The sequence below is a fragment of the Ixodes scapularis genome, unplaced genomic scaffold (assembly GCF_016920785.2).
Source record: "Ixodes scapularis isolate PalLabHiFi unplaced genomic scaffold, ASM1692078v2 PGA_scaffold3__209_contigs__length_174095766, whole genome shotgun sequence".
NCBI lineage: Eukaryota > Metazoa > Arthropoda > Arachnida > Ixodida > Ixodidae > Ixodes > Ixodes scapularis.
The window spans coordinates 89,643,045-89,931,402 of NW_024609868.1; the positions used below are offsets into that span (position 1 = coordinate 89,643,045).

The 288,358-nt window shown below is 47.5% G+C and overlaps 4 protein-coding genes and 1 long non-coding RNA gene across 7 annotated transcripts; 2 read left to right on the forward strand and 3 right to left on the reverse strand.

Moving 5' to 3' along the window:
• Window positions 1–63,948: 63,948 nt before the first annotated feature.
• On the reverse strand, window positions 63,949–73,305 carry LOC121045639. 3 transcript variants are annotated; one of them, XR_006078155.1, is made up of 6 exons: window positions 73,049–73,294; window positions 72,331–72,481; window positions 71,560–71,694; window positions 69,833–70,030; window positions 66,689–68,540; window positions 63,949–66,588 (listed from the first exon to the last, which is right to left on the reverse strand). XR_006078155.1 is itself a non-coding variant. In XM_042293027.1 (5 exons), exons 2-5 carry the CDS (start codon window positions 72,461–72,463, stop codon window positions 67,426–67,428), a joined length of 1,581 nt encoding a protein of 526 aa, XP_042148961.1. In that variant the 5' UTR covers window positions 72,464–72,492; window positions 73,049–73,305; the 3' UTR covers window positions 63,949–67,425. The 3 variants fall into 3 exon arrangements, 2 of the variants coding, with proteins under 2 accessions (XP_042148961.1, XP_040354584.1); XM_042293027.1 differs by having other exon boundaries at window positions 63,949–68,540; window positions 72,331–72,492; window positions 73,049–73,305; XM_040498650.2 differs by having other exon boundaries at window positions 63,949–68,540; window positions 73,049–73,300.
• Window positions 73,306–102,111: 28,806 nt separating this feature from the next.
• LOC115314879 (bublin coiled-coil protein) lies at window positions 102,112–102,926 on the reverse strand. The gene is made up of 2 exons (XM_029973987.2): window positions 102,802–102,926; window positions 102,112–102,450 (listed from the first exon to the last, which is right to left on the reverse strand). The coding sequence occupies exons 1-2, from the start codon at window positions 102,902–102,904 to the stop codon at window positions 102,272–102,274; spliced, it is 282 nt and encodes a 93-aa protein (XP_029829847.2). The 5' UTR covers window positions 102,905–102,926; the 3' UTR covers window positions 102,112–102,271.
• A 563-nt stretch (window positions 102,927–103,489) lies between these two features.
• Window positions 103,490–119,444, forward strand: LOC120850507 (spliceosome RNA helicase DDX39B). Its single transcript, XM_040223013.3, has 8 exons — window positions 103,490–103,704; window positions 109,693–109,820; window positions 111,054–111,330; window positions 113,591–113,709; window positions 115,124–115,365; window positions 118,148–118,292; window positions 118,953–119,100; window positions 119,183–119,444. The coding sequence occupies exons 1-8, from the start codon at window positions 103,512–103,514 to the stop codon at window positions 119,194–119,196; spliced, it is 1,266 nt and encodes a 421-aa protein (XP_040078947.1). The 5' UTR covers window positions 103,490–103,511; the 3' UTR covers window positions 119,197–119,444.
• A 964-nt stretch (window positions 119,445–120,408) lies between these two features.
• Window positions 120,409–121,437, reverse strand: LOC121837098. Its single transcript, XR_006078113.1, has 2 exons — window positions 121,282–121,437; window positions 120,409–120,709 (listed from the first exon to the last, which is right to left on the reverse strand). It is a non-coding gene; the product is annotated as an uncharacterized LOC121837098 (long non-coding RNA).
• A 310-nt stretch (window positions 121,438–121,747) lies between these two features.
• Window positions 121,748–234,662, forward strand: LOC8034007 (sarcosine dehydrogenase, mitochondrial). Its single transcript, XM_040223012.2, has 19 exons — window positions 121,748–121,832; window positions 122,574–122,785; window positions 122,866–122,979; window positions 123,523–123,701; window positions 126,787–126,966; window positions 128,405–128,528; window positions 133,885–134,090; window positions 136,035–136,164; window positions 142,164–142,341; window positions 145,320–145,461; window positions 148,328–148,411; window positions 150,448–150,561; window positions 156,844–156,982; window positions 165,381–165,491; window positions 174,156–174,303; window positions 182,495–182,588; window positions 182,703–182,865; window positions 232,191–232,359; window positions 233,590–234,662. Exons 2-19 carry the CDS (start codon window positions 122,587–122,589, stop codon window positions 233,873–233,875), a joined length of 2,760 nt encoding a protein of 919 aa, XP_040078946.1. The 5' UTR covers window positions 121,748–121,832; window positions 122,574–122,586; the 3' UTR covers window positions 233,876–234,662.
• Window positions 234,663–288,358: the final 53,696 nt, after the last annotated feature.

Below are 288,358 nucleotides of genomic sequence, written 5' to 3' on the forward strand. Positions count from 1 at the left end.
GACGCAGCTGTCAACTACGGGGGGGGGGGGGGGGGGGGGGGAGGGGAGGGAGAGGGGAGGGGAGGTTAAGTTGCAAACAGCAGTTTTACCTGCTTAGTTGTCAACAATTTTAAAGGAATAGTACAACGAAATTTCGGTGCTTATTTTTTGGTCTATACGTGTTCAAAAGAGCAGTATCACATCGGACACATCCATATCTTGTTAAAAAAGGCACAAAAAGGCATTTAAAAAAAAATTAGGCGATTAGCAAAGAGCAATTTCTAGATGTCGCTAAAGCCGTTTGTAATGCCCGTCTAGGAACCTTGACAGGTGGTGATGATAACTGTCTTACCTAGAACTATACATGCTTTGAACCTGACGTCATACGGACAGCTGTACGGCGAGCACAAAAGTGGAGGGAGGAACTCCACACTCAACGGGACTCTCTTTTGTGTGTCCCAAGATGATAGAAGATTAACCCGTCGCTAAAAATTCACACAAAGCAGCTTTGGGGTTAGTTTCGGTGGCCCGATCGCTGGCGTGCTTCGACCGCTTCGGTTGCTGGAACAGCTAGGGCATCCTGACGACGTCTGCCTCACCGCAGCTTTGCTCATCCCGAGATAAACTACATCACAATTGCACCGGATGTGACGTGCTCTCAGCTGGCTGCTCTCCGAGCGCTTGCCAGTGTGGGCTGTTTATAATGAAAAATACAGCCATCAGGCTCAAAATATAAATGTGCAATTGTCATTTACGGGTATTGTGGATCATATTCAGCCTATTTCTGAACACGACGGGTATATTTCAACTGTCGTTGAAGTATTCTTTTAAAGAGAACAGCGTTAATATCTTACATTTCCTTCTCTGACTCTGCAGGTGACAGCGGCTATGCCTTGGAGCCTTGGCTCATCACCCCTGCCCCTGGATTCCACGCGAACTCCACCGCTTGCGGCCGGTTTAATAAGGCACATTCTTCTATAAGGTTCGTTGTGGAGCGCTGCATTGGGCTGTTGAAAAGCAGATTCCAGTGTCTGCAAAGGCATCGGACTCTGTATTATCATCCAACAACAGCCACCGTCATTATATCGGCGTGTGCAGTGCTCCACAATATCTGCCTTTCATCGAGGGAGCCAGAATCGGAGCCAGATTGTGACCCTGACAAGCCAAGGTTGGAGTCTGGGCCAAGCTCGGAGGGGTCAGTCGCGGATGACGAGGGGCTGGCTCCTGCCCACCCTCGGGTCAGCCTCTCGGACAGGGGCAGGGCTCTGAGGCAGCGCCTTGTTGCCCAGTTCGGAACCCGCCACGGTCGTGCCTCCCTGGAGCCCCACGGAAGCCATGATGGCAGTTGCGCCCACCAGGGACACCACCAGCGTTAAGGAGTCCGTCGCCACAACGGAGGTCCCGCCCGTCAGGGACGCCACCGACGACAGCGAACCCCTCGTCGTCCTCACCTCGACTGACGCCCTCGCCACCAAAGAAGCCCCCCCCCCCCCCCCCCCCCCCCCCGTGGCAGCATGTGCTTCAGTTGTTGCTCCACAGTCATGGCCGTCCATAAGCTCCACAGTGTCAACTCCAACGCTTTGCGCAGTTCATCGCACAACCACCATGTTACCTTTACGGACATGTAGAACTGCCTCCGAAAAGCTATTCGGTGCATCACGGTGATGTTGATAGAGCCTTTTTTTTAATTTGCAAGCAGGTTGTATAGACCGACACGCGGAGCGGCTCTGTTTACCAACACGGCCGGAAGGCCGCGCATGCGCGGTAGCTATGTGGGCAAGAGCAGCCCGGCTCTCCGTGTTTTCGCCATTGCGCTCTATGGCGTGCGCTCGTTGTTGACGTTGTAAGGACGCTTGTATCTTTATTTGTGCGTCGTATTTTCTCATAACGTATGTCGTATGCTATGCCCGACTATTTGAGCTCGTTGCCCGAGCCTGAACGGTAGCGGTATCGGAACAAACTGTGCGTGGACGGCGTTGCCTACGAGGATCCGTGCGTCGTAAACAAGGCCTAGGTGCTGGACTTCCGACGTAAAGTTGCTGCCACGGAAGTCGACGGCTCAGGTCGTCGTTTATTTAGTTTTCGCCAAGTCAGTTCACGCCCGACACGGTGCAGGCCTACAAGTCTCTCGAGGCCTATAGGATTACATCAAGTCGGTTTCCGCACTGCCGGCGAGATCAGCAGACTGTGGGTCTGCGGAAGTGTGTGTATTCATTAATTGATTAAATACACAGAGCGTCTTCAAGTCAAGGTATGATATTTTTCATACCCTCGTGACCACAAGGCATTACAACCAGTAAAGGTTTGTCCGTTCTGCAGTCTTGGCGGTAACAGGTTACAAGTAACGGCGTTACCAGGAAGGCGTTACTTTTTTCAGTAACGTAGTAACCTACTCGTTACGTTTTCGACACAGTAACGGGTGACGTACTTATGTTACTATTTCAAGTAACGTAGTTACGTTAGTCGTTACTACTTCCCAAGTCTTAAAGAAATTACACTTCAATTGTTTCCGTGTTTTATTCGTCAAGCCATGTTTTTCTTTGCGTTTTTTCTCGTAAGTATTTAGGTGAAACCGTAAAAAAATGATAAAGTAGTTATGTTCCGTTTCTGCTTGATATATGACCTGTATCATCAAAACCGTAAAATCTGTTAAATCATAATTTAAAAAAAAGGTAACGCAGAAGTAACGTGCCTTACTTTTTATCGGTAGCGGTAACGCGTTCCTTTTATTTTTAGATAACGTAGCTCAGTAACGCGTACCTTTTATTTGCAAGTAACGAGTAACGTATTTCGATACTTTTTTCGGTAACGCCTACAACACTGCCGTTCAGTCGCCGATCCCCATCTGCTCGGTAGCACGGGCGTAGGGAGCCTCCGACGAGCGCTTGGCCGGTGCGTTGTGCGCGAACACCGTGGGAACAAAATCCGGGTGGTCTCGATCAGACAACGGTTTCCCTGCACATAAGCAAGCCTCGGGACGGAGATTGAAATGTAAGCCGCACTTGCCTCCAAGAAAGTGTTTGCCGCACAAACGGTCGTTCGCGCGAGGCGACCATTCTTTTCGATCCACGGATATTATCCACCTTCTATGCCTTTTAGAGTCTGCCGGGTACTTGTGGAAACTCACTCCGCTGCTTTTCTTGTACATTTCGGTGCAATTAACGGCAACACAGCTTCGCGGCATGCTGAAATGCTATGACGCCCATGCGAAACGTGCGCGCTTTTGCCCACACCCCCCGGCTCCGGTGCGATCGCAGCGCCGCCGCAGCTCCGTGACGTCAAGCCCGCGTGTCGGTGTATAAGATGCGTGGGACAATAACAGAAGGTTTTGTAGGGTTATTTAGCTAGCCAACGGGGCATCTGGCTCGCCCTTGTAGGAAACGGAGAACTCAATGAGGCTACTGGTGAGACCTGTTTTGCTTCTTTTACTGCAATATATTGCTTGTATCGGGTTTGGACATTGATTCATTTTCTCTACACTTCCATTGCCCTGCTCCATTTTACAATCTATTATGGCTACCACAGAGCCAAGTGTATTACTCGATAATCGCATATTGGATTTGTGTCTGTTTGAACGTATAAAGAAGACAACAAGCAGTTTGTCTTTGAAAGTGCTTTCTTTTTTTTATAACAATGCCGTAACGTGAAAAATAAACATGTTTGAAAACACAGGTTGCAATACTTTCTTTAAAGTGAAATTGAGCATGGACTAGTAAACAGTGTATAAACTCTTTGCCATTATCCAGGATATATCACAGACATTATTTCACACTTCACTTAATTCAGCACACTGCCATTTCGTTTGTGTTTTGTCGCACATGGAAGCATGACAGATTCTATAGTAGAGGAATGTTGAGATAAACAATGATATAAGAAAACAAACAAAAAACACAGGGACACAGACGAAGGAAACAGGACAAGACGCACTTTCAACTGAAGTTCATTGGAAATTCAACTTAAGTTGAGAGTGCACCTTGTCCTGTTTCCCTTCGGCCGCGTCCCTGTGTTTTTTTCGTCGCTTTTTCTGTTTGCAATGAACGAACTGGCCCAAATCTCCACTTTATTACGATATAAGAAAAATGGCAAACCCGGAGGCCAGTTTCAGGCGGGTGCCAAGTTGTGGCTAGAGTGCAGGCCTCTTGGTTTCAAATAAAGAAAACCCGGGAGCGCCCAGGGCCGAGTCCTCGCCCACCAGCGTCAAAATACGTGAGTATGATGACGCCAGTGAGCGCACCCGGGCGCCTCCGCCCCGTTTGCCTGCGGGTAAAGGAAGTAATTCAATAGCTTGGTCCACACTATGAGTAGACTACGCAAATTACCTCGCCTGTTTCGCCAGCTCCGTAGCCCGCGCCCGCGCCTTAGACACCCGCATGGCCAAGTAGCGTTTCCAACCTTCCGGCTCCTTCCTTGGAGGCCCGAGGAAGTTGAGCCGGGAGGTTAGCTCGTTCCAGAGACGAACCTTGTCGTCTCTGGACAGCGCCGGGCTCAGCTCAGTTGCGCAGCGTACCAGAGAGGCCACATCCTCCCGTTTCATGAGCAGTCATGAGCGCCAGTAATTTGAACTATAGGCGCTCATCCGCGTGCCGCATGTTGTTCTAACCTTTTATGCGAGTTTATTGCATCTAATATTTTCTAGAACCGCTACAAAATCAGTTGTTCATTTCAATAGAACACGTGTATTTTTTTAGTTTGACAAGTTTCTTTAAAAAAGAGCCGATGTGAAGGTCACCGCCGCAAGGGATTGGCTGCCATGCTTGACTAAAAGCAGAAAATGCCTTTCCGGTTGCCGGAGAAACGGACGCTTGCGTAGGGACTAGGTACCACCGGGAAAGCGTAGGTACGGCAGGGGGACAGCGTAGCTATACTTCCGCTCTTCGGCGGTTGGCTCTTGACGCCTCTCAAGTGAGTGACAGACGCCAATCTTGCCATGTCGTCACGGCGTCATAGAGGGCGGTTTCGCGGTGTGCGCCGTTGCTTGGTTACGCGTCACCTGCCACTACGTCACTTCTGTTTCTAGTTTCTCGAAAGTCCAACATAGGTCCCCAGGATCGCTAGGTTGGACATTTGAGAAAAGGTACATGGAAGTGACGTAATGGAAAAGAGGAGCGTATCCTAGCAACACTCACGTGGCGGCTCTGCCCACTTTGACGCCGCTACGTCATCGCAAACTTGACACCCGTCACCCGTTTGAGCGACGTCCGGAGCCAACCACCGACGAGCGGAAGTAGCTACGCATTCCCTGAGGCGTCCCTACGCGCGGGATACGCGGTAGGATTTACTACGACGCGGGGAGCAGTTCCTGCGTTTAGCGAAGGAACGGCAACCAATCATGTGCGTCGCTGGTCGTCGCATCTGTTCTATTACAGGTAAAAGTATTGAAAAACAATCAAAACCTGTTGTGCGTTGTTAAAACAAACCGCTTTTTTGTGTCCTTTTGCAATACATTTAAGAATTAATTGGAGAGAAAGTTGTTCCAATATCATGCGGGATGTGCGCTACGCGCCTTCTTCAAACCAAAATGTCGAACCACGAGGAGCCGGGGGTGCCGGGGGCAGCGGAGGGGTCGGCGGAACCAACGGGGAGCGCGCGAGTGACGGCTGCTTTAGTCAGAAACATTTTTTTTTTATCTTTCGAGAACTTGCTATTGCTGTGCTCAAATAAAAATGTTTGGCGCAACATCTGTGATAATTCTTTCAAAGTGGTCCAGTGTTTATATGGTGGTATGCTAGTCAGAGAATATATATATTTTTTTTATTTCTTTTCGAAATTTAACTATTGTGCTCAAATAAGACCAGAGTGTTCAACAAGATATCTGTGATATATACTTCAGATTGCCCAATTGTTTACATGGTTCCAGTCGATGCTCAGTTTTACTTCCAATAATGAAATATTACATTCCATTTTATCACAGATAGATAGATAGATAGATATTGAAGCATGGAGAGGTAAGCCGGAGTTCGTGCTTTCTCTGGCTGGCTACTCCGTGGGGAAGGGTCGAGGGGAATAAAGACGATTAGAACAAGAGTAAGTCACGCGCACATAAACACAACACACACACGCACACACTCAAAGTTGATCGATCAGACCGGTGTCTTCGACATACTTTTGCAGAGCTTTTAAGGCGATGCGTTGATGCCGCTTGTTCTTCCATGGGCGAAGGATTTTTTTCCCATTGAGTGGTCTGGGGTCCAGCTGGTGAAGTATTCTTTTCATGCATTCGCGTTGTGTTTGGTACTTAGCGCATGCGGTCAATATATGCTCTACATCGTCTTTGCACTTGCATGAGGTGCACGTTGGAGTGTCACTTCGGCCAAGAAGAAAATTATAGCTGCCAGTGTAAGCCACCCCGAGTCGTAGCCTGTGGTACAAAGTTTCGAGTTTTCTAGGTAGGGTATCTGGTAGTTGCGTTGTCAATTCTGGATCCACTAAATGTAATTTGCTATTTTGATGAACTGATGAAGACCACGACTGCATAATCATAGTGTTAATTACTTTCTTTATGGAGAATTTTATGTCGTATTTGGTGAATGGAACTTTTTGAAGCTTTCTGAGTTTGTGTCCATTTTTAGCAGCCCTGTCAGCTTGTTCATTTCCGCTGATGCTGCTGTGACCTGGAATCCACTGCAGTATTATGTGATGTCCTATGTCAGCGGCTTTAGCGTATACTTGTCCCACCTGTAATTGAAGAGTATTATTGCTGCATGATTTCCCAAATGTCATTAGGCTTTTAAGAGCCGCAATGGAGTCGGTTAGGATGAACCATTTTTGTATATTTGTTGATTTTGAAATATAAGTAATCGCCAACAGAATACCATGTAGTTCTGCTGTTGTAGATGCTGTTCGGTGGGATAGCCGTGCGGTCTCAAGTACATTGTTCTGGGGAATTACGAAGGCAGAGGAAGATGATGTTTTGGTTGTGGATCCATCAGTATATACAAATATATGGTCTTTGTATACAGTAGATACGTGAAGCATAGTTTGTCGAAATCGAACGGGTATCGCTGTGTCCTTGATTGCCCCCATTCCAGGTATCTCGGTATTCATTTTCATAGAGGGCATAATCCAATACGGTGGCGGAGTTTCTCCACTGTGCTTTGTCACCGAAGAAATTTCTTTATGCCACTTATGTATTTCTTGCCCAAATGTGGAATGCGGCCTTTTTCTGACAATGTTTCGCATATAGTGTCTCTTATGCTGAGTAATGTGGCGTAGGTGTACTCGTAAAGATTCTTACGTTTTCATAGTGTTGACAGATACTGTTCTCGTTTCAGCCAGCGTATCACAAGTAGACGTGCCCCTAGGAAGACCGAAGCAGACTTTAAGTGCATTCGTCTGCGCTGTTTGCAGATTTTTTATGGTAGTTTTGCTAGCACCATGAAGAATTGGTGCACTATATCTGAGAATTCCGTCTACAAGAGAGCGTTCTAGGGCAAGCATTGCGGAGCACGAGCATCCCCAAGCAGTGCCAGCTAGGCACCGTAATACTGCGATGACTGCGTCAATTTTTTTTTTCTTATTCGGTTTGCCTCGGGCGCCCATGTGAGATTTCGATCAACGATAACCCCAAGATATTTGTAAGATTTTACATATGGCAGAGGATGTCCAGCTAATAAAATAGGGTATCGTCGCATTCATTTTTTAGTGAATGCCATTGCCGTTGTTTTTTCTGACGACAAAGTGAGTCCCAGTTTTGATAATTGTTGGCTAATCAGGTGCAAAGCTTTCTGAAGCCTACGTGGTGATACGTTTTGGTGAACACTACTGGACCACAGGCAGATATCGTCAGCATAAAATGTGGCCATGAAATTTGCAGGAATGACATCTGCTACCGATATTAATGCAAGGTTGAAAAGGGTCGGACTAAGTACCCCACCTTGCGGAACGCCTCTTGATATCGTGTATTGACTTGTGCAGTTATTATTTGTTTTCATAAAAATTGACCTATCACTTAGGTAGTTTTGTATCCAGCGGAGCATTTTCCCTAAGATTCCAATCTTTTTTAAAGCGGTAAGAATAGCATCGTGTTCAATATTGTCAAAAGCTTGTTTGATGTCAAGGAAGACTGCAACAGTGATTTTGTTTCCTGCGTGGTTCTCTTCTATAGAACTAACTAGATTAAGTATGCTATCACTTGTAGATCTTCCTGATAGAAATCCACTCATTGCCTCTGGAAGTATATCGTACGTTTCAAGATACCAATTTAGTCTTCCTTGTATAATTTTTTCTAACGTTTTTCCAATACAACTTGTCAATGCAATTGGACGGAAAGAACTATAAGCAGTTGGAGGTTTCCCTGGTTTTAGCAAAGGTACAATTTCAGCTTCTTTCCACGCTTTTGGAACGTTTCCTGTCTCCCATGATCTACTCAGAAGCTCTAAAAGTCTCATTAAGGAATTTGTATTAAGATGGGCTAGTGCCATATACGTTACACCATCAGTTTCTGGTGATGACTTCTTATTCGTTGATGCTAACGCTATTTTCAGCTCTGAGAGTGTTAAGGGTGTATCCAATCTCGAGTCTTCTGGCACAACTAAGGTGTCATTCTGCGTGTTTTGGGCATCACGGTGAAGGCATTGTTGCTTTTCTGCTATTATCTTACAAAACTCTTCAGCTACTTCGAACTCTGAGCATTTCTTTTTTAGAGACAATGCTCGAAAAGGATGTAATTGCTTTGGTGTTTTTCTCAGTCCCCGTACACCTCGATATACTTGTGATATGAGACTTCGAGGGTCTAATCTTTCGCAGTAGCTCATCCATCAGCGTTTAGCCAACACGTTCAAATGACGTCTTACGTGACGCTGTGCTTTACGTGCCTCACGGAGGTCGTTGGTACTGTGAGTTCGTCTTAGCCGTCGTTCCGCTCTTCTCCGTATTGCTCTTAACCTTTCATATTCCGCATCGAGTTCTGTTTTTCCAGCGGGCATACTAAATAATCTGGTAGATTTGTTTAAAGCAGAAGCAATAGTTGGACCGATAGCTTCATCCTCCGTTGCAGCTGTTATGGCATTTTTTGTAACAAACTGAAATGCTTCCCAGTTCGTTTTTCTTATTTTCTTCCGCGATTTACGCGCTCCGAAACCAATTATAGATATTATAATCGGTAAATGATCGCTTCCCCATGTGTCGAGGGCTGGCTGCCAGGTGCATTTTTGTATAAAGCCTTTCGACACAAAGGTCAAATCTGAACAGCTGCTTACTCTTGTTCCCTTGAAAAACGTGGGTCTTCCATCATTGATGTTGACGAGATCGAACTTAATGGCAACCCCAAGAAGTTCAAGTCCGCTACGAGTGTTTTGTAGGCTACCCCAGAGTTCATGATGAGCATTAAAATCCCCTAACAAGCAGCATGGCTTTGGTACTGCTGGAAGGATATTTTCTAACCTTTTAACATCAAATGTTACGTTGGGAGGTATGTAGGCAGAGATGAAAGTTATTGAGCTCGTTCCATTTCTGACAGTTACAGATACATATTCGTTTTCGTCATGTGGGCAAATATCCTCTTCTACGTAAGTTAAATCATTTCTGATGGCTAGTAAAGTTCTGCTGTTGCCGGTGTGCTTTTTTGAGTAAAATATTTGGTATCCTGATATCCTGAAGCGGTCACGAACGCCATGTTCCGATATAGCTAATACGGCACAAGAATTAGTTCTAAGGTATTGTCGAATGTCCGATGCTTTTGACTGAAGGCCTCGTGCATTCCATTGTAAAACAGAAACAGTTGCTGATTAAAAGATATCGAAGAGTGTGGGAAATACCAAGTTAAGTATTTGTACGATGCCTTGCATTACTGGTGAAGTGAACTGACTAAGGAAGTTTGCGATAGCCTTGATTACTGTTCTAAATATCATTTTCCAATCAAGTGCAGCTCAATCGTCTGGCTTTGAAGTTTCATTTCGCTCTTGGCTTTGAGGCCTTCTTTCGGGCTTAGTGGGGGAAGGTTCTGTATGCGGGTTTGCAATTTTTTTGTATGTGGCCTTCAGGGCATCTACGTAATTATACTTGCTTGTCTCAGGTGACGCGTTTTCACCATCCACTAGGACCGATGGCCCCGAGCGGTGTTGGGATTTCATATTGTTCAGCGTTTCATCTGGTTGCGGTTTGAGAGTTTCTCTCTCTTTGCCGTAGTTACCGTTCGCAAGGTCTGCTTTTGGGGGCTCTTTTTGTTTGCTGTTCGCTGTTGCTGTAGTAGCAAGGTTCTCACGTTGATGTGGTACTTTTTGTGGGTGGTTTTGAGGCAGTGAACCGGTTTGGCGCACAGCTGCAGTTTTTACATTTTCAGGCCTTGAACCCGCTTCTTGGGCATCGCCAAACTTTTGTTTTGGGCATTTCGGAAAGAAAGCCTCATGTTCCCCACCGCAGTTAATGCAAAGTGGGGTTCTCGCGCTGCATTTGTCTAGTGTGTGATCCCCAGAGCATCGGGTGCAGGCCTCTTTGCGCTTGCAAGCAGCAAGGACATGACCTAGCTTTCCACATTTTTTGCACTGCGCGTGCCTGTGTACAAAGGCGTCTACTTTGTGCCTAACGCACCCGACAAGTACATGACTTGGTAGCACGGGAGAACCAAATGTTATACGCACAGTGTGTGACGTTCCCAGACGTCGTATTTGTGCAACTGTTGCGTTGCACTTGACTTGCTCTCGAAGCTGTGGCATCGTGATGTCTGGGTCAATGTCATGAACGACTCCAACTGAAGTGTTCTTGTTTTGTGGCTCATATACGTAGACCGGTATTCCAAGAAGCTCTGTCAGTGTCAGTAGTGTTGATGTGGTGTGCAGATTTTGTGTATCCACTGCGATCAGGTTGAGTTTCTTGTTTATCTTGATCTCTAGGATGCAGGAAGGGGCGATGTTTTCGAAGAAAGATGTCAAGCGAATGCTGTTCATGTTTCCTAGCTGCTTTGAGGCATCTTGTGGTGTAAATATTACAGTATGTCCAATGCAGGTTAGAGCGGATGTGGACGAGATAACAGTGTTGTTACTCGAAGAATTCGTGCCTGGTCGTTGGCGTTTTCGGGACCCCACTGTGCTGAAGGACTTGTCATTTGAAATGATGGTAACTTCTTTTATGTCTTCTTCATGTTGCATGTCCGTGTCCTCTGACTCAGTGCCAGTTGGTCGTCCATTGATTGACAGATGTTGTTCCGTTAACGGGATCCCGGAGGCCTGGGTTGTAGGTTGATCTTTTTGGCCACAAGTCGGGGGTTCTTGGTCGGTGGCATCCGAAAGCTCGTTATAGGGGTTGGGATGGATTGGAATGTCCATGGCTTCCATCATGAGCTACGTTGCATGCTTAGTGTATTCTCGAAGCACAGTGCTAGCGACCGACCCTGCCGGGAGGCCGGGACATGCAATAGTTTAAATTCGCGTTGCAGGATAATACAGATGGCGCTGAGTATATTAAGCAACGCGAAAAAAACTGGAAAGATAGCGAGAGCTTTCAAAGACCAGCCTCACCAGAGCTCGTCGTCATCGTCGTCCCCAATTATCACACTTTTATTCATGAAGTCACAGGTTTTTCTTTACGAAATAAAGCAATTTTCAAAACAAACTACATGTGCACAGTCTTGAGATAACACAATCACCTAACTTTGATGAAGTACCATAAAAGAGATAATAAAATGGAGCACAAGGCAAGACGCTTTGAAGCATTTGTAAAATGAAACAATGTCCATGACAACAATATCCCTGGTTCAATCAGCAACTAAGAAAGCAATCTCTGCAAAAGCAAGCATTTCTTTCTAAAGGTAGTCTCAATTAATTCTAAGTTCTTTGCAGGGGCAATCCAGATGACCTGTTGGTCTCGCAACTAAACCTCCGAACCTTTTCTGTCACTGTCGACTGCGTCTCGTGCCTTCTGCTCATAAAAATAAAAAAAGGCTGTATCGATTTCACCGCGATGCACTCGACACGTATCCGGAGGCAGCACGCACGCTGGCTGTGCGACGAACTTCACAAGGTGTAGGAGCTGAAGAGAGTATCTAGCTTGTGGACGGCCGTGACTGTGGAGCAGGAAGCGAAGTGTGCACTTTACGGCTTCCACGGGGAGGGCTTCACTGAGGACAGGGATGTGACGGGGTCCTTGGTGGTCAGGACCTCAGTCGTGGTGGTGAGAGCATCCCTGTCGCTGGCGGCGTCCATGCTGGGCACCACCGCGGCGAGGGGGCTGAGGGGCTTCCCGACGGTGTCCCTGGTGGTCGGGACTACCGTCGTGGCGGCGGACCCCTTGCGTGTGGCGCTCCGCACGGGCACGTCTGCAGCGGGTTCCGAACCGGGCGACAAGGCGCTGCCTCAGAGCCTTCCCCCTGTCCGAGAGGCCGACCGGAAGGCCGACCGGAGGGCCGGCAGGAGCCAGCCTCTCGGGATCCGACGCTGACCTCTCCGAGCTCGGCTCAGAACCGTCCGAGCTCGGCTCAGACTCCAACTCTGACTCTTCAGGGTCGGAGTCTGACTCCGGTTCTGGCTCGCTCGATGCAAGGCAGATGTTGTGGAGCACTGCACATGCCGAAATAATGGCGGTGGCTGTTGAAGGGTGGCAATACAGAGCCCGGTGCCTTTGCAGACACCGGAATCTGTTTTTCAACAGCCCGATGCAGCGCTTCACAACAGACCTGATCGAGGAAAGCGCCTTATTAAACCGGCCGCAAGCGGTGGAGGTCGCGTGGTTCCCGGGGACAGGGGTGATGAGCCAAGGCTCCAAGGGGTAGCCGCTGTCACCTGCACATATAGAGGATGGAACATATTACATTCTTTACTTTTTAAAATGAAAGGCAAGAAAACAGCAAAAACAGCTGTGTGCAACTATGTCAATTATAGTGTAACTTAAGTGTGACGTAAATGTGTGATAATATTTCTGCACTACAGTATCAGTTTACATTATGATTAATTAGCACCAGCTTGCCTGCAAACTCCCTGTTATTTCATGTAACTATGTGTTTTCCTGGTGGGTTGTATAAGATGTGTGCATGATTCCTTAGGGGTGCTGTTTTGTATGCAAGTGCATTATTAGGCCCTTGCATCCGACAGATAAAAGCTCTGTTGCTTTTGGGAGTGTGGCCGTGACCTTAGGCACGGGCAGAGCAGAACACGGCAGTCGGCGTCACACACCTGAAAGTGAGAGAGATATTGACATGCAATTACCTGAATCCACAAGTAGTAGATTGTACTTATGGTTCACAAAGCAGTCGCAATTTCAGAACCTTTTAAGTTATTTTGTCTGACACATGCATGTCAACACACCTTCCTGGATGCAAGGTACAACTAACTACCTTGAAACAAAAATAATGTGTTTTTTTTTTTACGGAAGCTTGCACGTTTTAACAGACAAGTATTATTTTTGGGAGAAGCGTCTCACGGCTCACATGCTACGTAGAGCACACGCTCGCGCAGTCGTGAGACCCCACAGCCCGCAGTCATAAAACGGCATACTTAAACCGTATCGGCAATACGTTTTTTTTTTTCTAAAGATTTGGGGCGCGTTTTGACAACGTAACATGACTGTACTTATTACCATCACGTTGAGGGCGTAGAAGTACTTGCGGCACCAGTGCGCCGCCTTCGTGACGGTGGGGTCGTTCTTGGACGGGCCGACGATGGAGACCATGGTCCCGTCCACGCAACCGATGACGCCGGGTATCCTGCCGAGAAGCCTGAAGCCCTTCTCCGCGTCGAACCTCTCGCTCGGCGTCTCGGGGAAGTGGATCCAGCCACGCTGGACCCCGAGACGACGCACGATAGCGACGGACACGGCGCGGACCGCAACGCTGACTGTCTTTTGGTCCCGCGCTACGTGTTCGTCGCTCGCCACAATGCCTTGGGAGCTCCCCGTGCCGTAGAAGCGCAGTGCACACAACACTTGAAGCTCCACAGTCATGACCGTCCACGAGGTACGCACTCTCCTCACCTCCGGTTCCTCGCGAAGTTCGTCGCACAACCACCGCACCACGATCTTGGGCAGGCGGTATTGCTTCCGAAAGATCTCCTCTGGGAGCTCGAATGCATCGCGGTGTTCCCGATACAGCCTTTCCGGCGAAAAAAAAAGCTCTATTAACGAAAAAGTCGAATTGACGAGACGGCGACGCCTCGCCGCCGAAAACATGCTGCGAATGACACATAGTTCCGAGCAAGTACCTTTTGAAACGTACTCGGTACAAAACGAAACGTCATTTTGTTGTCACCTCCGGTAGCCGACTCCGCCCATTTTTGCCGACTCCGCCCACATTTTTCTAGGGAAATTACGTCACTTTTGCTTCCAACCAATCAGACGTGATGACGTCACTTCCGTGTACTAAAAAAAAGGAACATGTACAATGTCGAACCTAGCTATCCAGAAGTGGCTCTTTCTCGCCGGCTGCTGCGGCTACCTGCACTCACATGTAGACGCCTTCCGGTACGGCGTCTACTGCCTGCCGTTTCCCGGACATCTTGCTTGCATGTGTTCGGGCATGTTGCAGCGAAAACAGTGAGGTCGTCCCTGGCCTTGACGTGCGCCCGTGGGGCACTGGCGTGACATGTATCCCACGTCCCCTCACTGATGGCACAGTACCTAGCGATCAATGTTTTCTTGATGCACTGGCTGCTGTCCGTCTGGGCTGACAAAACCCATCTAAAACGACGCTACGCTGTGTGACGCGACAGCGCGAAGTTGGTTGCCCGGCTGCCGGATGCAGGCGCCAGGGGTACGCGTTTGGGGCAGCGAGGGCGGGCGTGGTCCTGGCTGCTTTACGCTGATCCTTCACCGGAACTGGACGAGTCGCTGACGTCGCCGTTCGACTTTGGAACACCAAATCCCGGGCAACTTGGTTTGAAAGTTGGGGAAGGGGTACGGATTGGAGTCGTCGCCACACGCTCTACATAAATTCATCGGCAGCGTCGTCGAGTTCCTTGAGCACGGCGAAGGTCCTTCCTTCAACGAGATTCCGACGACTGACGAACCTGCCGCAGCTCGTAAACTTCCCCGCGAAGCAAAACCACAGCTTGGCACTTTCCTTTGAAAACTGCGGAAACGACGCGGCGGATGTGATCCTCTCGCCTGACACCGTGGATTAGGCAGTAACTCTCGAACTTATCTATGAACGCTTCTGGTTACTGTAGATCTCCAAAGCGAGAAAACCTAGGAGGCTGGGCGGTAATCCACAGGGCATTCATGGGATCTTGATCGGGTGCTTCATTCGTCGCAGTGACGGCTGGCGTTACCAACGGTAAGGGCAACAAGGACTGCAAGGTCCGAGGCAGCTTACGGTCGAGCCCACCTTCTGTAAGCTCGATGGGCGTTGCAATTAATAGCTCGCTAAAGTGGGCGGTGATCTGTTCCCGATGGAGCGCTGAACAATCCATTTGCTGCATCATCGTACGGAGAAAGTCCGGCGGCACGAAACGCGGTCGATGAGAGAACTTTTATCCCGAACGAGCCCCGAATCGTCAGGTTCCAATGTCTAGAAACCACTTTACCTATGACACCCGTAAATCATGCCCTTTCATTCCAACCGCCGCAATCAAGAACCAACACCGCGCTCTCCTTTTCTTCCTCCTCCACTCGGCGGCTTTGTATGGTTGCCATATGGTTCGCCGAGCCTCGTCAGATAAGAAGAGAAGAAGTTTTCCCAAGGTAGGAGCAGTAAATTTCATAGCTCCAGCGTTTTTCCCTTTTTCCCTGTTTCGGGGGGTTATGGCCCCCCAAAAGCCAACGACAGAACACGGAAACCCATCCGCGACTGGACCAAAGCATTCCTTGGTGGCAGGGACAAAACCACCAATACAAAAGACCGGAAAAAAGACGTGGTCAGGCACGGCCGCACCAACAGCCAGGATAAGCCTAATGGCTGTAGCTGACGCAACGACCTCAAAAATGGGGACCAACCCACTCTACACGATGAGGAAAGGCTTCCATGTAACAGAGACCACACCTGCCCTGGACCAGACTCAAAAAGACGACGAAAACATCCAGGAGGTCTCAGAGGAACGCCCTGAATTAACAAATGACAACTCAAGCCATTCATTGGAGGCTACAGTTATTGAGGACCACCAAAACGACTCTTCGGATGCGATGGAGTCCACTGATGAAACCGATGGGTTCACAGTTGTGACACACCGACGAAACAGGACAACAGGAGTTCCTGCCTTGCTGCTGCCAGCAATAGACGGTTCCAAGCTTCAAAACGTGAACCCGCTGCATCTTAGCGTTGATGTAACAAAGGCGGCAGGTGGAAAGATTCTTCACCATAGATTTACTCAGAAAGGAGGCCTACTCGTAGACGTTGCTGAAGAAGCCGCTGTGAATCGGTCACTCAAAGTCACCGAACTCTGCGGCGTCGCCATCAAAGCGTCTCTTCCGAGAGCCTACACACAGAACAAAGGACTTATCAAAGGCATACCTCAATGGTACACCGTGGAACAGCTCGCAGAATACCTTCAGCCGCAAGGCGTGGTTGCCGTCAGAAGACTTTATCGACGAAATGGAATTACCACAGAGACAACTCCGACAGACAGAGTGGTCCTCTCCTTTCGCCCAAACTCAGAACGACCATCAGAGGTGAGCCTTGGCTTCTCAACTCACCGCGTTCATGAGCACACCGATGCACCCCCGAGGTGTTTTAAATGCCAAGCAATGGGACATGTGGCAAAATACTGCACAGGCTCCCTCACATGCAAGAAATGCAGTGGACCGCATCACCACCGCGACTGTCCCAAAGATGTCAGGAAATGCACCAACTGTGGTGACCCTCATCCCGCAGATTACGCAAACTGCAAAGTACGCCTTGCAGCTCTGGCGCGTACGAAGGCGTTTCTGCGCGGCCCAATTCTGCGACCTGGTGAAAAAATACCAACAGAAAGAGCTCCTCCAAGCTCGCATGACGTTGCTGAGACAACACCGACCCCAAGGTTCACGAAGGCAGCAAAAAAGAAAAGAAAACCTCACGGTAGACTACGGAGCACTTCTCAACAGATGTCGGACGAAGAGGAAGATTTTCCGTCTCTACCTCAACACCAGATTGACAGCGCGAATCACTCACATTATTCGTCATCTTCACGAGACACCCAACAACAGCATCAGCACAAGGCACGACGCTACAAGAGTTATAGCAGCGCCCTGGAGGGACGCCCAACAGAAATAAATCGGCCTGCAGTAACCATAATTCAAGCAATTTTTCCGACATTCCGTCAGGTTCTCATGAGCATGCCACAAGGACCTCACAGGGAAGCACTTCAAGGCATTCTACAACTGGAGAGCTTGATTCTCTCGTTGTAAAAAGACCCTATAACTACATCTCAATTTAAAGTGACGATGCCTGCAGACCACATAAATTATGTTGTGCCCACAATCCTTCAATGGAACTGTAGGGGACTCCAAGCCAAGATTTCAGAATTATCCTTGTACCTACAGCGGGTTCCGATCCCCATCCTTGCTTTCTCTGAGGCAGGACTTCCCGACAACCGTTCGATAGCAGGTTACGAGACTTACTGCTGCCCTTCAATTAATACATTTCCTAATGGAAGTGCTGCATTATACGTTCGTCGTGAGTTATCTCGATGTCAAATTCCGACTGATTCTCTAAATACTGCTGATGCCGAGTTTGTTGCTGTGAATGTGTCTTTTAAGAAAACCACCATTACGGTTATGTCCATTTACATCAGGCCAGGCAGAGAATACGACATGATGGAGGCCTTTGAAGACTGGTGCAATCAACACAAGCCAAATTTAGTTGTTTGCGGTGACTTTAACGCGCACCATACGCTTTGGGGAAGTGATTCAATTGACAGCCGAGGTCGAAGGTTAGAAGAAATATTCTCAGCTACTCAACTGTCTATAGCTAATACAGGCGGCCCAACCTTTTTCAGGCCACCTTCCACATTTTCAGCTCTCGATGTTACAGCTTATGATCCCACTCTTAAGCTTTCTTGGAAAATTGCACCGGATACTATGGGCAGTGACCATTTTCCTATCTGGATAACTCTGCCGGAATTCAGCAAGCCAAACACAAAATCGTACCGAGTGACTAATTGGGACGAGTTCCGAAATTCTGTGAGTAAATCGACAGCTCCCATTGTCACGACTATACTTTGCGCCTTGATGTTAAACACCAAAGTTGTCCGTCTACCAGACCACTTCCCGTCACCGGATTTAAAACTACTTAATCTCACCGCTGCGCGTCGAAGAGCCCAGCGTCGTCTACGACGCCACCGAACTTCTTCTAATCGCACGACATTTAATCGTATTTCGGCCACACTTCGACGATATGGCAATCATTTAAAACGGTCGCAATGGTGGAACTTCTGCGAGGAACTGAGTGCGCACACACCGGGGACTAAAGTATGGAAAATCATACGATCCCTCACCGGTGACAGATGCCCCATTCAACCTTTTGAAACACTTGCCCTCGCTGTGTCTAAGACAATAAAAGAGCTTGCAGAAGATTTTGCTCGCACATACGAGGGGAAACCAACAGTATCACCAGTGCCGCCCACGGCAAATATTTCCAGCAATCCACTTGACGACGCCTTCACTACCTTAGAGTTCACAACTGCCTTACGTCAATATCGTCGGCGCAGTGCTACAGGGCGGGTCGGCATATCTTACCAAGCACTTCAGAACTTACCCCTAGAAGGGTTAACAGGACTGTTACAATTCTTTAACTCTATCTGGATGACTGGAAAAATTCCGGAATAGTGGAAAATGTCAATTATCGTCCCAATTCTAAAGCCCGGGAAGCCGTCGTACGATCCGTGCTCTTACAGACCTGTGGCCCTAACATCATGTGTTGCAAAATTAATGGAACGTATAATTCAGAACAGGATGACATGGTTCCTCGAGAAACATCAATTGTTACCGAATGAGATGACAGGGTTCCGCCAGGGTCTCTGTGCAACAGATAGTATCCTTGACTTAATCAGCAGCATAGAGGATGCAAGGGCTCGGCGACAAACTACGCTTGCAATCTTTTTTGACGTTGAGAAAGCTTTCGACACCGTAAATGTTGGGAGCATACTTAGGCGGCTTACTTTTATGGGCATCACTGGCCGTGTTCAGACATTTCTGGCAAATTTTTTATCCGGTCGGCAGTTTCAGGTTCGACTGGGAAGTACGTTGAGCAGCATACATGGGAAAACTAGAGGCCTTCCCCAAGGTAGCATCCTCAGTCCAATACTCTTCAACCTCGCCATGGCTGGCCTGCCACAAGAGATTCCACGTGGACCGATAGGAGTCAACTGTTCTATCTATGCGGATGACGTATGCCTATGGGCCAGTCACTTGAGACGCGACATACTCCGCCGATCGTTGCAACCAGCAATAACCTCTGTTCAACTGTACCTGGCTACAGTCGGACTTGAAATTTCGGTAAGCAAGACAGCTTACATGTTCTTCCCACATATTCAAAGGCGGTCATGTCCTAACATTGACTTATAACTGGGAGCTACGACGATTCGGCGAGTCACAACCTACCGCTTCCTTGGAGCAACCCTTGATACAAGACTTCAGGGAAAACCCCAGGCGGACGCCATAGCAACCGCATCAACCAAATTTACCAACGCAGTCTGTCGACTAGGAGGTCAATCCTGGGGGAACTCCCCCTCCTCAATGCTTCGATTGCACGACAGCACTGTGATGGGACGCATGCTGCACGCTCTGCCATACGCCAAACCTTCAAACACCCAAATGCTTCGTCTTGAACGTATTCAACGCCAAGGCATTCGTAAGGCGCTTGGCGTCCCTCGGGCGACATCAAACGAAAAGGTGTACTGTGAGAGTGACACACTACCACTACCACTCCGTATTACAAAAAATCTCATGCAACAGCTCATACGACTGCATAAATCAGTACCTGGAACTGACCTTATAAGACGCCTAACAGAAAGAAAAGAGTCAAGGTTCAACCGTCTTTTGAGGACAGTATATTTCTTGGACCCACTATTACGTAGCACAAAACCACCTGCCTATGTAGACTATCCCCCCTGGCGCCAGCACACGTTCCTGTTCCAGGAGCATTTACCAGGGATCCGCAGAAAGAAACACACCCCAGAAATCGTCCTTCGAAGAGTTGCTGAAGAGGCTATCGCACTGCTATACCCGGGAGCACTTAGAATATACACCGACGGCTCTGTACACCGAGGTCGACGGAGCGCAACAGCTGCTTTTGTCATTCCTGCAATGAACATTAGATGGGGCGGCAAATTCGACAAATTAGTTTCATCAACAACAGCTGAAATGGAAGCCATGAAAAAGGCTCTATCTACAATCGTCACAAGAAACGTTGCGTGGTATAAACAACAGGCTGTTCTTATAACAAACTCCCGTACAGCACTCCGTAGGCTTGCGACACCTGGATCCCGTGACGAACAAGTTGCCACAATCATCAAACTCCTTGAAGTTCTCTCGGAGAGAAGCATCACCGTACAGTTCCAATGGGTACCATCACACGTTGGAATCCCTGGAAACACTGAAGCTGACCAGCTGGCTGGGGAAGCACACAACCAAACCCCCAGCATTAAAAGCCCAACGAATTTCAAGGACTCGCTTTGTCTTGTGAAAGTCCACATCGAAAATCTTGCTCCGTCCAGCCAAACGGCACATCAGCCCTGCGTTACCAAAGGATTTCCCCGCGCTAATAACACTCTCCTAATGCGACTACGAACGAATAGCGCGTTTACCAAATATTTTCTACATAAAATCGGCATCATGGACAGCCCTATTTGTACTACATGTGACGAAGAGGAAACTATTGAACACGTTGTCCTGTGTTGTGACATTTATGAAATACAGCGACAAGAATTCCTCCAAGAACTATCCAAATTTGGCATTACGACACCGAAAATAGATGACATATTATACCCGACTGGAACTACACGCCGGCGTCGTGCACTTTAGCAACTGCTATTAAACTTCCTGAGCGCCACCGGCCTGTCAGAGAGGCTGTGACAGAGGCATACTTCGGCAAACCTCACTCATGAGGGCCCTCACTCACCCTCACTCACCCTCATCTTCACAGGTGAGGTGAGGGTGAGTGAGTTTCTGAACCAGGAAAATTCATGAGTGTGAGGGTGAGTGAGGGCCGTGAGGGCTGTGAGGGCGGTGAGGGCCGTGAGGGCTGTGAGGGCGGTGAGGGCCGTGAGGGCGGTGAGGGCCGTGAGGGTCGTGAGGGCGGTGAGGGCCGTGAGGATCGTGAGGGCCATGAGGGCCATGAGGGGGTTGAGTGGCGTGAGGGCCATGAGTGCGTGAGTGGTGTGAGGGCGGTGAGTGCGTGAGGGGTGTGAGGGCCATGAGTGCGTGAAGGCAGTAAGTGGCATGAGAGGCGTGAGCGCCGTGAGGGCGGTGAGTGCATGAGGTGGTGTGAGGGCCGTGAGGGCGGTGAGTGCGTGAGACCCCCTTCAGATCGAGCATCTTTCTCAGCAATTTTGGTGTTAATGGCGGGTTGTTCTCTAGCTTTCCCTAGATCGACACGAATTGCTGAGATCGGGTCCGGCTCGAATTAAGCAAGCAACTCGGAGCAATTCGAATACGTTTGAAGCGGCTGCATCTAATCAGGGACGCAAAATTTTCACGTGATACCTCGTGCCGGTGATGATGACACCGAAAGACTTGGTTCTCGTTTGAAATCGATCGTTTTTTGGAAATAAACTGTTTCAGAAAGGTGCATTAGTATTCTTAACGAGATTTAAATGCATAAAAACACGTTTATAACGCGTAATTGTGTCTAAATAGTGCAAGAAAAATAAAATTTTATGATGACGATGGCAGATTGCAGCAATTGGTTGCTGCATGTGATCGCGGGCGGCCCGTGTTGCTGGTGTTGCGACGTAAAGTTTCTGGGCGAAATTGCCCCATCTGAAGCTGGCTTGTGTGGCGTGAGGGCGGTCAGTGGCGTGAGGGCCGTGAGGGCCGTGAGGGCGGTGAGGGCCGTGAGGGCGGTGAGGGCGGTGAGGGCTGTGAGGGCCGTGAGGGCCGTGAGGGCGGTGAGTGGCGTGAGGGCGGTGAGTGGCGTGAGGGCTATTAGTGCGTGAGGGCCGTGAGGGCGGTGAGGGCCGTGAGGACGGTGAGGGCTATGAGTACGTGAGGGCGGTGAGGGCGGTGAGGGCCGTGAGGGCTGTGAGGGCGGTGAGTGGCGTGAGGGCGGTGAGTGGCGTGACGGGCGTGAGGGCCGTGAGGGGCATGAGGGCCATGAGGGCGGTGAGTGCGTGAGGGCCGTGAGGTTCAGTGAGGGTGAGTGAAGGGCTGAAGGTGAGTGTGACTGTGAGGGTGAGGGTGAGTGAGGGGCTGAAGGTGAGTGTAGCTGTGAGGGTGAGGGTGAGTGAGGGGCTTAGGTGAGTGTAGCTGTGAGGGTGAGGGTGAGTGAGGGGCTTAGGTGAGTGTGGCTGTGAGGGTGAGGGTGAGTGAGGGCGACCTAAAATGCCGACCTCTGGACAGAGGACACCAACCCAGAAAAGACAATTTTTGTCTTTGTTGGAGCAAGAAGTGCCCATCTATGTGCGTGTGTGTGTGTGTGTGTGGACGTGTACATATGTGTGTGTACAAGTGAGCGCGTGCCAGTGATTCACAACATCATCCATAGTCACTCTTACTTCCTTTCGCCTCGCTCCCTTTATTTTTTTTGTGAGAAACAATTCTGCATCCCAGCAAGAACAACTTCTCCCCCCTTTTTTTTGCCTGTACGACACCCCCCCCCCCCCCCTCGTCAGATAAGCCCATGCCTTACAAACCATTGCCGAAAAGAGACATGTCGCGTCTGTTTGCCACTCCCAAACGAAGTGTCTCAGCCATATCTAGCTGCATTCCGTGGAATCGTCGCTCGCGCCCGGCCGGTACGTGGTTGTATACATCAACGGCTGCCCCCTACAGTTCAAAGTGAATTCTGGTGCGGGCTTTTTTTTCGTACTCCATTTCTTTCCGGGTTGTCCTGCCTTGTTAAACCAACCTAAGGGTGAGCAACTTGTAGGCTCTGAATGCTGCCATCTCAACCTTCTCGGAACGTTCCCGGCTACTTTGGCATGGCGAGGTCGAATAGTACACCAGAAGCTGTACGTCGTCAGCGGCGAGGACACTCCTCTGCTAGGCTACGCTGCGATAGTCGCTAACACGGTCGTCCACTTAGTCGATTCCATGACCGATGCTGACCTGCCGAAGACGACTCCAGTCCGCTTACGGTCGCGGCTTCACTCTTCGCGGAACATCGTGCGATGCCGCGATGCCTGACGTGTACCACATGCGCTTCAAGCCCGGAGAAGTGCCCTTCTCGCTGAGCGTACCCAGGAGGATTCTCATTCTTCTCTGTGAAATGGTAAAAGACGAACTCGACCAAATGGGGAGAGAACGCGTCATCCGGCGCGTCATCCGGCACTACGGCGTGTTACGCCGGCAACGCCGGCATCAGGTGCCTCCGGGAGAGACACCTGATGCCGACTATCGACCAGGTTCTGGGACTACTGGGAAGTACTATTGTAATACTGTCTTACTGTGACTGCTACTTTAGTTAGTCAAAGTTACTCCCTCAACATTAGTTACTCCCTCAACACAGCACACCATTGACAAACTGGAACTTTGTCAACGCTCTAATTAAAGTTCTCTTTTTTAAAGAAAATTAGACGCGAATCTTCAAAGTGAACGGGCGGATTTACGAGCGTCAACTCGTGTCCCTAGTTTGAGGGGTACACACATTTCTTTTAATTAAGGATAGTTTTGACTTTCGGAAAGCCAACCAGACGCTCTACCAAGGGCACACATTTGGAAATAATTCTCAAGGTTCCATCGCAACCCTGCCTGTAACGTCAGGTTTGTTATGATGCTAGAAGCGACAAACACACAACAGGGATTTCCGACTCCTGTTTCTTGATTGGCCCAACTTCGTTGCAAACGCGCACGTACACTTCAACAGTGCAGTGACGTATAGCGTTATAAGGAGCTCGTGTCCGTGGCGTGACGAGAAAATTGCGGACACGAAAATCCAGATGGATGATACGGTCACGACGTCACATCCCGTGACCTCGGCGGGAATTTCGAACAACCCACAACGCTCACATGAAACGTGACGTCACGCGTGGAATGAAAGTGAATGAAAATATGACATGTAACGCGAATAGGTCGTCGCATGTCTCACATGATTTCACTTTATAAGGAAATTATTTGCCTTAAAGCAAAATTTGAAGAATTTTAGTCGGGATTCGAACCCACGATTCGGCGGTTGCAAGCCAGACACGCTACTGACTAGGCCTTCCCTTTTTCTTTATTTTTATTTACAAGAAATAAGAAGAGTCTTGTCTTTCCAGAACTTCACGAGAATAGTCCACCTTGTACGGGACAACAACAGCAACAATGCACGCTCTTCAGTATCAGTTGTAAAAAACCCGAAGACAACTAACCGTGACGGCCGATACTGTCCTTGTACACCGAAAGAAGTCAGTCTGTCAGTCACCGACCTATATTTAGCGCAGACGTCTAAGTCAAGTTCTATGTGGCCTCGTAGCTTATCTTTGCCATCGTGCTTTCAAAGCCCGTTTACGCAAACGGACTCCAAGGTGTGCCCAGCCGTCCAACCCATGCTGCTCCGTTGCCTCTATCAAACAGCTGGCATATATGAAGCCGTCGCAGAAGTGTTGCCACGCGGGTTTGGCTCCTTCTCGAACCTGTGAGTGGTCAACTCTAGACCACCGCAAAATCACATAGAGGACCAGCAGGACCAAGAGTTACCACGTCCTGCTCGCAGCGTGGTCGCCTAAGTGCAAAAACTTAGCGCTCTTCCATCCGCGCTTACGTACGTTCGCGAGGACGTCGTGCAGAATCGCTGCTTAGTTGTGCTGAGAATGTCTTGTAGAAGTGGCTCCCGAATCCATCAACTCCTGTAGATTTCCGTGGAGCCAAAACTTCGATGCTTCCTCAACTTCTGACGCAGTTATTTTCCGCGTCACCTGTTTTGGACCGCTTCGGATATCTGGGGCAGCCCCTTTATGGAGGTTTGGGTGAGCTCGTTTTCCTCCGCCCTCGAAAAAAGTTTGGTTTTTGTTTGCAGGAGAGCTCCTTCGATTTCTTTTTGACGGAATACCTCGGTTTCGCCGATGCGCAGAGTCGCAATTTCGTTCCGAAAAGCGTGCTGGCGCCCTTTAGTTTTAAATATCTTGCATGGTTCCCCATCCCTCTCCAGGAACAGCGCTCTTTTGCGGACAATGGCGCCTCGGTACTCCTTCTCGAGGAGCTCCAGAATTCGGCTTTTGTAGTCGCTGTTGTCTTGCGTAAAGACTCCCGGTGAGATGTTTTCCTGAGCAATAAGGATTTCCAGGGTCTTTGTCAAAATACGCCTCTCTGCCTTTGCCGTGCCGATTTTTCCAAACCGTACCGAAATGCTGCTAGCTGGATGTCCTCCTTCACGTCCTCCCAGGGCTCTACGCTCACCTTCACCTCCTCAGTCGTGCTCTGGATGAGGTCCTTGATCGGGACGAGCAACAGTTTATCTTCTAGATAGGGTTTCGTTTAGCTTCCAGCCGCTCCACCAAGAGGAGTTTTTGTTCGGAGGATCTGGTCTTCCCACCTTTACAGTGCACAGAGAATGGTTTGAGAAGGCAAGAAGTTGGACTTGCGACACAAGTTTCGAGGCTGTCAATTCTCCCGACTGGTACGCCCGATCGAGACGGGCGCGGCAGCTTCCCTGCCAGTGCATGTAGGCGGGGTCTTCCGTTGCCGCATGGTCCCTCATATCCAGCAGGTTAAAGTCACGCAGTTCCTTCCGCAGTTCAACCTGGCTAACGTCCGACCCCAACCGCTTGCTGCAGTCACGCTGAATCAACACGCAGTTAAAGTCGCCCGCGAGAACCGTTTTGCAAGGCCTATCGACATACTGGCGGAGACTCATGAAAAAGCTGACGCGTTCTACGTCTTGGGGGGGGCATACACCGATACAAACTTGCGCAGCTAAACCTGATGCAGAACTTCGACCGCACAAACAGGTCCGTTCCCATCCGCTTCTCACTCGGGGCAAGCCGTCATGTTTGGTCGCTTGCGAATCATTATCGCCGTTCCTCCGTTCGTCCAATTTAGCGAAATGACGCTGAACGAAGTGTGCCATCGCTTCTACCTGACCAACTGTTGAGAGCTTCGTCTCCTGTAAAAACGCGATGTCTACGCTGTCCTTCAGCAAAGCGCTTAGGATCCACTGCTTCCGTCTGCGTGCTATGAGGCTGACATAGATGCACGTAGCGATCTTAAAAAAAATGTGTCGCGTAAATTAAAAAAAAAAACAAAAAGCAAAAAAAAAAAAAAAAAGAAGGAAAAAAAGGCGCTGTTGAAGTCACTGTGGGAAACCGGGAAGCAAAAGGGGTGGTCGAACTTACGGAGGCGCTGGCCGGCGGCGCTCGTCCTGCGGGCTGCATGACTTCGGGTTGAAGCACTCTCGTTGTTTCGGGATTGTGGACCATTCGCACTCCGAGCGCACCGTCGGGTCCCCAGACCGCTTGAGGCTTTCGACGCTTACGCTCATTCCCGGCTTGTCGTCGCTGAGGCTGGCAAGATCCTTGTCCTTCAGTTCCTGGCCTTGGATGGCTCCGTCACCTTTCAGGGCGGAAGCCAGAACGATCGGAGTGACTTGGGCACTGCTGCATGGCGCTCGCAAAGTGTCTGGCGCCGCTGCATCCTTGACGAGCTGCTCCCGTGGAAGATGCCCCTTTTTTGGCACTGAGACGGGGAACTGTTTCACAACGTCTGAAGGGGACAATTTGTGCCGGCGTCTCATCCTCATCAGCGGTAAGGACGCCATCATTCATTGCTGACGCCTTTTGCGTAACGGTGGCGTATATCTTTGCGTTTGTCTTTGCCCAGGTCTCGCGCTCGTGCCGGCAGCGGTGGCACGAGCGCGAAACCCGCCCCGTATATTTCCCGTCCCCTTGCAGTACAGGTATAATGGTACGCGTACCGGAACCTTTAGGCTTAGCAGCACCAGCCGTGTCGTCGACTGGATGCTGGGGAAGCCTTCCGCTCTCCACTTTTCTCTTCAAAGATTCTCGACCTTGCCGAGAGGTTTGAGGGCCTTCCTGACTGCTTCGCCCAGGACGTGAAACGGGACCCAATGAAGTTTCAGGCGCACTTCCGCGTTCTCAGAGTCTAGTACGAGACATCGCTTGCCTTTTATTGGCAGCTTTTTGTCGGAGACCAGGCGGTCCTTGGCTTCGGCAGTCTTGAGCGTGAGGATCTATAAGTGGCTCATCTGGTACGCGCCGAGGGCCTCGGTGTCCCGCTGCCCAGCCAAACGTTCAAACTCCGCCCTGAACTCGCCGATTTTGTACCGTCGTGCGATGACGTCACCATGCAGCAGAACCGAATTCGCAGGATAATTCCGGAGCGCATGGGGAGGCAGTACGATCCGGTAATCAGCGACAGCCGACAAAACAGAAAAACCACACTTTGAAAGGGCCGTTATCGCTCCAACTTGGACGAGCATGATCCCTGCGTCCGGCCGCCGGCACTTCCGAAAGAAGAATGCTAGTGTCTTGGCCACGCAAGGCACGCTTTCACAGCTTGGGAACGAGCGGGAGTTTATATGCTTATAAGTTTCGCAATTACGTTAAAATCTTAAGTCCCGTTCACGCACTTGCGACCTCTTAGAACAAGGTGCCTTGGAACCTCTTAATATCTTACAACGAGAGGACACAGTGGCGCCATCTATTGGGTAGCAATGTAAACTTGGCGGTCCGGCATATTATCTCTTTCTCTCGCGCATTATCCTTTATTTTTTGGCTCGAAAAACTTTTGTCAACGTGTCAACGTTATAAACGAGCCTTTCTTATGGGTATTACCAACATTTGACCTTGGAAATCCCGCAAGACCTTTGCTCTTGTGAAGTGCAGTTCCAGGGTCACCGCATAGATGGCGCCAGAGTGCCAGCGTGTTTTTTTTTTTGTCCTAAGAAATGTTAAGAGGTTTCAACAGGTCTCGTCTCTCTCGGTCGTACTCGGTTGCAAGAATGTGAACGGGTGTTTAAGGCTCGTTCACACACTTGTAACTGAGAACGACCGAGAGAAATAATACCCGTTTTTAAGCCTCTTGTGACGTCTTAGGGCCAGGTGCGCTGTTGCGGAGCCGGTCCTAAGACGTCGTAAGGGGCTTAAAACCAAATCTTGTCTCTCTCGGTCGTACTGGGTTGCACGTGTGTAAACGGGCCTTTAAAGGCGAAGCTTGTCCGTCCTCTAAGTTTTCTACATTTGATTTTTTTAGCTTTTTTTTCATCCGTAATACCAAAACAATGGAAAGAGGAAATGTGTGAGCAACCAACGAACGTCACCGCCCGTTAAAGTTGCAATGTTCATGAGATATCAATAAAAAGATATATGTTTCAAGAAACCGATCTTACTCAGTTTTCCGTTTAAAGTGATGCTGAACTAAACATTTCAGTGCCTATAATAAGTGGCGCACGATCTTTCCACGACCCAGCAGCCGCCAGTGTGCGCGAGAACACGCAACTAAATTGGCGTCATGGTCCCCCATTCACGCTTAAGATGACAGTGAAATGTGTGGGCTCCGGGGAAAAGAAGAATATAAAGACAATATTTTCCTCTCCACCGTGGGGTGTGGTGTATAAGGTGGGCGAATAATTGGTCTTACAAGCACATAGCTTTCACTTGTGAAGATGAAAATTCTGTCTTTATTCTCCTTTGGCCCGAACCCATACATTTCATTGTCATCTTACGCGCGAATGGGAATTATGACGTCAATTTCGTTGCGTGTACTCGCGCACATCAGTGGCGGCTAGCTCGAGGAAAGAACGTGCGTGACTTATTATGGACACTAAATTGTTTGGTTCAGTATCCCTTTAAGATGTCAAGTCGAAAACACCAATGTGGTGCTCTAAATGAAAGGTAAAGTTCGAAGAAAATACCAGGATGAAAACTACCAAAGTTGACCAAATATCTAATAAAATCAGTTCACGGAGTCGCTTGATGGTGCCACCGCGAACCTTCATTTGGGCATTGTCGACAGTACCGAGACCGCCTCTGAGAAAGTAGCCACCTCTACTTCAACTTCCTGGTGAGCAGAAAGCATCCCCACGCTCCGGACATCTGAATTATGATCAAGGAATGTCAACTTGATTATTTCCTACTCGTGAGAAACAGATATAAACCCGGCCCTGTACTCTGACCAAACAAGGTCAATTGTACCAGGTTTGGTTCCCGCCGTTGAACTGCACATGTCCCCTCTGCCAAGTTGCTGCTGATCAACAGACATCAAACCTTCCCTGCATAATTTCTGCTTCTGCGGAACGCCTGCCACCTACTCTCCAAGAGTTTCCTCAAGTCTTGCCTGGGGGTTCGCATGATCATCCTCCCAGCTTCTATATTGCCATGCGCGTCGCTGAGCGAGCGTGTACGTGGCCGAATGGTCATTCTGTTTCCGGCTGCCGATAGGAGCGGAAGCAGAATCGGCTCCGTGCGAGCAGCGATAGCGGTCGTTGAGGGCCGCGGTGGCTTGGCTTCTTCTGGATCAAAGGAATATCGGATGGTCCTGCCTCGGTTGCCCGCCGGCGATGCGATGAAGCGTGCAGTTATTCTGCACTGCGCCACCTCCGAAAGACTCTACAGGATTGAAGATTTTCGGAAGCCGCACAGAGACATCGGCGTGATCCGGGAGGTAGCCGGAATCGGGGCATACTAGATGTCACATGTCTGGCTCCTCGATATGCGGTTGGACGAAGCGAAGTAGAAGCTGCTCGACTCCGGGCAGCTCCCTTCAAGGAGAAGACGTGCCTCATCGTGGATCCGACAAGGCAAGAAGCGCGAGTTAGGTTGCATTGGGTGGCGTACGACGTGACCAACGGCACGATATGACGAACCTTCGGGGAGTGCGGCGAAGTAAAGGAGGTGACGCGAGAAAAGTGGAGGGACGCCGACTTCGAAGGCGTGAAGTCTACGACTCGGCTCGGCGGGCTGGTGCTGCGTGAGGGCGTCACGCTGGACCGTCTTCTACACCAGCCGCGCCTCGGCGGCGGCGCGGTTCTGGTGGTGGCTCCCGGCCGGGCCCCGATGTGTCTACGATGCCGCACCAAGGGGCATATTTGGCGAGACTGCCGGGTACCTTAGTGCTCCGAGTGCCGCGCATTCGGACATGTAACGGTCGACTGCACACGCTCGGACGCGGGTGCTGTAGGGCGTGGCATCGACGGAGACCACAGCGAACTCGTCATGGACGAAGACGAGGCGGAGGGCGCAGTGGCGCCTGCATCGTCCCAACCAATGCCCGACGAGGCGAAGGAACGAACCGTCACCGCCGCCGCTGGGAAGAGCGGTGCTGACCCGCAGCCGGTAGCGGTGACTCTGGGGCGGGAGGCTCAACTGTCGGCCACGCCGGAGTCAGTCATCAAAGAGGTAAAGGCCTCTGAAGTGGCTGTTCCTGCGCGCGACAAGGTCAGCAGCAACTTGGAGATGGAAGTCGAAGGGGCAGCGTCAAAGCGCCGCTGTGATGACCTCCTTACGGCATCGCAGGAGCGTCGGCTTAGTCAGCTTGAGGAGTGGAATGTTGTCGGCGGCAGAGGAAAGAAGATGCGAGTCGCCAATCATGAGCGGTCGTCGTCGCTTCAACGCAGTGACAAGACGGCGCCCTGAGCACCTACTACGAGAACGGGACACTTTGTGCCACGTGTAACTAAAGGGGTAAGCACCGAGCGCGCAGTCTGAACCACTCCACTATGATGTCTCTAGAAAGGTCACTGCGAATAGCGACCCTTAATGTCCGAGGGCTGGCTGCCAGGAGACGGCAGAGCCAGCTGTACCGCCACGTGACAGAGCAGAACTTGGACATAGCCGCTATTCAATAAAGAAGAATTCAAGTGAAGACCAGACGGAGCGTATGGTGAGACCTTTCACGACGCGCAATGACGCCTGTGTCAGTCACACGGTTGGGACGTCGGCGGGATGTGTTCTTTTTGTTCGCCGGTGTTTAGGGACTGTTATCCAGGCAGTGACGACATGCGAATTGGGGAGACTTGTCGTTTGCGATTTATCATTCGAGGATCGAGAGTGGCCCATTATCTCTGTATACGCCCCAACTGGGGTGCAGGAAAGGCCCATCTGTTTCGAAAGTGTATGGTTGTACTGTGACGCTGAACGGGTCGTCTGTGTGTTAGAGGATTTTAATTGTGTGTGCCCTGCACACGATAAAACAAGCTCTACTCCGTAACAAGACTCGATCACCGTACCTTTAAGTGACGTAGTTAACAACTTCGGCTTAGACGACGTGGGAGAATGTGTCAGTAACGGGGGGGCGGGGGGGCGTTCAGTTTACCCATTTTTGAAAGACCAGTCATTGCCGTAGACAGAGCGTATCTATCGCTGGAGTTGGTGCCGTCTCGTTTCGACTGCCTGGCGCGTCCTGTTTCCTTCGGCGACCATTGTCTAATCAAGGTCTGCTTTGATAACAAATCAGGAAATAGAAAAGTATTTAGATGGGACTTAGTGAAATTGGCTGCGTGGGCTCTACCCAAACGACACACGCCTGAGGTGCGGTGAACGCCGTCGCGACATCGAGGAGTACCTCCGACGCTCGCCCTCCTCAGCGCCGTCTCTCCGCCGTAGGGCGTCGCCATCGCCACGACGTTCAGCATCTCCAGCGCCCGACCCAGCCGAGAGAATCTGTCTCCCTCCCCTGAATCGCCGGGAAAACTAATTGCGGTAACGCTTGGAGGTGGCGTTGCCGAAGACGACCGAAGTAAAGAGCCTCCAAGAACGCGGGAGCGCTCCCACTCTCCGGACGCCACGCATCACAACGACGTCCCGGCAATGGTGCCCAACAACCTAAACGTTGTTGTCTATGGCCACCGCGCATCGGCACTCGTGAACATCGGAGGAGACTACTCAGTCTTGAGTGGGAGGCTCTCTCGCCGCCTAAAAGAAGTGACAACGCCGTGGGATGTACCTCAAATTCGAACCTCCGGAGGGCACCTTATTACACAAGTCGGAAGGTGCACTGTTCACGTCAAAATTCACGGCAAGACGTGTCCTGTAAAGTTCGTCGTTCTTCAAGACTGTGCTAGAGACATTTTTCTCCGCATGGACGTTCTGTGTGAATACGGCGCCGCTATTGACCTTGGTGAGAACAGATTGACGCTGCGGGTGCCTGTTCTGCCTTCAGAGAAACTCTAAACAGCGCCAGACACCGTCAGAGTCGCTGCCGACCACGTGAACCTGCCGCCGCGATCAAGTGTTGTCGTACCCGTCGTGACCGATGCAGCTACCTCCGGCAAAGTTAATCTGGAAGGCAAGCTTCAATTGCTCCTGGGACGAGGAATAGGCGTCGCAAGAGGAGTGGCTGAACTTCAGGATGGTCGCACCGTGGTCCTTATGACGAACTTTAGACAAGAAACGAACACCTCACGAAAGGTTCCGCTGTGGGCCATGTCGAGTAACTGGAACTCCGCCGAAATCGCCGCGATTGCTGAAAAATTATCGCCACCTCAGCAAGACATTATGCCGCCAGCGCAGCTCGATATTGACCCCAAGCTTCCAGCCTCGAAATGACGGCAGCTGAGTGAACTCCTCGCCGAATACAGCGACTGTTTCGCAACGTCATCGAAGGTGCGCCAAAGCGCCGTTGCGAAACATCGCCTCGTTAATGAGGACGACGCACTACCTGTGCATCGATCGTCGTACAGAGTCTCCGCAAAAGAAAGGGAGGTCATCCGAGATCAAGTCCAAGAAATGCTGAACGACAACATAATCCAGCCTTCAAGCAGTCCGTGGGCCTTTTCAGTCGTGATAGTTAAGAAGAAGGACGGAACGTTTAGGTTCTGCGTGGACTACCGGCAGCTGAACGCGGTAACGAGGAAAGACACCTATCCACTCTCCCACATCGATGACACGCTAGACCGGCTGCGCCACTCTCGATACTTTTCATCGATGGACCTGATGAGCGGCTACTGGCAGATCGAAGTTGACGAAAGTGGTCTTCTCTCGGTCCCGTTCGTCAACTTCGATCTGCCAGTAGCCGAACGGCTACTGTGACGAACGGGACCGAGAGAAGACCACTTTTGTCACGCCGAATGAACTGTACGTGTACAGGGTGATCCCATTCGGACTATGCGCGGCGCCAGCAACCTTCCAGCGTGTCATGGACACCATACTGGCAGCACTGAAGTGGCAGAGCTGTCTCGTGTACCTTGACGGTGGCGTAGTGTTTTCAAGTTGCTTCGACGAGCACTTGCGACGACTCCGTGCTGTTCTCCAAGCCATACAGACTGCCGGACTCACCCTCAAGCCGTCAACGTGCCGTTTCGCCGATGAAGAACTCAAGTTCCTAGGCCACGTGGTTAGTAACGAAGGCGCCCGCCCAGACCTCGAGAACACTCGCGCTGTCGCGGCATTTCGAGTGCCAACAGACAAGAAGGCCGTGCGACAGGGGCTCCGGAACCGGGGGCGGGGGACAGTCTCCCTACAGGTTCTATACCAGTGGGGGCATGCCCCTCCCCCCCCCCCCCCCCCCCAAGGCTGTCCCGACCGCCCCCCTTCCTCTTCTGTTCGTTGATATATATATATATATAAACTACACGATGCGACATAAACCCCCATACGTCGCCCCACCTCTCAGATATACTTCCGGAGCTTCTGCCGTGCGAATATTCTTTGGACTTTGTGCCCACTATAAACACTTCGTTCGGGATTTCGCAAGGATTTCCGCACCGCTCAGAAAACTCCCGAAGGGCACCGAGAAGTTCGAATGGGCCGAGAAGCAGCAGCACGCATTCGACGATTTGAAGCGACGACTCCAAACTCCTGTTCTTGGACACTTCGATCGAGATGCCAAAACCCAGATTCATAGAGACTCAAGAAACGCAGGACTTGGCGCGGTACTGGTTCAAGTGCAAGAAGGCACCAAGCAAGTCATCACCTACGCAAGTCGGACACTGCCCAAAGCGGAGACAAATTACTGCACGACTGAAAAGGAATGTCTTGCGGTCGTCTGGGCAATCACGATGTTTCGCCCTTAGTTGCACGGGAGCCCTTTCCGCGTTGTCACAGACCACCACTCGCTCTGCTGGCTTGCAAACCTAACGGGCCCTCCAGGACGTCTGGCTTGATGAAGTCTCCGACTGCAGGAGTTCAACATGACTGTGGTCTACAAGTCAGGCCGCAAGCACAGTGACGCTGAAAACCTGTTTAGAGTCCCTGTCGAGACATCTACCAGTAGTTGCGACCACGATGACGACGAGTGTTTCCTAAGCACAGTGAACACCGACGTCATGGCACGACGTCAAAGAGACGATACTGAGTTGCGGGCGTTAATCGAGCACCTCAAAGGACGAGCAGGTACTATCCCCCGTGTCTGCTCGAGAACCCTGCCAACCTTCGTCATTCGACAAGGTGTACTTTACAAGGAGAACTTCGAAGATAACAGCTCGCCATGGCAGCTGGTAATCCCTGCCGACCTTAGAGAGGATATCTCCCAAGCCTGCCATGACGACCCGACGTCCGGACACCTTGGTTACAGCCGTACGCTGTCCCGAATTCGTAAAAGGTATTTGTGGCCCAAGCTCCCAAACCGTTCACCTCTACACAAGATCGTGCCATGAGTGCCGGCCACGCAAGAAACCGCCGACGAAGCCGGCAGGTCTCCTGCAGCCGATTACTCTCCCGACCGCACCGTTCCAGCATATCGGAATGGATGTACTTGGTCCGTTCTCACCATCGACGGAAGGAAGCAGATGGATAATCGTCGCCACAGATTATCTCACGCGGTACGCCGAAACGAAAGCCCTTTCTTAAGGGACTGCTGTAGAAGTCGCCAAGTTTTTCATCGAGTCCATCGTCCTCCGGCACGGCGCTCCCGAAGTTCTTATCTCAGACCATGGATTATCATTCATGGCCCAGCTGACGCAAGAAATCCTTCGTCTCAGCCACACCAGCCATCGCCGCACCACTGCGTACCACCCGTAGACTAACAGGCTGACAGAGATACTCAGCAAGACCATCGCCGGCATGATCTCCATGCACGACGATGTAGAGCTCAAGACATGGGACGAGGTGTCCGTACGTCACATTTGCCTACAACACGGCCGTACCACCGGGGTGACACCTTTTCAACTGGTGCAAGGTCGCAACGTAATGACAATGCTGAACGCGATATTACCCCACGAACCGGCTGTCCACGGAAGCGACGACGCCCAGGTGGTTACCGAACGGGCAGAAGTAGCCCGTAAGCTCACCAGACTTCGGATTAAAGCCCACCAACGTGTTGACTCTGCCCGCTACAACCTTCGTCGTCGGGACGTCCACTTCCAGCCCGGAGAGAGGGTGTCGGTGTGGACACCGATCCGCCGCCGTGGTCTCAGCGAGAAACTCCTGAAGCGCTACTTTGGACCCTACAAAGTGCTTCGTCGACTCGAGCATCTGAACTACGATGTGATGCCAGACGGAACGCGGACTTCATCACGCCGCCCTCCACGACCGGAAGTCCTCCACGTCGTGCATGCGCCTCAAGCCGTGCTACGAACGATAGGACTGTGAATTTTGTTTTGTAATACGCTCGATAGGATTGTGTTGCACAAGCCTACGTAGTTTGCCATTATTTTTGTTTGTTTTGCTGTTTTGTTTCCCGGCACGTCGCATCGAGACGATGTGCTTTTAAGTAATGCCACGCGCATCGGCGAGCGTGCGCGTGTGTGGCCGACTGGTCACCGCGCTTGATTGTCGCGCGGAACGTGTAGGTTCGATTGCAGTCAGCAGACTGTCCTTTTACTTATTTTTTCAGCTTGGCGTTCTCGGAAGTTCGAGAACACTCTGGTCTGATCAAGTTCCGTATGTTCTACGCGCCGAAAGTACTACGCTGAATGTTCCAGAAACCCACGAGGGTACATAAGGGACTCCGCATGGCGAAAGGAGTCAGTCTCGCTCTAGCGCTCGATCCTGCTGTTTCGCCGATATCGACGACTGCGACGCTAACTTACTTCTATCTTGTTTGGGCACAAGTTTGCCTCAATAAACGTTGAGTTCCTTCAGTTATTCTTCGCCTCATCATTTGTCATTCGTGACCTTATAGCCACCCTCGACTGAAAAGAACTCCAACTAGCTTAAAAACACTCTTCCTTTCACGTAAAGGTACATGCGAAGGTTCCCTGTATGGAATTTTGTGTGTGAGCGAAACATATGTGATGTAAAACCATACAGGTCTGAATAGTGCTTCTGTGAATCGCTTTGCATATATCGTAAGAGCAGGCGGTCCTCATTTTGCTTCGACTGTCCTTTTGTTTTTGCAGGTAATGATCGACCACCTAGACAGGCCTTAAAACAGGACTACGACAACATCACCTTGAAAGCTATGGCCTATATGACACCCAGTCACCTGACCCTAAACTCCTTCGAACTGATGCGAGTCAGCCTTGCGTTTCAACTTTTTGGGCAGCATGTTCGACGAGCTCTGCATCTTTACAAACCGCAGATCCAGGCATTCATGCGACTCAGGCATTTATCAGGTGAGTCCATTCATTAACGGTTGAGCTGCTACTTCGCAGATTACTGCGTTTGCTACGTGTCGCGAAACAATTTTTAACCACCATGTCAATCTGACGTGTCTGTCGTCGATTTCATGATGGGCAAAAAAATTGGGGATATCATCTCCATTATGATGTGTCGGTTCTTCTCCAAGGCTTTGTGGGCCGACTCTTGGCGAGCCAAAAGCGACTCTCCGTGTTCCTTCAGTACCTTACGGACTGGGAGGAGCAGGCAGATGGAAAAGGAGGCGACTTCCTGAGTAAGCCCACCGGCTTCAGGGTCACCATCAGCGGTACTCTGTCATTGCTCACTTACCTGGCTATGGGGCTCGGTTACCGCTATCTTCTGACTGCCCGCCTCAGTCAGGATTGTATAGAAAACCTATTTGGAATCGTGGGCCAATTTTCTGACTGTAATGACCATCCGACGCCTGTGCAATTCCGTGTTTCGGTCAACTGCCTTAGCTTGTACAACCTTGTTAAAGCATAACAGGTGGAAACGCTCCGCAGAGTGCTGTTAGCTCACTGCTTCATGTCAGCGATCAGCTGTTGCCCTTGCAAAAGAGGCGGGAGGTTCTCGTTCTCATGATCACTTCAGGAAACCTCCGGGCAGCTGAGGAACGCCTCTCTGAAACAGTCGTAAGCAAGGAGCACGGCTAGACAACACACAGGAGCGATGCTCAACTAGTACACTATGTCGCAGGTTATGTCGCACATAGGTGTGTCCTAAAGAGCAAGTACATCAAACACATGGAGCTCTTGTTAGTCCCTGGAGCAGAAGCCGCGAGGAAAGATGAGGCTTCCTTCACAGAGCGCTGCGATAACAGCGGGCTGTTATATTCATAAGGGAGTCTCTTATGCTTTGTCGTGTCCCCGGAAAATATTTTTACCGACTGCTTCAGCGAAAACATGATATATGGGGTCAGTATTTTAGATGTGTTCTTTCCTATTAGCACCGACCTTGAGCAAACTGTTGGCTGTTGTCGTGGTTCAGGTCAACCGTCTGAGTGAAATAAGAGAGTGCACGGTCGACTGTACAAATTAATTTATATAAAACAGTGACATACGTAAATAGAAAATATGACTAATGCCTAAGTGTTTACACATGTACAGTTGGAAATGTCTTCAATTCTCACGTCTCTCTTCAGGTTGATTGCATCAAGTGTTGGGGTCACCAGTGTCCGTTGAAACTTGATGATGTGCTCTCGATGGAATCAGATGCTTTGTACCAGGGGTCGCTGCCGAGGTATCTCCGGGCTCTGTTGGAGGTGGCCCAGGTTACCGAGAAATTATCCGCTAGGTACCAGGGTTCGTCGCCTTGATACTTTAGATCCCTGTAAACGGCTGCGGGCCCGCGTTACGGTGAGGTCGGCTTGCATCTGCAGTTCACGGCCGAGGACTGCAGCTTTCTCGGGTCACCGCCGAATTCGTCTGCATCTTCGGGTAGCGGCCGAGGTATGCAGCGTTCTCGGGGCACCGTCGAATCCGTCTCTTGCTCGAACCCCATCCTCTCGAGACTCGTCGGCAGTTTGATACTTTAGACCCATGTTCCGGATAAAAAAAAAAGGACGCGGGATGGCCAAAAAAACATGCTTTTCGTGCAAGGCTCGTCAAATTATGAGGCGCTGGAGAAATGCAGCCTTCTGCGTTAAGTCCTTATTTCGAACTGTTTTTGTTCGCCTTCCGCCCGTTGAAAAGCATGCGGCAAGGGCCTTAGCACGCGCCTGGTATCGCTGCGCCGCAGCGTTCTCCCGCATCAAAAAGTTCGTCTGCTTTCCTCGCCGTCACCATGGCAACGAACGCCGAATGAATAGAAGCACGCACGGTACCGCCGCGTGAAGCCAGCAACAGCTGACGCCATTTTACGAACGCCGTCTGCTAGCCAAAGCCGAACGCGGTGTGTCAGATCAACCGCCTCCGCCGGTGCGCCGCTAGCAAAGACGACGAAGCTGAGACACGCCGACGGCGATCGAGCAAGCAACAACACCACGGGACGACTGCAACGGCGGCATTTATTCGGATCAAAGGCCGCCTTCGCCGGTGCGCCGCTAGCAAAGACAACGAAGCTGAGGCACGCCGACGGCGAATGGGCGAGCAACAGCACCGCCGGACGACTGCAACGGCGGCATTTATTGGGATCAAAGGCGCGAAATAAGCAAGAACAATTTGTATTTGAATCATAACACCCGATATCCAAGTTGGGGACCACATACCTTTGCTGGGTCTTTACTGTGAACTTTTTACAGAGACACGGGGTGCCGCATTCAAAACACAGCTCCGTTTGCAAAATATGGGGGCCCTGAAAAGGACCGTTGAGACCGCTACCAGAACCTATAACTGACGTAACGAGCACTTGACGAGCGGTTGGCGCATATGTCGTCTTTATGCATGCAGGCAGGTGACGGGCTCAGCGCAGCGGATCCCTCGAAGTCACCGGGGCCGTCAGAATCCTCGCCCTGTCTGCGTCGGGGCTCTAGATTTTGGCGGCCGCGGCGACGAACGACTGGAATCTATCAGTGTTTCCGCGCGCCTTCTCTCTCCTCCAAAACATGAACTTTGCAAGGTGACCTGTGAAATGGTGGCTCTCGCGCCGTCCAGGTGGAAGAGAGCTTTTGACGTGGGCCCAGGTGCCCTCCACCGTATTGGTGTGCGCACCAGTGTTCGGGTCGACAAAGTGCAGCTTGTGGTTAACGGTGAGGTGCGTGAAGCGAGCGTCATCTGCAAGCTTGCGATAGCCAGCCCAGAAATCTGTGATTATTCTTGTTCCAGGGCGGACCCACTTGGCTATTAGCCCTTGCAGGGTTTTAGCGTCACGGGTCTCCACGGGAACAAAAAAGCAGCACCCGCTGCAACGCGCCACACCGCCGAAAACCCACTGGCCAGGCCTTAAATACCGGCGATGGTACTTGTGCCGACCGATCATACTCTCGTCTAGTTCTACAGTCACGCCTTCGCCACCAATCATGTCTGAATGCTTAAAGACGGCATTTACCACAACCTCCCGACAAAGGCTCGCCCAAACAGTTATTGTCTTACTTGCGATATCAGCCTCCCGCTGAATGACGGCGTACGGTAGGTTCTGGCATCCGGAGGATGATTTTCATGAGTTGGAGAAGCGTCAGGTGCGATCCTTCGAAAAAGGAACCGCTCCGTACCGAGAGATTGCCCCGGCACTGAACTTTGACCGGCTTCCCCTTGGGCACCTCACGAGTCATTCACCCCCCCCCCCCCCCCCCCTCCCCCGTGTAGCCATCGACAGATCTAGCGCGGACTTGCAGCTTGTCATCGCAGCTTCGCACTCTGGACACGCACGAAAACCCAGGAGCCAGGAGCAGGCCAAGGCGCTAAAGCAAATTAACTGCTTCAAGAGGGTCTTTCATGGCGCCATGAAGACGGCGCAAGTTGAACGCCATGGCACTGCGATGCTCGCCTCTGGAAGAATAAAGCGCCGAAGGGGAACTGCGCGCTTTTTTGCATTTATTATATTTATTTCATCCGCCATTTTATACCTCGTGACACAATTCTAACAAACTCATTGGTTGATCTGTCGGACCACACCATCGCGTGACCAAAAAAAAAAAACGAAAAAAAAACGCCAAACGTATGTCCACGGACGGCATCGTCACAGAGAAGGGAGCAGTCGAACCCAACAACAAAATGAAGTAACAAAGTAAATAAAAATAAAAAAAAAATAAGAAGGGAGCTGTTGGAGTTTCGGACGGCGTCTTCTTTGATGAGAGGAGCTGCTCTGGCCAGAGCGGCCAGAGCAGCCGTGCTGCTCTGGCTGCTCGGAACATTCCTTTTTTATTCTTTTTCTTACTCTACTGGGTGCCACGACCCTTATTTGAAGCTGATTTGTTAAAATAATAACAAACAACGCGTTGGAACGAAGGAGGTAGAGAGTCTTGGCGTCAGAATTTGACGTGGTAGAAAAGAAAAGAAAATAACGAATGCACAATACATACCGTATGCCAAGACCGTTATACTCCGCACTTGGCGAGGCCTTATGACGCAGCCGACGACCGTTAGGCTATTTATTTTGTTTCTTTAGATTTTTTATCGTGACGACTACTCCACTGTGCCTCGGAGTCTCCAGCGGAGATCCGGCAGTTTTTAATTATTATTATTATTATTGTCGTTTGAAGGGTACTCTTTCTATGCTGCTTCGTTCCTGACACCATAAAAATATGGGGCGGGATTACTTTGCACCACGTATAAAAATAAAATGCATAAAGACGACTTATGCGCCAACCGCTCGTCAAGTGCTCGTTACGTCAGTTATAGGTTCTCGTAGCGGTCTAAACGGTCCTTTTCAGGGCCCCCATATTTTGCAAACGGAGCTGTGTTTTGAATGCGGCACCCCGTGTCTCTGTAAAAAGTTCACAGGAAAGACCCAGCAAAGGTATGTGGTCCCCAACTTGGATATCGGGTGTTATGATTCAAATAAAAATTGTTCTTGCTTATTTCGCGCCTTTGATCCCAATAAACGCCGCCGTTGCAGTCGTCCGGCGGTGCTGTTGCTCGCCCATTCGCCGTCGGCGTGCCTCAGCTTCGTTGTCTTTGCTAGCGGCGCACCGGCGAAGGCGGCCTTTGATCCAAATAAATGCCGCCGTTGCATTCGTCCCGTGGTGTTGTTGCTTGCTCGATCGCCGTCGGCGTGTCTCTGCTTCGTCGTCTTTGCTAGCGGCGCACCGGCGGAGGCGGTTGATCTGACACGCCGCGTTCGGCTTTGGCTAGCAGACGGCGTTCGTAAAATGGCGTCAGCTGTTGCTAGCTTCACGCGGCAGTACCGTGCGTGCTTCTATTCATTCGGCGTTCGTTGCCATGGTGACGGCGAGGAAAGCAGACGAACTTTTTGATGCGGAAGAACGCTACGGCGCAGCGATACCAGGTGCGTTCTAAGGCCCTTTCCGCATGCTTTTCAATGGGCGGAAGGCGAACAAAAAGAGTTCGAAATAAGGACTTAACGCAGAAGGCTGCATTTCTCCAGCGCCTCATAATTTGACGAGCCTTGCACGAAAAGCATGTTTTTAGATCGGAGTTTGGAGATAGTTTTTTTTACAACAACATGGGTCTAAAGTATCAATGTGCCAAGAAAGGAAAAAGTTGGACTTCATTTGCTACGTTTACGGGCAACCGTTTTTTTTTTTTTTTTTTTTTTTCTTTTTTTCACCCGGGCGTTGTTTTTACTAAGGACATTCCACAAAATTTGGACCCCGAAACAAACTCGCTAATTATTTTCTACGACTTTCTCTCAAATATGACAAAACTGAAGAGGATATGCGAGTATTTCATCGGCTCTGCACATCACTATAACCCCTCTGTCATTTTCATCACTCAAAAGATATTTCGCCAAGATTCATACTTCATGACAATCAGCTTCAATTCTACGACTCCGATGATATTCCGGTCGGTGAGGATTGGCGATCGACTCCAAGTGCTATCTTGAAGGCTCTAGGGAAGGAAAAGAGGGCATGTCCTTCCGCGTATATATTCGAACGCGTGTAAAACACCCTTCAGTTATATCCTGATCGACCTGTCGCAACTTGTCCCGATAATTTCCGCGTGAGAACAAGGATCTGTCCAGACGAGGGACGAGAAATCATCTACGCCACGCCCACAAGAATTGTTTGAAGGGTTTTGCATATCTTGGCCAAAGCTATGTAGCGGTTCGGCCACAAAAGAAGAGAAAGATGATGAGTGGAGCACGAGCTCAGCTTTCTAGGGCTTCCAGATGATGTCGGAGTAAAAGCGCGTCGTTCACCCGTCGTCTCACGACTCCCCACATTGGTGACCCAGACGTGATTTTCTCGCTCAGCATTCGGAGTTGTCGACATCATACAAGTTGACGTTGAGCGTGCTTCGCAGCTTGGAGTTGTCTCTCTCAAACACCCACCCTTTTGGCGGTGGCAATCAGTTCGTCGAACGACGTTTCATAGACAAATCATTTCGTCGACACTGCGATGTTTCATCGACAGATCGTTTCGTGGAAACGAGCACCCGCTCGTTTCATCGACAGATGTTGCGACGTTTCGTCGACAGCTCGCTCTGCCAGCTTCTGGCTCCGCCAGCTGCACCTCCTCGCGACCTCTGCGCCTGCGCGGCGCACGGCCTTGTGTTGGATGGATGGATGGATGAAAGATGGCCGACTGGGCCGAGTGTGGCGAAACAAGAATAGCTAACTCCATACTTAAACTATCGCAAATAAATTGCGATAGTTTAAGTCGGTGAGACCGACTTAAACTATCGCAATTTTCTTTCTGCTTATTATTATTTTATTTTATTTTTTTTTTTTTTTTTTGGGGGGGGGGGGGGGGGGGGGGGCACCGATCGCACTGATTTTGGAACTTACGATTTGTATGGTTTCGCTCGTGTCTTTGCCCGAACCTTTGGGGAAGCGTTGTGAGAACCGGGAAGCTTTGTTCTCGACCACTGTCCTTTCTCAAATTAGATTCTTTAAACATTCAACAATATGCGCTGCTTTTGAGGGCTACGCTTTCGGCAGCGTACGTGATCGAGGTGTCTGTACGTCATCGAATGCAACCCTTCGCGGGCTGGCCGCCGGCACTCCGACTGTTTTGAAAAAGTGCAGGATCGTTTCCAGAGCAAGTGTATCTTTTCGCCCGTCGCGTCTTTTGGTAGAATCCTCAAGAGCCACCTGAACATAGCATAGATAGTCCACACGCCAAAACACTGAAGCTTTTAAAAAATTTCGAAAAAAAAACGAGGCCTGTTTGCGGTGCACACATCCTTTCTAGTTGAAAATGACATAAAATCGGTTTTTAAGCTAATTGGCATCTTGTCTTAGCCGCAAGCAATAAACTTTGAAGGAGACTGAGCATTCGACTACGCGTAGTTAACTTTTAGGGTGATAAAACATGGTTGTTTTTTCCTCCAAACACCGGGTATTCAACGTACTGTACTTACCAGACCGCATACGATTTTTAGACTTTAGCATATTTAGCTTCTGAATATTAAATAACACTATAGTTCTGAATATGTTATGTCTGCACTGAACTTTTGCATGCACATAAACCAATCTGTGACCAAAGGACATTAGATTTGGAAGCCGCTCCTTTATGCAAAGAGCTGGGTCACTAACTTGCCCCAGGTATCTGTCTGCTGGCGACAGATACCAGACGAGACCATTCGGCTGCAGCCGGCAGATCTCGTCTGGTACTACCGCCTCCAAGGCCTTGCATGTGGCGGCTGCTCGAGATGAGCTATATAATGCATTAAGTTGCACATTTGATATCAACTATGGTTTACTTTGTGTAATAAGACTAAACTTTGTGTAATGTTTTATTTATATGTTACCAGTTCTTGTTTTTTTTTTTGTTTTTTTTTCATTGCAATGTGGCTTTTTCTAGGTTTACTCGCGGGAAGCGTGCTCGCGGTAGTGCGAGTGTTATTAGTTTTCGTGTTTTGGTTATTTCTTTTTATTTGACATTGTCTACAGCCCCCTTACTATGTAATGTCCTTTTTAAACGGCCCTTAAGGATAAATGATGATGAAACAAGTGCGACTAAACAGTTTTTTCGCGTATAAGTCGCAGTAGCCAGTAAAACACCGCATCACTTTTCCTTTTGAATTGAGGGTAATGAACATGCTTAATTTCAAGTGAAATATTAAGGTTGTTATGTTGCAATAAAAGGCTCAATATCAGTGTCTACGCCATTTTCCGCAACCCACCATTAGATCGAAGTTTTGTTTTGCGCCTACGCATATTTTTCTCCACCATTCTTCTTCCAGTAACTTTCGGTTCCATAAACGGGCATCGGAACTTGCAAATACCCGAATAGGCCGTGCCCGAAGTCCTGCGCGCTCTTGCTTATTCCATGTGACACGGATGAGAGAGGACAGCGCAGTTGCTCACCTCGGAGAGAAACTGCGCTAAGCATCGTCTTTGTCATCTCTTACAAGCGCTTGCATTCCTTTCAAAACAGCAAAAAAAAAAAAAAAAAGTTTGTCGACGAAACGTTTTACGTTGGTGCTGTCGACGAAACGATTGTCGACGAAATGTCACAGTGTCGACGAAACGTGTGTCCATGAAACGTGTGTCCACGAAAAGTTGTCCACGAAACGTAATTCCACGAAACGAGTTTCGACGAAATGATAGGGACCCCCCTTTTGGACCGCTGACCCTGCGCTGTGGGTTGCGCACGTCGAATCACTCTTCGCTACGCGAAGTATATCATCGCAAGTAACCAAGTTTCATTACGCTGTCGATGCACTCAGCCCCACTGAGGGTGCCGAAGTCAGGGACATCACCATGACGCCGACCCAGATGCGCCTTATGACAAACTCAAGCATGAGCTCATCAAGCGTATGGCGGTGTCGGAACAGAGACGCCTTTGAACACTCCCCAACGAGGAAGAACTTGGAGACCGCAAGCAGTCTCAGCTGCTATGACGTATGAGGCAGTTGATTGGAAATGCGGCCATCTATGACTCGATCCTTAGAGTGTTGTTCCTACAGCGCCTCCCATCGAATGCACGCATAATTTTAACTAGTTCCACTGGTGTACTTCTGGGCGCGCTGGTAGAGCTTGCAGATGAAATTCTGAAAAACGCGTCATCGACCTTTAAGGCACTGACTCTTTCCATTACTGAATCCACACATCGGGATACCCAGCTACAGCGACTCTAAGCGCAAGTAGACAGGCTCTGGTATTTACAGAAGACTTGCATGTAGCAAGAACTCGTCACCAGACTCACCGGTCTCTGTCCAGACAACGCCGTAGCAGCCACTTCAGGGAACGCGGTAACACCACGTGCTGGTACCATGCGCAGTTCGGAGCGCAAGCTCGCAAACACTGTCCTCCTTGCTCCTTCACGGGAAACTCCCTATCCAACAACTGAAGACGGTCAGTGCTGATGAAAAACTTCCAAACCGTCTCACACTATTTTTTCTCATGGAACTCCGAACTGGATTAAGATCTTTGATCGACACTGGTGCTGAGGGTGTAGTGTACGCCAATGGTAATGACCTCGAGCAAAACACCAACAATAACGTCCTTGAAGCAGCAAATAGAACGATCATATATACGTACGGCGAACGTTCTGTGACATTAGACCTAGTACTGCTTCGCACATTTCAATGGGTGTTTATCGCCGCTAAAGTCCGACACGCCATAATTGGAGCCGACTTCTTAGCGCACTTCTATCTCCTTGTAGACATCAGTAAAAAGCGCTTGTTGGACTGTGACACTAAGCTCACTGCCTGTGGAGCTCCAAGTCAACCAGCGATTATTAATCCGACACTCCTGCGCCCTAAGTTAAAATGAACATGCGAAAACATTATCTACGCTTTTCCCAGTCTAACCGAACCTTGCAACACCGAACGGCCGATCAAACATGATGTACTTCACCGTATCAGTACATCAGGACCATCGGTGCACTCAAGACCCCGTCGACTACCTCCGGAGAAACTTTTCGTAGCATAGCGCGAGTTTGAACATATGCTCTACCTCGGACTAATTCGTCCATCCTCCAGCAGTTAAGCTTCCCCGCTCCATATGGTACTCAAGAGGAATGGGGACTGGCGCCCATGCGGCGACTATCGGGTGCTCAACAAGGCCACAACACCAGATCAGTACCCAATTCCACATCTTCAAGATTTCACTTCTAGTCTTCATGGCAAGAGGGTGTTTTTTAAGATTAATCCTATCCGTGCTTACTGCCAGATCCCGATGGCGCCCCACGACATCACCAAAACAGCAATCATCACGCCTTTTTAACTTTTTGAGTTTGTCCGCATGCCCTTCGGGCTCTGCAATAAGGCTCAGACATTTGAGCGTTTCATTGATCAAGTTCTACGCGGTTTGGACTTTTGTTTTTGCTTATCTGGACGATATCCTTGTGGCCACCACATCAGAAAATGAACACAAACAGCACCTTCACGCACTGTTCGAGCTTCTTGACGCTCATGGCATTATTATAAACGCCAGAAAATGCGAACTAGGCGTCACCCAACTTGACTTTCTTAGACACCACGTGGACCACATTGGCGTTAAATTTCGCTCATCTAAAGTGAGCGCTATAAGAGATTTCTCACAGCCTAAAAGTCTTCGTGAGCTAAGAGAGTTTCCAGGGCTGCTGAACGTTTACAGGCGTTTGATACCGCACTGCGCTCAACAACTGCAGCCCTTGAATAATCTTCTTGCGAGTAGGCGAAGCGCATTATCTGATATTGCGTAGACAAACGCTGCAGCTTCCGCATTCCAACACATAAAGGAGGTAATAGCCAACGCCACCTTATTAGTCCACCCGGAACCAGGTGCCCCTACAAACGCCATGGTTGACACCTCGGGGATAGCAGTTGGCGCCATACTTCAACAACACACTGAAGGTCAGTGGCGGTCACTTGCATTCTTCTTTAAAGAGTTGTCAACCACCGAGACAAAATACAGCACTTTCAGAAGAGAACTTCTTGCAATATGTCTTGCCTTGAAACATTTCAGACATTTCCTTGAGGGACGTTGGTTCTTTATCCTCACCGACCATGAACTGCTTATGTTCATGCTGGCCACAAATGAGAATGGATACACTCCTCGAGAACTCCAACATTCAGCATTCATTTCTGAATTCACAACTAACATTAGACATATGCAAGGAAAAGCCAACGTGGCGGCAGGGACCCTGTCCCCAGAAGACATTTCTAGCCTACAAGCATTGCTACATCATCAGATCGACTTTGCTGCTATGGCAACTGCGCAAAAAGACAGTGACCTGGCACTGTTGTCTTTCGGCTTTCCTCATTGTTGAGACTCGAGGAGATCTGCCTACCATGCTCTACTCAGTCTTTAGACTGTGACGTGTCAACAGGCTCCCCACGCCCATAGGTGCCACTCAACTGCCGCAGGGCAATCTTCGAAGCTCTTCACAGGCTCTCTCACCCCGGAATCAGGGCAACGCAGAAACTAGTTACGTCACGTTTTATATGGCCGAAAATTAACCTATATGTGCGTGCGTGGACGCGGTCCTGCCAAGAATGTCAAAGAGAAAAAATGCAACGTCACACTAAAACAACACTGACGACATTTCCATGCCAGACCAACGTTTCGATCACATACACATGGATTTATTTGGACCCCTAACACCGTCGAATGGTCACACCTATTTACTAACATGTGTAGACAGGTTCACACGTTGGCCGCATGCTATTTCTATCTCCGACATCACCTCATCTACCGTGGCTCAAGCTCTCATCGCGCGATGGGTCGCGCGCTTTGCCGTACCTTTCGTCATCACCGCGGATCGCGGCCGACAATTTGACTTGAGACTTTTCGCAAACCTCACCCGTTTTCTCGGCAGCGGCAGCACTCGAACACAAGCCTCGTCATATCATCCTAAAGCCAATGAAATGGCAGAACGTTTCCATCGTCATCTGAAAACAGCTTTCCGATCCCATCAGAAAACTAAGTGGAGCGAAGCATTTCCCATAGTGCTCCTTGGTATCCGGTCCGCACTGAAAGAGGACCTGGTATGTTCGTCAGGGGAGTTGGTTTATGGTACGACTCGGCGACTTCCTGGACAACTTATACAAGCAACACCTACGTCCTCAACGATTAACATCGCAGACTCTGCGGCTTGCCTACGTGATACCATGCAACCACTACAACCAGTTCAACCTTGATCTACATCACATCGAGGTAAATACGTCATCAAGGACCTTCACAAGTCGACACATGTGTTCATCAGGAGAGACAAAGCCCGAGGGTCACTTGATCCACTATATGACGGTCCCTACAAGGTAGTTCGGCGAAACACGAAAACGTTCACCTTGGAAATTAATGGTCGACAGGAAGTTGTCAGTTTGAACCGCCTAAAGGCTACTCATATTGATAGCAGTGCAACTTCGTGCCCAGACAAGCCTGTGAAGCACATGCAGTGGGCAACAGATGTAAAACTAGCGGTCCGGCCGCGAGAAAGAGAAAGATGATGAGCGGAGCACGAGCTCAGCTTCTTAGGGCTTCCAGTTGAGGTCGGCAAAAAGCGAGTCCCCACAGCTAAATTGTCTAGACAAAGAGAAGTCCTTCGTGACCTAAAAAAGGGACATCTAAACATTATTCGCGCAATTTGCTTAAACCTTGGTACAGAAAACGTTCCCCTCACAGCAATTATAGAAAGGAAGCAAACCGAAAGAAAAGTCGCGAGAATATAAAAATGGTAGTGATACATCAAGTAGGCATTTACCTTTGATCCTTTCGGCTCTGTTTGGTTCTGTTATCTACGCTTGGAGGAAGAGCTATCACGAAGGCCATCGGAGTGTGAAAATGGAAAACTACCATCTCGTACCTTAGAAATCAGAGCATATTCCAAACATTTTAAGACGAGACGGAAAAAACGGATAGCGTCCCACTAGAAAAAAAAATCATTCAGACGCTTCATAAGAGTTTACGTCTGTATGATCCGGATATTACCAAGGTCATGTATCACGAATCTATTTCCTCTACCAGAAAACAGACGTCGTAGACGAACTATATTATTAATATAATAATAATGCTTTATTTTATTCGTGCCCCAGAACAACCAATAGGTTATAATGTGACGGGACAAAAAATATAATACAAATAAATCCATAACGATGTCTGCCACATTTACAAGTACTGTGCGGGTCAATGGCCGAAAAGATATAAATCAAGCTCTCGTTCAAAGGCTAAAAAATCTGAAAAAAGAACCATCGACGTAAGGCAGGTTCATGTTTTTGCTTTTTTTTTTCTTTTTCACGGAAGATCACAACATCGATGCAGTCATCGATGTCGTGATCCCGGAAGATCGCGACATCGATGACTGCATCACGAAAGATCGCAACATCGCAACGTCGCCATACGTGCAACAAAAAAACATGTGCGCTCTTTTGTTCCTTGTACGTCGGCTGTTGTGCATAATATCCCTCTTTCCTCTGGACGGTGCTATGTGGGACAAACTGGCCGGTTTTCTCAATGAGACGCCACGTGAGCACAATCTCTCCTTAAAGGTCCTCTGACACGCCAAAGACATTTTTTTTTTTCATGCTAGGCTTTGAAATCGCATATCAGGACATTACAAAAAAGATGTTTCACTATAGAGTTGCGTAGTTTTTTTTATAAAAAACAAATACGAGACCCAATTCAAAGTTCCCGCCAGTGCACCGTGACGTAACAGTGTACCGCAAGGTGTCGGGGCGGTCAGCAGGGAGGCATCGACCTACGACCCTAAAAGTGGGTTCGCCCGGTTCGCCGGAAGTCACGTGAGTTTCACACCTCGTGCTCTCCGCGACCGTGCCTAAGACTTTTTTTTTTTTTTTATTCTGCTCTTCGTGCGAGCGATCGTGGAAAACGAAGTTTCAGTTCTCTATACTTCGTTTCAGCTTCGGTCCAGACGCAGCCAAAGCTACAAGCGTGAACTCCGGGCTTTCAGCATCCCCGCCAAGCACGCGCGCTCGTGCAGTGCAAGCACCGTTCTGGGCCACATGCTCTCGCTTGTAACATCGGCTGCGTCTGGACCGAAGCTGAAACGAAGTATAGCTCTTTATCGCTGCACCGTCGGTTGGTTTGCGTGCAGTAAAAGTTGAGGACGAAGAGTCATTCGATCGACGTGATGGAGGTCAATGATGAAAGCGTTGCAAGTACAAGCCAGTGTACGGGTGCACGCCGTCAGTTCGATGATACAGAGCTATACTGGGCACAAAACAAGTTACCAAGTTTTGAAAAAAAAAAAAAAATAGAACTCTCGCAGGAATTAGGTACAAACTCCTTCAACCACTGCAACAAGCTCAGCGGGTCGTCAGCACGGCGGCCACTTGGACGCCGCCGACAATTGTTTTAGCTGTGTCTCTAAAAAGGAGACGCGCTGCCACTCACTGGCGTAACAGAAGGTAGACGGACAGTTTTCTATAACCCAGAGTTTTGTTTTTTTTTTTTTTTTAAGGATAAACTTGCAGGAAGTGGGTGAAAAAAAAATACAGGAGGACACTTAAGACTACTTACGTGTAGGAAGGTGAAATCATAGAGTAATATAGTAAACGTAAAGAGAGGACACTGAAGCCGATTCGCGGCCCAGATAGTGCGTTTCATACCCTCCGCTACGTGGCGCTTTTCTGTAATTTGGTTAACATTAATTACAGCTCTCTCTCCGAAAAGTATTTATTTTTTAAATTGTTATTCTTTAGATTTATTTAAAGTACTTAAAACGAGTAAGTAATGTTAATCAAATACATCACAAAAAACACGTGATGAATGGCGCCTGCCATGGCCTGCCTGTCTGCACGCCGTCACCTCTGCTCGTCCGTGCCGTCCGTGCCGTTCGTCTGTGTTTTCTGCTACAGCGTGTTCGGTCGACTTTGATTGAAACGAAGTGAGGCATGACCGCCCGCGTGCTCGCATGCTCGGCGTGAGTTTGTAGAGCTGAGCGGCTTGATATGGCTTGAGCTTCTCGTGTTTCCGTCGGGCTCTCAGGGCCTAGATTTTTAAACAAAAGGTAAGTCGTTTTGCTCATTTGTCTTTCGACTGTGTCGTAAAGCTGGCTTTTGAATTTGCTAAGTCTGGATTGCCGTCCGACGCCCCTCGGGCAGAGCTTTGTTCATGCGTGCTCAAGTGCCATCAGACAGTTGTGGATTGCTGTTGAGAGGACTTATGCCGTCGTAGATTTAAGTTAATTCACTGACTAAAGCTGGCCCGACAGTCGTTCGCAGTGCGACGAATTCGGGGCAAGGTGTCCATTGAGTCATATTGATATTTTGACATGTATTCTTTCAATGGCGCATCGCTGCTTTGATTTATCATATAAATTTCAAAAGAAGCGAACCAGCGAACGTCGCTCAAGTGAGCTACACGGCTTGTGTGTACCGCCATACGAGCTGCAGTTACGACGACAAACGCATGCATAGAATTTCGGGGGAAAAAACTGCCAGACGCAGTATCGAATTTAGATATTTAATGAAGTTCACAAGCAGCATATATATCCTATGGACGTCCACGGGACATCCAGGATAGGACATCCATGGAACTTTAGGACACTCTGAGGATGTACGGAGGACCGTGTGTGCTGCTAGGGCTTGCTATTCGAACATGGTTTCCACTACATCGCTACATCACCAAATGGAGCTCGAAATTTAGGTCTTTGGTTCGCTGACATTATTTTTTATGTAAGAAAGCAAAATTCAAGATATTGACGGCCAATTTACCAGAAACAGTAGAGATAGGTTAGTCTTACTCATTTTGGCCGTACCGCCGTACTATGCTAAAATTCCTCTTAAGGACGACATTCGAACGTTGGGTAAAACCAGTCAGACGTCGCTTGAACACTTGGTTGGAGTGTTGTGGGATGGCACTCTAGACACTGCGTTCGAATTATGATGCATAAAGATTGCGTAAACTTCACAATATTTCTGTCACCCGTCTGTGTTAATATGTGTCATTGGTTTATTGTAACATTGCGTCATGGCAATAGCTAGATTATCTTGTGACATTGTTTAATTCTCCATCAGTTTATTTTTTCACCAGCCGCTATTGTGCTACCTTCCGATCAACGTTACTAAAACACTCAGTTGGGAAACTCGCCGTCGAAACCTGGGCCGCTGGCGTCCACCGAGACCGAGCTAAATGCGACAACAGCGCCACTCTTTTTCGTTTGTCTGTACTGTGGTCACCTCGAGCTTTTTGAAAGCCTGTTTTTGCGTAAAAACAAACGGAAAAGACTCTTTTTTGTATGAAATTAATTGGAGTTAAGTACCAAATGATGGGCGCGTGATAGTTTTTATCATCTTTAGTTCGCAAGGTTTTGCAGAACAATTAATATTGTTTTTCTACAACCATGCCTCAGCGGGCCTTTCAGGTAGCGCGTCCAGACATAGGTGCATTTTAACCTCTGTAGCTGAACGCGGCGCGTCCGCCGGGGAGACGGGGGTGGCACCCCTGTAACCTCCGTCCCTGGATCTTTGTAGCGTACATGTTCCTATTGTATACCGGTGTGATTTACGTCCTGCAGTTTACAGTGTCAATAAACTTTTCTTTAAACCCTGTAACCTCATGCGCTGTATCTGTTCTGAAAGCCAAAGTAAAAGTCACGTGCAGTTCCTCGAGTGGCCGCTGCGGGAGAAATGGTGGCGTTGTGTTCGGGGATGTTCTATTGAAGTCCAGCGGAACGTCAAGTTCGGCAGCTGCTCATTGTGAGATCATTTATTTTAAAACAGAGGCTCATACCTGACAAGCAAACGTCTTTCAGAAGGACCGATGGCGGCACCAAGCCCCGGGAACGTTCCATTGGAGGGCAGTGGAACGTCACCTTTGGCAGCTGCTCATGGTGAGATCATTTCTTTTAAAACGGCTACTCATATCTGACAAGGAAACGCTTTTCAGAAAAGCCGATGGCTGAACCAAGCCCCGGGGGTGTTCGATTGGAGGGCAGTGGAACGTCACCTTTGGCAGCTGCTCATGGTGAGATCATTTTTTTTAAAACAGCTGCTCATATCTGACAAGCAACCGTTTTTCAGAACAACCGATGGCGGCACCAAGCCCCGGGAATGTTCCATTGGAGCACAGTGGAACGTCACCTTCAACAGCTGCTCATGGTGAGATAATTTATTTTAAAACAGGGGCTCATATCTGACAAGTAAATGTCTTTCAGAAGGATCGATGGCGGCACCAAGCCCCGGGAATGTTCCATTGGAAAGCAGCGGAACGTCACCTTTGGCAGCTGCTCATGGTGAGATCATTTCTTTTAAAACAGCTGCTCATATCTGACAACCAAACATTTGTCAGAAGAACCGGTGGCGACATGTCCCTGTGGCGTTCCATTGGAGGGAAGCAGAACGTCGCATCCCACAGCAGCTTCTGGTGAGATGATTTATTTTAAATCAGCGGCTCATATCTGACAAGGAAACGCTTTTCAGAAAAGCCGATGGCGGAACCAAGCCCCAGGGATGTTCGATTGGAGGGCAGCGGAACGTCACCTTCGGCAGCTGCTCATGATGAGATCATTTCTTTAAAAACATCTGCTCATATCTGACAAGCAACCGTTTTTCAGAACAACCGATGGCGATAAGCCCCTGTGGTATTCCACTGGAGGGTACTAGTGCGTCACCTTCAACAGCGGGCTGTGGTAAAATAAATTACCTACACAAATTGGGTTTATGCAACTATTCGTATTTAACAGTGACACATTTTCCAGAGCAAATGGGGATGGCCAGCTCTCCTGGCCAGCTTTTGGACCACAGCACTCCATCTTCGTCTGTTGGCCATTCTGAATCATCTGGAACCTGTGAGTATAAATTGACTTCTCTACAGATTTAAGCACTGCAAAATTGTGTTAAGTACCTCTGCATTTAGTATGCACATTGCTTCAAATTAGGTGACATTATTTGTCACTTCATTTTTGTGCTGGCCTTAATAACTTGAAGCATCACTACAGGGCTCTAGGTGACGGGAAACATAAGCTTTGAAGTGTGGTACCGTGAAATGCTCTGAAAAGGGGTGGTTTCCTTGTAATCTGTGCTTACTGTAGTAATTTGGCAATCCTGTTACATACATGTTCTCATTTTGGGTGACCCTGTTGAATGTAGTGATTGACTACACGATTATTCAATAATGGAAAGATTCATCAATTTATGTTAATACAGTTTTTGTGGTGAAATTATTGCAGCTTAAAGACTAAGAGCTAGTTTAATTTTTTTCTGATAGCAGCCATTTGTGTATAAACAGTGGTAACGGAACATGCGGAGCAAATGCCCACTCACAATTTGGAGATAATCATGAAAAACTCAGAGATGTATGCTTCTTATGCCCGAAAGCAAAAATGCAGAACAGCCAAAGGTTAGGGGGAAGGGGGGTCACCATTGAGGCCCGTGCACGTGTCAAGCTCCACCTTTTACATCGGTGTGTTTGGAGAAGCAGATGAAGCGGATGAGCATTTATGTTAGGTGGCTGGGTTTTTAAGTCTGGAGTTGGACCTTGATACGTGCTTTGTTTATATCGCAAACGTTTCAAAAGTAGCGGGGGGGGGGGGGGGGGGGGGCACTTATTGCAGCATAAGTAAGTGGTCCGTATTTGGCAGTATCGTTTTTGTCGGGTTCTACTTTTATCATTTTTGTGTAGCCTGACTTAATGTGCTTTCGGTATTGTTTTGGCAGGCTCTGGTCGTTCAGCACCTGTTTCCGCCAAGCTCTCAAGGAGGCCCAGGGACGTCATAAAACGCCTACAAGCAAAGGTTTCCAGTTACAGAAAGACAATATCAAGACTGCGCAAGCAACAGAAGCAAATGGCTCAAACAGCTGCTGAAGCACTTGAAATGGTGCGTCCGTTTGTGACAGAAGAGGTTTTTGGACTTTTCTTGTCGCATGTAAAATTAGGTCGCAAGGGACGAGGAAAACGGTTTCCACTGTGGCTCAAGAAGTTTGCTCTGCATCTGAACTTTCATGGCCCACAGGCATACCGTTTTCTATCGTTACATTTAACGCTTTCCACACAACATTCACTGCGTAGGTGGCTGTCGAACGTAAAAATGACTCCTGGTATTATACCTGGTGTCATGTCCTCCATCGAATCTCAAACGCGGTCTTGGAATGCACGTGATCGTGTGTGCACCTTGATTTTTGATGAGATTGTTTTAAAGAACTTGACATACGACCCTGCACACGACATTGTTCATGGATTTACAGATGACGGTGCTGAACGAACCTCGACCATTGCAGATAGAACCCTGGTTGTTGTGCTCTCTGGAATTTCCAGGAGGTGGCTTCAGCACCTCGCATACACTGTTGGGCACACTTCAACACCGTCTTTTGTTATCCGGAGCCTCCTGATCTCTCGTATTCGAGAGCTTAAAACTGTTGACTTCACTGTAAAGGCCGTGGTCTGTGATCAGGGGGCTTCAAACGTAAGCTTAGCCAACCAACTTGGTGTATCTAATGATAAGCCATTTTTTGAAGTCGACAACGAACATGTTTACTTCATCTTTGACGTCCCGCACCTCATCAAAACAACCAGAAACAATCTCCAAGCACACAAACTTTGCATTGGGGATGAGGTCATTGAGTGGTCCCGTATTGTTGAACTTTATCGTTCTACTCATGAGATGAGGTTGCGATTCGCTCCAAAAATTACTGAGAGGCACATTTTTCAAAAACCTTTCAGTAACATGAAAGTAAAGCGTGCCACACAGGTCTTGAGAGCCTCAGTCTGTCTTGCCATTATATCCTTTGTTTATGCCAAGGAGCTTCCTGAGGCAGCCATGGCTACAGCCTATTTCTGTGATAGAATGGACAGACTTTTTGATCGTTTAAATAGCTCGCAATTCAAGAAGACGGGGCAGAAGTTGCGTCATGCCATTCTGAAAGGAGAATCTGAGATACTCGATTTCCTTCACCAACAACTCGCATGGATTTCAAAATGGAAGTTCCAAAGTAGGAGGCAGCCACAAACCATCATAGGGTGGCAAGTTACAATAAAGAGTGTCCTCATGCTCTGGGATGAGCTTCCAAACAGCTATGACTTTAAATTCTTACTTACTCGACGCCTGCAGCAAGACCCACTGGAGAACATTTTGGGGGCAATACGACAAATGCCGGGCTGCAATACAAACCCAAATGTGGATCAGTTCAACTCAGGACTGAAGCACATTGGGATAAAGAAACTGTTCAGACTCTCGAACAGTGGAAATGTAAAGGATGAAAAGGCTGATCTCCTCAAGGAGTTGCCAATATTTTCGCACCATGAAAGTTCCATTGTAGACAATGTGGAATGTTTTCCAGTTGATAACTTCCCGCCACTAGAAGATACTTCTGAGCTGGCATCAGACATCAGGTCAAACATAATTGATGACTCGTGCACTGTGGGAACCACGAGTTCCCCGCATCCCTATCTAGGCCTAGCTCAGGCAGGCCGTGGGACGTCGCCACGTGGGGGCGCGTCCCGGATGCGAGGGCAAAGCCGTATTTCCCGGTGGACGGCTTTCCCTCGTCCTTCTCGGGTGATTTGCCTAAGGCACACCCCTCGGGATCATGACTTGGACGCGTCCGCCCCTCCGGGGAGCCACCTACGGCAGCATCCCCCCTGGGCCGAGTCTCGCGGAAGGGCCGAGCGTGGATTAGGGCCGAGCGAGCCGGAACTGCCGAGTGCGGGGGCTAGGCCGACCACTGCGAAAGGGCCGGGAGGGGTGTCGAGGCCGAAAGAGGGGGGAAGGCCGGGCACGGCGGCAAGGCTAAGGGAAGCGTAAGGGCCGATGATGGGGGTGGGGATTAGAGTGATCAGTGCACGCGTGGCTCCTTCGTCGACGCGGGAATTCGTTGGAAAGAAAACCGATAGATGGCGCGCCCTGTTTTCGCTCTTTTCTGTTTGGAGACCTGTTTGGTTTGACGAGTCTGGCGTGGAGCACGGTGGAGGAAAAATGTGTTTCTTCCACCGCGGCCTAAAAACCTTTCTTTTTTAACACACATTTTGAGCGAGCGAGCGAGCGATTGTCACAGCAGAGTGAAGTCTGGAAAAGCGAGACAGCGTAATCCCGCTGCATGAGCTCTCGTGCAGCCAGATCCTCTAGCAGTGTTATGAACTCGTGCTCTAGCTTTCGCTATAATACACGGGGCTCTTAAATTGTCTCAACATCTTTGTCTTCTATGTGCTTGCCCAAAAGGGCGCGAGCACAAGTCCTGTTTGCATAGAAGCCTCTTGGCTCCCCTCTAGGCTGACTGGCGCAGTGTCTTCACGCGGCAAGGTCAGGAGCTTCATTTCGTCGCGTACTACTACTTCCGACTTTATGAGCCCTCAATGTGAAAGGCAAGAGGCAGAACCTCATTTTTTCCTGCAGCCCTGCCAACAGAAGAAAAATAAACTTACCATGATCCCAAGGATAAATTCGGAGTACACTTGATGTGTGGTGTCTGAGGTGGCCAAAAAAAAAAGTGAAAAATATTCCTACGGGGCAGCTAAGCCTATCGCGCATATTACACATTCTGTGCACTCCGAATTATGTGTGCGACCGATCTAGATAATTCGCAAAGAAAAAGCCTACTAAGCAAACGTTTGGATACAATACAAATGAGGAGAACTACGGAATGGGATTTGCTCCTTTTTGATCCAAAGGCCCCGGATCACACCGCTTACACCTCATACAAAAGACAGTCTGACAGACACGATCGAGTCACCGCGAGATCCGTGTTTCGAATGCCGCGTGCCATGTTTCTTCTTCAACTCATTGCCCTGCAGCATTCGAAGAACGGACCTCGCGGTGACTCGCGTTCGAATCTGTCTGCAGACCGTCCTTCGTAGGATTTATGAGCAGTGTGACCCCAGCTTAACGTTCAGGTATATATTTTTTCATGAAAATCCTGAAAGATTACGTAGTCAGGGGCGGTATGTCATAAAGCAAAAGCGACGGGATTGCCATGGTGGGGAAGAACAATCAGAGATGCTTAAAAGAGATGTAAAAAAATTGCAAGGCGAGTAAAAAAAAGAATTAAGATTAATTAACCGCGTTTCTATGAGAAAGCAATAGACCATTTGCAGTCTCTCCCAAGCGCCCCGGCGCGCGCGCGAGGAATCTTAAGATCGGTGTTCTGTCGGCCCCCGTCGTCTGGCTGCTCTCCGTTGGAATCGCATCACCTCGCCCTAGACATACTTTTCATCTTCGTTGTTTATACTTAATAATCCTCTTTTTTATCTACTCCAGTGTATTTTTCTTGTTCATAAGTGTATCTATTTCGTTCAGCGCTTTGTATTTCTTCTGTATATTACGTGTTTTTGTGCATATTCCATCGTTTTCGACGCGGCCGTCGACGGACACCACGCCGCTTCGTTCGCCGCTCCCGGGGTGAGTACTGACTGTTGCCGTTACGCTCTATCCCGCTCCTAGGCCGTTCATTTAACTCGTGTGCGGTCGCGAGAGAGCAGTTTCGAACATCACTACAAATGTCACCGCTGTAAGCAGAGAAATAAAGTAGTCATCACGAAGCGAAGGCCGACATGCCTTCGCTTCGTGATGCGCTCGCCCTGTGAAATGTGAGCGTGGGATATCGAGTACTGCTTGCGTGCTCAACATTCGGGACGGTGCTTTGTCGTTGCGATCTTTTTGCCCTTCGGACGCTTGCGAAGCTGTACCAGCGGTCGGCGTGCCTCGGCAGCGCTCGTCAACAACCGTCCGCGCAGCATCACATCCTTCGCGTTCGGTTCTTCGTCGCGGCGGGAGAAGGGGTTCTGACTGCGTTTTATGCATAGTATGGGGGAGATTCCATTGTTTATCGAAATTACAGTTCAGCTAGCGCGCTCACTGTGGTGAGGCAAGATTGCCCCTGCGAACCGCGCTAACACAGCGTCCCGCGAGTGCATATCTTTATTGATCATCCCGTTTTCACGCAAGCGCGTGCATATGAAATGCTAGACACTTTTTAGTGGCTCTGCGAACTGCTTCTTTTGGACGAACACTGACGCATTGAAAGCTGGAGTGTCTTTGCCACTCCTGTACAACACTTCACGGTCGTGCCAGCAGCTTTATGCTGCTGGCACGAAACGGATTATGGTCAAAACGCGTTCTTCGTATTCAGAGCTGCACTATATCATGGACACTGACAGGGCAGCAGCAACAAGCAGCTCAGTGACACTGGAGATGCTTGTCCCCAATGCCAGTGCGTGGCTTGCTTTCAGAATGCTCCTTCGACTGTGTAATGTTCGAAAGTGCACAAGAAGTTGTAGATTACAAAAGCTGGCATGTTTGCCTAATAGCAAACGCTCTTTTTTTAGCACAAAGTTTACAGCAGGCTTTTTTTGAGGGGTTGTTACCCTAGATGAACTCTTACTTCGCAAGTTTAGGTTAATTCTGTCAAAACAACACCAAACCCATTAAAAAACTGTGTTGGTCAAATTTCCGTCCTCCTTTTAAAACGCTGACTGAGCTGCCTTTTTTTCAGGGAAGGCTATGGCGACACGGGATGTACCAGAGCCGCAAGAGCTACCACTTCCAGCAGGACCTTGGACCAAGCAGCTGAAGGACTTTCCTTCCGCATTCTCGGAAAGCCACATCCAAGGGCATGGCCAAGCAGCTGGAGCACAGAAGCACACAAGTTCTGGCTACAAAATGTTCAAGGCCCACAAAGTGCAGAACATCTTCCTCCACACCACAAGTGCATCAGAGACAATTGTCAAGGCTAACGTGGAGGCTTCCATGACCCTTACGAAGCGATACGCAGTGCATGCTGTGCTCTGCCAAGATGGGCAGGTCAGCAAGGCTTCCTGTTCCTGCAAGGCTGGACAAGGCGGTGTGTGCAAGCATGTGGCAGCACTGCTTTGGCACATGCTAGACCTGATAAGGGAGGGAAGGTCCTACATCCCGGATGCTCTGGCCTGCACTGAGGGAGCAAGGCAGTGGGGCCCATCTTCAAAGAGAGGTGCAAGTACGGTGTCGTTCAACGAACTAGAATTCGTCAAGCACGACTCTAGCAACAAGGCGAAGAGTGCGAGAAAAACCACGGAAGTGCATGTGGACGTGGCGCAGGCAACCGTCAAGAGGCTGCATACAGATTTCATTGAGAAGGGAATATTCCCAATGTTTGCGGACGTGATGGAAGAAGCTGCCTTCACACCCTTGCCAAGGAAGGTTCAGGAGCACTCGAACACGGATGATGGGGCCTCTGCAGCACGGATCAGCTTGCCCATAAAAGAGTGCTGGAATCACCAGATGCCACCAAGCGATCCATGCACCCTGACTCTTACACAAGCTCAGCACCTGGAGGAACAGACACGTGGCCAAAGCAGAAGTATGCTGTGGCACACGGAACGTGAGAAAAGGATCACGGCATCACAGTTCGGAGACATCGTCAAACGACAAGCACCCGTGAACGAAAAGTTTCTCAGGACGATTTTCTCGGGCGGACATGGCACGACACGTCACATGAGGGCGGGACTTCAGAATGAGGCGGCTGCTCTGAAGCGCTACAAGGCCAAGCAAAAGGTCCAAGTCTTCAGTGTTGGCCTTTGCATCAACCCTGGCCTTCCCATGCTGGGGGCATCACCAGACGGGCTGGTCTGGGACGAAGATATACAGGAGTACGGACTAGTCGAAGTGAAGACCGTGTCACGGGCGATAGATGCGAACCTGACGACCTTCGAGGAGGTGATGAGCAGAGGGTTTGTGGAGTTTATCCATGCGGACAAGAGTGTCGACAAAAAGCACAAGCACTACTACCAGGTGACAGGACAACTTGCGCTCACAGGACTGGAGTGGTGTGACCTTGTTGTTGACTGGGCGAAAGACTGCTGGGTCACACGGGTGCCCTTTGATGAGGCACTCTGGGTGAACGTTATGGTGCCACGCCTGACAGACTTTTTTTTTAAATATCGGAAAGACTGAGTGTTGATCATAAAATTGTAGTGTCTGTTGTGGGCGGTTCTAGTGCCAAGTTTGGACACTTTTGGTAATCGGGTTGCAAACACTGCCCGCGTGGGTGGGCGGCTCCGTACGTCAGCCTGCTGGTTTCGACTTCGACAACACCGGTTCTTGGCCTACCCGGTTTACGCAACTCGAGGAGTACGCTTATGCCTCCGTACTTCGCCAAGCACCACCGGACATTCAGGTGCGGACACTTCTCTACTGCATGGGCCCCGAGGCTCGGGTCCTTCTCGACATGTTCGGCTTGAACGCCGCCTCCCTGAACAACTACAACACGGTGGTCAAGCGCTTCTCGGAACACTTCCTGTACCCCGTCAACGAGGTGTAAGAGTCCTCGAGGTTCCACGAGCGGGTTCAGCAGCCGGGAGAGAGCGTCGACAGTTACTACGCCGAGCTCTGCAAGCTTGTCAAGTGGTGCAACTGCCCGTCCCCCAAAGTCGAAGAACGCCTGGTTCGCGACCGGTTCGTTGTTGGTCTTTGCGACGAACGCCTGTCCGGCCAGCTCTGCTGGAAAGCCAAGCTCAGCCTCAAGGACGCGTGGACGCAGGTGAGGCAGATCGAAGACGCCGAAAAAGAAAAAAACTGCTCGCGGGAGTCGAGAGTGTCCAGGTCACCGTCAACGTTGACGCCACCAAGTCTTGTCATGGTCCGACGCACCAACGCAAGACAACAAAACGGTCAGACGACGCATCAGCAGTGTCTTCACTTGGCGATAACGACCCAGGTTCCTGCAGCTACTGCAGTCGGGCCCCCCACACACGCTCAGACTGTCCTGCTCGGCAGTCTCTGTGCAATTATTGCAAGAAGAAGGGCCACTTCGCGGACGTCTGTTGCGCTCGGAAACGAAAGCAGAGCAAGGTGGCGTTCCTTACCGCTCCACGCAATCCTCGAGACTGAGAAGGCCAAGGCCAAGTACGTTGAGGTCAATGTCGACAACTACACGGCGATATTCAAGGTAGATTCCGGCGCGGAGGCGTCTGCTGTTTCGGAAGCCTTCCCGAACTTACCTCATCATCTGGACAAGGTCGACGACCTGCTGACAGCACCAGGAGACCAGTCGCTAAAAGTCATTGGGTACTTCATGGCTACCCTCCTGTGGCGAGGCAAGACCGGTCATCAGCGTCTGTACGTGATCAAGTCCCTCTCTATGCCCCTGCTCGGGTTCCCAGCCATCCAGGCTCTGGGTGTGGTAAAGTTCTTGGACGACATGAAAGTGCCGGCACCGCAGGGACTTTTCAGAGGTCTCGGCACGCTCAAGGAGGAGTACAAGATTCGGCTACGCCCGGATGCGGTTCCGTTTTCACTTAGTGTTCCATGCCGCATACCGATACCCCTGCGCGAGGTGGTGCAAACAGAACTGGCCAAACTGGAGCAAGACGGAGCCATTCGGCGTGTCACCAACCCCACACCTCGGGACGCTGGACTGTTCATGGTTCCAAAGTCGTCGGGAGGTTACCGTGTCTGTATCGACTTTACAAAATTAAATCAAGTTGTCCCGAGAGAACGTCATGTGCTCCCCACCGTCGATCAAGTCCTGGGACTTCTGGGCGATGCGGCAGTCTTCTCGAAGCTCAAAGTTACCTCAAGCTTCCATCAGGTCAAGCTTTCCAAGGACTCTCAAGAGCTTACGATGTTCATTACGCCGTATGGGCGTTATTGCTTTTGCCGACTCCCATTTGGCATCACGTCGGCCCCTGAGTTTTTCCAGCGACAGGTGGCGTGGATCTTGGAAGTCCTAGACGGATTGGTCAACATGGTCGACGACATCCTAGTCTTCGGCAGAACGAAAAAGGAACATGACCAACGCCTGCGGCAGGTGCTGTTGTGTCTCTCCGAGGCCGGCGTCACCCCTAGCTTCCGTCGACGGTTCGGCCTCAGGTGGACCTGTCTACTCGCGTCATCGTGATGTGCCTCGTCCAGCATCACCACCACGTGTTCGTGGTGATGGTACGGGCCGACACTACTCAACCCATTCTGGAAGACAAGTGGTCGCTCCCAAGAGACTCAATCTGTAAAACTTTGTTTTTTTTCACAGCCAAGGTGTCCGATACTCTCCTTGAACATTCTAAAGGGGGGATTTTGCGGGCGGTGCTAGTGCCAAGTTTGGACACTTTCGGTAATCGGGTTGCAAACACTGTGCCCACGTCTTGTGTAAAAAGCCATTGCCTCGTGTGATAAAGGTGCCTTTTGGTTCCTAGCTCTGGACGCTCAGTTGGTTGCTTGCCGTCGCTGGTGGGCTGTGCAGTTTCACCGCCGGCCACAGCCCGGCACGGCAGTGTCACAAAGGAATCAACCTCATTTTTAATGCCAAAGACTTGGAGAACATATAATAAACCAACTTTTGTGAACTGAAAGTGGCTGTCATGACAAGTAGTTGGAATGCCTCAGACTGCTCATGTCGGCACAAGAATTTGTTGCAAACTGTAGCGCGTACCTCTGTCCGATATAGTAGTCGCAATATTTGTGTACTGAAAATAGAGTTTGTGCACTGTGCATGCTAAATTTCATACACTTTTCCATTGTTTACAAACCCACGCCCCAGCGTGTAATCTTCACAGCCTAGCATGCGCGTGGTCGTCAGTTGTGAAACCGTCCAAAGCACGCGCCATACACACAAACACTAAAGATGGTATGGGAGCGTGTGACACCTAAAGAGGGCATGATCCTCTTCTGCATTATGCGCGAAAGTTCCAACAACGACCATGTGCTGTGGCTACCAACGCCGCTTCCGGCGGCCCACCTGGGAGCAAAATTGGTTTACGGTAGTGTCGTTACTGATTTCAGCGCTATTGATGGTGAAATTTTGGTTGCACGTCAAGGTCCCCACATGTTCTTCCTCTGGGGTGACAGACATCTTCCTTTGGTTTAATCTGTAAACCCTCTAATCTTCATTTGCTGGGGCATATTGACGGAGAATTTTAGTAATTCGCACAATTTACAATGCAACAGCTTGTTTTCAACATCTTGAATTTTTGCCTGTGGCACACGCAATGGCATCTCAGTTAAAGCCCCTTCATGTTTTAAAAGTAGCGCAAAGTGCGTCGATGCACGAGGCACGTGCAACATGCAGCCCTTGGGAAGATCATGGCGACACAGCGCAGCACTGAGCTAGATTTCAGACGCCATGTCCTTCCCAGAAGTGGCACACGGTACGTGTCTCGAGAATTTCCACAACAATGAATGGCGCCACTTTTCCCAGGATAGAGGGGCTTTAATCTCAGTCTGCCTGTTGCCCCACCAAACAGTTCTGCTAGGAGTCGACTGTGGCCCCACCATTACGTCTATTTTTCTTTATTAACCACTACATTTCCGCCCTTTTTAGAGGATATGTGTGTATTAAAATAAAACATCCAAAAGTATTGAAATTAATTTAATCAGTCCTAGTTAAAAATTAAGAATAATCAAATGCTCGCTACTCTGTCGTGTAGTGTGCAACCAATCTAAAATTAAAACCTGGCAAGTTTGGACAACATTTTATTGCGTTGAGTACTTCTGACAGGAATCCTAACGTCCTTGATTTCTTTCATCATGACCATCTACCTTTGCTTTGAAACATTTATTTAACGACCAAAGAAGTGGCCACCATATCTGCCCTGCTGTTTGGGCATAAAAAGAGGAAAAGCTTTTAATCTTCTCGGGAGCTTCCAGGGCGAATGAGACAAGTGGCAGCGATCAGGGACTCCTGGGGCTTCAGTAGTCTGGAGTCACCTGGTTGATCTCGGCGAGTATGGTTTCCTTGAGTGCCGTAGGGAGGTTCTGAAGTTGCCCGACTGTGACGTTGTTGGGGGCCAGGTGCACTGCGAGTGGAGGGTGAACGGGCAATCCATCCCAAGAGCTTGGTGACAGGGTGAACACAAGTGTAGCATCCAGAGTCATGTTGCGCTGGTTGCGGAAAAAAGACGTCCGAGGCCCGTTCAGCTAGCTCCTCGGGAGAGACACCTTTGCGAAGGGCAACAGTGGCAGCAAATTGCCTAGGTTTGTGGTCCCCGAGGAGAGAACGGAGGAGCCTTCAAACTTTCGAAAGATGGCTATTGCCGGAGATGGATCTGCACAGGGAAGTCCAGCAGTTGGAAGCGAGTTCCGAAGTGTAGCACGAGATAGTCTTTTGGAGTTTATGTGAAGGTTTGAGGAGTCGTCGTGGTCTGCGAGAACGGCGGTAACAGGCCAACAGGTGAATGCGGCGGTCCAGTAAGTAAATGCTCGTCAAAGCGGCATCGTCCGGTACGGTTAGCCGCTTTGTGGCAGACTTGTGGGCGGACTGGATAGCTTGTATAATGTCGGAAAAGCCAGCAAGTTCCATGACAGAAGAAAGAGCTGCTCGGAAGTTGTCCCACTTAGTGAAGAATGTGTCGCAGCAGGCGCGACAGTGAGATAGGGTTGCGGATAGGAAGTCGTAGCGTAAAATAATGGGGAGGTGATCACCGCCGAGGCGGTCGCCGGCGACATGCCATCTCCAGCGTCGAGGGTAACGAGCACAGGTAAAGTCGGGGCAGGTGTCCTGCTGTTGGGAGGATTGTTTGATACGTGTGGGGGTGTCTGGGATGTTGAGGAACGAAAGTTTCAGCCCTGTGAGGTCTGCAAGAAGCCGCGTGCCGTGGGGAAGGTCAATGTCGTAGCCCCATGCGTGTGTTTGGCATTAAGATCACCGCAAACGGGAACGTCGTCTTTTGGATAAAGACGGGCGAAGTGCTTAAAAAAAGGGATGTTTAGCGGCTGCCTTGTCCAGCGGTTTAGCGATGTGTCTGGAGCCACATAGACAGAGAAGAGAAAAACGGGCCGTTGAGGAATTGGCGGCAACCCGTAACGCTGGTCATTGCAGAGCACCTCTGTGAGGTGTCGAGAAGAGTGAAGCACACTGATCGATGAACGTACAGGGCGGAACGAATCCAAGGCAAGGGGGCACTAGTCTCAATGTTCGGAGCAAGTCCATCGTACTGTGGCAAAGAAGGGAGGGGGCCGTTGATTTCTTGTAGAGCAAACGCAGCGGCCATGTCGGATGACGAGTGAAGATAAAATTTTTCGATGAAGTCTGCCTTCTTCTGTTTAAGCGAGCAACAGTTCCACTGAACAATCCTGGGGGCGCTAACCATGTTTGCGTGGTGATAGTGGGGGGCCGCCGAACGGAATGATGCCCTGCATCGCGAGGCGCCCGATTACTGCACGGGTGCAGGTATCCACGAGAGTAAACAGCGAGTTTTGCATCGTCGGAATTCGCTGCGTGGCTGCCAGCATTTGTTTTGTGAAAAGGGTGATTTGTTGTTGCAAGCCAGTAAAGTCTGACCCTGACGGAAGTAGGGCAGGCGTCTCACTAGTGCTGTTGACAGCTCTCGCTGATTCTGCGAAGGTGGTCCGAGGCGGTTCTGATGTTGGGACTTGTGTGAGGTCGGCGGTGATGTTGTGTGCCGGCGTTAGGAGTTTTGTGGCGAGCACCGGGCGGGAGTCAGTCTTCTGCTTCGCAGACCTCGGTGCTGCGATGAGGGCTTTGGGCGCAGATAACAGCACAGCTTGCTGAGCAGGAGCTAGTTTCAGGCGTCACTGGTGGTGACGCCGGCTTCTCTTTGGATGTTGATGAAGGCAACTGACGACGCTGTGTTGTGCCGTTGGCTTGGGTGCTGTTGGGGCACTGGGCAACGCGAGGCTGGTGCCGTCGAATGTAATGAGTGCCGACCCAGAGTTTGTGAGAGGACCGGCCTGGAGGATAGCAGATTTCCGGCAATGAAGGTTTTTTAGGACGCAGAATCCAGGTCGCCAGACTTTTTTTATGAATCCGCGAACCTGGCCACGGCGAATGGCCTCGTAGCCTTGCACGGAGACCTGCAGAGTGCCGATCGGGATGTATGTTACATTGAGGAATGCATCGCACACTTGAGACAAAGCAGCATCAACTGCAAGTTGATTACTGCAGTCGAGGTACCTCACTTGGTAGGGGGCTGCAATGGTGTAGGAGACCTGAGGTCTATCTGTGCAGCAACTGCAGAGTCAATGGCAAGAAAGACCCCGTCCATGATGCGGCATGGTTTGGCCGGCCGTAGAATGACAGTGTGGGAGAACTCACTGCAGAACGATGCTGCTGGAGGCGCCGCGGGCGGGGCCGCCTTACGTCGGCGAGAGACAGGATGCCATCCGTCCTCCAGGGGGAACGAGTCAGGGTTCGAGTCACGTTGGATGCACCGGGGTGAGGTGGTAAGCTTAGTCGCAGCGGCGCCGAAGAAAAAAATGCCACGAGCACGCTTCGTTTCATTGGCGGCAGTGCGGATGTGGCAACTGTTGTTGAGGGGCGACAACTTGCTTTCGGGATCATCGTCGCCGAGGATGGAGAATGGATTCTGAGTAAAGACCGCAGGTTGAATTCACGCGGCAACAAGTGGTGCATCAAGAAGCGACGTGACGGCAGGAGTGGTTGCACCGGCTGTGGGTGGTGCATTGAGCGGTAAGCTTCAGACAGCGGGAGAAGCCAGCGTGGCCTCGGTGGGTTGTGAGTCCATTTCGTTGGGTAGAGGAAAGTCCCGAGGGCCGTAGTCGGTGCTAATGGTCGTCATGGGTCATGAGGGCGTGTGGGCACAAAAAGTTGCCGGAGCTGAAGTGAGCTAGATAGAGAGATATGGCCTCTTTTTTCTCCACGACCATCTACGAAGCCACAAGACTGCAGCTCTAGCTTCGACTGAGCAGTGGCTCTCTCGTGAAATTGCACAGCAAAGCACAGACCTTCCAGATAGAGTCCAGGCTCTTGCTCATACTGTTTGGGAAAGTACCCCTCAAGATTCGAAAACACTTCATTTGTCCAATCACTCGTTCCACGTGGATCCGGACCTTCGCAATCGCCCTAGTTTTCGCTTCGTCCTCCAGGGAGAGCTGTAGCCTTCCCCCAAGGAAAGGTGGAATGTTCAGGTTAGCCCCTGCAGCTTCGACCTCTTCAGTGATCAAAAAGCCTCTGTCCGCCATGACAGAGTCTCCGGGCTCAAGAAGGTTGCATAGCCCGGAACATGCGGTCAGGGCTTTGTCAGAGACGCGGCCAGGGGCAAGGTCGCTCACGAACGACACGAACCCATTGGGGGTGATGCCCAGCAGTCCCTTGGCAGTGTTGTGGCACTTGTAGCTTGAGTAGGTATCACTCTGCACCCTGAAGTCGCTAGGTGTCTCGATGAAGATTTCCGTGCAATCCAGAATGACTCTCGTCGATGGATACGCCTCGATGAAGCACTCCGGCATGTGCTTGTTCACAACCTGTCGCGACGGCCAGTAGTTGAGTTGAGCAAGGTAGTCCGCTAGGTAACCAATCCAGAATGTCCACACCCGGCTGACTGTGCTGATGTGGATACGAAACCGGTATGCAAGGTCCTGCTCCAAAAGTCCCACCCTCAGGCGGGACAACACGAGCAGCAGCTGATCATCCATGGATAGATAAGGTGACCTTCTCTGCGGACCTTGACTTTCCTTGTGAGCTTCATAACCTGCCTGAACAAACTTGTAAAAGGCGAGAAATCTCTCCAGGGAGTCGAATCCCGTGTAGAAGGCCAGTTTCTTTGGGTCCTGTTGCACGGCTGTGAGCGTGAAGTTCTGAAAGGGGATTGTAGCATCGATGACCTCCTCTGCTTTGTCATACATCTCCTCAAGATGGGCTACTTTCTTCCGCAGAGCTTCATTTTCTTTCTGTAGACGGTCGTTGTCCTTGCGCAGTTTCTCGTTTGCAGAAGCGAGCTCCTCTAGCTGCCTGATGCGATCACGCAGGGCTTGATCGATACATCCTGTGATGCTGTACTGGTGGTCTGCCAGATGGGGAGATAGCAAAATAAATATCACATCATTTTTGCAGTCAAATATCAAAACAAAAAACTAGGCTTTCTCCTTGTAATTGCCTTGGCTCTGCCAAATAGCATATCATGTGCCATACAAAAAAAGCATCACATGTTAAAGGGGCCAAGAAACGATATGCATTTGGATGTTCTGCACCTCATACAAGCATACTGACGTCTGTAGCACAAATATAATCTATATAATAATCTATATACCACAAACCAGAGGCTCCCCTGCCAAGGTTATATTCTGAGGAATAGAAGGCTAATTTACAGTCAGAAATCACAATGTTGAGAAAGCCTAGGGTTCACACCAGGGTGACGACACTTGAATACAGACGGCTTATGAACTGGACCCAAGCACTGAGTGAGCACCTGACTATTTGGTTACAATCAATGCCATGGTAACTATTGGGGCTTGGGCTTGTGTCTAATCACTGCGCCAACAGTAGCAGCTAACCCCTAACAGTAATCATGTGATTATTTTACCTGGCTGTGAGGAAGAGCAGAATATTGCTTGTTCTCAAGCTTTATTGTGCGACAGCAGCATTTAGCAGAAGTAACTGAGTCGGTTTATGACCTCTTTAATGCTGCTCTGTTCCACACGAAGGAGCTATAATGGGAATGCTGGCTATTCGCCTTGAGATCCGATCGTCAGGGGTGCTGCGGGGAAATGCGGAACTAAGCTTTGTTCTACACTTACTTGGAGCACGGAGAATGCTGCGGACGCTAACTCGAAGCCCTGAGAGGCTCCGGTGCAGCGTTCGTGCGCATGCATTGGAGTCAACTGCGAATTCTAAGAGCATGCATAGCCTTGCCCGTGCTCCATAACAAAAGTGGGGATGGTTTTTTTGTGGACGCCAGAGAATCGCCGCTTGTCTTGTAGGAAACAATGGATAAACAAAAGCATGTGTCCCCACTTTTCAATCTGGATCTTGAGGCAAATAACATGCAAGCAGGGCTGTGGCAGCATCTCCTTTGTACCTGGCAGACAATGAAGTGAGGGTGTGACCGCAATCTGAAAGAACAACTCCGCGGGTACCTTGCATGTGCGGTATCTTAGAGTGCACCGTGCCATATGGTGCTGCGAGTATGGAACGGCCACAACTTGCGTGCTATAGCCAGCGGTGACTGAGTTAGTACAGTTTGTAAAGTTCGACGTACTGCATGTAAGTGTTCCATGCACCTATCGGGACTGCTGCACAGTTGACAGGGATGCCAAATAAACAGACGAGCAACACTGATGCTCAATGTTAGGAGCTTACCGCTAGCTATTACATCATCAGTGTCAGGGGCACCAGCGGAGGCCAAGGGGCTGCCGGGTTGTGCTGGCTCCTGGCTAGCAGGCAGGGTCACGGTCTGTGCCAGGTCAAGGTCCGACAGAAAGTAGGCCGGCAGCGGCTGCAGCGCATGGCGCTTCCTTGCGCAGATCATGTTTGGGACCTTTGGGCAGGCCGCAACATCTGCAGGCAAGGATAAGGCAATTGTTCACGCAATTATTTTATAAGCATTACATACCGGCTGGAATTCTGTCTAGCACAGGGCACAGCTTACACTGTACGGAGCACATAACATGTCAAACAACCAAGAGCTCAGCTGGATCAATAGCGGTCACTGTTTCTACCCTTTGGTAGCTGGTCTGGAATGTTGTAGCCAAATAGCGATTGTTGCAGTTCTTTCTGAGACGAAGTGCATTCAACAGCCACCGGCGTATAAAAGAAGGGAACAAAGTTTATATCCTTATTCAACATAGTTTGGCACACAACAAAAGGTTTGTCCCAAGCGAGCCAATCAGAGTACACTTCTCTAGTAAAGAGCTGTCACATACATTTGACTTCAACACTTCAATCAGTTCACAGGGGTTATAGAGTCTGCCACCTGCCATGTTACTGTGAAATCGACTATATTCGGTGCCATCTTAGGCTGTCCATACTTGCCTAAAGGGCCCTTTATTAAACATAATTATATTTCCGCATTCATATGTGTTTCCATTTGTGACACGAACGATATGCACAGCTGCAACTTCTTACAAAGCAGTTGGCTCAAGCATATTACGACCGCAAACTCCTGACAAGGCATGTCCAACTCTATCTGCTTGAATGGTCACTAGGAAGCTGCCTAGTCAAGCAAACACGGTGGACAGTAATTATAGAGTCCTTGCACCTGACGTCAGTTTTCGCTCAAAATATTTCTAGAATTCATGTTGGTACATTTTCTCCTATGTTTTTCTATGTGCTAAGAGAGTGTTTTCCAGCTCGCTGAAGTCCTCTTGCATTGTGACCGACTGTGTCAGATAGAGCAGTCGGAAATATAAAGAAGCATCGTCTGGTACCGTTCAAACACACTGCTGTTATTTAGAGTCGAGATGAGCTGGCACTTCAATGTACGACAGGAAACATGCAGAGCCTTCACTACTTTCCACAACGAGAGAGCTGGATTAAAAGCTGTCATTTGGGGCCATCAGAGATGAAGGCAGCAGAGCGACATCCCCTGGTGCCTTGAGCAGCAAGCTAGCTAAGCCAAGCCAAATCCTTGAAAAAGGCAGTCAGTAGGTTTATATGCCACCTATTCCCACTGCAAATTTAATGACGGACGAGAATGTTATACTTTTTCAGTTTCAGTGATATCCTTGATGCTACTTAACCGCACGTCGCAAAACCTCTTTTCGATTGCAGTCCATTTGCGTCGTCTAGCCGTTGAGAGATCTCATGTATTCAGACAAAACATTGTTATTATGTCTGCAGCTCTACAAAATCTGACATTACGATTGCTTGAAGCTCCGTCTTTTTCTATGAGAGCGATGATTGCTTCCGTAGGTCACGTATTTCGCCATGCTCACTGGGTAGCACCGCTGTCCACAAATCACCAGACGCCACCAGCAGTGACGTAGCTCACGTGAGAAACGACCCATGTATACAGTGATCACAAGCAAGAATATAAGCAGGGAAAAACAACTATTGCAGAAAGAAACAAAAATAGGCAAATAACATACACTTCGGAAATGTCCTGGTTGGAAAAAACCGGGGAGCTTTGTCCTCGTACTTCTTTCTCCCAGTTTCGTTAAAATGAGCGCCGCATATTCTGCTGTCAGAGGTTGGCGTCCACAGAGAGAACCGTCCAGTGGTACCTGCATGCAAAAGAAGCAGTTAGCACCATATTAAGATTCACCCATTCAACTTTGGAGCAAGTGCAACTCAATCTCAGTGGTAAGAATGGATGCAGCAGCCGTGGCGTCTGAACAGGGGCGTCAGTAAACTATCCGGGCAAGGGGGTAGAATTCAGTTCTCCTCCTCCCCCATCGTCACCCCACCGCCTTCTAAACACTTCCAGTACCATTGTGCAGCGGGCACTAAGAACAAGCACATAGTTTATGCCTAACAAACCTGGAGTGGATGCACGCTGAAAATGATAGAAGCACTGTGAGAGTATCTTTGCTTTAGCTGTAGGGTAGTGAGATGAAGCGACATTCCTGCGATGCAATCAAATATTGGTATGTCGGTGCAGGTGGAAGTGGCCAAGAGAGTGAAAAGGGCACATGCAACATCTGGGATTCTTTGAGATTGTCTTTTTTGTTTCAGTCGTATGTTGCACTTATAGGTCAAAAATAATGAATGCTATTTTTATTTTTAAAAAAAATGTGTTTCGCAGGTATGTTGTACATATGGGTAAAATGACTTGGGCCACGTCGGACAGTACACACACTGTACCTTCCTGATCATTGTCAGGAAAGTGTAGATAACAAGTAAAAAAATATGGTAAATACCTTTCCTGTTGATTCGCTGTACCCAAATGTTGCGTAGATGGCTGTTCTTCGGAAAGCGATTCCAGGACACATGCTTGGCAGTGAGAGTGGTGTGGGCACAGCCCGGTACACAGCAGGTTGTACCGCCCGTCATGTGGCTTCTGAGGGTGACCTAAGAAGATACTACATTCAGCTGACATCTCGAATAGTGAAATAAATAAGTGAAGTGACCATCAGTTTCAAAGTTGCAGTTGCTGACATAACTCGCTTGCTAAGGGCCCGCTCAACTCACAACCGCTGTTAAGAGCGATTGTGAAGCTATGCGATGTACTACATACGCATACCAGCCGCGACGATGAATCACCGGCGCTCGCGGACGGTCAGCGAACGCGAGAAAAGTGACGCCGCGCGGACGGTTGTTGACGAGCGCTGCCGAGGCACGCCGACCGCTGGTACAGCTTCGCAAGCGTCCGAAGGGCAAAAAGATCGCAACGACAAAGCACCGTCCCGAATGTTGAGCACGCAAGCAGTACTCGATATCCCACGCTCACATTTCACAGGGCGAGCGCATCACGAAGCGAAGGCATGTCGGCCTTCGCTTCGTGATGACTACTTTATTTCTCTGCTTACAGCGGTGACATTTGTAGTGATGTTCGAAACTGCTCTCTCGCGACCGCACACGAGTTAAATGAACGGCCTAGGAGCGGGATAGAGCGTAACGGCAACAGTCAGTACTCACCCCGGGAGCGGCGAACGAAGCGGCGTGGTGTCCGTCGACGGCCGCGTCGAAAACGATGGAATATGCACAAAAACACGTAATATACAGAAGAAATACAAAGCGCTGAACGAAATAGATACACTTATGAACAAGAAAAATACACTGGAGTAGATAAAAAAGAGGATTATTAAGTATAAACAACGAAGATGAAAAGTATGTCTAGAGCGAGGTGATGCGATTCCAACGGAGAGCAGCCAGACGACGGGGGCCGACAGAACACCGATCCCAAGATTCCTCGCGCGCGCGCCGGGGCGCTTGGGAGGACTGCAAATGGTCTATTGACGTCGCACTGAGTTTCTATTTGTGCACGAGCTCACTAGGTAGCCGGACAAAAGCTCACCGACAAAAGCTCACCTATTTTTTTTGGCTAAAGACAGGCTGGGATAAAGTGCGGGCACAATGGACATTGCACCATTTTTAGGAGAACTGGTACCCCTTACCATACAAAGGTGTCGACAGATAAGCCATGACAGGTGAAGCGACGATTTGGGGCCAAAATTTAGGTCACCGATATTGAGTGGAGCTGATAACATAAAACTTGCCGGAGCACCCTTGCGCCACGCTGAAGGAACTTCGTGGGTCGAAGTTTTGAACCCGCTTTTTCAATGTTCTTATGTCACGCTAAACGCGCACGTAAAGGTTATGCAGAATCTACTCATCGACATCGCAAGAACGCAGTGGCATATAATGGTCAGTGGTAAGCGTGTTTCACATGCAGCGATTTTGGCCCTAGACCGGCGCGATATCTGCCGTCGCGGCGCTCGTGCCGCTCAACCGCTGGTGCTGGCCAGAGCGCCGCGACGGCAGAAATCGCGCCGCTCTAGGGCCAAAACCGCTGCATGTGAAACATGCTTTTCACATGCAGCGATTTCGGCCTTAAAGCGGCGCGATTTCTGCCGTCGCGGCGCTCGTGCCGCTCAACCGCTGATGCTGGCCAGAGCGCCGCGACGGCAGAAATCGCGCCGCTCTAGGGCCAAAACCGCTGCATGTGAAACACGCTTACCACTGACCATTATATTCCACTGCGTTCTAGTCTCGAAATACCTTTAGCTTATTACTGGAAGCATGCTTAAATAGGCTGGTTTAGGCGTGTTAGCTTTGCCTACAGAAGTTGAAGTTGCTCGAGCGCTTGTAAACTTTGTTTAATTTTGTCAGCGCGCGATTCAGGTGCATTTCTGCAAAGTAAAAAAGAAAATAGCATGGTACCAAAATTATATATGTTTTGCTGTTTCCTTGTGCATATTAAGGCGTCTCAACCAAAATGGGTTCATCAGGACCGCCAACTAGGGCTGCCGTTATGTCCACGCGTCTATGCCTCGCCATTCCGTCGTGGCCAAATGCATGGGACTTTCGCTCTAGATTATTATGTTAGACAAGCTTCGTACACCAACTAAGGGTTTATGGACAACATTTCGTGTCAGATGAGGCACCTCTTTGCGTTTGACTAGGGAAAAATATATTCTGAAATGGGATTATAAAAGGACGGCTCTCTGACGACGCTGCCACAATAAGACGCAGAATGCCTCCAACATGGCGTCAAGGCACTGATAGCAGACGAAAATGTTGGTTTCGATTTCGAGTCTAACCAGAAGCGAGTTAGGTGCAAAATCTTATACTTAAAGGCGTAAAAGAAATGAGCACAAAGAAGTAGGCGTGCACACTCGGAGCGCTACAAACAACTAAATTTTATTTTGAAAAAAAAAAAGAAAAAAGAAAACGAACATATATACACTTCTTATTATACCTCACCCCTGAATTCCTTATTTAACTAAACGAGTGACGACGCACTCATGCAACTGTCATACTCATTTACACTGATTTTGAATGCCTAAACAATTTCTCCGCTTTTTTGGATTCCTACTTCCCCGGAATCTGTGTTTTATACAGCAAAGGATCACACGAACACTTATTACAGTAGACTTCGAAGTTCCATGAAGGAGACCGCTTTACAGAATGTTGATGACCTATGTACGATCGGGTGCTGCACGGAAGCACCCGATGACAAAAGCTCCGTGTGAAATGACCACGACTGACACACCGCCCTTTTGCCCCGCCTTAAAATGTCCAGTTTCATCAGGAGCCAATGACGCGAATCCCCAAATCGGGTGGCCGGGTCCTCACCGTGACGGCGGAGCAGTTTGCTTCTAATTAAGCGACAATAAGTGGGCACGCGAGCGTGTGTAACGTAATCATGCCGTCATTGGAACAATGCTGGTTGAAGCTTGCACAGGGATTCTGCACGTGGGGCTATCATGCTACATACGTACGATCGCCCATATGTCGTTGATATTTTAGACTACCGATGTAGCGCATCCCACATGTTTAAGTGAATGTTCTTTTTTTTTTTTTTTTTTTTTTTGTGCGCATGCTCTCCTGTTTTTGTTTATTTTGAAGCATAATCTAGTTAGCTTCAATGGTGCTCTGAGGGAACGCCAACAAGGCCGACAATTTCCTTGAAATTTATATCGACCCTTTTTTTTTTTCGTTGGTAACCATTTTCTTTTTATTGTCTCTTTTTAATTTTGACAGTAGGTTTCAAGTTGAGTTTCGAGCTTCGTGTCTCTCAGTCGCTTTTTGTCCTTTTGCTCTAGAATTTTTTTTTTTTTTTATATATATATAAGCAAATTTTACCTCATTCGTTTTGGGACACCCGGATAGCAAATTTGAGCAGAGACAGACGAAAGTATTTGAGAAAGGGGAGAGCACAGGGGAGGGGCGAGCCTAACGGCCTCGGAACGTATTGCTTACCAAGGTCGCTCGGCTAAACTCATGGCGCACCCCCTCTTTCCCTCAGAAAGGGCGAGAGACGTGATGAGAGAACAGTTACCCTCCCGTTTTCCCCACACAAATCTCCTTTGTGGGCAAAGAGGACTCGGCGTCCTTGAGCGACAAGGAATCCGTTCATTCCTAAGCTGACAGTGCAGGGGGAGCTACGCGCCCGCCGGATCAGTGATCACCTGCCCCGCTCTCTGCGCGTGGTTACGGGAAGGAGCGTGATCACGTGATTAAATTTAGACGTGCGATTGGTTCACCGAACACCTTGGCTTCCACTACCCTCTCAGCTCAAGGGGTGACGGAGTCCAGCCTGCGAAACACACACAGAAAGTGAGGTCACGTTGACCAAGGCCAGAAGATAAGGTAGGGGTCGACTGGAGGACAGTAGGGACTGTTCGACTGGTTCGGGGAACTTTCGGCAAAATCGACGAAGTTCGCCATCGTGAACAGTGTTGCGCAACCGGGAACTGCAAACGGGCAGAAACAGCTCTTTTCTCCAAGAGAAAATAATTGCAAGATCAACGTGCGCATATCAGGACGTCGTGGTGCCAGTTTTTAAGTTGTTTTAGTGCATTTTATTGCTTAGCGGACTGTTTTTATCGTGCGAAGCGGCTCGGCATCTTCGCCATTCACGCTACCTCTTTTGGAAACGGCAAAAACGGTGTTTTTAGAGCTCCGATATCCAGCACCGCATTCCGTCTTAATGCCAAGTGCGATCTTGAACATGCGGATTGTCAAAACTTGTGCCACTAAATAAGCTACGCTTCACAGTAACGGTATCTCAAAATGTCCCATTCGCATTTGAACCGTGCACATTTCGACCTTTTCTCATTTGGTCCTTCTCGTTTGAACCTTCTCATAAGATCCGAATCGTGTTTTTCGCAACTGGACCCCATTCTCATTTCGCCCGTTCGCGCTACGACCGAATGACACTAGTTCGGCATGCTTCTAATGTTGTTATGCCTTCGCGGCTTTGTTGATGAGCCTTACCTTGCTTCGGCCCTCAACATACCATCAGACATATGTTATGTGTAGAGGTACGCACTGAGAATTGTACATTGACGCCTGCTTCCCTTCATCTAAGCAAACAAGAAAAAAAAAAGCGATGAACATTTAATTTGGAAACTTTGTTTGAACAGAAATAGCATACATAATAACAGTGGTTCTCAACCATTGATGTTTCGCAGACGCCTTCTATCTAAGGCGGAGATGATGGAGGACCCTGTTTGGGGTGCGGGGAATAGAAAGGTATAAGTTATCATGATAATGATTTAATAAATAGATATAACTAATTGCTAATGTAAAGTAGACTTATCTCATTGATATACACACGAGAGTACTCTCCCGAAATTTGGAACGTTTCTTCTCAATGTGAAGAAAGACAACTAATATCGCCGTGCGTGACTGATGAGACACGGCATCGCGGACCCCTAGGATGTCTTCGCAGACCCCCTTTTGAGAACCACTGCATTATAGAAGTGGTGGCATTGTCCCAAGTTGAGAGACCTCGAATAACCTGACATTTCGGAATATGATCTGGCTGCTATAAATAGTTGGTCTGTTTAATTGTCAGTTAGTAGCTTTTTACGACGACCTCGACGCACTGCTAAAATCCTTAGCAGAGAGAGTATGCCTGCAGCGTGGCACACACACACACACACACAAAGTATATCAATGTATTAATATTACCCTAAAAAACGATTTTGGTATAGAAAGACTCAAGTGCATGCGACGGGTCAAAGCGAGATATTTTTGAGAATGGCTATTTTGAAAAGGGCTAGGTGAGAAGGGCGAAACGAGAACGGGCCCAAATGAGGAGGGTTGGAATGCGAAAGACAAAATGGGAAAGGGCCAAATACGCCAGGTCCAAGCGAGAAGATCTTTTTGAGAATGGTTGTTTTGAGAAGGGCCAAGTGAGAACGTTGAAACGAGAACGGGCTCAAATGATAACCACTCCATTGGCCGTATAGACCGTTTTATCGTGGGTAGCGCCATTTTGAGAGCGAGAGAGAAAAGGGGAAAGGGCTACCGCGCTTTCCCCCTTTCTGATTGTGTAGAAAGAGTGAAAGTCCCGGATGAGAGGCTTGGCCGGTGTTGGGCGTCTGCAGTGCCCCAACTTCGTTCGCGCTTTTCTCTACGTTTCAAACTCCCAAACTTAATTAGAGTCATGGTCTTCGATGGCGACAGTCCCCCGGTCATCGGGGCACCATTGCTGGGTGACAGGGTGCACGAATAACGACAGAAAGCGTCGAATAATGTCCGAGGACCTATGTAGCTTGCATGGAATCCGGCAAGGCAAGTACGGCTGGAATGTTTTTAAGCTCAATTGCTTTCCGCATGACTGGAAATGATGAACCATTTATACATTTTTGCTTGCAATGGGCCTATTTCAACGTAGCCGCTTTTAGTTGTAATCAACAAGCGATACACGAAACGGGAACCTCAATTAACTTTGTAAACGCCCGGAGCTGCTACATATCGTCTTGCTGTGCTGTTTTTATCTTCGTGTCCCTGTTCTTATATCTCCTTGTGAATGAACGACGAAGACGCTCTAGATGTACTTTTATCGAACCGCAGAAAGCTTCGAAGCAGCCACGAATTATTTTATTATTTGATGCATTATTTTGAGTACTCACCTCCGATTTCTATCGCTGGCACGTTCGCTATCGCTGTTCCCCCCGTCGCCACACTGGCGGATGCCATGACTCGAACAAAGAAACGTGCACGCTGAGCTCGAAAACGCAGATCGCAACACACGAGACGTTCCTGCAGCGACTATCAAGCGCCTCAAAGCGCCTTAGTCAACGGAAACAACCCACCAGCGGCACTTCAAGGAGCACTTTTGCCGGCTGTCTGGTATCGCGCAGGAGATCGCGATTAAAAAACAAACAAACAAACAATAGAACTACGTTTTCAACAATTTCCAGCCTCACCCGGCGGCGTAAATGAGCCTTCAACTAAGTGTTGTAGATGATAAAATCGAGTCAGTCAGCACTGCGAATTGTCACTATTAAGATAAATTCAGTTACGAAATTTTACAAGCTGAAACAGCAGTTATCATGAGAAAATTCGCACGTACATTGCGAGCGTACCCCGTGTTCATCGGCGGTACAGCGTTCGGTGCGCGCTTCATTCACGAAATGTTCCGAGCGAAGTCGAGAGGATGGCGTTGAGGAAACGCCTTTTCGGTTCACGGACGCAATCCACTGCCGCCGGAGACAGGGGTCATGTGGAAAGCGATGGAGCTCAAAGACATTGCAGCCGCTCTCGCCTTGCCGGGTTCCTTGCAAGCTACATGTCCTTGGACGGTATTCTATGCTTTCTGTTTTTATTCCTGCACCCTATGACGCAGCAATGGTGTCCCGATGACCGGGGAACTGTTGCCATCGAAGCCTCTGGCTCTAATTAAGTTTGCGAGTTTAAAACAGGAAAGAAAGCGCGAACAAAGTTGGGGCACTGCAGACGCCCAACACCGGCCAAGCCTCTCATCCGGGACTTTCACTCTTTCTACACAACCAGAAAGGAGGAAAGCGCCGGTAGCCCTTTCCCCTTTTCTCTCTCGCCCTCTTTCAGTAAAACGGTCTATAGTGGCTTAAAATCATGGTTGGCACTTATGTGAAGCTTTATCTGAAATCAGAGAAAACGCCTTTTTCGTCCTCCACAAATGTTTAAACAGTTCGCGACAAAGCAAAGCTGTATTACATGAGCTTCCTTGTCAGCGAACGGAGTGCCGATACTCTAGACGCAGCTCATTTAGTGGCTCTAGTCCAAACCATGGATATATTCTCGGCAGCCCCTACACACCTGTGACCTTCCTTTGTTGTGTGCATGCATGTCACTACTAGCTTCGACGGACCGAAGGCGCAACGAACCGCCCTTCCTTCCATGTGAGTGACAAAGAGAGGACCTCTTGACCATCGGGGACATGGGTTCTTGCTACGCAATGTACGCTTTGTCATGATCCGATGAGTTTGGACTGCGTCGAACTCTGTGACAGGAATATCCGACGAGTCCAGCCTGTAACCCACAGAGATCGGCCCGACAGGCCTTATACAGCGCTAATTGTAAGTATTTTTTTTTTTATTATTCTAATAGACTGACGTTCTGATTGGTTATTTTTTTATGTTCGAAGTCATTTTTATTTTATTTTTCCTGTTAAAATATGGGTGTCTTCATGTCGCAAGATGTTTGCCTCCCAGTATATCTAAAGCTGAATACCACAGAAGCGTTGGTTAACCCTTATTTCCCCAAATTCGGTTTGTTGGCTGGAAGTGGAGTACCAGTCATTTTCTTTACTCGTCAAGCTTTTTTTACGTGCGTGATTTATTTGAAATTCTTGATTGATTCAATTGTTATGTTCTGTTCAACTGTAATGTTCCTCTCGTATAACAGGCTATTTATTGAACTGTTAAATTCGTAGTACATTTGACACTGGTGAGCTGAAAAAGGCCAGTGATTTAATTTATAACTGGTAAATATTATGGAGGAAATATTAGTACATTTGTAACTACATATTTCTGTGCCGCAAATGCCGTAAATGTAAAGTTTTTTTTTCCAAATCAACGTGTTAATTTAAATGGTAAGATTGTAATTAACAGGTCTTAAGGCTAGATGAAGGGTTGAGGAACCCTATAATGTTGCAAGAATAGGGCTAAGCAATTTATGGATTAACCTTTCTACTATTTTATTAATTTCTTTAATCACTATCAGTATTTAATACTAGATCGGTTAAGCTCTGAGTTAGGACAAGTCGGGCGAACAAAACAACAGTTAACGCCTATGCCGGCCTGCTGGAAACAGCGTCTCAGCTGAGACTAGGGAAAGCACTGTCAAAGCCAGCGCAGAAGCTGAGCGCGACTCATACCTCGTCTCAAGACGCTCGCGCGCCCCACCCTTTGCAGTGCTTTTTTTCACCCATTGTTGGCTGGGACGCTGATTTCAGCAAGTCGGCCCAGGTGTCTTACTTGTTCATCTATTTGTTATATAAGGCAGTACTGCTATCTCCTAGAATACTCAAGTTTATTGTATACAAAAGAACGAAAAATATTCGCTGGAAAATAAAGTTTTAACTATAGAAAAGTAAACATTAAAAAAGTCGGTAGACCTTTCTGAGATTTTATGTTAGAGAGCAACTGAATCGATTAATCGAACAGTTGATTAAAGGGCGACGAATAATAAAGCTATATTTTATTTGGATATTTATAATTGACAAAAGTAAGAGAGAACTGACAGTGACTGAAGATGAAAGGTAAATGAATATTTAAAATTACAGTGGTATGAGGTGGCCTAGTGGGAACTGGCACCTGAATCGAGGCCCCCGATTCTGTTTCTTTCAGAACTGTGAGCCCAGAACTCTGCGTGGGATCCCGGCCATCACGTTCTTGCCCGGTTCACAGCTTGCAGGGGTGAATCCTGGCACTCATTTGCTTTAATTTTTCTTTAATCGTAATACTTAATAAAATGTATTGACGGTACACTTTGAATTGCATGCTTCTATATTTACCTGGATGCGATAAAAGAAATTCTACAGTGAATGTGGCTTGTTTACTGAAGCTTTCTTTTCAGATGTATATAGTGTTCAACTGACCACTATAAATACATCTGAAAAGAAAGCTGTATGTCCGCTAAAATGGCTGCCGAAAATAGTACAACCCGCGCTTGAAATCGGATGTCAAGATTTAAATAGCCAGGGCATAAGGCTGGGAGCCAATATTGGATAAGCCAATGATTGAACTTGGATGCCAATATTGGTTGGAGGATTCACAATGAACAGTGGTCCAATGATGATTTAGGTGCTGCTGGAATTGTGGGCCAACGTTGGGCTTAAATTTTGGTTAAAAGGCGGTCCAACGATGGCATAAATGATGGTCCAATATTAGCCTAAATATTGGTTGAATCGTGGTCCTACATTAGCGTTAGTTAATGGTCCAACGTTGGATCGGGTAACGGTTTCGAGAAAATCAACATTAGGCCAACATTGGAGCCAATATTTGCCAGTTTCGGGCCTATTTGGTCAAACAATGGTGTGCTACTTGGGGCGCAGTATATCGTCTAAAAAATAACCCACTATGTTTTTTTGTTTATTTTTTTTTTTTTTTTTGTTATTTGCGGAGGTGATGTGTTTTGTCGTCTGCTCTCAAGCGCGCTCTCGCTGGACTGAATCATCGGTCTTCCTCGCGCAGATTCCGTCTGCGACGCGAGTGGCTTGTACAGTCATTATATAGAGCTGTGACTCTAGTGTGTAGTGACTTCCATGGGTGCTTTGCGATCCGTGATCCCTCATTTTTAGCAGACCGTTTTTGCACCTTCGATGCGATATACTTCAGCGGTGCGATCAGCCATGGAGTAGTTATAATAATAATAATATTTAATAATAATGATAATAATAATAATAATGATTTGTTTATTTAGTGTGCCCCCCCAAAAAAGCACGCTGGTCTGTGACATTGGCGCACACAAGACAAAACGAAGAAACACAGCACACGCACAGCTTAAAATGTACAAATTAGCATGACTACAAGTAGGTCGCACACTTCACACAAAATGCAATAGAGTTTTAACTTTAAACTAGACTTGCCAAGTTCCTGCGAAAAACTGGGAGATCTGTGAAGATCTTCAAGCTATATGGTGAGATTGTATTAAATAAAATTTGCATACGGGACAGGGGTGAGAGTTTAGACCTGAATTGAATATAAAAGACAGTAACATTTCTGGTAACGCGACAAGGAGTTATGCCTGGGCGCGTAACGGGCCGGCTGGAACCACGGCTACTGTTCTCGCACCAATTACAAAATTTCGATTCCGGTGTCTTACGGGACTCGACAGGTTTTAATCACGACTGAAAGGAAACATCTTGCTGTCCTTTAGCTGCGGCAAGTATATTTGAGGTTGTTAAAATTCGTGATAAAAAGAAATGAAAAAAGAAAAACAGGAGATGTGCATTCCCGTTTTTTCTATTTATATTCCTAAAAAGTTGACGCACAATCCCTCATGCGTCCATGGCCTAGCGAAAAAGAGGACCTGCTACTTTGGCCTACCTAGCGAGTGGATTTTCAATTAAAAATATTAAGGAAACCAACGCGTCCTGGGTTTCAAAACCCAGGACGGGTTGGTTTCCTTCATATTCTTCCTTATGAAATTTTTGCAAATAAACTGTGCTTTAAAAAAAGAAAAGAAAAAACAGGTTTCCAGACTAACTTGTCGAACCAAACAGGTCTCCAAACAGAAAGGAGCGAAAACAGGGCGCGCCATCTATCGGTCTTCTTTCCGAGGAATTCCCGCGACGCCGGAGTTGCCAAGCGTGTGCTGATCGCTCTAATCCCCACACCCGTTCTCGGCCCTTTCGCCTCCCTTAGCCTTGCCGCCGTGCCCGGCCTTCCCCCCTCTTTCGGCCTTGACACCCCTCCCGGCCCTTTCGCAGTCGTCGGCCTCGCCCCCACACTCGGCAGTTCCTGCTCGCTCGGCCCTAATCCACTCTTGGCCCTTCCGCGAGGGCCGGCCGAACTGGTAGTGACCCGCGGGGACGGAGGAGGCCTCATTCACACAGCCGACGCCTCTCCTATCCCGGCACCGTCACGGGAGCACGCCGGGGCGGGGACGTGACGGCAGGGTGTCCGAACAGGCCGCGCCAGCAAAGCGACGGAGGCCGCGACGGCAGGATTGGATTGGATCGGATGGCTTATTTATTCAACTTAAATTACAAAATAAAGATATAATTGCGCCTGAACATAAGTGCGGACGTTTCTTTTTTCGTAAATTAAGGATTTGCGTCTGCTATTAGCGATTCCCGCTGAAAAGGAACAAGAAAAACAACACAACAAGCGTTGGCTCACTGTTGGCAACCGAACGATGAAAAATCTTCCAAACTTAGCGAAACTTTTGTTTTGTGATTGGTCGGTTTTCAATGGGGGCGGGACTCCGTCATCCGCCGGGACGCCGGGGACGGCGGTGCCGTAGAGCAGCTCCCTACGTCGCCCGGCACCCGACGGGGCACAGCTTTCCGTCGAAAACCGGGCCGAAAATCCTCTCCCCTGACGGGAACGCCCCTCGTGACGGTGACGGGATGGGAGAAACGACGGCTGTGTGAATGAGGCCGGAGTGTTCGAACCAGCGGCGGCGGAGCTGCCGGCGATGCCGGCGGCTGTGCCCCCTTATATTGGGCGGTAGCTTGCGTCACCTAGCTTAGAAATCTTCGTGCACCTTTCAAATTCCGCTTCAACGTTTGTATCTCGTAAAACTGTATAACCGATATAACCTATTATTTCGTGCGCAATTACACACTTCCCTCGATCTTTATTACCAATCTTGTAATCCCGTATTTGTGGCTGCTTTGTGGCGGCGTGGACCACCAAATGTAGCGGACGATCGGCGTCGACGGGCGCAGCCGCGCAGCCACAACTGTTTTGTTCCTCGGAGCTTGCGTTTGGGTCGCCGATAACGATCTTGCATGTTTCAAAACATTTTATTTGTCCCCACGTTTCGAAACAAAAAACGACAAGACCCACCGCGAGCACGTTTCACATCAATCACTCCTTGCGCCGCATTTCGTCCCCAATGATCGACGACCGCATATTGTTTCTTCGGCTGTTCTTCCTTAAAATCGCATTTACGTCTATCGCAAAGGAACCGATGTTTTCTCACCATTTCGAGCAGCAGCTCAGCGGTAAATCCAAATCTCTGTATGCCCGTTGTTCACTAGCCGTAAACATCACACAATGCGCCCGTCGTCTCGCTGGCCGCTGGCCTCCACCCTTCCCGAAAATAGCTTTGTTGGCTTCGTCGTTAGGGCACAGTACGGTCAACTCTCCCTCCCGCGGTCGTGCCCATGGTCACCCAACTTTTGCGAATCCGCCAGATTCAGCGAAAGTTTCCGATTTTGTGATTGGCCTTCCCTCGATGGGGCGGGGCGCCGGACCCGAAAAGGGCCGAACGAGGATGTTCAACGTCCCCGGCACCGGCGGGAGACCGGGAACGCCGGCGCCCCGCCCCATCGAGGGACGGCCAATCACAAAATCGGAAACTTTCGCTGAATCTGGCGGATTCGCAAAAGTTGGGTGACCATGGGCACAACCGCGGGAGGGAGAGTTGACCGTACTGTCGGTACTGTGCGCTAACGACAAAGCCAACAAAGCTTTTTTCGGGAAGGCTGGAGGCCAGCGAGACGGCGGGCGCGTTGTGTGATGTTTACGGCTCTTGAACAACGGGCATACAGAGATTTGGATTTGCCGCTGAGCTGCTGCTCGAAATGGTGAGACCACATCGGTTCCTTTGCGATAGACGTAAATGCGATTTGAAGGAAGAACAGCCGAAGAAACAAAATACGGTCGTCGATCATCGGGGACGAAATGCGGCGCAAGGAGTGATTGATGTGAAACGTGCTCGCGGTGGGTCTTGTCGTTTTTGTTTCGAAACGTGGAGACAAATAAAATGTTTTGAAACATGCGAGATCGTTATCGCCGACCCAAACGCAAGCTCCGAGGAATAAAACAGTTGGATCGCCCGTCGACGCCGATCGCCCGCTACATTTGGTGGTCCACGCCGCCACAAAGCAGCCACAAATACGGGATTACAAGATTGGTAATAGAGACCGAGGGAAGTGTGTAATTGCGCACGAAATAATAGGTTATACGGGATACAAACGTTCGAAGCGGAATGTGAAAGGTGCACGAAGATTTCTAAGCTAGGTGACGCAAGCTACCGCCCAATATAAGGGGCATAGCCGCCAGCATCGCCGGCAGCTCCGCCGCCGCTGGTTCGAACACTCCTCCGTCCCCGCACCGTCCCGTTTTCGGCACGGCGCCCACGGCGCTTTCGCCGGAACGGGGCGAGACGCCGGCTGTGTGAATGAGGCCTAAGAAGGCACACGGCACACGGCGAATTTTACGAATCCCAATGAGCCAGTAAATTCATTGGAGTGAGACACGTGACAGCGTCTCCCAGGCGTCCATTCTAGATGCCACCTGTCTTTATGCGACGCTCTAATTGGCCCACTGATTCGTAGCTTCCACAGTTTGCTAAGTCATACTGAAACGGGCTTATTGGTGTGCCCAGAGCCGTGTGCCCATAGGCCCCATACGCAACCAGCAATGCAGCTGGATGGATGGATGAATACGGCTGAGCCCTTTGGATCGGGCGGTAGCTTACGCCACCTAGCCATTTTGTTTTACCATTTAAGCTTAGAATATTTAAATGTGAAATCTATATTCACTCCGCAGTGCAAAGAAAGTGAGGCTATGAAACCCCCTTGCCATCAGTGGATAAGAAAATACCTAGTTTTCTCTCGATTTCTGCCACCATTCACTTAATCTTTGCTTGGTAATCTCTACAGTCTTGAAATCCACTCTCCCTTCGCTGTCTCTAAAACCCAATGACTTTATTAAATCTATGTTGTCTTCGGTAGGCATAGGGTGAAGCCCTTTACAGTAGAGTATCAAGTGCTCAGCCGTCTCCTCCTCCTCTCCACAAGCAGTGCACACTGTATCAATTTCCTGGTACTTCACTCTGTATGTTCTGGTTCGCAGAACACCCGTTCTTGCCTCAAACAGCAATGAGCTTCCCCTAGAATTGTCATAAATGCTTTCTTTGGCAATAACTCTTTTGTTTAATCTATAGCTTTCCAGAGCCGTCTTTGTCTGCATTCCCTCTAGCCACCAATCTCTTTCTGTGGCCGTAACTTTCTTCTTAACTGAGACTTGCTCTTCCGTATCTTCGCTATAGCCCAAAAACTTTCCTCTTAATTTCCTAGTGCGCTGTCTCCACTTTGTGTCTACACTCACCTTTCGTGCCCATTGCTCCCCGTCCATTTGCCTCAACCTATCCTCAAATTCTACCTTGCTCACCGCTTCCCTGCTCTCAAACGATGCCCATCCCATGTCTCCTTGTACTCCCTGGTTTGGCGTTTTGCTATGTGCCCCCAAAGCCAGTCTACCTACTCCGCGCTGTTTTATTTCTAGTCTCGCATGCACTTCGGATTTCATGCATAGCACTGCGTTTCCAAAAGTCAAGCCAGGCACCATGACCCCTTTCCAAATCTCTCTCACCACCTCATACCTGTTGTAATTCCAAAGTGCTCTATTTTTCATTACAGCTGCATTTCTGTTGCCCTTACCTATTATATACTTTTCATGGTCTCTGAGATATTCTGCACCATCACATATCCATACTCCTAGATACTTGTATTTACTAGCTCTCTCAACTGTAATATTCTGTATCTTCAGCCTCTCAACTTCATCCTCGTTAAAAATCATGACTGCCGATTTTTCGCTACTGAATTCTAAACCTAATTCCTCTCCTTCCCTACCACAGATGCTCATTAATTCCTGCAACTCTGTCCTGTTGTTAGCCATTTTAGTACAATATCATCCGCATACATCAATCCCGGTAAGGATTGCTGAATTTTTTGGCCTAGCTTACTGTAAGAAAGGTTGAACCCAAGCCCACTCTTCTCTAGTCTATCCTCCAATCCTCTCAGATACAACATAAACAGCAAAGGCGATAACGGGCACCCCTGCCTAAGGCCTCGTCTTATCTCTATTTTCCCTGTCGCCTTTCCTTCCCATGTTATAATCACCTTGTTATCTTTGTAAATGTTCCTTAATAGTGCTGTTAGTCCTTCATCTAGGTTTAAGTTCTCCATTATGTCCCACAGGTTTCTTTGGTTCACATTATCATAGGCACCCTTGATATCCAGAAATGCCAGCCAGAGCTGTCTGTTTCTTTTTGCGCTATTTCTATACACTGTGTTAGAGAAAATAAATTGTCCTCCAACCTTCTTTGTTTTCGAAACCCGTTCTGTAATTCGCCCAGTATGCCCTCGCAATCTACTCATTCCTCCAGTCTGTTCTTTATAATCTGCATTACCAACCTGTAAATAACCGGTGTCACGGTTATAGGACGATAATTCCTAATATCAGACTTATCTCCCTTTCCCTTATATATCATACTCATCCTACTAAGCCTCCATTCATCTGGAATATTTCCTTTTGTTATCATGGTACTCACTACCTCCCTTAGTTTTGCCTTAGATTTAGGACCCAAATTCTTCACCAGCTTGATAGGGATACCATCTGTGCCTGTCGACGTGCCACTAGGGACTCTTCGTTCCGCCTTTTCCCATTCTCTTTGTCCAAAATCCGCGATGTCACAAACTGGACTGCTACTTCCTTCGGTTCTCCTATCTTTCACATGTAACCGTTCCCGAAATTTCTCCTCCATCACTGCTCCTATATATTGTATCGCATCATCTCCCTCTAATTGATCTCCCTGATGCGAGAGTATGAACCTCTGTCTAGCTTGCGTTGTTTCACCGAGTGAGTTCAAGTGCTCCCAAAACTTCTTGGCAGCGTTTCTATCTTTCTTACTTACATTACTCATCCATTCCTCACCCTTTCTCTGAATTTTCGCATTGATCAAACTGGATGCTTCTCGGCGACATGTTATAAAATTGTCCCATTTTCTTTTTACTTCCGTTTCGGACTCCCCACTACGCTTGGAATACCTGTGTTCTCTAGAGGCTTCCTGACGTTTTTGTATCGCTTGCTTCACTTCTTTGTCCCACCAGCTTTTTGGTCTATGTCCTTGCTTCCCCTTTCGTTTACTCTTCACTTTGTCTAGTTCTAGAGCAAAAAGCCTAGTTAGGCTCTCATAGGTCCAATCTGTATACCGTTGCCCTGAAACTGCTGCCTCTATTCTTTCAACAACTATTTCCAACTCTTTGTCGCTGCAGAAAGTTTGCTTTGAATTATGTTGTCTAGTTTCAGCATTTACTTCTCTGGCAAAATTCAGCTTAATACGTTTGTGATCACTACCAAGACTTTTGGAACCTTCTTCATCTATTTTCATTACTTGTAACTTACCATATATTTTGTGTGACATGAGTACGTAATCTATAGTTGAATGCAGATTGCCAGTTTCCCAAGTTATGTGCCCGTCACACTTCTGACTGGTATTACATAAAACTAAGTCATGTTTTTCCACCAGTTCTAGTAATATGCTTCCAGTTGAGTCCGTATACCCATCCAGACCCTCAATATGGGCATTCATGTCTCCCATAATAATTATTTCGGAGCCTTCCCCTAGTTCACTAATGTCTCTTGATATGCAATCAATCATTTTTCTGTTTTCCTCTTTAGCACCTGTCCCTGTCCATAAGTAAACCACTCCAAGGACTGTTGATTCCCCAGCGACTTTTCCTTTCAGCCACAAATGTTCGGCGCACTCCTTTCTGATCCTTTGAAAGTTCATATTCTTCTTAATAAATGCTCCAATTCCACCTCCCTTCCTCGTTCCCTCCATTCTGTTGCATTCTTCCCACACATAGTCAGGGTTGCAAGGTGGCTGCTCCATGTCTCTGAGATGTGTTTCCACAAACCCATACACCATTAAATCCTCCTTTCTTAGTTGCTCCTCTACCTCTTCCCATTTTAACCTATTTCTACCACCCTGCATGTTAATATATCCAATGTCTGATTGTGCTGTTTTTTTATACCTGTTCTTACGTTTTCTCCTCTTTTTAACCCTGGGTGCCTCTCCTGACTTCGTTGGCTTTTCAATTACTTCAGTGCCCCCAGGGCCCTCGGTCCCCCCAAAAAAGCAGTCACCGTGCGGCCCATCCTATCCCCCACCCTGTAACCCGTGGCCTCACTTGGCACTACACGTTGTGCCATCTAGCGACTGGAAAATAAAACAAATTGGGTAGGCCAGGGCAGAGTGGCCCGGGGGCCCGGGTCAGCCCGGGTCGCGAGGACTGCGGGCGGGCGCATTTATAAACCAAGCGTGAACGTGGCATTTCGGATCGGCGTGAGCCTTTTTGGAATTGTTTTTTTATAAAAGTAAGTCTCAACTTCACGTCTCTATGACCTTTCCGGGTTCATGTGACATCTCGCCTAATCCTAGAGTTTCCCCCCAAAAAAAACGTTGCTACTGCTGCGTGAAAGACTGCCACAGTCGCGAGGGTGACTCAAGCGTCAAACTTTACCGCTTCCCTTCAAGATCTTGGGAAGCGAGACGGCGACAAAGTGGATTACTGCAGTGCGATGCATCAAGTAAGTGAATTTTACTAGGGCTGGGGCGTCGAGTAAAACCTTTGAACCGATTAATCGACACCCTTTAGTCGATTAATTAATCGGTTTCGTTCATTCACAAACATAATATTTTTAAAAGTTTGTTTTTTCTTTTTTGCCGTTGTTGATATGTGATAAATGGCGAAATGTACAATTTAGGATTTTAAATCAACTTTGATGTGTAGTTGAGGAGAGTCAAAAGACAGCCGCACTCGCAAATTACTACTTCATCCGCAGAGGCACGAGTTCGTTGACATTTCTCCGGCAATATCGAAGACCTTCGATTGTTCACAATAGTCTCTGCTACGCTAAACGGACACTTGCACGGCTTTGATGATGCCGGGGCACGTATAACCCTCTCCCCTTCTTTACAGTTACAAATCTCGCCCCTACCGTTTACTTTAGGCCAATATTCCACCTAAAGGTTTGACTTTATACAAGTGTACTCGTTCACGTCTGCCTGGTGAAAGCGTTGAATGCTTACTTTTTTTTGTGGTCAACATTTAACCGGCTAACCGGTTAAAAAAAATTAATCGCGATTAAAGCATAAATTGATTATTCGGTAGGTTAATCGATCAAACGATCAGCCCCAAATTTTACATTATTTGTTGAAGTGAACAAAAACAGATGTGCAGACTCGGAAAGTGGTCTGACAAACTCCTTTTGCAGACAAACTCCCTTTGCAAAATAAGATATTTATACAAGGTGTTTTACGAGTCTCTGAGACAGCCCATAGAGAGAAATACAGTACGCAAAATCGGGCCGATTGTTGCTTCGCTTTGACGTCGAGAATCAGGCGACCTGTTCCGGCACTCGTAGTTGTAAGCGTGCATTTGGTGGCGACCGCGCGTGCCGAACGGCACGCGCGGTCGCAACCGAAACCTTTTAAACCTGCGAGTTTTCAAATAGCGGATTTTCGTAGAACAATTTTTTTTTCGTCTACCAAATTTAATGCTGAGTCTGTTGACAAAAGTGACGGCGTGCAGAAAACAGGATGCAAAGGTTTTTTCTAGAAAAAGCTCATGCGAAGCGTAAATATCCTTCTCACACGCACACTTTTTTTGCCTGTCGCATTTTTACACCAGGCTTGTGTACTGTTCTCTAGCATGCAGAATTTGTTTCTAATTACCCACATTTTATTGTAGTGTGGTGGGGGCGTCGGGTAAAGAGGACGTTCGAGCGAGGCACGAGCGGGGGCCAGCCGGCGAGGAAAGAGGAACAGCGTGCTGCACGAGGCTGGGGCCGAGCAGGAATTAACGATATCCGTTCTGGCTGGTCTCGCTCATGGCGATCCCCGGAGCATTCCACCGGCGAGCTTCGGATCAGGACCGGTGGAAATGGCGAGCACTGGCCTTATCGGCCTAGGCCATGACGGTCCAAGAGTGGTTCCGCAGCGAAACTCTGGCTGTGATAGCCCGGAACAGCTAGCGTACGCAGCGCGTGGGAGGGACGATCCGCATGCGTGTACACGGACTGCGACTGCGAGCTATGAACGACAGGTGACAACTAGGGTCGGGGGGTCCGGACTGCCGGCTCTCGAAGACGGGCAACCGGGAAGTACAGTAAACCCATTCGCTGCCTTCTCGTTGTGTTGTGTTACTTCCTGGGAGGCGAGCGAGTCACAGACCAATTGGGCGGTGATTAGCGACCCCGTAAGTGGTGAAGACAATTTAAACAGGTGTCCAAATGACAACTCTAGATTATGCTCTTAACACTTCGACCTATCAAGGCTCCCGATGGTCCTAAAGAGCCTCATAAAAGAACCAGGGACATGGCGCGCACGTGCACACGGGGACTGCTGAAATCGGGGTCGCCGCCGCTCGCCACGGCCCGACGAGCAGACTGGCCGCCCCATGAACAAAGGCACCTCCGCTTGTGGCGGTGAAGGCAGCACTCTTGTGGCGCCGCCTGGCCATTGCCGGCTGGCTATCCATGCACTTGTGCCATTTTGCCCCAAACGACACTTAAAAGCATGACATCGCACAATGTGAAACACCTCACTCGAAGCTTCGATCGATCATGACACCGCCTTTGGTGCACTTCCTGAATGATGACTTATATGCGAACGGTACGGTGAGGTGCGCGGAAAGATAAAATTGCGGGTGCTGATGAGGGTCATGCGAGTCACTTAATTTTATCGCAGCCGTGCGAACGTTATAGTTGACGCAATGATAAAATTCTGTGCCCACTGGCACCAATTTGGCAACAGGAGCCGAAATCCACACGAGCCTTTCTATGCCACAGGGAGAGGAGCGCTAACCGTTTGGAGCGCTTCCCCAACTCCGACGTTACCGCGCCGCCTCGAGGCCAAGGAGGTTAGAAGTACGAAGAGCGAACGCCGAGGAGAGACGAAAGCGAACACACCCCCCCCCCCCCCCCCCATTGCCCCTCTGTCCCCCCCCCCCCCCCCCCCCCCCCCAGCTGGTTGAGAAATTGCGGAGGGCGCTGGCAAGGAGGAGCTTGCAGGAACAAGCACCTCCCTCCCTCCTCCGCCCTCCACAGGAACCGGCGCGTTTACATGGCGAGCAGGCGAGCGACACCTAAACCAACCCTGAAGGCGTGAACCCCACGCAGTAGTTGCAAAGCGAGTCTCCTCGCCCACTAAGACGGCCCGGGAGCTCACGTGACCAACCCAGTTAAGATAATACCAGCGCTCACCGCGACTCATCATGGCCATGGCCCTCAGACTCACGTCAATCACGTGAGTCTGAGGGCCACTCATATCCACCCTAAGACTCACGTCTTGATTCAGGCTCATGCTCATGAGCCTCGAAACTCACAATCACACTCAAGAGACTTCAAAACTCGCACTCATGAGTACTTCACTTAGCGCTCAAGCTCACACTCACACTCAAGAGTTTTCAGAACTCACGATCAAACTCACGCTCATGAGTTCGCAGGGCCCACGCTCGCGCGCACACTCATGAGTTCTCAGAACTTGCGATCACACTCACGATCAGACTCACGCTCATCAGTTCTCAAGACTCACACTCACGTGTTCACATAACTCACGATCACACTTACACTCACACTCACAATTTTTCGAGACTCGCGGCCTCACTCACGATCACCTCAAATCTGACGGTGAGCGGGAGTGATCGTGAGTGATCGTGAGTGATCGCACTCATGAGCGAGAATGCCGAGGTATGCCTGTCAGTGCGATAGATCATAGATTGTACAGTGGGTGCGCTCCCTTTCACAGCACGAAAACGAGCAGGTGATTTTAGTTTAGTGTAGTTAATGGCCCGCGTGCCTTCATTTAGTTTCCCTGGTTCGCTCAACCAATGTACAGGGTGATACAAGGAGACGCCAGGCTCTTTAAATCGACCGGAAAATTCGGTTTCTTAACCTATCGCGCTGAGACTTTGTTCACCGTTGCCCACAGATGGTGCTTTTTTTTTTTTTTTTTGCGAAATTTGCAAAGAGCGAACTTACTTGAGGAAAAAGTAAAGAAAGAAAAAGGCTTAGCTCCTATGGAAACGTGGAAACGGAGCGACGCCACCTCTCTTCAAACAACACGGCGCCGTTTCGCACGGGAGACAAGAGATGGCGCAACGAACGCCGCCAACGAACGAGCATACGGTGCCGAGAGCTGCAGCGTCTTTAGCAGACAATCTTTTCGACTCAAAAGCGGCGCGTGTTCCACAGGCGGCGACAGTCGCAGAAACAAAAACAGGCGCGGTAACAACAAGGAACTGCAGTTCCTTGTCTGCGAAAGACACCGGCTCTCGGCGTCGTCTGCTCGTTCGTTTGCGGCAGTTGGCGTCGCGACCGCTTGCGCCATCTCATGTCTCCCGTGCGAAACGGCGCCGTGTTGTTTGCAGACCGGTGGCGTCGCTGCGTTTCCATAAAAGCAAAGCCTTTTTTTTTTACTTTTTCCTTGGGTAAATTTGCTCTTCGCAAATTCTAAAAAAAAAGAAAAAAAAATGCACCATCCGTGGGAAACGCTGCACAAAGTCGTAGCGCGATAGGTTAAGAAACCGAATTTTCCGGTCGATTTAAAGAACCTGGCATCTCCTAAAAGAAGGGGACGGGAGACAGGTTTGTCGAATGTTTTGTTATTTATGCAATGCAAACTTCTACAAAACAAAAACACACGGGAGGTGTTGCTGCACTTAAATATACTTGGCGTCATGCGTATCTTAGAAACAAGTTCTGTATCTAAAATGGTGTGGGAAAAAAAGGAATTTTCGCCGCTCGACGAGGGAAAAAAGTGAAAGCTGCTTACAACTCCCTGTAACGCCGAATTAGAGCGCAGCTCTTGAGGAGGAGGAGGGAAGGGCACTGGGGGGGGGTTAAACTAACCAGGGGGGGTCACGTGACCTTGGGGGTCACGTGACCCCCAATGCCGATGATGTCATCACTGAGGTCACTGATGACGTCATCATTGACGATGACGATGCGGGTACCGATGACGTCACTGATGACTTCACCAGTGATGATGACGATGACGATGCGAATGTCGGTGACGTCATCAGTGACGTCGCTGATGACGTCATCAGTGATGATGACAATGACGATGCGGATGTCGGTAACGCCATCAGTGATGATGACGATGACGATGCGGATGCCGGTGACGTCATCAGTCATGATGACGATGACGATGCGGATGCCGGTGACGTCATCAGTGACGATGACGATGACGATGTGGATGCCGGTGACGACATCAGTGACGTCACAGATGACGTCATCAGTGATGATGACGATGACGATGCGGATGTCGGTAACGCCATCAGTGATGACGATGACGATGCGGATGCCGGTGACGTCATCAGTGATGATGACGATGACGATGTGGATGCCGGTGACGTCATCAGTGATGATGACGATGACGATGTGGATGCCGGTGACGTCATCAGTGATGATGACGATGACGATGTGGATGCCGGTGACATCATCAGTGACGATGACGTCATTGGGGGTCACGCTACATCGGCGGGGGTCACGTGACCTCAGGGGAGTCACGTGACTTCGGGGGGTCACGTGACCTCGGGGGGGTCACGTGCCCCCACGAGGTCACGTGACCCCGGTGGGGGGCTCGCGCGGTGCATTTTGGGACATTTCCCATGATGCACCGGGGTCACGTGACCTCGGGGGGGTCACGTGCCCCCCACGAGGTCACGTGACCCCGGTGGGGGGCTCGCGCGGTGCATTATGGGACATTTCCCATGATGCACCGCGCGGTTACGCCGACGCCGACGCCGACGGCGACGCCGCTCAAGCCGGAAACGGGCCCCTAAGAGCTGCGCTCTAAAACCATAGTGGCAGTGTGGTAACACTGCTTCCAAAGCAGCGGAGATCTTGAGCGATTGACCGACAGCCAAGGAGGATAGAAGGGTAGGAGAGGGCATGGATGCCAGCCGCGTAGCCTCCACAAGCCATGCGCCCTTGACGCCTCGCCTCTTTCTCATTTTCCTCCTTACTCTCCTCACTTACCCGGCCAACGTGACCACATCACGTGACCGTATCTAGCCTTCATCTAGCTATGGGGTACTAGAATACACCGCAGTCTAGCCTTCGATCTGATAAAACCTACCGGACGGAGCGCGCGCAAGCCTGCAAGGAGTCCTGCTACAATCAACCATCCATCTCACAAGTGACATGTCAGCGCACCAATCGTCAGAGAGATTTTCGGTCACGTTGGCCACAACACTCAAGAATTGTAAAAAAAAGTCCGGCTCTTCGCGGAGCATTACTAAATTTACCCTTTATGTCGAGAATTAAGATATATGCACGTGCATTTTACATCAGATATGTGTTATCGTATCAAGACATAAGCGTTTCAAACGCCAGAAGCATCGCTTCTTTCTCTGGCAACCAAACCTTGTAAGAACTACTTTGCCCGGCGTAGGAACAATGCGCAAAACGTCCTACTTTCTTGAGGTCGAAATATTGGCTTCACCACTGATCTCAATGACAATTGCTGGATCGCGCTTGCCGCTCCCGCAAGTGAAGCCACCGGACTTCACTCGCTTGGGATACGATTTGCCGTTTTTGCTAGCCTTTGCTGCGGTTTTCCAGCGTGCTGTGGACACGTTTTCTACTCGTTCGTCGTCATTCGCCGAAGAAGTTTTTTGAAGACTCTGTGTATTGTTGAGACTTGCCGTCGTGAACACGTGGAAAATTTTACGAAAGTGCAGTGTCGCAGGAAAAAGGCACAACGCGTCGAAAGGAAGGGCTGGCGGCGTGTTCAAAGCTTCCTTGGCACGCCGAAGTGCCGTGTCTCTGTGCCTTCGCACGCTTGGATACCGACCAAGAATCGACGCCGTGTGGATGTGTTTTGCGAGTGCAATGTGCGTGAAGCCGTATCAAAAGGTACAACTCGTCGAAAACAAGTGTCGCCGGTGTCGCGGCGTGATCAAAGCTTCCTTGGCACGCCGAGTGATGCATCTTTGTGCCTTCGCACGCTTGGATATGGGGTATCCACACGAAGGAGAAATCCGCCCCTTTCCTCCGCGGAGCGCGCATCACGTGAGACGTACGTCATCTCTTTTTGACGCCTCGCGGCCTCGCGCCGCCGTTCTCCTCCGTGGCGGAGGCGCGGAGGCCTCGTACTTTTAGCATGAGAGCTCCGCAGGTGCACGCGGCGGAGCCGGGGACGGAGTTTAATGGGTTGTTGACGTCACGACATCCGTCCGCGGAGTTCTCCTTCGTGTGGATACCCCTATATATACCGGTCAAGAATTGACGCCGCGCCAAAGTTCTGAACGTGTGTCGCGCGTAGAAGCTTTTAGATCATTTATATATATCGGCCACGGAGTTCTGGATCGTCCAGCTGTTCCGGTGAGTTGCTATCAATAAAAGGGAGAGATCTGTACGTGTTCTTATGTACTATATTAACCATGGCTATGTCCCAAATCTACTCTAATAGATTCCGTGGGAGCACGAATAGGGCAACGTTGTGGAGCCAGGGGGGTTTTCGAAAGCAAAAGTACAAGGCGGCGAGAATGAAAATCTTTGAAGCGCGGCCGATATGGTCGTGTGCAATCTGCTGACCAATTGCAATTAGGCGAGCCGCGCTCAAACGTCAAGTGCAATTAAGTAGGTTGATAATAAGCCAGCACTGATCAGTGATGAGGAGCTGTTGTGCACGGTATTGTGTAAATCGTCTAAGGACGAAAAAAAGACGTACCTTCCCCCCATCTTCCGTCGCTAGTGGACGCTGGATTAAGCTCGTTCCTAAACCGCGAGGGGAAAAGACGCTGATCCAGAGGCACGAACAGCTTCACGTACATTGCACTCGCTAGACACATACACACGGCGTCGGTTCTTGGTCGGTATCCAAGCTTGCGAAGGCACGGAGACACGGCACTTCGGCGTGCCAAGGAAGCTTTGAACACGCCGCCAGCCCTTCCTTTCGACGCGTTGTGCCTTTTTCCTGCGACACTGCACTTTCATAAAATTTTCCACGTGTTCACAACGGCAAGTCTCAACAATACACAGAGTCTTCAAAAAACTTCTTCGGCGAATGACGACGAACGAGTAGAAAACGTGTCCACAGCACGCTGGAAAACCGCAGCAAAGGCTAGCAAAAACGGCAAATCGTATCCCAAGCGAGTGAAGTCCGGTGGCTTCACTTGCGCTGCAGCGAACAAGCGGGGCAGAGCCGTATATGTAGAGAGTTTGGTCAATGGGAGGCGCGGGCAGAGCCAGGGCGTGCGGCAGACTCGGAAAGAGGGCTTGGCATGCTCTCTTGACCAACCAGAAGTTGAAAAGAATCCCCTAGCGGTGGTAGCGAGAAACAGTTCTGAGCCGATCGATCATCGAAGGTCTATGTTCGTATATGGTTTAAATAAGTGCGTAAGAGTGAAGTGTAGTAACTCTTTGTGGTTGAAAATAGGGTTCACGTGTTGTTTCATCATGATCATGCAGAAAGATGTAAGAAACGAATGCGCCGCTCAACTCTGTTTTGCGCGGACAGAGTGTGACCGCTCGGACGGCAGATTCCCGGCCCTCGGCGTTTGGCGTACAGATTATGTCGATCGTTCCGCTAGTCGCACTCTTCCACCATCATTTCTGATGAGCGTGAATAAAACATCACGTGTACCATATTTTCAGCCATCGAGAGTTACTCCAATGCAGTTATCAGGTTTGTTTCTCGCGACCACCGCCAGGGTATTATTTCCGGCTTCTGGTTGGTCACATTCGAATTTCTGAAGACGCCCTGGAACACGCCCAGCCCGCTTTCGGCCAATGGCGCCGCTTCATTTGTCTCCTATACTTCCCAACGAATGGCCAAACTCTCTACATATACGGCTCTGAAGCGGGGTAGCGCGATCCAGCAATACGCCTCGCAAGTGGGCTCATTTTCGTCATCTGCGCATGAGAAAGGAAGTAGCGGTGACGTCAGAACGCCGAGCCCTGATTGGCTGATCGCGACCCCCTATCTGAGCGTCGTCTGCTCCTTTGCAACGCCGTCTGCTCGCAACGCCGTCTGCGTCTGTCTTACCTTTCCGGCGACTTTCGGAAGTGCAGGTCTTTACGAGCGAGCTCGACTTCGCCTTTCAGAGAGGGCAGACGAAGTAACTCGAGCGCTACGTTGTTTTTGTCTAACAACCAGCAGACGCGCATCAAGGAGGGAAGTCAAAGGACTCACTGGCGAGGTGAGGTTTGTTTGCTAAGAACCTTGAGTGAGCGTGTTAGTGTCCGCAAGTTCCCTCTCAAATACGTTTTCCCTCCTTTCGTGTGCGGCGAGACCCCTCATTCTTTAACGGCGTCGGCGGGTTGGCGCAGTTAACGTCGTCTGCTTTACGTCTGCTAGTCAAAGCGATGACTGCTTTACCTTTCCTGCGTTTGTCGGAGATTCACCGCTTTATTACCGGCGAGAGTCACCGTTGCCTCGGGAAACAAGGAGAAAACAAACAGCGATCAAAGTATAATACGGGAAGGGTTCCAAAAGTCGCGCGGGCATATTCCATTCAGCACGCCAGCCGGTCTTGGGCAGACGGTTGCCGAGTCGCGAAGTGCCTGTTAGGCTTAACCGGCGAACTCGCTTGGTCGCGTTCGGTGGAATCGTGGCCTTTGGAGCTTTTCCCGGGTGTTCGTGGATCCAGCGTTCTTGTTCGTCGTGGCCTGTTTCAAGTACTTTTTACTTTTTTCTTGCTGCTTGAAGTCAGGACGTGTGAGAAGCGCACGTAGAAAAATAAACGTCCGTGGGTCGTCGCGACCGCGACGCTGTCGGCCATGCTGATTTGATCAGCTTCGGATCTGTCGTAGGATTTCGTCGTAACCTGCGCAAAACTTACGAAAATCTCGTTTCGTGAATACGAATTTGTTTTTAGGTTTTGTCTTACGCAGATATTTGGCGTAAGATCGTTTCGTGAATCTGGCCTCTGCACTTCCGAAAGTCGCAGGAAAGGTAAGACAGACGCAGACGACGTTGCGAGTAGACGACTTTGCAAAGGAGCAGACGACGCTCAGATAGGGGGTCGTGATCAGCCAATCAGGGCTCTGCGTTCTGACGTCACCGTTACCCCCTGCGCAAGAAGCAGACGAACTTGCCCTCCGCACTGTCATAGAGATCAGTGGGCTTCACCAATATTTCGACGTGCCCTCTCCTAGTACTTCTAACCCCCTTGCCGACAGCCAACAGAGCGTGTGAGTGGCTCTCCGGACCCACGTGATGAGCAGAGCAAGGCCGGCGTGAAGGTAGCGAGTGCGAGATATAACGGGGGGAACTTTCCCCCCAGCGGCCGGAAGCGGAGCGCCGCACGATGTCGGTGTCGTGCGTTTTGTAGGATCCTGTTTTGCCGTACGCATGACCGCTATCGCAGCGCGTTCACTGTCAAAACGCGATGAGTTTACAACTCTTTCCAAGCATTGGCTTTCGTTCTGTTCTGCTGTTTTTTTTCTTTTTCTTTTTTTTTTATATATGCCAATGCGTAAAACAGTTTACGTCACAACCGCTATTTCATCACGTTGCGAGCGTAAATTTTGCTTAATCCTCCACCGCACGCTGTAAAATCATTGTTTTTTAAATTCATTATTGAAATTAAGAAGTTTTACTTCCACTTGTGGTCTGAGAATCTCGGAGCGCTCTGAAGTCAGCAGTTGTGATCGGCTGCAAAGGATCCCGAGTAGCTCTGGCGGCGAGGAGGAGGCGCTCTGCTGAATCGAGGTCAGGGGAGAGAGGCGACCACCCGAATTCACCATTATTGTGAAGGGCTTCACCCGGTTTTTATTGAAGGTGAGACTGGTTTGATAAGGGCATTGGAGATTTAGGACAGAAAAGGAAAATTAGATTTTGGCAAGGTCGAGTTAACAGAGCAATTATCTTACTGGTGGCATTAGTCAAGGGAAGAATAAATGTTATCTTATTCTTTTCCGGCCAGTCCACTGGGCAAAAGGTGTAAAGAGGTGTTTCCATCACACAGGTTGTAATTGCAAGCCACAGTCCGATTTAGCCGGTTAGGCCGTATGCATCCATCCATCCATTCAAATAATACAATGTGACCATACCTTGGTGAACGATCGATGTCTGTAATACCCCTGTTACACGGGCACATTTAACTGCGGTTAGGCTAAGCCACAGATAGCGCACAATACTTGCCGACAACATTCTGCGGCTATGCAGTCAAAGCTATGGGCGAACGTGCGCTTGAGCATCTTGAGTATCTATCGAAGCAGTGCGCGCGCGCTCTTCACTTCTTCTGAAATAGCTGTCAGAGAGAATAGTGTGGTATCTGTGGTGCCGCGCAACAGCAGTTAAGCTGAGTTAACCGCGGTTAAGTGTGCCCGTGTAACAGGGGTATAACACTCGTCTGGCGTTTCCATGCCCGTTAAACAGAACTCGGGGGTAAGCGATTACCCTACTGAATAACTTGGAAAGCAGACAAACTAGATAAGAAAAGAAAAAAAAGTTTGGTTGATATACGTATATCACAAAGAAATTCCATTTCATCACCCTTACACTAATCTCGTTACTTTGGCGTTTCAATTGGGGTGTGCAGTAGGTAGTGTAAACCACCTTCCACTGTTTCAAAAAAAGACTCGCAACTGGAATTATAATTTTGCAACAGCTTGCAGGCTTGAAAGGAAGAAGCCAGTAGGCCAGTTAGACGGCCCGGCCAACTCCTGCAATTTTTTTCTCCTTTCACACACATTGTTTATCACGTTTGCGGGATGCTCTAGCTAGCAGGCAGTCCACAGTGTGCACCTGACGAAGAGAGGGGGGGGGGGGGGAGGGGGGGGTCGAAACTCCCTCCCCTCCCCCGATGAAGCCCGTCTTGCTTTCTGCATTGTATGCCAAGGTAGCATCCAATGCAATTCCTTATTACTATTAGCTTAATCTCTTCGTAGCACGGAACATCAGAAATTCCGAAGAGACAAGCCTTCATATTCTCACTACGCATAGGCGCTGCAAGGCTAGTCAAGTTCCTTTCTACGTTTGGCCTGTATTTTCTTTGTGGTGCGTCATGTCATCTCTCCGAGTGATAGAACGACGAGTTCGGATTGATGACTTCTCCTTACCCCTAGGATATGCTGCTGCTGCCTTTGCGCCATGCTGCAGGATAAAACGGCCTAGCGAAGGGAACACTCTTTCCTTCGTCATCTGGTTCTGTAGCACGAATTTGTTAAACCTTTCATAGATAATAGATTATGGTTTTCTGAGTGGTCGGTTGCTCCAATCTTTCAGTGTCAAAATTATTATTATTTTGTTTTTTTTTTGTGGAAGTATAGCTATTTTTGTGTTTTGTCTGGCCTTCACGCGTGGATATTGCGGTGCTACTTCGAAAAGCGAAGTTGTGTGCTATGAGGAAGCTTTTAAAGTTGGTGGGCCGCAGTTATGACGACAGTATAGGAAGTGTTCTCTGGTGGCCATAGCGCTGAGCGCGTGCTGACGGCAAGCTTCCATTCCACACCATCAAGAGTGCCCGTCTTAGCAACCTATTAATGTGGACTCGTTCTGAGCATGCACTCTAGACAGCACCCACAAATATGGCACCCAGTGAATACCCCTTATAGAACAGTGAGCCACCCCGCCCGTATTCCTGTAAATGAAGCCTGCTCCGTTTCGAAAAAATGACAATGCAGAGTTACCCGTTTTAACAGCACCTCCCTAATCTTTGCCTGAGCGTCCGTGCCGGCGAGCTCACCCTGCGTCATCGAGGGGGGGGGGGGGAGGGGGTTGCCGTTGAACCCCTCCCGAAATAAAATTCTGGCTACGCCACTGCGAAGAGACATACAAAATTGTGTGTATTGGAACTGTGGTTTTATTAAAACATCTTTGGCGTGCAAGCAGCAACAGAGAATCTAAGCGATCACATGATGGGACGCTCAGGGGACCAGCACAGGATAGGAACACTCTGGAATGCAACGATAAACTTAAAACAGCAGTATGAATGCCAGTCTACGGCTGATAACCGCTGTCATCTGTGCGCACTGAAGCGTCTTCTTCGAGCTCCATCTCCTCCTGCTTTGTCGCCTCCAGGAACTGGCGCATCTGAGCGAAGAGGTCGTTGTTCTTCTGCTCTATGTGGTCCAGACATGCGTTGATTTCGTCCATAGCTGCATTCAGTGCTTCGTACTCTGCGAGAATCACAACGCGATATGTGCAGTGTAGAAACGTCATGTCAGTCGGCGTCGCGCGCCGCTAACCACGGCGTCAGCGAACGCAAAGGGGGGGGGGGGGGGGGGGGGGGGGGTCTAAGCGAAGCACTATTATAGTAAAGCTGGTACAAAAAGGGATTGAAATTAACCTCGCGAGAACCTCTGAGTGGCGTCGAAGTGGCGCGACTTGAGGAAGCTAGAGATGTCGGCCGTCTCACTACCATCCCCCTGAGGCCTTAGAGGGGTTCTTTTCAATCAAGGGGGAGTGTGATGCAAAAGTTCACAAAGCGATGAGAACCCCGACTGAAAGACTAGAATAACTTAACTTGCCTTCATCGTAAGAGGTTTCGTCAACTTCGGAGCCTCCCTCGGCCGCAGTCGTCTGATCTCCGGAAGCAGAACTGCTTTTGGGGCCATCATCGCTCCGCGCCATTTTGATTTAAGTGCGCCGCGCAAAACTTTAAGGGCTACTCATATTAAATAATAAAATGTAAATACATTCTTATTTATACCAATAAAATATTTAAATTAGAAATGCGTTTACCGTAAATTTATATTATTTTTCTCTGAATGTGTGTTCACAAAAATATTTGCTGCCGAACAGCCCAAAAAACAGATTATTGTTCCTCCATCTTGCTTCGTTACTGTCGGTGGAATTTTTTCGGTAAGTATCTGATTAATCTGATCTCTGTGACTAGCTCATCTGTTTTATAATATTGAAATATCATCACGCGTGTATATGCTAACAGTAAACGACCCGTAGTTTTTGTATCCAGAACTGGTCTGTCAGTATTTCGGACGCCTTTAGCGTCTTTGTCCGGCACTTCCATTGGTTGTCGCGGAACGCTGAACCGAGAAGCGTTGTTTACCCCGTAGTAATCGCAAAAACAGAAAACAATAAGCGTCTACCGGCCAAAGAAAGCTACGAAGGATTGCAATTGTTGTTTGGAATCGTAGAACTTTCTGTGGCGAGCGTCCACCGATGACTCATTGTTTTGAATCCCGCGTTCAGGTAGAAATCGAGTAGGGACAAAGCAGCCATGGCCGACAACGATTTGTTGGACTACGAGGACGAAGAGGAGCAGGAGCAGACCGCCGGGGAGCCCATCCCGGAGGTGAAGAAGCCGACTGGGGGCTACGTGTCCATCCACAGCTCCGGTTTCAGGGACTTCTTGCTCAAGCCCGAACTCCTGCGCGCCATTGTGGACTGCGGCTTCGAGCACCCTTCCGAAGGTGCGTTTGCGGCGTTCGCTGGGCGTCGAACGTAGCCGGTGACATCGCATAACAAAACGATAAATGGTGTTCATTGGATCGAAATTCCGAAGCTATCTATATTTTGATGCTGACACGAACAACTGAAACGTATCGCGGGCGTCTTTTAACTCACGTTCGGCTTCTGCCTCGCGCAGCTGTTTTCAGTGGTCAATTGTGACAAAGCTTCAGGGCTGCTTACGCCACGCCCAGCAGTTTTTTTCCCTGTCAACTTTGCTATAACTGTTACCAGCGTCATTTCATTGATGAGTGAGGTCTTCTCTGTTATTTTTTGTTTTTGTGCTTGGAGTGGGGCAGGTGCTCATTCCATTTTGTATATGTTGTTTAGCTCTGTCAAAGCTATTGGCACAACTTTATTTACTGACTCAAGGGTGATTCAGACATTTAATTATTACTTCCTGCGTTGCACGGACATTGGTTACCCTAGCAACCCGTAAAAGTTTCTCATTTTCACTCATAGTGCAGTTAGTCGTGCTCAAGGGCGAGGAGATCGAACTGTAGGGGGCACTCTGACCCGTTTGTTGTCCCCACACATTAGTTTACCCAACACAAAGCCTGTAGACATGCCCACAGGCCTTGTGGGCATATTCACATCTTAAAGGGGGACCAGCAGAAATATTCTTCCGCCTGGCGGAAAGTCCTCCTCGCCCTCTTTCTTTCTTTTATTGTAGCACGGGGAGGCCAGGGGAAAGGTCCCCTTTTGCGCCGGCTTCTTCTGAGAGGATAAGCCGAGAAAATCCCCTTTCTGAGCGACGGGTGATGGGTGCGGCAGCAGCGACCTCGTGACTTACAGGTAGCTTCAGCTCCTATCGCGTAATCTGCCCCATTTTTTGGCGCTCACCAAGCCTAGCCCCTCGGGTGTAGGTTTTACGGGGCTGCAAGGCTGCGCCCGCGCAATCACCGAATTTCAGCTGTCGAAGGTCTTTGGTTTAGCCGTGGCAAAGTAAACGCATACTAGAGAGCTGCGATCCATAACCGCACCCATTGAAGGAACGTTTGATAGATATTTTCGGTTGATCAAGGAGCTCAAAACACATGTGCGAGAAGTGGTGACTTGAATATGTAAGTATGACTTACATCTTCACAAAACATTCCATCTTCAAAAAAACGGCTTATCACGCTCAAATCTGCCTCAAACTAGGATCGATGGAAAAGAAAACGATGTACCAGGCGCGGGCACCTTCTAGAAGGTCTCTATTTTCTAGCAGCGAGCACAAACTATTGGAGAACTTTAGCAGACTATGTTTTCAGGCCACGCTATAATTAGCGGGAGCTCGCGCTGCCACTTCGATGCATTCCCTGAAGCGCGCGCCTGAAGTGGCAGCGGGCCTTTGGAAACGATTTACTAAAATGCCCTGTTGTGTGCCTAACTCGCAGAACATGATGGCCAGCAAAATGTATGAAATTCATATTTCACATTCCCAACAACCACCTGACGTGAGAGGGCATCAAGGGTGGATGTCAATTTTAGAAAGTTTTAGTGGGTCGCTTCTATCCACTTAAATAACCGCACGGTCCGTGCCCCACAACGAAATGTAAGCTAGACTCGCTGTTTACATTCTTCATCGAGTGCGGCTATGGAGCCGAAAAGACAATATTAAAACCCTTTTTGGCGAGTCTAGCGTGTCGTGTTATGGTTCAACGCTGCTTGAATTGGTACCATAGCACAGGCCGCCACTTCGAAGTATTTGTGGTGTCTCAAAGAAACTAAAGGAAAAGCAGACAATTTTTTTTAACGTGACACGGAATTGTATTTAACATTGTAAAAAACTTTTAGGTACCCTACGCCACGCATTTAGCACAAACAAACTATCGCCGGTGTTTCCCTCTTTTTTTTTCCTTGTTAGAAGTGAATGATGTTTAGGAAACTGTTACTGCGAGTATCCAACCTAAGCGGTAGATTTTAGTGCGAGCCAATACATTGCTGGGGAAAATAGCAAGAAGCGCCGATGTCGTGTTTGCGCTAACAGTGTCGCGTAATGTACGCATACCGCTGCACAATCAACGCTAACGGAGTGAATCAGTAAATTTGGTGGCCCCCCAAAAAGTGGTGTTATTTTGTTTTGTGTTCATGTTTGAAAAGTTGTTATTTTTATACAAGCAGTTCGGTAAAGAGTGCTTCCATTGGGCACCAACTTGCGAGGCATCAATTTGTTCTTATACACTAAATTCTGCATGGACCTTGCGTAAAAATATCAATATTGTGTTCGTGTTAGCTGTGTCACGCACAGTAAGAAGACCAGTTCATTGCTCGAACATTTAAACTAGGCCTTTCTTACGCCAAATTGACATTTTGCGAGTACGCTTTATTACTGGTGGTTCATAAAATAATCTACGTTGTTTACTTGGAGGAAAGGAAGTAGTGGTGAGGGGAGGTGGAATTGAATACAAGAGATGACTCTAGGGAACCTCGAACTTTGTAAATATTGCGCACACCCTATAATTCTGAGTTATTACATCAATTTTGCTTTGTCCGTTTCAGAATTTGTTATCAGTCGCGCTAAAGGCCAAGATGAGCGACAAGTCAGATTCCCCTGTTTACTTGAGCAAGAAGCGTATGCGAGATGGGGGGGGGGGGGGGGGGGGGCTGAAAAACCATACTAGTGTAACCGTAGCAATCTCCTACCAATCCTGCACCTCACTTTTTCTGAAACCGCGGAGCTGACTGCTTTCGACAACTTCATAAAGCAAGCCAAAGCCGTTAATAAGTGTGACTCGTTGTCAGCTGTGATAATCAAGGCGCTGCGACGATTTCTTCAAACCTTTCATCTATTAAAATAAATTGTATAATAAATCCATTGCCATATTATGCTTGCGCTGATCTTGTAGCGGTATGCGTGCATTACGTGGCACTGTTAGCCCGAACGCGACATCGGCGCTTTTTACTATTTCTGCCAGCAACAGGTATTTTCTAGCACTGAGCTCTGCCACTTAGGCTGGATAGTTGCATATCAGTTTTCTAAACATCATTCACTTTTAAGAAAACAAAATTATAAAGACCGGCGATAGTTTGTCCGTGCTAACTGTGTGGCAGTATACCTAAAATGTCTTTGCAATGACAAATTACAAACACGTTTCATGTCAAAAAAAGATCGGCTACATTTTTTATTTTTTTTATTTTTAATGCTTCAAAACTACTTTAAAGGGGCAGCATGTGCTATAGCACCGATTTAAGCAACGTTGAATTATAACACGACACGCTTCGATAGTCGCACTCAATAAAGAATGCTCTCAGAAAGGTTAGAGCTCATATATTGTTGTAGGGTGCGGTTATCCATAAGCTAAAGACGATCCACTAAACTTCTTAGTATCGACACACACCATAGCTGCCTTCTCACCTCATGTGGTTTTTGGGATGCGTAAATATAAATGTCATCTACATTCGTTGGCCATCATGTAGTGTGAGTTACGCACATAATAATTTGTGCTCGCTGCTAGAAAACAGAGACCTTCTACAAGGTATATCCCGGTATATCGTTTTCGTTTCCTTCGATCCCAATTTGAGGCAGGTTTGAGCGTGATAAGCCGTTTTTTTTTAAGGTAGAATGTTTTGTGAAGATGTAAGTCATCCTTACATATTCAAGTCACCACACCTCGCGCATGTGTTTTGAGCTCCTTGATCAACCGAAAATATCTATGAAACGTTCCTTCAATGGGTGCGGGGATGCATCGCAGCTCTCAAGTATGCGTTTATTTTGCCACGGGCTAAACTAAAGAACTTCGACAGCTCAAATTCGGTGACTGCGAGGGCGCAGCCTTGCAGCTCCGTGAAACCCACACCCGAGGGGCTAGGCTTGGCGAGAGCCAAAAAATAGGGCAGATTACATGATAGGAGCTGAAGATACCCGTAAGTCACGAGGTCGCTGCTGCCGCACCCAGCGTCCGTCGCTCAGAAAGGGGATTTTCTCGGCTTATCCTCTTAGAAGAAGCCGGCGCAAAAGGGGACCTTTCCCTTCGCCTCGCCGTGCTACAATACAAGAAGAGGGCAAGGAGGACTTTCCGCCAGGCGGAAGAATATTTCTGCTGGTCCCCCTTTAACATAAAGATGCTAGCAATAAACGAAGCAACGTTTATTGTTGGTGCCAGATCCCTCTTGAAAGCATTCAGAGAATGCGAGCTTGAGCCACTTCGTCGGCTTTTGTGCTGAGCTGGGCATGTGCTTTCTGCATGCTGCATTGTTCATGCAGGCCAGAGTGGTAACAAAAGAGCCCCTCCTTCCCCTCAGGCGACCCAAAAACACAAACTCCAGCTGAACGCTAATGCGACGTTAGGTTAAGTCAGCCGAGCACTGAGTCATTGTTATTTGTTGTCCCCAACTGTGTAGTTCTAGAATTAGCTGCTTGGGGTGCCACGATCTGGTCCCCTCCCTAGTACCTGGCTTGCATTGACGTCGCAGCAGCCACCATTGCTCCACACCATGCCCACTGTACCTGTACCTTCTGCAGCATGCATTTGACCCATCAAATTTGTTCTTCTCGGCAAGCCTTGCTGCGAAGAAAAGATGTGATGGTTCGAAATGTACGGCGGCAAAGGGTATGAGCACAGGAGCATGGCACGGTGCCATGACGTCACATGAAAAGCATGTATGTATATGCAAATGTCTTGTTCATTCTTAGTTTGTATGACAGATTGCACAAATTAAATTTTAGATGAGGTCACATGCTGGTGCCAGTTGCTTTGACAGCTTGTGTGCAATCTGTTAAATAAATTTGTAAATGTCTGCAGTTGTACTCTATTTCACGGTAACATGGCGGACTGTGGAGGCTACGGCCCCTGCGACCGAAGTAGAGCGTCGGAGCAAAGAATGTGATACCGTGTCACAGGACACTGCGTATGTTTCACTGCGCCAAATGCGAGGCCTGCAGTAACTGGCTGTCATTTGCTGTGAAACCAACTTTGGATGAATGTCCACTGACACAACATTGCCATCCGCTAGAGTAGTGCTCTCTGGAACAGTTCATGAGGCAACCTTACACTCAATTTACCCGTGAATCTTTGGCGAGTGCTAACACCAGGGCCAAGTGCTATTTTGAGCGGAAACAGTCGATTACGTGACTGCAACTGCCAACGGCCACGGTGCTACAATGGGAAAAAAGTTAGGAACGAATATGAATGTTGCATCACTTCTTTTTAGTTTAAATATAATTGACACTCGTCGCGAATATTCCTTTTTTATATATATATTCTTGATAGAGATAGTATGGTGGTTGTTAAAAGAAAAAGAAGCCTAAAATCACTTTTTGTCGTGGACGGCGCTGTTGGTGTAGCGGTAACAAGGCCACCGTGATCTCGACCATAGTGTTGTCACGTGCTTTGCTTCGACACTTGTATTGGTTCACGGGGACTGCAGCCTCGACAGTTTTCCCAGTTATCATGACACAGAGTATAGTATGAGAACAAAGTTTTGCAGCTGGTGCTACACGTTTGTTGACATTTACTATTGAGTTGAAATGAAATGCAAACAGAGGAACACGTGGCCGTCGACGCACGTTGCGCCTCCTAGAGGCCTTTGGAAACTAATAAAACTAGAGAGTAGGGCACTGCGAGGGTGTATATCCTACTCTGATTAGTTTGACCTTCAAACTGCACGACCCAAGCTTGGACACCGCGCCGGTGGTGCACTGGAAGCTTTATCACAACCACTTTTGTTGCCCCCGGCACGAGCCACGCGAGGAACCTCGCCACCCGCAGCAGGAGCAAGCTGCTTGCACATGCGTCTGCGTAGTATTACCGCAGCGTCATGCTCCCTCTTGTGCAGTTTTCTTTTTTGTTGTCGTTGGCTTGACAGAGGCGGCCCAGCTCTGAAGCTGATGTTGTGCTGGGCGAATGCAAATGTGTGACCTGCTTTTATGGTGACAGCGTGCACTTGTTCTTGCTTCCACCACTGTTCGGTGAAGAAACTTTTGCCTGACCTGTGTGGTGTCCCCCCCCCCCCCCTTGGCTTTGCAGTACAGCATGAGTGCATTCCCCAAGCGATCCTGGGCATGGACATCCTGTGCCAGGCCAAGTCTGGTATGGGCAAGACAGCCGTGTTTGTGCTGGCCACTCTGCAGCAGCTGGACCCTGTGGACGGACAGGTGGGAGGACTTCCCTCGCTCGCATCCATGTAGCACAACGGTGTGGGTAGTTCTCGCCATGCCAGTAGGAGTTGGAAAATTTTGCATTGGTGCAGCTTCATGGAAATTAACCGCGCACCTTTTCATCCTCAGAGTTGGGGCTTTTTTCATCAGTAAAATGCTGAATTTATATTGTTGCGCTTCAGCCTTTGCTGAAATATCTAGATTGTGCTATATGGAAAGCACAATCCCCACAGTCAGTGTTAGAAAAAACATTGTGGTTTAACTTCCTCAGACCTATACAATACCAACAAGCATTTTTTTATTTTGTAGTGTGTTTCATTCTACAGGGTGTGTCAAATGAAAATTTACACGGTCTTTTTTACCGCAAAAATAAACTAGGCATCGCTGAACGCTCATTCTCCGCCCAAAGGTAGAGCTAGAGGTCACAATTAGATGCCAAAGTTTCAGTCTGGTCCGATAGCTCAATCAAAAGTTACACATTATTTTCTGAAAATTTCAATGGGAAAATGGAGCCCAATTTTGCCCGTTTTCGGTTTCTGGTGCCATAGAGCCCCATGTGTTTGAAAACTCCGTCGGATGCCATTTTCCCATTGAAATTTTCAGAAAATCACATAACTTTTGATTAAGTTATCGGATTGGGCTGAAACTTTGGCATTTGGTTGTGACCTCTAGCTCTACCTTTGGGCGGAGAATGAGCGTTCGGCGATGCTTAGTTTATTTTTGCGGTAAAAAAGACAGTGTAAAGTTTCTTTTGTGACACCCTGTATTCTTTTTCTACTCAAGTTCTCCATGTGTAATTGGGATACTGAAGCTAAACAGCCCCGAAATCCTGTAATTGTTGCAATTTAGTTTTTAAAAGGCATCTGCTTATTTAATTTAGAAGACATTAAACAGTCAACTTGAAATGTGAAGGCAGTTTCTTTTTTCCATCTAGGTTTTTCGGGGAAATTGGCGTCGCGTTGTTTTGTGACATGCTGCGACACTGTGACGTCGGTTTAACGGGAGAAAGTGCAAATGAATGGACAAATTTTTTGGGATTGGTGGTTCCGTTAAAAAGGGTGACATGTCTTCAAACGAGATTTTAATTTACTTGCACCACTGGTGTGCTGGGGAAGCCTGCTTGGGGCTGGGCATGCGACCAATCTTGATCCAACTTTGGCAAGGCGCCACTGGCCACATGTGCTTGTGAATGCTGTGGTAGTCGTAAGCTGAGGTTCTTCCCGGTCACAGGTGTCCGTGCTGGTGATGTGCCACACCCGAGAGCTGGCCTTCCAGATCTCGAAGGAGTACGAGCGGTTCTCCAAGTACCTGCCCTCAGTGCGGGTGGGGGTGTTCTTCGGGGGCATGAACATCAGCAACGATGAGAAGCTGCTGAAGAGCAGCTGCCCCCACGTGGTGGTGGCCACCCCGGGCAGGGCCCTGGCTTTGGTGCGCTCTCGCAAGCTCCAGCTCAAGCACATCAAGCACTTTGTGCTCGACGAGTGCGACAAGATGCTCGAGCAGCTCGGTGGGTCTTCCTCGCTCCCCCGCCCAAGCCCTTGTGTTGCTGCTTGGTCGAAACCACGCCGCCCGGGACGCGTCTCAGACTCGAGTGTTTTGTGTTCTGTTCTGTCCGTGCCTCAAAAGTGGTGCCGAAGTGCAACAAATGCTGTGGCAGTAGCTGGAGCGTCATTCTGTTTGATGTTGTGGTCCTAGTGGTCGGGTGTAGAAGTTCTGAGAAAAAGCGGGAGGAAATGTGAGCGCCGCTGTCGACGCCGAGTTGCAACCGCTGGCTGCCGACGCTTTTGGTTGACTGTGAAGCTGGAGGGCGACCTGCGGCGGAACAAGCGTCTGCCACATTCACCAGCGCCGCCGTGACTCCGCCAGGATCGCGGCGGCGGTTGTAACGATTGTGCGATCTAGTCAGGCGGAAATCAAGGGACCACTTTTTAGGATGCGGTAAACGCTGGTCGGAGGCGCGTTTCGGGCACTGTAATTAGAGCTCGGCATGGCTAAATTACTTGAGCACAAAAGAGAATTGCTGGAACGTAGGACTATGTGTGCTGCACACGCTCACCTTGCCTGCATAAGAGATTCGAAGGGAATTTCCAAATTGAGGCTTCGGCAAATGGACTTTTGTTCTAGGACAGTTACTGCTTTGGATGCCAGCAAGTGCAGCGCATTTAACTACACTTGAGACATGCTCCTCGGTGCTCAGGTAATTCAGCAAAAGGTGTGTCAGATGGAGTGCCCCATGACCTCGTTGAGCTATGGTCTGTTGTAATGCAGGATATGTAGAAGGTAGCACATGACTGTTGCGTTCCATTGTGCTTTGGCTGCGTGTGCTCTCAAGACGCCGAAGCATCATTGAGCGTAAAAAGCTTGTGCTGGAGGTGGAGCTTTTACAGCAATTATGTTGAAGCTGACTAGGGTACTGGATAAATTATCTAATTGAGTGCTCACTCCCTTTGACCTTAACTATGAGCGAACGAGGACCTATTAGAGCAAGGGCAATGCTTGCAGTGTGCCTGCTATATAAATGTGCTCATGAAGTTGAAACGGTCTTGGGACTGCATGCTCCTGCTTGAAGTATTTACTTTGCTCGCTCCGATGATGGAACAGGGTATAGCATGTAGACGCAGGGCATTATTTGCTACATCCCTCGTTTGGGCTAGTTGGCAAACATTATGAATCGTGGTGTAAGGTGCAAAAAAAACAACAAAAAAAAAACAATGGCCACATGAAAGAAGGATGGCGCCTGTACGCGTCTTATTTCCTTTGTCTGTTTGTTGCACCTTGCACTGCAACTCCTTTTTGATAGTGGAACAACTAATGTTCCTAAGCAAAGGACTATCTCCTACTGGTTGCGTAAAATTTGCTGGCATCTGTACTTCTTAATTGAGGCTATGCAGGTATCTATTTGCCTCGTGGCAAAGCTGACATTGCGACTGTCGCTCATTTTATGAGCCTAGTTTTAAATAGAGCACTATATAGCTCCTACGGAGCAGAGTAGCGCAATCCTTTGAACCTCGTGTTTTGCCGACAAGATGGCCGACAGAGCGGCTCGGCGCGAGTCACGTGGTACTCAGGGTTCCAAGAGGCGGCCCGCCCTATGGGAGAATACATGGAGATCGATTCAACACGGCTGATTAAAAAATGAACGGCGAGTTCACACTTTTCAAAACTAGTCTGTCGTGAAGTTAGTAAAGCACTAAACACTTTGTCAAAGTTTTAATAATATCGGATGCGTGTGCAAATTTTGAGAAGGCAATTTCCAAGGCAATGGCGTTTGAAGCAGACGATTTTTGCTCGCAGCGGAGATGGGCTTTCCGGGTTGGCCGGAGCGGGTCACGTGAATGGTGTGACGTCGCCGTGTCGTCTGCTGCATGATGCCGCTCAAGCAATTTTTAAAAAAAAGTCAGGTTCTTGCGGGTCACAAGACTTAGCCCAAATTATTCTAAAATGTTACATTATTATGTCACAAACGATTTCCATTCCGTATATTCCCACAATACTGAAGAAACAACGATTTTCTCACGTTCTCCATGCATTTCTGACCGCAGTTGGAACCTCCGGGCGTTCGCCGCTAGTCGCCGAGAGGCGGCGTTCTAGATTGCGCTACTCTGCTCCGAAGGAGCAAATAGTGCTCTAGTTTTAAACAGATCATTTGAAGGGAGCTGCCATGGCTCTTACTGTTCTCGTGTGTATGGCAGTATCCTAATATAGTATGTGGCTGTGAGTGAGCAAATTTAGAATTACCCTTGTATGCTTTTCTTTCTCCCCTCCAGACATGCGTCGAGACGTGCAGGAAATCTTCCGCAACACACCCCACGAGAAGCAGGTCATGATGTTCAGCGCCACGCTGAGCAAGGATATCCGGCCCGTCTGCCTCAAGTTCATGCAAGACGTAATTACCCCCAACAGCCTTCATCCCTCGCACACCACACCTCCACTTCGCCAGCCGGCTTCGTTGTCCAGGTCTCCTGCGTCCGTTTTCCGTGGCTGAGGCCTAGCTAGCTGGATAGAGCATTTTGGGAAGGTCAGAAGCACGTGCGCAATTTCAGGGGAAGCTGAATAAGTTTGGCATCGGGAGAACCGTCGCTCAATGGCCAGGGCCCGCGTGTTAGTAGTCAGGCGCGTCTTACACCGCACGGAATCCATCGAGAGCAAAGGGTTAGTTTCGGCGACGTCAACCAAAGTCGGTTTTGCATCGACCTGCGGAAGGGGCATCGTTGGAAGCAAGTTAGGATGAGTCGAGGCGTCCGTTCAATCTTGCGGTTCCCTCGGGAGAGCATTGTCATCTGGCTTCGTCGTCTTCAAAAGTCTGCGCGTGGGAAGGCAGGGTTAGGGCGTCCATCAGAGCTTGAGGATCCCCTGGGAGAGCTTGTCGGAGGGTGTTGTCATCTGGCCTCTTCGTCTTCGAGAGTCTGCGCGTCCGCCTGCGTGGGAAGAGCCTAGCTAGACCGGATGGATGGGGTCCCCCTTGCGTCTTCCACTCCCAGCTAGGGTAGGTTCCCTCGTCACCCCGGAGGGCCGAGGTTGTCGGGTCACGGTGCCGAGATCGGTGGTGTCGGCGCGCCTCGCGTTGTGGACACTTGTGGTGCCGTGCATCTGGACATTGTGCTCTGAAGACCGTCGTCGTGTGGCGAGAGCTGCGACGGTTGCTGCTTCGTCGTCTCCGCCGGAGCGGGAGGTTGTGTGTTGCGTCCGAGCTTGGCCGGTGGCTGCTGCTGCGTGCTCCGGAGCCGGATGGGCGCTGGCTTGGCTCGGCGACGGCTGCGACCCGCCGAGGATGCCGGACAGAGGACTGGTGGTCTTTGGGTGGACGGTATCTGTGGGGGGGCACGGGTGGCATTGTGCTTGTTTTCAGGTTGTTGGGAATGTTGGCTGGGTGGAGGTGAAGATTCTGAGTTCTGTTGAGAAAAGGGGGTGGGGGGATGACCTTTGTGTTCTGTTTGAGGATGTTATGTTTGGTTTTCTTACGGTAGTTTTCTTGATTTAGAGACAGACTATGGGAGGGTCTAGGGAAGGTGGGTGGGTTAGTGAGCTGAAAAAGAAAGTGTAAGCTTTGTAGTTCTTATGCTTTGTCTAGTTACAGGGGAATGGCTAACTTATAAAAAAAACAGTATCTATGAACATGGAAACTCACAACAATAACTGGATTTCAGTTCATCTTGGGCACTATCCTCGTTGCAGGACCTGTTGTGTGTAGGGATGCATGCCGAGAGACTAGGGGAAGCCGTTGCTATACTTAGCTTCCCAGAGTTTTTTTTCCCCACGGACCCGCGTTGAGTTGCCCACCTGATGCATTCTCCTTCCAGCCGATGGAGGTGTATGTGGACGACGAGGCGAAGCTGACCCTGCACGGGCTGCAGCAGTACTACGTGAAGCTGAAGGACAATGAGAAGAACCGCAAGCTCTTTGAGCTGCTCGACCTGCTCGAGTTCAACCAGGTGGTGATCTTTGTGAAGACCGTGCAGCGCTGCATGGCCCTCGCCCAGCTGCTGGTAGAGCAGAACTTCCCCGCCATTGCCATCCACCGCGCCATGACACAGGAGGAAAGGTGAGGCCCCGCCACTGTGGCAGCCGGAGTGTGAGCTGGAACTTTTGGGATTAACCATCTTGATTGCGACATTCAATAGCTTGACACTTTTGCTCCTGTGACCAAATTTGTTGCCACTCGCTGTGAAAGGGTTGTGTGTAGGTGGAGGGTGCATTAGACTTGGGAACAAAAGAAGTGAATGTTGCCTTCTACTGGATAGAAACATTGAACTTTGGTTCTAATCTCTGATAAATTACAAGTAATAAAATCTTTGCAGAGTTAGGAATTAGAAGTTTAACTACAGTGGATGCCTCGAGCTGTGGGGAGACAGAAGGTGCATTTTCATTATCATCATCATCACCACAAACAATCGCTTGCTGCATATTTGTTTGTAGCGATATGGTGTGCACTTACTGCATACCGCAGTGCTCAAAGCATGTTTTTGCACTGGGTATATGCAGCGCGGAGGGCACTCGACGACATGATTACAGTAGGGCATGTCCTCTTCTTCGACGATACACCGCTTGCTTTTGCCAATGTCGTCCATGATTGTCGCGAGAGACAAAGTAACTAAAAAGCGGAAATGCATGTTTCGTGAATCATTGAAAAAAACACGAACGCTGTCCTGGCACTCCCGCGCATGACCACGCATGCGCTTGTTTTGCCTGCCAAAAGGACTTTGAACACATTGAATGCAAGAGGGAGCTAGATTACTTCTATCTAAACATGTTTAGAAGAAAATAATAGTGTTACATATCTTCCACGAGCCTTGTGTTGCCGTCTTCTATGGTGGCGAATGCACTAATGACTGCGGTTGGAGGGTTTGCTTGCCATACAGTGTTGGTTCCCGAGGCGGATGCTGGGGAGCGCCACTCCTCAATCTCCTCCACAATAATCTTGTGGTGGGCTGTGTGGCATGGCTTGTGTCGACTTGGCGTTGGCAATTTTTCACACGTCGCTCTTGAGTGTCCGTGTTTCGTCGCCCAAATTGTTGGTCCAGCGTCGACACGTTTCATTGCTTAAATAGTTTGATAGCAGAAAGAAGAATGGTGGTGGTTGTAGTGGGTGTTTGTGAGAAATCCGAACCCAGCTTTTCGCACCGCAAAATTAAAGCAGACATCGTGGAGGGTTCAAACTTCGTCAGAACGTAGCCCCAGCCGTTCGAGCAAAGTGCCAAAGTTTCAGCACCAACCGTTATCATATTCAAAAGTTATAAGTGCTTTTTTGAAATTTTCAATGGGAAAATGGGGCCCATTTTCGCCGGTTTTCGGTTTCTGGCGTCATAAAGCTCCTTGTATTCAAGAGCTCGGTCGGCCGCCATTTTTTCATTGAAATTTTTAGACAATTGCTTAAAACTTTTGAATAAGATAACGGTTGGTGCTGAAACTTTGGCATCTTGCTCGAACAGCTGGGGCTATATTCTGACGGGGTTTGAGCTCTCCTTAATGCCCAGTTTATATTTGAGGTGCGAAAAGCTGTGTTCAGATTTCTCACAAACACCCGGTATATTTATGGTGTGTCATTTTGTGCGCCTTGATGAGTTAAAGGGAAACCTGAGTCTCCTCTGTTAACTACAAAGACTGTTATCTCATCCCTTGAAGTTTGTACACGAAGTTTGTACACGTCCACGAAAAATTAGTTGATAAGCTGCGTTCCTTGCCAAAGATTTTCAGTGGAAAGCATTTCTTTTCTGGATTTTATTCTTCCAACACCCTTACCCTGCAGCATTATCCTTGTGAGGTGTACTCAAGTCTGCGGCGAAACTCCCGCAGCTTTTTTTCATAAGCGTCGGGCAGTTTCTGACAGACTGGTCTGTCTTTTAGGCTCGGCCCATTCCACTTTAAGAAATTCGCAACCTACTTCTTGGAAATCTTAAAAGTTGCTTCGGGCGATGGTCATTTGTTGGCGACGGTGCGGGTCTTCACCTCTATGTCTTTGTAGGAGGCGCTGAGGCCCATTCCAGAAACACCCCCTCGACTGCAGGATATTAGCCATGCTTTCACAAAAAAAATCCTTTGCCGTCGCCGTCTCCTTTCACACTTTTCCAAAACACCAAAGTTCCGTTTCGCTGCAATGTTATTGTTCGTTCTGGCGTATAAAATCATCTTCCGCTTGAAGGAAGCACTGTGCTGGCTCTGATGTTGTGGTGGCATCCTTGTAGGGTGGGAAAGTTCACGATTCACGAAGATATCGGAAGCACTACCGTGGCACCGTAGCAGGACGAACGCTATGACAATCCTGTCTAATTGTGGAACGCTTTTGCTATATATTTTTTTTACTGCCTTACTTACATGCTTAGGTACAAGTTCCTACATTTTCCTTGCAGAGTTTGATTCCGGTTTTCTGTGTGCATGTGGAACTTCTTTTTTTTCTTTCGTCGCAATAATAATATATTGTGTAAAAATTAATATTGCGGTACATGTTAAAATCTCTTGGCTTAAAACAGTCTGTTAGGTTATGTTTTATATGTGTAGATGCAGGGAAAAGTCGCTAGGACCTGCTATGTAGTCAGCTACAGCGCTGGCCCGAACCCGCTTATCGGTTACCTCCCCACCCACCCACCAATTTCTGGAAAAAAAAAAAGGATGACTTATACGTGGCAATATACAATACTTCTGCAAGTGTTTACCCTGTCCATTTGTAAAATTAGAAAGGAGCCAGCATCTCTCAACTCTGAAACCTCCTCATTTGTACTATATTTTATGTCCCCTCTTCAGCCTTTCACCACTCAGCTGCAGCATAATTTTGTCTGCCGCGCAGGACGGTTCACTGAGTGGTGGTGCTTCCGTGTTTCCTCTCGCAGGCTTTCCCGGTACCAGCAGTTCAAGGACTTCCAGAAGCGCATACTGGTGGCAACCAACCTGTTTGGCCGAGGCATGGACATTGAGCGGGTCAACATCGTCTTCAACTACGACATGCCAGAGGACTCTGACACATACCTCCACAGGGTCAGCGCTGTTCCTTTCGACCTTAAAAAGACAGTAAATTAGGGGGCAAAAAATAATGTGCCTCAATGGAAACTCCCCCCCCCCCCCCCCCCCCCCCCCCCCCCCCCCCAAAAAAAAAAAAAGATTTTACAGTGGAATCTTGTTAATTCAAACTTGCGGATAATTCAAACATGCAGATCCCGTTAATGTGTTTCTAGAAATGAAACTCCCGGTAATTCAAACTGCATTATTCAAACATAGTTTCCTCCTCGTGTTCAAATTGAGATTTCTGTGTAGTGCATAATTTATGTTGACTCTTAAATTTTTGTGCTTTCTTTCTTTTTTTTTTTTTTCCGGGGTTGAGGCAGTAAAAGAGTTGCGTTTTGTAATTGCTTCTCACTCTAATTGGCTGTCACAACGTAAATATTTCTCTATAAATTGTTTTTGGGGCAAATTTATTTTGGACATGTAATTCAGGTACTTTATAGAGAAATATCTTGGAGTCAGTGTCTCTAGGTGCAATTCTGATGCATGCTTCTGCTCTGGGTGCGCTTGCTAAATCGAAGCACGTTTCAGCATCACTTCTTGCTCAAAATAATTCTTGCAATGTTAAGATCGCACTATGAAATGTAATGAAATTGGCAGTGCATGAGGAATTGTTTTTTTTTTTTTTTTTCTCAGGTTGCTCGAGCGGGAAGATTCGGTACCAAGGGCCTGGCAGTGACCTTCGTCTCCGACGAAACGGATGCCAAGACATTGAACGAGGTCCAAGACCGCTTTGACGTCAACATCTCCGAGCTGCCCGACGAGATCGACATTTCCTCTTACAGTACGCACCATTTTCTTTCCGTCCATCTCTGTACTCTCGCGATGGCAACTTCTAATTCTTTCTCTCCTCCTTTGCGTTGCAGTTGAGGGGCGCTGATCAAGTCGTGCCGGCGTCCCGTCTTGAAGGCCTCCAGTGGCTGCCCCATCCTTGTTTTGTACATCTGTCTTTGCCATCTCTCTGAAACACTTCGAGTTCATCGCGAGGAAAAAAAGAAAAAGCAAGAAAAACCTTGTCATTGTGTACATCATGTGTATGTGAGTCTAAATCATAGTTTTTGTTTAATGTGGCATTGCCAAGAAGAAACCAGTGCTGTGTGGAAATACAGTTTGTCACTCCCACCACCACTCTGTTGTTTGTCTTGTGCTTTGCTTGTCTGAAGTTAAAGGGTCTGAAGAACTTTGAACGGATAGCTCTGTGAACAAGCCTAGTAACGTGAGACAGCTTTTTGCCGACGTGAAAACTTTTCTTTCTGAGAAAGCTGAGCAAGGTGTACCCCAGGTTCACCACAGCCAAATGCCACCTGGATTTAGCCAGGGAGGCATTGGGCTTGGAGCGTCTGCCTAACGCAGTGGCTGCAACCACTATAGAATAAGAATCGCATGAAAGAGTTTAACTTGTTTCGTTCTTTGTACCTTTGGCAATGCAGAGCCGAAGCACAGTGGAAGGCAACAAGTCTGTGCTGAAGGCCAAGCGTTCACAAGAGATGCCCTGTGGCTCTTGTATTGTCGGTGACTATTAATGATGGCTAGGCTATTTCATTCATCCCCTGAATCTGCCAGCCCCAGTGCTTGGCTGGGCGTGGCAAATGTGGGTGGATGCTGGCACCACTTGGCTCTGGCCAAGAGGGAGTTCCCTTACAACAGTTCCTTTAAAACCGCATGTAAGCAATTTGGCGAGCAACGAGACAAGCGACGGCGACCCACTTTGCTGTAGCTCTGTCAGTTGCGCGACGAGGCAAACCGCATGAAAGCGACCAGGGCGATGCGGCGTATCTAGAAAACCGAGAAACGCGAAGAGCGACAAATTTCAGTCGCTTGTGCCGTCGCTTGCATCTGGTTCAGCCTTTGATGCGTAGAGAGAAAGAAATGAATTTCGCTTGGATTCATCTTGCATGCTGATTGGCGAGTGTCCTGAAATTGTTTCATTCCCTTGACGATCAGTAGTTAGTTATATGGTAGTTAGAAGGCATGAGTGCAGAGATACTTTGGTGGCTGTGTGCGTCGGTTTTCTGAACTAGGTGGTGAAGGTGACTATCCTTCCTCTGATTAGAAACACTTCGGAGGTGTTCACTGAATAAGAAAAATACCATTAAAAGGTTGCTGGTAGACTTTAATGTGGCTTTGAGCAAATGGTTTCAGATGTGCAGACCTTTGAATTGTGAAGATTCTATCGACAAGACCCAGTAAGACTGGTCTTCGCTCAATTCTTGGATTGATTTTCAGGGGGAGGCTGCTGCCTTCCTTTGCCTGACTCCTGTTCCGCTGTAGAGTTTTCGGGTGCCTTGAATTTTCTTGTCGGGCATGCAGTGACCTCATTCCTCTTGGCTGGCTGGCATAAGGGCTCTTCAAAAGCCGGTACCTTTTCTGATACGTTCCTGCTATCCATTGCCCTGAAAGTGGGAAAATACAGCTGCTCAGACAAGCTTGCTTGCTTTGATACTGCCTTTAAAATGCTGTTTGTGGAGCAATAGTTAGGTTATTTTGGCTGAAACTAAAACAGCCTTACTTTCATGGGATCGAAGTTTGACGCAAAAATGCTAGCGAGGCATGTGCTTTGTTTTTTGTCTAACCTTTAGTTTGTGACAGGTTAAGGCTCAAGTGGGAGCTCCTCCTAACTCCACTTTTTTCTGAGCGAACGCAGGAGAGGAGAGGTTCACTCTGCTAAAGTGGAACCTGTCGCCGACTATTGTAATTAGCTTGACTTTCATTTACAAAGATTGATAGTGAATGTATGTTATTAAAACGGTGCAGTAGAAAATGCCTTTTTTTTATGGGATGATGTAATTTTGACCAATTGTTCCAACAAAATAAATTGACATCTGTTAATCTCGGTCACGATTATTTGGGAAAAGCGCCCACATTTTGATGGAAAGTTAGCACGGGTCTCGCCTATGCAAAATTAAAAGAAATGTACTCGGTAGTATACCACAAGAGGTGAAATACGTGAAAAATGCGCTCTTACCAGTTAATCCGCAGCGCAGCGTGAAAGCAAACAAGCAGCGTTAATAATGACCCAGGTATGCAGTACGCAGCTCTGCGCTTTCATTGCACTGGGCAACAAAATCTCGTTTCCTGTTATCGCGATTATAAGTCCTCAGCTAACCGGCGGGAACCTCTACATACCCTCTGCCGCAGTTTATCGAACGTTGTCCCCAAAGCACCGTTAACGCAACAAAAAATTTTTCCATTGTTATTATTATTTTTTTTTTTATTACTTGACGTATTTACGTTGTGTGTCGCATGTGTTTTTGATTGAGGGGGCACGCGACATGTCGAGGCTCCTTTCCACGAGTTGATAACTCGCTCGAAACTCCTCAGAGACTGCCCGAAACCGGTCGAGTGTCAGATATCAAGGCTTCTCGTGTGCCCATGCTCGGCACGTAGGATATCATATGGACGATTTGGACACATCAGATACAAGCATGGTTAGAAGGAGCCGGTACTGACCTGTGCGTTCTGGGGCAGCCTTCGGGGCGCGTAGAAGGTGTAGAAAGTCTCGATTTCGACGTAAAGGTAAGTTCAAGGTTATTTTTGGGGGTTGTGCAAGCTCCACGCGGATATCGCTTGCGAATGCCAAGGTTTTGCGTTGAGGTCAGCCTGTTTCGGAATGTTGCGCTCTAAAAAGGCTCGTCTGCTGTGAGCCAGCTGCGAGCAGACAGCATACGTGGTCATTCGTGCTAGTTGCGTATCGCAGTCGAAAAGTGGAGGAAGCGGTTTACAAAATAGGTTAAATGGTTTGGGGAGAAAATATTGACTCGATTCTGATATACTGAATAAGTCATGTGAAATATCTAAGATACGCTAAGACAACGGTGGTGTAAAACCCGCAATTCGGTGTGGGTACCGTAGAGTCGATAACTCAACTAGGTGTAAAACACGATGGTTGGTAACGTTGGTCGATGTTACCTTTCCCAGTTTCATATATGGTTTCATTTTTCATGCAAACGTTTTTGACCACCAAGAGCGCTAACTCTCGCCTTGACTTCGCGGAAGTCGAAAAACCGAACGCGTTCTTTTTTTCTTCTTTTTGGCGGTTTCGTTTGATTGGTTTGTTTGCATCTTGGTTTCCTCATCCGTTACGCTATGTTGTGTGTTATCACGTGTTACTGTTTTTTTTGGCACCGCTGCACCTCAACGCTTTCAAGTGTTTTTTTTTCCTTTCCCAAGCGACTGACTGTACGTAGTACAAAACGATAAGGCTAGATGCGTAGTGGCGTAGTGACCGAGAGTGTTCCATGCGTCTCGTTCGCGTAGTATTTCTGCAGCTATGACGAAAACACTGCTCCTGTCGAGGCTCTGCAAGAGTGTCGCGGCTCTGAGGAGCTGCCGCGCTCCGCTCAGAAGCTTTCGGAGGTACGAGTCTTCGGAGGCAGTGCCCAACGCCGTCCCTTACCAGACAGTACTCAAGAAGCGTGCAGTAGAGACTCCCCGCTCTGTACCCGAATCCGCTGATGTTGTCATCATAGGTAAGCTTGTAGAACATCGGCATACGAAAAAGGTTGATGCATCATCTTGATTTCGCGGTTGTTACGTCCCTGTGCTTCAGGTGGAGGCATCATTGGCTGCAGTACATTATACCACCTTACCAAGCTCGGCTGTACCAACGTTGTGCTGCTCGAAAAGGACAACCTAACGGCGGGAACGACGTGGCACACCGCAGGTCTGTGTTTCCTATTGCAAACATCAGAGGGTGAAGGGAAACCCCTTCGACTCTCCATGATTGGTGGGGCCTCCTCTCCACTCCCGTCTTTGTTCGTCATGCCAAAGTGGAGGTAATCTAACCTCTAATAGAAATGTATGAGTTGTAACGAAATATGTAATGCCGGAGTAAAAATAAAAAAAGTGCTAGGATTAAATTTCCATCTGTTGCATCACGCTTCATACAACTGTCACTTTGTAGGGTTCATCCGGTTCTGGCAAGGAATATTAGAACAGCAATTACCTTATTGCTGCAAGGCTGGAATGTGGCACTACATGCGTTTGCAAGTCCGGTGTCAGGGTCCCGCCATCTTCCTCAGTGGGGTGCACTCTTGGGCGCAGCCATAATCCGATTACGACGCCTTAGCAAGGCTTCGTAATCGGGTTATGACTCGTCCAAGTGCACCCCCAGCCAAGCAAGATGGCAGTGCCCTGAAGCCAGACTTGCAAACGTGTGTATATATAGTCTGATTGTATGGTGAAGGACTTGTGTGTGTTTGTACAGGGCTGATATGGCGCCTGCGGCCGAATGATACAGACATTCAAATCCTCAATCATACGCGGCATTTGCTCATGAACGTCCTCGAGGAGGAAACGGGCGTGTACCCGGGCTTCATAAACAACGGCGGCCTCTTCATCGCAAACTCTAAAGAGCGTCTCGACGAGTACAAGAGGCTGATGACTGTGAGTACTTTTGTACCCGGGAATTTTCTAATGGCTTGCATGTCACACGAGATTCTTTCTATTTCTATTGATTTTGTGATAGAAAATAATGTGTATAGTAGGTTCGCAGAGATCACTTTTCAAGCAATCATCGGAAAATTATAAATGCACTCAACTAACTGCATCTTTCTGCAGGCTTCAGTCAGTAAGGATGACCTCTAGATGTAGGTAACAAATTTGTCGAGCTTGTCGATAGCTACCACATTTTTTATGTTACCCATTTGATATACTGTAAACAACTTATTGTTTTGCGGGCTCAATATTTTGCGATTTAGGTAAACGCTGGCATTTTGGAATAATTTGCGATGCAGTGGGATCTCAATATAGATACCAATGTGTTTACATTTTACTGGACTTGTTTGCGGGACCTATTTTTGGGGAATAGTAGCCGATTTGCGAAGTTTGCGAAAATTAGGTTCTTGCGAAAATTAAGTCGTTTACAGTATCCTAGCCATAGCTGTTTGCAGCTCCATTCTCGTGCATTTAATCCTCTCTCCCCCGCTTCACATTTCGAACGCCAGACTGCACCGGTTTTCGATGTGCACTTGGTAGCTTTTCCTTCACATCTTTTTCTTTGTGTGGCATTGCCTCCTTTAAAGTTGCAAAGAATGGAGATCATAAAAAAGTTGTCAATAGCTTGTGTAACTCACACTTGCACCTCTTGTTTTATCAAGTAAATATGGCATCCCTTGTTTGCTGGCTATATGACCATTGCTGTACTCTAATCCATCTAACGATGTACTGCAGCGCACGCTACGAGCCCCATCCAAACCAATCCAGTGCTGTGGACATATCATGTGACTATGCGCCTCACACGTTGCTGTGCCCCTCTCGAAGGTCACATGACACGTGGCATTGGATTGGCTGGGACGGCTCATGGCGTTCTCTACAGTCAACCTTTAAGAAATACTTCAATGAAAAAATACATTTTGTTCTTAAAGCGTAATTGGGACAAATACTTATAAAAAAATAGCTTTGTTACGAAAAAAAAATTTTCACGCAATAATTATGCTTTTAGACACAATTCAGGTGGAAGTCATGGCCTGCTCTAAGCCCCACCCACAAAACAGTGGCCTCACCCATTACTACTGGATTGGCTTGGCTGCTCGACTGAACACACTAACAAGCCCAGTGTCTCCCTTTCGCGACATCTGGTGCGTCTAGTCTGGCGTATGACATTGCCTGCTAGTTGTGCGAGCGGACGCACAGCAACCTCTGGCATCATCTGCTATATCACCGCCATCTATCGTCATCTGCAAAGCCCGTGAGATGTGGACACGAAAGCTGCACGTCGGCGTCTGTTTTTGCCTTCGTCTGTCTGCTATTCCACCCCCATCCAAAATCTTCTGCAACACTCGGAAGAAGCGACCATGAAAGCGGCGTTCTAGCTTTCCATCATGCACGAACTGCAGTCTAATACCAGCATCTGTCAGCGTGTATCAATTTGCTGTAAGAAGTGACCAAGAAAACTAAATATAATCAACAAAATGAATATGCAGTCCTTCTAGCTAGAACCCCCACAGCACTTCTGAAGGCGTGTACTTGCGACAGTTGTTTGCTGCAAACAAGGTTGGTTGAGATCTTCCTCTAAACACCTCCGTGAATGCAGAACGACTCGCACTTATAAAAATAAACTGTCAACGAGCTAGGCTCATAGAGCGCACCGCAAGCGCTGACAGCTATGTTATTGTCTGAAACAGAAAGGCGATTTCGGGATATCCTTGAAAACAATAATGACTCGATCTAGATTATTTCTTTCTCAAACATAAAAAGCTAGTAGATTAAAATGCTATTACAGCACGGAGATAGTTTACAACCAACCTTTCACACGTCGATCATCTCTCCAGCCAGGGAGAGATGAAGCACCTTGTAAGCATGGGGCGGGGTTTAGCTGGCTGTGACCTTCACTCTGTTCACCTAAATTTTGTCTAGCAACGTAAATATGGCCCAAAAAGCTCTTTTTTTTTTTTTTTTTTTTTGTGGTGAAATGTTTTTGTAAAGGGGCACTGAAGTTGATTCTTAGATCGTCCTTTTGTGGTGACAACTCCATCTAGACGCTCTAAGCATTCCAACAGACCCAAAATCACAATCGTGCGTAGCTTATTTCCTCGTTAAAAGCGTCTTCAAAGATCGCGACACACCCTTTTTGTGAAGAATTTTCTTCCGAGACAAGTGGTCGACGAAGGGCACTTGTCGGCAAGTTGCAGGCGATGGCTTCACCCGCGGTGGAAAAGAGGGGTCTTATTGGAATGTGCACCTATCAGACTCTCTTCGAAACAAGTTATAATAAAATCATTTGGTATTTGTGCGTATTGTAGGACTTTCATTGGTCCACACAATGCAGTCCACGAGAAAAAAAGAGTCCACATGTTTTTCTATTGCCTTGAGATGAATGGGCAGTTTTGTATTATAGGACTTGGTTTATGTGGAAACTAACATCTTTTAAACAATATAAGATCAAAAACGACCTTTTTTAAAAATGACTTAAGTGCCCCTTCAATATATATGTCCCATTAAAAAATATTTTTTTTTATTGCAGTGTCTTTTTAATGTGAAATGGATTATGTTCTAAGATTCTGATTTGCAGTATGCTATGGCAGTGACTATATGCAAATCTATAATGCACGAAATATGCTGAAGCAATGAAGCTTGACAGGTCCTCTGACCCGTAGGCAATTGTGAGCCAACATTTTGTACAATAGATGAACAAAAAAAATGCACACAAAAATACTAAATGATACAGTAAATGAAGCAACAGTAGAATATCACTGCTGGAATCAAACCAACCACAAAAAGGTTATATATGTTAAAAGTATGTTCGATGTGGTAAAAAGATGCAGCATTAATCTATTTTTGGTATTGTGCCCAGACCTATCTCAATGTTGTTTTTTTTAGGGCGATTTCAAAGCCGAGGAACTAAATGTCGAAGCATTTGCTGCCCATAGTTAGATCTGCCCATATGCTATCTGACATTTTCTAACATAAAATTGCCCAAAGCAATTGGAGGAGTACAGATACCTTGGAGTTTCTCCTCCCTTTCATCCAGATTGGAAAGGCATTTGGCATTGAGTCTCATGTCCTGAGTCCTGAAGAGACCAAGAAGCTCTACCCCCTCATGAATGTGGAAGACCTGTACGGGACGCTGTACAGCCCTGGAGATGGAACGGTGGACCCCGCTGGCTTCTGTACCTCCCTTGTACGGGCCAGCACCGCCAAAGGTGCCAAGGTTGGTCTGCACACTCGGAACCCTGGAGCCTCATATACCGGGCCATCTATCGATGCTGGATTATATGAGCCAAACACTGCAAATTTCCTCTCTACTATGTGTGCTAAAGTTGAATCAGACATTTCTGTTTGAGTGCAACCATCTGTGTTACTATTACAGCAGAGCTGTTAAGGGCTAGTTTCTTCAGGATTGTGTCTGCCAGCAGATAAATGTTGACACGACACTGCGGGCAGCTACCGTCATCTATGAGCGACGGCGGCAACCACTCAACCGGCTGTTAGTTGTCTGGTTGCCGTTGTCGTTCATAGATGGCGGCAACCTTTTCAGCCTTTCCACTCTGGCTTGCCGACTTGCGGCCGGCCATTACTTCATTCCAACCATAGTACAGCTTCTGTGGTCTTCCTTCTTCACCAGAGCGGAAAGGCTGAAAGTTTTCCTTGCGTTCCATTATGATGTGCTGTGCGGACATTGGTTGCCATATCAACCCTCTCATCATAACCTGTCATAATGCAGTCAGTCACATTCAAAGGCAGATGACTGAACCAACCTTTGTATTAGTTTAGTTATGAACTGTTTGACATTGACGATGTAATAAAGGGGCTCTGAAGCTCTCACTCAAGACTAAAATGATTGAAGCCCAATACCCTAGCTGCAGGACAGTGGCATAGTAAGACAAGATAAAATGTCAATTAGGGTCTTGCAGTCACCAGGAGGCCTTACTCGCAATCAGTGCTTTTCAATATGAAACGTGCCCTTTGAGCAAGATCTCGCACCTTGCAGATTTTCTTTTTATGCTGAGCCTACTTTATGCTATGTTCACTTTGTCTACATTACAACCTTAAGCCTAACAAGGGTCATAATCTGTAGATGCATATGTAATTTGAACATTGACTAATAAGTACCGTCACCTGTTGTGTACTCAAAAGATATCACCATATGCAAAGATGTGCAAACTTCTCCAGCCCGCGACCCCAAAAATACTTGAAAGCCGTCCGGCGACCTCCTCCCAGCCCCCCCCACCCCCTTCTGACTGCACTTAACAATGACTCCGCTCTCTGAGGACCCCGCCACCCCCACTATGCGCATCTCTGCTCTATCGTACGAATTGTAAAAATAAATGGTTGCTCGTCCAACACCACTGGCAGACCACAAACACACGAGATGATTGTGTGTTGATTGTGGATGCGGGCTAGAAGCCTTGTTTCGTTAATGTAAAGTGAACAGTATAGCTTCCCTGTCACGTGATAATCATCTCAGATGTCCTCGAAATGTACCCTTCCCCCTGCTTTCATTATTTTGTCTTCCTAGCATGCAGAATGGCATGCAGAAGCACAATGACCCTGCAAAAAAATGCACGATGCAGGCCTTCTGTAGACCGTCGGCGCAAAATCAAGTGTGACTCTCTTTTGAAAAGCGTTAATTTCAGATTTGACCGCAGGTGATCGAGAAGTGCTCTGTCCTGGGGGTCGAGACGCGCGTCGACGACTTCGGGACCAGACGAGTTTCGGGAGTGCGAACGCCATTCGGTCTTGTACGCACAAATGCTCTCGTAAATTGCACAGGTGAGGTTTTGATCATCTTTTCGTGTGGCGCACAACTTGGAGTTTGGTCTGCTAGGTTAAAGTTTTTGTAAACCGATTCCGTCAGTCAAGTTATACTTGGTAGACACAATCAAATGTTTTAGACATTCTAATGTAGATTCAACTGGCAGCATCTTCTGATTCCTCTATGAAATCAATATTGTCAAATGATTTTGGATGTTTACAAAATGTGCGCAATCACAGGCAGCTTTAATTCCGTCGAGTAGAGTGGTGGTGTCTTCAGTACCGCTATCCTGCGGTGCAGCGGAGCAAAAGTGGAGATGAAGAGAGGGAATACATGTATTCTACAAGAGTCGCTTTCTGGCCTAATTTTGGGGGAGGTAAGGGGAAAGGGTTATCATATCCTGCCAGTTATGCTGGCTTCACATACAAACTCCCAGAGGGAGAGCAAAGTCCGTTGGGCATAAGTCCGGGGGGTAGTCCGTGCCTCTAGTGAGGCAAAGAGAGGTCCTCTGTGTTTCCTCCTCATAAGTTCAAGACTACAGCAGTCCCACAAGAGATGTCTGATCATAAGGCAGGCCGCAGTGTCGCACATAGTACACATTACGTCAGGGGTGGGAGGGTCCGAGGGAGGCTCCTTGTGTTTGTTCTCAACGCCGGCGGCAGAAATGGAAAAGCACTTCTTTCGGGCAGAATTTGTACATGCCAGTAGGCTGTAACAAAAATAAAGGAAAAAATCGGATTAACTTGATTTCTCTTAACCGAAGCCAAGACCAAATTGAGGATTAATTAGTAATTTTCAGAAACCAATCTTGCAGCTAAGAGAGTGAAATTTAAGGCTTCTCACAGAACTTCCTTAGAATGCCAGACGTTTCGCATGAATGCACATGTGCATGGCAACACCGTCACCAGCAACATCTAGTGATAGTTGCAGTGGCATAGGGCAGGGGTTCTCAAGCTGGGCTTCGCGGAACACGGGTTCCACAAGCTGGTCTCATGGGCTTCGCAAACACCCGAATGGCCCCGCCCCCTCCCCACGCTGCAGGCTGTGCAGCAGGACCCTGTAAAGCACCTTCATCCCACTTTGTACTGACAATGCAATTAATTGATATGGTGGGGATATATGAGAAGCAACGCAAGCAACATTGCCTGCGATTGTACTTATGTCGCTTCTCGGTCGGCAAATATGGAGGGGGGGTTCCACACCAATTTTTTAGGCTTCCTGGGGTTCTGTGGGACCAAAAAGTTTGAGAACCCTTGGTATAGAGGGAAATAAATTGATGTACTAGTGGGGAAGATTGGGGGAGAGGAGGGGGGAGGGGATTAAGTGGTGCAAAATTATCAATAGTAGAAGCCAAATCTATAGTTATCAATAGCACAAATACTTTCTATAGTACTATCAACCCTATCGATGGTGCAAGCCAAATCTAGCTACGAATGGCAAAAATATTTCTGATATTACTACAGTGGAATCTCGTTAAGAGGAAACACTACTCCGGAAGGCTAACTTTTGAACCGTTTGTCTTATTTGCATGAAATTCGCAGGGTGTACTCATAGCTCTGGACAAGGATGCTGTGCAAGTTTTCAACCCTATAAATTTATTCCACGATGAGTTACATAAAATTTCATAATAAAAAAGTATCTGCTCAGGAAAGCTATCGTTTAGAAAGGGTAATGAAAATGGCCAGTTTTTTTTGCTGGAACATACAGCAGAATACTTGCTTCAGACAACTTTGAAAATAAATTTTAAAAATTATAAAATTTATTCACGAAAAGAAATATGGAAAAAAGTTTTTTTTGGTGTACATTTGATTTAAAAGAAATATAAACTTTTCATAACAAAAGAGCATAAAAATAGCAGAAAGTAAGTTCACAGTCGTGTTCTCCAGAAAATTTCAATATAGAAAAACCAAAATATATCTGCACGCATAATTTGATTATGAAATGATAGCTTCCCTGAACTGATATTTGACACTAAAAAGTGAAGCTGAGATAAATGCACTTGAAGTTTCATGATGACGTTTTAAAAATTTATTTTTGCGTCTTAAAGGGGTGGGGCAACGATTTTCGGACTTCGGTCAAAGATTTCTGGAAGTTGCCCCCTGACACTTCTGAAGTAAAGAACAGAAAACCGATTTCGCCTGCGTGTCCTAGTTGTTGCGTAAAAAAAAGATAAAGATTGGCATTTCGGGCACCCCTCAACTCACTTCCAGCCTTCAGGGTCACACCTGGTCGCACTCCCAGTGACGTCATTCGGAGTGCCGTGTAGCTTCCCGTGTGCTATCTCGGAGGACGCTTCCCCTCCCTCTCTCTGCGTACATTAGCGGGCGCTATGCTGCAGCTTAGAGCCGAGCGAGGTCACGTAATCTTTCTGCCGTAGTTCCTTCGGCTGCCACTTGGGGCTGCAGGTGGAGGAAAAAGCTCGACTTTTGCTTTGCGATTATGCAGCGGAATCGCGGCATTTTTAATAAAGGAATTGTTTTCTCTATCCTCTGGGACACGATAAGCAACGTAAAAATGACGAGATGAAAATTCTTTTTATCATAAAATCGTTGCACCGCCCCTTTAAATGTCATAAATTCTTTCCACCAGTGTAGGTGATGTCTTCCTCAAACTTCTTCTGATATACTGACATTGCTTTGAGCTATTTCACTTGTGGATGACGAGTGCTGTGCAGTGCAGCACACCTCACCAACATATAAAGAATAATTATTCTTGACATTGTTTGTCAGTGCACATTGACAAGACTTTGTGAGAGTGTTCTTTGTTATCCATACATGCCAAAACTTTGCAGTTCTGAATAGGCATTTTTTTAAAAAAAAAGGTGCAATTCAAGGTAGTGTCCCCCCCTAATTTGAACCTGAGGGAAACCAGAAGTCTGTTTGAAACGCAAAGTTTTAATTACTGAGAGTTTCCTTCCTAGAAATATGTAGGACGGGACTTGCATGTTAGTTTGAATTATCTGCGAGTTTGAATTAACCAGATTCTCCTGTATCGATAGTTGACTATTGAAAAACTATTAATATTACTATTGATAGTAGTGTACTATCAATAGACAAGTATTTACGACTATGTGTCAATAGTTTTCAATACATGTCAGTCAACATTTGATTGATACGCCCTTACATGTCTCTCGCCGTGCCCTTTTTGGGTTATACTTTCATTTTCTTAATACCAGATAGTTTTCTGAAAGTTGACTATTGATAGTCAACCGAAAGCCAATAATAAATAGTCAACAATCGATAGTTGACTATCGATAGCATTACTGATAGTCCACTATTGATAGCTTTTTCTTACTATTGGTAGTTTTTGAAAAACTATTAATAGCCAATTTATCTATAGTTTTATCACTTGGGCAGTCGGAATTTTAGTCTGGGTGGCACAGGCTACCTTTTTTTACAAAGTGAAAAGCCATAATTCATCCAATCATTTGAGGAAATTACCAGCTGTTAGAGGATTAACAAAAGTTTTAGTTGTTACTTTGGGGTGGGTTACATCTGCATTATTTTGACTGACTTTTATTCCATATATTTATGTTTTGATGATATCAAGTTTACTGGTTTTTGCTCCTACTTGCTAATGTATTAATTCAAACTAATTTTGCTTACTTGTTTAAAAATAATCAGGTTCTTGTCCTAAAGAACAAGTACAGCTTGGTTAAAGCCTAAAAAAAATTCAACTTGACTTATAGTTAACATATACCTAAATTTATAATATGAGTTACTTGTCCCATACTGCTTCGAGTTTAATGACACTACTGAGAAAAAATCTGTCGTACTTAAACCGGAATCTAGAGAATATTTTGAGAAGGGATTTTAGTCAATCTACCTGTTTAAGATTTAAAAAAATTGCATTTGAAACAAAACTTTGTTCCTTACTTTTCAGGGGTGGAACGGCTGCGCCATTTGCGCCATTTTGCGCCAGACGCATTTGTCTGCGCCATCCTGCGCCATTTTGCGGAAACTGCGCCACTGCCAATAGCTTGCGCCATTATGCGCCAAATCGCACAACGTGCGCCCAAAAAAATTGTATTTTGTCTTGGTTTCGGTTTCTATCGACTCGACTGGCAACAATGAGCACGTTTAGCTTGGTCGGCCCTGCAATCCTTTGTTCTGTTTATTCTCCCTATGTATCTCGAGTCGGAAGCGCGCCTAAAAACTCGGGGATCGGATTCCAAGTGCTACACCACCTGCATGCGACTGGATTGTTATTCTTCAACCATCAGTGATTAAGCAAGTCGGCCGAGGTGAGGTCGAGTCGTTAAGCGTCAGATTGCCTGAGGCTCTGCGGCCCGGGATCCAGAAGTCAACCAGTGGAAAAAAAATGAGCAAAAGATTCCGTTTAGTACTTAATCGTTATAAGTTGGAACCGCATTCCCGCAAGATAAATTGTGATTTGGTAGAACTGGAAACGCTGTCCGATCCGAAATTTTGCCGTCCAGCAGCTCTCACGCGAGCGGTAGATCTGCTCGGCGTACTTTAACCTTGCTCTTGTTAATCGCTTTGAATACAATAACTCTGTTAATCGTAGTCTGCTGCTTCGATATTGAGTTGCTCAATAGGATAAACTCGAAATTTGTTGCCCTGTTCCTCCACGCAGCTGCACGTCCGTTGCTTACGCACGTCACGTGGTTCGCACATATAATTACTATGTCGAGCACGTGAGTTGTGCGATAAGCAGTGCTGGTTTGCATCTTGAGCAGCTGAAAGCCACTCAGAAAATATCAAGTACATTATCTTCAGAAACGTATGGTACTTGCGTTTTGGCTCTCATTAAGGCTCACAAAGTTCCAAGTTTTCGCATCTGTTACACTGTTATGTGTTATCCCATCTACCTAGGTTCCTAACCTCTCATGTTCATCTGTGCTGCTAAGCACTATTGAAATTGCTCCCGTGCTCGTCTAAGACACAAGCTGAAGTGCAATGAAAACTGATCTGAGCTGCTCCTAGCCTGCTCCAGAATGTAGTTTTAGCTGCTCCCAACCTGCTCCAGAACAGCGGTTTTAGCTGCTCCCGTGACTGCTCCCAAATACATTTGATGAGTTCCACCCCTGCTTTTGTAATAATGACTTTTTTTTGCATCATGAAACACATGGGATGTGCTTGTAAAAAAAGAGTGAAGATAGCTGGTTTGTCATCCTAAAAAGGAACTACATGAATTTTAACACAGTTTTCGTATTTTGAAGAAATTCTTCGATTCATTAATATTAAAAGTACTCGATTGAGTTCTAAAATGGTTTTGGGGGTATGGCCACCGAGTTTGTGTTCATCCTGACCACAAATCTCGCCCTTAGCACTCATCTGATGTTTTCGCTTCTCACAAAAAGTGTCCCTTTAATGCTCGACTCCTTCGTTGCTCGGCGGTTGCGTGCCGCAGGCGCCTGGGCCCCTTACATCGGGGAAATGGCCGGCGTGAGTGTTCCCCTGGTGGCCATGAAGCACGCCTACGTGGTAACCAACCGCATAGAGGGCATCCAGGGCATGCCCAATGTGCGGGACCACGACCTCTCCCTCTACCTGCGGCTGCAGGGGGACGCCCTCTCGGTGGGCGGCTACGAGCCCAACCCCGTCTTCATTGACCAGGTGCGCCATCTCGGCTCTGCACACGACTCTTTGTGTACCGTAGGTCTGTGGGAAGGTTGTGGTCCCTGACAAGATGACAGTGGCCTTGTTTTTCAGTGTTTCCTACCTGTCTTACGAATGCACAGAAAGGGAAGGTGTCCAGTCAGAAAATTAGATACATTCCGTTTCGGTGCACCCATGGGACAGATAGAAAATGCCAAAAGGCAAGGCAGGGGTGCGGGGTTAACCCCTTGCCTACTCTTTTTTTTTTTTCATTAAACGTACAGCGAAATATTATTTTAAACGGGCAATTTACATAAAAATAAGGCAAAAACATTTTCTTGACTTCCAGGTGGGGTATGTATCTTGCTCTAAATCAAGACTTCTGGTCCAAGTCCCACTGACGTGCAGACGACGAAGTCGATAGAATGCTTGCAGGAGTCACATAGTTTTCATCACTCCTGTCACTCTTCATCAAACTATTGTCCAATTCCAAAAAATCAGAAGGCCTGAAGGATTTGTTGTCACATATGCCTGAGCATTAATTACTTTCAAAAAGGTTTTGTATCTCTTCATCAGCTAAAACAGACCTCCGCGCCAAAGCCATATTGTTTTAGCGCAAACGCTTAGAAGCGACTGCATTTTTTTTTTTTTTTTTGCTATAGGGAGCTTTTTATTTTTTTGTCAAACAGCAAAACAAACAAGCAAGCAACCCAAGGTAAATGGGGCAACAGGGATGGTTTTGCTATCTGACAGAAATTGTGCTAAACAAGCGCCAAAATCGAAACACGAGCCACACTTGTGGTCAGGCTTTGTGGTCTGTAGGGGGTGGCACAAGTGACACTCATTATTAGTAGGGAAGGGTTAGCATTCTTTGTCAGTACTGTGGAGATCTGGAGTTTGACATAATAACCCAGAAGCAGGGGGCAAAAAGAGATATGGATAACACAAAAGTCCCAACACGGCAAAAATTTTATTAAGCCAAGACATCTTTAGAACAGCGATGCAACAATTTTTGTGCTTTGCGCAAATACCGCTTAGAATGAATCCCCGACGTTAATGACGTACGAAACACCCATTCGTTTTTCGCCACATGCAATCAAAGTTGAAGAAAAAAATTAAAGAAAAACGCGCAGCGTTCACCCGTCAACTCGCAGCCAGAACAACCAGCCACGTGATCTGGAGCCGATTATATGCCGCCAATGTTGATTATAGCCATGCACTGAGTTCCAGACATTGTTATGGTTTGGCTATAGTCGTTATTACAGCGATTGGACACAAGCCGCTACCCGAGTGCTTCTCGAGCTGTTGATTATCATGAGCCCAAATCGACTGCCACGCAACGCTCAGGGCCAATCTATGAGCCGCGTTTAAATATATTGTCACTGGGCAGTACTGTGACTGCCCAGCTACATCATCAATTTTTGCGAAGGAGGGATTGGAAAGAAAATGCTCGCTTTTGTCCTTGAAATTACACTGCAACAAAGGAGTTTTTTCTTCAGTGGCGTTCAGGCCAAGTATCCTTGAGTCCCACTAGTGCCAGTACGCTCGTGTAAAGTGAAATACATTCCAAGTGAACATCATTGCGCGGCCCCTTTAGATAGGCCCACGACCTAGCAGAAATGCACACTGCACCTTTTCTCCCTGCTCGTGGGTTACCATCTTTAAACCGGCTCGCCTGTACTCTCTCGCTTTAGTTTCAGTAACCTGAAGTTTGATTTCGGGTTATGCGAAATTTTGCGGCGGATTTTAAACCTTTATTCTCGTTTAATTCGTATGGTTCATTCATCTCCATAATGTAACGAGAGACCAAACATTGCCCTAAATGCTTGTGAAATGTGCAAGCCTTACCGAATTACCATTAGCATGTTATTTATAATTTTTATTTTTTATTTTTAATTGCTTTTTGATACTTGCAGCTTTCTATGTCTGAGACTAGAACTTAATAGTTCCTTCCACTTGCAGCTCCCCAAGAACTTTGCGTTCGGCCTGTTTGACCTCGACTGGGATGTCTTTGGAACGCACATAGAGAGTGGAATGCACAGAGTTCCGGTTCTGGAGAAGACGGGCATCAAATCCACCGTGTGTGGGCCAGGTAAAAAAAAAAGAAAAAATTGGCTGTCTCTTTTGTGCTTTTTAAATGTGTTCTAATTCAGTGATGTGATTGCTGCGCCAATTGCGCCACACTGCGCCAAGGGGCTAACCCTGCTACATCCTGCTACATTTCACCGAAATATGGCTAATCTGCGCCAAGCCTGCACCAAAGGACCAATTTTGGAAGCCTTTCAAAAACGAAACTAAGAACCGTAATTGAGCATGCAAGAGCTAGGTGGCACAAGACGCCGCCCGACACAAAGTACCCTGCATCAATCGTCTATTCGGTCTTGCATGACTTTTCCCGTCGTCTTGTGTTTCGCGCCATTGATCTGGATCGCGGATCGGGAGCCCGTCGGTGTCGCCACCGGTGGCCATTGCTTGACACCACGCAATACACGCAAGTCTATGGGAGAAACGCACAAAAGTAAGAATATTGAAGCATGTGCGCTGTGCTCGGAGGCGAGTATTTTATGGTTTGCTGCGATCCTTATGTCGGGTGTTTGGAGATTGAATCGGTATCTGTCAAACGTTCGAACGCCGATTAAAAAAATCAAACGTACCGGTGCACTTACGGCTGTGCTGGCAAGCTTGCTCTCGTAGTAGGGTAAGCAAAGGAACTTGCGGTCAATGAAACCGTCTTCGGGGAAGCCCAGAAATTTATGAATGGCAAAGAAGTTCTATCTCGACAGCGGCTTTCCGGGGGTAAGCGAAATCCGCGTAGCAAAACCTTCGAGCTTGTCGTCTGCTAAACCCAACTCAACGAAACCGCCACTGACTCCGTGGTAACTCTAGGTAACTCTCGCCTCATTGATCTGCACTACAGCAGAGTCATTCTCGACCACAAAATATTTATTTAGAAGAACTGCGAGGGTTGTCAGTTTTAATAGTTGCAAGAAGACTATTAAACGGGCTTACTGAAAAGCTTCCAAAAAGTTGCAACGCCGACAACAGCTTCGAAACGGGGGAAACGTCACTTTTTCTCATTCTTCCCATAGAGTCCCATGCATTGGATGGTGTCAATCAATGGCCGCCAGTGGCGACACTCGGCCCCAGCTGCCGAGGCCGTGGTTCGCGATCCAGCCTACTACAATAGAGATCAGTGTTTCGCGCACTGATCTCTATTGTAGTAGGCTAGATCGCGGACCACGGCCTCGGCAGCGGGGGCCGAGTGTCGCCACTGGCGGCCATTGATTGACACCAGCCAAATGCATGCGACTCTATGGGAAGAACGAGGAAAAGTGCCATTTTCCCCCGTTTCTCAGCTGTTGTCGGCACTGAAACTTTTTGGATGCTTCTCGATAAGCCCGTCAAATAGCTTGCGTACAAACACTTAAACTGACAGCCCTCGCAGTTCTTATAAATAAATATTTTGTGGTCGAGAGTAACTCCGCTGTAGTGCAGTTCAACGAGGCGAGAGTTACCTAGAGTTACCGCGGAGTCGGTGGTGGTTTCGTTGAGTTGGGTTTAGCAGACGACAAGTTCGAAGGCTTTGCTACGCGGAATTCGCTCACTCCCGGAAAGCCGCTGTCGAGATGGAACTTTTTTGTCATTCATCAACTTCCGGGCTTCCCTAAGGACGGTCTTATTGACGGCAAGTTCCTTTGTTTACTCCACTACAAGAGCAAGCTTGCCAGCTCAGCCGTGGGTGCTCCAGTACTTTTGATTTTTTTTTATTCGGCGAACGGACGTTTGACAAATACGGATTCGGTCTCCAAACACCCGACATAAGGATTGCAGCACACCACAAAATACTCGCCTCCGAGCACAGAGTACATGCTTCAGTATGCTTACTTTTGTGCGTTTCTCCCATAGACTTGCGTGTATTCTATTGCCCGGTGTCAAGCAATGGCCGCCGGTGGCGACAGCGACGGGCTCCCGATCCGCGATCCAGCCTACTGAAATAGAGATCAGTGGTTTCGCGCTCTCGTCGTCTCAGAAATCTCGTCTCGCGCCTTTTTCGTTTTTTTATTTTTTTTTTAGCGATAGACGTGGGCGTGTGCGGATGCTCCGACGTTAGTGTGCCGGGTTCCAGCCATGCCGTCATGCTGTGAAACAAAACCACGTTTTTGCGTGGTGAGAGTTACTTTGTGTGCTGAAGCGCTCGCGCGACAACAGTCGCCGTGGTCGAACGACGTCGTGTGTTGCCGTCCCCACGTCGCTGCAGATATGGCGCTTTCTAAACTGAAATGCATCGACATTTCTGCTCTTGTTTAAATCATACGTTGCTATAAAAATCCCTCTTTAACTCAATTAATGCTTGGCGAAGTTTTGATTACCTAGGTTTCTCTCGGTGGGCTTTCTTTCGAGAGGGACCCCGGTACGTGAAAAATCTGCCGCGAAAGAAAGTTGATGACGAGAAGCGAGCTAAAGCATCGAAGGCAATGTCTGCACGCTGAACCCACACAGCGCGCTTGTTTGTCTCGAGTTCAGTCGTTGCACAAAGCGCTCCAAGAACTTTTTGACCTTGATTCGTAATGTCTTGCATCGATACTCTCAGATTCTATTTTCCTGTGTGTTTAGCCTGTACCTCGCCCGCCGGCCTGGCAAGCACGCGCCGCTGGTCTTTTTATTGTCGTATGCTGGACAGTTACATTTTGCATACTATTTTGGGAACCAGTTGGTGGCATGGCTTTGGTTTCGGTCGAACAGCCGTTGTCTCCGCTCGCGCGGTGAATCACGTGTAACTGCAAGCGTGCCGAAGTTGCCCTCACGTGCATGTGAACATTATTGCACGAGAGGCACCAGCCGGGACGCTTGCAATTAATTGTTTTAGGTTTGCTTACTTTTTATAAAAATCGGCCACGTCGGGAACCAGTAAAACGATAGCAAGTGTTTTTTTATTGTTTTTTTTAAATTTTCGGCAACACTTACAGCTTTGTATACTTGTGGGATGTCTCAGCACCACAAACACAAGCAGCGAGTTCCGCCCCAACACGTCACATCACAACACAACACAAAGTGACCTTCGTTTGTCCAGCACTTAAAACAAATATTAATTTTTCTAAGAATATATGCTCCAAACGTCACTTTTTCTGCTCTGAAACACTGTTTTGGCTGCTCCAAAAGCCACTTTTGCTGCTCCAAAACACTGTCTTGGCTGCTCCGAAGTCCACATTTGCTGCTCCAAAAGGTGCTCCAAAATGGCTTAGGCCAATCACGTCACTGTAATTTCATACCATACCGAAAAAAGATCTCCTTTCCTCACCTTCACCTAAAACCAGTCTGTCGCACACATTGCAGTGAATGAATTGTCCGTGAATTGGCGCTTCCAACTACCAGTCGTCTGCTCCGTAGTGGCAACTGGCTGCCTGTTGTTGCTGGGACCAGTGCTGTCTTCTTGCAGCCACGTCCCACGCTCTTAGCTCGCTCTGCCCGCCTTTGCGTCCTCGCTCCTATGCCCCTCTCTTGGATCTTTCTCCTTCACCTTGCCAACTCGCTGGTTGCCACCCCACGCACTTTGCATTCGTTGCTGGTCCTCTTCATTGAGTGCAATTTTCGTTGGTGCTCCTCTTCCTTAAGCGGTCTTTTTCTTGGGGGCTCGATGGCATCACACCTTTTAACAAAGCACGCAAGCAAGTCTTGATAGTATGCATAGTCAGCTTTGCTTCCGAGCACATACGCCCACTGGGAAATCCCCGCTCTAAAAGCAATTTGTCTGCATCGCTAGGAGTGAATTCCATAGACTTTCCTTAAGCCTTCGCATGATGATTCCGACCACCGGATAGGATAAATGAATCGGTTGAAAGCAAGATTTCTAGTTGGGAAATTCGGTGCATGTTACATACGATAAAAAACAAATAAAAAACACGACACAGAGATAAAAAACAATTAAAAAAACACAAGACCCAAGGAACAAACAAGTTGGTGTCTGTGTCCTCATTTTCCGGTGTTCTTTGGTCTTTTCTTTTTTTATGTAAATGACTATGACATGGTTGAGCTGCAGAAACTTGTTTGAGGCATGACACTGATTTAGAACGGATGTGTGGCTCTTATCGCCATATATATAAAAAAAATTTTTATGCAGGAGTTGCACGGTTGAGCCTGCTTTACATCAGAAGCCAAGAAACTTGGGCTGTGAACCGCTCCAGTGTCTAAAGCCACCGACTTAACCACCAGATTGTTGAATCTTTCTTGCCGCGTGCTCTGAAATTAAATGTTGCCACAGCCTGCAGCGTATTCGAATGGTGACATTTTGAATCTGCCACGAAAACCTCGGAGGGCGTATAAATAGGGGGCGCATCCCTTGACAAAATGTGCGACGAAAGTGTCCGGGTGGCTATCCTTCAGCATGAAAGGCATTTGGCGCCGGTTGCCATATCAGAAATCGACGTAGAATGGCATCGCGTGGAAGCTAGCCGACGCCAGTTCGTAATGCTATGAACTAAGGTGGGCATGCCAGCTTCTCGGACTCGCCTTAAAATACCGTGCATGCGCCTCAGTCCCGATAAACGCCCACCCCTACTTTTGGAAAATTTCAAATAAAAGCGAAGAGCATATCGATCGCCGACCCCAGCAAACTTTCGAGGCTGACCGGTGTGTTCTTCCACATTGGCTGCCTTTCGTAGAAGCCGGTGCAAAGTGGTGAAGTGTTACGGACGTGCCTCGGTGAAAAGAGGTAAAGCTCGATGAAAGAGCGCCAGCGCGAAGCAAGCTCTTCTTTTGCGACGCAGGTGCTTTAAAAAATTAGGCGTTCTGCCACACCCCCATACTGCTCCCTTACCACTCCGTTGGATCAAGCAAGGGCCCACCATGGGACCTAACGAGCGCTTGTCGCATTTTTTTCGTGATTATCTTCAATGCTCAAGCGGGTGCCTGGTCAATTTTCTGCACCATGGGATCTCGTTCTGAGTCCCTCGGACCCAGGCATTCCCCAGAATACTCTCGTGGGTTATCCAAATTTGCATATTTCCTCAACAGGCCCTGCTGCAAAGTAAAGCATTTTTCCAGTTCAAGCACTATTGTAACTCCTCTGAGTCACCCTTTGACGTATAACTTAGCCCTACACTCCCTGATATATGCATTATAGCTCACAAAGCCCTTCAGCATCTTCACTGCTATGTTGCATTGTTGCCAGTGATGTTTCATTCAGGGTTATAATATGACCCTTAGACATAGCCGTTTTGCTGCGCCTAGGATTTGTTAATACCTTTCCGTCCTAAGCCGTGACTTTATCACTTTCCCTTCTTGAAGCTCTTGGACCTCCAGATGGTTTCTCGTAATATTTAGCTCCCTCTAAAGTTTCTCCCTAATTCCCTCGTTCATCCTTAAAGTTACCCGCAATCACATTAAAATTCCCATTTCTTGTTTCACCAAAAGCGAGGCCGAAAATCCCTCGAAAACGGAAAAAAAAAACCTGAATGGAACATCACTGGCAACAATGCAACATAGCAGTGAAGATGCTGAAGGGAATGGGAATTTTAATGTGATTGCGGGTAACTTTAAGGATGAACGACGGAATTTGGGAGAAACTTTAGAGGGAGCTAAATATTACGAGAAACCATCTGGTGGTCCAAGAGCTTCAAGAAGAGAAAGTGATAAAGTCACGGCTTAGGACGGAAAGGTATTAACAAATCCTAAGCGCAGCAAAATTGCTATGTCTAAGGGTCGTTTTATAAAGTGGCCAGTAGCATTTCCTTCTCTTTAAATGTGCGATTTCAGGCGTCTTTTGTGGGAAAATGCGCACAAAGTGTCCCGCATCACAGAAATTGGCTGCTGCGAAAACAAAGGTAAAAAAAATGTAGAAAAATATGCGGTGATATTTAACATTTTTTCAGGGAACGTTCCTCAAGTAGGGAATTTTCGTACCCAAGAAAGGGAATTCTTTCACGTGGTATGGAACATAACTGATTGTCGCCGAGATTGGGATGGGTTCCTCTTCTATCGACTAAGACAAAGGGCCTTGAAGTCAATCGGTTTCAGAAGCTGCGTTTTACGGTAACCCATTCGCCAACTCCCCGACGGACATCTCGAGCCCGGTCTCCTCTGGCCCCGTCACAGAGTCGTTCACGGCCGACCACAAACCCCTGCTGGGGGAGGAGCCCTCCCTGCGGGGCTTCTTCCACGGCTGCGGCTTCAACAGCCTGGGCATGAACGGGGGTGGCGGTTGCGGCAGGGAGCTGGCTGCCTGGGTGCTGCAGGGCAGGCCCAACCTGGACATGTATGCCTACGACATACGGTGGGTGCACCCCAAAGGGCCTGGCGGCAGGGGCCCCACCTCCTACTAGGGTGCCTGGGATATGTCTTCGCAGAATGTGTTTACCACCGTTTACACTTTTGTATTTGAGTGTGCTCAAGTGAATGTCGTCTCTTAGTGATCACTTACGACGGGGAGGGCGCCACGAGAGCGCACGACACCAGAGTGCATGTCACGAGGGCGCTGAACAACAGCCGCAGTCACTAAGGTGCCTCTTTCCGTGGCGGAAATTTCAAGTATCGAAGCCCCTTCTGTAGTAACTGGGTTGTTATACAATGGATTAGCTGTTATTTGACAGCCAGCACTGCACAATATGTGAGTGCAGCTTCACATTTTATCATTAATCATAGTCCTGAACGAACGGATTGATTTCTAGCACGTTCTAAATTCGATATTTTCCTGACGTTTGCTAGAATTGAACATGATAATGATGTAACACCTACACATATCTTTATTCCTGGGAAAAAGCTCATTGCCAAACCAATTTTTTTCCACCCATATTGATATGTGAACCGAATTTTTGTTTCTGAGGAACAAAAATGACGGGTAGAATTTTCTCGAGAGCAAAAGTAGTGACCATTTTAAAAGGAGCACTTTATCAGTGGCAGCGACGACAGCTACGCGGTAATATGTTGAGTTAGGAATGGATAACCCGAACAGAATAGATGATCTTAAATGGTGTGACTGCGCAGACGGCTGTGTGTTTGATTTGTTTAAAGTCCCCAGTATCGATCACTCCCAAGGCGCACATATGGTCTCTTGTGATGCGCGCTCTAGTGACGCGCTCTCATGTTGCACCATTCACCTGCAGCAGCGCTCTGTTGCCGTGCGCTTTGCTGTCGTGGCGCCCTCCTGTTGCACGCTCTCCCGTCGTCGCTCTAGTGTCATGCGCTCTCGTGTTATACACTTACAACCATTATGAGAGGTAACGCGAAGTTTTAATCGTTATAGCCTATTATTGTTGAATCTGGACTAGAAACTGGTCGTTTCTAGTCTAGAAATTATATAAACCGATCATTATAAGCAATCCACCGTTATATGGGCTATCGTTATACCGTAAAATACTGAAGAAACGCCCACCCCCATTTTATCGAGATACGCGTAAAGCAAACTATGGGGCGCTTATTAGGATGCTTGATGTGTACTTGCCCAAATTTTTGAATTTCAAAATTGTTAATGGTATGTGCTTGTACGGGTATGGGCGCTTCCTCGGTATTTTACGGTAAGTGGACTGCACTGTACAGCTTTTACGGCGAGAGGACACACTTGTGCTTCCAGGTAGTTCTGGAACTGCACGTAACTTGACTGAAGGTAGGACCTCATTCATTCGAAGCTGGTCGGACAGCGAAAAATGTGCGAATTAAGCGGATTTGCGAATTACCTATCTAAAAACGAAAGAAAACAACAAAATATTTTGTGCAAAGCCTTGAATCTTGAAGTAAACATCTTACTCAAAACGAGAGGACATTGCCCGAAGTAGTCATCGATATGGGGCTGCCGTGTTCTGTAATTAGCGGTGCCGAACATCATATTTTCAAGAAGGCTAACTAGGTGCAACATCTCAGAATCACCGCCGTTATATCTTGCGTTTGCGTTTTGCAGCGTGCCGCCTGTTCCATCTTCTCTCCTTTTTGTTTGAATCGGCTTTCGACTGTCCGGTTCTGCCTTTCTCGTTTTCAACTCTGTCATCGAGGCACTCGAGGTGCATAACTTGTGTTTAGTGTCACTGTGTTGCTGTGCATGCTGGTTGATCGACTTCATGTCTTCGTACTGCTTCCGAGCACCTGCACGACCACACACCTCATTTGCGATAAAAGTCGAGATCACCAAATGAAATTACTAATTGTTTGCTGTCCTCGTTCCCGCAACACCGCAACTTTGAATGGCGTTTTTTTCTTTTTTTTTATATTATTATTGTTTGTGTTGTTGACAAGTGCTGATTGTTTGGCAAGTTGGTATGGTATGTTAGAAAACATGATTGCACTTTCAAGACAGGGACATAGGAAGAACAGACACCACAGAGCGCTAACTTTCAACTGATTTAATTCAAGAGCCTTGGCGTAGAAACACACTGCGTCACCGCGTCACTGCACCACATTTCAATCAATCCGTGGCCCCGCCACTGACCGCAAGTACGCTAAGTCCTTATCCGCCAAGTCAATTGACACCAGACTGGCACGACACGTGCCGGAACTATTTATAGCGTCAGCCTCCATAATCTCTCTAACACTCTTATCTTTGTGTCTAGCGAGAACAGTAGAAGAAGCAAATAATGGTTTGCACCTGCAGTCATGACAGTAACACGACAGATGGCCATCCCAAACTCCTTTCCCTTTCCGGTGGTGTTCCCTTAACCGTACATTTAAACATCTGCCTGTCTGGCTGACATAAATCTTGCCACATGAAAGCGGAATTCGGTACACCACTTCTTCCGTGCACACAACAAACGGACTCCTGTGCTTGATTGGGCAGCCTGCCGGTACCTTGCGGAATGGATATGTCATCTTGCACATTTTTGCGAGCTTTTCGGGTGCAGAGTAAACAACTTTTACATTTACACGTTTTGCTATTTTTCCCAGACTGTGCGCTGTTCTGTGCATGTAGGGCACAACTGCAACTTTTTGTCTCGCTTGACCTGCCTCTGGCCGCAGGCTAACGTCCTTTCTAATTTTCTTAAGGACGCCTTCTGCTACAGATACAACCACAGCCTTTGGAAACCCGGCATACTGCAAGCGTTTGTTTTGTTCAGTCAGACTCGAGGACATTGCATGATGGCAAGATTGTCGTCATTCGCTGGTGTTCTGTAAATCCTAACGATTGGCTCTTCATGTTGTATAAGAAAGTTAGATGGGGTCTGTTTTGCTGATTAAGAAAGTCACTTTCAGTTGTACAGAATGTTGTGTTGTGTTTATTGAACTTAAATTCCTAAGAAACGAAACACTTTTTTTTTCATTGGGCAGGCGGTTCTCGCCCGAGCTAACATCCAATGCACGTTGGGTACGAGAACGCAGCCACGAGTCTTACGTCAAGAACTACTCCATCGTTTATCCCAGTGACGAACCTCTTGCCTCGAGGAACATGCGCAAAGACCCGCTGCATGAGGTAGGAAACATTTTGCAGGCTCAACAGCCGTCTCAGAAATATTTTGTCTACTCACAAGTTTCCCAATTTTCACGTTGCATCCCGGATTGGTTGGCACCTATGCTGGGCGTCAATCACTTTGAGCTGCGTTGTCGATGCTAGGGCAGCTTCCACAGTCCTGCAGCCCTGCATTGCTAGGAAAGTGATTTCCTCTTGTCTTTCATTCACATGCTTTCAAGTAAAGGAAGTGCCAAACAAAACTATGCACTCATACAAGTAGCCTTCACAGCGTTGGAGCATTGCGGAAGTTATGCTCGCCTTGACTATATGACACAAAATTGTTGATGCTAAGCATAGCATTGATCTACCACCTCTTCGTTTTTGACTTCTTTCCACTAGTAACAAATGATGTGTCATGGCTGCATGACATGCGAGGCGGAGTCAGTATGAGCGTGAACCATGGAGGGTATGTTATGCTACTATTACCAGTGGAGCCGCTGGGTGTTCACATAACACCAAAGGTTCAAGGCATGTGCTTATTGTCGCTCTCTCATTGAAGTGTCTGACCAGTATTAAGGTGGAGGCAACTGTATGAAGCTTGTTATAGATCAAGGTTTGTACTCACAAGTGCACCAGCCTGAACCCAGGCTTAAAGCTAGGAAAACGTCAAGAAAGGGAACAAAGCTGGCAGTGGAAACTATTTGCAGGGGATCAGAAAGAATGTACCGGTATAGTTTAAAAATAAAAATTCTGTTCATTTATGAAACTTTATTAGTCAAGTGGTTTTGCTGTCACTAATATGGCTGTAAGCAAGCTAAATCTGGATTGAGGTTTCTCCTCCAGCAGACTGTACACAGTGCAGTTCTTCGAGAACATTCTGTGGCCCTAATCAAATTTGTCTAACAAATGCTTCATGAGGCTTGATACAGACACAGGTGAACAAATGTTCCAGTGCAGAGCTAGCCTCCACGAGGGACACTTCACGAGGCAATTTTTTGGCACGAAATGTAACTTCCTTTTTCTAATAATAGTCATGTTTAATGTCATTCGCATTTATTCAAATATGGGTTAGTGTTTTCTTTCTGATGAAGTGTTTTAAAATTAAAGGTTGATTTATAGTTGTGACCAAAGGATGTTGACCTATATTGGTGAGCGAAAATTCCTGACCCCATCAAGCTGACTTCGGGCGCTCCATTGTGCTAACTGCATCTCCGAGCATGTCATTGCAAAGTGATAAAGATTGACAAGCACATGCCAATGCAAAGCAGAGAAGCCTCATGCGTGAGCACTAATGCAAAGTGGTGAAGTTTCACATGAGAGCTATTGTGCAAAGCAGTGAAACTTCACATTAGAGCACTGGCACAACGTAGTGAAGCTTCATGTGAGAGTAGTGGTGCAAAGCAGCGAAGCTTCACGCAAGAGCATTAGCACAAAGCGGTGAAGCTTTATGCAAGAGCACTGGTGAAAAGGACGAAGATTCATGCAAGAGCACTACCGTAATATCCCGAGAGACTACCCATCCCCAACAGATAGCCCATCCTGATTTGTAGCAGGACTTTCTATTTTTCAATGGCTCAAGTTGAGCTACTTTGTGAACACCGAATGTTAGCCTACCCCTTATTTTTACCTAAAGTGCTCTCAGTTTTGGGTGGGCAATTTCTCGGGATATTACGGTAGTGCAAAAGGTGAAGCTTTACACAAGACCACTAGTGCAAAGGGTGAAGCTTCACATGAGAACACTTGTGCAAAGCTGTGAAGCTCCATGCAAGAGCACTGGTACAAAGCTGGGAAGCTTCATGCAAGTGCACTGGTGCAAAGCTGTGAAGCTTCGTGCAAAAGCACTCATGCACGGGGTGAAACTTCATATAAGAGCACTAGTGTAAAGCGGTGAATCTTTATGCAAGGAGAGCAGCACAACTGCTATGACTGCTTGTAGGCCCATGGTTCTAGAAGCTAAAACTGAATTGAGCAGTGGGATTGACAAGTGAGTTTTTGCTAGGGTGATTAGGCACACTGTGAAGTGAATGATTTTACAAATTTCTTTTTCTTTGGATTCTTTAAAAATCAGGGTTAACAAACATTTGGATAATTTTTTTCCTTTGGAGTTTTCAAGTATTGGGGTTTATTTATTTTTAGAAAATACTGTACCCAAAAAAGTAATTGTTGTTATATTGCCTTTCAATGGCTCCCTGGCCTTGCCAAGCTGTTTTCTCAGCATCTCTTTTGCCATGGTGACTATGTCGATGCATATGTTAGAAAATAAACTTTGAACTATGGACTTAGACTACTATCTTTTCACTGGGGAAATATCACATTCCAGGATTATAGGTTAATGATAATGAATCTAGCTCAGACTGAGTGGTTTGTGTTCAAAAACTAAAAAGAAGTTCTTTCAACAAAGGGAGCTTTTTGGGGACAAGATACTTATAATAGTTTTTGATTAGCCTATGGTGCAGATAGTTTAATATTTTTTCTAAGGAATTAATCTTTGGAATCTGACTAGCTTGGCCATATTGAACATAAAAAACTAAATGCATTGTCTTATTTTGTTTTATATTGAGACTGATAACTCACTGAATTCCTCTCATACCTCATGTCTTTTTCAGGAATTGTCTGCTATACTTGGGGGAAGGTGGTACCAGTCATGCAGTGTGCCTTGCTTCTGACCATTCACTCTCTTCCTTTTTGTGATAGGCTGTTACATCATTCCAAAGCATTCAAATGCATCAATGATGAGCACTCACCGCATGCATTCTATATCGCTTTGCTGTCTTGTCTAGGTTTAAGGTGGTCTAGATGTTTGTGTCTGTTAACTTTTCACATTAATTCGCTGTGCCGTGTAAACATGTGCAGGTCTCACCCTTTGCTGTTTTGTGGCTTATTGCAGGAGATGTCCAAGTCTGGGTGCGTCTTCCAAGAGCGCCTGGGCTGGGAGCGTCCAGGGTGGTTTGCACAGGATGGGCCTTCTCCTGTGAGTCATGTTTCAAAGTATGTTTACAAGATCACATTTCTGATAGTTTGCTTTACCTTCCTAATACTGTTAACAACTTCAGTTTTGCAGAAACCTAATTTTTGCAGATTTCACAACTTCAAAGTATTACGAAAATTTTATCTTACAAATATATCGCCACATGCTAAAGAAAACATAGCATACCACTCCCAATTGTGAACTTTTCCCAAAATCCACACTTCGCAAAGTCTGCAAAATTAGATTTGTTTACAGTAGTTGATTGCTAAATAGTTTTTGGCATGTTTTTTTATAGTTTTTGAATACTGTTTTATACCTCTTTAGGATTCTAGAATAGTCTCAAAAGTCGTAGCATTAGGTTTTGGAGATCTAGTTCAGTAAAAGCTTGTTAGCTTGAATTTCAAAGAAATGCTTAGAAGTTTTAATTAATCAAAGTTTGAACTAAGGAAACTCAAAGAAAAAGGATCACTTTTGCCTCTGGATAGGCCCGGCAATGCTTGGAGCCGCCAAATTCTTTGAGCTGTTGTGCGTGGGCTTAGCAGAAGTCATGATTCCATCCTCTTAGCTGACGAAGAGGTGTAAGACAGTGAACGCCTTTGTAACCTGCTATGTAGATGGCTACACTGGTGCTCCCTTTCCTTTCTCGTTGTCTTTTCATTATCATTTTACAGTCAAACCCGGATATATCAAATTCAAAGCGGATGGTAAAGTAGTTCGATATATTCATAATTTGATATACAAATATATGTTAACTTAAGCTCCAGTCGAAATTTCCGCTCATCTCTGCTAATACCGAAGGCTGCGACAAACAGGACCTTACCAAATAGAGCCTCCAAGAGCCACTAAATACAGTAGAGCTTCGTTGATGGAGATCGCAAACACCGCCGCATTTACGCGACAATGTTTGCGATCGTTTACGCTGCCCTTTACGTTTACGCGCGTGAGCCCTTCTCCTTGCTTTTGTCGCCCTCCACTTTTTTTTTTTTACAACAGTTTTTTTGTTGCGTGTATCCTTGTGTGCATATGAAATGGCAGGGGTAGCGCAGCACATGGCCTGGGAATGAATGCTTGTGATGATCAAATTTCCAACTGGTGAACAAAAAGAGTGAGACGAGAGAATAAACATCTTTATTGAGCAAAAGAAGCTTCGGGAGGCGTCCTTAGTCCAGGATGCCTTGAGCTCGGGCCGCTTCTTGGGCCCTCGCGACCAGTCGTAGCTGATCGTCGAGGTCGGAGCTGGCCAAGGCTCTCTCCCATAGCTAAAGAGCAGAGAAAACATACACCTGTGCCAACTGCCTGATCTGCAATGCTGCCTGATCTGCAATGCTGCCTGATTGGCAGTGCTGTGTCTGGCAGTTCACTATACCTTTGCATGATTGTCCACGGTTCGAATTATAACGGGGAGTGCCGATTTGGGAGCCAATCAATTAGTATTTTTATACATGAATGTCTATTTAGCATGGTCAGGCCATGGCATTTAGTTCCAATTATTCAAAAACTAAAATTAACAAGGAGCGAGTTCACGAGCTTTCGCTGTAACAATATTGGCAGAAATTGCTATACTGTAACTGACTTCATTTTTGTGGGCTCTATATTTTGCATTAGTTAATGAAGTGTGGGTTTCAGAATTATGTTTCAATTTGAAGTGATTTTTTGTGTGTTCGTTACCGTGGGGTGATATATATTTGCGGATCACTTGTTTGCAATATTTTTCAGGTCAGGAAATTGTGGTCCTTGTGAAAATTAGGTTGTTTATTGCATTTCCTTGTGCATCATTTTCGCCCATTTGTGAAGAAAAACCAGAATGCCTACTTTTTTTGGATCAGTTTCATTGTTCCCAAGGATTTTTTCCCATATTTGAGAGCCCATCATTGTGAGCGGCCAAGAATTTTGCCTAAAACCAGAGCTGTACTCTAAATCACAAGATTTGGCTAATTTGACCCCTGCACGATTTACCGGAAAGTGAAGGAATGAGCCTTGTTATGGTAGCCAGCAGTTTTGCATAACTTATACTTCTTCCCATTTTTGGTTGGCGACAGGTCCTCGACTATGACTACTACGGAAGTTACGAGAATGAAAAGCACGAAAGCGACACCTACGGAGACAGGCTAAAGATGGACTACACTTTCGGTTTTCCAAAGCACCATGAAATCGTAAGTTCAATTATTACAGTAACCTTCGTTATGTAGTACAGTCAAATCTCGTTAATTCAAACTCGAGGAGGACCAAAAATTTGTTTGAATTAAAGAAAGCTCATTAAATGGAGCACTTACGTGCAGCGCTGCGTTGGGTGGCGCATGTGCACTGAGCTAACACATGAGTGACGAGTTCCGGGACATTTATTTACACCAATCACCAGTGGAAGTAATCTTTGATGCATGCCTGTGAGCTGTTCCTCAGTTGTGAATCAACAACATTGCTTGGAGCTTGGAGGCTAGCCCTAACGCGGCATCAGCATTCTTTTGGCACGAGAAGTAGCGCGCGGTTGTATCCAGCGCCGACGCTACGTCAGTTGCACTAGGGGGGGGGGGGCATTTCTTTGCTGGCATCAGAATCTTCGACACTAAGGGTTGAAGGGTCTTCAGGTGTGGCCTGTTGAAGGCACGTAGCCTGAATGATCTTGACGTCAGTTATCCATGACGCTTGGAATCCAGGTAACATCAGTCGCACGCCCACTGAAAACACGCCGAAGCGCAGCAATGCACAAGTGCAAGGCAAGAAACATAACTCCGCAGCCACCGAAAACACGCCGAACCGCAGCAACGCGCGAGTAAAAAAAGTAACTATCGCGCTCCCGCCGAAAACACGCTGAAGAGCAGCGGCGCAGCACCGTCGCTGTGCAAGAAAGAAAACGACAGCAGCCCCTGCCAGCACTGCACCGCTCATCGCAGCATTCAAGGTCACTGCGTCATCAGTTGTCATGGTTACTTGGAACTGAAGCCGGGAGTAGCAGCTGGCAAAAGGCATAGCGCGGCCACACGGCCGGGTCGGAGGCGCTGCCGCTGAGTTAGCCTGCTCCTGAGAGCATGGTTGGTGCAAGGGGAGTTCGAATTAACCGGCACGAATGTTTAAGCGTTCAAATTACCGGGCGTTTTCGCATATTGAGATATATATAGTGTGGATCGGACCACAGCGTCAGTTTGAATAAACCGAAAGGATTCGACTGTATAATGATGAGCGGTTGGAATGTATTTTACGACTACCGTAAAATCCCGTAAAAATGTCCACCAAAAATAAAGAGATAAATTGGGAAAAACATGGGGTGGGCTATCTGTAAAAATGCGACAGCAAAAATTTATAAAAAAATGGCGATAAGACACTGGGCTCTATCCGCTACAAACCATATAAAACGGGAACTGGTATTGCGGATTGTGGACATGACAAATTTGTGTTTGACGATGTGATGAACACGCAATAATTTGCTACAACATCCTCTGTCATAGCAAAAGGGTTTACTGGTGCAGCAGATTCGCTTCACAGTATTTGCACGATTCTAATGCGCCCCCGATTCTAACGCGCAGACAAATTTAGCTTTCAGATACCCAAAAATAAATTGTGGCCGATTCTACCGCACAGGTAAAATACTAATGAAGATTGAAGACATACCTTATCGAATGGATTTTATGAAACGAACGCCAACACAAACATAAATGCCGTGCACTAGTCACCGTTGTCAGAGTCCGACGATAGTTCTTCGCTGTCCAGAGCGCTGACCCCTGCTTTCGTCTAAAACGTTTTCAGTGCCGCGCTTCTTGCATTTGTAGGAGTGCGCAACCGTCGCCTTTGTTAGGGTCGTCTTCCAAACAACACTGTGAGCTCGACGGGTCGCTGGGATTGCAAGGCCACGCAGTGCTGCTCCGTTGTTATCTTTCCTGCCAGCGTGATGGCCTCTCGTTTAAATAAAGCCTCCCAGCTGATTTCTTTTTTTCCATCTTCAAACGATGGACAGAAGTCTGTAGACGCGAGAGCTGTAGCAAGAGAATGCACGCAATACGAATACCAAAATGGCAAATTTAAACAAACGCGATGGGGCTAGCCACACTAAACAGTGGCGATGGGGCTAGCCATATCTTACAGAGTATTGCATTCTTCTCAAGTTTCGGTTTTTGGTTTCGATTGTTATGTGCATATAGTTTTGGGCACCGATTTTGCCTAAAAAAGTGTGCGTTAGAATCGTGGAAACACAGTACACGGTGCGAAGGTCACGCAAAAACCCGCCGCGAACTCGCGTGTTATGGGAACTGGGAACCGATGCCGCAAATTGCGGGTCCAGCAGATTTGCATTTCACAGTGCAACAAACATTCTGCACGACTTTTATGTCACGAGAACCGATATCGCGCGCTCAGATCACGGACAAAAAACGTGGGAACCCACTATGAACGCATATGCCATGGGAACAAAAACCGCGGATCACAGACGAAGCAGACCCGCATTTTGCAATGCAATAAACACGCGGGATCAGCTTTCACGGTGCATGAACCATTTTCGCATGCACATATAATGCACAAACGCGTGAACCTGCAAGAAACTCCCTTGTAAGACATACCGGTACCTGAGATTGCGCAGTAGATGTGATTCCCGCGTGATGTTCGACGGGAATAGGGGGTGGGTGATATTTTGTAATTTTATGTTTTAGATATTTATCCAGAAAAATGGGATGGGCAATCTCACGGGGGAGGGCACCCTTAAGGGGTATTCACACGAGGGAGAAATCCTGGGGATTTCTCCCCGGCACGCGCGCATCACGAGATGGTAACACGAGGCTTTTGCACATCCAAAGCCTTACGTTTTTGTCGTGGGATGTGCGTGCCGGGGGGAATACCCCTTTACCGGATTTTACGGCATAGATATAAGTTTTTTCGGGCGTAGCTGCAAACTGTGCATACATGGTTTAGTTTCAGCGTGCGTCATCTTCTTCTACTTCCGTTCTACCCGTTTTGATGGGACATAAATACTGGTGATGTGTGCTTCGCAGTGCGGACCTTAGCTTAAAAAAAATTCTTATCTGCACTGGCGAGTTGAAACTCAGCCGAAAGGCTGGCAGAAGCCAAGGGTAAGGTGTACCTGAGGTCCTTCCGAAGAAGCCTCAGAAGGGCAATGTGTTGCTGGGAGGCTTTCTGCTTCAGGGTCCTGGAGAATCTAAAGCTGCTAGCGAAATGTCTGCTGTTGGTCAGAAGTTTTTCTGAGGCGTCCTTCCCAAACATTTGATGAAATCAAGATTTGTGATCATGAGGGTGCACCAACGCCCTTTTTCACTTTTTCGCTTTGTTACTTTAACTCAACATACCTGCTTCACAAAGTCTAGGAAGCCCCAAGTGTTCCTTTTGCACACCCCACTTCTATATGAAATGTGCATTCAATGGTTCACGGTCCCCCTTTTTGGCGGCGGATCCCGATACCTTAGCGCAGTGGTTCTCAAATGGGTGTCTGCGAAGGAATTTTAGGGGTCTGCGAAGCACTGCCTCATCAGTCAAGCCCGGCAATAAAAGTTGTCTTTTTTCAGGTCGAAAAAAAATGTTTCAGTTTTCGGGCAAACTTTCTCGTGTGTATGTCAATAAGAGAGGTCTACTTCACACTTGCCCTTACTGATATTTATTTATTAAATCAATATTATATTTAACCAATGACTTTCCCCTCTCCTCACCACAAACGGGGTCCTCCATCATCTCCACCGATTCAGGGGTCCGCAAAACATTGATGGCTGAGAACCACTGCCTTAGCACATCCCTTCCTTGAGTCCGCCATTCCTTTGCAGCCAGAGGAATCACTGTTCAACATGTGTTCACGCAGGGTGTGAACCGTGCGACAAAGAGAAAGATTATCGTGATCTCCGGCACCATTAATCCTATTCGTCTCGGCCTCGGTGATTTCTTTGTTTGCACTCTGTACAAAATTTTAATCCCACTCTTTTACACATTTTAAGGCTTTGCAGAGCGTGTAGATTAAGTTAGTTGAAAAAAGACGAAGTGAAAAGCTGGGCCTTTTAGCTGATATGTGTAGGTAGCTATTTATTAAATCTAATCTAAAACTAATCAAATACTTATTTTACTTGAATCTTTTTTAATCTGAGAATAATTTTGGACATAAAATGGAATTCTTTTTTGCAAAATGTGAAATCCACACTAAGAAACAGTTCTTATTCTTGTAAAGTTGTAAAAATGAGTTTTCTTTTTTTTTAAATATTGAAGTTTTTCATGTAGATACTCTGGCAATACCAAATTAAAAGTTGGTCCCTAATGATGCAGCTAAATTTTGGAGATCATTCCTTGTCATGTTTATTACAAACTTATTTGAATTCTTCATGTCTTTTTGCACATGGAATTGAATTTCTTTAATACTGTACAGTGATGCCTTGCTTATATTGTCACGAATGAAGGTGACGAAAAGCCGAACAGTGAACTGAAAATAAAGGTTTAATGGGCGAACTTGTGCCAACCAAAAATAAATAACGAAAGAGCGTCGAGGTAGCAGAAAAGCGGGCGGCGGTTCGGCGGCACTACAGAGCGCTAGCGAAACTGGGACTGACTCGACAAGGTCGCGGGCAGCTGCTTATCTACCGTGCGTCACTATCTCGAAAGTTCGGCAAAGAAGGTTCGAGCGTCGCGCGCTCGGGGCGAGGATGAACTGGCACTTTCGAGAATAACAAAGCAGAGGGAAAGTTACGTCTGCTGCGAGGATGACCGGGAATCTTCTAGAAGACCGTGACCAAGCGTTGCCTTCTCGGCTCTGCGGGCGGCAATATGAACACCTCCGTTCCTCCAAAAATAGTCCATAATCTGAGTTGTTTATAATAATAAGACAAAACGCTTGTATTTACCCAGTTTTCCCTTGAAAATGGTTTCTACATATTAAGGGGGACATAGATCTTTGGAGGTGAAAAATTCCTAAAACTTCATTCTTTTGAAAATGGCAATGTTGACCTCAACAGCCATTGCTTTCCTGAATCTACAGGGTTTTTAATTTCGTGGATGAATATTTGAGCTGTAAATAAACTTATAATGTTTATGCAGGCTGAATGTACATTGAAGTTGACTCTAGAACACTGTTTTCACCCGACACAATTTTTCGATTCGTTGAAAATTTGCAGGAGGGATATCTTAGCATCTAGAGCAGGTGGAAATATAGCTTTTCCTGAAGCATGTAGCTAAATGTGTGAAGCATACAATGTTGAGAGCAGAATTTTTAATAACGGTCTAAAAATACTTTAATTGATCTTTTGTTCCATTGCTTGTTAGACACACATTGAGCACTGAACTTCAGTGTGTGATAAAATCACTAATAATGCGTTAATCTGAAAAGTTCCTCCAAGATTGTCTTCTCTACACTTCTTAGTATCTAGCCGTGTGTTAAAGAGGATATTTTTTTAGTAGTTTCTTCCCTATTGTTCCTCCAAACAAAGGCAGGTGAGTTTTAATTATCCTAAGGACAATTCTACTCACTGAAAAAATGATCAAATATTTGAAATCAGCACGAAAATTGAATAAGCTTGTTCAGTTTCATTGGGTTTTGTCTTAAAAGAAGCAAAAAAGCTCCAAGACTAGTGTTCCCCCTTAATGACATTCATATTAAGGAGACACAACTAATATTCATAACAAATAAAGTGGAATAGATTTAACAGACTTGCGACAAATATAGATCAGTCTCCAGTTGCAGGAAGGCAGTGTGAGTTTTAGATAATTTTGCTGTGTTTGATTTTTGCCTAGTAATCAAAACCATTATAATAAACTAAAATATTACTGCACATATGAATCAGCTCTAAAGAATTGGTGGACCTTTTTTTAATATTTGAACATTAAAATAGAATAGGCACCTTTCAGAGGTTCCATGCTGATAGTTTGAAGGTCCAAACCCACGTAACGAGAGCAAAAGAACTGATACTGCAAAACATGCAGGTCCTTAACTACATAATGATTATGAAGCTGAATTCCCGGGTTTTTGTAAGGTTCTTTGTTTGATGACCTTATTGGTCCAGCTATTCACAGCTTGCAATAAAGGGCAGGCCACTGAAGAGGATATATTGCAGCTTTTATGTAAACAAAGTCCATTTTTAATCATAATGTTTAAAACCCAAGAATGTGGTGATTTTGTACCATTTTGTAACTTGGTTCCAAATAACCACCACACATGCACATTGCTCAACCTTGAAGGAATGCTTCACCCTATGTATCCGTGCACTGCGGGAATGTGACAGAGTACATCTTCAGTGGCAAAGCACGGGAGCTAAGTAGAAAATTCTGTCAAACTTACTTATATTTACAAAAGTTGGCAAAATTTGGAAGTTAGGAGTGCTAATGTTCAATTTAGAGGTCTAATAGAATACATTAATGAAGTGGCACATTCCTGGACTTCTAGGGGGTTGTCTGGCTGTGTGGGACCACTCCAGGAATCCTGTGTGCCCGACGGGCAAAGACTCAGTTGCCGCCTTATTTTGCAGATCAAGTCAGAATGCCTGGGTTGCCGAAAGGGTGTCGCAGCCTTCAACATGTCCTACTTTGGCAAGTTTTACATGACGGGTCCGGACGCTCAGGCCGCTGCTGACTTCATCTTCACCAATAACATGCGCAAGCCTGAAGGTAGTGTGCAAGTAAATCTCTTACCCTTCACCTGCTGTGTGACTGTTTGCTTGTATCAGCAGCTTGTGTCATACCTGCTTCCTCTTGTTTAATTTTAGCTCGCATTTATCCCCTTCCGTTTGATCATTTCAACTAAACTAATGCTCGTATCGAGAGCCACAAATTAATGTTTTTTTCAATTGGTTTAATTACCTTTATAGACAGCATTAAAAGTATCAGTTTATTCTTGTTTTAGTGGAAACATAGCCTTACGTAGATAAGATGTTAGAGGAAGTAGCACTCGTACAGCAGTTTATTTCACGTGGAGTTTCGCAGCTATGGAGAACTACCCCGTTTCATCAAACACAGGTCAACATTTTTTTCTTCGGAATTGTTATTTATAATTAGGGGTCGATCTATAATTGCAACCAAAGAATGTTGACCTGTCAGAATGAGCCAAATTTCCGAACGAGCCAAATTTCCGAACCTGTAGAGCTAACCCAAATGTTTCCGAATTCGCAGTTAGTTTGAAGCAGGGGTGTGGTCCTGGCAATTACACATTTGAGTTTATGGGGAAAAAAATGTGAGGTGATTCAAAGTTCAAGTTTGGGGACTGGTTACTTCCGAGAATTGTTTCACGTGCTCGAGACGCCTGGCAACTTCAGGAGCATGAATATGCCTCACAATTATGCCGACCCAACTTAAATCGCACCCGTGCACACTTTATCACTTTGATCTACCATGTGCGTAGTCAAACAAAAGGGAACGGGCACAGTGTGCAGCTAGGCCACCAGGCAGCCAAGCCAATTAAGCGGCCAAGCCACACTGAGCCAAGCCAGCACAACTGCGGGCACACGCACGACACAGTCATTCTTACTGAGTGAGGTCGGTGTGTACAGCCAACAAAGCTTGGTTTGAGGCGTTATCCAGCCCTATCAGATGTTTTGCCGTCGAATATGTTGATGTCAACAAAGCTCAAACATGTCGTGGCCTCTAGTCTGCTTCAAAACCGTGAAATTGTGCTAGTGGTTAGGCCTTTGAACGGTTACATCACTTTCTGTGCCTAGTGGCCCAAGGCCACTGATGCAGAAACTGCTTGTGGTACCACAGAGGACAATTTTGCATTTTCTTTGGTGAAAAAACTGCCGAAGGCACCCGCCCCCTAAAAAACATTTGCGATCTGCGAAGCGTAGTTAACAGTTTGTGTCTTCATTAGCAGAATGTTGCGCGTCTCCTAGAATAGAAAGCAGACGGTTTGAGTGTGTTTGTTTTTTCATTCAAAGTGCACTCAATTTGAAGCGTTTTGCCGTCCCCGTAAGCTTCAAATTATTGAGATTCGGCCATAATATGATTGAATGTGCATTGCTCGTGCAAATGACTAAGGAAGTAACCAAAACTGCAACTGTGCTCTCCCACAGTGTGTAGGGAGTATTTTGTAACTTTTCCAAGTTGCAGGTTTATAGTCTGGATACCAGTTTTCCAAAGGAAACTTTTTATGTTCTTCTCTTCATAGGCAGAGGTGTAGTAGTTTCATGGCCAGCAGTATGGCTTGTGGGGCTGGAGCCCCCTCCCACCCCCACCCCCACCCAAAATGCAGCCAGCCCTGTAATATATCCATGCATTACCCCGCAGGGGGCACCTGTGAAAGCAGGTGTTTGGAGAGTGGCGTCTCCACGGACCCCGAGCCGTGCGGGTTCGCCCGCCCACGTATGGCTGTGCGTGGCTTTCCCGTGTCCGGGGAAAAGGGCATCCTGGTGGTTGAGCCGAGCCCGGGGTAGGTTTGGACCCTTCGGGGCCCCCCGGGTGAGGCAATACACCACTTCGGCCCCTGCTTCTCGTAGACGGGAGTCCTGGTAAGGCCCGGCCAGGATGATTCAGTCTAGTCGCCACTTCTACTATCCCCTCTCTGCTTTCACCCTTGTCTTCTCCTCCTTTTCACTCTTCTCATTTCTCTTCTTTCCTTTTCAACTCCTTTGGCGGCAAGGGCTAACCTTGGGTGGCGACAGACACCTTGTCCAGAACCACTCTTGGTTATAGAGACTGGGCAGCACTAATAGCGTAACGTCTTCAGCCAAGCCATTCTTGTTATGGAGCGTTACCTATTCCCTTGTTGGGCTCGGTGGTGGGCGGTGCACCACAGTTTCCGAAAACCCTCCCCCTTCATATGGGTTCTCAAGCTAAAAAACCTTTTGATCGGGCCCCGAAAAGGGTCCGCACCGAAGCACTGCAGATAGAAAAACCAACATACACATTTTCAAAGTTCCCCAAGTTTCTTGTCATGCACTCTGAGGATGAAAAACCGCTTGGCAAGTTGTCCCCTTTCCTCATTTCAAAAGTTCTTGAAGGAGTGATTGGGAAGAATTACAATGCAAAAAAGATGGCATCTGGTGATCTCCTAGTGGAGATACACAGTAAGCAACAAAGTGATTCACTATTAGCACTAAACTGTGTGACTGATTACAAAGTCACTGTCACACCTCATAGAACACTTAACACAATTCAAGGAGTGATCTCAGAAGACGACCTGCTCGAATGTACAGAAACCGAAGTAGTTGAGGGCCTTTCCACACAGGGGGTAATCGCTGCTCGGCGTATTACCCTTCGCCGCGATGGTGTTGAACGCAAGACGAAACACATCATCCTTACATTTGAGTCAACTACACTTCCTGAAGTTGTGAAGGCAGGATATCTCCAGTGCCGCGTCCGCCCCTATGTGCCAAACCCTCAGCGGTGTTTTAAATGCCAACGGTTTGGCCATGGGTCACGGAACTGTCGAGGAAGTGACACTTGTGCCAAGTGTTCTAGCAAGGAGCACGTTGCTGATGTGTGCGAGAATGAGCCCCACTGTGCTAACTGTAGCGGTAAGCACCCAGCATACTCCCGATCCTGCCCATTATGGAAACAGGAAAAAGAAATCCTCACCTTGAAGGTTACCGAAAATATTTCATACGCTGATGCAAAGAAGCGTTTCGCCTTTGTATCCAAAGGCTCTTATGCCGAGGCCGTACGCAGGGGACCGGTACGGCCAATGGTTTCGACGGGAACTCAGACGTCTACGGACAGTCTGCGCCTCCCGTCGAGGTCTCCGTCCTCGGGAGCGGTGCCAGTGACACCGCTTTCGAACCGTAAGGTGGATGCTGCCTCTTCTGCATCCACCTCAGGGCAGGGGCTGACCCCCCCTGCTCCACCTGGCCCTTTGGCCCCTAAGGGCCGAGGCCTACCCCCTCGCTCCTCTGCTCCCCAGAGGAAGCCCGGTGAGACGTCGAAGCAGTTGGCCCCTAAGGGTCAACCGACGACACCACCGGAAGAGCCCATGGAAGAGTGTGGGCTCAGATCCGACGACGAGGCTATCCTCTCGGGATCGGAGTCCTCCCTCGCTGCTCCCACTACCTCTAGTGGGAAGCAGAATGACTGCGCGAAAATGAAAAATGCTCCGCGCATAAAAATCGATTTTAAACCTTAGTAAACCGTTTTTTACCCATTCTTGCAGTTTATAAGTTAAAGTTTATTTTAATTTTAGCACTGCTATGAGTAAACAATTAGGTATCATGCAGTGGAACTGTCGCGGCCTTCTTCGTAATATTGATGACGTTAATTTTTTTCTCGATGAGCTTCGTCCTGTGGCACTCTGTTTGCAGGAAACCCATCTGACCGACAAACACACACAGGTCTTACGCCGGCACCAGGTTTTTAGGAAGGATCGCCTTTCTCCTAGCCCTTCTGGTGGTGTCGCAGTTGTAGTGCAGAGCGGGGTTGTGTGTGCTCAGGTTCCTCTACAAACACCACTCGAGGCAGTAGCAGTTCGCGTTCTCCTTGACCGACTCGTCACCCTGGTCTCTCTCTACCTGCCACCCAACGTTCCACTGCAGCTCCACGAGCTACAAGGACTCATAGATCAGCTGCCTAAGCCTTTTTTAATTCTAGGTGATTTTAACGCCCACCACCCACTGTGGGGTAGTGTTCGTCAGGATTCTCGTGGTGGAGTTTTAGAACGACTTTTATTATCCTCCGGGCTCTGTCTTCTGAATAAAAAGGAGCCAACGTTTTTTAGTGCTGCTCATAACACCTTTACTTCAATAGACCTTTCCATATCATCACCAGCTTTACTTCCATGCTTTTCATGGAAGGTTTTAGATAATCCATTTGGCAGCGATCATTTCCCCATAATTTTAGAAAGTTCAATACCCCTTCCTTCGCTTTCGACCCGCCTTCCAAAGTGGAAATTAGAGAAGGCTGACTGGGCTCTTTTTGGTTTAAATGCCGTACTGGATCCATCGCTTTTTCGCAGTATGTCCCCCGAGGAGGCGACGGTGTTTGTCACTGAATGTCTAATTAATGCTGCTGCATCTTCTATTCCGCAAACATCCGGCGTCCTACCCCGGAGATGCAAACCCTGGTGGAATGAGGACTGCAGAGTCACTCGCAGGAAACAGAACAAGGCATGGGGTATATTTCGCCGTTATCCCACTGCTTTGAACCTGATTGAATTTAAAAAATGTAGGGCCAAGGCACGTTGGACACGGAAACAGGCAAAGAGGACATCATGGGAAAAATATATATCTTCTCTAAATAGCTTTGTCCCAGCTAAAGAAGTTTGGGATCGCCTGCGGAAAGTTCGAGGAGATTACCAATCTTTCCGAACTCCTCTGTTTTCTTCCCCCTCTGTATCGCTGAAAGATCAAGCAAATGTTCTTGGGGAGCATTTCCATCTTATTAGTAGCTCCTCTAATTTTAGCGAAAAATTCAAGAAGTTCCAGTCGACTGTTGAAAAGCAGCCCATCTCGATGTCGGAGGGTGGTTCATTTTTTTACAATAGACCATTCACAATGTGTGAACTCAAAGTCGCTCTTGGTGCAAAGAAGCAGTCTGCACCAGGGCCAGACAGACTCCACTATGAAATGTTGAGGAAACTGTCCCCTGAATCTATGAACGGTTTGTTAACCTTCTTTAATCAACTATGGCAAGCTGCTGCCTTTCCTCGTTGCTGGAAACATGCCCACATAATCCCTTTTTTGAAACCTGGGAAAGACCCTTCCATTCCTACGAGCTATCGTCCCATCGCACTCACAAGTTGCTTAGGGAAGACCTATGAGCGGCTTGTGAATCGTCGTCTTGTCCATTTCTTAGAGACTGAGAATTTTTTTGACGTAAACCAGTGCGGCTTTCGGGAGGGACGAGCGACCACCGATCATTTGGTTCGCCTAGAGACCGCTATACGTGAGGCATTTGTACACCGGCAGCATTGTGTCTCGGTGTTTTTCGATTTACACAAAGCATATGATACCACATGGAGGTATGGAATACTTCGCGACTTGTACAACTGTGGTGTACGGGGCCGCATGCTTCAGTGCATACAGAGCTTTCTCAGCGAAAGAACCTTTCAAGTCCGATTGGGCTCCACACTTTCAGATGTTTTTTCTCAAGAAAATGGTGTTCCTCAAGGAGGAGTGTTGAGCGTTACCCTCTTTGCTGTAAAGATTAACAGTCTAGCTAAGGTTATGCCATCATCAGTAACTTACTCTCTATATGTGGATGATGTGCAAATCTCTGTGTCTTCCTGTAACCTCTCCAGTTGTGAACGACAATTGCAGCTTACAATCAATAGAATGTGTAAGTGGGCAGAAGAAAACGGCTTCAAATTTTCTCCTGAAAAAACAGTCTGTGTTCCTTTTTCATTACGCCGGGGATTGTCTCTTGATCCTTCCTTGCATCTTAATAGCATTGAGATATCAGTCCAACAAGAACACAAATTTTTGGGTGTTATTTTTGACAAGAAACTTACCTTTGTACCCCATCTGAAGAATTTGAAACGGAAATGCTTGATGTCATCAAGCATCCTAAAAGTGCTATCGCATATGTCGTGGGGTGCTGATAGGCGCTGTCTTCTACGACTGTATAACTCCTTAGTTCGATCCCGCCTCGACTATGGTGCAGTAGTATATGGGTCAGCGCGGCCATCCGCTCTTAAGATGCTTGACCCAGTACACCACCTTGGACTACGACTTTCTACAGGTGCATTTCGCACATCTCCCGTGAAGAGTTTGTATGCTGATACGCATCAAATGTCCCTTGAGAAACGGAGGCAGTACCTCAGCGTCTCTTATGCTTACAAAGTATTTTCAAATCCAAAGCATCCCTCCTACAGTGCCCTTCATGCTTGCAGAAGTTCACAACTTTTCGAAAACAAGCCGAGCATTGTTAGACCATTAGGCCTCCGTTTGCAAAGTACTTGTCAATCCCTTAATATCCCCCTCCATGAGATTCCCTTGCTTAAAAACACTCATAGGGTTGCTCCATGGGATGTTCTGCCGATTTTCTGTGACTGGTCACTTGCAAAATACAGTAAGAGGGTCATTTCACCACAAATCCTCCGGCAGGAGTTCCTCTCCTTGCAACAAAAATATGCAGACTACCTGGAGTTTTATACAGATGGGTCCAAATCGTCGTCTTTTGTAGGGTGTGCTTTCTATTCCGCCTCCTACAGCAAAGCCACACAAGTTGACTCTAGGGCAAGCATTTTCACTGCAGAGCTTTATGCTATTTTACTAGCGGTCGAACATATACTCGACAATAGTATAATGAAAGCTGTAATTTTTGTCGACTCGCAGAGTGCCTTATTGGCTGTGTCCTCCCTGATGCCCACAAAGAACCGCCTTGCACAACATCTACATGGTAAGATCAATAGCGCCCTGCGACGCGGTCGGGACATTAAGTTCTGCTGGGTGCCAAGCCACGTTGGGATTTTGGGCAATGAAGAGGCGGATAAATTGGCCGTGTCTGCCCAAGGCTCGTCTATAACATTCAATTGCTTACCTTACCAAGACTTGAAACCACTTCTGAGGAAATCTATTTTTCTCAAATGGCAGCTTGAATGGGATACAGAGAGCAACAACAAACTTCACATTATCAAGCCCGTTCTGGGCGTTTGGGAGAGCTCTTACAACAGGGAACGTCGTGTGGAGGTTCTTCTATGCCGTCTAAGAACAGGTCACTCCCGTGTGACACATCAGTATTTGCTTCGTGGTGAGGATGTTGCACTATGTGAACATTGTGGAGAGCTTCTGACCGTGTTGCACATTTTGTGGCATTGTTCGTCCCATCAACCACTCCGTCAATCATGTTTTCTCGAACTTTTTAGGGATCATCTCCCATTTCATCCCTCTTTTTTGCTTGGTGATAAACCTTTAGTTCCATTCAGCCGTGTCTTAGACTTTTTAAAACAAACTGGATATTTATACCATTTGTAAATATGTAGCCTCAAAGTAAACTTTTGTTATAATATGTTCTAAATACATTAAGTTTGGCGCATTATGGCCCTCGTTGCTGCTGCGCCAATAAACTCCTAATCATCATCATCATCATCAATATCCATGCATTATGTCCCTCTCCCCGCTTCTCAAGTCAGAGATCCCAGCCATTCCAGTCTCCCAGCCCCGCCTCCCCCCCAAAAGAATTCTTGGCTATGCCACTGAGTAGTAGGTTCATCTGTCGAGCATAGATGCACCTCCACCGTGATCACTCTGTCGCAGATCGTAACGCACATTAGAGCTGTTGTCAAAGCCAGCGCAAAGAGTAGACGAAGAGCGCGACACCACCTCCGAAACCCCAAAACCAAAAGCACCAAGCCACCGAAGCTTTGTTCTTAATTTTACTCCAATAGATCAGAGTTAGTCTGGCTGGTCACATCTCCCGACCGCACAGACGAAGGGTGTGAAACCTGTGAGATTGAGGAAGCTCTTAAACACGACCCAAGTATGCCCATATTTTCCCATTGGCCAATAGCGAAACGGCATTATGGCAGGAAACTCTCGACTATTGCTGTCACACGTTCGTCATTCATTCTGAGCATTCTGTCCCCCTCTCCACTTCCCAAGTCGGTTCCCCCCCCCCCCCCCCCCCCTCCCCCCCTTAAAAGAATTCCTGGTCGGCACTGTTGGTACTGCCCTTCAAGTCTGTGGAAGTTCGAAGTAACCAAAACACGCACACAAGTGGTTTGTGCTTAGCAAATATTTTTGCATTGTGTCTTTGGGAAATTAATTGAAAATTCCCGATTTGATTGACACATCTGAGAGTTCGGGTTGAGCAAGTTCGCATTACGGGAGTCTACTGTACTTTTTGAAAACAAACTTGAGTATCTGCTCAAACAAGTGCTTCAATGAAGTTTGTGAAAGCCATAGAAGCAAAGGGAGTTTGATGTCGACCATACTTCCGGGGTGGTTTCATTCAACAACTTCATGAATAGCCTTTTTTTTTAGTAGTATGTGGGGCTGCACCTTGGTCTATAACTTTTTTATTAAGTTATCGCGATCATGTGGTTTTGATGGCATGACCCTGGTTACTCTCAACAACTTGTACTGCTTTCTCGATGAGAGTTGTTGCGTCCGACGCTTTTGTCATTTATTTGCCTCGGTCTGTGCAGGCTCCACCGTGTATACCTGCATGCTCAACTCGAGGGGAATGGTGGAGGCTGACCTGACTGTCAGCGCCATTCATCCCAGTGACGGCTTGGCCTGTGACCCCAGTTTTGACGGTAAGCCCCCTCGAGCAATGGACTCTCAATGCCTGTTGAAATTTCGGTTCAGAAGGAGATAATGATTTTCATTGGAATTACAATACTTTTGTGAAGCCTATATGGGGGTCTTCAGTGAGGAATTATTGACATGCAATAACATTTTCATATATATTCACAATTTTGGTGTGACATACCTTAGCTTTTTAATCGATTTGCAAAATTAGAAAGTTTACTTATGTTAGGTTGCAGATGATCATCAAAAAGGCAATGTCGCAGTTTTGAAAACTAAGCATTCTAGTAAAACACCAATCATCCACCGTTATCAGAATAACCGCCGACCTGCTAGTTTTGAAGCATTTGGAAATAATCTGAGAGCATGTGGTCGTCTTTGCCTTGGTTCTGATCAAACTATTTATTCCCATATTTACATATTTAAATAGATGTGGCCAGTGTGGTCAATCGCTTCTCCAAGCATGCAGGTGCAAGGCTGTGATGAAAATCAGCCTCTAATGTGCCCCTTCAACCTTTTTTTCTGTTTTTTTTTTGCGCTTGAAACCAGGGACTCAAACCGTAACTGTAACCGAAACCGAAAACCGTTTAGGAACGAAATTTTTTCTGTAACGTAACCGGAACGAAACCGCTATTTGATATTTATAAAAACCGTAACCGGAACCGGAACCGTAAATTATTCACCGGTAACCGGTTTTAACCAATATTAACCGAAATATAAACTATTAGTTTTTCTGAAGTATGACCTGGAGGAGGGATCTTAAATTGTTGTGGCCATTTGACAGAGTTACTGTCAGCGAGTGGTGCATCTGGTTACATATTTCCATTCAATCTGACTTTAGGAATAAGAATACTCAGATTGAATTAGTGGTCGAGCTTATAATTAAAAAAATTCTATATTTCTAAATCTGCCACACTCCTACATCGCTACATGTATTCAGTACGTGTCGCTTTCAGTGTATTAACTATTAAGTTCGAATTCTCAGATGTCCATCCAACTCGGTTCTATCAAAACCACCGATGTTCCTGACATGCAGTAGCCAGTATAAAGAAACGAGGTAAATTGGCCATCATGCAGAGCTGGCGGAAAAGAAAACATAGGCCCGTTTGCTCGAAGCGCTAACCGCGGCTAAAGTTAGCAGCAGTACCTAGGAGAGGGAGTTTGAAATCACGTGACTGGGGGCTGGGATGCCGGGAAGCATGGCGGCGCCTCGGTGCGTGAGCGCCGCTCGCTTTGTAACTAACATGTCGTTGTAGCTGCACTATCGGGCGCGTTAGTCAGCAACGAATGGTGCAGGAGGCTTTCGCTTTGCCTTACCTTGCTTAAATCGCAAAGCACGAGCAATGACTTCGCGGCATTTGTTGCATAGTCTTTCGATTCTGGCCTTTCTAAGCCTAAATGAACGCGATAATTGTCGGCATGGCAACGTCTTTGGAAAGCGGATTGCCTTGACTCAATCGACCGGATATTAATAGTACACAAAAGAAGACCAGCGTCCCGCCCCAACAGACCTTTTTCTAAATTACCAAGCATCGAGAAGAACGCTGGAAGTGTAATTCTATGGTCCGCGCTCGCTGTCCTTCCTCTTATAAAAGATTCGAAGTAAATAATCATTACAAGACTTGGACGAACGCGCGTGCAAGGCAAAATTTGTTTTAGACTTTTTCCTTTAGAACGATAGGCCCTTAGCTCACAAGTTTTGAGCAGCGCTGCAGGCGAGCAAAATAGAATATTTGGCTCGCGTTTCGAACATGCATCAATACGCTTCTCCACTAGAGTTTTTTCTACTCAGTTCCATTCTAAGTTCCAGCGTAGCAGAGGCTACAAGAGCGAGCTGCGAGCTTTCCTCGTCCCTGCCAAGCACGCGCGCTCGTGCAGTGCGAGCATCGTTCAGGATGACGCGCTTTTCCGAGTAGCTTCGGGTTCACTATCAAGTAAAGTGAAATATACGTGCTCGGGGAAGCTGTGAAAGAAAGCAAATATGAAAGGAATGTTTAATGGAACGCTGCGGCCGCAAGCAGCATAATTCTGTTCTTTTTTTTTTTTACTTTTTTTAGACGTTTTGTTACCGCACATCTACAGATGCTGACAGCGGCTTGTATTCGAACGTGACACGTGCAAAATCGAACGTTACAGCGCCACACGGATGATGCAGCCAGCAAAACTTGGTCGCGTCTTGCGTAAGTCTTCCGGACGCGCTCGCGCCCCCTGCCCAGAGCAACGGGTATATTACTACTGCATACGCCAGCACGCGCAATGCCTGCAACTACACTCGTAGCATGCACCTCGGTACTTGGGAAATTTGTGTGCTATCAATACAAGGCCGATTGAGTCAAGGCAATCCACTTTCCAAAGACGTTTCCATGCATGCCGACAATTATCGTGTTCATTAAGGCTTAAGAATGGCCAGAATCGAAATACTATCTAAAAAATGCGGCGAGGTCATTGCTCATGCTTTGCGATTTAAGTGAGGTAAGGCAAAGGGAAAGCCTCCTGCACCATTAGCTACTGACTACCGCGCGCGATATTGCAGCTACAACGACATATCAGTTCCGAAGCGAGTGGCGCTCACTTTGCAGGGCACCGCCATGTTTTCCCGCATCCCTACCGATCCCTGTCACATGATCTCAGAATCCCTCTCCTAGGTACTGCGGCTAACTTTAGCCGCGGTTAGCGCTTCGAGCAAACGGGCCCTAAAGCCCCTGTATCCTGGGAAAAGTGGCGCCTTCATTGTTGTGGAAACGCGCGAGACAAGTTCAGCGCGCCACTTCTGGAAAGAACATGGCGTCTGAAATCTAGCTCAGTGCTGCGCTGTGCCGCCTTGACCTTCCCAAGGGATGCACGTTGCACGTGCCTCGTGCATCGACGCACTTTGCGCTACTTTTGAAACATGAAGGGGCTTTAATGGGCCCTGCTGTTCATTAATAATGTTTATGTTGTTCATTTAGTGTGAAACGTGTCGCGAGTGACGATTTTGAAACAACACAGAAAGAAAAAAAAAAGTCAGGGGTTTGACATTGGCGTTTTGTATTATATATACAATATATATATATATATATATATATATATATATATATATGCTCGGGCTGAGAGTGGTGGAAGGAGCGAGGAAACGTCAGAAGGGTGTCCGAGTTTTTTTCTTTTCCTTCCCGCGCCGTGACCCTTCTTCAAACCGAGTGGCACCCGCCGCCTAAAGCCCCTTCATGTTTCAAAAGTAGCGCAATGTTCGTCGATGCACAAGGCACGTGCAACGTGCAGCCCTTGGGAAGATCATGGCGGCACAGCGCAACACTTAGCTATTTCAGACGGCATGAATTTCCCAGAAGTAGCGCGTCGCACGTGCCTCGAGCATTTAACAACAATGAACGGCGCCACTTTTCCCAGGATAGAGGGGCTTTACCGTCGCCGGCACTGCCACGCCTCTCAGCTTCTCAACATGACAAAAGAAAAAGCCAGGGAGAAGGATGCCTCCTCGTCAAACGCGCCAACGCGCCACCCTCGTCCAACAGACATGGGATGCAATTTCTGCCTCCTTCGCCTGAACCTTGGGAGCTGCCCTGCTTCCAATCGTCGATGGCCTGGCCAATCTCGCCCCACACGGCCAGCAGTCTCAACAGTCTCTCTCGCAAAACTGTGAACGCGAGCTATTCGAACGTCGGCACGGTAAGCTCGAACATCCACAGACGCGCCGAGAGATCGCTTCCAGCATCGCCGGAGGCCTCCCCCTGCCACCGCCGGAGGTATGGCTTCTACGAGAATCATTTCTACCAGAGCCACCAGCGCAATCCAACTACCTCTGATAGAGCCCCCACCACCCATGCCGGAGCGAGAATCCGTCATGCCTACGACATTCTGAGCGACCTCGCCCAGGACACCATAAGTTTCTCCACGAGAGATGTCCATGAGATCAGGCATCTCCCCCGCCATCGGTTCTACTGGGATGACATGCTCCCCGAACACCAGCACCTCATTTTCGATAAACTGGAACTCTTCCACGTCGTCGCGAGAGGGAACTGTAGGACGGCAGTCCTATCCCAGACGTCGAGGATTCGAGTCTGAGGTTTTCAGAGAGCTCCCCGACCAGCTACCCAACCAGCCTCGACGCGGACGCCACACGCCTCGTGCTCCCGCGCACACCAGCTACCGCCCAGACACCAAGTCGAAGAGGCCCCCTAATCGTGAGTCCGGCAGCTACGCTGAGTCTTCGAAACCCACCAGTGCCGTCATTGACGGCACAGTCGTCTCCTCGACGCTCCTGTGCGTTTTTCCTGTCGAGGACATTCTCGCCCATGCTCTTTGCGAGGCTGGCGTCTCGGCCGACCGTGCCCGAGCTTGATCTTGGATCGAAGAAAACGACCCAATGGATCCCGACTCGACAACCACCGCCACCGAGCGAATCCTGGAGTGGCTCAGCAGGACCGACAGTCATTGAGCCCCACGCCGATGACGGCTCCTTCGACACGTACGATGGCAAGGAGGAAAACCACACCAACACAAAGGAACACACTACAGACAAACAAAGCGTCGTCGAAGACTCTCAGTCGGTCCTGGGTAGCACTGCCTACAAGTCAAAAGCGACGGGACCTACACCGCCAGTCCACTCGACCCAGCAGGCACCTGAAGTCGACTGGGCAGTGTTTAGTGAGGCAAGTAGTTTTCACGGGCCGCCCGACTACGGCGGACTTTCCATTCGCTGCACGAAGGCTTCTTGCCTCACGGCCCGCCCAGCCCAGCTCTCAATTTTATTACTTCATTCCACTTAGCAGTATTTTACTAGTGGATGGCTGTAGTTCTGTTCCTTCCTTCAGTGAAGCGAAGACTCGCCTGCATGTATGAGGTTGAAATCAACTGTAGCGACGAGAAAGTGCGAATGGTTCTTCCAGCATAAAGTGGGAACTTTCTTAGGGTAATTGTTTATAAATGGTGTCAAACAACAGAGTAGCGCTGTTTATTTTAATTTTTATTATATAGAACGCGATGATCCCCGAGTACTAGAAGTAACATGTATGCTCGGCATACCTCGGCAAACCTCACTCATGAGGGCCCTCACTCACCCTCACTCACCCTCATCTTCACAGGTGAGGTGAGGGTGAGTGAGTTTCTGAACCAGGAAAATTCATGAGTGTGAGGGTGAGTGAGGGCCGTGAGGGCCGTGAGGGCTGTGAGGGCCGTGAGGGCCGTGAGGGCTGTGAGGGCGGTGAGGGCCGTGAGGGCGGTGAGGGCCGTGAGGGCCGTGAGGGCCGTGAGGGCGGTGAGGGCGGTGAGGGCCGTGAGGGCGGTGAGGGCCGTGAGGGCGGTGAGGGCCGTGAGGGCGGTGAGGGTGGTGAGGGCCGTGAGGGCCGTGAGGGCCGTGAGGGCCATGCAACTCGGAGCAATTCGAATGCGTTTGAAGCGGCTGCATCCAATCAGGGACGCAAAATTTTCACGTGATACCTCGTGCCGGTGATGATGACACCGAAAGACTTGGTTCTGGTTTGAAATCGATCGTTTTTTTGGAAATAAACTGTTTCAGAAAGGTGCATTAGTATTCTTAACGAGATTTAAATGCATAAAAACACGTTTATAACGCGTAATTGTGTCTAAATAGTGCAAGAAAAATAAAATTTTATGATGACGATGGCAAATTGCAGCAATTCGTTGCTGCGTGTGATCGCGGGCGGCCCGTGTTGCTGGTGTTGCGACGTAAAGTTTCTGTGCGAAATTGCCCCATCTGAAGCTGGCCTGACTGGCGTGAGGGCCATCAGTGCGTGAGGGGCGTGAGGGGTGTGAGGGCCGCAAGGGTGGTAAGGCGCGTGAGGGCGGTGAGTGGCGTGAGGGCGGTGAGTGGCGTGAGGGCCGTGAGGGCGGTGAGGGCCGTGAGGGCCGTGAGGGCCGTGAGGGCGGTGAGGGCGGTGAGGGCCGTGAAGGCGGTGAGGGCGGTGAGGGCCGTGAGGGCGGTGAGTGGCGTGAGGGCCATGAGTGAGTGAGGGGCGTGAGGGCCGTGAGGGCGGTGAGGGCCGTGAGGGGCGTGAGGGCCGTGAGGGCGGTGAGTGCGTGAGGGCCGTGAGGTTCAGTGAGGGTGAGTGAAGGGCTGAAGGTGAGTGTGACTGTGAGGGTGAGGGTGAGTGAGGGGCTGAAGGTGAGTGTAGCTGTGAGGGTGAGGGTGAGTGAGGGGCTTAGGTAAGTGTGGCTGTGAGGGTGAGGGTGAGTGAGGGCGACCTAAAATGCCGACCTCTGATGCTCGGGCATCAAACTAAATAATGTAAGTAGATGTAGTGAACAAGAGTTGGAGCTAGGAACGTGTGCAACTTCTGACCAATTAGAAGTATTAAGACGTTTCTAGGTTCCTTGTATTTCACGTTATTGGATATCTGAGACTACTTTAAACAGTTTTTTCTAAAATGGCTGTCTAGCATTTCAATTAGACAAATTATTGAAAAAACTGAAATAAACCGGTTTTTATGAACGTGTAACCGGTAACCGAAACCGTAAAAATTAAAACCGTAAAAAACCAAAACGAAACCGTTATCAACAGGAAGCGGTAACCGTAACCGTAACCGAAACGTTATATTTTTCGGTTTGAGTCCCTGCTTGAAACTATTAAGCACTTATGCACTTATCCCACAGTTTCTTTAGGGTTCTTTCCAAGGTTTGGGTGCGTGCTTGCTTAATCTTTTAGGGTAGTTCAGTTTAAAGTTCGGGCAGCATTGGCATTGCAAGGGAAAGGAAGCCTTGTCTGGACATGTCCAGAAGTTCATGCATCGTGCCCGGCTCATGTCATGGTTATGGTTGTTGAGTAAGAACTATGCAGCTTTTCTCCTCCTATTTCTGCATAAAGTACTTGAAAATTAAGTGTTTAGTGATCAGAGTCTGATGATTTTTTTTTTCAGTTCTATCATATGTCAAACAAGACACCACGGCATCATTACAGTGGAATCTCGTTAATTTAAGCTCTCTGATAATTCAAACTAACATGCGGGTCCCGTCCTATGTGTTTCTAGGATGGAAACTCCCAGTAATTCAAACCTTGTATTATTTAAACAAAGTTTTGGTTCCCATTCAGGTTCAAATTAGCGAGATTCCACTGTTTTTTGCTTCACTTTATTTTGCTGCTAGAATGCAGGAAATTCGTGACTTGGCAAGCCACAAATGGTTGTTTATTCATTTGAATAAACAGTACACTACTAGTTCATTAACCAGTCGCTTTTTGTTTCCTTCAAAACATTGAAGAATTAATCTTCTACAGAAATGTGTGAAAGTAGTAAACCCTTAAAACCACTGGGATAAAAAAAAGAAAAAAAGATAGGAGTCAATTTTATTCTAGATTACAGACGACTGATAACCACTTTATATGTTATGTGCAGCTGTCTGAATCAGTAGTGTACACTTTGCACATTCCTTGGAACTTGTTTTTTTTGCTGCAGGATTGCGAAATGGGTCAGTTGGTTCGAGACCTGGTGTTTCGAAAACCAAAAAAATAATGGAATAAGCTGGATGCAACATACTTTATCTGTGTTCTATTTTTTTTTCTTTATAAACATGGTATTAATATTTTCAGTTTCCACCTCCTGTATAGTGCTCGGTAAACTTGAGGTACAGTCGGCCTTAAAAAAGTAGAATAGAAGGGAGCTATGGCTCGGGCGGCGATAAGGCAACATGGGGCGCTATGGTTGCGTATTTGCTGATTGCTGATTACAGAATTCGTCCACTCTTTGATGCACGGGGGATGTTGGCACATCAAAGCGATTCCCAAAACGTGCCTTCCAAATGACACAGCGTGACTGCGCACATCTGTTCGGTTTTCGCTCACTCCTTGAGACCAGGCTATCTTTTTTTGTCTGTGTTTCACCGTCCTTTACGATTTATTGACACTGAACTGTGAAGTTCTGACTTTTTTTTACAGTTTTCTATGCTTCATCTTATTGATTGTGTCACGATTTGAAAGATTTGCGTTTTAATATGGGAAATACTCTATCCTCCACGCACAAATTTCAATTAGCAAATAAAATACATATCGCTGCGAAGGCTTCATTGATTACAATGGAAATACAAAGTGTTGTCTCATTCATGACCCGTCACCTTCAAAAACAGGCTGCCCGTAAAACAAAAAAAAACAAAAAAAAAAAGGACTATAAATAATAACTCTCTCAGCACCCTTGCGATTCAAAAGTGGAACGTCCCTTTCACTCTCGCTTCCCGTGTTGTCGCGAAATACAGTGCCGCGTCTGGCAGTTTCCCCGCGCTGGCCATGCATCACTCGTGTTCATCTTTTTGTAGCGTGAGCTACACTGGCCGAGATTGAGCAGTTTCGCGTGGCTCCCAAAGAGCTGTGCTGTGCATACGCGAGGAGCAGTGACGTCACACGGCACACAGCTGGTGCGCCGGAGCCGCCGCCGCCGCGCGCGCCTCGCCGGTCTGTGCATTCCAGAGAAGTGACGTCATAGCCGCAGCAGACGCACTGGCGCCGCCGCGTGCCCAGCTGTGCGCCTCCGTTGCACAGTAGCCAAGTCTGACGCTGCACCGGAGCCGCTTGATAGTGCCTCTCATTTTGTGCACATAAGCTCACGCTACGTATATCCTGGCATAGCCGAGCTAAGCCACCGTAATTTTTTTAGGGCCGACTGTACATGAAGTAAACAAATATTCTGAGGCGTACTGAGGTTATTGCTTATGCTGCCGCATTTCTCTTGCAGGCCGGGGTTTCTATGTGGCAGCTGCGGGAGCTAGCGCAAATCACAGCCTTTCTCACATTCGATCTGTGGTCCAAGACCGCAAGTTCCGTGTTTCTATTGAAGACCGGTCAGGCTCCATGGGGATGCTCAGTGTTCAAGGACCCAAAAGGTTAGTCACCACATGCTTTCACACGTTGGCTTCTACGGAGTTCTTGTTGGGCCAATAAACAAACAGTTTTTGTGTCTGTACGAAAAGCTGGTTGTTATGTGCGATCATTACCATGAAACATCGATAAAGCACCCACCTAAATGTTTTTGGGATAATAACAAAAAAATAGGGCATGGATGCTTGTTAGTCTCAGCAGCAGAAAAGCAGCTGGGGCACATGGTAGGGTGGGCCTTTGCTTGGTCCAGTGGAACAGCATAAGAGCGGTATAGGATCAAGTAGAACCCTGGCGTTACACCGCCACTTTTGTGACAAGCTTCACTGCTTTGCACCGGAGCTTGCGCATGAAGCTTCCCCATTTTGCACCAATACACGAGATTAAAGCTTCACCCTTTGCACCGGTGTGCTTGGAGAAGTGGGTGATGCGGAGGAACATCTTGGTTTGCTCCGTGGCCTCAGAAGCTTGCTGGGGTAGGAGCTCAATGTGCTCCTCCCTTACTTATTTTTCAAATGTCTTAAAGGTAGGGATAGGCACCTGAAGTTGCGACTTTGGCACATTCTTGGTATTTTACAGTAAGCTGTGCAGGTGATCTAAGTGGTGAATCCATGTTCCAAAGTGCATTACCTCACCCCATGAAAGCTGTCAAGGGTGGTGCTAAGGATGCTCTCAAATTGATCTAATTGAGGAATACTTGAGAATATGTTTTTACCTTGTGGGAAATAAAAGGAGGGAGGATTACGCACCTTTACATCCGGGGACCGGTCCAGTCAAACGGGAATCCGATGCCCGTCCCACCGCGCGGCCGACGGCTGCCAGCGAGGGCGATCGCCGCGGCGGGTTCTGCCAACGCCATGCCAACAACGATGATCCCGGTATCCAACAGCGTTTATTGAGTACCAGGGGTCCCCAACAAGACACTGCGGTCAAGCGAGCCGTGGACACAGTGTGCCCCCATTGCCCACCGACCTGAGAGCCAAACGGGTAATTGCGAGCGGGAGTCATCGCCGGTCGGATGAGCTCACGCCGCTACCCGTTGTCGCAGGAGTTCGGGTTCAGGGCTCTCGGCAGACGGACGTCCACAGGTAGTGGGGATGCCGACTGTCAGAGCCAGGGGAATCACTAGCGTGGAGTCATCGCCGGTCGGACGAGCTCGCGCCGTGACTCGACCCGTTGCCCGGAGCCCAATCCAGGACTCCTCGACCACACAGCCGTCCACTCGGAGGGCAGGCCCGACTCTCTCTCGCGCGGTCTCGCTATTCCCCCGAAATCGGGGAGACGCGCGGAGGAGTGCGAGAGAGTAAGCCAGCATGGTGGCGTAGTCTCTCAGACACGATACGGAGCACCGGTCTCGAAGTCAGACGACTTTGCCCGGAACGTCCTCGGCTTACGCCTTATCGGGGGAGGGAAACCAGTGGCTCCCACAACTTTTAGCCCTTTAAGAGCCACATCCAAGTATGTACCCGGGCGCATTCCCTTGTAGTTTCAGTTTCGGTTTGATCTCTGACCCTCTCAAGTCGCCGGTCATTTTTTTTTTATGTGTAGCGGCATGTATGATGAAGCAATAAAAACAATGTTTTATTTTGTGGCGTCACTTTTTAATGGCATGTAACTTTGTTTTGTTCAGGCAACTTCTGTTTCGGTATGCTCCTTTGTTGCTACAGAATGGTGAATCTATGTCATTGAAGTGTTCGCTTCATGGCAAACACTGAGGCCTAGGAATTAGTAATGTACTCGGTATCTGATGACTGAAAACAAGGAAGTTACAGTTTCCTCCTAAACAGAGGCCGAGTAAGTCCGCTCAACAGAGGAGCCTCGGTGTGGGAGGTCGAGGTGCCACTGCATAGCACCATGCCTCGTAAAGTACAATACGAGAAATATGTTATAGGTTGGGGGCGTGCAGACATCAATTAACTTTTTGCTCATAAAATATTGTATGTTTATTTTTTAAATAAATATTCTGCACAGAGCGTGCTGCAGTGTTACTGAGAGAAAAATTTTCTCTCTGCATGCAGAAATAAAGAAACATGCCACTCAAAGGGTTAAGAAACATTTGACGTCCAAACTTTTTTCGTCAGGTTTACCTACAATTGCTTTGTGCTATTTTATACTAACAGGGCTAGGGCACATCAAAGAGTAGACTTTATGAAAACGCATAATTCAAAAGCACCCTGCATTATTTCGGTATGCAAGCCGTTGTGTCGCATAAAAAGCACTAACTAACACACTCACTGTAATTTCAACCATGGTCTTCCTCAGATTGACTTTAAAATATTTATTTAAGGATGAAAAGGATTACATAAATCTTCTTCATTATAACTTAAAGGGCTTCATTTTTTATATTTAGAAAACTATGTAGCCCTCTTCAGTATCATATAGGAAGACCCCATGTCAAATATTACGATCTAATTCCGTTTATATATTTAATAAACTGGCCAGCAAACCTTCAAGCGAGCCAAGTCGTCGAAATCTGCTAACTCTAGCGTGCGGCGCGAGGCGCAATCACCAGCGCAGTCAATGCCACGGAGATGGAGCGGCCAAAGTTGAGCCACTACGTCAGAGGCATGCATACGTCATTCTCACGTTTTGTTTGTTTTTACTTCTCAAAGCGAAATTGAACGATGACGTCATGAGTTTCTCCTCCCGGTGTTGGCTGACCGGGCGTTCACGTGATCACCGTAACACGGATGCGCTAGCTTGCGCTGCCCTGCGCGCTTATCGGTCTGTTTCTCCGCTCCTTTTCTCCTCTTTCGTCTTCTCCCCTTCCCCCTTGCCCCCGGGCCATCACCGTCCACGCCATGCGAAGCGACCTGCCCGCGTCCAATAAAAAAAAAAAAAAAAAAAGACCTTGCTCGGTTTTTTGCTTTCTCCTGAACGTCACAAGACCACGTGGTTCGACGTGACGTGCCATGACTCTGACGACCCGAGACCAATGTTGCCTGACGCAACCGAAGTTTCGGTATCTGCTGATGTTTAAATTAAGATTACACAAATAATATTCCACATTTCGCGAATCTGAAGACGTACAGTTGTTTAGTAGTGCTTTGTGAATGTGAATCATATGGAAGCCTAAATTTTTCGGAATTGAGCGGAGTTGCCCTTTACCAAGTCTATATCCAAATCAAGCCATAGACAAGATTTGATTCGGGAAAAACACAGTACTCAAATCTTGGATTCAAGGCTGACTACACATCATTTGTTTGTCTATCCTGTCTTCTTGAAAATTTCATTCGTTTGATGTTAACCAGGATTGCTTTCTAGGCTGAATCTTGATATGAAATTGAACAATATGATAATTGTTAATTCCAGCACAGCTTTCAACATAAGGCAATCTATCTGTGCTTCTGAATTCATTCACTCTGTAAATATCTTGGAGCTGATCACTTCATACCAATATTAATGTTAAAGGCGGGCGCTCAAAATTTTCTTCAGCGTGGCAGAAAATTCCCCCTCTTTTCTTTTTTCCTCCTCCCCTTTCCTCTCCATTTTCCTCCTCGCTTTTTACGGCCTTCTCGCACGAGTGCTAATGGGCTTAACGGCCCCCCGACAAAATCTCTGTAACCCTTCAAGGTTCTCTGCTTCAATCCCAAACACCAGGGATTAGTTAGGCAGGCTGGATATGAGCTCGGAAGGGTTCGGGCTGGCTCGCTTTTCTTCTTCTTTTTTTTTTTTTTTTGCTGTTTTTCTGCAGTTTTAAAAAACACTCAGATAGTCAACACCAACTAGCCCTACAACAAGTTCTTTTACATATAGATACCTCCGCATGCAGCCACACACGCTAGAACACCGCATATTTATCTCGAGTGAACGGAACTTGAACATCACAGCAGAAGGAAAAACGATGGGTATTTTTATCCGAACTTTGAGCTCTACCCAGAGAGTTGAAAATTTGTCATTCTAACAACGGTACACTGAAGAGTGATTTTATCACTATTGTGTGTTTTTTTTTTTTTTGCACAAACTAATAACCATGAGTAATTACAAGTCCAAGATATTGCAGTCAGAGGGACACAGTCTGACCATTTCTGGGGCATAATATATAGGTTCGTACTACAGGTGTTTTCTAGAGTGACGGCCGCCTCGTTGAAGCTACTAAGAAGAGTAAAAACAAACTTCCATAAAAACTGAAACGGTTTATGGTATATTTAATCTATGTATTCTAATCCCCTTTGAAACAAATTTCTTCGTGGCGAAACATGCATTTAGTTTCTGTCAACAAATGTAACTGAAAACTTGACACGCGACAAATATCTTGCGTATCAGCAAATAGAACGGGAAACACGGAGATTGAACCGAAAAATCACAATTTTCTTCGCGTAAAATAGTGCAACTAGCAATAGTAGCATATTATGCCATTTATTAAAAGACAGCAGGTATTACGAAGTTTTCATTCTCTTCTGTTCACATTTGTTCGCTGATGAAGAAATGGAATGCCCAGATAGCCTCTGCAGCCCTTACATAATTGTTTGGGGCTTTGTCAGGGTGGGCGAAGGCCATCTCCAAAAAAACCCAGGAGTTCGGAAGGTGTGCTACCGCAAGTTTTGGGGATGCTTGGCTAATTTAGGCGTCTGGCGTTCCCTGCCTACTTAGAAAAGAAGCGGAACAGCGGTCAGCTCAACGTCGTCACCAAGCGGGAAATCATGCCGAAATGTGTCCTTGAACACGTTCGAGATCTTTACCCGAACCCAGCCGGGATTCGCCACAATTGTCTACAAAACAAACTATAAAAAGGGGTAGGCTTAAACGATTTGGCAGTTTTTGAATATAGTCAAGCTGACTAACTGTCCACAAGTACGGAAAGAAATGCAGTAGAAATGCAGAGCTGTATTGTGTTCTTTATGTCCAAACTTGTCTTTCGTGCTGTACGCCAATTAAAATTAATTCTGCAATATCTGTAGATTATGCCTGGTTATGTTGTTTTTAAAACAAAAATAATGAAGCAAGTTCGGTATCGTGCCACCAATTTGTGCAAATACAATTTTATGTGGAATTCAACGTCAAAACAGTACTTCCGCGGGAAATAATGCATCCGTCGTTCTTCGTCTTCTTGAAGCTATGAACTACCGATCTCTGCTACAGGACTTTTGGGTACACAAAATATAACGCTCAGTAGAAAATTCGCCTTTTCTACCAAAAGTACTGGAAATTATTTATTTTTTAAACAGGTCGGGTGGTGATGCGTGTTTGAGTGTAGGACCGTTGACTGGGCACTGGTTTGCGCCAAGAGTGCAGTGCTTCCTTTTATGCTGCCCGCGACGAGTGTTGAAATTTGAATATAGTAGAAATGAAATCAACTGACACCCTTATAATTATTTTAAACTTGCGCTTTCTTCAGGCATTAAGATTTTGATCGTACCTTTTATTCATTATCGTCTTCGATGAGGGGACAACTTGCCGAGGAGGCCGCGCTGTCCGCATACGCGGCTTGACAGATAAGGTCGCGAATGTTTTTCACGAATCTTTAAAGACCAAGCATAAAAATGAAAGACGCAGTCACTTTGCGCCAATGAAACCAACTTTATGTTTTGGGCAGACGTCTTGCGAGAGTTGCAGTATTTTAATTATGCCTAATAAATTAAATGCTTAGGACTAAGTACCAAACTTTTTTAGATGTATTAAGAACCAAAATGTCAATTGGAAAGTTCTAGAGCTGCTTGAGAAACACCCGATTAGCTGTTTGCAACGTGATACGGCTCGCGTGGCTTCTTTCTGACTAGTAATAAAGCTTATGAAACATGACCCCCGTAATAAAGCGCCCGCCCCATCATAAACTCAATTTCGAATGTCCCGGAATTTGTTTTCATAGGCCGGAAAAAAAAAAAAAGGAGATACATGCAAGACGCGTGCCCCACGCTTTATTTATATCAGAAAAGAACTGCCCTCTGTTTTATATACAACGTTTATTGTTTTTGTTTTTGTTTTTTTCACCTACTAGATATTAGAAAAAACGTGGAAATTAACGTTTTGTGGGTGTGAGCTATACGGCCACGCGAAGATTGGGTTCAAGAAAGAACGCAACAAAAACCGACTGATTACCTAACATTTGTTAATGAACTTTTTGATTATAAAAGAAAACGGGATAGTTGATTTACAAAGTTGTTGGGCGTAATCGAAAGCCACCAAATAGTCAAGTGAAAATTGCGGTTTGTGTAGGTGAGCTATAAGACTAGGCGAGGATTAGGTTCAATAACGAACGCAACTAAAACCAACCGATTGCCTGAAATTCGCTAATTAACCTTTTAATTAGAAAAGAAAACGGCATCTTGTATTTAGAAAGTTGCTGGCCATAATCGCAAGCCACCAAACCGTCCATTCTTAAAAAGATGCAACGCGCGTACACTATTATACGGTGTCCTCCTAATTTGGGCGCGAAAATATACTTCTGATTTTATGTGGGCTCCATCTCCCCGTGGCGCAGCCTAACGCCATGAAGCCAAAGTGACAAATCATGCGCATCGCTGTGGGAACGCCACTGTAGAAGGGGCGAGGAGTGCGGTGGCCGAAAAGATTGCGGTAACACGATTCGCGTCCTAATTAGGCTTTTTAGGACGCCGTGAGCCACTTCACGTCCACTACATCTCTTTAAAAATGAATGATTTGGTGTTTTTGATGACTACAAAAAAGGTACAAACCGCTATTGCGTAACTCTGACGTCTTTTTTAGAAAAATGTCTAGTCGTTAAAAAAATCGCCATGTATAAGCACGATTGTAAGGCAGTTCTTTGCGACCGGCGACATCATTACGGCATGGAAATAGCCGTTGACCACAGATCATACTTTGTGTATGATCTGTGGTCACTGTTGTTTTTGTTTTTTTCGTACGAGAATGAGCAACCATTTGTTACCAAATAAGATAGATTTAGCATTCACCAAATTCGGCTTGTTTACTTGATTCAAATCGACATTTGATTTAATTACACTTATTTTGTACCCGCACACGCCTACTTTATTCTCTAATGAGTTACAAGTGATAATTACATTGTTTGTTTTTTTTGTTGTTTTTTTGTCGTGCGTGGTCATCACACTTTATTTTTAACAATCGAGCTATGCGATTACGTGGAGGAGGCGCATTTGAAGATATTCAAAATTGTTCTGAATACACAAACAACTTCAAACGTCTTGCTGTTTGGGTCGTTTCCTACACGCAGGACCAATAATAAAGTCAAAACCTTATAGAGGAGACTATCTCTATCAACTCAACGCACAAACACGATGTGAAGCGTGTCTGCGTACGTTGGAAAAGAGATACCGGCGAGCAAACCATAGCGTCGAATGTCCATGCAGAAAATGTCCGTGCACCAAAGTATCCGCGCACCGAAAAATCTTTGCAGCAAAAAGTCCGTACACTGAAATATCTGTGCACCAAAACGTCCTACCGAAATGCCCTACAGCAAAACGCTCTACACCGAAAAGTGCTAGACCCACTATGGATGGGGCCCTCCGTCACCTCTGCGGGTTTACGAACCATGATGATTCAGAACCACTGGTCTATGGAGCGCCATCCCTGATATACAAAAAACGCTGCTCGTACTTCCCTTTGTCGAAAGATTCCAAATCAGATATTTATATTAAAATTGATACCCCCAATGACTACTTCTTTGAGCAGAACAAGGCATTTGTGCTCTCACAACAGTAAAGAATCGTCTTCCAAACTAATGCTAAAAAAAAGCCAATGCAACTCGTTGGGAAGAGCAAGTGCCAAGCTTGCTCAAAACAGCTACTCGGTTGGTTCAGCTCCTTGTCGCAGGTCTGCCGGCTGGCTTCTGGATAATCTTTTCAAATCCTTGAAGCTTTCATTTCCTCCACCCCATACTTGTAAAAGAAAAAAAAAAAAAAAAAAGAAAAACAGGCAGCTGGCAAAAAAAACAAAAAAAAAAACAAATCGGAAAATGGCGAGAAGGAAACGAGAGGCAATTTCCTCCTTTCACAGTGGCAAGAAGGAAAGTGAGGGTCGGGTTCCTTCTCTCTGCTTGCGGGCCGGCCTTTAACCCAACTTTGGGTTAAAAAAAGTTTATGCCACAAATGAAGCCTTTTGTGTGTTTTCCATTTCTCCTTTTTATATTTGGTCAATGACTCGTTTAATACTGTTTGCAAGATGTTAATCTGTTATCATCGTGATTATCCTGCTTTTTCGATGACCTACCTGATATATAATTCTGTTTTTCTCTCTCTCTCCTCTCTATTTATTTTGTTTCAGTCGCGAGCTGCTGCAGTCGTTAACAGATGCTGATTTGTCCGACACCGCCTTTCCCTTCTCCACGCACAAAGTCATCCAATTTGCAGGCCATAAGGTAACGCTGCACCCGACTCATTTCTTGTCACCATACTCATTGATGAATGGCGAGGAATGGGTTTTAATGTCTACTGATTGGTCTGAAGCAAGTCTCGTCTGCTCGTCTTCAAAGGTTAGGGCACTGCGGCTGACGTTCGTTGGAGAGCTGGGCTGGGAGCTGCACATTCCATCGTCGTCTTGCGTCCCCGTGTACCGCGCACTCGTCGAGGCTGGCTCCAAGTTTGGACTCATCAACGCGGGTTACCGGGCCATCGACTCTCTCAGCCTGGAGAAAGGTACGTCAAACACCTCTGGAAACGCGAACTGGTTTCTGCTTCGTCACGTGGCTCGTAAATTCAGCTGCAAAAGTCGAAGTACGACCTTCCTCGAATTTAATTGCATATGCCACCTTTAATGTATCTCAACTTTGTCGAAGGGATACTGAAGGGATAATAAAAACCTGCATGACGCATTTAGAAATAAATATATGTAATCAGTTATAACCATAGGTTATAACTGATTATTTGTTATGACTGAAATTTTGGGCCCAAGGGGGCCTAAATTTAAAATGGATTCCGGTATTTTTTCGCTCTAAATGCACCAATCTGGCGAGCTCTCCAAAAGCAGCCATTCCGGTGTGAGACGAATCTTAGGTCGTTTGTTATGAGACCTTCAGCACTCTTGGGGGTGTGACCGTGTCGCAATGTCACCGTCATGACTGTCACTCTTCTCTTTGACAAGTCTGCTTTCTCTGTGCCGTTGTGTGCATTTCCACCCGGTAAAATTTTGGTAGTCACTGAGTTGGCTCAAAATTGGTTCGACGCACTAATAGACACTTATAAACTAGTAACCCAAATTTCTAGTCTTAAATATCTTTTTCGCAAAGTTACTGAAGTTTCGAATTTTGTCCGAGAGGCTTTACTGGCAATGTCGAAAACGTAATGTTGGATCGCAGTGTGCTAGAATACAAGGAGGCGTGAAGACCGGCATGGCTGAGGCTGTGCGTGTAGGCAACAATCGCAGCATTACAGTCTTCATGATAGTTGGAAGTCGCCACACCCCTCCACAAATATTGCATCGGACGTTCGCAACCGTTCAGAATGTGCGCCTATCGCGTTCTGTGCGCACGACCCTACCACCTAGCGATGCCACATTGTCGAAACCTTTCGCGATCTACACAATGCGCGTCACGCGAGCAGCTCGGGTCCCAACTCTGCCCTGTAATCTACCAGTACACTATGTGTGGAACTCGTATGGAACTCAATATCTAAGATACTTGCTATGAGCATAGAAACTGTTCAGAAAAGAGTTGTCTGGAATGTTCGTGATAGATACTTTGAGCGGCACTTTTATTATAGGTATGAATATATAATAAAAATGTTTTCACGTTTACTACTATCTAAAAAAAGGACTGTTCGAGATTTAATTTTTCTGCAAAAGGTTGCAAATGGTGTGGCTGATTCGGCGCAACTCCTTGCGAAAGTGAACTTTCATATTTCATTCCGAGTAACCAGACACCTTGTCTGTTTTGATGTTCGCTTGCCATGTACTACCTCACTTCACTCATGAATTTAGTCATTATATAATAGTACCTTTACTCCATTTCACCTTGATATATCTGAATCAATTTTTATGTACTGTCACAATCTGAATAATATTATTCTAGACCCTTCGCATTATGTTCCTGTTAGATGTTTTATCTTTTTAGTAAGCGTGTTTAGAGCCTACGCATTTGCTTGCTGATTTTGTTTATTTGTGTTGGTGCACCAATGAGAAGACCAGTGTGGTCATTTTTGGGTGCACAAAAATAAAGATTATTATTATAGTCGGACATGTTTAATATGGGGCAATGTGGGGGCAGTATAGCTTGTTCCTGACCGATTACGAGAAGTTTGTTGCTGGTCAAGCTTGTGATAACAAAACAGAACAAAAATCACACAAAATACTGTTTCTCTAGGCTGCCTGCTCAACTTGCAAGTTGTGCAACACGTGACATCACCCTGCTAGAGAGTGAGGGAAAATTTGAATGTTGGTATTAACATCACCTTCAATTGCAGTTTTCTCAGTTGCTATTTTGAATTTAGAAACAATAAATAGCATGTGGGAATGGGTAGAGCCTCGGTATTCCGAAAATGTGTTTAGTTTGGGATGCTCATAAAACAACCGTAGCTCCGTGTCCCGCAGTGTACATCTCCGTGCCTGAAAAAATACTAACGAAAATACTCAGCCACCTGTAATTGTTGTGTCATAATAAATGTTTCTTGAGTGGGTTAGGACACGACAATTAAATGGGTAGATTATCTTTGAAAGGGAATGCTCAATTCTACTCGGTATATAGACCAAGTGTCACAATCGTTAGAGCAGTAGTAATTGCAATACTGTCAAGACCGGTTATAACGAAGTCAACAGGAATTGGAACTCTCTTCGCTACATCTACGTCTTCATTATATCTGGACTCGTAAAAGTAATGTGCAAAAAAAAAAAAAAAAGGCTCGAGGTACACCTAAGCATTTTATGAGTTGTGAATGCGAAAGCATGCACATCATACTTCCGCTTCCTTATTTCGTCTGCAGCGTATTTCTGTCGACGGCAGAGCGCGCCCTTTCCTTGCTGCTCTGAGCTTGGATATTTCATGTTATCGGCGTGCTGACGGACACGCAGCGTCCGTCAGCGCGTGACAAGTGCCAGCCACTGGGACCGAAGACGAAATCCATCAGCTTTACTCCGCGCCTTCGGGATCGGGGAAACCAGGTGCCATTTGGCTAAGCTTTTCGCGTGGTTTCATAGCTGGGAGCTGGCTTCACTTGGAGAAAGGATTTAAGGTGCCGTTTAGCACGACTTCAAAGCTGATGACGTCAACTTGCTCCATGGAACAGTTAATGCTTTCGCATTAAAAAGATAACACGGATTGTCACGGGCACATGTTTACCAGTCCTGCAGAAAGCGGTCGAGGCTTCGCTGCATGTGCACTTCGCTAGATCGGAGCCGCTTCTCGCCAAATGTGAGAAGCTTTGATCGAGAAAAGATCCTGTGAGCTACGTACGTACTGTGTTGAGTGCCACCGCCGCAGAGGACGCTGGTGGTGGACGGCATTCTTTACATTTATGCGCACTTCGTTGAGGATGGCACACTTTTGTTTGAAAGGGATCGTCTTCGTCTTCTTCGTCGAGGTGGCACCGCGGCTCCGCGGCTCCCCATCGTTGAGTGGCGATGATTTGCTGAATTGGTGTTTGGGCACAGTTGGACTTTCGCGCAAGAGCAACCACACCGACCAGCGTCGCGGACACGGAACATGAAGCAAACAAAGAAGCACCGTTGCAAAACGAGCTGCGGCATGCAAGGAGTCAAAACTGAAAACCATTCACCTTCTGCAAATGTGTCCGCCTCTCTGCCCAGTTTCTTTACCACAAAGGCCATGTGACAACGAAACGCAGGCGTACTTGTGCCAATTTGCCCAGGAGGCGTCTGCCCTTAAAAATTGCAAATGCTTTCAGTGGTTAGAGTTGCTCCGTCTCTTAAATCTAGGCTCTCTCCGTCATCTCCGCCAGTATATTGTCACAGATCTCTGAACGCCTCTATCAGCATGCCGCTACGGCTTCTCCGTGTGCGATGCTGTAATGCCGCGTCTCAGATAAGGAGGGGGAAGCGGATGAAGATGCAGAGGCTGCCGCCCGCGACTTTCTCTGCGGCCCAGGCTTGCATTGACGTCACATCAGCCGCCATTGCTCCGTACCGTTCTCCTGTGCCGTAAATTCTGCAGCCTACATTTGACACCATCGAATTTGTTTTTCTGGTCAAGGCTTGCCGATAAGAGCAGATTCGATGGTGCCAAATGTATGCCGCAGAAGGCTCCGTACAGGAACCTGGTACGGAGAAATGGCGGCTGGTACGGTGCCATATGACGTCACGTGCAAGGCATGTAATGGGTGGCTGCTCAGCCGCGGCATCGATGTGCGGCGGTTTGAGACTTCGTAAGGTTTTCGAAATTTATTATTTTTAAATTATCCCAAAATATTGCTTCGATATATCTGTGAGACCTGCTTGATTTTCTTCTAAAAACAGGCACAAATGCTTTGAAAAAGTGCAAATGGAAATGGGAAATTGTGATCACTTCACTTCATTACAACCGCTCTCGACAGTAGTCGATTTACAGATGTCTACCACCATTTTTGTCTGGCGACTGGGCAGCACTGCTCAAGTTAGTCACACTACTGTGCCCATAAACTACATGATCATGGCGTGTAGCTGAATGCTCTCTCATTCTGGGCTCCGCCACGCTCACCCAAGATCACCTCGCCATGGCATGATCGGACCCTCTCGCGCTACTCAACTACTCCAACGCTACTCTTGCTTTTGCCCCCTTGCCCTTCGACCTTCCACCCGACATGCACATGCGAGATTGCGCGGACTACGACGAGCTTGTTAGTGACGATCTCGTCGCCGTTGTCGCCGGTGGGGTGTAGTGAAAATGACCATCTTCCAACACCTCTCAATAACAATTGCTCTTTTCGCTGATGCGATGAGCGTCGAAGATTCCGACGAAGCGAGCGACGCCCTGAGTGTCACGTTCTCGAAACCACGTGCTTGAAACGGGGAAAGTAATTGAGGAAGCTGAAGCGCGAGACACCGAGAGAGCCCAGTGTGCGAGCTCATGCAAGGAATGCCACGCGTTGCGCAAAATACGTCACTTACCGACCAAAGGTGGCGTCCTTCCCCTATAAAGTGGATTTGTGGCTCCTGCTTATAAATTGATTTATTTCTATAAACTATTGCACCATTTACAAAAGAAATTTAGCAAAAACGTAGAAACATAACAAGATTCGTAGTAGTATTTTATTTTATTAAAATATTTTATTTTGGGCATATCGTAAGTTTTTTAAACGAGACACCCTACCAATTGCACGATTGTATTTTCTATTGAAAAGTTGGTAAGTTTCTGAGATGGTCCTACACTTCCGTAGTGCAAGAGTCAGCAAATTTGATTTGGGAAGTTGGATTGCCTCTAGGAGTGCTTTTGGCGGGCTGGTATGGTCGGGGAAAATAAGGGAGAAAGGTACAGTAATGGAATTGCCGTGCCATTTTCATCAAACTGTGCCAAAGTTTTTAACCTGCTGTGTTCTCATACATCTCACGAAAACGTGAGGATTCGCCGCAACATTGCACAAAGATGCAGGTGCTGCACTATATGCATTGAATTTTGCCATGGACGCAACGCTGCTAGATGTCATGCCAAAAATACCATTATTTAAAAAAATCTTTTGCGCCCCACTTGCACTGCGAGGAGAAAGCAAAAAATACTTTAAAAGGTCCTTAGTTAGGAGTGTGTGGTGATACCGCACGCACAACAATAGTAACCGAAAACGAAACTGCAACCGTTTGGCTTGGTATGAAACTAAGCCCAACTATTGAACCGAGGGTTCAAAAACCGAATTGTAGTATTGGTCGACGCTAAGTTTTAAGACGGGAGGGAAGTTGGTACAGTCATTTATTTCACAATGTCCCCACTCACACTAGCTAAAACTCGTTCGTCGAGTGCACTGGCAGCTCCTTGTCTAAACTTTCAGACAATGACCCGGCCCACCGGTGTCACGACGCCACGAGCAGCGAGTTAAAATGTCGCAAGAAAATTCCCAAAATGGTTTGATGGTGGCTGCATGATAAAACAGATGCAGGGCCTCTTGATAAGACCACTTGATTATCATGTCAACCACATGCCTCCATACTGTAGCACTTGCATTTCGCCGTTCATGCCTATCTTCACCGCTTAAAGGGGCCCTGCAATCATAATTAAGCGTCTACCTTTTTTGCGGTTTCCACCTCCCTTGGGGTTCGGGCAAGCCAGCAGGCACGGAGAGAGTAACTAAATATCAGTGCGTCATATTTTAACCGGACGACGCGGAAACCTCCTCCACCGACGAGGGCGACCCGCGGTACCGAAAGCGTGCAAAATGTGACGTCTTTGGTCCTTGGCGTGCCACTGGTGAAAGCCGCTAAAAGCATTTTTTTAGTCGAGATACAAAACATAAGCGTCGCGAACCGTTTCAATTATGTATGAAAGTAGTTTTTGTTCACTATTTTAGATCAGAAAAGAAACAAATGCAGTTTAGAAAGTACGGAAACAAGAAATGACCCTTCGGCACACCCGCCACCAAGCGGCGGAAAAAACGGCGCATACTAGAAAGAACTAGTGGGATGAGACTACGACGAACGAGGAGCGTAGAAAGGTCCCGGATGTACGCGGCGGCGCTGCGGTCGAGAATCCGACCGGTTCCGAGCGTTCCGAAGGCCTTCGGCGCGGGCTCTGCTGGCGATTTGGCCATTTGTCGGTGCGTCACTGCGAAGTGGCTCCCGTTCTGAACTGATATTTACCCCGTGTTTGCTGTCGTTTGTGTCCAATGAAGTGTTACGCCGAATTAGTGTTTAGTCGCGCAGCAAATGCAATGCGAGCTGCCCTGGCCGCCCGCTTCATACCGGCTATCCAACACGTGCTTTAGTGGCGCCCTCTCGAGCCGTCGACACGGAGTGCGGCAGCCGTGTGCGCTCGATGAGCTCACTACTCCTCCTCTAGTTCACGGCCACTCAAGCCAGGACCTACGACGTCATGAAGGAGGTTATTTTTTGCTTGTTTTTGTAATTCTAATTTGCCTATAACTTTTAAAATAAAGCGAAATTTGAGAAAATAAAATTTTGATTAAGTTACTACGTTCAGTACGCTCAGGTTCAGTTCAAATTAAAAACCAGTCAAAAAGTCATTGCAGGGCCCCTTTAACACCAGCGCGCGTGTCGAGCTTCACTGCTTTGCACCAACGGGCTTGGTGCAGCAGCTGACATGGAGGAGCAACTAGGTTGGCTACATTGGCTCGAAAATATGGTCACTACTAGGGGTGTCGCGAACTTTTGTCGAACCAGATTTTTAAGTCGAACTTTCGGGGTTCGACTGGGTCGAACCGGTTCGACGAACCTTCGAACTTTTCCCCAGATTCGACCGGTTCGACTTTGTGGACAGTGTGGCCAGACCTTAATACAAGCATGTCTAGGTTTGGAGAATGTTTTTTTAAAAAAAGAATTATTTCATTTTATAAACAGTTGCATTTAAAAAAAAACTAATTATAATCACTGAAGAGGTTAATAACTTAATGATTTTTGTAGTGTATTAAGTGAAATAACCAATCAGCGCTGCCCTTAATTTATCCCTTAGCCATTACCATCCAATCCGAAGCCAACTGGCCAGCCTGTCGCGCATGCGCACACGAGTCGAACCTCAATACAAGGTTCGTCGAATTTTCCACCAAAAGTTCGAAAGAGTCGAACCTGGTCGAACTCGAACCTCGGCCGGTTCGCGACACCCCTAGTCACTACTCTTATTGGACTTGAGATCGACCTAGCGGTGGCACTACTGTTGCGCTGGAGAAAGGCACCTCATCTCAACTGAATTGTTGCACTGTGATTCACATGAATGTCTTCTTTATTTGTCCGAGGGGCAGACGTTTCTACCATTTTTGTTTTTATTATGAGTAATAACCTTTGTAAACGGAAGGAACTTCAACCTGAACCTTGGTCTAAAATGAACGTTCGGTTTTAATTCTAAAATCTTTATAACTATTTTTGTGTATTCCTGTAAATAAACATAATCAGTAATATTTTTCAGTGATGATAATGCGCCCTCAATAATCGTCAAAGGTGGGCTACCGGCTCATGCTACCATAGCGTCAGTACTTCTCCAAGTCGACATTTTGCCTGATACGAGAAGGTTTATTGCTGCCTCCATCGCAGCGTTCTGTCGAGAGTTAATTTCCCGCTCTTCTGCGCTGGTCGGTGTAACGTTAGCCCCGAGTAAATTTTCTAGAATTCAAGTACGATTTCCTTCGATCCTCGTGGTGCGCACCGACAGTGTTCGAGTTTTTGCAATAATAATTATTATTATTGGAAGTCTGTTGAAGGGGGTCAGTTCGCTCCGTTGAGTGCGCTTCTCACCGGGCACTAATGCACTGCGGAGAAGGGCATTCACGGAGAGGACAACCGCGCTCCCGTTTGCCTCGCTTTCCTCCATCAAAGTGGGATGATGCACGCGCACCATGTCGGACTGCTGAGGGGGAAAAATGCTTAGTGAATGTTCATGTGACGACCCAGTTTTGCGGTGCAATTTTTATACTAGACCGGTGCGCGTTCATCGCGTCGTGACTTGTTTCAAGTTTAAGATTTCATATAGCTGCAACGAGAGGATTTTTAAACCTTTTAAACTTGGTCTAGCCCGGCTTTGAACTATAGTTTAACGAAAAATAAACTGCCAGGAAGGATCAACCCTATTTTCACATGAATACATATATCTGCTACACTGCAAAAGTGTTTTGAAGGTTTGCCGCTTCAGCACAAATAAGACGAGAAAAAAAGAATTAGCAAGAAACCGAGGTTGTGTGTGTGTGTGTGTGGAGAGAGAGAGACAGAGAGAAAAGGGAAGGAAAGAAAGAGAAGAGAAGAGGAGAGGAGGAGGAAGCAAGCAAGCAAGCAAGGAGGCTGGCTAGTTTGCCTTAAAATCACATATGATGTCCCCTATCCCCCTGAAAAAGAAAAGCATCTCCCACTCTATCAGCTGCGGGATGTCACTCTGTGTACAGCATATCGAATTCCAAGGCAACTTTATAGCCCCAATTTTCTGGCGTTTCTGTATAATACCCCTTTTTCTTTTTTTTTACTTTCTATTAGCGCTTTTGTGGCATCGATGTAGGCTCTCCTCGAACATTCCCTGCTGCCAGAGCTCGTGATTTGTGGCGGTCCCACACCAGCGGAGTGTCGAGAGGCTGTGCTCTCGTGTCGGTTGCAGCTCGTAATCCGCGTCGGGCGTTGACTTGTCTAGTCCGGGGTTGCGGCGCTTGGCCGGGCAGGCAAGCGCTCGCTGCCGTCGGCGCAGCCTATTTCCGCGCTCGCAGCATAGCGCGGACGGGCCGACAACGTATCGGGTTTCTTTTCCGACATACTGCTTCCATCCCCAGCGACATAAAGAGGCTCCTTGTTTCGGATGCGCCTCTCCAACGAATAATCGTCAGAAGAAAAAAAACAAAAAAAAAAAAAAAAAAAAAAACGTGAAACACAAAACACACACACACACACACAAAACACACGCACACATTGTACGTACAAAACTAAGGGCCACAGATAACGGTGGCAGTGGATGACGTTTCTCAGTGCTCTCTTTCACGGTTGCCGTGTTTATGCTCTCGGTTTTGGAGTTTTAACCACTTGTTCCCGTTTTGTTTTTCGTGTTTGCCTGACCTCCCCCCAACCCCGCGGTTCTTTTTTATGCTACCGTAGCATTTAATGGAAGCAGTGAACTCCTTTCTAAAGTTCATTCTTAGGTATAAACGCGCACATTTATGCAAAATAATGAACAGCAAAAAAACAAAACAAAAAAAAAAAAAAAGCTACGAATTGCTGTTTTGGGGTTTTTGTAGTTCTAATGATTGGGGGGGGGGGGGGGGGGAGGGGGGGGGGGTTGTCCAGGGGGCCGGTGAGTCATTTCGGTGTAGGACGTTTCGGTGCTGACTTTTCGCTGCATGGACGTTTAGGTGCAGGTGCTTGTCGGTGCACGGGCATTTTGGTGCATGGTCTTTTCGGTGCACAGAGATATTGGTGTAAAAAAAAGTAGATATTCAGATGGTGGAAGCTTCCAACATTTCGTTAGTAACTCATCAAGGCAGGTATTTGCATGTTCTAGTATTCGGATTCGAGCATCATTTTGAAGGGAGCAGTTTTGGCTCCTAAATTCCAATTCAATTCAGAAATAATTCGCCTAATTACTGGTTTGGGTGCGCCTAAGTATTTGTGAAAAACGAGAAAAGAGAAAAGGCTTCTCTGAACAATAATATTGTGGACATTGAAAAGAGTGGGGAAATTTTTTTTGTAATAATTTCGGTTCCTGGTATAGCACATTTTTGATGAACACTGGCTTTTTACCCGTTTTCTTTTGTCGTATTTTTCTCCGTTAACTACGAGGTCACTATATACGGCAATTATATGTAGCCCATACTGCAAAAAACTAAAATACATTCACGATTATTTCTGTGAGTGTTAGTGAACTACATATTCATAATGTTCCATTTTATCACAATGTAAGCTTCATGACTGATTTATCGTTACATTTACAATCGGTATTAAATGCGAAAAGAAGCAAATGTACAAATACCTCCCCCCCCCCCCTTTTTTTTTTAAAGAAAGTTACTAGTTTTGGTTGGTGCTTTTATGCGATTGTTTACAATGATTAGATTGTTTCGTCTAGGGTGTCTGAATGACGTTAACTGCGAAGACCAGCAAAACTATTTTAATAGTAAATTAATTTACTAAGCACAACCGCATATGTAAGGGTACAAAATATATAGCGAGTAGAATGCACATATATGTAACGAAGCGAGACCCGTACTTTTAGGAGAAATCGAAAGATGATAATAATTTCGAGATGCTCGCACTTGCACAGATTGCACTCGCGATTGCTACGTCAGGGTTGGGCTGGAAGTCGTGTATGCGTTCATGAGAGAGTTTTAGGGAACCGTTTTGGCACATCCGATACGGTAGGAACCGCCCATGTGCGACCGCAGAAGACCCGCGCATGCGCAGTTCGTACCGGATGGCCCATCGTGCCGTATCGGATGTGCAACAACTGTTCCCTAATACTCTCTATCGAATGCGGCTCCCAGCCGAACGCTGACGCGGCACTTGCGTGCAATTTGTGTCCCGCTTTGGCCTCCGGTGGACAGCGTAGAAGATTCGACGCGTCCTCGTCATCAAGGAGGTGTTGCCCGTGGTTGCCTGTGCCCCTGGCCACGTGGCTGTTTCCCACGGACGAAACGAGAGCCGTCGCGTGGTGCACCAAAGCCGCCGCACGCTTTGTCCCCTCTCGCAATCCGGAGCCACCCGACAGGAGGCAATTAAGCGTCAGAAACGCCGCCTAGTGTCATCTTCGGCCGGGACAGAACGAGGTGTTCTGGTGGCGCCACCTCACGGGCGCCTTCCTGTGACGGAGCCGGTAGAATGCGAGCAGCCGACGCGCAATGTCGAAGCACGGAGTGGCTGTGTTAGTTCGCATCGATGCCTATTAAAATTGTTTATTTATCAAAAAAACGTGTATGACGTTTTTGTGGCTGATCTTTCTAATGAATACTAGCGCCTCAAAGTTATCTTTTATAGTAAAAAAAAAAAACAAAAACAAAATCTTTAAAAATGTTTAAAAACAAGCCTGCAGTTTCACAGTACAGAGCTTGTTCGGCGTGCGTCAGGGCTATTCAAAGCCTCTGATTCTTGTTTCGTCGAATCTGTGGGGGCTGCTGTAGAAAAAGGTTTTGCATTCACCAGAATAACTGTCTCAGCCGTGCACGCGCGCACAGTTGTGTTCCAAAGCGCAGCACGGTAATTTTAACTTACGGATACCGACGCCTCGATCCCGGTGTTACTCGAGAGTTGCTGCCGAGCAAATGCTTGTCAGCAATTGACACTTAGGTCCTCCCGAATTGAATGCGTGGCAAAGAAGTTTGTCACATCGCGACTTCTGCTCGAAAGATAAGCAGAAATGTTCATCCATTTTTAAATTGTCGGATATCGCCCGGCAATTTCATGCGATTGGTTGATTTGTTGTATTAGATTTTAACTAATATATATATATTACAAATTTAAAATTGCTTGGTGAGAAGCGCATCACGCATTATACGTATTTGGGCCCGCAAAATGAAACGTACGAACAGTAGTAATTCATAGCAGGTGTACACCTGATTTTTTTGGGACGCTGAAGTGTCACCGACTTACTAAATTTAAGACTTCGATCGCGAGGACGTCTCGCACGTTTCGCGTCGACCGGGTGAATACGGAGAGATTTAGCTGAAACGACTCCGGAAGCCAGCCACCATTTCTTCCTGCCAGTTATTTCGAGAAAATGTTTGTTGTCATAGTTTACAAAATTCAAAAAGGAATCAACTTGGAACTAATAAGAGACCAGCGGTCACAAAACACATTGCAACCAGCAGGATATACGGAGTCGCTTTCACTGAAGTGTTTACCTTACAAGCAAGAGGTTCTCGAATTTCGCTTTCCTATTGTAAATTTGATGAAACAATATCCTTTCTCAGTTTCATTTTGTCCGAATAATAATAATAATAATAATAATAATTAATAATAATAAATACACCATTCGTCCTGGCAGGTAATGTGACGGGGTAAAGCGCTGGATATTCTATTTTTATCATCCAGCTTTTTTTTTTTTTACATTGGGGTAGGAAACAGCACACCACCATCCGAGCGCTTCGACACCTCAGCGCCAAAAGTGTTTGTTAGCACGACTATGCGTGCACGGTTTCAAGGTTTTGTAAAATATCCTACTACGAATATCACTTCACCAAATAAATACAACGCGTGAAATAGGCTTTGCCGCGCGTTACCCAAATAGCGCAGGAAGCGAGCTGACGAGCCGCGTGATCGAAGAACTTCGCGTTCTGTCCCAGTCTGTCCTACCCGTGACGTCACAAACGATGATGATGATAGCCAGAGAAGCGCCCCTTGTAGTTCGCGCAAGCCGCCAATAATGGTAAAGAGTGGCCCTATATTGGCAGCGTGCGCGAACTACAGGAGGCGCTTCTCTGGCTATCGTCATCGTCTGTGACGTCATGGGTAGGACAGAATGTGACAGACCGCGCACATCTTGGATACCACTGCTAACAGCTGGCCTTATGTGCTGTTTGGTTAACGCGCGGCAAAGTCTGTTTCACGCGTTCTGTTTATTTGGTGAAGTGATATTAGCAGTAGAACATTTTACGAAAGCTTAAAACCGTGACACGCGCGGCCTTGCTAAAAACTTTTGGCGCTGAGATGTCGAACCGCTCGGGTGGTGGTGTGCTGTTCTCTACCCCAGTAAGGAAAAGCTGGATAATGAAAATAGAATATCTAGCGCTTTACCCCGCTAAATCACTTACCAGGACGAATAGGGTATATCTTATTATTATATTATTATTCCGACAACATAAAACTGAGAAAGGAATACCTCATCAAATTGAAAATAGGAAAGCGAAATTCGAGAACCTCTCGCGTGTGTAGTAAACACTTCAGCGAAAGCGACCTCGTCTATCCTGTTGGTTCCAATGTGTTCTGTGAGTGCTGGTATCTTATTAGTGCCAAGTTGATTTTTTTTTTTTTAATCTTGTAAACCAGTAAACGAACATTTTCTCAAAATAACTGGCAGGAACAAGCGGTGGCTGGCTTCCGGGGTCGTTTCAATTTAATCCTTGCTTATTCACGCGGTCGATCCAAAACGTGCAAGACCCCCTCGCGATCGAAGTCTTAAATCTGGCAAGTGGCGACGCTTCAGCGTCCCAAGAAGGTGGGTATACACTTGCTATGAATTACTACCGTTTGTATGTTTAATTTTGCGGACCCAATTCACATAATGCGTGATACGTTTCTCAGCCAGCGATTTGAAATTTGTAAACAATTCTTAGTAAACATGGGATAGAACAAATTATTCAATCGCCTGAATTTGCGGGGCCATCTTCGACAATTAAAAAAATTATAAAAATTACTTTTTTTTCTTTTTTTTAGAACAGATGTCGCGCTTTGACAAACTTTTTTGCCACGTTTTCAGTGCTAGAGGAGCTAAGTGTCAGTTTCTCAAGAGAATTTGCTCGGCAGCAACTGTCGAGTCACACTTGAATAGAAGCGTCGGTATCGGCAAGTTCACCGCCGAATTCAGAAACCTCACTCAAACTACATTCAAACTGAAGGGCCCCTCCACTTCCTCGAGGAAGGCGCGAGGGCTGGCGCTGGCCAATCGCGAGGACGGATCCGTCCTCGCGATCTGAATACGGCGGTCAGTGTAGCTAAAACAAGTGTGCGACGCTTTGCAACACAACTGTGCACGCGTGCAGAGCTGAAGACAGCACGTCATTTACTCTGGTGAATGCGAGACCTTTTTCTACAGCAGCCTCCACAGATCCGAAAAAACAAGAATCAGAGAGGCTGTGTGATAGGCCTGACGCACGTCGCTTAAGGTGTAATGCGAAGCTCCAGCATTGTTTTTGAACATTTTAAAGCTTTTTTTTACATGTATATATAAAAAGCAACTTCGAGGCGCTGTTGTTGATTAGAAGGATCACTCATAAAAACGTCATACACGTTTCTTTAACAATTGAAGCGTTTATAATCGGCATAGATGCGAACTAACATAGCCAACCCGCGCTTTGACATAGCGCGTCGTCTGCTCGCATCCTACACTCTAAAAAAAAGGGTATCACCTTACACCCTTTTGTCTCATATAATACACCCCAAAACTTCATTTCGACGTACAGAGCCCTAGAGTCGAACAGACGGCCCCAAATTTTACGAGGGGCTTGATAACGGTGCGATATAACTTATTAAATTGCTAAAGTACGTATCGAAGACCAAAGAAAGAAAACACAGAGCTTTTGCAGTACGGCCAAGAAAACCCCGATACTCTTTTTTTGTAGTCAATAATACGTACATCAGCTATCTTAATAAGTTGTACCACACGGCTACCAAGCTCCCTCATAAACTTTGGGGCCGCCTGTTCGATTAAGGGGCGCTGTACGTCGAATTGAAGTTTTGGGGTGTATTATATGGGACAAGGGGTGTACTAGTACACCTTTTTTTTTTTAGAGTGGTAACCTGCTTCGTCACAGGAGGGCGCCTGCGAGATGGCGCCGCCTCAGCTGTTTGGATTCACAGCACCCGCTTCTGGCGCAGTGCTGCCTACGAATATTTACATTAGTCATGTTTGTACCATTAAGAAATAGTTTTACTTTGAATTACGTGTTTCTAAACCTATTAGTAGCTTCGAACGTTTTCAGAAATATTACGACTGCGACTGGGGCTTTGGCAAGACGCACGAGTTGGCAGCTGCCATAACGCCAGACAAGGTGGCGGGGAACGAATGCGGCGTATTGTTGCTGGGATCGTGTGGAGTTCTTAACATTTTTTTCTTTGTGGCGAAGGTTGAGACGGTTAAAACGCAACTGCGGGGAGTCTGTTTCCAGCGTTTCTTGAGCGTCAGCTGCGTCGCCGGAAAGCTATTTTCTGTTTCCCAGAAGTTCAAACGAGCTGACGCCACAAACACGAATGTGTTGTCCCGAACGACGCGTCACGAGCGTGCGTTCATTACAGTTCCATTTTAAGCGTCGAGCTCGCTCGCGTAAATTCTCCTTTGCTGGCCTTTACCGTGAAATGGAGTACACCTTTCTTCAAACGCCTGCAGAACCGTTATCTTTGTTACGCTTGTCTTTGTGGTCAATAAATATGTGCGCGTTACTCAATTCTCTCGTACGGATGTCCCCCTCTTTTTTTCTGTCGAGTGGAGTGGTTTTAATTTTGTATTGCATATTGCGCACGGGCTGCTTTGGAATTTAGAATTTGCGCGGATTCCTAACTGCAGGGTGCGCAGAACTATCATGTAGGAAACACCTTATTTGTCTGCTCCTTAATGCGCTCTACAAGTTTCCAAATCCGTAAACGAATAATTAAAATGTTATCTAATTTGTCTTAATTAATTAAATAACCTGGCACACTAAAAAAAACGTTCAGCCTTTCCACTTTCGTGAAGAAGGAAGACCAGCGCTGTACTCGATACACTGCCGCAAAGCGCACGCGCCCGATTCCCGCTCCTCGTCCGACACGCCGCCGATCGTGGATACGTCTGCGACGAACCAGAGTCGGTCGCACACGGCGCACGTGACGCCAAACGGGTTCTCCACGAACTCCCTCCGGAACCTCGCTGTCGCACCCGGGAACTGTTCAGCCGGCGTGGAGTGCAGTCGTCGCCGGGCCTCGCGCTTGCGCTTGGCCTCCGTGGCACGATCGTCGTCCGTGGCGTTGGCCCGCTGGTTCTGTTCTCGGTAGCAGCTTTCCAGGCGAGCAATGTGCTATTTGGCAAGGGAATCGGAAGCGATGGACGCAGTGGAAGTCGACGCGACAGCGGCGGTTGCGGACCCATTCGCGCTGCTGCCTACGTCGCCGCTCCTTGCGCTGCTTATCTCCTTTCCCCGAAAGGGCGCGCGGCCGACCCATCGTGAGCCCAAACCGAAACTGATAAGAGCGTAGGAAGCAGCGTGCAAAACAGACGAGGACGAAGAAACAAACGTGACGAGCGCTGCGCTCGTTGCGTGTGCTTCTTCTTCGTTGTCGTCTGTTTTTGGCGCTGTTTCCTACGATGGATTCCCACCAACGCGCCCAACTATCAATTCTTCTATGATAGCTGCAAAGGTTGCCGCCATCCACGAGCGACGGCGGAAACCATACTGGTTGTGTGCTTGCCGCCATCGCTTATAGATGGCGGTAGCTGTCCAGGTAGGTTTGTGTCGACATGCACGGACACGATCCTGGGGAACCTAGCCCTTAACAGCTCCGCTGTAAAAATCGTGCGCTTTCTTAAGACGCTTGCTAACAACATACAGCTGGTTCCACTCCCGCAGAGCGCTCCGTATCTTGGACGCCCTGTACAAACTGCAATCTTTATTTGGTCATGGTATTTTTTTAATCTGGGTTAAATTTAAGCCTATGATAATCATAGTAAAAATAATACTTTATTTTCTGATAGTGTCCAAAAACGTCCAAAAAAGCCTTCTTAATGCGACACCGAAAAAAAAAAAGGTAGAAACCAAAACATTGTTTGAATACATTAGGACAGTGAACAGTTTCGCCCTGAAACAGCTATAAGCATTACTGTCAGGAACAAAAATATCAAGTACATATGCAACAACACAGTATAGACATTACTATGAACAACTAGATTGCACGGTACCTCTTCATCGAAGTGCTACTACCTAAATTTTATCGCTTGTAATCTAAATAAAAAATGCCATTTTTTTGGGGGGAGGGGGGGGGGTGGAATAGAATGTCTTTGAAAGGGTATTTGAAGATCAAATTCGCTGCACAAAGTCGTAGCGCGATAGGTTAAGAAACCGAATTTTGCGGTCGATTTAAAGAGCCTGGCGTCTCCTTGAATGACCCTGTACAGCTGGGAGACTCGTCGCCCGTTGAGGCGTACTAGCGTCGAGGCTGTAACATAGAAGCGACATAATTTTTGGGGAAGAATACCTCTCTCCTAAGCGAGAACGTGAACGCTCACGTCGAGCGCTCTGATAAGAAAAAAAAAACACAAAATGAACTTGGTGGATGCTAACGGTGAAAGTCATCCTTGGAGTAAAATTTTCATCCTCTTTGTGACGAAACTACAAACAAACTGCACTTGCACTTTGGGATTGTTTGTTTATCTTTGTTTTTTTTTCTTCTGCAAAGGAATCGAGCGAGTGGTGTTTGCGATTTATCTGTCAGTAGGTGTTTAAATAGCTACAAGGGTAGAAGGATGTTTCCAGCGTTTTTGAAAACACAGTCCGTATGAAAAGAAATGTATCTAATGAGTTCTGGGGATAAAGTCAGGTAACAGAATATGGCGCGTGTTTTGAGCTGCCCTTAGCGAAAAGTCGTTCAAAATCAGTATAGACGCTTTCAGCGAGTCAGTTACTCGAGCTGCCACCAGTCGGCGCGCCCTTCGCGCGCTTTCCGGGCCGCCATAGCCGACCTTCAGTTCCTCGCCGTTGCTCCGCGTTGTGTGCTGCACAGGCCACTACCGGAGCTTAGTTTACGTGTTCTTTTACGTTCCGCGTTGAAATCTTGCACTTTCTTTGGGTCTTTTCGCTATTTAGAACTTTCATTTAATCATTTGATATTTATATTTCGACATAGCTCTTGTATTTTCTTATTTATGGAATGGAATCGGACAGCGAATGGGTCGACGATACAAGATTATGAGGCTTCAATGACCATGTAAGTTCATCCCATTCTTACGTTTTTGTTGCTAATAAAGGGCGGTCAACACTATTGCGACATATGCAAATTGCAACTGACGCAGTAAGGCTATCGCAGTCGTGCTTCTCGCTGCATGTACGCGCTCGTTTCCGCAAAGCCGACCCGCATGTCAGCGATTTAGCGTGCGACGAGACAAGCGACGGAGGTTTTTTTTTAATTTTTTTTATTTACAAATACTGTCGCCTGTTGCATCGCTCGTTTTTCTGGGTTTTTAGAAAACGTCGCTCTTCGTCTTGGTCGCTTGCTCCGTCACTTCCATGCGGTTTGCCTCGTCGCGCGACTGACTGAGCGACAGCAAAGCGGGTCGCCGTCGCTTATCTGGTCGCTCGCCAAATCGCTTACATGCAGCTTATACTCAATTAATTTCCATGCACACAGTAATGAACCATTGGCGCCTCGATATTAAGTATAAACCGCGTGCAAGCGATTCGGCGAGCAACGACACGAGCGACGGTGACCCCCTTCGCTGTCGCTCGGGCAGTCGCGCGACGAGGCAAACCGCATGGAAGCGACGGGAGCAAGCGACCAAGACGGTGAGCGACGTTTTCTAGAAACCCAAAAAACCGAGCGATGCAACAGGCGACAGTGAGAAATCTTCGTCGCTGACTCTCGTCGTTGTCGCCGTTGCTCGTCTCGTCACACGCTAAATCGCTTACATGCGGGTCGGCTTTACGGAAACAAGCGCGCACATGCAGCGAGAAGCACGACTGGATAGCCTTACTGCGTCAGTTGAAATTTGCATATGTCGCAATGGTGTTGACTGCCTTTATTAGCGAGAAAAACGTTAGAATGGGATGAACTTACATGGTCTCTGAAGCCATAATCGTGTATCGTCGATCCGTTCGTTGTCCGATTCTATTTCATAAATAAGAAAATACAAGAGATATGTTGAAATATAGATATCAAATGATTAAATGAAAGCCCGAAATATCAAAAAGACCTAAAGAAAACACACGATTTCAACGCGGAACGTAAAAGAACGCGAAAACAAAGCTCCGGTAGGGGCCGGTGCAGCACACAACGCGGAGGAACGGCGAGAAACTGAAGGGCGGCTATGGCGGCAGGGTCACGTGACGCCAAGATGGCGGAGTCTATGAAATGTTGCCTGAAAGGGTCTATACTGAAAGTATACTAATAGTGAACTTAGGGTATGTACTGAAATCGTACTAGTTTCACACTTTTATGAAACAAAATAGTATACCTTTAGTACACCCCAAGTACATATGTAGTATACCATAAGTGCACCTCGAGTGTACTTTTAGCATTCTATAAGTGCACGTTTAGTACACTTCATGTATGCTTTTAGTGTACTAAATGTACACTACCAGTACATATATGCGGAGTGTCCCAGATAACTTGCACCAAACTTAAAAAAAAAACAAAAAAACGGAGCGTTTTGCGGGAGTGAAACCAACTGTAAGCTGTTAGAAAGTCTCTTGCGAAAGTGCACGAAATTGTTTTAGTGCGCCTATTTATTTAATTAAGAGTAACAAGCTAACTTTTGAAATCTTCGTTTAAAAGCCGAGGTGTGAAATGGAAAGTTGTAGAGCGCATTAACACCCAATTAAACCATTTTCAACACGGTGCACTTTGCATGCTCCTTTTTCCTAGTCTTCAAAAAAACGCCCGTGAAATACAAAAAAAATACCGCGTGACAAATCGCTTCCCCAATCACGGCGTGCGGGCGCGCCGCGAATGTGCGTTCTTTGAAGGCCGGAAAAAAGCACGAAAACGTATTATGTTTAAACACTTTAATTGGGTGTTTCTCAATGCGCCCTGCAACTTTACAATTGACATCTTGGCCCTTAAAAGAATATTTGGAAGGTTAGCTCATTAATCTTACTTATTTACATAACCAGGCGCATTAAAAAAATCTGTGCACTTTCTCAAGACGCTTGCTAACGACAGTTGATTTCACTCCTGCAGAGCCCTCCGGTGTTTTTTTTAAGTATGGTGCAAGTTATCTGGGACGCCGTGTATGTCGGGCGTTCTGAATGAAAAGAACGGTCTCAAATTGGCCAGAAAAATCGGCGCCTGCATTTAAAAAGCTGACTTTTCAAAGGTGTTTCTTTGAACGGCTGTATTCCAACCTGTGAAATTTCATGTCATATAGCTCCATTCTCGCGAAATGTTAAGAAACGCCGTTGACTCAATTGATGATGATAATGCAGAGGCGCCACCATCGGGAGATGCACTCTTACCAATGAGTCAGGAAATTAACGAGGAAATCTTTGGCAGCACTATTCCTCGTGAGAATGACGTACCGGCGTCTTCTGAAACTGTGTGAGAAAGGCCATAAAGAGGTGCATTGCATTTTTCAACTGAAAGTATGTATGTGTAGCATACAAGCATTATGATCAGTGTTCTTCGCGTAATTGATAGGACAGAAATTGAAATCCTACTTATCACTTTATTCAAGTTTCCGAGCCTGCCTCACTGTACACTGTCTCCTTTGTGATGATGGTATGCCACTACATCCTGCGTAAAAAGAGAAGAGAAAATCACCCTATGCCACTCTATGATATATAACATCACATAATTCGCTCTAAGGACCACTATGTGAGGAAGGCAAGATAGTAACAACTTCATCCTGACAAAAGGGTGAGGAAAATCGGACAATATCGTTTCTGAAAGCCTGATATGTCAGACATTGGTGGTGTGCCTTCTTTGCATGCCCAGGGCTATGCTACAGGTAATAGTGTTCATTGCAGGGCACAGCATTTATTACCTCAAATCTTAGGCACCATAAAGAAAAAAGAAGAAATGATTCAAGGTTGCAGCTTCTACATTTTAAGCACATGGATTGATGAAGGCCACAATGAAAACATCTCAGAATGGCCAATTTCAGGGCTGTGTGTGCTAATAATAAAATTGTATTTTAGAAGTTTAGTATAATACGGTATTCGATATTGGTTTCAAGATTAATTGCACTACTGTAAACGACCTAATTTTCAAGAAGGCGAGTTTATCGAAATTGCTCAAAATTGGTCATGCAAAAAAGTAACCCCATGGATACGAATGCATTGAACATTACTCCTGATTGCGAAATTTTGTACGTGGAAAGTATTCTCAACAGTAACACTTCATAAAATGAATGAACTATTGAGCTCGCGCAAACAAAGTCGTTTGTGCCATTCAAACCTTTCAAAGCGATCGCAGAGTCACCATTGCGATAGATTTGCTTTGTTCAGTGCGCTTCTCCGCATGTGCCAGTGCACTGCAGAAATTAGTTCTGGATGAAATCCCAAAAATGGGGGGACATACACACTTTTTCATAAAATAGAATCGAAAAATGTTCACGTCGAATGGCTTCCCAGGAGACTTTTCGGGTCCGGATGCACTGTTACTCCGCAACAAGCAGGCTTTCTTGGGATGACAAGAAAAAACCCAGCGCCCTGAACGCTGTTCGAACCAGCACTCGGGAGAGTTGAAAAGCCTGTTAAGCGCTCCCTATCGGGACAGGCCGCTTACCTACGGTGGCTTCATACCTGTCTGCTTGATGCATCATCCAGACACCCATAATAGAGATCAGTGGGCGGACGTCACTTTTACTCTTGTGATGCAGGTCCCTGCAGGTTCCCATAGGTTGCAACCTGCTAGCCCAACTGAGTCAGGCCTGCAGCCCTGCGGGGAATGTCAACTACACTTTTTTTAGATGTAGACACCCACATTTTGCGTGTACCTGAAAGAAGCTCTAACACAGAGCAAACAGAATGATTGGCCTTTGTTTAATGCCTCCTTTTCTTTTGCTGAGAACACACATACAAGTCATACGCTATTACACATAAGCACTTTTTCTTATATATAACTTCGAGCGTTTATAAAAAAAAAAAAAAAGCTCGAAGCTCGAAAAAAGCTCGATTGAAGCTTTTTTTATAGAGAAAAGATTCAACATAATGGGGTCGGACATAAATGGTTGCTATGAACTATCCTATATATTTACACATTATCTGATATCATAAAAGCACTAGAGCAGAGTAATGCTGTACTGCATCGATCAATTATAAATTTCTAACCAATGAAAAGTTGGCATTTATTTATTTTATTAGTATTGGCTATTATTCTTTGACAAAGAATAACTCGGCGAGTTGGTACGTTGGTAGTCTTTCAACTCCATCGAATATTCAGGTCCTTGTAACATTTTTTCATGCTTTTTCTTTTTCTAACTGCTCTGCCTTTTGTAGCGGCTTTCGCCGCCACTAAAAAACGTGACATCCAAACTCACTTTATTCACAACACACAATGGCAAACTTGGAAAGCGTGCCGCTTCGGCATACACAAGGAGATCGTCCGTCTCTACGACACAGGCATCAGCACGGGCAAGAAATCATGCTGCTCGCTCTTGTAACGTTTTTCACGCTCCCGCTTTATGAAACAAATCGTTGGCGAGAGACTGTTGGGACCACACGTCAGAACTAGCATGACCTGTGATTGCTTGAACTGCCGTCAGACTGTACTTGAACGCTCCGCAAAAGCGTCGTCGGGCGACCGTCGTAGGGACGGCGCCCAGAACAGGCCCTCGGCTGGCCCTCGGTTCCGCCGTACGCGAATCTTTCTCACTCTGCGGAGACAGCCATAAATTTTGAAAATACGCTCTTCTCAAATAACGAAATAAAGCCGGGTAGAGCATAGTGAGAGTCAAGCATAGCATAGCAAGCACACGGTACAAGAAAAAGTTTGAAACAGCGGCGCACTTCGCAGAAACAAAAGAAACTTCCTCACCTTCGCTTGCACCAGTCGGCCATGACTGTCCGCCACTTGCGACGCTGCGTCTCACAGCTCTCAGCAATCGCTTGCTAATATTGAACACGGTATTCATAAGTAAGCTATCTAAAATATCCGCTAAAACGGCTAAAACGTAAAAGAAAGCGATGCTCGAACTCTCCGGAACTCCAACGGCGGCCGAACGGAAGCTGATTGCAATAGCGATGGTCTTGCGCAGTTTTCAAAAGTATCTTCTCTTTGTTCTTTGTATTTTTGAAGACAAAAATAAGCAAATCAATATATTAATAATAATAATGTCACTTTATTATATTCGTAAAAAATTAACAAAAGGTTTAGTCTATCTTAGGTTTTATCTAAACTTTCGGGTTTCTTTTTCAGAGTAAAACCGAAACTATCTCAAGCAATTTCTCCCTTGTCGCCAAGGCTATTTTGATTCATCAGCGCATGCTCGCACCGCTGGGATTTTTGCTGTTCTGGAAGGATCGGCTCTCGCGGCACATAAATAATGAGGGCAACCTCGTGTTTTGAAACAGTGAGCGTGCCCGTCTTTTTTGACGAGGGAAAGACACGTTAAATTTACGTCGTTTTTTTACAGTGTGGAACTCTCGATCGACGGTGTTGGTCGTTGTTGCAATTCTCAATCTCTTTTCGCGTGAATTGAGATGTCTTAGAGTTTTGCAAGATAAATCTACACCATGAAACACTTTCGGTAAAAGCTTGAGGTTGTTACATGAAGACGCCGATTTTTCCAGCCAATTTCAGAGCGAGCTTCCATTCATAACACCACTTTGCTAACGCGGTTCAGAAGTTGAGTTGCGCTGCATGCGACTATGCAAGGAGGAGCATCTTATGTCCCCATTATTAGTCGTGGTTTCTTTTGCCTCCTGTCCCTTTGGTTGCTGTGGATGCAGATATCTGAAACAGCGTATGGTGCGCTGAGACTTGCATTACAAAAACACCAAATTACCCTGCAAACGTAATTTGTCTACTTGCATATGAGGCAGCACGCAAGTGGCAGTGCGCTTCGAAAGCAAAGTCATGCGCATGCTTTTTCATCAGCAGGATTGAACACTTGGTGCGATTGCCCTCGATCGCCTAGCTTCCGAATAGTGCTAACAGTTTTTTTTACAGTAAACTTTTATTCTTCAATAAAGGTAACAAATACAGCTCAGGGAAAATAAAAGCTATCTTTGCAATAAAAGTAGACTTTTCAATTGCTAAATTTAGAGAAACGACTAGCTAAAATAATTATTGACAAGTTAGATAACGCTACTTTCCGTGGCGTACAATGTAGCTAATTTTTCTATTTGTGCTTTTTTTTAGGCGTAAGTCCATGTTGCATTTGCGACGTAAGTATGCTATGACAGTGCCGGTCGTTCCCCCAGGATACTTTTGGACCACGTGGTCTGCAGTGAAATGAGAAATGAAGCATCCCTTTGTCACATTATGTCAGCTATACCCGGTGATATTTTTTAATCAACTGGTTTCAGGAAAATTTGGGGCTCACTGTCATGTTGATGCACTCTTCATGTGTGTCGTGCGACTCGGTGGACATTACATGGGTGAATAACCGTGGCAACATGTTTTTTAATTAAAATCCGTAAATTTACTTTTTTTTATTATCGCTGTTTTAGAGGCAGTCGTTATTAGAGCCTAACGCAATCAAAACTAATCACGAAACAGCCAAGGGGCTTTCAGATATTTATCAAATTTCGCACTTTTTTTCCTTGATTCAAGAACCACGCGCGGCAGGGGCGGGCAAAGTGGAGAGTGACTTAGCGGTTTTGACATGGCATGTCGGTGATGGCATGTTTGTTTGTGTTAGCGAGAACCTCTCATACTGAAGTTCTATGCATTACTTAATTTTCTAGTGAAGTTACAACCCTCATAAAGTCCTGTCGCATTCAGCATGAACGAAGTTGCACACTTTTGACAGCGTGCCTTTGGTGGATGCTCCAGCATCATACTTCCAACGGTTCGACTGAAGGGAATACGTAAGAATAGCATCCTGCGCTCTGTCCAGCGCGCTGTTTTTAATCAGGCGACGAAAGGCGGAGTTTTAGCTATGAATAACCCGAAACTCGTCACCTTTTCGCAAATTGTTTCAGTTGGGCTAGAGTTTATTCATAGCCCCTTTAAAATTGAAAATTCAACATGGTCAAATACACTGTCAATTAAAAAAGCTAATTAGACAACGTACTGTGACGTTTATTTATTCATCTAATGTCCGCCGAGCCCCACAAATATTCTGTGAAAACGGCATCGGCCTATCTCTCGCGTTTTTAGTGTGTTGATGTTAAAAATCGCACTATATATATATATATATATATATATATACCCGTTATTATAATTTGAGTACACCGACTGCAAGCACTGAAAGTAAACCTTTAGTATACTTTAGTGCACTTTCTGTTTACTGATTTTGAACTACTTTTTACCGCGGGCAGTACGATTCTACTACATGTACTAGTTTTGTACGGACGAGTATACTTTCAGTCCACCGCCATTTTTACTGGAAGTCTACTTTAAGTACACTTAAAGTATACAATCAGTACAAACAATGCACCGAAAATATACTTTTAGTATACTTCAGTACACTTCGAGTGTACTGATTTTGAACGACTTTTCGCTAAGGGTGCGCCTGGTGTTTATATGGGAGCTCGGGAGACGCTAAGTTCTGCAAAATTTAACGGAATGTAACGTCGCAATTCAGGCTGTCCGCTGAATTTAGCGATGAGCCTGAATTTGTGTACAAGTACACACCAATTAAATTTGTCGGTTATATTTAGCGGGCTAAATCTATCCGCTAAATGTAGCACAGTGTAAGTCCTTTAGTGCGTAGCACTTCTGCGTTACACTCTTGTGTTACGTATTTTCGTTCCACTTTTGGGGATTTTTTTTTTTTTTTGCGATGTTTTATTCTGGTACACATTTCGTGTAAGAAAAAAGAAAGAAAGAAAAAAAAAAAACATACATTCGCTTGCGTACATCGTCAGCCCTGAAGTTTGAACTCCCAGTCTCAAAGCCCCCCCGGCCGCTCGTTTTTGTTTCCCTTTTTTTTTCCTCAATTTTTTTCCTTGGGAACCACTCCGTGGCCGTAAACCGGGTTATTCTCAAGGTCAACTACCTGTGCCTAGAGACTCGACAGCCCCCCCAAAAAAGGGGGCCAAGGAGGGGTCTGTGGAAAGGGTCCCCGCACCGGGGTGGGGTCGGGGCCGCGTCGAGGCCGGGACCCGGTCGCGAGGACGTGTTTCCGGTTTCCGGTGCCAACGAACTTATCCCGCCGCGGGTAGACTGGGCTTCCCTTGTGTGGCTGCTCCCGACGGCGGCGGTGTGTTGTGCACGGGTCCGGGTTCGTGTAAAAGTTTATTCACACGATGCATCTTTTTCAACGCGCAACGGTTTAGCGAAACCGAGATTTCGCAAAATCGGCCTGTTCGGAGGTAGTCCGACGCGCGAAATCTGTGACGTATTGACGCGCGAGAACTTCTCGGAACCTTGTCATTTTCATCGGGAATATCGAGCGTTTTGCGTCAACATCGTATGAAGTAAGCACAGTCTGAAGAGACAGTCTGCTTTATTAATATCACTCGATAAACTTCGTCGGATTTGGCTCACTATAGGTTCGTAATAGGCGTGCCGAACCGGGGAACGACCGCGAACCGCCCCGGGTGCCGCTGACCCTCGTGACGCCACTGATCCGAAGGTCGCTGCCATGGTTATACATCGTTTCAGCTTAAAACACTTGTTGCAGCATTCCTGATTGAGATGCTTCTGCTACCACACTCTTTGAAGTCATTCGCTATCGCTCTGCCTCGTCTAAATCCACACGCAGATGATGCTACAAGCTCGAGCTCCGGACTTTCAGCGTCCCTGCCAAGAAGGCGCGCTCGTGCAGTGCAAACACTGTTTAAGGCCACATGCTGGCGCTTGTAGCGTCGGCTGCGTCTGGACATAAGCTGAAACCAATTATAGCTGCCATTGCTGCGTGCTTTTCTGGAGTACTGGAGTCACTTCGTCTGGATGGTGGACCAAACAGCGGCGCCACATTGCGATAAACTCAAGTGTATTGAAGTTGTTGCGCCTCCCTCTTGGCTGTACTTCCGTGACTATAGACGTTTCCACTGTTTGGAAAAATGACAGTCCACGCGTGCAAAATCACTGTCCATCCAGAAACTGCGCGTGCATAGCACACAAACAGCAATGAATGCTTTTATGAAAAGGTATATTGCAAGCCCGCAGCCCGCGTTGGCCCGCCCCGAGGCCCCGCGCTGAAAACTTGGGAACATAAGAAAGGCAAGCGAGCAGTGACGGAGCAAATTACGAGCTGAAAGGGAACCGACTTGCAAAGAGGTAAATATAAGCAAACATAAAGAAATAGCTTTCAGTTCGTATACCTTGCTCCGGCACTGCTCGCTGTCACACTTTCGTGCCCCAGGCAGCACACAGTATTGCGATAATATTGGCGCCGGACCGGAGAAATAGGGCCAATATCATTTTGATAGTGCCGATATTGGCACTGTATCGTAAACATCGGGCCAGTATTACCGTGATAAGGCCGACGTCGGCGGAACATCAGTTGGGTCGGCCAACGCCACGCTGACATACAGAATCCAGCGCCGTTTTCCGGTAATTTGTGAGGTCTGAACCGGCTACGTCGGCCGGTATTAGGAATTCTTGACCGTTTCTAAAACGATACTGAATCGCGGTAAATCGCGCCGGCCAATCGCGGCGCCGAGGGCGCGCCGGAAAATCAGCGGCTGGAACTGGGCTTTTCCGTACAAACAAACGAAAAAAAAAAACTCTTCTTGTAGTAACTTTTATTGGAGATTAGTACAAAAAGGGGGGCGCGTGATGTTTTCTAAAATCTTTAGTTTACAAGGTTTGCGGCACAATTAATATTGTTTTTATACAACCATGTCTCGGCAATGATTTCAGGGCGCGTCCCGACCTATAGGCACATCCTAACTTCGGCAGTATTTCGCGGCGCGTCCGCTTGGGAGTCGGGGGTGGCACCCTTGAAGCCCCTTCCACCGTATCTGTTTCGGAGCCAAAATGGCCGATTAAAGCCAAAATAGAAGTCGCGTGCAGAGTTAGTTCCTCGAGTGGCCGGTGCTGGAGAAATGGCGGCGTTGCGATCGCTATTGGCTCGGTCCTCGAATACGGATCGGTGCCACTTTTTCAGAGCAGGCTCTATGGCAGTTGTCCAACTGATCGGTTGATTCTATATATATAGTAAGTTAGTAACGTTCGCTTCGGCCAAGTCCGCTGAGCGCTGACACCGTAGTGGTCGCGGCCATGTTAAGGCCGGTTCTCACATGCAGCGAAGCGCTGATGTAGCGCTGCTCACGTGCCGTCAGTTACTTATCGTCTGCCATGGGCAACAGTTTTGACGCTGCGATACAAAGCTGGTGAACGCTTCCGTCGGCACGTGCTTAGCGCGAGGTCAGCGCTATGTTTGTAGCGCTCCGCTGCATGTGTGAACAGACCTTTAACCGATATTCGCCCGTCTCTGTCGAGAACTCGAATAATTTCGCCGATTCTGGCCCACTTTTAGAACGATCGTTAACCGATATTGACCCAATACTGGGCCGTGGTGCAAAACATGAAACATGGCCAATATTGTGCGCAATATTCCCTCGAAGTTGGGGCGGTGTGACAAGTGCTTTGTGTAATTTTCATGTAATTTCGTGAAAGACGTTTAAAATAAAATGTTAATTGAAGTAAAGTACTGTTAAGTTAACATGGAATTATCTACATGCCATATTTCCTTGAGTTTTTCAAACCAGGTGACATTGAGTCTCTATTTTAGCGTTCTTAAAACTCTTATGCTGCTCCCAAGTTGCTCCAAGACCTCGTTTTTGCTGCTCCCAGTCTGCTCCAAAGTGTAGTTTTTTCTGCTCCCAAGATTGCTCCAAAGATGCTTTGCCCAGTTCCATCTCTGCAGGTAGAACAAAAATTTAAAGCATCGCGTGAATTATTATTTTATGGTACTCACGAATGATGCATGTGTGCGTGCGAATTTCTTTGTATCTTATTTATCGGCATTACTATTATTTTTATTAATTTTTCTAAAGAATTGTATGATTTTTTTTAATAAATGCGTTATTGCACGTTGTGTTTTGCGTCGTCAAATGTTGTATCCCCCCTCATTTAATGCCCTAACCAGGCGACCTGAGGTATGTTACATAAACTAATAATGCTGTTTTTGTCGTGTTACTAGAGTCGCGACAACGCGACCAGTGGGAAGCGATTGGTAAGCGAAGGCGCATAAGTACTCGAGTAAAGATAACGTTTACTCATGGGTTGGCGAGTCAGCGTTATTCACTGTGGCGCTCGAAAACAGTACTGAACGATTGCAACTCGCGGTAATTTATTTATTCATTTACCCTAAGGGCCCTTTCGGGCATTACATAGGGGGGGAATTCATTACGCTTACGCTAATTACGCTAACTTCGATAATGATGCGCTGCCGGAGGGAATTTATCTGAGGCGTTGATCACGTGCCTTACTTCGATGGTCTTACGTGATCATTTGGATTGTCGCGTTCATCGTTTGTTAAGGGAGCGGGGCAACAATGTTTGTACGTTGCGCGAATACCGCTTAGGAGGAATCTCTGACGTTTATGACCCATCGGAAACACGCGTTTGTTTTTCTCCACGCAATAAGCGTCGCAGGAAAAATGAAAGGAAAACGAGCAGCGTTCCCGTGCTCTCAACTCGTAGCCAGAACAAGCGGCTAATGTGACCGGGAGCCGATTATATGCCGCCAATGGTGATCTCAGCCACGCGCTGAAGTTGCCAAAGTGCAGGGCACGCGGCGAGCTCCAGACATTGTTAGGGTTCGGCTATTGTCGTCATTACAGCGATGGGACACGAGCCACTACCCGAATGCTTCTCGAGCTATCGATTATCACGAGCCCGAATCGAGTGCCCACGAAATGCTCGGGTCCAATCTATGAGCCGCATTCAAATACCGTCACTGGGGGATACTACGACCCCCACGCTACGTCATCAAGTTTTGCGAAGGAGAGACTGAAAGAAAACGCCCGCTTTTATCCTTGAAATTACACAGCTGCCAAGAGGTTTCTCGGTTAATGGCGTTGCGTGCGAGTATACTTGGTTCTAACTAGTGTCAGTAAACTCGTGTAAAGTGAAAAACATTTCAATTGAATATCGTTGCACCGTCCCTTTCAGTAATGCTGGAGCGGACTGTGTCCTCATGATCGATTGGGGTCGTAACGACCAAGCAGGTAGAAAGTGGACAAATGATTAAAGCCGTAGCCACTAAAAAAAAGATACAAATAAATATTTGTCTTTTTTTTTTCTTTTTTTTTTCTGCTCGAAAATAAATGAGCGCTAAATAAAGGCTAATTCAGTTAATTCCCGCCCCCTGCCCGAGGGAAACGAGGGCACGAGCAAATGGGAAGGAAACCAAACCTATAATAAAAAAAAAGATAAAAACAAGAAAAAAGGATACGGCGCTTAGGCAGACAGAGAAAAGAGCCACAAGTGGCGCAGCCCTCACACGCCCAATAATTCCGAAAGCGAGTCTCCCCGCGGACGTTCGCCCAGTCCCACGGCCCAAAAGCAGGACCGAGGCCCCCAGAGAGCGGGCCGATGGAAAGAGAGAGAACGCAAGCCGTGAGATCGGACCTGCGTCCCCCTGACCCTCCGTTTGCCGCTGCCTCGTGGCCCACCCCCGCACCCCGGCTCGGGTCCCTAGCCGCTGTTGCTCGGCCGCGGCGCGATACAAGCTGCAGCATGAGCAGGAGCGCGGCGGCCCGACGCGTCTGTGTTTACATTCGTCAGTAACCCGAGTCGTGTGCGAAAGTCATTATCCCACGCCACTTGGCCCCTCGTCGCCGGAGACTCGTCTTCTGCCAGGGAGGGCTCCGCAGACACCCATGGGAGCCAGAGAAGGGCCGGATGGCTGCTGCTTTGCCTCAAACGCCTCTCTTCTGGCTGGCCGTTCTTGCGGCGGGCCCCCTGACACCGACATTCCGTTATTCGGATCGCTCGCGTTGCCTGTACATGTCCGCCGAGGCTTGGGAAGTTCTCGCTTTCGGTTGTGGTTAGGCGAGAGGGGGGTTTCTCCGTTTTTTTGGTTGCATGATGCTGCCGGTTCCCATGGGTCGTTGAAGGAGGAGGTGGCCGCTTAAAAGGCTACGGTTTACTCGAGGCCGCTGAGGGAGTGCAGTCTCAGTCTAGTCTTTGACTTAATTAATATATATATACACTCTGCAACTTTCATTATCAGTAAAAAAAATATGTGTTCCGAGTACAAATGCTTAGGAATATAAATCACTGACTTTCAACGATACTTTTGCATTGCGTAATTTGTATCGGCTCCCAGGTGGCACCACAATACCTTATTTTCGAGCCAAAGTAGCAAACAAAACAAAATCGCAGTGTCATTCTATCCGGTCCAAGTACAAAGAGTAGCATCACTGGTGCTTGCTAAAAGACAATATTTTTAGGACAGGTAAGCAAACCTAGGTCACGTCAGTCTATGGTCACAGCGCCGACAGTCACACCTTGTGCTAATTTCCTAATGCGTACCTTGGACGCATCGATTTACTCAACGCCGTCGTCGCTCTATGAGGAGTTGGCATTAGGCGAATTGCGGATATACTCTAGGTAAAAGAACGAGTGTGTAACAAGGATGGCTCACCCTCGTGTGCAGTAAGGCGTGGCACATGCCTCACCTTTCTCAATTAGGTTACCCGAGTGTTGCATTCAGAGATGAATGCAGCACTAGGGTAACTCGGGTGTGTAGTATATATATATATATATATATATATATATATATATATATATATATATATATATATATATATATATATATATATTATATATACAACACGGGCACTTCACGTCATCGTACGTGGTCTCCGAGGAGGATATGAACGAATATGTGCAGATGAATGAACCGTACTTAATCCAATGAATTAAAGAATCCAAGTTTTTCAGGAACCCGCGGAAAGCCAAAAAACGGCGGAGCCAGGATTTGAACTCTAGGCCTCCCAATGTCCGGTCGGGTGTAGTGGTTAGCACACCCGACCGGACATTGGGAGGCCCAGATTTCAAATTCTGGCTCCGCCGTTTTTTGGCTTTCGGCGGGTTCCTGAAAAACTTGGATTCTTCAATTCATTGGATTAAGTACGGTTCATTCATCTGCACATATTCGTTCATATATATATATATATAAACGACGCGGAGAGGCGCTGCCCTAGCACTGCTGTCTTTCTCGCGGCTCTCAATTTATTACAGTTTCTCCATTCTAAACTGTACGAGGGTGGTCCGATAAGTACTTAGCCGACAAAAGAAAAACAAAAAGTTTTGGAAAAGCGGGGATTTATTTTTCAATATAGTCTCCTTTTAGTTCGATACACTTGACCCAGCGATGCTCCAGCTTTTTTAACCCACCCGAAAAATAGGTTTTCTCGAGGTCTGCAAAGTATTCTTCCGTGGCGGCGATGACCTCCTTATTCGACTCAAATTTCTTCCCGGCGAGTAACTTTTTCAAGTTTGGAAACAAAAAGAAATCGCACGGGGCCAAATCTGGAGAATACGGTGGATGGGGCAGCAGTTCGTAGCCCAATTCGACCAATTTGTCCGTGGCGAGGGCGGAGGTGTGAGCCAGTGCGTTGTCATGGTGGAAGAGCACTTTTTTCTTCGCCAATTGGGGCCGTTTTTCCTGCAATTCGGTGTCGAATCGGCCCAGTAATTCGGCATAGTACAGCCCTGTGAGCGTTTTGCCCTTCTCCAGGTAGTTGATGTAGATAACACCTTGTGAATCCCAAAAACGGTGGCCATTACCTTTCCGGTCGATAGGACAGTCTTCGCCTTCTTCGGAGCACGTTCGCCGGGTGAAGTCCACTGTTGCGACTGTTTTTTGGTCTCTGGTGTGTACCAGTGAATCCATGTTTCGTCGACGGCCACGAAACGACGCCGAAACGTCTTCGGATTGCGCTTAAACAGCGTCAAACACTGCTCTGAAGTGGTCTCACGGTTACGCTTGTTGTCCGGAGTGAGCAAACGCGGCACCCATCTCGCCGACAACTTTCTCATGCCCAAACTTTCATGCAGGATATGACCCTCGCGGTTTTTTGAGATGTCTACTGTCTCAGCTATCTCACGCACCTTCAATCGGCGGTCTGCCAATAGGAGATTGTGGATTTTTGTCACATTATCGTCCAAGGTAGCCGTTTTCAGGGCACCTGGGCGTGACTCTTCAAAAACCGACGTGCGACCATGTTGAAACTTGTTAAACCAATTTTTGACGGTCGCCATCGAAGGAGAAGAGTCACTCTACACAGCATCCAAGCGCTTTTTGATTTCACTGCACGATTTCCCTTCCAAAAACAAGAATCAAATCACCGACCGATATTGCTCTTTTTTCATTTTTCTAAAATTCACGGACACGCCCGCTTCCACATGCGGTCAAAACCGCACGCGGAGTCCGATTTGGTTGAAATTTCGATAGTAGCTGTCTACGAGAATGTACTGCACCATAGTACATTTTTCTTGCGATATTGGCGCCATTGGGCGGTGAGGCTAAGTACTTATCGGACCGCCCTCGTATAAGCGTGTGCAGAAAGAGCTACAACTTTTGGGAGACTCTTTATTTCCGTTTCTAATGGCACATCTTGCTCGTAGCTTGTTTTCTACTTTGTTGCTGTGATGTGATTGCTGCATCATTTGCGCCAAACTGCGCCGAAGTGCTTACCTCGCTCTGTCCTGCCACATTTTGCCAACATGTTACGAATTTGCGCTAGCGTTGCGCCAAAATATTATTTTACTTTATTAAAAATATAAGAGCTGAGGCCTCACTACATGACCGGATCGTTGCGGTGAGCTTGTCCGAATTTTTTTTTAGAGCGCAGCTTTTAGGCACCCGTTTCTGCGTTGAGCGGCGTCGCCGTCGTCGTAACCGCGCGCGTTGCATTATGGGACGTCAGAATTTCTCCGCTAAATTTAGTGTTGGTGTTGTGATCATGTGATGATGACAATTCTACCGCTAATTTGAGAGGGGAAACTGAATGCGCATTGTTGCATTATGGGCTGCCCGATAAATTTAGCGGGGAATTGGTATTGGGATCACGTGGCGTCAATTTTCCCACTAAATCTAGCGGAGAAACTGAATTTGTTCTTAGGTGACGTGGCACGAAGTCATGTGACGTCAACATCCGCAGAAAATTTAGCGGGGAAATTGAATTAGCGTTGGGGTCACGTGGCGTCAATTTTCCGGCTAAATTTAGCGGGGAAGCTGTGGGAGGGTATGGAGGACGGCAGGGTACGGAGGAGGGTGAGAGAGGACGGAGGAGGAGGAGCTGATGGTATGGAGGAGGAGGAGGAGAGGAGGATACGGTGGAGGAGGGTGCGAAAGAGGAAGGGGGTGTGGAACCAATATGTGAGGAGAGGGATCTATATTTGTACAGCTGCAACGGAAAAAGAGTAGCACAAGTGACCGATGACCGGAGCGGCAAAATCGCGGCACGCGGCGCTATCGTTCCCGAGCGCGCAGATAGCGAGAGTGCCAGTCACGTTGCATGTTTTAACGGGGGGGTGGCCGGAAGAAAATTAAGAGGTAAGAAAGCTGTCAAAATGCGGGCGTTAAGATGGGCTGCTTGCTGCCGGCCGCCCCCGCGTTGAGAGATGAAACGTGACTGTCACTTTCGCTATCGGCGCGCTCGGGAACAAGAGCGCCGCGTGTCGCGATTTTGCCGGTCTGGTCGTTGGTCAGTTGTGCTACTCTTTTTCCGTTGCAACTGTACATATATACATAATATATTTCTTTCTGAAATCGTTTAGCACGGTATATCGATAGATTAAAATACTTCAAGAGCTGCGCTCTAATTTCGCATTCCAGAGATTTGTAAATGTCTTCCAAATAATAAACTGCGGACCGTGCTCACAACATTTTCAAACTGTACATCTTTGATGACTTACTTTATAAAAAAAAAAACACACACACACACACACACACACACGCACACACACGCGCGCACACACACACACACACACACACACACACACACACACACACACACACACACACACACACACACACACACACACACACACACACACACACACACACACACACACACACACACACACACACACACACACACACACACACACACACACACACACACACACACACACACACACACACACACACACACACACACACACACACACACACACACACACACACACACACACACACACACACACACACACACACACACACACACACACACACACACACACACACACACACACACACACACACACACACACACACACACACACACACACACACACACACACACACACACACACACACACACACACACACACACACACACACACACACACACACACACACACACACACACACACACACACACACACACACACACACACACACACACACACACACACACACACACACACACACACACACACACACACACACACACACACACACACACACACACACACACACACACACACACACACACTTAAGCTTGCTACTTTGAGCAAATTTGCTTGAAATTGGGATTGCTGTGGCAGACGAACCATTAACGCCAGCGACATAAAAATACTCTCGGTGCGTAGCTAATAACATCAGTTATCCGGTGATGTGAGTTTCGTGTAAGTGATGTTTACGAATAATTTTCTATTTGGTTCACAGAGGAAGGGGGACGTGCATGAAGACAGGGGCGTCATTTTATAGTTTTAGTTTTAGTTAATAATAATAATAATAATATTGCTTTATTTGAATCATGCCCCAGAACGACCACTAGGTCATAGTGTGGTGAAGCATTCTTGAGGGCTCCGCTGACGTTCTGGTGAAGCAACCATATTGGAACCACAATTTGTGAAGTGGCCTAAAGTAGGCTTATTTAGCTGGCTGTCTCTATAGTTACACAAAAAAGAAGGGTCTACCATTAAGGTTGCCCCATTGTTACCCGTATCAGTGACAATCTATAAAAAAAAGTTTGAACGAAATAAAAAAATAGCCTTTTTCCAAAATACCGAGTTTAGATATAAGAAAATTTAAGGTTTAAATGTGCTCGAAGTAGCAAGCTTACTTGCTACTTCGAGCTAACGAAATAGCAATCCCACGCAAATATGCTCGAAATAACAAGTTTACGATTTAAAAAAAAAAAAAAAAAAAAAAAAAAAAAAAAAAAAAACTATCACATACTTACAGTTTAAAAAGATTTTTGTACATGGTCCGCAATTTAATGCCGCTAACATAAAAATATATTAGCGGCATAACCAAGTTAAATATAATTTATAACAAATAAACAAACTCGACAGATATTCAAATTGAGTTTTTGTCGTGTTTCACACCATGGCAATTCAGTCTTTTTTTTTTCTTCTATTGAACAGCTTACATATGCATTTTTTTTAATGGCCATTTTGTTCATCACAGGAACAGAGCTATCACATATATTTGTTTAAAAAAAAATCACCGTTTGCGTGAGAAAAGCTTCGGGATAATTTGATTTAGCTAAAATCTCGATTTTAGAGCCTATAAAACGAATATTGTCGAGAGGGGACTAATAACTGTCAAGACAGCTTCACTTATGTTTGTCGCACATTACTTGAGGGATATAAGTATAAACAGGTCCACAGATACCACCAGTGAAGTCCTTTGAAATACTATCCGCATCCAGCAAACGTCAGATGCCAGCAATATAAACATATATAAATAAATGACTGGTATATGGCTGTTTTCCTTCTTACTTATATCACACACACACAACAATACAAAAACAAACAAAAAAGCGCATAGTATACGTAACTTGTCAATTTGTCAGACCATCAGCAGCATTGATTGTGTGAGATGTTAATCGATCGCGATGCTTCTGCAAGTGTGGCCTCATTTCTCCCTTTTATATACCAGCTGCTATTCATGCGCTGCCTGCCCTGTCAGCCGTGCCTAAAATGTTGGGTGAAGTTTCGCCTGCAGGCCAATACAGGCCATAGCTCAATAAAAACACATGTGAAAATTGACACTTCCTACGAAAAACACGCACAGAAAAAAGTAAATAGAAACGAGCGTGCCGAAAGCTCACGTCGTTAGAGACTCCACAAGTCGAGTGGGACAAGTTAGGGAAAAATTCTGTCCTCGTCATGACATTACCCCGGTTCGCCGTAAGGGGGCGCCACGCAAACTTTTTGGGGCTAATTTTCCGAGTCCTTTTGGGAGCTAAAAGGCCATTTTGGAGCAGCTAAAGAAACTGCTGAAGCGTAAGCACACACTTCATTTTCACCACTGTAAATATTTCACGTTTAAGATTAATGCATTGGCCGATCCATCAAAAGACGTTGCCTTCCCACTTCTGTGCGACCTTTTGTTAGCATCAGTTGCACGGCAGGCGTGACTCCCTCAAACGGCTCAAGCACAGAACGAACTAGCTGTTTAGATGCGTGCAGGAGCATACAGGCACGACAACAACATGCTGATTGATAAAGGACAGAACTGCTGTGAACGGTTATTTTTAGGTACGAAAATATTTTCCACGGAAATAACGTTAGAAAATAATAGTATTGAGCACGTAGATTGAAGTCCCATGAAAATCCCTAAAATTGTAAAAAAAAAAAAAAAAAGGTAATGACGGTTACTATTCTCTGTAATGCCGAATTAAAGCACAGCTCTTAAGGAATGGGAGGGGATGGTATGCCCCTCCCATTTAGTGGAAAATTTTTGCTAAATTTCGCGGGAAAAGTTTTCCGCTAAACTTGGCGGGAAATTTTTTCAAATAAAAAAATGTTTCTGCTATAGTTAGCAGGCAACTTTTTTTCAATAAATTTAGCGGTGAATTTTTTCCGAGAAATTTAACGAGGAAATTTTTCCCCAAATTCAGCGGCGAAATGTTCCCGCTAAATTTAACCGCCGTGTGACGTCATGTGAACGTCCCATAATGCAACGCGCGATTACGCCGACGGCGCTCAAGCCGGAAACGGGCGTTTAAGAGCTGCGCTCTAAAACTGCAATTATAAATTTAGATGAAAACAAAGCATTTGTTATTTGAATATTAACATCAATGACATTGTATAAGTAGAACAGGATGACAAAGATCGGCACGTGGACAATGAATACTTCTTAGAAACAGTTCCGTCGAACTCATTAAGCTTATTTCCAGAATTTCATCTGCTCCCGCTAATTTAGGTTTATTTAACACGCTGCGTATCTTATACGTGTACACGTACATTTACGAATACGCGCGGGCACACCTAGGGTCAGTCGTACCTCCTAACCTTTACATGGATGGGACATTTTCCCGAAGCCACTCTGTTACCTACCGGACGCAAGTACAAGGACGGGCCTCAGCTCGTAATGTTGATTTGTTCTTGGAAACGCCCGAGGCTTTTTTTTTCTTTTTTTACTTATATTACGATAAAAAAAAAAAAAAATGATGCTCCTGTTTTTTTTTTCGTGTTTATTAACGTTTAAATCTCTAAAAAAAAGGTAGGAAAGTGGTCGCTTCTGGTATCCCCATTGCACCGGCCTTAATAGACAGCTTTAATGGACCGTACGCTATAGCTTTGCGTACGCAAGGAGATTGCAGGTCGTGAGTGCGCATGCGCAGAACGCAATAGAAGGGCTAGCGTATTGCGTACGCACGCAACGCTGGGGATTTTGTGTTGCTGGCTAGCGGGCCTTGCGGGAAGCTCGAGAGATCTCGGACCCAACGAGAGGGCCAGTTTCAAGATGGCGGTTGCCTCGACTGGCGCAGCAAGGGCAACGTGGTGTTTTCGAAGTTCTGTGTTACGTTAAATTGCGTGGTGTTCATTTCGGCGATTCTTTCTGGGACCTACCGCGGTCGAATCAGATCGCCGTGCAGCTGAAGGAGTGCATAGTGGAAAGGTTCGCCGCTCGCAGTGTGCGTCGACGCTGCGATCTGCTCAACGCTGAGCCTATTCCCACCGGTCATCGCCGACGGACGAACGACTCTAAAAGAAATCGCCGGAGTTCTCGCTATGCTATGGACATCAGGATCATGAATTTCATTCCGCGATAGCATTGATAAAAGGTACCGTTTCCACGGGACGATTGACGGAGGCTCCGTGATCGAATTTGGCTGCGTACTCGTACTCGTAGCCTCTGCACCCCGCAGAAAAGCGCGCTTGACGAGGCAGCTGTGGCTTGGTTTAATCTGAAATAAAATGATTGGACACTTTTTCTTTTTCAATATTTCTTTCCAGGGGCATGGTTGCGCTATAAGCACGCGGAATTCTACGGCTCTAGCAAATTTAGCCAAGATCATGCGCGGTGTTCACTCGAAAACGTAACGCACAACTAAATTCGGTCCGAGCAGGTCATTTTTAGCGTACGCTATACTATTGCGTATTGCGTACGTAAGATCCAGCAACGCTATATTAAAACTGTTTAATATATCTCGGGCGTGCTTGTTAAAAACAGATCTCACAATGTTTCATTCGAAATGTTAAAACGGCTTGGTTGACAAATAGCGCTGCTATGTGTATATCAATTACATCTTACCCTCATGGTGCCACAGAAATTCATTGTTTTTTTCCCATTTGAGTTTTGATTATCGTCAATAATATTAAGAAAGCATGTACGTGAGCAATGAAAAAAAAAAGCAATAAATGAAGTGCGTATTTTTGTTTTCTTCCCACGAGATATCGTTATTCCGCCCCCGTTTCATGAGCGGCGAGAGCACTGAGCCTTGTGGAATTAAAAATGAAGAAAGCGAAGGCGTATATGCGAGTGTGTTTTATGGACGGCGGTGCTATAGGAATGCCGAGTCCTCCCGACACCCAGCATACCATCTCCCCCCGTCCTTCCTATTGTTCGGGCGGCTCGTAAACCAGCAACTCCCAGGCGCAGCAGGTGTGGAAGGACGGAGGTCTACACGACGACGACGATCGTGTTGCTCCACCTCGGAAGCCGGTCGCCTTCGGCTGTATCAGGAATGTCCGGGGCTGGCACCGGGCCACCTGTTACTGCTGCCGGGCAGCTGGGCGAGCTGCGGGGTTACGTCCAATACTAAGGACGTCACTATGGATCACGTGGGGTGTCGCCCTCGCGTGACCAGGTGACGTGGGTCAAGTCACTCCGGGTCACGTGGTGTCACGTGACCACATGTCGTCACGCGGCACGACGACGTGACAGGGTGGCGTCACGTTGCCCACATTGGCGTGCACATCGCAAATGCATCCTCCATGCGGGACGTTTCGGCTTAGTTTGGGTGGTAAATCGAAAAAAGGCTTTAATTTTTTTGTCGCCGCTGTAATTAACTTCTCACTCGCTGCGAAACGGCCTGAAAACCGCACCTTAGTTGTTCTGGTTGGCGCTACGGGGCGCTGCTGACTCTGACGTCACGAGTCCCTGCCCATTTCTCTGTGGACAGGCGTCGTGACGTCACTCGTGCGTGACGAGGGTTCAAGTCGCAGGGGATTAGTCGGGGCTGCACTGGCCAAATTACTTCTCAGGCGCTTACCCCTCGAATTCCGAGTCACGGGTCTGGGAACGGATGCGCGGCGTCTGGTATTCCGCCGAAGCAAGTTAGTGCCCATGCTCCGAGCGGGTTACACGGCCCCAGTAAAGCTGCGCGCAGGAGAGTATCGGAATTATCTGACCGATTATATCCAGATATGTCCAGGTAGACTAACGTCCTGTTCTAAGACACCTTGTTCCCCCCCCCCCCCCCCCCCCAAAAAAAAAAAAAAAAATCGTCTTCAGTGTAAGTCGTCCACAATACCGAGAGAAAATTGCGCGTATTTGCCGAGTTCGTCCCCGTATATTGTGCCTATATAGCGAGTTGTTCACATTAACGGGGTCCATAGTGACGATACATGACTGAATGACCTTTCGATCCCGGTCCGCTACCTCTCCTATCAGAAAAGCACAGCTGCAATGACAGGAGATCGACACGAACCTCGTTGGATGGCATTGCACGGAGCACGACGACCCGTGGGTCGGAATGTCGTCGCTGGAAGAATGCGTGTGTGTGGGAGGAGGGGGAGGTCCTACAGGCGGTTGACAGAGAGCAGACTTGCTGGCTAGTCGCGGCGTTCTATTGTCCACGGAGTAGCACGCAGCCATCTCGTTCGGTAGTGGTGAATTTAGTCTATCGTTCCGATAACCATAGCCGATACTCCGCCGGTGCCTTTTTTTGCACATGAACCGTATCGTTATCGCGTCTCGTCCGAGCTATCGAAACTGTCTACTAAAACTTTCTGAAGTGTCTTGGGTGAATTTCCATGCACCTGCTCGTTTTTTACCTGCACGTTTTTTGCTCGTACGTTCGAGAGTTCAGCTCGATCACTTTATTTATAAACTTAACCTTTTAGTTTCATTGCTAGCCGCAAATATTCTTTCTTTGAAAGAGAACCTACAGAATCGTAGCATCTGGGTTCCAGTCTACGTGATATTTTGTACACTTTAGCGGACAATGTAATTTTGGTTCGCGTTGTATTTCTGTTTTTGGGCAGCTGCCACCGCGGTGATATTGCTCTTCTTTTATGGGCGACTAAGGGATAAATATGTAATATTTGTCTATTCCGCCTTACATTACATGTGAGCTATGTTGGAGTACGAAAAAGGCGGTATTTTTTGGCACGTCTGCTCGTGTGTGTGTACCGGAAGTTTAAAAAAAAAAAGCCTCGCTTTTTTTTTATTTTTAGTTTTCGAAGAGTAAAAAAAGGACGGCGTAAAATTATGGTGCCTAGTAGAACGCTCCTCGGACTAGTGCGTTTACCGCGTCCTAAGAAGTGGTCCCTCTATTTCCGCCTGATGACGTCATAGACGCGTCACGTTGTCGCCGGTCGCGATCCTGGCGGTGACGCAGCAGCGGTGGTGGATGTGACAGACGCCTGTTCTGCTGCAGGTCACTGTCTAGCTTGACAGTCCACGGAAACTTCCGCAGCCAGGAGTTGGGGCGCCGCGACGATAGCGACACCCGCTTTCGCTCGTACTTTTTACCGAGGCTTCTAGCACCAACCGCCAGGATCGCGACATCCGACAACATGACACACGCCGGCTTCCCTGGCGTCATTTGTTGCCACTTTGGGACCAGTTTTGATGTGTAGGCCAGACTTTGGAGTAAAATCTGACTCGGGCATGTCCTTCTGTGACGATGGCAGTGCTGGTAGAATAGGTGCCTACGTTTTCACCCGAGTGGCGGTGGGAGGGAACTTCCGACGGTACGCGCCGCAAGTATCTGTACACTGCGTGAGATTGTTAGTAGAAATGCTAAGCGTTTTTTTTTTTTCTAGGGGTATTGGCGGAGTAGATATTATTTTGTTTTTATCTCGGACTTCGATGAACACCTTCGGGGTGCCTACCATCGGAGACCTCTGGAGAATCGTGGCTGAGGATGATGCCGGTTGCTGGTTGGAAGTTGAAAAAGAGTTCTTGCTCTTTTTTTTTGCGTTAAAGACTTAAGGCTAGCGATTGTACCGCACTGGCTCTATTTGTCATCCACTGCTCAGACACTAGACGCCCATTGGGGCTGACTAACTTCCAAATGTATAAACATACATTTAACAGAATTATTAAAACCGACAGCGAAGTACGGCGAAGAGCTATCGTACTCGGAGACTCATGTTGTAATGAATACAACTAAACTTTTCTGCTACGTAAAGCAATTACATAAAGACAATACGAGCATGCAAAAATGTAGCTGACTGCCGCACACGACTTACGCAGTTAAACGGTTAAAAATAAATGCCTCGTTGTCGAGTGTCCACCCGCTCATGGTGTGGACTGAGGCTACCTTGTTGGAGGAGAACAGGGGCTCTCGTTCAAGGCAGAAGCAAGGCGGCTCGCCGCGGAAAAAAAGGCCCGCTCACGAGTTCGTTCAAACTCAACGATTTTCCGTCCAGTCAGAGGTTACGACAGTGTGCCGAAAGCTGTCCCGTCAAGCGACCTGGCCGGACTCCGACAGTGCCCCCCCCCCCCCCCTTCCCCTTTTTATGCGCCTTGAGCTGACACTAGACGCTCCGCCTTCGGCGCAAGCTTCCTGCCCTTGCTAACACAAGTAGTGTGAACGCGCTGACGCGCAATCAAAGCACTGCGGAAGCCAGCGAGCCCGCACTGAAGGCGGAGCTTCTAGTCTCAGCTTAATGGTGAACAAAGTATGGATACCACATCACGTTGTTGGTAAACATGTGAATAGTGACCCAACACGAGCGTTTGGTCAACCGTGAACCGGATTCCAAAAACGAATGGCCGTCGAGCATGCAGCGTTATGTCCGGCGCCGTGTTAAAAAAAAAAAAAAATCAAATAAACTGACTCTGAGGATCCCGACGAAATCCGCCAAAACGTGTATCGTCAGGAAACTTCCCTTCGCACCAGAGTATAGACAAGAGAATTACGTACGTTAAAAAGGAAAAAGGAATAAACGAAGGACATGTCAAAGACGCGCATGCTTCTGGCGAAGGCAACGTAGCGGAAGGCTACGCAAGGAGTCCAAGAATGCGGAGGCCACCTCGCGGGGTTCACCCGAACCTGCGTTCACGTCTGCACGTCAACGTCGGTCGCGCTCGGGAACCCCGCAGCTAGTCCGCAAAACCACTGGAGTGCGATCCGAGGTTTCCGCATGTGTGCGTGGCGCTCGAAACTCGACCACGGCACTTGGTCTAGTTTACGAAACGGCCTGCCCGTTGACAAGTGCAGTTCGGAGCCCTGCAGGCCGCGTGGATTCACGTGTCTGGGAACTCCCGCCCTCGGGTCAGGGGGGAGATTTGTGGACACGACCCGCCGTGAGAAAACTCCGCTGGTATTGGAACACCAAGGATCGGTGCACGTAGAGCTGCGTAAACGAATCCGTTAAAGGACACATGCAGAGGAAAGAAACATTTTTTTAAACAGCTTAGGTGGAAAAAGGATGTCATAAATCGATTTTCCAACGAAGAAAACAAATTTTAGAGCTATATTTATGGCGCTGTACGAATTTGTAGTTGGCGCCCGCGGGCGCCGCGGAAAAGTGGCCCTTATTTATCACGTGACTGGCCTTTATTTGTCACGTGGTGATTGCGCTGTTTCGGAAGCTTCCTTTGGCCTCCACGAGTAACTTATTCATCTTTGTTTGAAGTATAACAAAAAACTAAGATTAATAAGTACCTTTTAGGCCCGCTTCAGGCGGGGCAACTTTTCCAGCAATTTTGAGGTTGCTGGCGGGTTGATCCCTAGCTTTCCCTAGATAAATGCGAATTGCTGAGATAGGGTCCGGCTCGAACAAGCGAGCAACTCGGAGCAATTGGAAGACGGCTGAAGCGGCTGCAGCCAATCAGAGACGCGATATTTTCACGTGACACCCCTGTGGTGGTGATGATGACAGCTAAAGACGTAGTTCTGGTTTGGAATGGATCGTTCTCGGAAATAAACAGTTTCAGAAAAATGAGTTAGTATTCTCAACGACGTTCAAAGATATAAGAACGCGTTTTTAGCGCGTAGCTGGGCGTCTAAATAGCGAAAGAAGAATCAAATTTAATGATGATGGCAAGTCGGAGCAATTCGGTTGCTGCGTGTGAACGCGGGCGGCCGGTGTTGTTAGTGTTGCGACGTCATGTTGCTGGGTGAAATTGCTCCGTCTGGAGCGGGCCTTAGAGCCCAAAGGAAACTCCTGAAAAAGCGCAAACAGACGTCATAGACCTGTGCGCCGGTCAGATGACGGCGGCGGCGCCACGAAGCAGACGAACTTGTGCGGCGGCGGCGACGGTGGCGTGGAGAAACGCGTTGGAGTGGTGTCGTACAACGCTCTCCGAGCGGCGGCGGCGGCGTGACTTTGCGGTGGCGGCGACGCAGCGCGGCTGCGCACAGGCCTAACACGTGACCAGCGGCGGCTCCCGCGGGCGCGAACTACAAATTCGTTTTGCGCCGTAAATATAGCTGTAATTTGTTTCTTTCTTCGTTGTAAATTCGTTTTATAATATTCTTTTTTCATGTAGCCTGTTTAAAAACAAAGTTTTCTCCTTTGCATCTGTCCTTTAAAACAAAATGACGTCTTGGACGCTCGCGCAAATGGCGGTCACCTAAGGCGGACGCTAATTTTTGCCGCTTAGCAGGCCGCTCTAGTAGTTGTGACGACAGCCTTTTGACTGTAAGAGAATAAAAAAAAAAAAAAATCGGCGATTGCTTGTTTGCGTTAACGCGCCGCATTCACATTGGCGACTCAACGGCATCCGCAGTGCGGTTGCGAACGCGGTTGCTTGACGATGCAATACTAATTACTAAGCAATACCAAAAGGCTTCGTGTTGTATGTGTACCGTGTCAATTGATATCATATGTTACATTAGAATCTTGTTAATGTCTGTATTTATTATTATTTTTTTTTTTGCTTTTCTGAACTTGAAGAATGTTTTCATTTTAGATTTGGTTTTTGAGCAAAGCCCTGTACGCGCGCTGCTGTCTTGGAGCTGGGGTCTCGTCAAGCTGCACATGTTGCAGCTTTTTGCCCCAGCTACCTTCTTTCCTGTGAAAGAAAAATAAAATGATTGATTGATTGATTGATTGATTCACGCGCAGTTGATGATGAACACGAGCAGATCCGCTTCGCGGTTGCGATTCGAACGCCACCCTTACAAAAATGATCAATGAGTTTCAATTGACTTTCTATTGTGTTCCTATAGAGTCAATTGAAACTCGATATAAACTCAATGTCTAATGAGTTTGACCATTAGAAACTCAATTTTGATTCTATTGAATTTACTGATTAGGAATGCAATTGAGACTGATCATAAGAAACTCAATATCGATTCTATTGACTTTACTCACTAGGAGTGCAATTGAGTTCGATCATTAGAAACTCTATATCAATTCTATTGAATTTACTCAATAGGAATGCGATTGAGTTTGACCATTAGAAACTCAATTTTGATTCTATTGAGTTTACTGATTAGGAATGCAATTGAGACTGATCTTAAGAAACTCAATATCGATTCTATTGACTTTACTCACTAGGAGTGCAATTGAGTTCGATCATTAGAAACTCTATATCAATTCTATTGAATTTACTCAATAGGAATGCGATTGAGTTTGATCATAAGAAACTCAATTTAGATTCTATTGAATTTACTCATTAGGAATGCAATTGAGACTGCTCATAAAAAACTCAATATCGATTCTATTGACTTTACTCACTAGGAATGCAATTGAGTTTGATCATTAGAAACTCCATATAAATTCTATTGAATTTACTCATTAGGAATGCAATTGAGTTTGGTCATAAGAAAGGCAATATCGTTTCTATTGAATTTACTCATTAGGAATGCAATTGAGTTTGGTCGTTTGTGGATGACTGCACCCGTGTGCACCGAACGATTATTGCTTGTACCAATGTTTTTCTATTAAGGGATAGAGTCCAATGACGTCGAAACACTGTTTATCATCTATGAGACTTTCAAGGAGGAAATATGAAACTGGGAACCTTAGTAGATGCTGAGGTGGTCACCGGCCAAATGAATACTTTTCTTATGTAGGGTATATAAGGCGGTGGGGTAGTCAAGGGAGTACCATTAGTGCATTGTGAGCAGAGGTCGGCATTTTAGGTCGACCTCACTCACCCTCACCCTCACAGCCACACTCACCTAAGCCCCTCACTCACCCTCACCCTCACAGCTACACTCACCCTCAGCCCCTCCCTCACCCTCACAGTCACACTCACCTTCAGCCCTTCACTCACCCTCACTGAACCTCACGGCCCTCACGCCCCTCACGGCCCTCACGCCCCTCACGGCCCTCATGCCCCTCACTCACTCATGGCCCTCACGCCACTCACCGCCCTCACGCCACTCACCGCCCTCACGCCACTCACCGCCCTCACGGCCCTCACCGTCCTCACGGCCCTCACCGCCCTCAGGGCCCTCACCGCCCTCACCCATTCACAGCCCTCACGCCACTCACCTCCCTCACGCCACTCACGGCCCTCACGCCACTCACGGCCCTCACGGCCCTCACGGCCCTCACGCCACTCACGGCCCTCACGCCACTCACCGCCCTCACGCCACTCACCGCCCTCACGCCCCTCACCGCCCGTGCGGCCCTCACACCCCTCACGCCCCTCACAAACCCATGGCCCTCACGCCACTCAGGCCAGCTTCAGATGGGGCAATTTCGCCCAGAAACATTACGTCGCAACACCAGCAACACGGGCCGCCCGCGATCACACGCAGCAACCAATTGCTGCAATTTGCCATCGTCATCATAAAATTTTATTTTTCTTGCACTATTTAGACAGAATTACGCGTTATAAACGTCTTTTTATGCATTTTAACCTCGTTAAGAATACTAATGCACCTTTCTGAAACAGTTTATTTCCAAAAAAAACGATCGATTTCAAACCAGAACCTAGTCATTCGGTGTCATCATCACCGGCACGAGGTATCACGTGAAAATTTTGCGTCCCTGATTGGATGCAGCCGCTTCAAACGTACTCAAATTGCTCCGAGTTGCTTGCTTATTTCGAGCCGGACCCGATCTCAGCAATTCGTGTCGATCTAGGGAAAGCTAGAGAACAACCCGCCGTTAACACCAAAATTGCTGAGAAAGATGCTCGATCTGATGGGGGCCTCACGCACTCACCGCCCTCACACACCTGATGCACTCACCGCCCTCACGGCCCTCACGCCTCTCATGCCACTCACTGCCCTCACGCATTCATGGCCCTCACACCCCTCACGCACTCACCGCCCTCACACCACTCACGCACTCATGGCCCTCACGCCACTCACCGCCCTCACGCCCCTCACGCACTCATGACCCTCACCGCCCTCACGGCCCTCACAGCCCTCACCGCCCTCACGGCCCTCACGGCCCACACCGCCCTCACAGCCCTCACTCACCCTCACACTCATGAATTTTCCTGGTTCAGAAACTCACTCACCCTCACCTAACCTGTGAAGATGAGGGTGAGTGAGGGTGAGTGAGGGCCCTCATGAGTGAGGTTTGCCGAGGTATGGTTGTGAGTGCTTAGTTACGATGTTTGTGTTCGTTTCCTCTATGTGCTTTGTTTCCTTCATGTTGCATGCTTTAAAGAATTGTGAAAAAAATTCTCAACCAGAGGAATTTTTTTTAAATGCAGTTGCAATAGTTTTGAAGCACGTTGCAATAATTCAATTGAAAGTCAGTTGCTTTTTTTTATTAAAACTCAATAGCAAAAGTTCTATTGAAACACTATTGCCAAAATTCAATTGAAATGCAATTGCTAAAAATTCAATTAAGGCTCAGTGGCCAATAGTCTGGGACGGATCAATAGCGACTCAATAGAAAAAGTCAATTAAGTTTCAATTGAGACTGAATGAGGTCTATTGAGTAAGTCCTTTACACTTTCAATTGAAAGTCAGTTCATTTTTTTGTAAGGGCAGTGTGAAGTGTCGCGGTTAGCACAGATGTGGCACTGAAACGAGGACGCATACTAAGAAGCGCGAGCTGATGCGCATTTTCTCGAAGATGAGGAAATGCAAAATAAAAAAAATAAAAAACGAAACAATTTCTTTTTTTTATTATTTGGGATGTTTTATGGCGCCGTGCCGTGTAGGCGCTTGGACTCACGGAAGGGTAGCGGAAAGGTTCTTCTGCGATCGCGGAAGTCAGAAAGAGCCAGCGGGAGGCAGGGGCTGTACGAGGAACGTGGATGTTGGAACGATGCCGCTTTCGGCTTCAATCTGCATTCGCTTAGAGCAGGCCGGATGCGTGCTTTTCTTGGTGCGACACGTTAGCAGATCCTCGAAAACAAGCCCCAAGCAATTTTTTTTTTTTGGCTTGGTTGTTTAACGTGTGCAGAAAGTATGTTTCTTTCTTTATTCTGTAATCAGGGTCGAAAATTACGCTATAAGAAGTACTGTTGCGTATGACAAAACGTGTGAGGGATGATGCGTTTTTGGGGCGCTTCCCTAGTCCGTGGACTTTTGTTGGTGACGTTGAGATCGATTCGATTCGAACCCCTCAACCCTTTGCGACCCTACTGACTGGTTGCCAGGAACTGGTATCATCTAACTTTTACACCCAGACTGACATCCCACTGTGAGGAACACTCACGTGCACCGGTCAGTGCACCGTTTCTCTTCCCCGTTCACCTCTCCAGTTTCGAAACTACGTCTATGATCTGAAGTTCCGAACTCAGTTTTGCTCCTGTCGTCAGCCTTCGGGGCTTCCGCGAGGCTTGCTTTTGTTTGTACACCGTAGGATGTGTGCAGTGTAGGCTCGGTGTGTGCTCTTTCATTAGCATTCTCATTTCCCGTGCGAACTGGCACCGAAGAGTTCGACATTTCCTGCTGTGAACAAATGCTTTTATAAAAAAAAAGAAAGAAAGAAGGAATTAGGCTGTGCGTGAGACAGGAATAGCAGTAGACTGGAGACAGTCTGCTGCTGGTGTGACCCACGACGAAATATTCGCTTGAACTTGGCCGTTGGCGAGGAGGACAAAAATAACTGCTCCTGTCAGGAACCACAGAAAATATATATATATATATATATATATATATATATATATATATATATATATATATATACCGTGACGCGTTTTGCTCTCAGTTTTGCTGTGTTACACATTCTACGGTGTAGCTTAGCATGTAAGTACTTTTATTGTTGAGACCCTGTTGTGGAATTCGGAAACCCGGACCGAGTCACACAGATGTTGATTCTTGATTGTAAAATAGGATGAGCCAAGGAACGCCATTTGAATGCCTTGCTCAGAAATAGAAATTTTCAGCTGTGGTTTCTCTGCTTCGTTCAATATTGGAGGCTCGATGAATTGACACCAAACTGCGGGGATGTGCACTCCGCGACGCTGTTACCAGGAACAAGCCATCGCCGGCTTTCTGTGTCTTGCTCAGTATTAAAGAGCAGTCATTAAAAACTACTATTGCGGTGGAAAGTGCTCGGTTGCGGTACAAACACCTAAGTGGCAAGTTCTGGTGCCCGCTAGTGCCGTTTCCAAGTAAACTGCGAAAAAACGCCGAAGTCGTGTTCGCGCTAACAGTGTCGCGCAGTGCACGCCGCAACCGGTGTTCGTAACATCCTCGGCGTGGCCTCGTTGATGGCTGCAGGCTTCCGGCACTGGCACGCCGACGTGCGGATGGAGGACACCCCGCTGGAGGCCGGGCTCGGGTTCACCTGCAAGCTCAAGTCGGACGTGGACTTCCTGGGAAGGCGGGCCCTGGAGGCGCAGAAGGCCGGGGGCGTCACCAAGCGCATCGCCTGCTTCACTCTGGACCAGTGAGTCCACCGCGGACGCAGTGCGGACATACCGGATCGAGAAAGATCTGTTAGCGGCGCACGTTCGGATAGAGGAAAGGAGGGTTCACATTAGTTCAGGTTTAAGCCACTAATACTCTTACCACATTATACTCTCGTACAGCTATTTCAGAAGAAGGGAAGAGTGCGCGTGCACAGCATTGGTCGGCGCTCAAGATGAGCAGGCGCACGTGCGCCCATAGCTCTGACTGTATAGCCACATGACTTTGTGGAAGAATGTAGTGGGGTGACTGTGGCTTAGCGTAACTGCAGTTAAATGTGCCCGTGTAACGAGGGTAGAAATGAGCTACGCTTCGGAGTACGACACTTCCGCCATTTTGGTGTCTAAAAGAAATCATCGTTGTTGAGGGAGCTAAAGCTTTACCTGAACCGCGGGCGGCGATGTCGCCTGAGCTTTCTGACACTCATTTAATGCTTAGCAAGCGGCACTTCTGAATCGCTGCGATCACCAATAGACCTATTTCAAAAGTCCGTGGAGCAACATGGGCGGTCGCCATTCTTTGGAGGAGGGAATTAGGGAGAGAAAATTGACTTAAAAGGGCGGGAGGAATCATATGTTTGTCTTTTTTATAGCTCAGCTAGGTGACGCAGGCTACCGCCCGTTACAAGGGGTGTAGCCATTAACATCCATTCATCCATGGACACGAAGTCTGTGTGATTGGATCCTAGTCTTCGCCGAACGCTGACGCTGTGCAGTGGTTTCGATACGACTTAAACGGAGGTCACGCCGAATGGTGACGCACCTCTCGTGTTCATTGTATACGTTCGGCAACCGGGCCCAAACAATGGCGGAGTTAGTCAACTAATTGACGCAGCAGTTACTAGATGTCGCCATCTTCAGAAAAGGGTCTATTGCGCCCGCTTGGCTCTACGCTCCGAATTGGGCACGAGGTAATTGGCGGATTGAGTCAGATACTTTAATAGCCGGGGACCAGTTCGCGCTTTCCACATTCCCCTCCCTCCCTCCTCTCTTTCTACTACCCTGTCCCCCGTTGCCGGTTTCCTCTCCCATGGTGAGGAATATCTTCTGCCTTGCAGAATCTCGAGTCTGGTCGTCGGCCTTTAAGCGTGTTTAACGGACTCTCGTCCATTGATCTCTCGAAGCCTGGTGATCGGTCTTGCTCGTAGCTAAGCGAAAACAAAGTACGGAGATTGCGAGGCATTGCTGGATGAAATTCTCGCGAATTTCAGGCATGTGGCTCTGCACGGCCTGGAAGTCATCTGGCGAGGCGACGAGGTGGTGGGCTTCACCCGGCGTGGCGACTTTGGTTTCGCCGTGGGCAAGAGCATAGCGTACGGCTACGTGAGGCGTCCGGACGGCGCCGCCGTGTCGCCGGACTACCTGGCGTCCGGAGACTACTGGCTCGAATCCCTGGGCGAGAAGTACAAGGCTAGCTTCCACCCCAAGCCACCCCTTGACCCGGACAACCGCAGGGTGAAGGGCGTCTACGACCAGCCGCTCCCCTGCGACAAGTGATGGCGGCAGCAGAATGCACCAAGTGCTAATGCATGAACTCGTATCTTTGGCGTGACTTCACGGCAGTGGCGCTATTCTGACCTTTCACGCGCTAATTGTGGGCACAGTGGCGCGCGCTTGTTTCACATTGGGGAGTTTTCGTACACCGCGTTTCCCCGTCTGCTAAGCCCTCCGCAACGAAGAAGCCGCAGCTGCGCTTTCGCGCCGATAGCTTTGACTGTAGAGTTTTGGGTATCGTAGCGTGTTGCGGAGAGCGTTGCCGAACTGCGAAAACGATCTACGAAAACTCCCTATTAAGTTTAAGCGTAGCAGACGTTAGAAGTGCGTTTTCCGTGCTTTGAAGCGGCCTGCGTATACCACGCGCGCTCGTGCGGAGCAAGAGTAGTTAAGGCATGGTTCAAGGCAGTAGACTCGCGCTTTTGGTAAAACTGAGGTTGCCTTCTGTGCATGTGCAGTGCAAGTTATCACGTGACTACACGCTCGTTTATCAACGTTGAGTAGGTGTACAGTTATAGCTGGTGTCGCGAGCCTACCTAGGCTCGAACGATTCGAAGTTGCAACGCAAAGTTCGACGGGCGGCATCAGCCACGCCAGCTGATGCCGCCCGTCGATTAGGCATCGCGTTCCGGAGTGTGAGGAGCCGCCCTCGGGATACACAGGGCACAACGGGCGTGCTATGGCTACGCACTGGCGGCATCTCCGATTATCAACACGATGCCCGCCGTTACTCCCCTTGCAGCTGAAAAGACGGACAAGGGGAAGGCGCAATAAACTCTGTTCTTTCTTTGGACCCAATCGTGTCAGCTATCGTCGCCGGTGGCGTGCTGTGCGGCGAAGAGGCGTTAACAAGCGACGCCGGGTTGTGGTGTGAAAGCTCAACTTCAAAAATTGTTTTCTCCCTTTAAACGAAAATTACTTTGATTAAATTTTCAAAACCAAAAGACAATCGATTGTTCTTCCAAACCCATCATATTTTGTATTTTCACTTGGACCACCTCAGGGTGCAATAAACGGTTGTTTATACATACTTTTTGGCAACTTCAGGATTTGTTTTTTTACTGCGAGAGATTTAATTGAGCGGTTTAAACACTTTTTATATAGATTATATACCTGCAGGGCAGCCGGTAAAAAAGTTCTATTAAAACCCCGGAGCAATTAGATATATTTAATAAAAACAACAAATGCTAAAATTAAAAAATGGTTTTTTTAAAAAATATTTAAATTAAACAAAACTGCACAAGCCCAACCAAATTGCAAGTCGAAAGCCGTGCAGATTTAAGAAAAAATATTGTTCAGTGTTTGATAAAAAAAACTGATTTTTCATAAATTATGGAGTGATAGCTAGTTTCACGCTGTTTTTAAAATTTAAAACCGCGCTCACGCCATCAAAAAATATCTTTTTGTCAAAATTATTTTAGGGCATGGCCATGAATTTTTTTTTTTATTATTATTTTTTTTAAATTAAAGGTGGTCGAGCGCGCAACGTCTGGGACATTTGTCATGGAATGACCCATTGAGATGTAGTTGCTCTCTCCGTGCCTGCTGGCTTGCCCGAACCCCAAGAGATGTGGAAACCGCAAAAAGGGTAGACGCTTAAATATGATTGCAGGGCCCCTTTAAGGAGTCTTGACAGGAGAGAGAAATCCCGGGGGATTTCTCCAGGGAACGTGCATCCCGCGACGAAAACGTCAGGCTTTGCGATGTACAAAAGCCTCGCGTTTTCGGCTCGTGATGCTCGCGCCGGGAAGAAATCCCCAGGATTTCTCCCTCGCAGGGTAACTGCAAAGAAAAAAAAAAGTGTTTTTTAAACAGTCTATTGGGACAAGCATGTTTCAAAACAATTGATTCGCAAAAAAAAAAAAAATTAGAGCAATCTTAATTACGCGAGACTGATTTTAGTTTCCGGCTATTTCGTCCGTCTTAAATTGCGCGCCACAAAGTGGATATTATACCTCACGGAGTGGCTGCTATACGTCACGGAGCGGCGTCCGATAGCAACTCTTCTCATTGGCTAAAGATTGATTGACAGCTTAGATCTGGGTTGTTAAACCTTCGTGATATTGTAATTTCCTTTTGAGCGGCATATTTTTATGTTTGAAGAATAACCCATGTGATTAGAATTATTATTTTTTTACAAAAGGTTTACAAGACGTGCACTTCCGTTTGATTTCATACCATAAGAAAACAAAAGCTTCGCCAGTTTTTCATGGCCGCCGAAAGCGCGAGACACATGGACGCCAGAATCGTCCGATCCGACGTCCGATCCGGCAGTCCGAACGCCGCTCCGAATTGCCGCACGCGACAGTTTGAGACACACGCTTCCGACCTTGTATGCGACACGACGATCTGTTCGGCTCCTCCCAGGAGATCCAGAGCCGTATATATGGCTCTGAGGAGATCCAAGCTCTCCAGCGGAGGTCCGCGTTCAATGATCTCCAATCCCAGATTGACGGTTTAGCTCGCACGAGCGAAGTTGGGAGCTCGTTCTCGCTAGCACGTGCATTCTTTGCCGGGGCCATCTTTTTCGAATGGGTCAGCGGAATTCACGCGTCCGGCTTCCCGCCGCCCGTCCCGTTTTCTTGTTCGTCTCGCCAGACCCAGTACGTCATCATGACGTTCGGGCTAGCTGTGCTGACATTGGCTGGACGCTTCCGACTGTCCATCCGCCGTGCGAAACTATCTGGCACGTTGGACGCACGTCGGATCGCCGTTCCGACGTCTGAAGCGGCCAAATTTTTCGGATCAGGCAGTCGTACTGCCGGATCGGACGTCGGATCCCTTACAAAAAATTTATATCTGGCCAGATCTGAAGATTTCAGATATGGCCATATCAAAAATTGGCCACATATAACCTGATATGGTATATCTGCCAGATATAGCTTCATAACGCCAGATATAGCCTGATACCCCCGGCCAGATATGGAAATCCCAGATCTGGAAATCCCAGATCTGGCTGAGTAAGGAAATTCCAGATCTGGCCAGGCATTTCAAAAGTACAAAAACCTGAAATCCGCACTTTATATCTTTTTATTGTCTACAATTCTCCCAAGTGCCCCGGCCCGCACTCGAGGAGTTATGGAAACGGTGGTCCTTCAGCCCCTTAGTGATCACTACTTTTGACCAATTCCATGATTACACAGTTTCGAGTGTAATTCGTAGTCGCCGTGAACAAGCCTCCCATAGGGCACAAGTACCTATCATATCACTTTTAAGTTTTTCGTCGATGGCAGCGTTCAGGATATTGTGCATTCTGTCCAAACTTCAACCAGGCTGAGCCGCCGAAATCTCTTACCATATTATCATTCTCGTGATTGTTGTTTTAGCAGGAATTACTTAAAAGCTGAGAAATCACAACAACCAAAACCGGGACTTAGCTCGGATTCCGCTGAGCTGTTTATGACATTTTTAGCGTTTCTAACTTAATATCAGCGTCTTTGAAGTTGTACGAGAATGATAATAATGTAAGAGATATGTCTGCGGCTCACCCAGGTTGAAGGTTGGACGGAATGCACAGTACTGACACTGGCGGGACACTTTAAAAGTGGTATGGCAGGTATCTGGGTTCTGTACAGCACGTGTTCAGGGCGACTCCGAATCACACTCAAATCTGTGTAACCACAGAATTGCTCAAAATGTTCGATCACTAGGCAGCTGAAGAAACACCGTCCCCATGATTCCTCGAGTACGGGCCGAGGCACTTACGGGATTTAGCAAATTGTCTATTCGGGCGTAATGTTAACACTTTGAAATAATTAAGCTACATTGAAATCCTAGCGAAAACTAGCACACATAATCTTAAACTTAAGCTTGTCGAAGCTGAAGTTTGGAATTATTTGTGCTAACATTTAGGTCGCGAACAATAAGTCATTCAGAGTTTTCTAACAAAGAATTTTTTTTACTTGTTTTAACTTTTTAATATATTGAAAACCGGCCGCCAGATAAGTCTGTATATACGCCAGATAAGTCTGTATATACGCCATATCAGGCTGTATATATGCCAGATAAGACTGTATATACGCCAGATAAGTCTGTATATACGCCATATCAGGCTGTATATACGCCAGATAAGTCTGTATATACGCCAGATAAAACTGTATATAGGTCGTATATAATCATATAATGTTTGATATGGCCAGATATGGCCCATATATGATATTTCCATACGGGATAGGACGGATTTTCGCGCATGTGTCTCGTGCTGAAGTCTCTGCTCCCGCCTGTCTCGCCTACCTTGATAGTCGTTTCGCCGAAGTGATGAATGCTTCGTGTTGACGCAGGTGCTTGAGTGAGACCTGAAGTGAAGTAGTGTGTGTTTAGCAGCTGTCACAGGTGTTAATCATAGGAAGCGACGCGGGGTTGTGGCTTGCATAGCGCGGTTTGTTACTGTCGTTTTTCTCTTTGCTTTCTCAACGTGCTTTTTTTTCTTGCTGGCGCGTGCAAATGTTTTTTTTTTGTGGAGATGTCAGTTTTTTTAATGCGGCACCGTTGTTCTAAAGTGCTGCCAGATGAGTGATCGCGACAGCGAGTCTTCCAGCAGCCATGTCGCCCCGAAAGGTGACAAGCTGAATGCTATTTGGCTGGAGGCAACCGGGCGTTCGCGTAGCGACAAACGTGTCTAGGTATGTTCTCGTAATTTCGTTCCAGAGGTCTTCCAGATTGCGCCGGGTGCACCGAACGTCCACCACTGAGACACAGCTGTCGCTTAAAAACCTGGCACAGCCAGGTTATCACGTAACAGCTGTCCGCAGAAGACTTCGGACGTCCGAATTTTGCGTTAGCCGACAGATCTTTTTCTCGGCTTTCGAACCATCTTACGTAAAGTTGTTTGAACTGAATGTGTGCTGTTATCGTAAGTCTTGGCTTATGATTGCGGCTTTGTAGATCATCTTATTCGTTTTGCTGGAGAGACGCAAACGACGGGCATAACAAAATCGGTTGCATATTGCGCATACCTAGCAAAAGCACTTCCCCAGTCACCTTGCGAAATGCGCGAAACATGGAGTCCATTATTCGATTAAAACGACGTAATTTTGTTGAAACGCCCGCAGCTTTTTACTCACGGTATGCGTCGGGAATTTTCAACATTTTGAAACGGAACCAAGGAAGATTTACTTTTGAAAACGCTCGCTGCGTCCTCCCGGACCAGCTGGACCGGATCAGTTGACGACGACGGGACTGAACCAGTTGAGCCTCCACCCCACAACAACCAATATGCGACGAGGGTAGAAAGTTGGGCGAGCTGGTGATTCATAATAATTAAAAAGCGCAACAGGACAACGGACATAGAAGAAGACACAGCGCTGTGTCTGTGTCTTCTTCTATGTCCGTTGTCCTGGTGCGCTTTTTAATTATAACCAATATGCGCTCCGTGTTAGTGTGGGTTTCTACATCCAAGGGCCCCGCACCACACACCACGAACGTTTCAGTCCTTTGTCGCATCGCCGTGTTGCACCAAACAAAACGAGATCGCCGAAGTCAACGCAGCGCTGTCGTGAACGTTGGCTTGTGGTTACACACTTGTGAACCCTGTGACTCCCTTCGCTTTCAAAGCACACACGACGATTACGGGTGATATTTTCCGTCTTCCGGGAACATCACAGGGGCACTTCTCCGGTCACGTCTTCGCTACATGTGCTCGCAAACGGCGGAGCTTCTCGCGTCACGTCAAACCAAAACAATACCGACGCCATGTTTAACGTGCGTTGTTGCCAGATCTCCAACCAAACAAAAACAACGAAAGCGAGCCGGATCTAGCTTCCAGCGTACATCAGCGGCACCCCCCCCCCCCCCCCCCCCCCCCCCGCCCCTGATCCGTGGCGTATCTTCGACAAGACCCACCGGAAGTCGAGAAGCTGCGTGCGTCGATCAATTCCGCAGCCAAGTCAACCCAAGAGTGAGGGGCGAGGCTAGGGAGCCTTCATGTGCGCTTTGCTAGGCGAGGCGTACTTCTCCGCGCGGGTCGAAAGAGCGGGAGTTTCAAATGTGGAGAGGTTCTGACTTCGACTAAATTGCGTCCTGTAGAATAAATATTGCTAATTTTTTTATTTTTCGCGGAAGATTTGTTTTGTGACATGTTTGTCCCAGTTGGGCTGTTTAAGAAAAACACTTTTTTTCTTATCAGTTACCTTTTAAAGACTGAACTCCATGGGACGAATATGCTGCGAAATATCGACGAAGTTTGCCCGGCGGCTTTTGCTCTGCGCGTGGAATCAGCACAGTGGCTGCTACGTCGCGCGTAAAACGAGCGTGCCGTAGGGCGACGTTCGTCACTTATTCGTTACATAATTCGCTTCATGGAGTTCAGCCTTAAGATAAATGCATTTTAAAATGAACACAATCAAAGTTGACAGTCTGATATCCTTCATATTTTTCTCGATAGTACAGAATCTACTCAAAAACGTTCCTGCCGTTCCTTTCGTTTCTCTCGGCTTGGCTAGCGGGCGCCTCAGCGCACGGGTTTGTAACCTTTCTGCCAGCCGCGCACGCTTCCCGTGTTCTACTATTGTGTGCAAATAAAGATTGATTGATTGATTAAAGACTAGCGCTATATGAGGCTAGGTCAGAACCAGTCGATTAGCGTCGTCCGTTTTCGGGCGGACTTCTCCAATCAGTTGCCCCCCCCCCCCCCTCCCATATCGGCAGAATAAAATCATTTTACTGTTTTGTTTTGTTTCTTTTTTCAAAGTAGTGACTATTGGCATAGGCTCCTCTATACTCACAAAGCCTGGCAGTTCGATGACGGAGCCATAGAGTACCCGGTCGCAGATTTGGTGCGGGGGGATCTGGTAGCACAGAGCATTTCTTGGGGAGTCTGGTATTCAGCGCACAGCTTCTGCAGGGGCGAGGGTCTGAAATATGGTTTTCAAACCCGACGAGGAAAGAAGCGGTAGCCTGAGGAATGCGAGAAGCACGAGCGGACATTCCATCGCTCGGGACAAGCGTGTTTCGGCGTCTCGCCGCAGCGGGGCGCTCGTTACATGACTCTTGTCTGCCGTTCCACCTTCTTTCACTTTCGACGGCCGCGTCTCATGGCGATCTGCCAGGCTTTGTCAGTATAGAGGAGGCTTTGCTATTGGCCACGTAGGATACCAAAAGCATCGGTATGGTCGGCTTGCCAAGATTAGCCAAACGGATTAATTCTGCTTTCATCAGCGGAAATAAGAGTAATATCAGGTTGTCAATATTGACGGTGATGTTTTAAGAACAGGATGACTCTAAGCTTCCATCATACACAATCAAACTTGCCACCGTCGATTCGAACACGCACCATCTAATTTGTCATTCAAAACTGAATCCTGACCTTGACGTCAAGAGTATGAACTATAAAAGGACTTCACTGAACGCGCCTGCACACTACGAGCCCTGGCACGAGTCTCTCGCTTGAAAGTGTGTCGTGGCCGCTCGTGAGTTCATCTAGAACAATTATTTCTAAATTTGCAAGCTGTGCTGTTCCTCGTCGTAGCTCAGTTAGATGCCTCTAAGCAGGGGTGTCGAAACAGAGAAAGGGGAGGGGGGGGGGGGGGGGGGGGGGGGGCGGGGCGATTCACCCACCCCAGTGGCATCTAAAGAGGGGGCAAGGTGCAGAAATGGGTAATGGGAGGAGGCGGTGACCCGGCCCCAGACCATAGACTCTTATATAGACGCTTTGCAGCAGCTGTGCATGGGCACCGCCATAACTGACCTTCAGTTTTTCTTTCCCCTTATTACGTTTACTTCACTTAATTATTACCATGGCAGGCCAGGTTATAGCCATCTTAGATTTTATTCTGTCTTTCTCCCCACCATTGGCTTTTGTGGAGGCTCGTCCACACCAATTTCAGTGGCTCGGTATCTCGGTAAAACAAGAGAAGGTCAGCAATGGCGGCTGTATTCTGGTGCGTGTGTAAAGCGTCTATAGTGAGCAGACATTTCAGAAAGGTATAATAAAAAAATCCGGGGAAGAGATATACATCTTTATTACCATCACCCTCCCCTCCCCCTTTCTAGTCTCTCTCTCTCCCGAGCATTTTGTACAGCACTTCCTGACTCTATATGGGTCTTTCCTGTACCTCTTTCTATTTCCCTTCCCCCGGTTTCTTCTCGCCATCACCCATCGCCCCCCTCATATCTCAAACATTACCCACGTCACTACACACACCCCGGTAGCGTTGTTGACAGTGGCAGAAAATGAACTCTACAGCCACGTAACCCGCGCAAGGCTCCACAATATCACAAAGTTCAGTCTTCGCCTCGATTCCGAAGCGAAGATTTTTTCCCTAAATAACTCCTTCCCAAAGTTGTGAAATGTCACTTTGTCGTCACCAAGAACTTCCACAGACGATCTTGCGACGAGAAGGCGTAGGGTTTTCACAGCCTGCCTAGGGACAATGTAGGCAGCCAAGACTCGGACGCGGCGTAGGAATGTAGGGACACGCGGGCGAAACGTCATCAGTGCTGCCGTTTAATCGTTTCGCTCTACGGTGTTGCGCACTGGGATGAAGCGCGCTACGACTGTGTTTCACAATCTCGCTGGAATTTGAGCACCGCAAGAGTTTGGATATGGTTGACATCTCGTCTCGCGTAATGCCATCGTCGCGAGAGTTCAATAAGCACGCTCTGCGAACTTGACGAACTTAGCGACCTTGAAGATATAGGCGGTATTCACTGGCGCCTCGCTGTTGCTGAGCACGTGCTGACGGCAAGCTTCCACAACGCTTCCACAACGCTTCCACAACGCTTCCAACACGCACATTGTACATCATCAAGATTGTCGTCTGTGGGGGATCATAAATGAGAACTCATCCCGAGCATGCACTGTGAGCAGTCACCTCAAATATGGGGTCCAGTGGATGCCTTCTGTTTCTTCTTACATATATTTAAATTTCCTTCCCAGTCTCAGGATTTGAACATCATGGTTGCAGACGTGTTTCCCTTGTAAGGAGGGACACTTCGCCGAAATATCTTTCCCATACGTTTCGCTCGTCGCACATACATGCTTGCTTTATAAAAGTATTTGCCCCTTTCTTAAAGCTTGCTCTCGAAAATAAGAGAAAAAATAGCAAGATCGCAGGCATCCCGTCAAACGTGCATCGTTCTACCTCTGCTGCTCCACCGAGACTACCTATCGTCCGATTGTTTCATGTTGTCGCTGACAGAGGGCGCTGGCTGTCGCTCCACCATGGCGCCCCCCCCCCCCCCCCCCCCCCTCCTCCTCAACTAACCACTTGTTCTGAGCGAATACATAACCGCTGCGCGAAATCAGCGTGGCGGCAGCAGAGATTTCGGCTCATTTTTATCCCAATCCATAACCTCTCTCCTTATATGTGGACGTCATGTTTTTGTGTTCCCCAAGCCATCTATCTATCTACTCAACCGCCCAGGAAAAAAAAAAATAGGTTAAAAATAGTAGCTTTCAAATCGAGCTACGTGCAGCATCCACGAGCTAAGTTTGCAGCATTTGTGATTATTTTTAACGTTTTCGTGAAAATGTTCTTATTGCACATAAATCAGACACCCTAAGGAGTTGCTTGAAAGCTGCAGCGCATATGGGGCTTTGTGTGGCAAATACGCGCTTCGGAATCTCGGAGGCCATGGATCGTGCTCTGAATTTAGTGTTTAAATTTGTCGACAAAAGCTGTGACCGGTGAAAACAATTTACTTTATTTTTGTACTTTACGACGAGGTTTACCACCGAAGAAATTGCTCTGAGCGATGAGGATCTCGGACACACGAGACTCAATAGGTAATATATCCGCCTATGATTAAGCCGGTGTTCCCAGTGGTAGAAGCGACCATGAAGACTGCATGGATGGTGAAAATAAACACGAAACCACCAATGTGTCAGAAAAAAAGTAAAAGATCACGGTTGTTTTTACACTTCTGTGTGCTAAATAATGTTTTTTTTTTTTTTTTTCAGATTTCAGGGAAAGTATTTGAAAAAGGATGAAGATGCTCTGCCATGTCATCAAGATCTTTTGTCTCCTCGTCAATCTTTCATCTTATTAAGTTTTTTCAAGGGGACTTCTGGAAAAGTGCCATGAACAGATAACCTTGTGTTCTATACAAAAGCGCAGTTGTCGCTCCGCGAAAACCAACGTCGTGGAAGTGATGAAGCTTGCAAAAGTAAACCCGTTCATGGGTGTAATGATCCTTCCTCAAGTTCACGTGTAGTGGACCCGAGCCATGAAATCTCCGTTTCCGGTATTCATGCAAAAATTGAGAAACATTGATCTGATCCAACCTCAGATATGCTAACAGTCTGAGCGACAAGTAAATATGTCACAGGCCTGGAAAGCAAAGCCAGTCGAAATGCTAAAGCTGGACATCCGAAGATAGCTTCTGTCATTTCTTAGAATGTGTCAAGCTCGACAACGGCATGCAACCCAGAAACAAGAACTGCAAGAGGAAAAGTAGAGCGAACTGCAGTAAATGCCTAGTCTTCATTTCTTTGCTTGCAAGCAACGAATATTCTTTTATGCCATTCATAACCTTCAGAACCATGGCCTCCTCACTCACAAAGCCTGGCAGTTCGATGACGGAGCCATAGAGTGCCCGGTCGCAGATTTGGAGCGCGAGGATCTGGTAGCAGATAGCATTTCTCGGGGAGTCTGGCATTCAGCGCACAGTATTTGCAGCGGCGAGGACCCGAAACATGGTTTTCAAACCCGACGAGAAAAGAAGCGGTAGCCCGAGGAACGCGAGAAGCACGAGCGGACATTCCATCGCTCGGGACAAGCGTGTTTCGGCGTCTCGCCGCGGCGGAACTCTCGTTTCATTACTCTTGTCTAGTGATGGGACGAATCTTTATCCGAATCGAGATTCGGAGCCGAATCTGAAGATTCGGAAAGATTCGGAAGAGTAGCCGAATCTCAAGCGATTCGGAAAAGTTCGGAAAAATTCGGAGCGTTGCCATGGTAGCCAGATCACGTTGATGAGAGTCAACTTTTCGTGATATTGATTCACTAAATTTTACAAAATGCGCAAAATAATATTGTGATATGATACCATAGTAATAAATAAAATGTTCCGTTTTGTTTATATTATTTTGGATGTTTGTTGAGAACGGTAGCCAGACATCGCGGGAAAATTGGTTTCGGTTCCGGATTCCGACCAAAATAGGCACGGTGCACGTGGAAATACAAGCGCACGTTTTCATCGCCACAAGAGATCGATGCCGTACGTGCTGTCCGGTACAGAAACATTTCGTGCCCATAATTACGGTCATGGTGGCACACACCACACAAGTGAGTATGTTCGATTCGATTATTTTCAACGTGTGTCCACTGAGGTAGTGTTTTCGGAACACGGATGCGCCGTACTATTACAGTCTCCTGTACTGCATTTGTACCCTTCTGGTTAATGATATCCGATTTAGTTAGTGTTTGTTTCCGAACAATAAAGTTGCGCTGGACATCCCTATGTTGTGTTTCTTTTTCATCAAATAAAGTTAACGTACATAAACCTTGCTGCCGAGAACGGAGAAACGACAGTGCAACGTTTTTCTTCGCCACTAGTACCGGGTCGAAGCTGTGACGATCAACATTCATATCGCTCTCGCGCCTCACAACAGTGGCGTAGCCAGGATTTTATTTCGGGAGGGGTTCAACGGCATCCCCCCCCCCCCCCCCCCCCCTCAATGACGCTGGGTGAGCTCGCCGACACGGACGCTCAGGCAAAGATTAGGGAGACGCAGTTAAGATAAAACGGGTAACGCTGCATTGTCATTCTTCGGGGGAGGAAGAATCACAAAACTAAAATGTATTATCTGTTAAAGGTTTAACGAATTTGTGCTACAGAACCAGATGCCGAAGGAAAGAGAGTGTTATCTTTGCTAGGCCGTTTTACCTTGCGGCGTGTTCTAACGGCAGCAGCAGCAGCATATATCCTCGGGGCGATGAGAAGTCATCATCAGTCCGAACTCGTCGTTCCGTCACTCGGAGAAATGACATGACGCATGCACCATACAGAAACTACATGCCGAATGTGAAAAGGAACTTGACTACCCTTGCGCCTATGCGTAGTCAGAATATGGAGGCTTGTTTTTTCGGAGTTTCTGATGTTCCGTGCAACTAAGAGATTAATTTAATAAGGAATTGCATCGGATGCCACCTCGACATACAAAGTAGAAATCAAGACGGACTTCATCGCATCCGTGAGCGACGATTTTCACAATGAGGGAAACTTCGCCAAAATAGGGAAATTTTAGGCGTCCAATGCAAGAGGGAGAAACGTGAAGCGCCGGTCACGTCTGCGGTAAACTGGCGGTCGCCCTTTGTCCGGAGGCCCTATTTCAGGACGTCCACCTTACGTCCATCGTCTCCTCAAGATCCTAGCGGCTCTACCCTTAACAACGGCGGAAGCTGAGCGCTCGTTCTGTTCACTACGACGGTTGAAAACATACCTGAGACCGTCCACTTCAAATGAGCGACTAGCTTAAGTCGAGACGTAGCCGATGCTACAGGCGCGAGCATGTGGCCCTGAACAGTGCTTGCACTGCACGAGCGCGCGTGCTTGGCTTGGACGCTGAAAGCCCGGAGCTCGCACTTGTAGCAAATTCTGCGTCTGGACCTAAGCTGACACGAAGTATAGCGCTTTTGCATGTTCACCGCAACATTAAAGTTCAAGCGGAGGACGTCCGGGATATTTTTTTCCGTGAACGCAGGCGGCTGCATTTTAATGTGTAGGCGCTTGGCATAAATGAGATTATAAAGATAACCTGTAAATTGCTTTCCAATATAGCTAGTCAGTTACCTTTTTATTCGCGGTTAATTTCTTGTCGAAAGCACTTAATTCTGATCACAAAAGGTGTGCGTGAGCGCAGCGCCCCGTTGCTTACAGTGCAATTGCTTTTTACAATTCATTTATTATTCCTTCACTGACATTGTTTTAAATTATCACCGTGCGTTCGTTTTATTATGTTCACTTTGGGGGGGGGGGGGTTGATTGAACTGTGTATTTCAGTGAGGATAGTTTGTTATACTTTGCCTTGAAATTTCCATCCTTCACCCCACAAACGTTTCAAAATATCCGTTCTCTGTATATCTGAGATCAAGTTCCGCATCCCATCGAATAAACATGAATTAAGCAATATTGTATATTTTATTAATTTGAGCATTTTCTACCCCAAAAGTAATTTTTCCGAAACCACATAAATTGAAGATGGTTCGTGCTGCTCCCCCGATGTTCCGTGCCTCGTGCAAAACCGACTGCGTAAGCAGAAAAGCAAGCAAACTCCGTTTATTTATTTTTTTTTGTGGGGGGGGGGGGGGGGGGCGTGTAGCTTTGGCATTTCGGAAGGGGTTTCGACCCCCCAAACCCCCCTCCGCCTACGCCACTGCCTCACAGGTACAGACATATACGCAGCTCCAGAGAAGGAGACGAATGATTTCCTTGCCTGAATATATTTATTGTGCGTTGCGAGACATAATGTATATAATACATAGCATTTCGCTATGTTTTACCTATCACCACGAAACCGCACAGAAACCGAGATCGTGCATTGGTTAGGCCTACGTCAACCACACCGATCAGCTCAGCCCGACCCGGGCGTGCCAGGATTTAGAATGACAGTACAGTACATACCATACGTTGAAATAAACAAGACGAAATCTGGTTATATGCAGTAACAGTACCTAGAAAAGAAACAAAACTGACCGCATTCGCGAGGTTTACGACAAGGTTCACGCTGCCGTCTGCAACCGGTGACGAACCTGACAAATCTCCGAATCTGCCGAATATTCGTCGCGGGAAGTTCGGAAATTTCCGAATCTGTCCGAATCCGAATCTCCGGTGATTCCTCCCATCACTACTCTTGTCTGCCGCTCTGCCTTTTCACTTTCGGCGGCCGCGTCTCGTGGCGATCTGCCAGGACAAAGCACCCCTTTAAAGGTTCAACCGGTTTGCCAAACGATTGGCCAAAATTCGACGAGGCTCAACTTTTGAACGGTGTTACCTGACTTCCACACAAAAATGTTAAAGTTTTCGTTAAGAAAAAAAAAAAAAATTTTACAAAAATAGTTTATCGGTTCTCAATTGGTGTTCCGCGAGCCCTCTGGAATCCGCGAAGCCATTTTTGGAGTCCGAAAGCCCTCGCGTCAACCGTTAGGTGGCAGAGGCTACTGTTTGTTATAAAAGGTTCAGCCGTCACCAACTGTCCATAAATTCATCATTTTACTTGATGATTCTCACTTCTCCTTCCCATTACAGTAAAGGGTGCCCTTTTCGCACTGCAATTCTTATTTTATAACCCTCGTCCCCTTCCCCTTTCCCCGGGTATGGGTTCGCACATCACTTTGGCGGGTCCCTAAGGGGTCCCCGATGCATCCACGCACCATGCATGCTTGAGAACCACTGCCATTGTTGATAGTGATACTCAATTTTTTTTTTAAATTGTACATTAGTCTTTGCTTTATATAGAAGCCAGCGTATAATATTTTAACGATTGATTTAATTCGTTATGTTCGCCAGACGGCGTCAGCTCGTTTTCAATTTCCGCGTATGCCTCGTGCTAGTTTGAAGAAGTCGAACGTGGCCGAGCTCGAAGCTCCTCCACGGGTTAGCGACACCTTTATACATCGTTTCACCTTAGCATCGACTAACTGCGAAGGCTGTGCAAGCGCGAGTTGCTTGCCTTGACTGCATACCTTGACAGGGGCACTCGCTACACGAGCGCTCGTGCAGCCGCAGAGGCTTTATCCCAAGCAGCTAGCTCTCACTTTTAGCATGCGCGACTAACAATAGTCCATGCTAAGGTGAGACGAAGTATAGTTAAGTATTCTAGTACACTGTAGTATAGTTCCGACCAACGTTACTAGAACCCCTCAGTTGGGAAACTGCCATAGAGCCTGCTTTAAAAAAGTGGCTCCGATCCGTACTCGAGAACCGAGCTAATGGCGATCGCAACGCCGCCACTTCTCACGCAGCGTCCGCTCCGGGAACTGCGCGGCTGCACGTCGAGTCGGTCAAGGGCGCCATCTCGCTGGGCCATCTCGCAGTAGCTTTGTAAAGCAACTTTCATGTTCCAACTCGTCGCTACAGGGTGGCGCTGTTATCGTATTTAGCTCGGTCTCGGTGGACGCCAGCGGCCCAGGTTGCCAGGGTGAGTTTCCCAACTAAGGGTTTTAGTAACGTTGTTTCCGACGAATACAACGCATACCTAGAAACCAGACTTGTACGTAACGCATTACAATGGATTACTTGTAATCAATTACATTTTACTGTAATTTTGTGAAGCTTCAATTACTTTGTTTAAGGAGTAACGATCCTTACGATTGTAATCGATTGTAACTATTGTAATCGAATTACTTTTTTACTGTAATCGATTACAAAATTACTCATTGCAATTTTTCTCAATATCTTTTTTTTTTTTTTTTTGGGGGGGGGGGGGGGGGGGTGCTGGAGTCACTCAGCTCTAGGCAACAATCTTCTTTTTTTTTTTTTTTTTTTTCTCGAAGCTACTACGCACGGGATTTCGAGGATTAGTAAGCCACTTCACTATGCTTCGTTTCCTGGGTACATTTTTTTGGGGTACACCGGAGACTACATTCGAGTATGGGAGTGTTGGCGTCACTCACTCAGCTCTAAACAAAAGCGGTAAAGGCTTTTTTTTTTCTTTTTCGGAACAACTGAGCGCGAGATTCCAGGGATTATGTTTCTGTAATAAAAAAGTTGAATGAAAAGTAACGTAGGAAGTAATCGATTACTTTAGGGTAATTTTTCGATCACTTTTTCGAGGTTGTAATTGTAATTGTGATCGGTTACTTTTTACAGTGAAGTAATTGTAATTGCAATCGGTTACTTTTCTTCAGTAACGTGTACAAGTCTGCTAGAAACAGAGTCACAGCTGAGACATGACAGAAAGCACTGCCAAAGGCAGCGCACGAACTGAGCGGGACTCAAACCGCGTCTCCAGACGCTCGCGCGCCCCAGCCTTTGCGGTGCTTTTTTTCACCCAGTGTCAGCTGAGACGCTGTTCTAGCAATCCGGCCCAGGCGCCTGACAGTCCGTGATACGGCTAAGGTCTTTACACGAATTGACCATGTCGTGTTTTGTTGAGCAAAGTTTGCCAGATGAATCCGCTCGTCTTCATCTCTCCCTGCAGGAAAGACTCTGAAACCGGGGTGGGGCTTTCTCAAGGTTCTCAGCGCGGACGGATGGATGCTTTTCGAGGTCGATCGTTTGCACGTGTTTGTCGACGGTCTCGGGGAAGAGGGATCGGCCGCTCCTGACGGATCACTGGACGACCGAGGACGTTCGACGCGATCGTTGAAAGCGCCCTTCATAGAAATGGAGGACCTTTTTTTTTTTTTTTTTTTTTTTCTCTCGGAGACACCACCTCCACGCCTGTCTTCAGTCACGTGATTCCTATTGGCCATTAGACTCGTATATTGCTCGCAGATTTTCGGGCTCTGTGTTTATTCATTGCTATTTATTAATATTTCTAACTATTTATAGCGCTCAATTTTCTAATGTGGAATTCCTTCGAAGGGATTTGGCACCGGCTAAAAGCGCTTCATGCTCGCCCTTTTAAAGGCCGGTTCCCACATGCGGCAGAGCGCTGATATAGCGCTGTTCACGCGTCGTCAGCTACTTATCGTCTGCCAGGAGTAACAGTTTTGACGGTGCGGTGCAAATCTAGTGAACGCTTCCGTCAGCACGCTCGGAGCGCAAAGTCAGCGCTGTGCTTATAACGCTGCGGCGGTATACGTGTGAACAGGCCTATCGCGTGTCCTGGAAACTGCTTCGAGGCTCACTGGTGGCGGCTGATAAAACCTGTTGGCTCAACTGACGTCTAACCCCTGGTTAGCGCAGTTGGTAGAGTGCTCCACTGGAAATGGAGAGGTCCCGCGTTCGTATACCCGGACCAGGGGGATTTTTTCGGTCGCGCACCAGTCGCCTAGCTGTGTTTGGAGATTTGTGTTTGTCCTTTGTCACCCTTGTTCCCCTTCCCCAGGGATTATTTTCGTTATTGGAGAGGAGTGCTGCCTTAGCTTTCAGCTGGAAATTGTGAGCTCGTTGATTGAGTCCCAGCCGGACTCCAATGCCGCAATCGTGCCTAATCATTGCCCGCTTCGACTACACGTAGCCAAAACCGCGGCCCCGTTGTCCGTGCTCTATCTCGCAAGTTGTCTTCAGTGCTTGCAAAGCCGTGGGCGCGACTGCGAGACCGGGCGGTTTCCCTTTGTTCAAAACAGGGAAGCCCAGAGCATTCCGCAGATCGCTCTCGCGCTCGTGCCTTTGCCAGCACTGAAGCCATCTGCAGCGCGCCTCTTTCCCTTCGTTCGCCGACGAAAGCTGCTCCACACTGGGCGCAAACTTCGTTCGATCGTCTTGGGAATTCTCTGTTGTCGGCGCGTGTTCCATTGCAGGCGGCGAAGGAAGACAAAAGGCGGCGCCATGCTGGGGCACACCAGACGTGGTCCGTCGTCTGCCGCGGCTTCTTGCCCTTCCGAGAAGCATCTCTCGTGGAGGCGCAGGCATGCGCGCTTGTCGATCCTAATCACGGTCATTAGGAGCGATTGTACGTCGCCGCCGCGGGTCCCCGGGCGCTTCGTGAGCCCCGCCGATCGCGTCTCGAAGGGGGCCGGCCCTCTGCCGCGCTTCGCCTGCCCGTCCCTCCGGGGTCTCTGCCGTGAGCCGGACAGTGACGAGCCCCCCGCTGCCCGGCCTTCCTCGGCCGGAGAGAACGGCACGCGAAATTCTGCTCGGCTACAAAGTAACCGAAGGCCGCGACTTACGGAGGAATTCGCTACATGGTATAGACGCGCCTTGCACGCGACGGATAGACGGAACCTTCGATGAGCAGGCGACGCCGGCAGAGTGAGAGCCCACACTTACATCCTGTCTCGACGTTACTTAAAGGGGCTCTGCAACAACTTTTTGACTGTTTTTTAATTTGCACCGATCCTGAGCGCACTGAACGTAGTAACTTAAAGAAAATTTTCTTTTATCAAATTTCGTTTTATTTTAGAAGTTATAGGCGAATTAGAATTACAAAAACAAGTAAAAAATAACCTCCTTCATGACGTCGTAGGTTCTGGCTTGAGTGACCGTGAACTAGAGGAGGGGTAGTGAGCTCATCGAGCGCTCACGGCTGCCGCACTCCGTGTCGACGGCTCGAGAGGGCGCCACTAAACCACTTGTTGGATAGGCTGTATGAAGCGGTCGGCCAGGGCGGCTCGCATTGCATTTGCTGCACGATTAAAGACTAATTTGGCATAAAACTTCATTGGTCACAAACGACAGCAAACACGGGGTAAATATCAGTTCAGAATGGGAGCCACTTCGCACTGCCGAACAGCTAAACGGCCAAACCGCAAGCACCTTCTCGCCGAAGGCCTTCGGAACGCTCGGAGCCGGTCGGATCCTGGAGCCCATACGACCGCAGCGCCGCCGCGTACATCCGGGACCTTTCTACGCTCGCCGTTCTTCGGCGCCTCATCCCACTAGTTCTTTCTAGTATGCGCCGTTTTTTCCGCCGCTTGGTGGCGGGTATGTCGATGGGTCATGTCTTGTTCCTTTTTTTTTTTTTTTTTTTTATTTCGTGTAGAGAAAGGAAATCAGAGATGTTAGCCTGGAGTTGATCTCCTGACTGGCTACTCTGAGTGGGGAGGGGAGTTAGGGAATGAAAGATATAAGTATGAAAAGAAGGCGTTCCATCTCAGGCCCACACACACACTCACACGCACGCGCAGTACATAAATTAGAAAAAAAAAAAAAAAAAAGGCGGGCAACTTTTGCGATCTTAGGTCAGAGTCTTTTGTCAAGGCCTGTTGCTGACAGGAACTTTAGAAGGGCATTCGTTGACTTCGCAGCGTGGCTTTCGTCATCCCATGGTCCGAGAAGATGTTGAAGAGTGAGGGCTGATCCAGTTGTCTGATGAATGTCTTTGTAGAGCTGGTGCCGATTATCAGTATACTTAGGGCATTCAAGTAATACGTGTTTGATGTCTTCAATGGTTCCGCATAGGGGACAGTTGGGTGATTCGAGCTTTCCGATGAGATGAAGGTAGTAGTTTGTGTAAGACACTTTTAGGCGCATTCTATGAAGAACTGCCTCCCGTCGCCTCTTGAGACCGCGTGGAACTTGGAACGTTAAATTTGGGTCAATTATTTTTAAGGACGAGCTCTGGTGGGCGACCGCTTTCCAATGACGCGCTGCAGTAGACCTCCCCAGGAGTGCCACAGCTGCACGAATGTCTGATCTTGTAAATGGAGCCATAACTTGCTGAACGTGGTCATGGCCACGTGCAGCCATAGCATCAGCCATTTCATTTCCTTGTAGGCCACAGTGGCTAGGTATCCATTGGAAAGAAATTGAATGTCCTAAAAGGTTAGCATCTGCATGAACTTTCAGAATTTGTAGAACTAATTGCCTATTTGGACTCTTTCTACGTGGAGACTGCAGCGATTGGAGAGCTGACTTAGAGTCAGTAATAACTGTCCAAGTGCGAGGAGACACATCTAATATGTAAGAAAGCGCCTCACGAATGGCTACCAACTCTGCCGCAGTGGAGCACATTCTGTGAGACAACTTGTGGCCCGCGCTTAGACAGAGCGCCGGGGACGCCAATCCAATCGATGATCCTTCATGTGTAGTCGATGCATCTGTGTATAAATGGCAGGAGGAAGAGTGCCGCGTATATAAAACAGACAAAGAAAGCTGACGAAGAACAACTGGAGGGAGCGCGGATTTTTTAATTATTCCTGGGATGTCTGTGTGGAGCACAAGAGGGGGCAACAACCAAGGAGGCGTAGCGAGGATGAGAGAGTCCTGATATGCATCTGGAATGTTCTCTTTGTGATCAATAATGGCCTGTGCAATGCGGCTGTAGAAACACCTCTCCGGTATGTCCGCTAGGTGGTGCGAGTCATGCCGTGTAAGGTGCCTTATGTGATTTCGTAGAGTCTCCTGAACGCGAATGGCTCTGATAGGTAGGCAGTGAGTTTCAGCTATTGTATCAATGGTCGAGGTTGAACGAGGTACCCCAAGGCATACTCTGAGCGCCTGTGCTTGAAGAGATTCAAGCTTTTTCATGTTTGTGGGACTTAAACCATGCATAACTGGCAAGCTGTAGCGGAGAACGCCAACGAATAAGCTGTTATATAAACGCAGAAGTCCAGCTACGGATGTCCCCCAGGTTGTGCCGCTTATAAACCTCCCTAAACTAATAAATGCAGAAAGCTTCGTCTTAAGATGTTTTAGTTGCGGATTCCATGTTAGGCCCTTGTCTATATAAACTCCGAGAAAAAGATGATTTGGAGTGTAAGGAATATCTGTACCATGGAGGGAAAGAGGGTAACGGCTCATTTTCATCCTCGTGAAAGCTACAGCTGCTGATTTTGTTGGAGCAATTTCAAGCCCCCGATCGTAAAGAAATTGGGATACTTGAAAAAGTGCCTTCTGTAGTTGAGCATGTACCTGCTTAAGAGAGGCAGCGGTTGCCCATAGGCAGATGTCGTCGGCATAAAGTGTAAGGTGCACGGAATCTGGTACAGCCTTCGTAAGCCCGATAAGTGCGATGTTAAAAAGAACCGGACTAAGAACGCCCCCTTGGGGTACGCCCTTCGTTAAAACATGATATGAGGTGTCGCCTTCTTTGGTGCGCATGTAGATTGTTCGATTATGGAGGTAGTCAGCAACCCAGTCAAACAGTCGCCCACTAATTCCAACTGATTGGAGTCCTTGTAGAACGGCTGAATGTCGGATATTGTCGAAAGCTCCACGTACATCGAGAAACACTGCTATAGTAAACTTTCCCCGAAGCTTCTGGTCTTCTACATGGGCTACAAGATCGATGACGTTGTCAATCGAGCTACGGCTTTGCCTGAACCCCGTCATTGTAGCTGGATATGCTGAGCTTGGTTCGAGGAACCACTCCAGCCGTGACAGAATTAACCGCTCCATGCATTTGCCGACGCAGCTAGTTAAAGGAATTGGCCGGTAAGACTTCAAATCAAGAGGAGACTTACCCGCTTTGAGTACAGGAACGATGTTCGCAATTTTCCAAGCTTGTGGAACATGACAGTTTGTCCATGAGTCATTAAATATCTGAAGCAGCAGCTGGCGAGCTGCTGGTCCTAGGTGGGCAAGTGTACCGTAAGTGATTTTATCTGGACCAGGCGAAGAAGAGTGATCAAGGGAGGCTAAAACTTCATCTGGTTCTGGCGCACTGAAGATGGCATTCATGGGAGCTGAAAAAGAAGTATGTTCAGCGCTTAAATGCAGTGAAACATCGTCGTTTAAGGCTGGCAGAACGAGTGAAGCGCAAAACTCTTCAGCGATGTCACGTGGCGAGCGACCTGTGTGGAGTGATAACGCAAGAAAAGGCGTTTTTTGTTGCGGTTTGGATCTTAGTCCGCGAGCAACGTGCCATATTTTTGACAGTGGAGCACGGGGATCAAATGAGGAAGCACATGTTCTTCTCCACTTCTTCCGACCTAGTTTATCCAAGTGACGGCGGATATGTTTTTGAGTGCGCCTGTCTACTCTTACGTCAGCAGCTAATTTGGTTCGTCGAGCGCGACGCTCTGCCCGTCGACGAATCGCTCGAAGTTTTTCGTATTCCGCATCCACAACGGTGCGCGAGGCTGGGAGACGGACAGTCCTGGTCGCTTCCGTCGCTGATAGCTCTATCGTTGAGACAAACTTCTCGTAAGTGCTTGTTCCTTGCAGGCGCAGGTCAACATTGTCTCGAAAACATGGCCAATCTATATATGAAGTGAGAACATGATTATAATAATTTGCTTGGAACCCTCTGACCGTTATGTAGGTAGGCATATGGTCACTGCCATGAGTCTCTATATCAACAAGCCAGGAGTTTTGGGACAGGAGCTCGCGCGACATGAACGCAACATCTAAACAACTACTGCAGCGACTACCTCGAATGAACGTAGGTGAACCATCATTCAGGAGACATAGGTCGTAAGAGTCCGCCAGATCGAGTAGCTCTCGTCCCCGTGGCGTCGTCCTTACACTGCCCCACGCCACATTATGGGCATTGAAATCACCTACTAACAAAATGTGGGATTTGCATTGTCGAATAATATTATCCAATCTCGAGATATCGAAGCCGCAGGCCGGAGCTATGTATACAGCAATAACGGTGAATGTAACTTTCCCCTTTCGAACTGTGACACTCACATACTCATTGTCCGGATGAGGGGTGATATCATGTGACACATAGGTTAGGTCTTTCCGGAGCGCAAGAAAAACTCTACTAATGCCATTAGGACGAACCGACTGAAATATTTCATATCCCGAAAGTCGAAAGTCGGATGGAACGCGTGATTCGCTGATAGCTAAGATAGGAAAGTGATATTTGAACATAAGCTGTCGGAAGTCGGAAAGCCGAGGACGAAGTCCTCTCGCGTTCCACTGAAAAACGGTCGCATTTTTAAGACTCTCTTGGAATGACGAAACGTCAACCATTATTCTGATGCGAATTTCCTGCCATCGCGATAACTGCGGGTTCGAATACTAGGATTCCTTGCAGAATGCTTTTGAAGGCACATGATGGTAGTTGTGCCGTGAAACTTCGTAGGGCAGAGAAGACAAGGCAGATGATATCGCCAATTGTCATGGAACAGAATACGGAAGGTGCAGGTTGCTGGGGACGCTTATCAGCTTTGACAACGTCGCTGTATGTGCGCCATTCTGCAAGGGTCTATCCCTGTAGCAGAACGCAACCGCCAAATAAAGAGAACACGAGATGGTTCGCGCGGCTGATGAACCGACTACGGTAGAGCGACGTCGATGAGACGGCGATCCAAAATGGCAACGATTCAAGGGGCGAGCGGAGCCAGCGGATCTGAGCCTAGCCGCCTATACTTCGTTTCAGCTTCGGTCCAGACGCAGCCGATGCTACAAGCGCGAGCATCTGGCCCAGAACAGTGCTTGCACTGCACGGGCGCGCGTGCTTGGCAGGGATGCTGAAAGCCCGGAGCTCGCGCTTGTAGCTTAGCCGAGCCGGCCGGGCAGACGAGGGCGAGAGAGAGAGGGATGCAGCGCGCAGGAGAAGAGGCGATTTGTGTTCTTCCAACACGCTTTCTCGGTGTGACAGGATGTTCCCCGAGTGTCGGAGAACAAGTTGGGAAACATGGTTTTCGGACGACAGCAACATGTTTCCGGAGTGCTGCTGTTTCCGCAATGTGACAGGGTCCCCGAAAACATGTTTTCCTCGTGAGCACGTGGAGCGAAAGCTCGCGCTGCAGAACCCAGGGATCCTGGGTTCGAGCCCCACCCCTGCCCGTTTCGATCTGGATAAGCATCGTACCGGCGTGCGGTCGTGTATCACTACTGCGTGATGCACGTTAAAGACCCCAGGCTAGCGGTTGTGCCGCACTGGCTAAATTGCTCATCTACAGCTGGGAGACTCGTCGCCCCTGCGAGGCAGACCAAGTTCTAGGCTGTATAAACACACAGACAACCCAATTTTTTTTTATGTTTTCCTCGTGTTGAAGGACAAAGTTCTCCGACTGTTTCCGCAGTGTGACAGGGCCTTAACAGTTGCTGAAAGGAATCAGCAGGACCTATACTCCGCTCACCCGGTTTGGAGTATTGGCGACGTGAGCGATTGAAAGCGTCGGTGTGATCGACCTTCTACGATAAGCCGAATGCTGACTATGACATCGGCAATGATTTCTCATCGACGGAAATAAGAAGAATTTAAGAACTTCAATTTTGACGGTGTTGGCAGTGTTGGTTTCAGGGTGCTATGATTTCAGGCTTCCACCATGCTCATACAGACACCATCGAACTTGTCGTTCGCAAATTAATGACCTAACGAGAGGGAACCACGAGGGCGCCACCAAAACATCACTGAGTGGCAGCCGTAGTCGTGTGCGCGACTGCTGAGCGCGTGCTCATGGCGAGCTTCTACAGTTCTTTTGCAACGTGCATTCCACACCATCAATATTGCCCGTCCCAGCAACTTAGTAATGTGAGTTCGTTCTGAGCATGCGCTTTAAACAGCACCCACATATATGGCGTCCAGTGAATACTTCTTATTGCTCGTAGCAATATTCAGCGTCGCTCGTGCCACGCCCACGAGACTTCATACCGAAAGACTCTCAAACCGGGAATTCGGAAAATGACGGAGTCCGCACTATAGGTAACAGAATGGCGGTGCCCAAGACACAGTCAAGCAATGGAGTGTCAATACTCTAAGCTTAGCAGATTCAGTAACTCTATGAACCGTATGTTTTAGTTACAGTTATGCGGGCCGTACACTAACCGTGGGCGACAAGCGGGGCAAGGGCGTTTGGGGTATACGCGGGAGGGGTCCGCAGAGAGGGTCGGTCCGTGTAAAACCGGGCGTGATGACAGGTTGAGAGCGCCGCGGTGGCGTGGGAATGCGAGGAAAGTGAATATTTTGTTTTTGGTGAGTCTTCGGCGCGCGTTCGGGGCTGGTGGTGCGCTTGAGAGAATCCTCGTCCGCCTCGGGTCGGTCTAATGATCGCTGGGAGAAGCAGGAAACGGAGCTCGGCCGATGGTCGCTGCACGCTGCAGGGGAGAGCGCCGGCGTTCTTGCGCATCGTGTGTATGAGAACGACACGTCGGGTACGCCACAGTCGTGTCCGGCTGAAAGCGGATATAACTTTTTCTTTCTTTTTTTGCGTGTGTTGGTGTGTGTTTCGGGTACTGGTGAGATTTGCGGTGCATGCGTTTCGGTTCTGTGGGTGCGAAAATCAAAAGTAAAAAGTCGATAGTTCTGAAGGTTTCTACGACGGGGTAGCTGAGGAGTCACTCTCTCCGAAACGAAGACGCCACTAGCTGCGCATGCGCGGCGCTAGCCTTGGTAGCAGACTCGTGGATCTCGTAGTGGGTTGCGGAGTACGTTACGCGACAGCGGAAACGATCCACGATAACTCCCTATTGGTGAGGGTTCGCTGCGGATCAGGTGTGTGCACGGTATGCAATATGGCCCGCTAAATGTAGCGATGAGCTCATGACGTCATGTGAAGTATTTCTCTGCTGCATTTAGCGGGGCACACTGTACACCGTACACGCGCCTGGTCCTTATCCGCTGAGAAATTTCGCCAACACGCGGGCGGGGCGTTACCACAGCCTACCGAGGTCACGTACACGGCGAGAGCTCCCGACAGCAATGCCGTTCCGTACGGTAACCACCGGTAACGCTATATTAAAACTCCCTCTGCTCCCCCTCTCCTTTCGTACCCCGCTGCGCAGGAACAGGGCTGCGTGCACCCCTTACAAAAATGATCAATGAGTTTCAAATGACTTTCTATTGTGTTCCTATAGGGAATATAAACTCAATGTCTAATGAGTTTGATCATTAAAAACTCAAAATCGATTCTATAGAATTTACTCATTAGGAATGCAATTGAGTTTGGTCATAAGAAACTCAAAATCGAGCCTATTGAATTTACTCATTAGGAATGCAATTGAGCTTGGTAATAAGAAACTCAATATCGATTCTATTGCATTTACTCATTAGGAAGGCAATTGAGTTTGGTAATAAGAAACTCAATATCGATTCTATTGCATTTACTCATTAGGAAGGCAATTGAGTTTGGTAATAAGAAACTCAATATCGATTCTATTGCATTTACTCATTAGGAATGCAATTGAGTTTGGTCATAAAGGCCGGTTCACACATGCAGCGAAGCGCTAATGTAGCGCTTCTTACGTGTCGTCTGCTACTTATTGTCTGCCATGAACAACAGTATTGACGGTGCGACACAAAGCTGGTGAACGCTCCCGTCAGCACGCGCTTAGCGCGAGGTAAGCGCTACGCTTGTAGCGCTCCGCTACATGTGTGAACAGGCCTTAAGAAACTCAAAAATCGAGCCTATTGAATTTACTCATTAGGAATGCAATTGAGCTTGGTAATAAGAAACTCAAAATCGAGCCTATTGAATTTACTCATTAGGAATGCAATTGAGCTTGGTAATAAGAAACTCAATATCGATTCTATTGCATTTACTCATTAGGAAGGCAATTGAGTTTGGTAATAAGAAACTCAATATAGATTCTATTGCATTTACTCATTAGGAAGGCGATTGAGTTTGGTAATAAGAAACTCAATATCGATTCTATTGCATTTACTCATTAGGAAGGCAATTGAGTTTGGTAATAAGAAACTCAATATCGATTCTATTGCATTTACTCATTGGGAAGGCAATTGAGTTTGGTAATAAGAAACTCAATATCGATTCTATTGCATTTACTCATTAGGAATGCAATTGAGTTTGGTCATAAGAAACTCAAAATCGAGCCTATTGAATTTACTCATTAGGAATGCAATTGAGCTTGGTAATAAGAAACTCAATATCGATTCTATTGCATTTACTCATTAGGAAGGCAATTGAGTTTGGTAATAAGAAACTCAATATCGATTCTATCGCATTTACTCATTAAGAAGGCAATTGAGTTTGGTAATAAGAAACTCAATATCGATTCTATTGCATTTACTCATTAGGAAGGCAATTGAGTTTGGTAATAAGAAACTCAATATCGATTCTATTGCATTTACTCATTAGGAAGGCAATTGAGTTTGGTCATAAGAAACTCAAAATCGAGCCTATTGAATTTACTCATTAGGAATGCAATTGAGCTTGGTAATAAGAAACTCAATATCGATTCTATTGCATTTACTCATTAGGAAGGCAATTGAGTTTGGTAATAAGAAACTCAATATCGATTCTATTGCATTTACTCATTAGGAAGGCAATTGAGTTTGGTAATAAGAAACTCAATATCGATTCTATTGCATTTACTCATTAGGAATGCAATTGAGTTTGGTCATAAGAAACTCAAAATCGAGCCTATTGAATTTACTCATTAGGAATGCAATTGAGCTTGGTAATAAGAAACTCAATATCGATTCTATTGCATTTACTCATTAGGAAGGCAATTGAGTTTGGTAATAAGAAACTCAATATCGATTCTCTTGCATTTACTCATTAGGAAGGCAATTGAGTTTGGTAATAAGAAACTCAATATCGATTCTATTGCATTTACTCATTAGGAATGCAATTGAGTTTGGTCATAAGAAACTCAAAATCGAGCCTATTGAATTTACTCATTAGGAATGCAATTGAGCTTGGTAATAAGAAACTCAATATCGATTCTATTGCATTTACTCATTAGGAAGGCAATTGAGTTTGGTAATAAGAAACTCAATATCGATTCTATTGCATTTACTCATTAGGAAGGTAATTGAGTTTGGTCATTTGTGGATTACTGCACCGAACGATTATTGCTTGTACCAATGTTTTTCTATTAAGGGATAAAGTTCAATGACGTCGAAACACTGTTTATCATTTATGAGACTTCCAAGGAGGAAATAGGAAACTGGGAACCTTAATAAATGCTACGGTGGTCACCGGCCAAATGAATACCTTTCTTGTGTAGTGGGTATAAGGGGGTGGGGTGGTCAAGGGGAATACGATTAGTGGGTTGTGAGTGCTTAGTTATGATGTTTGTGTTCGTTTCCTCCATGTGCTTTGTTTCCTTCATGTTGCATGTTTTAAGGAATTATACAAAAAAAATACTCAACCTGTTGCAATTTGTTTAACGCAGTTGCAATAAGTTCTATTGAAACACGTTGCAAAAAGTCAATTCAAACTCAATTGCAATATTTTTATTGAAACTCAATAGCAAAAGTTATATTGAAACATTATTGCAAACATTCAATTGAAATACAACTGCTAAAAATTCAATTAAGACTCAGTGGTGAATACCCTGGTGCGGTTCAATAGGAACTTATTAGAAAAAGTCAATTGAGTTTCAATTGAGACTGAATTAGTGAATCCTTTACACTTTCAATTGAAGCTCAATATTTTTGTAAGGGTGGTAGGAACTGCGTATTAGAAGAATAATCTAGCAGGCGCTAAAACACTTCAAAGTGCTAATCATTAAAAGAACCAAGAAAACCTCAAATAGCGGAATGTCTAAGCCTTGCGGGTCCCTCCCTCAATTCTTCCTGTCAGACGCAAGACCGCGACTCCGGTGCCCTGGCCCGCATTACCGACTGCGGGCTCTCTCTCGCTCTCTGCCTGCTCAAGTTCAGGAACTGACCTCCGGTTCGGCGATCGACAGCAAGCTTGCCCCCGCGGACATTTCGGCGCTAACCGGGCTTTGTGTTCAGTGTTCACTGCCTCCCTTGCCCTGGGACCCTGACCACCTGGCGCGCATACCTTGCCCCTAATAATTCTTCCCAGCAGTTACGCGTTTTTGGAGCAGCCTCCTCGAGGACGGGAGGTCGATTCTCCTCTCCCGGACAACTTCCAAAAAGACAGAAACGAAGGCTGCAGCCTGCAGGGTAGGCAATCTCTGCTGAAAGAGACGCTTCACCTTACGATGAATCCCAAAGGATGGCTACGTGCCATCGAGGCCAATCCAACGCCGTGTCAGTGTCACGTGACCTAAGGGTGGGGCTCAGCGAGCGAAGGGGCACGTAGTCACGTGACAGAGTCGGATTGGCTGGATATAAATAGGTCGGCTCCTAGAGATCTTCCCGATCCATCGTAAGGTGAAACGGATTGTAGCTCTTGGAGACGACTCGTAAATTTGATGCTTCCTGCACCGAAATCGCTGTCCGTTTTGTGAATAGAGGACTGGACCATGTGACGTCACAGCTATACGATCGGGCTCCATGGGGTGTGTCTGTCGCGGCTGCCGTTGGTGTCCGGACTCTGGAGGAATGCGTGGACTGTTGGTTCTCGTAGAGGGAGGTTGCGGACAAATGAACGTTGTGTGAATACCTCTCGCTCCCCGTGTCAGCTGCTCGAATAGGCGCAGGTGACGCGAAGAGCTTCATGCATTGAATTTATGTCCCCCGTAATTTCGTAATGTGGTTGCAGGGACTGCGAGTTGGCGAAGGAGATAGCCGGAGACGGGAAGCGAGAGCTGTGCCAACACCTCCTAGGTAGAAAGACGCTGAATGTTGTCCGTCACCTACTAAAGGATCGGCGAGGGGCACGACGCAGCTCTAAATTAAAGAGGCAAGTAGTAGGCGACGAAATATCGCTGGAACAATGTCGGGGAAAATAACGGCAAAGAAAACCTCCTCTCAGCATTTCTTTTAGACCTGTTGAGGAGACGTCGTTTTCGTCCAAAGCACTCGTCGATGAAACGATTACCACCGCTCGTCGACGACTCGTCAAATGACATTCACTTCTGCTAAAACCCCCCGACGAGCCAGTGATGCCCAGAGGCGGGGGTGAGGAAAAGACCGGTGAAAAAAGGTCGAAGTGGGCCGAAGCGCTCGTTCAGCGATGCCGCTTCTTTTCGTCGCCTGGTGTCTCACTTTCCCACGGTGCTAGATAAAAAGCCAGGACGCGGTGGCCGCACCCTCCGAGACCCGAGGAATGCGAGCAGCCAGGGCACACACGACGACAGGTCCGTCGGAATGTCTTCCCGCCCCGTCCCCCTACTCCCTCCCCCGACCTTGCCGCCCCTCCTCCCCAGCTTCTCCCGATTCCCGCATGCACCGCCGCGTTTTCTTTTGTCCTTTGTGGACGCCAAATAGTTCCCTTTTGTGCACATACCCGGCCCAGATCGGCCGGAGAAAAGAAAAAGTTCCTCTTTTCACAAAAAGTGTTATATATTCGTTTATACAATTTTCTTGCTTGCTTCACTTCGCACTAAACTGCCCTAGTCCCCCCCCCCCCCCCCCCCCCTCCCCTCAAATAATAATGCGAACATTCCTTTGTGTTTGGCAGTACCTGGCTTTTGCGAAAGGTTTTTCCTGTCTGCCAAACACTGGGAAGAATAAATATGACTGGAGATACCCACCGACTCCGCGCATCCTTGCAGATATCTGAAAAACGTCGCATAAAACCTTTTTTTTTTTTTTTAAATCTTACATCTATTTAGCTTTTTCTATATTATTTTTAGTGCAAGGACGTCCGAGGTCGTGCATGGCACTCCGAGTTGTAAAGTTTGCACGCGTCTATTTATTTTTTCCAAACGAGCGAATAGGTGTGGCGCTGCAGCGTAGTGACGATCTCCTCCCTCGGGACTTGTGGCGCTTATGGCGCTTGTGGTGAATGTCCGGGAAGACTCGGGGAAGAGGGCAGGCCTCTTTTGCGGCCACTTCTTTCTCTCTCAGGGACGACATGTAGCGGGGGACGAAAACAAATCGGGTACCCTACTATAATAACCCGAAAGGAGGGGGGGGGGGGGGGGGGGGGGAGCATCATATTTCAGTTCGGAATGCGTGTCTTTCTGTACGTGAGTGCGCGCACGCTTTTTTTTTTTTTTTCTGGGGGGGGGGGGGGGGCAGTGTTTTTACTGGAGTGATCGGTCGCCAGCCACCTGTGAGCTCTTGTCCTTCAAGCGGTGCGAAGGAGCTGCTTTGGCCCTCCGAGCGCAGGTTGTTACTTGGGTCAACGCGCTGCGTGCATTTATTCTTTTTTTTTTTAGATGGAAATCATATTCCTTCAAAGCCGCTCTTGTTTTGTATGGTTACTTACTTTTATGAAAGATTTCTGCTAGGCACTTTTGCAATATATACCTTCGAAAGGTGACCCGCCCCAGTGCACGTACCGTAGGAAATTTCCTCCTTCCGTGCTTCGATTGTCATGATTGCTTCCCACGCGATGTGGTCGTCAATATAGACTCGGAGCACTGCGTGAATAGTAATGTTGAAAAGATAATAATAATAAAAGAAATGATCTGAGGTGAAACACCACGTCAGTAAATTGCGTGCCTTCACCCTGTTCGCAGTCTGTTTTATTTGTGCATCCGCATTCAACCCGTTATACTGTATATTATCTCGAGGGAAAAATCGAAACGCTCACAACGTACGCATCGTGCTCTCTGAAACAAATAGAAGTTTTCAGACTCCAGTCACACGCAAAAGCAAGAATGAAAAAGCAAAAGTATGCCGCATTTACCTAAAAAAAAAAAAAAAAAAAAAAAAGTTGTCGTAGCAATGTTAACGGTTTTATCGGGTATTTATGGTGCAAGGACTGAAGACCCATAATACGGTACTTTTTGCGAGCATGCCCAAAGGAAAAAAAAAAAAAGAGAAAAGGAAATAAATCCGGTTTCGAAGTGCACGGGTCACGCGTTCTCTACAGTTTCGTCCTCCGTCCGTTCCTCGCTTCTCAGATTTTAACGTTTTCTATATTTTTCGCGTCCTAGCCTTTTCAGTTGCAGGTTTCTCTCGGAGTCGAGGAATTCGCGTCCATTCCGCGCACGCCGCTTTTTTGTTGGCCGTAAACGGCGTTCACGCTCGGCTCGTACACGGCCGCTCGCGGATCTTCGTTCTCGTCGTGAGCGCTGTCCGCCTGCCCATGCATGGGCGCTTTCGAAGGCTCGCTGTGCACGACGCCGCCGCGCTCTTTTCCACCTTTCCAGCCCGCGCTATATTTTTCTTTTGTACGCCCGATCTCGTGGCTCGGAAACATACGCGCTGCACACGCCCTCCGCGTTGCTCAAACGGGCATGCAGCTATGGCTTCCGAGACGCACGCCATCGCCTACGAACGTAGCGCGCAAGATCGGCAAGACACGATAGACGATATGCGAAAAAGAAAAGCGTAAAACGCAATCGTTTGTTCACAAAACTAAAAGGCCGATAATATACCATATAAGGACAGATATTGTCGTATTTTCCATATCTGACCCCTCTCTTATATATTCATATCGGGCGCTTTTTTTTTTTTATGTAAGTTCCGGTCCGTGGTTTATTTAGGGTAAAGTCGTCAAGCTAAAGGGTCTAAAGTTTCTTTTACATCGGTTAGTTTAGCCGTACTTTGTGAAGTTTGCTGCTCAAAGTGGGGTGAGCAGAAAACGATCCATCTCGCGGGTTCACGGAGAAGTGTATTCGTCGAAACGTTTTCCTCGAATCGCTCCTAAAAATAGAGTGAGGCCACGCTCCCCCAGTCTTCATTCGTTCCGCTCACCGAATCGGGAGCGTCCCGCAACATTCCTATCAAGTGCTACCTCTTGGCGCGGTACCCTGCAGTCGACAAATGTGTCCGAATTGCTGTTTTCCTCCACCCCCTCTTCCTTCTGACAAAATGAGAGAGAGAGAGAGAGAGAGGAACATTGGGTGAGGAGGAAAGAAGAGGCAGGCAAGTAAATGGTCGAAGAATGATCCGTTTTATTCCTAAATATAATAATAAAAAAAATCGGCCACACAGCCGGTACGCTGCGTTGATGGATGGTAGCGGCGATCCTCCACACAGTGTGCCCCCTGAGAACATTCGTCGTCGTCCTCGTCGTCACGAGAAATGAGGGAGGGGCGTATGAGGGGGTGTCTTCTGTTTCACCTTACCATGGACCGCGGAGGAACCTACGAGCAGTCCCAGCCAATAAATTCCGTGTTAGTGTCACGTGACATTGTTTCCGACTTTTTTTTCCTCGATCGCCAAGCGAGGCTTTTACCACCGAGGGTATTTTCTGGTACGAATTTTGTCGCAAGTGCTTGTTTTCACCTAGGTCAGTTCATTTATATGTACGAGGGAAGTTGGTGTTTCTTCAACGAGCGTGCGTTTCGCTCCAAGATACGGCGGTGGGGGAAAAACTGTAATGGAAGACCTCTATGGCGGCTGCACCGCGTACTCCCGCCGGTGGCATTCTCCAAGTTCACGGGGGGAACGGGGGGGAAGGGGGGGGGGGGTTGTGGGAAAAGTGGCGGCAATGACTGATCGGTGTCGCTGTGTGTCCCCCCTCGGCTCCTATGTTCCTGGTTCACGACGGTCGGGGGCTGAGCACACGGCGAGCGCGAGGAGTGATCGGAGGAGAGGCCGTGACACGGGTTTCTGAGATGCATGCCTGTCGTGGTATAGCGAGGGGGCAGGGGCGGCTATGCCGAGCTTGCAAAATCGAGATCTGCGAAGTCTGTCGCTATTTATGTAGCCATTCGCGATCCGTCTTCGAAAGAAAGGAGGTTTTCTTTTTTTGTCGAGGAAGGCATTTAGGGAATGCGGAAAGCTTATTTATGCGCGTTACGTTCTCTCGTCGAGTCAGCGTCGTTTTATTCTCTTTGATTTCACCGCAAGTTCCCTGAACTACCACGAATTTATTTTATCGTATTTGAGAATTTTGTCGAGCGTTTCACTGAAGGTGATCTTAGCCGCGTCTTTCGCCAACGAAGAAGACGCTGCCGCCCCCAGCAAGAGCCAAGTGCGCGTGCTTTGACTGTCGTCTCGGGGTGGCGCACGTGCGAGAGAATAGACGCTTTACAGCAGCTGTGCATGGGCGCCGCCATAACTGACCTTCAGTTTTTGTCCCCTCTTATTCCGTTCGCTTCACTTCATCATTACCACGGCAGGACAGGTTGTTGCCATTTTAGATGCTACTGTGTTCTTGTGTCCAGCATAGGCCCTTGTGAAGACCCGTCAACGTCCGCTTCAGTGGCTCGGCATCTCGGTAAGACAAGAGAAGGGCGGCTATGGCGGCTCAATCTGGCGCGTGTGTAAAGCGTCTATAGGAGAGAATCCCATCAGCTCAGCTCGGACTCTGCCGCAACCTAGCCTACTCTGTACTCACAAAGCCTGGCAGTTCGACGACGGAGCCATAGAGTGGCCAGTCGCAGATTTAGAGCTCGACGATCTGGTAGCCCGGAGCATTTCTCAGGGAACCTGGACGTCCGCGCACAGTTTTTGCAGTGGCGAAAAACATGGTTTACAAACTCGACAAGAAAAGAAGCGGTAGCGCGAGGAACGCGAGGAGCACGGGCGGACATTCCATCGATCGAAACAAGTGTGTTTCGGCGTCTCGCCACAGCGGGGCGCCCGTCACCAGGCTCTCCTCTCATCCGTTGTCTGCGGCTCTACCTTTTCAATTTCGGCGTCTGCTTCTCGTGGCGATCTGCCAGGCTTTGTCAGAATAGAGGAGGCTATGGTCGCAACTACAGTCGCAACAACATTTTTGTTCATTAGGAAAACAAACGAACGCGCCTACAAAATGGTGACCCGGACGTGATAAAGCAGCTTCGTGTCTCTCGGCCAACGTTACATTCGACTCGTCATTGGCACAGTCATTAGGTGTCAAAATGTGTGCATCGCCAACGCTGACGGGACGCTGCGAACTTTCGGAGCACGGCGCTGTTTGACTCTCGCTGCCGAGTGCCGAGTGACTCTTTTTGCCGGGGGAAAGTGCTCAAGGCGGCCGTAGTGAGCGCCGACCAGCGACCACGGTAGCTGTCGGCGACCGGCTCACTACGGTTCATCGAACGCCCCTTCAACGAAACACGTTTTAGAGAATGTGCACGTTTTATCGCAGCTCGGTTTAGAGAAAGCGGAGCCTCAGTTTAGAGAAACGCAGTTTATCGAAAAAAAAAGGCTTTCTTACTTCGCCCGTGTATCACTAGGGCGTTGTTAACAACAACCCCCCCCCCCCCTTTCCCCCCCCCCCCTCCCCCCCCCCCCCCCCCCCCCCGCGCGTTTACGCCGCTTTGCGTTGGCACATTACGAAAACAGTTAACACGCCTGACCCATCCATAAACGCCGCTTCGCGGCGGCTAAATTCGATAAAAGAAGGCTCATCGCCATTTTCTGGTCGGTAACACGGCGTTCGCTAAAACGAGTTTTTCTAAACCACATGCCTCCGGTGGGCGACCGAGGGGGAGCGCCGTGAGGCCCCGGGCAACTCAAGAGCATTGATCGTGTTCGCTTGTCCGTGCCTCCAACGACGAACTCGGAAAACCCAGCTGGATCACTGTTTCCACAGGCCGTGGCGAAGCGACAGTGATCAAGCGGACGTGGCTTTCCCCATATAGAAGATGCTATGCCAGCAGCAAAAGTCAACCACGACAACGCTAACAGGGAAAATTCAGTTGGGAGACACGAGGCATCGCAAGGTCAAGGGGAAAACTACAACTGAGAGGGGCTGCGACCACCGTGGAAGGCGTGGAATGGGGAGATTTGTTACGAGAAGCCGGCTGTCCCCTCTCATCGGTTTTTTATCCCACCGGGTGAGGGTGTAGTCGGCAGGGGTTCATTTGAGGCTTCATTAGCTCGAAAACCCGACGGGGACCCCTTGGGGGGGCTCCGCGGGGGCTTCGGCATGGTCGACTTGCCAGCACCGCGCCGCACCTGCATTGAGATTGAGCGCCCGGCTTGCTGCCGTTCCCCAAATCGCCCGTCTGTTCCGCTCACGAGCCTCGCAGGGGAGTGGGGAGATCGGGACAGGAATGCGATTTATTCTTCCTCGACCGCAGCAGTGCTGTATTTTTATTTTGACTGTTGTTACCTACGTGCGTCGTGTCCTTGCGTGTGTTTGCGTGTGTCGTTTTTGTATGCTTGTGTGTACGTGCCTGCTTATGTCTGCGTGCGCGTGCGTGGTGTGTGGCTGTTTGTTTGTGTGCGTGTTACGTGTTACGTGACCCTTCAGATGGATATTTTTTCTAGTCTTCATAAATTTAGATACTCATCTGTCATGAAAACACACACACACACACAAAGTGCGCACAGAAATATTGGTAAGGGGGGATCGGTGGCCGAGTGGTCTAGCGCACACCAGCTCGGAGCACGTAGAGCGAAAGCTCGCGCTGCAGAACCCTGGGATCCTGGGTTCGAGCCCCACCCCTGCCCGTTTCGATCTGGATGAGCATCGTACCGGCGTGCGGTCGTGTATCACTACTGCGTGATGCACGTTAAAGACCCCAGGCTAGCGGGTGTACCGCACTGGCTAAATTTCTCATCTACAGCTGGGAGACTCGTCGCCCCTGTGAGGCAGACCAAGTTCTAGGCTGTATAAACACACACACAACCCAATTTTTAAATATTGGTATTTCGTTCTAACGGGGCGATAATGAAGGAAACAAGACCGAAACCTCCGAGACCCACACACGCCCCCAGAGGCAGTTCACATCTGTCTCTTCGTAGGTATACAGGTTCAATCGCCTTGCTCCAGTAGGATTTCGGCCGACTAATGGTCTGGAGTTGGCGGACAGTGCAATTAAGGTGCATTGTGTTAAGTGCAATTCCTTTCTGACACAAGAGTGAACGAACTTGAGTGCACAATGTTTTTCTTCCTTGCTCTTATCGTCTTTGTGCCCTGTTCAAACGTAGAAGTCAAAGTCACGTTGAGGGTTTGGATGTTACTACAGCGAGAAGTCATGTCTGCCTCGAAGGAGCGTCTTCTGTGTGTCCGCCGTGGAAAGGGAGGGGCGGATTTGTCGAGTGCATGCAGTACGGAAGCTAACCAGACTTTTAGGTTTGCATTAACGATAATTACAACAAGAGATCAGTGCATGCTCGCCTGTACAACTCTTAATTGTTTATATACATTCCCGAACCATTGTTACTACACGCGCGGACAACTTTCTGCAGCTATGCAACTAAGGGCACGGTGGCGTGTGCAGGAACGCCGATTTAAACTGTGCACGCCGCCGCACGCTCTTTCTCTCGTCGAACAATTTCTTCACTCGTTGTGTAATTTGAGAGCGACGTGTACCTTGCCCATCTGCTTCGAATTATATCTTATCGCTAAACGAGCAAAATTGTTAATGCCGTCATCTGAGTATCTAACGGGCAAGTAAGTCTATTGGCAGGGAGATGTTCCGGTGAAGCCCTCCTATGGTTGCTGTCCCTGAGGTCACGGATCGACCTTGGGCTAATGCCCAAGGTCAATTCTTTCTTAATAAGGAAATCTACACACACCAGCTTTTTTTTAGGAAGATACGATTAGCTTTGGGTGACATAACAAATATTAGGTCAACAAAACATATCTGGGTAACGTTTCGCCCTTGATGTCCTCTCCTTCATACTCATCAAGTTCCTAAATCAACACCGTCAGAGTTGAGAGTCTGACGGTTATTTCTGTCGACGAAAGCAGAAAGAACCCTACTCAAGACGACGTCATAGTGAGCGTTTGGACAATCGTGGAAGGCCGATCGCAGCGACGCTTTTGGTCACGCACGTCGCCAAGAGTCACTATCAGCCTAAGAAATGCAGTGTGCGGTTATGACGTTTCCACGTCTTACCTATGCGATTCATTTTTCGCCATTCTTATCGGCGAATACCTCAACCTCATTGACGGTGGAGCGACAGCAAGATGTTTCAGATTCACCCCGTCCTGCGTGGTTTGAGCAGTCAGTGACTCTGAGAAAAGTTAGGCTAGCTTAGGTTACGTTACTTTAGGTTAGGTTAGGTTACGAAACATGATAGCTACATAATGGGCACCGGCAGCGCATCGCCGTTGATTTATCACCCCATGTTCTACCGTTTACGCTGAAACTCAGACCTTACATCGCTCAAATCCTTCTGATTCGGTGATCACCAGGTAGGGAGGGCGTGTTGGGGAACGAACATTCCTTACCGATATCACGTCGCACACACGACCTGCATCGGTGACTGTCAGCTTCCCATTTCAACATGCGCGTACTGCGCCGAAGCCAACCTCCAGTGTCACTGGGTGCGTTTCTTGCTTTGGCGTTTATATTTTGCGCAAGCGTAATAACTTGGAGGTGGATAAATACGGCCAGTGTTTGTTAGTAGCTAGTCTTCACAAAAGGTGACAGGGGGGGGGGGGAAGGGGGGGGGGGTTGAAAACGCCGTTGAAGCATTACGAAATAAAAAAAAAAAAAACACTTATAACGAACTCTGCATTTGGGGAAAGCAATTGTTGGAACAGAAAGTTTTAGTGGAGTCATTTATTTCCATTTATTGTTTTGTTGGCCTTACATACAAATTCTTAAAATTCCATAGTCAGAAGGCAGACTGAAAGGGGGCCTCAGGTCCCGCAGTTGGTGCAAATGGTTACGAAGAGGGAAACAGCGCCGAAAGTACGGAGGACAAAGAACGAGGAATACACAAACCAAGCTATAGGTTTCATGTTTTGGCACATATTTACGCGTGGTTGTGGTGGGGAGGATTTCGTGGTTATGTACATCGGAAACACGGGATCCCGGAGGAATGCGAGTATCGCTTAGGATTATGGGGACTTTTGTTTTTGTTTGAGTATGGCAACGACAAAGTTGATGCCGTGACAACCCCACTGAAGGGTCCACTTTTGAGCTATTAGGGGGGGCTAGAACCTAGTCGGAGATTAGAGCAATAATCGAGCAGTTTTTCTCAGCCCTATGCCATACACATTATCACCCTAGACGCGGAACATGTTACAGGTCATTCCAATTTTTCAGGCAGCTGTAAGAACACCCTTTATGTTTGCGCAGTGTAACTCTAAAACCCGATCCACCCGCAAAAAACAATGATTGTCCCAGAAACCACTTAGTCTTATTATCACTATTACAACCTACGAAATTTTGTTTCCTCATTATCGCATTTCTTGTTGCGGATCCGCAACAAGAAATGCGATAAGGGTTAGGGTTCGAACCCTAACCCTCATCTTGTGATGACATTTGAACTATTACAAATGAAGTATATTATGCTTCGCGTAGACCCATTGTTTAGTTTTATCGGGATCATATTGGGAAACCACGACAAAATGGAAGAGGCAACGACGATACTATCGGTCTCCTGGTAAAACGGCTGCTGGCCTCACTCCAGAAAACTCGGCACCAAGCTCAAGCAAGAATGGGACGGACGAGTAAGAAAGGAGGGAAAGAGCGCGTCCTCACCCACCCCCTCTCGATGCATGTCTGCGAGATGGAGAGAGAGGGCCCTCCGCAGCTGGCATTCCAAGGCACAATGCGGCCGATGCGGCCCCGAAGCACCGTCACCTTCGTCCCCTTCTCTCGAGCTGTTTCTCTCTTCGAGCCGCCCCAGGCTCCGTCGCCGCCGCTGTACCTCGGATCCTTCCTGCGAGGCCTCGTTCGAATCTCCCAGATATTAATTTTTTTTTTCTTCAGACGACTCGTGTGTCGGCCTAGGAAGGTCTCTTAATCACCGTGCATTTTATTCGCCTTTGTTTTCCCTATTTTAGAAAGGCTTCGTTAAAAATACAGATAGTGTGCAGGCGTGCTGATGGAAGTTTACCAAAGTGGTATTAACCCGAGACTCAAGCAGAAGAAGGAAAAAAGTTTAGATCAGTAGAAAAGAGAAGCAGAGAGACAACGTCTCAACGTTGTCTGTCCCTTTTTTTTCGTCAATGTAATTCTTTTCTTCCATCTACGGTCCAGTCACGGGTAAATATCCTATGACTTTAATGTGTCGGTCCGTTTATACAATAATAAAAAAACTGATATCTCCCGAGAAAAAAAAATTCTTTGGACCGACGTTGTAGACACTAGGTACAGATCGCGGAGTGAGATGATCCTACACCGCGTTTTGCATCTCTACAGTGTCTACAAGACCATCGCAAAAAACGTTATTGCGGGAGACACCAGAGCACTGCATCTCCGGTAATTTTGAACACCGTGTTGTGAATGGTACAGAAAGTAGTCATGCAAACATACCTGCATGGGCATGTACCGTCTCCCACACACGCGTGCATGAGCCCAATCTCCTCCCCCTTGCGCACGACGTGCTGAGGAGTAATTATGGCGGTTGGGTAATGCTATACTTACAGGTGCGTCGGAGCCTGGCACGCGTTACTCGATAGAAGTGGTTCCAATTAAAATCACTCTAGGTTAAAAAGCTTTCAGTTAGATTAACGTATTTCTAGAAAGAAAGTATAATTGGCCGTTTATTGAAAAAAGAAACAGTTACTTTTTCGATTGCATCATATTTTAAAACGGAAAGTTTTTTCAGCCGGTTTGAAAGCAGGTTTTTCGTGCTAATCACCGAATTATAAGCTACTTATCTTCTTAGTCTACCAGTTTTGGTAAACCGTCTTTCCGGCCGAGACTTGGTTCGAGGGTTCTTTTGTATAGGAAACTTGTGCAAACGAAGGGCGACATTAGGAAGGGGAGAAAGCATAGTGACGGTTACAAGTAATTTTAGTGCTTCCAAATGTAATAAGGATTCAGATTACTCTCCTGATTACTCCGTGATAAATATAGTCAAATACTTACAAAAATCACACCGACAAGTAATCGATTAGAAGTGAACTGATAACTTGGGATGATTGTCGTACGAGTCTGGAGAGCATCAGGTCCAAGGTCAGGCACGTAGCCAGGATTTTGTTTCGGAGGGGGGGGGTCGCCCATGACAAAATGCTGTATGAGGGGGAGGGGGGAGAGGAGGTCCCAGCAAACTGGAAGATTTCGGGGGGGCCGGGCCCCATGCCCCCCCCCCCCCCCCCCCCCCCCCCCCCTGGCTACGTGCCTGTCCAGGGTACTGGACACCAGAACGCTGGGGTGAGGAATTTAGCCTTATCGACAAATGCACTGCCGCTGGACGAGTAAGACTTGCTGCGGATTTATTATGGTTCAGCTCTTCTCTAGAACTCGCCTAAATTTTGGAATCAAAGCTGCTGACCCTTGCTTGCTGAAAATACCCTTACGTCACGCTACGCGGGATTATATATTGCTTCCTCTCTGGTGGATGTTGTAGGTCGCATTTGTCGTTCTGCTTCGTCGAAGCGCTTATTTTAATTTAGGCGTGCTGAACACAGCAGGTTCTAATTCAAAGAGCTGGAATGTGGGCTGGAATCCTTCGAGCTATTCCTTATTAATGGTATTTCCAATGACTGGTTGACCTGAAAGGTAGTGTTAATGGTCCAACCCTGCGTGGCATTCTCAAAACAAGAATGTGGAAATTGCTTTTCTTTTTGCATGAACATTTCGACACGTGTCAGGAGTTGTGAGGCGAAAAGTACTCGCGATGCATGATTCTGCCATAAACTTTTCAGTGATTAAATGATAATCCTGAGTTTTAGAACTGTGGCGTCAATCTCTTTTCCTAGCTCCGGGGCAACAAACATATAATTTTCATGAATCCCGTGCGTAAAGCTATAGCTTTGGCTACGTGGTGAGTCGGTGACGGAGTGTCAATTTATCCGACCAATGGGCTGTTGAAATAGTTTAGTCGGATTGGTTAAACGAGCGTATTTTTCTATAGACGTCCCTGCTAACATTGGGCGCGTTAAGTCCGTGCTCCGGAGCGCGAGAGTTTGGCGCTCCTTTCACTAAACGGACGGGAGTGCCAACGGAGACTGACACTCGAGCGCGCTCTTCGAGCACCATTGGATTGGAAAACCTTTATTGTTCGCTAGAGTTACAGGTGGGTATGCTGATCTTGCTAGGTGGCCGTCAATGGAGACTGGCGGCGACCTCTTGGGCTCTAGTCACGGCCTGGACTTGGGTTTCCAGGTCGGAGCTGAGCAGCAAGTTCTCCCACGGGCCCGGGTGCGCGAGCCTCTGGAGCGATAATGGTGGGGGATCTGTCGGACAGTCCCAGAAGATGTGGTAGAATTTTTCGGAGCGCGAGTGACTTCTTCGCGCTCCGTGACGTCACGTAAACAAACAAGATGGCTGCGCTGCTCTCGCGACTGTCGAGACGAGAAGGCGTAGGCGGACCGCTGCCCCTTTTCAGTTGATTAGTACTTAATCCAGCAGGTAAAAACGATTTGATTTGAAAGCCAAGACAGCAATTAGCGTTCCGAAAAAAGTTTGTTCGTTCATCTCGCCTGAAAAAGAAATGCTTTTTCTGCGACAGAAAAGTCGAGATGAGGAGACATTCGGACCGCTCTGTCCCTTTTATAATACTTAGCCTAGCGAATGAAGATACTTCGATTTGAAAGCCGAAACATCAGCGAGCGTCGATGAAAAGGTTTATTCGTGCGTCTTGCCTAAAAATGAATTGAGCGTGCCGATAGCTCGGCGGCAGAAAAGTGATGAAAAGACAGTTGGACGTGCTTAGCCCGGCCGCAGCGAATAAAGATACTTAGATTGGAAAGCCGAAACATCAGTTAGCGTTGCGGGAAAGGCTTGTTCATGCATACCGCCTAAAAACGAATTGACGTGCAATCGAACGACGGTGTGCCGGTATCGGCGTAGCTTCCGTGTCTGCGAGACGGAACCGACGGAACCAAAAAATCTCTGACAAATTTGAGGGTTTTCCTAAGTTGACAAGCGGGTTCAAGAATATTGTCTTTAATTTAAATCGGAACAGCATGCATGGTCAATAAATAGATCAACCAAGGTAACCTTCCACATATGTGCACGAAGCGAGTCTTCAAACCTTTAAGGAATATTAAAACGTTCGTAGAAACTTCAGAACGTTGCCGTCTCCTTTGCTTTAGACTTTGCCGCTCCACACGGGCCTAATTATTTATCTTCGAAATATTTTCGGCTTCTCTCACCCGTATCCACGGTTGGAAGGAGCTCGTGTGGGCCGCGGCCCGTCGATAGTTTCTGGCCGTGTTCCAAAACTTACTCGATCTAACTCTAGGGTAAAAGTGGTTATCGAAGACCTACCCGCTCCAGCGTTTCTCTATTTTTGTTATCACGTGACATAAAACGCCAGGGTAACTCGGATCCATTCGAGTAGGTTTGGAACGCAGCCTCGGTGTGTCGCGCTCCTGTACGATATGCGCCGTTTAGTTGCTGCGCTCGGAGTATGAAACTCGGAGCGTCGGAGTAGGAGTAAAAGAGCGCCGACTTAGCGCGCCCACTCTTACGCTTGCATCAAAAACGCGCATAGAGTGTACGTGCAAAAAAAAAAAAAAAAGGAAAAAAGAAACACGTTTGGCGAGGAGTAGATGTTTTGGTACTCGTCGATGGCGACGCCCGGCGTCAGGCCGACAATCGAATCTTCGGCACATATCCTTCGACCTACGGCAGTATTCACGCTGGAACCGTGCGAAAATTCCCGGAAGGCGCGTTCCCATTACCACAGCCGCGTTCAGAAAGACAAGCGCAAAAAGTCATTCAGAGAAAACGAGTAAAAGTAAAAAAAAGGCGCGGAGTCTAGGACGGCCGACAGACAGAGGCCGGAAGCGAGCCCCAACCGTCTTTCAGCCAGATCGTATATTCCTCCGGCAACGTTTGGATGACGCTTCCCGCCGACTCGCCTTACAATAGGAAAGAGGAGAGGGAGGGAGATCTGTTCCTCCCCCTCCTCCTCAGTCCCGACGACTCGAACAGGCCGAGGGTGGTCGACCGCAAACGATAGTCAAGAAAGAAAAAAAGGAAAACGACGGAACGTCTACACAAGCGCAAGAAAAACGATAGCATGTGATGGCAGGTAGCAGTAGAGACGTTTGCATGCAGCCATGCTTCCAAAGATAGTCTGGCAACCGTGGAAGGAAAACTTATTGTTTGGGTTGAGAACTGCTTGACTATCGACAATACTCACACACCAGCAGCGTCAAAAAACCGTACACGCAAGAAAAAGAAGAGTTTTGGCTCGGTTACATTAGGTACGAGAGCTATATGTAGTATAGTTGAGCGAAAGCTTGCACTTCGAAGCCCAGGGTCGGTCTGTATGAGCATCGTAATGGCGTGCTTTCCTCGCGTAATCCACACTGCCTGACGCACGTTAGAGACTCTAGGCTGGGAGCGGTAATGCGCTGGCGAAATTTCTTATCCACAGGGGAGACGCCAGACGCACATTTATTTATTTATTTATTTATTTATTTATTTACAATACCCTCAAGGCCGTGAGGCGTTAGAGAGGGGAGTGGGTAATACAATATTGTTGAATCACTTCGCGAAATGCGGTGGAATCCTTGATGGCTGCGATGTTACCGGGAAGGCCATTCCAGCTCCACAATTGCGTCGGGGAGAAGGGCGTTTTGATGAGCTGTGGAAAAACATCGTGGCCGGGCTATTTTTTTAGGATGATCTAGTCTAGAGGATGAATAGGTTGGCGGAGTGAGAAGAGTCTGATGTAGTAGAGGGGAATAATAGACTTTATGCAATAGGCACAGACGAAGCATTTTCCGTCGGGTAGCAAGTAAGGGAAGAGAAAGGTCAGATTTCATTCGAGTAACACTAGAAAAACGTGAGTAGTCAGATGCAATGAACCGGGCAGCACGGTTTTGGACAGCCTCAATACTGTCTGTTAGTGAAGAAAGGTGAGGGTACCAAATGGAGGATGTATACTCTAATTTTGATCGTACTAAAGAAATGTAAAGGAGTCGCTTTAGGTTACTTGGGACAGATCTGAAGTTGCGACGGAGGTAACCTAGGCTTCAGTTAGCAGCAGACACCACTGAATTGATATGGCTGTCCCAAGAGAGGTTGGGGCTAAAGTTGAGGCTTGGGCGAGTTGGTACATACTTCGGAATTAAAAACAGCGCGAAAAGACAAGGACCAGACAAAGAAGCGCTGCGTCCGTTTCACTTCTTTTTCTAGTCCTCGTCTTTTCGCGCTGTTTTTAATTCCGAAGCACGTTGGGGCTGACTAAAGTTCCGCTGTCTAAACATACACATAATTAGTAGAGGCGTACTTTCATTTCAGAGACGCCAACTCGCGAGGACGTACGAGCAGTGTTGCCAACTCAAAAATGGAAAACCCGCAGTCGAAATCCCGAAAACCGCTAAAACCCTCTAAATCCAAAACACAGCGCAAATTGATTTTTTAAACATTTTTGTTTTGCTTTAATTCTTGCCCAAAGGTATAATAACAGTATAGATCACATCAATGTCATCTGCAAGGAAGCTTTGCTTTTGTTTTGACTAGAAATCTGTCACGCCACGCCACAGTTCACCCAAGTGATCCGAAGCCAAAATTGCGTTGTGAGCGCATACGAACATGGCAAGGGACCCCTTAGCAGTGCGTGACTGGTCAGACTTTCGTTGAACTCGTAGGGTCGTAGAGTCGTGTGCCTGCCAGAGGAGAAAGAATCGGCCGAAACATGCTTCTTTGTTGCATCGTGCGCGACCGAATCCTTGTGCTTCGCAGATAGATCAGCTCTGCAATAGCGGCACCTGGCTCGTCTGCTATAACCAGGAGCCTCCAGTAGGACTCGGCAGTCTTTAAGTTTGTGGTCTCGTAGCCAGTCTTTTCTAAACTGTTGAGCGTACTTCACCGGGCCAATTTCACGAAGCAGTGACAAAAACGCCAAAGGAACATTGGAACATTCATGCTGTTCAAACGTGAGCGCGCAAAACAAGGAGGCATGTTCCGATATTGGATGCCTTAATGTTTTGATGACGTCACAGGCGTTACTTTTACATACCAGAAAATTACTGAGAGTAAGCGAAGACGACTGTGGCTGATTATGGATATGACAGGTGCATAGTCGACAGTAAATCGACATAAAACTTCTATATCTCTAAAAAACCGTCAAGATTACATAAAACCGGCTAAAAATCCCGCCGCCCGCAAAACAATAATTTATCCCGCTAAACAGAACCAAGAACCGCTAAGTTTAGCAAGAAAACCGCTAAATTGGCAACACTGCGTACGAGGGTCGTTTATGAAGTTGGTGGATAGCCTCCTCTATACTCACAAAGCCTGGCAGTTTGACGACAAAGCTATAGAGTGCCCGGTCGCAGATTTGGAGCGCGAGGATCTAGTAGCTCACAGCATTTCTCGAGGAAACTGGACGCCAGCACACAGCTTTTGCAGGGGCGAGGACCCGAAACATGGTTTTCAAACCCGACGAGAAAAGAAACGGTAGCGCGAGGAACGCGAGGAGCACGAGCGGACATTCCATCGCTCGGGAGAAGTGTGTTTCGGCGTTTCACCGCAGCGGGGCGCCAGTCACGTGGCTCTTTTCTCATCCGTTGTCTGCCGCTCCATCTTTCCATTTCAGCGGCCGCTCCTCGTGACGATCTGCCAGGCTTTGCCAGCATTGTCAGTTTATAGGAGGCTATGCTCGTGCACCTTGAGCGCGCGCACGCAGCGAAAGCTTGGCGGAAGGCATGGAGCGCGTGCTAAAGGCCGGACGTTTGAAAGCCACGCATTGCTGTCCTCACTCCGTCGGAGCTAATAGCAGCTAGATGTTTTTGGTGGCGCCCAGAGCCGTATATGTAGAGAGTTTGGTCAATGGGAGGCGCGGGCAGAGCCAGGGCGTGCGGCAGACTCGGAAAGAGCGCTTGGCATGTTCTCTTGACCAACCAGAAGCCGAAAAGAATCCCCTAGCGGCGGTGGCGAGAAACAGTTCTGAGCCGATCGATCATCGAAGGTCTGTGTTCGTATATGGTTTTAATAAGTGCGTAAGAGTGAAGTGTAGTAACTCTTTGTGGTTGAAAATAGGGTGCACGTCTTGTTTTCATCATGATCATGCAGAAAGATGTAAGAAACGAATGCGCCACTCAACACTGTTTTGCGCGGAGAGAGTGTGACCGCTCTGACGGCAGATTCTCGGCCCTCGGCGTTTGGCGTACGGATTATGTCGATCGTTCCGCTAGTCACATTCTTCCACCATTATTTTGGATGAGCGTGATTGAAACATCACGTGTACCATAATTTCAGCCACCGAGAGTTACTCCAATGCAGTTATCAGGTTTGTTTCTCGCGACCACCACCAGGGTATTATTTCTGGCTTCTAGTTGGTCACATTCGAATTTCTGAAGACGCCCTGGAACACGCCCAGCCCGCTTTCGGCCAATGACGCCTCCTCATTTGTCTCCTATACTTCCCAACGAATGGCCAAACTCTCTACATATACGGCTCTGGTGGCGCCCTTCTATGCTTCCCCCTCGTGACGTCATTACCTCGCGAACAACATGTTCGATGGTGTTTGCAATAAGCATTGTGGAAGCTTGAAACCATTGCGCTCTGAAACCAGCACGTCAAAAGTGAATTTCTTACATGACGCTTATTTTTGTCGATGAGAAATCTTTTGCTGAGAACGTAGTCAGTATTCGGTCAATTGTGGTCAATCGCACAGCGACGCATTCCGTCGCGCACGTCGCCATTGGCGTCCTCTGGCGGCCATATCTGCGTGCGCAGCTGCTGAGCGCGTGCTGACGGCGTGCTTTCGCAATTCTGTTGCAGCATTTCGCACCATCAAGGTTGCCGGACTTAGCAGGCTATTAATGTTAGCTCGTTCGGGGCATACGCTCTAAACATGGCTTTCAAATATGGCGTCCAGCGAACACCCCCTATATACTCCGTTCGTCCTTAAACTGAGACTAGAAGCTTTCCGACTTCAGCGCGAGCTCGCTAGCCTCCGCAGTGCTTCGGTTGCACGTGCCTGCGCGTTCTCAAATGTGTTAGCAAAGGCAGAAAGCTCCCGCTGAAGGCGGAGCTTTTAATCTCAGGTTAAGGTTGAACGGAGTATAAGTCCGTCTCCATGTACGCATCACGCAAGAAGACACGTCTTCCACCGATTCATGAACTATGACCTGGTTGTATATATATAGAAGTTCTCATTCTGGCTCCGAGGAACTGTTCCACCTCGGAAATCACCTCGCCATCGTACTGAGAACGCTTGCCCCGTAGTGGTTTATTCGTGAGAGGAAGAAGGCAGATGTCACTGGGTGCCAAAGCGGCTCAATACGGGATGGGCGGAGGCAGAATGTCACAGACTAAAGCAGCCGCATGCGTCACCAGTGCGTTGTGGAGGAGCAAAGGCACTCTCTCGGTCAGTTGCCGCATCGCTCAAAGGCCTCCGGTGAGTAGTTCCGAGGTACCGGTAATATTTTCTTGTGGCTGTTTGGTACCCTACAGGCCTAACCTGTCAGGAGCATACCATTGCAGTTTCAGACATCATCCCCTTCACGGATGACGACTACGCCTTCACTTTTATTTTGGCTGCGTTGAATTCACGTGCCTCCACAGCTCACTTTGCTTCTTCGTCGTAGGGTCGTAAAAGTTCACAAAAACACCAATCCATGGTGATCAGGCGACCAAAGGAGCCGTCTTGACAAAGCTGCAACATTTCCATCGCAGATTTTCGGTGCTGTTTTTGCAGGGGCGTGAGCAGTCGCGAAACCCAGCTAGCAATATGCGAATCATTGTGCATTTTGTTAGAGAACCTTGTTAAGCTTACCGATACTGGAGGTATCTGGGGCTTGACCCGCAAAGCAGATTTGGCCGATATTCGCTTTCGTTGCAACCAATAACATAAACTTTATGAACGTCCTAATTCGTTATTTTGGGTGGGAGGCGGCGCTTTTTTTCTTTTTGTGCCGGTATCTGTGTATTTCTCGTGCTTGAGTTTGAGATACTGGTCTGTGCTTCATCACCAATATATAATAAAAATATATCCTATGGCCGTAAGTGTCAAAAGTGACATGTTCTGAATCAAGGTGGAACCGGAACGCCCAACAAGGCGAAAGTGATCGATGTCCAAATATGACCAGCGAGATGGTACATTCAATGAGTGTTCAAATCGTAATGCTTAACCGTAAATACCAAAAAAAAAAAAGCCCAATAACCATTATTATCTTGAGGCGTTATATCTCTCTCTGACCTGCCGCCAAGATGCCCCACGATGCCGCGGGTATTTACGGGCATAGGTTGATTTTTTTCTTTTTTCTTCCTTTAAATATTTTTACTTGAGGCTCAATTGCTAATCTTGAATATGTTCAGCAGTAGCAAATTGCGGACTTCACTCAAGGGTTACAGTGGACGTTCGCAAACCGCGACAGGTGACACAGAAACAGATATTTTAAGTTCTAATCAAATTGTGCGCAGGATCATGCTTTTTTGGTACGGCCGGGCGCAAGGTCGCGATGTCTACAGAAGTTCTGTAGACATCGCGACCTTGCGACAAAGCTCTACAGAAGTTCTGTAGAGCTTTGGAGAGAGACCGCTAGACGCGGGCAAGGAAACGGTCAAACACGAAGCGGCGGCGCAGTTGGTGAACGCTCTTCCCTTGTGCCTTGCTTGATCGTTATACAGGCGCGTAACAACGTCATCCTCAGCACTCTGGAGCACTCCTTTCCGCCTCTATAATAATGTATCTTCAAGCCGAACAACTGCATAAATGGCAATATTGCCTTCGGAAGAAATGTAGACGGCTAAACAACATTAGAGAGTTTTAGTATAACGTGTTTTCAGGCCACGCTAATCGTAGCGGGAGCTCGCGCTGCCACTTCGATGCATGCTCTGGTGCGCGCGCTCGTAGTGGTAGCGGGCCTTTGAAAACGATCTACTAAAACTCCCTATTAATAAAATAATACTAGTCAGAAACTCGAAAACGTAAACTTTCTTTTCCTGAGTCCTGTATAATTGTGTTATTTAGGCACTGTAAAGTAAGAACCACTTTTGGGGGATCTTAATTTGGTGGTGCACAAATTTAAGATTCAAGAAAACGTAATATTCCCGAGATTCGTCAAAATTTGAAATAATCGTAGCACACTATACAATTGTTTAGATAAACACTTTTCATTTATCGGGAACTTGCCGTAATAACCACAGTTCTAGCCCCTCTAAAGTGAGCTTTCCCGTGCACACCCGCGCAATGGAGGCAAACAACCTTTTCAGGAGCTCACATTCGGTACGAGGAAGGCTATTATCCGAATGTCTCTCACCATTGGCCATGTAACGACAATAAAGACTTCTAGCAAACCGTTCCGCGTGTTCCACATACCGCATTACCGGAGCTTTTGAAGCATGCTTTTAAGCGCGCGCCCCCCGGTCACGGTATCTCTCGGGCGTGACCTTAAAAGCATGCTTCAAAGGCTCCGGTAGTGCAGTACGCGGTAACGGTTTCCTAAAAGTTCCCTATAGGGAGTTCTAGGGAACCGTTTTTGCACATCCGATAAGATACGATGGGTCCTCCGGTACGCACTGCGCATACCGCAGAAGACTCGCGCATGCGCAGTTCGTACCGGAGGGCCTATCGTATACCGTAATGGAAGTGCAAAAAACGGTTCCCTAAAACTCTCTATTAAGATGCCAAAAAACTGTGGGGTCGCACTCTGCAATCGAGATAGAGAGCCTAACTTGATTTCACGAGTCATCTTCAGCGTATGGGAGAATGAATCGGGTGGATTTCTTACGAGAGAAACGAGACGGGGTCCGCTCGCATTAAAGGCCCTCGAGATTTCAATGTCGCTGGAGGCGTAGTTTCTAGGCATTCACAACAGACACGAAAATCACTCCGACTGTGACGCTACACGGGAAACGTGCGCGGTGTAGCATATCCCATGCTACAGACGGGTGCAAGAGAAACACGCTTGTTTCTCTTGCAGTTGCACCTCTGCGAAAGACTAGTCGATCCGATAGTGTTGTGTAATGAGTACACTGTTAGCAAGTCCCGTGTATTTGGTGAATATTTGAGGTGAAAAACACGCTATTTACACAAATTACCGTAAATTTACACGTTAAGTAATCGATAATTTGTTCAAAAATCATGCGAGGTTGTAAAAAACGTGTTTTGGTTCGGTCATACACGTATAACCGTGTAGCCGACCTCGAAAACACGCATCAGCCCCGGCGACGACCGCGGCATTGCCGGCTATCGAAGCACCGGAATGCTTGGGGACACACTTAGAAAGGACCGTGGAGACAAATGCCGCGGAAAGAAACATGTTTCGGAAACAGATATGCACCGAAAGCAATTACACCATGTCGCGGGACGAGGCGATAGGTCGCGCCCACCGTGCTTCTGGCCCCGCTGCCATTGATTCTGGTCGATGGCAATGCGGCTTCCCTCATGTCGCCCATATTTGCATTTATTTTAGGGGTCCTGATATTAGTTTCTTACACACCACAAATAAAGTTATGGGTCTAATTACTCTTTGTAAATAGTCAAAATGGATATAAAAAGCGTGTCCTCGATCTGAACACATGACATTGCAGTTGGTTTCGTTTTGTCTTCAACCCTTCAACTGCAAACGGAACCGCCATGTAAAACCAGGAGGTGGAGGAAGGTGCCCCCGCTTTTCATGCACCCTCCTCAGAATTTACGGTGCTCTGTGGTACGGCCACGGAGCGCCGTAATTTTCTAACTTAAAGATGACCATCTGTAGGTCATCTTTAAGTTAGAGCTGACCGAAAATATCTGGCCACGGTGGAACACTGATGTACGCTGGAAGCTAGAGCCAGTTTTGCTTTCGTTGTTTCTGCTTGGTCGGAGAAAATCTGGCAACAACGCACGTTCAACATGGCGCCGGTATTGTTTTGGTTTGACGCGACACGGGAAGCTTCACGGTTTGCGATCATATGTAGCGAAGACATGACCGGGGGAAGTGCCCCTGTGATGTTCCCGGAAGACAGAAAGTGTCATTCGTAATCGTCGTGTGTGCTTCGAAAGCGAAGGGAGTCACAGGGTCCACGAGTGCGCCACCACAAGTCAAGGTTCACGACAGCGCTGCGTTGACTTCGGCGATCTCTTTCTGTTTGGTGCAACACGACAATGCGACAAAAAGCCGAAACGTTCGTGTGTGGTGCGGTGCTAACACGGAGCGCAAATTGGTTGCTGTGGGGCTAAGGTTCACCGAGTTCAGTCCCGTAATCGTCAGCTGAGGCCAGATTCATAAAAAACCTCTTACCTACGACAACTTAGCTACGAAGTTCGTAAAGTTACGATCATCGTAAGATGAGACGAGAACGGTATTCACAAACGCGTTCTTAAGTGAGAGGAGGAAAGTTACGACCTCTTACGGAGAAACGATGACTTGCGGTGCTGTTGCTATGGCAACGGCGTCTTCGGCAAAACGAACAACCAATTAGAGAGCTAGGCATAGTTCGGAGCACGTGGATTTTTAATAACAAACACAGGCTAACCACTCGTTGATAGACAGCTCCGTGTATGTCCTGTCCTGTCTGTGTGTAAATGTGTAGTGTTCAAGCTGATTCTCATAAACAGGGGCGACCTTTCCACCACCGCTTGTCTGGGGTTCGTGTCCGTGCAGTGGTATATCGACGCTAACAGGATTTAAACGCTTCGTTGACTGCTACAAACTCGATCGCTACGAAGTCAACACAACTGTCATCGTTGGTAAAAGCCCCGTGCCAGTCGTTTGCAAAGCGACGTAGAAGGAAACAAACCGCCGCGGCGTTTCTCGCAGGCTTGGAAATGCAGGAGTGAGCCGACGTTAAAAAAGATACGTTTGAACTACGAGAGTGTCAGCAAAAGCCACGCAAATACCTGTTCACACTCGGAGCGGACGCGTGCGTTTGATCGAAGTGCTGGATTCAGACTGCGTTTCGGTAAGCGCTTCGGGACCGATCTTCTACGATTGCAACTCGATACTGACGTGACACTCGGCAAAGAAAGGTTGGACCGGCATCGCGTAGCTCCCACAAACTGATACAGCTCGACAGTTAAAAATGGCATACTAATAACAAAGTGTACATACCGTGTTGCGAAGGTAATCCATACGGCGTTTATTTGAGCTCTATATCACACAAAACAAGGAAATAGAATCGAGGAGTCCCTTTTCGACGACAGCGTTCGTCACCGCTGCCTCGGAAAACAAGGTGATCGAGATGATAAGGGGAATCGGTTGACCTCTGAAATTTAGTTCAGCTATCAAACTATTCATACGGGGAGGGTCCACAAGGGTCGCGCGGGCATATTCCATTCAGCAAGCCAGCCGGCCGTGGGCAGACGGTCTTGGCCAAGGACCGTCTGAGCAATGCTGCGCCGGAACGGGTCGGAGTGCCTGCTAGGCCTATATATTCTGCCGAGCTCGCTTGGTCGGTGGGATCGTCGCCTTTTCCGGGTGTCTGGATCCAGCGTTCATGTTCGTCGTGGTCGGTTTCAAGTACTTCTTAATTTTTTTCTTGCTGCTTGAAGTCGGGACGCGCAAGAAGAGCAGGTAGAAAAATAAATGTCCGTTGGGTCGTCGCGACCGAGCAACCGAGCGACGTTGTCGGCCATGTTAATTTGATCGTAGAAAGTGCGTAAGACAGCTTCGGAGCTGTCGTAGGATTTTGTCGTAACCTGCGCAAAAGTTACGACAATTTCGTTTCGAGAATACGGATTTTCTCTCAAATTTGTCGTACGCATTTTTTTCGTCGTAAGTTCGCTTTGAGAATCTGGCCTCTGATCCGGTCCAGCTTTTCCGGGAGGACGCAGCGAGCGTTTTTAAAAGTAAATCTTCCTTCGTTCCGTTTCAAAATGTGGAAGATTCCCGACGCATACCATGAGTGAAAAGCTGCGGGCGTCTTCAACAAAATTACGTCGTTTTAATTGAACAATGGACTCCGGATTGTTGTCCTAAATCTGCCGTTTTTATGCTTCGTGTTGTTGGACTGCGTTTGCACAGCGACTTTTGTGCACAGCGACGCACACCGCTCGAGCAGATGATTCGGTCCTGCAAACGACTGGTTATACTGAATTTTTGGGGAAACTTAAGTCAGCACCGATATTTTCCTGTAAATCTCGTGTGAGTTTGTTGCGCTCATCATGCGGTGTGAATAAATTAGTACAAGATTTCCTATTTGCCCACAGATCCATGAACTGAGACAATTTTTACGTAGTGAATATAGTGCTTTTTCTTTATTCTGTGAAGAGGCGTTGATGAATTTATTATAGTGCAATCACTTGAGAGTTGAGAAATTGGGGAGAGCAAACAAGCTTTCTCAACTTTGTCCCTTTTCGCTCTGGCATTGCCCCTAGTTTCAAGTTTCAGTAGACATACCTACTAGCAGGTACAAACTGCTCTAAAGCAGGTAAAAGGCAGGGGAAGTCAGGACGGTGGCGGATTCCGTGTTTCGCGCTTTTCGCAAGGTGACTGGGTAGATGCTTTTGCGAGGTATGCGGAATGTGCAAACGATTTTGTTATGCCCGTCGTTTGCGTCTCGAGCAAAACGAATAAGATGATCTACAAAGGCACAATCACAAGCCAAGATTTACGTTAACAGTGCGTTTGCTGAATGAGCAATGCGAACCCGGCTGAAAGCCGAAGTCCCACTGCTCCTACATCGCAGAAGAGTCACGGAGTTTCTCCGCCGACATGCTGAGAGAATTATCTGCAAGCACGCCCCAGGCGATTTCGAAGCACGCTTGCTTTACACGTATGCAGGCTTCCATCCAACATGACAGTTTTTGTGCGCTCAATGTGACGGGTCCGCCATGTAAGGAAGAAATACGCGCCATGCAGTACCTGCTGACAGTCCTTTGTATCTCATAGTAGGGTGCCTGTGTGAACGCGAGTAGCCCTCATCAGCGTGCTGCGGTGTAGCGGCGTCGTCTGACGGCGGCGGGCGTGGAGCGCTCCTCGGCGGCGTGGGCGCGCGGGAAAGAAGTCGCAGCCTCTCCGCCAAGGACACAATGAAGACGCTTGGGGCGGCACAGCGAGAAGTGGGGGGAAGGAGGGGGTCGTTCGAAGCCGCCCGCGACGACCCCCGGCAACCCGGCGGAGAAAGAGGGGCGAGGAAAGGGCACCCCGAAGGTGACACGAGACACCCGAGGGGTCAGCAAGACGTCGACGCTGACCTCTTTCGCACGGTGCCTGCGTGCGCGCCTCGAGACGGGCGTTGTTGCGGCGGCCGACGAGGGCTCTCTGCTGCTGGCACGCCGACTCCTCCTTCGTCATGCAGGAACGTGGCCTGTCAGAGCCCTCCTCACGAGGCCGTAGCGCCAGAGTACTTCCTGCGTGACTCGTCGGAGGCCAGCGCGGCGATTGGGCACGAGGGCTGCGTCAGTGATCGGCTCGGTCTCTTATCCAATGAGAAAGGACGAGGGTTCGAGTCGCACGCTAACGTGGCGCTCGGCTCCAATCCGTGCCTTCGTACTCGTTTTCGGTGGTTGACGTAGAAACTCCGGCACTGCGACCTTGGCCTTGCTGTCGAGGAGGTGTTGGTGCATCACGTGCGGGGTAGCCGGGGAAGAGAGCGACGCCTGCACTCCGTTTCAGCGCGATTGGGCAAACTGCGAATGCTACGCAGTCCCAGTGAGCCATTGAAAAAAAAACGATGCAGCAATTTTTTGTAGTTTCAGTA

Excerpts from the sequence above, each read along its gene's own strand:
- LOC121045639 (XM_042293027.1), bottom strand. The coding sequence starts at position 72,463 with ATGACGGGCGGTACAACCTGCTGTGTACCGGGCTGTGCCCACACCACT. Across the intron at positions 70,031-71,559 it reads AACCAGGACATTTCCGAAGT|ATGTTGCGGCCTGCCCAAAG; the intron begins GTATGTTATTTG and ends CCTTGCCTGCAG. Across the intron at positions 68,541-69,832 it reads TGATGATGTAATAGCTAGCG|ACCACCAGTACAGCATCACA; the intron begins GTAAGCTCCTAA and ends CCCATCTGGCAG.
- LOC115314879 (XM_029973987.2), bottom strand. The coding sequence starts at position 102,904 with ATGGCGCGGAGCGATGATGGCCCCAAAAGCAGTTCTGCTTCCGGAGAT. Across the intron at positions 102,451-102,801 it reads CGAAACCTCTTACGATGAAG|AGTACGAAGCACTGAATGCA; the intron begins GCAAGTTAAGTT and ends TGATTCTCGCAG.
- LOC120850507 (XM_040223013.3), top strand. The coding sequence starts at position 103,512 with ATGGCCGACAACGATTTGTTGGACTACGAGGACGAAGAGGAGCAGGAG. Across the intron at positions 111,331-113,590 it reads CAAGATGCTCGAGCAGCTCG|ACATGCGTCGAGACGTGCAG; the intron begins GTGGGTCTTCCT and ends TCTCCCCTCCAG. Across the intron at positions 115,366-118,147 it reads GCCATGACACAGGAGGAAAG|GCTTTCCCGGTACCAGCAGT; the intron begins GTGAGGCCCCGC and ends TTCCTCTCGCAG.
- LOC8034007 (XM_040223012.2), top strand. The coding sequence starts at position 122,587 with ATGACGAAAACACTGCTCCTGTCGAGGCTCTGCAAGAGTGTCGCGGCT. Across the intron at positions 122,980-123,522 it reads AACGACGTGGCACACCGCAG|GGCTGATATGGCGCCTGCGG; the intron begins GTCTGTGTTTCC and ends GTGTTTGTACAG. Across the intron at positions 232,360-233,589 it reads GCCTGCTTCACTCTGGACCA|GCATGTGGCTCTGCACGGCC; the intron begins GTGAGTCCACCG and ends CGCGAATTTCAG.